The sequence below is a fragment of the Loxodonta africana genome, chromosome 4 (assembly GCF_030014295.1).
Source record: "Loxodonta africana isolate mLoxAfr1 chromosome 4, mLoxAfr1.hap2, whole genome shotgun sequence".
Taxonomy (NCBI): domain Eukaryota; kingdom Metazoa; phylum Chordata; class Mammalia; order Proboscidea; family Elephantidae; genus Loxodonta; species Loxodonta africana.
The window spans coordinates 90505861-90732150 of record NC_087345.1 but is presented as its reverse complement, the minus strand read 5'-3'; the positions used below and the strand labels follow the sequence as shown (position 1 = coordinate 90732150).

Here is a 226290-nt window from a genome sequence, read left to right as displayed (position 1 = left end):
ATGCTATTAAACAGAACACCCAGAGAACAAAGAGAACCTTTGGATATTATAAATATGATAGGAGAAATGAAATATTTGAAGGGTTGGAAGACAAAGTAGGACAAGCAAACAAAATACAGGGAAAATAAGAGGAGGTAAACATGAAGAATAACCTGAAAACCTGCTGCTGTCGAGTTGATTCCGACTCATAGCGACCCTATAGGGCGGAGAAGAACTGCCCCATAGAGTTTCCAAGGAGCACCTGGCAGATTTGAACTGCCAACCTTTTGGTTAGCAGCCGTAGCACTTAACCACTACGCCACCAGGGTTTCCAAATGTGAAGAATAGAAAACTGAAAATGGAAGGGGGGAAATCGTTAACAAAAATTAAACATTTTCAGAACGAAAGGCCTCAAATTTACAGATTGAAAAAGCCAAGGTGTCCCGCACAGTAAATGCAAAGACTCATACCAAGACAGGACACACTAGGGTCAAGAAAAGATAAAAACGGGTCACTTTGGGGGATAAGGATGAGGATGGGAAAGTGCATGCCTAGAGTGTGTGTGTGTGTGTGTGTGTGTGTGTGTGTGTAAAAGAGATCCATATCTCCCATAATGTCTGAGCTAAAAAATCAAGTAGCAATATAAGTACATATTTTTAGAGATACATGGAGGCAAACACCAAAAGAATCATTTGAAAGAGTTGGAAGCAGTCGCCTCCGCAGAGGGATAATTAGTGGGGTGGAGGGAGCACAAAGACAGTTCTTTTCCATTATTAAGCCTCATAGTTTGATTTACCAATTTAAGTAATTTAATATTATAGCTTTGATAAAAATAAAAACTTAAAAAAAGAAGAGCTAGGGGAAAGGACCAAAAGTTCAAATGGGGATAGTTTCAAAGAAGAACTAGCAGTACCCTACCCCGACTACTTCTTAGGAAAAGAAGGTATTTTCTTTAGATTATGGTACTCAAAACAACACAAAACAAATGAATCTCTTCCACCGAAATGCTAATTGAGATTCAGAGTATATCTGGACTAGAGAAATGGAAGAGTAACTGAGTTGTATATAAGCTATTGTTTTATGCTAATTGACCTGAAAAGAGACAAAGCCTCTGGAAAAATGAAATGTATGGCTGAGCATTTTATGGCAAAAGAAAGAGCTGGAAAAGAGCTCAGTGGGAATGAGTGGGTTGAGGTGGGAGGGGGTCTCAGTGAATCTACTCTGAGGAGAAGTATTGGGGACCCAGAACTCTGAAGGCTTCTTAAGATATACTATTTGGGAAACTCCAGTGGAAAGGAAAATAGAAACACTGCCTCAAGAGAATTGTCAGTTGGGAGTGGCAGCTAGAAAAAAAGGACTCCAGTGTTTTAGAGATCAAGGCCTTGAAACAGAGAAGAGACTAGTGAACTAACTCAGGTTAAATGTTAGGAGGTTGGTTATAAGAGGAGCTGGGTGTGAGGGCCTGAAAGAAGTTTAATTACGCTTTACGGTTTTTTTTTTTTTTTTGCCCCTACCCCCATGTAGGCACCTGGGACACAGAACTTTCAATTTTAAAACTAGGAAGGTCTGGGTCACTCTACTTCCATACTTCTTCAGGCTCACAGAAACCTTCAATTCCTTCTATTTCAGCTGGCCCACCAGCCTCCTGCTGGCTTCTCTTCCCCCTTTACCGAGCTTGCATGTTGCAGTTGATATGCAACCCTGTTTTTGTCCCAACCATGCAAGAAAACCCAGGCCTGGATTAATCAATTGTCAGCCCTACAACTGGACCTTTGAGTAAAATGGAGTGAATTATATACCCATGTGGTCATTACTGTGCAAGTGAATGGTCTCCAATCTCAGTTTATCAGCAACATCTTGGAGGACAATCCTCCCATTCCCCTTAACAACTACTCCAGAGGTGAACAACCTTGAGCCCTTCCTCACTTTGAGCAGTTAACCTGACTCCTCCTAGTTCATTAGGAAATTGAAGCAATAATGTGGAACACCTTCCAACTTCCGGCTACCCAACCTACAAACTCATTCACATCCACATGCATCAGGTGTCCCTCTTCCTGCTCAAAGCCAGCTCCCTCTGTGCTCTTGGTACCATCTCTTCCTTCTCCTCTGGGACCTTGTGCCATCTATTATTCCTTTTCTCTGACTCTACAGGATCCTTCCCTCCCTCCCTGTAACATACTCATTTTTCTTCTCTCTAAAATCCCCCCCTCTCGCCTCATCACTTGCGTTCCTCCTTTAGCTAACCAAGTTTTTCTGCCCTTGTTATTTCATTCGGGATTTTTGGAAGAGTAATTTACATTCCTTGCTGTATTTCTTAAGGTCCCTAGGTGGTACAAACCGTTTGCACTTGACTACTAACCTAAAAGGTTGGCAGTTTGTACTCACCCAGTGGTACCGTGGAAGAAAGGCCTAGCAATCTGCTTCCATTAGGATTCTACCCAAGAAAACCCTATGGAGCACTTCTGCCCTGTAACACATGGGGTCGCCATGATATTGCCTCTTTGTTCCTCACCCTTCCCATTTGAGCTTCTGCTCTCATCATTCCTCTGAAATTTCTCTTGCCATGGTTACCAGTGACCCACCAATTTCCAAATCCAGTAGACATTTTCAACTCTTTTCTGATGGGACTCTTTGCTACATTGTATTTTATTTGATGATCTATCTTAAATCTCTATGAAACCAAAATCACCCAGCTTTTCTCTTACCTCTTAAAAACACTCCTTATATCCTGTGGGCTCTTTGTCTTCCAAAAACACTCAAGCGTTTATATTTTCTGGGGTTCTTCCCCAACCTGCCTCTCTTTCCTCATTCTACAACTTTTCCCTTGCTCTCATGGGTATGTCTAGCCCAGATCTCTCCCCTTAACTCCACTTTCTTATATCTAGTTTCTTACTAGTTAGCAACATATGGATGCGCCTCTGGAATCTCATACTCAACTTGTCCAGAAATGACCTCATTATCTTCCCTCTCAAATCCTGTAAATCTTGTCTCATCTGTGGCAACACCCCTCGTCCCCAAATCACTTAAGCCAGATGCCTGAAAGTCATTCCAGATCTTCTTCTTCCGTCCTCTCCATTCCTACCACCACTGCCCTAATTCATTCAGGCTGTCAAATTTCTTACCTAAATAATTGCAATTACCCTCTAACTAGTCTCCTTGTCTTTCCTGCCCTCTTCAAAAACATGCTTACATTGTCATCAGAGAGCTCCTAAAAGGCAAGTCTGCTGCTACTCTCCTATTTAACTCTTCAGTGGTTTCCTGGTACCTAAGAGATAAACTTCATGTCCCCAAGGCCCTATGGCATATGGCTCCTGCTTACCTCTCAGGTCTCATTTCCTGACTTTCTCTAGTATAGTTATAAATTATGCTCTACCTAGAGGCTTGCACACTTTTTCTGTTAAGGGTCTGTTATGGATTGAATTGTGTCCCCCGAAAATGTGTGTCAACTTGGCTAGACCATGATTCCCAGTATTGTGTGATTGTCTACCATTTTGTCATCTGATATGATTTTCATGTGTTGTAAATCCCACCTCTATGATGTTAATGAGGCAGGATTAGAGGCAGTTACGTTAATGAGCAGGACTCAGTCTACAGGATTAGGTTGTATTCTGAGTCAATCTCTTTTGAGATATAAAGGAGAGATTCCATCAGAGAGGAGAGGGAGCTCATGGCACCAGGAAAAAAGTGCCGGGAGCAGAGCATGTTCTTTGAACCCGGGGCCCCTGTGCTGAGAAGCTCCTAGACCGGGGGAAGATTGATGACAAGGATCTTCCCCCAGAACCAACAGAGAGAGCGAGCCTTCCCCAGGAGCTAGTACCCTGAATTTGGACTTCTAGCCTCCTAGACTGTGAGACAATAAATTTGTTTTGTTAAAGCCACTTACGGTATTTCTGTTACAGCAGCACTACATAACTAAGACAGAGCCAAATAGTAAATATTTCAGATTCTGCAGGCCATCCAGTCTTTGTCACAATTCTGCCCTTGTAGCATGAAAGCAGCCATACACAATAGATAAATGAACAATCATGGCTGTATTCCAATAAAACATTACTTACGGACACTGAAATTTTATATATTTTTTGATGAGTCATGAAATATTCTCCTTTTGATTTTTCCAACCATTAAAAAAACATGAAAACAAGCCAAAAATGTAAAAACCATTCTTATGTTGTGGGCCATACAAAGACAGGCAGCTAGCTAAATTGACCTATGGGCCTCTGACCTCTGCTCTAGCTATAAGAACCAAACCAAACCAAACCCGTTGCTGTTGAGTTATCACTCAGAGACCGTGTAGGGATGCTATATAATTCTCTACATCTTCTGGATTGTTTATTGGCCCCATGCCTTTGTTCATGCTGTTCTTGCTCTCTGAATGTCTTTTTCCCTTTTTCCTGGCTTATTCCTATTTAACCTTCAGGACTCACTACAGACATCCTTTTGTCCACCAAGGCAAGTCTTTTCAGATCCCAACAGGTAGAGGTAGGTACCTATCCTTTGGGTTTCCATATCTCCCTGTGCATATCTTTATTATTATAACACTTAACCACATTGTCTTACTATGTTCTATTATGTGCTTGCTCTTCCCATTCCTCCGCTAGTCACTGTTTGATTCATCATTACATCCCTAGCACTTAGCACAGTGTCTGACAAACAGAAGGTGCTCAATGGTTATTTGTTGATCTGCATTAGGTAATCTGTAAGATGGTGTACTGCAGAGTGAACTTGTCTAAATAGAGGATTCTCTCTATTATATATAATCTATTATAAAGTTAAAAAAAATTTTTTTTTTTATTATAAAATTATGGGCACTTTCCCTTACCATACTCACCTGTATATACTGTCATAAATGCTTCTCGGGTAAAGGGGTGGTGGAGCTACAAGAAAAGCTGGGGATTGACAGGAAGGGGAACCACCTCTTTCACATCTCTAACCACCCCGCCAGGCCCCAGCCCTGTCACTGCCATACACCAGCACACACATGTTGGGTGACATTCAAGCTTTTTGAAGTGGCGGCATTGAACATGGTAAATTTTAACTATGTCCTTTCAACCATAAGATTCTGTGATTATAGAGTTAAAAGCACAGACTCACTCACGTGCCAGAGTAGAAAGTTGAATCCATGCATGGGGGTGTGATTTGGGTGGGGAGTAGGAAAGTGAGGAAAGAGTGGAGGGTGGGAGACAGCGGGGGGTTGGTGCTGGAGTTGGGCTTCTGATACCTCCTATTGTTTACCTGGCATCCAGGGTGAACCCCGTCTCCACCAGCACACACCACGATGTTCTTCACGGTGGAGCCCCAGTAGGAGGAACTGGAGCAGGTGGAGTAGTTCACACAGGGCAGGTAAGCCTGCTGCAGGGTCTGGGCCAGCTGCCCATTGGCTGCAAAAGGCACACAGCATTGAAGGGTCAGCCCCAGATGCTGTCCAGGGAAAAACCCTCCACGCTCTGCCAAACCTTCTCAAGCTCTGGTGAAAGCGGACTCAGGGCAATCTCCTCTCCACCCACAGCATTGTCATGGAGACTCTTCCTCACATCTCAAGCTATAGGCAGCTTTCTCCAGGGAGTCATATTTGATTACTCTCCCCAAGCTCCAAGCCACCCATCCTACTCCTGCCCTTTTTTCACTCTTAGTTAATTTAGCTAAGGGAATCAGAGGGTCTTATCGGTTGACAACTTATCTATCCTGCTTCCTCCTCACACTGTAAGCCTCTGAAACAGAACTAGGACTGTACACTCTTGTTTCCATTTCTTAGCAGCTTTCCCTTATCTGGCTCTTTTAACTTTTCAAAGCCTTTGCATATATACTGTTTCTTTTGATCCTTACGACAACCCTTTCATGTTATAGATCAGGAAATGGAAGCACAATGACATTAAATGAACTGAGAGCAAAGCTGCATTAGAAGCATGTCTCTGTCTGCTCCAGGTTTTCCCAGTACACAGGCTGCTCACAGCAAGGTCCTGTCTCTCCTTCAGAAGCTCAATACTGCCTGGTGGCTGATGGACACCTGTGTCAGGCCTAATGTCTCTTTAACTATTCCTGCTCATAGCCCTCCTACCTTTCCATGTCATCTGAATGACATTCCCTACCAGAAATCTTCTCATGATGACCAGAAGAGGGTTGAGGCCTCCTCTCTCACTCCTCTGGATATATAGCTACCTCTGTTTTTCCCTCCAACCCACAGCCCAGTGCCATCTATGGAGGTAGCATGGTGGTATAATGACCACCAAGTAGGCATCAGGGTGTCTAGGTTCTGGCCTCAGCTTTGCACTAACCAGCCATGTGATCTTGTACAAGGTTCTTAATTTTTCTGGGCTCCTGCTTCCTCATGTATAAAATGAGAGGCTGGTACAGAATGAGGAGACCTGGTAGTTCAGTAGTTAAGCATTGGGCTATTAACTGAAAGGCCAGTAATTTGAACCCACCAGTTGCTCTGCAGAAGAAAGATGTGGCAGACTGCTTCCCATAAATATTACTACCTTAGAAAACCTATGGAGCCGTTTTCCTCTGTCCAATAGGGTGGTTATGAGTCGATTCCAACTCAACAGTAACAGGTTTTATTCGGTACAGAATACTTTCTGAAGTAAGACTTTTTTAGTTTTAATAACCTGTGAATCTTTGACTTGGCAATTTCACATTCCATTTTTAGCTTGGTTTAATGTACCAGTTATTTTATCTGTTGTTCCTTTGGCTCTTGGTCTCTGCCTATGAACACTTAGAATCACAGAAAAACATGCCCCACAAACTGAGCTACCTTATCAAGATGGTGCCCGTGTAGATGACTTACTCTGCCCCAGCCTGTGATATAGCAAGGGGTGTTGTTAGCCAGGACGATTCCCTTCTGGGGCAGAACACCAAGTTGGATGTAGCTGTTGAGAGAAACGCTTTGGGCCAGGCGCAGCACAGCAATGTCATAGCTGCAGGAGGAAAGGAGACTGGGGTCAGGTCTTCCCTGTGGTCAAGACCCCACCCTCTCTAATCCTCTGTGTACCCATGGAATTGGGAACCAAGACTTTGAAGAAGGAGGGTGGTAACTTGCATGCTAAACCCCAAATTTGAGGAATTAAGCCATTTGGATTGTAGAACATTATATGTTTAATAGCAGCACCTGCTGGTGGGGCCTTGGTATTGCAGCTTAACGCTCATTGCTGGCAACCCAGGAGAGTGGAGCTTAGATCTTTCAGCCATGAATGGGGAATTCAGAAGGAACTGAGTGGAGTATTTGGTGGCAGAGAAGAGTTCTCAAAGGAGAAAGATGTATTCAGGCTCTGAAAGCTCTGAAGAAATATCACAATTACTTAAACCCATCCCCACCACCCAGTTCCCCAGCCCCACACTCAACAGAATTGACCACCATTTTGGTTACTTCCTTTCCAAAACTTTACAACTCAGCCTTGCAAGAAGTTTCCCATGCTTAGATCCAAAGTAAGAAATTTACATTTGGGATGGAGTCTATCTCATAAAGTGAATAATAACAATAAAAAGATAATAAAAACAGAAATGTTAAACTGTAAGGGAAGGAGATTAAGGTGAGGCAATCATGCAACCCAGCCTAGATCAAGCAAATCCCAAACACCTTAAAAAATTTTCAAGCCCTCCAAAATCTAAATTCTCAGAACTTTCCTGGATGAACATGCCAGCTCATTGTCCCCCTCCAAGACATGACACGCTCTCCCAGACTCAACTGGGCCCTCTGCCAAAGGCCAAGCCACGAGCCACAGACTTGGTCTCAGGCAGTGCAATTTCTGCAGTCCTCTGGGAACACATGTGAAGGAAGCCTTGACCCCCATGGCCAACCAGTCAGTCCCCCACCTCCCATCCCAGGGCCTTGCCCCTACCCGGCAGCTGCGTTATTGCTGCTCCAGTATGGATGCAGCATAATCTTCCGCACACTCACTTACTGCTCAGTGCCATCGTTCTGGCTCAGGTTGTGTTCGCCGACCACCACACGGAAGGTCAGTTGGCTGGAGTGAGAGAAGGAAGCCTTGAGTGATTCAGGGGCTTCAACCCTCTTTCCCCTGTTAGAGAAAAGTTGGAAAGCCATCTTATATCTTATCTTTAGGGCACATCTTATCCAGCCCAGGCAGAGGAGGGGGTGAAAGACCTTCAGAGGTGGGAAAGTAACAGTCCGTCTTATTCCCTAACAGGGCTCTGAACTGGCTTGGTTCAAACTCCTGCTGGGAATTTGTATTTCTAATAAGTTCCCAGGTGATGCTAATGCTGCTGGTTAGGGACCAGTTCTGAGAACCACTAGTAGAGCAGTGGTTCTCGAAATTTCTTATGCTAACAATCACCTGGGCATCTTGTTAAAATGTAGATTCTGATTAAGTATATCTGGGGTGGAGGTGAAAATTCTCAGCCGGGTTTCGGACTGGAACAAACCAGTTTGAAGCCCTGTTCCCAAATCCATTACTTTGTGGGACTGGCAAAAACTCCCATCAACTTCATTTTCCCAATTTATTAGGCTAAACTTCATAGGCTGAGTATCTCATAACCTAAGAGGTGTGGTGGGCATAAGTAAATAATGGCTGTCAGCCCACAGAAGAATTTTGAAGGAAATATAAACTTCTAGAAGGAGCCCTGGTGGTACAGTGGTTAAAGCGCTTGGCTGCTAAATGGAAGGTTGGTGGTTCGAACCCACCAGCTGCTCTGTGGGAGAAAGATGTAGCAATCTGCTTCCATAAAAATTACAGACTTGGAAACCCTAAGGGGCAGTTCTACTCTGTCCTATAGGGTCATCGTGAGTTGGAATTGATTCAGTAGCACTGAAAGTATAAACTTTTAGATCAGTAGTTTTTAAAGCATGGTGCCTGAGCCAGCAGCAGCAGCAGCAACATCACCTGGGAATTGTTAGAAATGTAAAATTCCAGGCTTTACCCTGGACCTACCAAATAAGAAACTCTGCTGGGTGGGCCCAGCAATCTGTGCCCTCCAGGTGATTCTGAGGCATGCTCAAATTTGAGAACCACTGCTGAAGATAAATATGAAAAAAAAATAGTTACCAGCCATACAGTGACTAGGTACTTTAATATTTACTCACTTAATTCTCATAAAGTAGGTATTATTTTAAAGATAAGAGAATGGGGGTATGGAGGAGCTAAGTCGTCCAAAGCTACATAGCAAGAACGTGGAATGCAATTTGAACCAGAGCCCACCTGACTCCAAAATTGGTACTTTTTATTATACTGTACGGCCTCCCCATAGGCCCCCAAACATGAATGGACTTAGCAATAGCCCACTGCCCACCCCTAACTCTGGCCCAGAGAGGCCAAGTGTACATATTTCCCCAGAAGGGCTGGGCTCATAGACTCTTCCTTTTTCAGGGGCTCAGTAAAGCTGATTTTTGTTTTTCTCCCCATCCACACAGTGAGCAGCTGTCAACACTCAGTTCTGCCTAATGAGGGTCTCTCCACAGGTGTGATACCAGGAACCTCTGGACAGATACTGAAGGGAAATCTAGATCGGGAGGGAAGAAAGATAAGTGGGTGTTTCTCAAAAGGCTTTGCCCAAAACTACATTTTACCTCCTTAAATTCCTGTCATCTCTCAAAACGTTCTCCAACTTTATGGGCTAGAGGCGGCAAACAGGTTCCATTTGACCTGCCAGTTGCTTGGTTGATTGGTAGTGGCTGCCTGGAGTATGGTGTTGAGAATGGCTGTGAAGATGCCTCAGCAGCAAAGAGTGCTGCATTGTTTGATGATGTTTGCTGTGTACATGGACCGGGGGAGTGAAGACATACACGCACCGTGTATTTGGCATCCCTCCTGTAGGTTTTTGCAATAGGCCTAGACCCTAGGTCCTTCTACCTTCTTTCCCTCCGGAAGGATGAAGCGAATGAATTACTCCATCACCTAAACCCCGCAAGCTCAGGTCTTCAGAGCTTCCTCTCCAATGTTATCAAGACACACTGCTCCCCTCCCCAGCACCATTTCAGGGGATACTTAGAAACACCTTTGGAGTGTTCAGTTGATCAGCTCATGTCTCCTCCTTCACACCACATATTATACGATAGCTCTGCTCCTAAAAATGAGGCCTCAGACTATTGTGAACTAAATCTAGTTCTAATTGTAGTGGTTCCTTTCAAAGTGTGGCCATTTACCAGTTACACTAACAGTTTCATACATTTATATTTGCTTAAATCAAGGTCCAGCTGCCCTTCAATGAACCTCTTTAAACAGCCAAATAAACAACGTGCTGTACTTGGGGGCAGCGGGTGCACGCACATGCATGACACACTGTGTGGAGGGGTGTGTGCATCATTGTATGTGGAATCTGAGGTGCAGAGCTGGCACACAGTCACGTGAGTGTGGCACAGTGGTGTCGCTGGGGGTATAACCATGGTCTGTGTTTGGGTGTGTGCCTGGTAGAGTGAGTGAGTGTAGTTGAGGTTTAAAACCCCTTTTCTTAGCTTTCTGTATTTAGAGGCTACCTAGACCCGGTCCCCTCTGTCCTTATATCTGGAATCCAGGCAGCTGGAGAGCTGCCTGTTCATAAGGACACACATAATCCTGTATATCCGTGCACAGGCAACTCTTATTTTGATGGAAGTCTGGGGCTGTGAGGAACACCCACCGGAGAGGGCCGGGAATTCCTCCCAGCCTCAGTCCCTCCAACTACCCAGGCGTTGGTTTCCAGAAAGTCCTGGGTGCTGTGTCCTTTGTGGGCAGAAGAAAGTGATGATTAAGCATGGAGTCAGTTCACGGTGGGGTCAAGGAGTGGGAGCTGTGCTTTGAGGAATGTTAGCCTTGTCTGTTCGTAAGGTTTTCACTGTCTAACGCTTTTCAGAAGTAGACTGCCGGGTCCTTCTTCCTAGTCTGTCTTAGTCTGGAAGCTCAGCTGAAATCTGTCCTCCATGGGTGACCCTGCTGGTATCTGAATACCGGTGGCATAGCTTCCAGCATCACAGCAACACACAAGCCCCCACAGTACGACAAACTGACAGACACATATTTATGCCTATTCCCAAGAAAGGTGATCCAACTGAATGTGGAAATTATAGAACAATATCATTAATATCACACGCAAGCAAAATTTTGTTGAAGATCATTCAAAAATGGCTGCAGCAGTATATCTATAGGGAACTACCAGAAATTCAGGGCGGTTTCAGAAGAGGACGTGGAACCAGGGATGTCATTGCTGAAGTCAGATGGATCCTGGCTGAAAGCAGAGAATACCAGAAGGATATTTACCTGTGTTCATTGACTACGCAAAGGCATTCGACTGTGTGGATCATAACAAATTATGGATAACATTGCGAAGAATGGGAATTCCAGAACACTTAATTGTGCTCATGAGGAACCTTTACATAGATCGAGAGGCAGTTGTTCGGACAGAACAGGGAGATACTGATTGGTTTAAAGTTAGGAACGAAGTGCGTCAGGGTTGTATTCTTTCACCATATATATTTACTCTGTATGCTGAACAAATAATCCGAGAAGCTGGACTATATGAAGAAGAACAGGGCATCAGGACTGGAGGAAGACTCATTAACAACCTGCGTTATGCAGATGACACAACCTTGCTTGCTGAAAGTGAAGAGGACTTGAAGCATTTACTAATGAAGATCAAAGACCACAGCCTTCAGTATGGATTACACCTCAAAATAAAGAAAACAAAAATCCTCACAACTGGACCAATGAGCAACATCATGATAAACGGAGAAAAGATTGAAGTTGTCAAGGATTTCATTTTACTTGGATCCACAATCAACAGCCACGGAAGCAGCAGTCAAGAAATCAAAAGACGCATTGCATTGGGCAAATCTGCTGCCAAGGACCTCTTCAAAGTGTTGAAGAGCAAAGATGTCACCTTGAAGACTAAGGTGCTCCTGACCCAAGCCATGGTATTTTCAATCGCATCATATGCATGTGACAGCTGGACAATGAATAAGGAAGACCGAAGAAGAGTTGACGCCTTTGAATTGTCGTGTTGGTGAAGAATATTGAATATACCATGGGCTGCCAAAACAACAAACAAATTTGTCTTGGAAGAAATGTGGCCAGAATGCTCCTTAGAGGCAAGGATGGCGAGACTGCATGTTACATACTTTGGACATGTTGTCAGGAGGGATAAGTCCCTGGAGAAGGACATCACGCTTGGCAGGGTACAGGGTCAGCAGAAAAGAGGAAGACCCTCAATGAGGTGGATTGACACAGTGGTTGCAACAACGAGCTCAAGCATAATAATGATTGTAAGGATGGCACAGGACCGGGCAGTGTTTCATTCTGTTGTGCACAGGGTCACTATGAGTCGGAACTGACTCGATGGCACCTAACAACAACAACAACAGCCTGTCTGCAAATTCACAGCTCCTTTCTAACAAATGAGGGGCCCAGCTGTGTGTTCCCTGAGCCTCTTCTGAAAGCAGGGGAGTCTGTCTTCTGCTTCTTCCAGGTGTCCCCAGAACTCTGGCATACTGTGAAGGACCAGTCTCACACACCAGGTTAGGACCTCAGAGGTCTCAGCCTTGTTTACCCCATGACCTGAGGACCCCCACCCCTGTGCTTTGGCAGGATTCCCCAGGGAGCAGGGACAGCAGTGCACATCCCAGCCAGGCATGAGGATGTCTTCCTGTCACTGGTGCTGGTGGGGAAGCCCTGGCGCCCAGAAGAGGCTTTTCTCTGCTTCATGGGTCAGGGACCTGCCACCTAGGGGAGCTGTGTGTCCCTGACCTTTCCTATTATAGACTCCAGGAGAGTAAAGTTTTTGCTAGACTCACGGGCAGAGCGTTCCACTCCTTCCTGGGATAGGGAGCAGGCCTGGGCTTAGGGATGACTTTCTGACCTTCCTGTTCAGATCCCCTCCCTGCAGAACTTGGGCTAGATGACCCACTTACCATAAAGGATCAGGGTGGCAAACACCAGGAAGCACAGCATATTGCCAGCAGAGTAGATCACTGCCCCCTTGCATGCACCAAGCCCTCTTTATATTCCTCTTATCAGTAGCTTTGCTGACCTTCCTCCTGCCAGCTGGCAGGGCTTTGGGTGGAAGGCAGGGAAAATCACAGGTGACACGGAAATACAAATGAAAAGATTTCTTTTCAAGTAAACTCGTTCATCTGTTGTTCAAAGACAGAACAAAGCCAGGGCTGAATTAATAATCCGCTTTTAGTTGCCCTGGCAGCACAGTGGTTAAGAGCTTGGTTGCTAATCAAGAGGTCGGCAGTTCGAATCCCCAGCAGTTCCTTGGACACCCTGCGGGACACTTGTGCTCTGTCCTATGGGGTCGCTATGAGTTGGAGTCAACTTGACAGCAACTTTTTTTTTTTTTTTTAATTGAAACTCATCCAGCAAACTTTCTTGGAAATGAGATGGAGAACTGAGACTGGCTTTTGCCTTGGAGTTCCCTCCCGCTTCAAGCCCATCACTGTCTCACTGTCATCCTTAGTGGCACCTGTACACTAGGTAGTGGATGCAAGTGTAGGATGGCGGATGGGAGCATGGTTAACAAGAGGAAGCTAAGCCAAGAGGAAGTCAGCAACATCTCCCTGCTCCCAGGATTCAGAAATAGGTGTAAATGCAGGTAGATAAAGACAGATTCTGGTGGAAGAGGGTACCAAGAGACAGGCTTAGGGAGACTCAACTGGGGAACCAAAGAGAAAGAGCTTCTTAGAGAAGAAGAATGTGGGATGGATCAGAGGAGGCAACCCTTAGGACAGGAACATACTCTGAGGGCTATGATGGTGGAGGGCAGAGGTAGCAGGAGATGAGGAGCAGGTATATCCTGCAGGAGATGAAAGGCAAGCAAAGGAGAAAGGAGGGAGGGACAGTGTGCTAAGAACATTGAGGTGGGTGGAGGGCTTTGGGTTCGGCTTAAAATGCCCAGAGCCATTGCGAGCCCTAGAGCAGAGGACTGTGGGTGGAGCAGTGATGGTGGCAAAGCATGGGATTCTGATTTAGGCAGGAAGAAGCCAGGAAAATTACCTGGTCTACCTGGTGCACCTGGGGACTTCTTTTGCTTACACACTCTGGAATTCAGACTCATGCCTGCAAGGGTGGGATAGGTCTGGGAAGGCAATTTCATGGAGTCCTACAGACTATCACCTTTTTAGGGCCCTTAAGCTGTGCAGGGGAGTTGCATTTTGCTGCTTAGGTAGACTTGAGGGCTTCCTCTCACCCAAACATGTAGACCTTGGGGAAGAAGGCTGAGCTGGGGTAGGGAACCCAGGGCCTCTTTATTATTTTCCTCCTACCTCCTTACCTTCTCTGGAGAGAAAGGAGATAGCTCTAGTTACAGGATGAGTTGCCCAAGAGGAGGCTTTAACCAAAACCCATTGCCGTTGAGTGATTCTGACTCATAACGACCTTATAGGACAGAATAGAACTGCCCCCACAGGGTTTCCAAGGAGCAGCTGGTTGGTTCGAACTGCCAACCTTTTGGTTAGCAGCCGAGTTCTTAACCACTGCACCACCAGGCCTCCAAAAGGAGACTTTAGGGCCTCCTAAAGGTTACCCCTTGACAGCACTTACTCCGAAGTGGTAGGCAACCAAGGACAGAGACAATGTCATATCCATCTCTGAACCCTAGGTCTAGCTTGCTCAGGATCTAGCCCAGAGAAGCCCAATCTAGTGTTTGTTTAAAAAAACCAAACTGTTCAGGCCTTCATGAAAGGCCTCACAACCTATCCCTGATCTATGTAACTAGCCTCATCTTCCATGCTTAGGGTCAGGCCTATTTTTATTTTCATTCTTAGAATTAGTCATGGCCAGTAGCCTGAGTTTAAATTCTGAAGCAGTGCATTCCTTCTAAGTAATTCCAAGAATGCATCCTTTTGAAATACAACCACAAAAATAAATGTACAAGGATGTGCATTATAGTATAGTTTATCATAACACAAAACTGGAAAAAAACCCAGTATTCATTAAGAGGGGGAGGTAAAATAGATTTTGGTTTAACCATATTATGGAATACTATGCAGCTTTTAAAAAGAATGAGTTAGAGTTAAATGGACTGACGTGAAAAAATGTCCTTAGTATAGTAAGGGAAGAGACCAAGTTGTAAGTAATATGGTCTCTGTGTGGGTATGTACATATTCATAGGATCTAGAATGATCTATAACAAGCTATAAACAGGGAATGGATAGGTATGAGGGTGTATGAGGACAAATTTCACTTTTTTACCTCATATTCCTCTGTATTATTTGACTTCTCTACAGTATTACTTTTGTAATTAAAAATAAAGAATAAATTCTGGGACATTCAGCTGTCTTTACCTTTCAAGGTGTCCATACCTTTCAAGTGGCAAATAGATCTCTAGAGGGAAGCAGCTCTTCAACGCTCAGTCCTTGCAAATGTGAGAGGCTTCTGGAGCCTAGATGTAATAGCCCAGGGCTAGCAGCAAGGTTTTGAGAGGTGGGGGACCCTAGTTAGCGCAAAGAATGGTGAAAGAAGTAAGTTTTAGGAAGAGTGCCGATGTTGGGTTAGTGCAAGACTAGCCTTGGCTAAGGGCCAGGTCATGAAGCTGGTTTCTTGAGCCTTCCCACCATACCACCAGTGCCCTCTCCCTCATCTTGACTACTTCCTTTTCCTAGTCTTCCCTTTAATCTCAAGCTTGGGTCTACTTTCTAGGCATGTCATGTGGTCTTTCCTCCCTCCTGCTAGCTTCTCACCCCCTGTGAGTTACTCTTAGCTGGCTGCACATGGGAGAGGCTATATTATTTTTGGGCAGGGGTGAGGAATCTTGACTTCACAACAGGACGCCGTGGTTGGGCATATATCATGAGAAGATTGGGCTGGGGGGCTGTTGGGCAATGCTGCAGGCAATATTAAGGATAATGGGATAAATGGCAAATTGTCAATACCTGATAAATGTTTGGGTGGTTAATGCAACAGAGAGCAGGGTTAAGATTAGGGTTAGGAGCTATGGCTCCCTATGGCTTACCTGACTTATGAGCATAGTATTCAAAGCCTTTCTCAAATGGGCCCCAACCTACTCTTCTACAAGACTGACTTACCCAGTAGGCACAGGGCCTAGGCCCCTCAGTACTTTCAGGGGTCTACTAAAATGTTTTAATTTCTTTAAAAATTATTGGGGGGGGGGAAGCAAATATAATCTAGCCTAGATTATATATGTCTTCATACCAATACAATTGTAAAATGTAATTTGATTTTTTTTTAAAGGAGTGAGTCCCATGAAGGCCAAAGTGTTTAGGGCCCATGAAAGGCATAATACAGTCCTGCTCTTATTACTTCTGTACCTACCACTCCCTCACCCTGATGTCCTTTTGATTTTCCAGACCTACTTGTACCTCTGTGCCTCAGTGGCTTTGCTGATGGTAGATCTTTGCTTATTGAGCCTTTCCCATCTGACCACTCATCCTTTGAGGTCTTAGGTCAGACGTCACTGTCTTCGTGAGGCCTTCACTAATTCACCTAAATGAAAGGAACTGTTCCTTTTAACCCACCTAGCATACCTTTAAACATCTCCAGGCTTGTCATTTGCTTATATCTTCTTTCCCCAGCTAGAAGGACCCCATCTTATATTTCCCCATACTCATGTCTACGCTGTGCTTGACATATATTATGTAGGGTAGATTTGGGGACAAGAGACAGTGACTGTGACACACTCTTCCAGAGGTGAATCAACAGATTCTCCAAATGGATCATTTAACGGAAAACACAGGGGAGGAGGAACTTAACACAAACTTACTTTACTAATGTCATAAAACCTTTATTTCCCGCTGAGATACCATGTCCAGTTCTCTTCTCTTCCAGGAAAGAACTGTTCTCTTTCTCCACCCCAGGTGACATCCTGGCCATGCTCTTCTCTCCCTTTGGCTGGGATACTCCAGAAAGTCTCCTCTATAGGGTCCCTCGGGCTCTCAGGGACCTAGCAGACCTTCCTCAGTGGCGCACCGTAACAAAAGGTAGTCGTGGTCTGATGGCACCCTCATGTGGCAATGCCCAAGATTACAGTCTGCCACTGAGTCAAAAAAAAAAAAAAAAAAACCCTTCTGTATGGAATCTCAGCCCTGTCTAGGCATCTGGGCTCTCTACTTCAGGCAAAGAAGCCATGTGCAGTGGGGCCCAGATGTGGTCACCATGGGTTCCAACTTGCTTGGAGAAGAGCTGGCATGCACATGGGGACTTCATGTGAGTTCACTCTGTACGCTGTCCCTGCTTCCTCAGACTCCCAGAGCTCTTGTTAGCCTACCTGTTCAGGAGGCCTGGGTTTTAGCTTCAGATCTGCCAATACCTTGCTGTGTGGCCTTGGACAGATTATTTCACCTCTCTGGCTCTGGATGTAATATGAAAATGGTAAGGTTGGACTAAAAGACAGTTTTCAAATTGTGTCCTACAGACCGTTGGAAGTTCAGGGACTGGTAGACATTGCCCTCCCACCGTCCCTCAATTTTACCCATAGCTACTTTGCCTTTTATCTACTTTATATACAGGATTTTGAACAAAGGGTTCTGGGACTTAAACTTGAGAGTCACCAGCTCCATGAGCTTTCTTTCAACACCAACATCCCAGGATTCCCAAATGAGGTCTCTCCCAACATGGCTACCTGTCTCCGTTGTTCTAGGCTTTATGAAGGCCACCCAGCTGGAAACAATTAGAAATGGAGGGAAGAGGAACCAGGAAGACTGGCTGCTAGTTATCTAGTGTTCTTGTGGCGTGGTGGAAGGAACCCTGATTCCAAGTTGAAGATCAAGTCTCAATCCTGGCTCCACCATCTGCTAGCTGTGGGACTATGGGTGAGCCCCTTGAAGCTCTTTGCCTTTAGCTTTCTTATCTGTAAAATGGGCAAGGTGATTTCTAGCCTGGCTTTCTCAAAGCATTATTGTGCAGATGAAATAAGATAATGGACATGGGCCAGGGTGCTTTCTGTAAACTATAACTGGTTCTACAAACTTTGAGTAATATTAGCAAGGGAGGCTGTCTTAGACCTCCAATCCTCCTGTTAGGTCAAATTATTTCACTAGATTCTGTGGGTGCTCTGGGTGAGCAGGGACTGGGAAGAAGACTGCAGAGGTACTTTTCTTGAGTTCAGCATTGTTGTCCTGAGCCCTCCCCTAGCTGCCTTCTCTGCTTTGGAGGCCTCTGTTTCTAGGACAGAAGGAATGTCCTAGACCAAATCCTTCAATCGATGTGTCCTTCCATCAGTGTGGGAGAAAAAAAAAAAAAATGGGCCCAATGTTTTTGCAAGGAGTAGAAAGTTCCTGCCTTGATATTCATTGAGTTTAGAAATCCATCTATAAGGCCTGCAAAGGTGCTGATGATTGGGTTCCCAGACATCAGCAATCCTGTTTCCTGAGTGGCTGTGGAGGCTCCCACTGAGTGGTGATCCAGGGTCCTAGGTGAAGAGCCAGTGCTGGTGGGGATCGCTGGGATTGCAGGGGGCCATGGCTGGCTGCTTGTCCTGGGATGTCAGGCAGGTACCAGATCCTGAGTTCCTGATGAGTTGATCCTAAAAAAATAAAGAGTAAAGGGTCAACCTGGGCCACTGGACCTCTGATAGCACTGCTGAGGGGTAGCAAAATGGCGGGGGTGGGGGGGAATAGACAAAAGGCAAAGGAAACCCAACAAGGCACAAAGAGAAGGCTTCCAAAGTCCTTTCCTCAGCAGGCCACTCTGAGGGGATGCATTCCCGAGTCAGGTCTCCACCTGTCTCCAGCACTAATTCCCTACCCCCAGGTTTAGCCTAAGTGGCTGGCATAGAGGAAGGCAGGAAGGTGAGATAACTGAAAAATGAAAAAGCAAAAAAACAAATCCAACTAATAACAACTGAAAAATGTTTTCAGGCTCCCCCCACCCCCAGCAATGACCAGGCTCAAAGACCTGGAGCCACTGTTGCTCCACTCCCCATTTTCTGAGTCTGATCATAATCTCCTCCTCACCCTGTATCCCCCAGGTTAGGACTCTCTTTACTTAAGCCAGGAACTGGAGACTGGGGTAGGGTAGGGTGCAGAGGTTCATGGCGGGTGCTGGGGGCCCAGTATCGTGGAAGTTACATTGTATATCGTGAGGCCCTGTGGTATAATAGGATGAGCTCATGCTTTCAAGGCAGACTTATCAAGGTCTGAATCTCAGGCCTGCCATTTACCAGTGATCGATCTTGGGCCAGTCACAAACTTGCTTGAGTTTCAGTTGCCTCATCTATAGAAATGAGACCACCACCTACCTGGGAATGATCTCTGGAAAAGTAACCAGGTCAATGTGTATGAGTGCCTAGCTCTGCACCTGGCACACAGACAGCAGGCAGCAACTATGAGTGACTCTTCACCCTCATCTACTTGGAGTCAGCCTAAAAACTCTTGGGCCATCGAAGAGCTGGCCGCAGACCATAATCCCCAACCCCATCTTCATGTCGCCTACAACAGCCATCCCCTAACACCACTTAAGCCTGTGAGACGCCTGCCTGTGACCAAGCCCATACTCTCCAAGCTTTCTACGTTGCCCTGATCCACCCCGTGGTTTCTCCGTTGCCCTGATCCATCCCATGGTGTCTCAGGCAGAAGATGGAAAAAATAAGAAGGGGAAGGTAGTAGCCTTAACTTCTTGATCCTGAGCTTCCTGGGCAGCTGACTCACCTGGGTTAATTCCCATTCTTCGTCCTTGGGAACCTGGCTATTTTTGCCAGTGAAGTGACAGCTCCTAAGGCCCAGAGTGCCAGCGTTGGCATGTAGACACAGCTGCTTCGCGATGTTGTGGCGAAGGTCCCTCTGGGTTGTATACTCAAAGTACTGTAAGGCAAGGCAAGAGAAGCCCTGAGGGGTAGGCAGAGAGTTTGCCCACCATCTTACAAAGCCATCACCGTAAGATGCCAACCCTGGCATAGCCTCCCAGGAAGGGAAGGGAGCAGGCAAGACTTTAGTAATTTATGTGCTACCTTCATGATTTTTACCATGTCTGGCTGGGTTACACTAGAGTAATAGTTACTTAATATTTTTTTAAGTTAATTCAAAATTAAACTTTAACTTAGCCTTATTTTAAGGAATATCTGTGAAATCATGTGTTTGATACAGTTGTTTTATTTTTGCTAAAGTTGTTGTTGTTGCTCACTGTTGCTGAGTCAGTCTCCAACTCATGGTAACCCCATGTGCAATGTAATAAAATGCTGCCCAGTCCTGTGCCATCCCCACGATCAGTTAGAACTGGACTGCTGTGATCCACAAGATTTCCATTGTGGAAGTTACACGGTATACTCTGAGGCTGTGCAAAGTAATAGGAAGAGCTTGTGCTTTCAAGCCAGACATATCTAGGCCTGAATCCCAGGCCTGCCATTTACTGCCGTTTTTGGAACTAGATCACCAGGCCTTTCTTCCTAGTTTGTCTCAGTCTGGAAGCTCTGCTGAAACTTGCTCATCATCATAGCAACACATAAGCCTCCAGTGACAGAAGGTGGTAGCTGCATACGAGGTGCACCAGCCGGGAATTGAACCTAGATCTGCACGGACGGTGAGAATCTTACCACTGAACCAGGTTTGTTTCTTTGCTAATAGAGTACTATTAAAATAAAAAATGTTCATCAGTTTACCACCTAAAATCGTCTTGCAGAACAGTGGCTCAGAAAACTGCTTTAGAGTTACTTCTGTTCATGCCACCTGTTCAGGGTCCCATGCCACCCCTTTCTTTGCCCCACCTCTGTTTCTAACACCTCTTACCAGATGCCAAGCATCCAAGGTCGACTAAAGAACTGTGGATGGGGAGGTTCATGGTTATCCCTCAGGGAAAAGCTGGGGCATTGTAGAGCACGGGGTAAATTCTCAAGATGCCAGGTAGCTGTGAGGTGTCAGCAGGTGGCTGGTATCGGGGGCCACTGCTGGGGGGTAAGGCTGCAGTGGTAGCTTCTGGGCAGGGGAGACACTGAAGATAGAAGTTGAGTATAGGTGAAGGAAAGCCCTCAAAAAATGTCCACACTCAGCATTTGGCACCACTCAGCAGTTGGCATCATCCAGGAAGCCTCTATGATTACAGGACTCCTTTCCCAGCCCCGTCTAGTTAGTGCTCTCTCTAGATGTTCCTAATTCAGATGCTGTTTGTCTGTGTCATGTGTTTCCTCTCAGACTGGGAGCTTCCTGGAGGCAGGGCTGATATCTCCTTCTCTCTTGGGATCTCCCCCACTCTAGGCCTCAGGAAAGGACTCTTTAGGGTAAAAAGAGGGTCTGTGAGGAGAGGGGATACCCCAGAGAGGTTTCTCTCAGACCTCCTCTGGTGTGATTGGGCTGCACACCTGGTTGCCGCCGAGGCTGTGGCAGGGGTACATGATGAGGGGCTTCCCGCCATGGTTGTTCTCTCCCACATCCAGGCAGTGATCGGTCCCAAGGCTCTTGATCTGCAAATAGAGTAATATGGGCAGAGAGGGGAACCAGGATAGCACAGTCAGGACTTTCCTAGTTCAAGGTGTGGGGCCCAGCTGGAATACATTTGCATGGCTGGATTTCCTCTCTGTGATTTTTCTCCTCTGCTCATCAACCCAGATGCCTGGAATTAATAGCAAAGTGAGGTGCAAAGTCCCAGACAATGGGCAAGGGCAGGACCAGACATCCTCTGTAGGGCAGGATGGGTAACCTCTCAGGATGCCAGGTTCCAGGAAGTCTCAGCTCATGGTAGTTTCCTTAAGAGAAGTGATTCTCAAAGTGTGATCCTTAGACCATCACCTGCGAGCTTGCTAGAAATGTAAATTCTTGGGTTCTGCATCCAGAAACTCTGGGGGTGGGACCCAGCAAGGTGTATTTTAACAAGCCCTCCAGGTGATTCTGATGCACCGTGAGGTATGACAATCTGGCTTCTGGGTTGTTTTCCCCTTATAAGGCTTTTTAGCTATAGGAGCCCCAAAGTGGCCTCTCAGTCCTCTTCCTAGATAAAGGGGTATCAGTTTTGTCGGTCATCCATCTGTGGGATAAGTGGTCCTGAATTTCTCCAGGCGGTGATGTGATGGTGGGTAGGCAGGTTGGTTTCAAGACTTACGGCTCCATAGAAGGTGGGCTTCAGGTCAGGGACAAACATCTCTGGGTAGACATTGTGTAGAAACCAGGAAAAGTTGTGACAGTGTAGTTGTTCCTTCAACTTTAGTCGTTCCGAAATGTCACCAAAGGATTTCTGTCAACCAAGCCAGCCCCCAAAGGGTCAATACCACTAGCCTTGACCTTTCCATCTGGGTTGAAATAGCCCAGACAGCATGAAACTCCTGGGGCCACCTTCCCCCAAATATGTCTGAGGCTCATTCCTGCTCAGGACTTGTTGGAGCTATTGACTCAACCTCATATCCAATCCCAAACCCCCTGCCTTGGCTTTGGAATCCCCATCTATACCCCCCCATGCCCTCATCTCTTGTGACTCCCCACTGAGTTTTCCCCAAGTCCTTAATTCCGAGTCTTTCAGAGTCATTACTTCTAACAGGTTCTTCCTCCCAATCTCCTTCCTCCCCTTCCCTTCTAAAGGATGCTGGGACACTCCAGACGGGGACAACAAATGCTCCTCTCCTCATTCTTCATCTTTCAAAATCTCTGTGCCTGAGACTTCCCCTCACAGGGCTCAGAGGGATGAAGGGAGGTACCAGGTGGTAGAGATGAGGTGGCCTTTGTCATTAGCCCTTGGCCAGCCTCTGGAATTCTGAACTTCTCTTCATCCAAACACCTCCCAAGTACCACCTTCTCTCACCTCTTCAGCCATCTTCGCTGCTTGCAGGTTTCTCCGGTAGAAAATCTCTTTGTAGTCATCCATCCAGACCTCAGCCAGGCGTACTTGGTTGCGGGCAATGACATTGATGCCTTTGGGGAAAGTGTGGGGGCTCTTGGTGCGGAACACATGGCCTACCACAGAGCAGGGGATGATTTCCAGCTGACCACCACACTGCCACACCTGCCACAGAGGAGACAGGGTGGGGCTTTCAGGGGTGAGTCAGAAAAATCTTCCCCTAAGCACCTCTGTTCTCTTCCCAGGGTACCAGACCCCAGGTCCTAGGTCTCAGGCAATAGCTGTTCTTTCTCCTTGGAAATAAAACAAAACAAAACATTGACCGGGCCTCTTTCCAGGTCATGACTACACAGCCCCAGGATCTTGGATGTTGGTTCACTCTGACCTAAGCAAGCAGAGATTTACAGGGGTCCTGAGAGTTTTTTTTGAGAGTTAGCATGGCCCACTCTAGAGAAAAGACAGTTGGTTAACTTTGTGTACCTACTCTGAGCTCTGGCCACTTGACTTTTTGACCTGTAAATGTGATTTTATCAGCTCACCCAGATATTACTGGAAACTAAAACTTCTCAAATCAAGATAGACTGGTGACCCAAATCAGAGCATCAAAATGCATTAATGGTGAGGATGCTAACTGCCAGGTGGCCTGTGGTAGTCCCCTGGACCTTTGGCACACTCGTGTCCCAGGAGAGAGACTGAACAGAGGTGAGCCTAGAATCAGAGCCCTGGGTGTTATGGTGACTGGGCTGATTTAATACTGGAAGGTATGTTGTTATTCATTTCTAGTATAGCAGCAACAGAAACACATTGTCATAGTCATAGTAACAGCAGATATCAATTATGTGCTTAAAATGCGCCAGGCACTGTGAGAGGTGACTTTATAAATGAGCTCATTTACTTACTAATTACCTCTCCCCTGGCATGGCAATTTGTGCAGATTTCGTGGAGGCGAAATGCTTTCTGACTTGATCCTTATTTACCTAATTCCTGGAATCCCTCAGAGTTCTGGGATCCACCAGAATTTGGGCCACCATCTTTTCCCCCACAGTTACGCAGGGCTTGCTGAGCAAAGAGCAACTCCAAGGCCACCAGTGTATGTGTCCTATGACCTTGGCAGGAGAGCTTTATTTTTCTAGAAAAAAGGTGGTGATTGGATTCTGACCTGTTTCCACCTTTACCTTCACCCTTTTCCCACAGACATCATGAAAGATGTCATCAGTTTCTAGACGTCCAGTCCTATTGCCACTATGGCCCCTTCCTTCTGAGAAGTGCTGCCCAGTAATTTGCCCAGTTGTCCAATCTGTTTCCCAAAGATCTGCTGCCATGAACAGGGAGGGGATCAGAGGAAAGGCGGAGCTATGATGAGAAACAGCCACCCTTCTACGCTCAGTTCCAGATATGACATCCCTGAGGCTGCTGCTGCTCCAGAGACAGGTTCTCAGGTGTCCCCTGGGACATTGTGGTTCCCCCCAAGCCCTCTTCACTCTCACCCGGAAGGACATTTCCACGTTCTCCCCTCCCCAGATCTCCATCTGATTATCATAGGTACCGATGTGCTCAAAGTAGGACTTGGAGATGGAGAAGAGGCCACCAGCAAACGTCGGGGATCTGGAGAGAGAGAGGGAGAAGCATGTGCACCTTCTGGGGGGAAGAGAAGCAGAAGCCTGGCATGAAACAGCTGTTTGAGAAGTCACCGCTAATGCCTCCTAATCTACCTCCCCCTCCACCCCTCTCTCTGGGACGCGCAGTCCCTCTTCCATTAATTCACCCATTCATTTAGCAAACGTTTTTTGAGCATTTACGATGTCCTCTTCCCCTCCTAAAACCAGGCCAGGAAGGGATGTAATTATACTATCTTCTAAAAGGCACCTATTCATTCATTGATTCAACCAGTGATAAACACCAGCCGCCAGGGCCTGTGCTACACGTTTGGAATCCAGGGCTGAGACGGACACAGATCTTGTTCTCTGAGAGATCAGTCTTGTAGCCCAGGGGAAAGCTACCATAGTTTGCTTTGTGGTAGCAAATGCCCGGAATATAGTAGATACTCAGTTATCAGAAGTTGCTTGAAATTGTTTTTGGAAATAGGCAGGATTCAAATCATGAATGAATGAACAAATATTATCAGCTGGGCTGGCCCTATACTGTTTTAGGGTTCCTGGCCCTTCTGAGATAATTAAAAACAAAACAAAAAAACTGTTGTTGTTGAGTGGATTCTGACTCATAGCGACCCCATGTGTTACAGAGTAGAACTGCTCCACAGAGTTCTCTTGCTGTAATTTTTACAGAAGCCGATTGCTAGGCCTTTCTTCTGCAGTGCCACTGGGTGAGTTCGAACAACCAGCCTTTTGATTAGTAGCTCAGTGCAAGCCGTTTGCACCTCCCAGGGACCTCAAAACCAAACTTGTTGCCATTAAGTCAATTCTAACTCATGGCAACCTATACTAAAAAACCCAAACCCATTGCCACTGAGTTGATTCCAACTTATAGAGACCCTGTAGGGCAGAGTAGAACTGCCCTGTAGGGTTTCCAAGAAGCAGCTGGTGGATTTGAACTGCCAATCTTTTGGTTAGCAGATAAGCTCTTAACCATTGCAGCACCAAGGCTCCATGGCAACCTATAAAAAAAACCCGTACCCGTTGCCGTCAAGTTGATTCCGACTCATAGCAACCCTAAAGAACAGAGGAGAACTGCCCCACAGAACTTCCAAGGGGTGACTGATGGATTCGAACTGCTGACCATAGAGCCTGCACATTAGTAGGATCCTGGCCGCCGTACTTAATACTGTGCGAGAAACTTTAGCTTTGGGCAAAAGCTACTAGCTGCTCTGAAGAGGGGAACATGACAAGAGGTGTTCCTGGGAATAGGATGAACAGTGAGGTGAGATCAAGCTCAATTTGGACTAAAGGGAGCCTTTGGGAGGTTGCAAAAAGATTCTGGCTTCAGACAAAGGCAGGGAGGCACAGACTCAAGATAAATGAACAAAAACATCTCATTCTTTGAATTTAGATAGTAGGTTGCTCATAAGAGGAGCTGAGCTAAGGTGAAAGTATCCAGTTGTACAAGGAGAAACAGAAAGGAAGGGGGGTATGTAATCATTGGCTGTTGGCTTCTGTGCCTGGGCCAGGCTGCCTGAATAGAGCTTTGCTGCCACCAGTGGGTGGCTCCATGCGCTACAACCAATGAGAGAGACACTGACTGCTCTGTAAAGCTGGAACATAGCAAGGTGCCTTACACGGTGGGGCTCACCCAGTGCTCATCGGACTGATCTGTCTAGGTGACCACCCAGGAGCCTGACCTTGGTGTTACCCTGAGACTGATGTTGTCGCCTTGAGGTTGACTATACACAGCTCTCTCGGCCGCTTCTGGAAGGAATTTAAGCCGGGAAACCCTCATGCTCAGGCTGGCTTCCCCTCTCCCCTTCCATTGTTTCCTTTCCTCCTCCTGATGGAGCCAGCAGCTGGCTTTTCAGGGTCCGTGGGAGTCCTTTCTACTGAAACCCTGGGCAGCGTCTCTTAGGGCTCTGGGTATGTGAAGGGAGAGGAACTCCAGCCCCCTCTCCCTTTAAATCTACCCTCTTATCTTTAGCTACTGTATCCCCAACCCGCTCTTCCCTCCACCCGTAATGTACATTCAGTAGTCTTTTAAGTTTCCTGGCCAGTAGAAGAAAACAACGGCACAGATAATCCAAAACCAAATATTCTAACAGTCACTCCCCAGCTCAATTGGGAGTGACAACCGTTAAAATAAACCTGTGGTCTCTAACAACACCAGCAGGCAATCTGGAGAGGGAGAGGCAGGTGGGTGTGTATGGTGGAGGGAGTTGAATTGGGCACTGTGGATATTCACAGTGGATAAACTCTTGAGTAGTCATCATACAGAAGTCCTCTGGCACAAACAATTAAGTGCCAAACTACTGGCTGAAAGGTTGGCAGTTCAAACCCACCCAGTGGTACCTTGGAAGACAGGTCCGATGATGTGCTTCCAAAAGATCACAGCCTTGAAAACCCTATGGAGCACAGTTCCACTCTGCACACATGGGGTCACCATGAATTGGTCGACTTGACAGCAACTAACAACAACAACAACATCTACAGTCTAGCCCAGATATTGACTAACCATGGCCAAATCTGGCTTCACAGCCTGTTTTTGTAAGGCTCTGGAGCTGAGAATGGTTTTTACATTTTTAAAGGGTCATAAACAAAGAGAATATGCAACAGACTGTATGTGGCCTGCAAAGCTCAAAATATTTACTAGCTGGCCCTTTACAGAAAAAATTCATGGCAGCTGCAACAAAGTGCAAACTGCAGCACGCTCATCTATTTCCTTTTAGTATGTTCTGTCTTTTCAAAGATAGTGACCTGGGCACACATGGCACCCCTTCAGTCCCAATGGCTATTCAACAATGGCCTCCCTCCACCCTCTCTCACCTGCTCTGCAAGCACCAGTCATGACCTTCGATGACTGGGGAGGAATAAATGAAATAAAGTATGTACAGCCCTTAGCCCAGTGCCTGCCACACAGTGAGTGGTAAGAGCAAACTGTTATGGCGTGGGGCAGTACAGTGCCACAGTTAGGAGAGGGCTTTGGGCTAGGCAGGCCAGGCTAGGTATCCTTGCTCCATCATTTTCTAGCTACATGATCTTAGGCCAAATGTTTATTACAGTGAGCCTTGACGTTCTCATCCGTAAAACAGGCTAATCATAGTACCTGCGATAGGCAGTGAGGACTACATAAAATGTGTCAAGTGCTTGGTAGAGCACCTAATAAATGTTGATATGAGATGGATAGGACTGGGGCCGAGAAGGCCAAGTTGCGAGCTCACCAGGCTGTGGTCCTTACTTGATGGGGTAGGTCTCATCCTTGCGCCTCTGTTTCTCATGCAGAGGGACAGTTTCCCAGCCGAAGGTCAGGCTCCAGTCAAAGTTGCCCCGGCTATGGACTCTGCCCCTCTGGACAGGCTTGGAGAACTCGAAAGTGTTCAGGTCAATGGTGATGATGTCTGGGCTGACCACCACTGTCTCATCCTCAGCAATGCGAGCCAGGAGGGGCTCCAGCCAGCCATGGAAGCACTCGCCTGCAGGCCCGGACCAGGAGGCAGCAGTCAGGGCCCTGCCCAGAGCCACCCCAGGGAGAAGACCCAGAACAGAAGGACCCTCCACCTACTCCCTGGTTACAGACTGAGAAACACACACAAGCTGCACGGCGTAGAGAGCTCTCCTGAGACTCCACCCCAAAGCCCCAGCTACTCCCAGGTGGAGGCAGCCTCGGATAGGAGGATGGGGGTCTTAGAACCTCTGCCCATCTCGTGGCAAGAACACCAGCACTCTCCGGGGAGTAAGATGGCACCTCCAATCATCTAGCCTTTTCACCGAATCAGCCCTCTCCACTCAAGTGAGGATTTCAGAAAGGTCTGTTTCCTCTCCCAGGGGTATTTGCATCTTAAGCTTTAGCTCCAGTTGTCTAGCTGTCAGATTTTCAATGAATTTCTGCAAATACGACTTCATTTAGCCCTCAGAGTGATAATTCTGCTAGGTGAGTAAGGTCAGTATCCTCATTCTCACTTTACAAAGAGGAAGTTGAGGCTCAGTCAGTGGTGGAGCCAGAGGGCAAACCCAGGTCTTCTGACACCACGTGCAGAGCTCTTGCCAAGATATGTCTCCCCTCTTAGGGTATATTTTTTCCCCGACCAGTGGTGGGGAGATGTTTTGGCTTGAGGCAGGATGGAAGGCCTTCCTGGGTCTGTGTGGCCCTACAGGAAACTCCACACAAGCCATTCTTAGTGGTGGTGGGAGGCCTCTCTGAGGGCTGAGCTCAGAAAAAGGAACAGATGGGGAGGGGGGTGTGTCTGGGGCCCCAGGGCCCTCTCCCTGCAATTTTTGGGTCACCAAATGTTTGAGTTCTGTTTGTGCCTACTGATAAATATCTTTGGAGTTGGGAAAGAGAAAGGGGTAGGAAAGGCTGGGGCAGGTCCCAAGCTTCCCACACTCTTGGACAGTAGAGCAGGAAGGGGGTTTGGTGATGCTGCCTGTGGTCCCAGCTTTCCATTCCACCAGGGAAGAAGCTGAGGCCCAGAGAGGCCGCCCCGGACCACACCCAGGCCTCCTGGCGGTCAGGCAGCACCCTGTTACTCACAGTGGGCATCCAGGAATGTGAGCACCTCTGCCTGTGCCACGCTGGCCCCCAGCAGCCGGGCAGTGATTAACCCCTTCCGCTCCTGCTGCCGCACCACCCTCACGATCTGCAGCTGCTTCACGTACTGGTCCAGCTGCTCCTTTAAGTACTCTGCAAGTGACAGTGTCATTGTTGCCAGCTCACCACTTTGTTGCAAACCTAATCCTGTGTGGGCACCAAGCCCAAGTGCTCTTGGGCCTCCAGCAGGCCCGACTTTTAACCCTCCAGCACCTACAGCTAAGCAATTCCACAGAAGCTGGAGGCGAGGGGTGGAGCGGGGGAGGCTGGAAGGAGGAGAATGCGGAGAGGAAGGGGAAGCCCCACCTGTGGCCAAGCCCACCCCGCTATCCCAAGCCCACCTTGCCAGGACAGCGGCTCTGCAGTGTTGGATCCTGGGCCTATTTACCTAGGCACCTTCTGTAATGTCATGACAGGACCTGACAGTTGTGTTTCTTTGTCCACAAATCAAACAATCTTCTGACAAAGGCTCTCAAAAGCCTCTCCTGGTTACCCTACCCCCTCAGCCACTATCTTTCAGAACTGAGATTCTGGCCTCCTCCTCTCTCCACACCTGGAGCTTGTGGCAGACATTTCTTAGTGTCTACGATTCCTGGTCTCCCAGACTCTTCAGAGTGTGGTTGACATGTAGAGCACACATACAGTCTGATTTCTTGCTTGCTGGATCAGCAGCAGGAAGTCTTATTCTAATCCTCTTTACTACCTCCTCTGCATATGGTATTCTTTAAGAAGATGAAAAGACATCAGACAGCTTTTTCATTAAAAAAAAAAAAAAAAATCATGTACCAGATGCCTGCCCTGGACCAGGCACAGTGATAGGAGTTGGGGGGTAGAGTGTGAGCCTGGCCCATATGGTCATTGTCCTAAGGAGTGCACTGTCCAGGGGGCAAGGCTGGCCAGGGGCAGGTAACTGCAGGGCAGGTGACCTGCCAGAGGTTGTACAGGGCAGGCAGAGCCCCCAGGAGGGGCAGTCATCCTGAGTTTCAAGGAAAGCTTTTTGAAAAGGGAGAGGTATTTCTCCCGAGATTGCCAGCTCATTCTGAGTTGGGGTTTAATTCATGACCTTGTTCTTCAATCTGAAATTTTCAGAGCCTTACAAGTAGCTCTATTCTGAAACAATCCATCATGAAACATATTCTAAACCTTATGTTTTCTTGACTGCCAGTTTGGTTTATCTGTGCCACTGCTCTATTCCCAACTGCAAGGGATGGGGTTGCCTATAGTTTTGGAGGTGAAAGGCAGGTGTGTATGTTTTCCCTCTGGGGCTGTGACCTGGCACTGACTGCACCATGTGTCCTGAAATCAATTGCTTGGGTTGTGATCACACATACACACACATTATACCCAAACACTTGAGCACCTACTATGTGCCGCCTCTTGAACTAGGTCCTTTCATGTTTACTTTCTTATTTAATCTTCTCTGTGAAGCTTAACTAGAGCTCTGGTAGCACAGTGGTTAAGAGTTACAGCTGCTAACCAAAAGGTCAGCAGTTCGAATCTACCAGCCGCTCCTTGGAAACCCTGTGGGGCAGTTCCACTCTGTCCTATAGGGTTGCTGTGGGTCAGAATCGACTCGACAGCAATGGGTTTGGTTTTTGTACGAAGGTTAATTGAGTCCCTGGGTGGTGCAGATGGTTGATACACTTGGCTGCTAACCAAAAAGTTGGAGGTCTGAGTCTACCCAGAGGTGCCTCGGAAGAAAGTTTTGGCAATCCGCTTCCAAAAAGTGAGCCACTGAAAACCCTATGGCGCACCGTTCTACCCTGTCGTACATGGGTTTGCCATGAGTCAGAGTTGACTCCACAGCAACTTTTTTTTTTTTTTTTAAATGAGTCTTAACAACTCTATGAAATACAGAGTTTTTTCCCTAGCTTTTATAGATGGGAAAGCTAAGACTCAAAGTGACGAGCCCAGGGTCACAGGAAATGCAAAGGGCAATGGCAGCCACGTCTGAGGATTCTCATCTCCCCTCTCTGGGGGCAGCAAGGACACAACGTGCATGGGTGTCAGTGTGGCCTGTGTGGCCTCCGTCAGTCATCCAGGGCCTTAGCCACTTCCGTATGTGTGAGATCCCAGGAGGGAGGAGGAGAGAAAGGTACTTGGACACTGCTCCTCCTTAGTCTAGCTTTGGTCACTGCCTAGGAGAGGGGAGCTCCAGGAGAATAAAACTTTCCATAAATGGGAACTTCAGCTCTTTTCTTCTCTCTTTCTCAATCCTTCTGGATAGACAGTGTTCTGATGCGGTGCCAACTTATGAAGGGATCCTTCGGGCAGTCATCTGAGAAGAGGCTGTATCTTACTCCAGGAATGGGGCCTCTTGTCTCAGGCACCAGAACCCCATGAGTCAAATTTAGCCTCATGTGACAGCTTCAGCCCACCACTCACTCAGCAAATGTCTGCTATAGCCCTGCCCGGGTGCTAGACACACTACCCTGGGCATGGAGGGGCCTGGTCTGAGTCCTGCCCTCAAGGAGCTCCCAGACTCATAATCTAACTACAATCCCAAGTGCTGGAAGGGGAAAGGAACCCTGGCCAGGAGCCTCACCTTTTCAGGGTGGCTGATTTTCCCCCTGAGAACTTGCTTAACTGGGTTTACAGACGTTCACAGTGGTGGAGATAACCCGGGGACAAAACATCACAGGAAGTGGGTTTTGTGGTAAGAGACTGTGAAGTACTGAGCTGTGAAACTCAGGGGGCCTGAGTTCTACCCAAAGCCATTTCCCGTACCTTCCTTCCAGTCTCCGGCGATGAGGATGGACCTCCGGATTCTGAGCCTTACAGGCGGGGCTCCTCTGGGACCCCACACTGTTAAGATTGTGTGTCAACTTGGCTGGGCCATGATTCTCAGTGGTTTGGTGGTTATATAATGAAGTTGTCATCCTCCATGATGTGATCTCATGTGATCAGCCAATCAGTTGTAAGGGGAGTTTCCTCAGGGCTGTGGCCTGCATCCAATACACACGGATGTTCTAGCAAAGCTCACTTGTGTGCTCTGGATTCTGCATCTGGCTCATTATCACCTGACCTCCAGTTCTTAGGACTTGAGTGAGCGGCCTGCCATCTTAGCTGCTGATCTTAGATTCGTCAGCCTTCCCAGCCCTTGAACCAACAGCCTGCTGTCTTGACTTGCCAGTCTTGGGTCCCTGAGTCAGGAGAAGCCTCCAGCCTGATGCCTAGCCAGTGGACTTTGGACTTGCCAGCCTCTACAACCACGTGAGTGGTTGAGATAAATCTCTCCCTCTTTCTTTCTCTCTCTATTTTTGCTAGTTTTGCTCACTAGTTTTGCTCCTCTAGAGAATCCAGCCTAAGACATTTGGTAGCAGAAATGGTTCTAGAGAAACAAAATCATAATGATGAGTTTTCTAAATTGGTTCTCAAGTCTGATTAATCTTATAGGCACTGATGACTCTGCCTCCAGTAGTAAAGAGGGTGCTGCTAGTCCACGGCGTGAGGTGGCAATATTAATATGCAAAATATCACCACCAACAGATCAAGCATTGGTGAGAAGTGAGGCTCTGGGTGATTGCATGTTTGATACTTTTCTATAGTTTTGTCAGAATAAGAAGTATAGGGAAGCTAGCTGGTTGGCCTACTTTCACTAGACAAAGTGGTGAAATAAAGGGATGAGATTAGGGTTTGAGTCACAGCTCAAGTGCCATACAAAAGACCTCAGAATTGCCACTCGTGTCCTAAAAGAAAGCCTTATTTCTTATAGTAACAGAGCTGATATTGCCGAAAACCAGAGTCTTATTGTAAGAGTGGACAAATTACAATACCAACTGAATTTCCAACCTCAAATGGTAGCTGAAGTTAAAGTGAGGGCATTGACTGGGAAGAAATGGGATCCTGAAACTTAGGATGGGGACATATGGACAGATAATTAGGAAGCTGGGGACACTGAGCCCCTAAATTCCATTGACTCGCCCTTGCCAACAGAACCAGTCCTCTTACTCCCATCTGAAGAGATTACCACATCTTTGTCAGCTAAATCACACTTCGCAGTAAAACCATTATCCCCTCCAACCCCATCTGATGAGATTAACCCAGCTGTGCCTGAAGAGCCTTTGTCTGAGTTAACACATGGGTGGCATCTGAATCATTGCCTGGGGCACTGCCTGGGGTAGATATCTTTCAAGACACTGCTCAATGTTCCCAGGACCCACCCCCACCACTCGTTTTTGCTAGACTTAAGTCCCAGCAAGCCCCAAAAGGTGAAATACAAAGTGTGACCCAGGAGGAGGTACACTACTTTCCAAAACGTACATTCCAAAAGAACTTCTTGACTTTTCTAATACGTAGAAACAGAGACCTGGGGAATATGTGTGGGATGATGGTTTAAGGTACATAAAGTTGGATCAGTTTGAGTTTACTGATGTGGGCTCACTAAGCACAGATTCTCCATTAAATTTTTCAACTCAAGATGTTAGGAAAGGAGCTAATACTTCATTTGGTCGGTTTGCTGAAGCATGGATTATGCGGTGGCCTACACTAAATCAAGTTGAAGTACCTGACCTGCCTTGGTATACTGTATGTAGAAGGTATCCAAAGACTTAGGGAAATTGGCATGTTAGAGTGGATTTATAAGGTTAGATCCACAGAGCCACACATGGAGTGCCCAGAGGACACATCTTTTACCACAACTGTGAGGAACAAACTTGCCAAGGGAGCCACAGCATCCTTGAAGACTGCTGTAATTGCTATTTTATGTAAGTCAGATTTGACAGTGGAAACTGCCCTAACTAAATTAAGACATCTAACTGGACCCTGTGGTAGTAGGGTTCAAGTGGCGGCATTCTATTGACAAAGACAAGATGGGCAATGGACAGTGGAGTCAAAGTAGTAATCAGAATAGTCTGACTCATACAGACTTATGGTATTGACTATTTAGTCATGATGTCCCTAGGAGTGAAATAGATGGGGAATCTACTAAGTATTTACTTGATCTGTACAAGCAGAAGAATTCTAGGTCAGGTGAATAATTGAATCACCAGTCTAGAAAGTCACAGCTGCTCAATCAATTCCCAGACTTGAGCCAATTTACAGATCCACAATCCCTTGAACGAAGGGGAGGCTGGGTCCCCTGGAGAAAGGACTTCACGACACTGCCAAAAATTTATACACTGTTAATTTTTCTCTCAGCTTTCCCCAAAGGGATCTACAGCCTTCTACTAGAATGACTGTCACTGGGGAAAAGGAAATAATCAGACTTCTCAGGGAGTACTGGATACTGGTTCTGAATTGATGCTAATGCCAGGAGACCCAAAACATCACTCTGGCCCACCAGAGTGGGGGCATGTGGAGGTCAGGTTATTAAGAAGTCTTAGCTTAGCTTAGGTTTGTCTCACAGCAGGTTCCCAAATCCATCTTGTAGTGATTTCCACAATTCCAGAATGCATAATTGGAATAGACATACTCAGCAACTGGCAGAACCACCACACTGAATTTCTGACAAGTGAAGTAAGGACTATTATGGCAGGAAAAGCCAAGTGGAAGCCATTAGAACTGCCCTTACTTAGGAAATAGTAAACTAAAAGCAATACCACTTTCCTCAAGAGATTGCAGAGATTACTGCCACCATCAAAGACTTGAAGGATCCAGGGGTGGTGATTCCTACTACATCCCCATTCAACACATCTGTTTGGTCTGTGCAAAAAACAAGTGGATCTTGGAGAATCACAGTGGACTATCATAAACTTAGCCAGGTGGTGACTCCAATTGTAGCTGCTGTTCTAGATGTGGTTTCACTACTTGAGCAAATTAATACATCTCCTGGTACACCGCTATTGATCTGGCCAATGCCTTTTTCTCAATTCCGGTTTCTAAGGAACGCTAGAAGCCACTTGGCTTCAGCTGGCAAGGCCAGCAATATACCTTCACTGTCCTACCTCAAGGGTATAGCAACTCTCCAGCCCTGTGCCGTAATTCAGTTCACAGGAAACTTGATCGCCTTTCCCTTCCACAAGACATCACACTGGTCCATTATATTGATGACATTATGCTCATTGGACCTAGTAAGGAAGAAGTGTCAATGACTCTGAACTTTTGGTAAAACAGTTGTGTGCTAGAGAGTGGGGAATTAATCTCACAAAAATTCAGGCACCTTCTACCTCTGTGAAATTTTTAGGAGTCCAGTGGTTTGGGATACTCCTTCTGAAGTGAAAGATAAGTTGTTATATCTGTTTCCTCCTACAACTAAAAAGAAGGCACAATGCCACAATGCCTGATGGGCCTGTTTGGGTTTTGGAGGCAACATATCCCTCATTTAGGTGTGCTATCCCAGCCTATTTATCAAATGACTCAAAAAGCTGCTAGTTTCTTAACGCTTCGAAGGCCAGTGTAGCAGGGGCGGGGGTTTGGGGACCATGGTTTCAGGGGACATCTAAGTCAACTGGCATAATAAAATCTACTAAGAAAACATTCTGCATCCCACTTTGGAGAGTGGCATCCGGGGTCTTAAACGCTAGCAAGTGTCCACCTAAGATGCATCAACTGGTCTCAACCCACTTGGAGCAAAGGAGAATGAAGAACACCAAAGACACAAGGTAACTATGGGCCCAAGTGACAGAAAGGGCCACATAAACCAGAAACTACATCAGCCCGAGACCAGAAGAAGTAGGTGGGGCCAGCTACAACCGAAGACTGCCCTGACAGGGAACACAACAGAGAACCCCTGAGGAGCAGGAGAGCAGTGGGATGCAGACCCCAAATTCTTGTAAAAAGACCAGACTTAATGGTCTGACTGAGACTAGAAGGACCCTGGAGGTCATGGTCCCCAGACCTTCTGTTCACCTAAGACAGGAGCCATTCCCAAAGCCAACTCTTCAGACAGGGATTGGACTGGACTATAGGATAGAAAATGATACTGGTGAAGAGCGAGCTTCTTAGATCAAGCCGACACATGAGACTATGTGGGTAGCTACTGTTTGGAGGGGAGATGAGAGGGCAGAGGGGGTCAGAAGCTGGCCGAATGGACACGGAAATAGGGAGTGGAGGGAAGGAGTGTGTTTCTCATTAGGGTGAGAGCAACTAGGAGTATATAGCAAGGTGTATATAAATTTTTGTATGAGAGACTGACTTGATTTGTAAGCTTTCACTTAAAGCACAATAAAAATTAAAAAAACAAAAACAAAAACCTGCTAGTTTTGACCATGGCCCAGAACAAAAGAAGGCCCTGCAATAGGTTCAGGCTGCTATGTAAGCTACTCTGACACTTGGGCCATATTATCCAGCTGATTCAATGGTGCTTGAAGTGTCAGTGGCAGATAGATACGCTGTTTGGAGTTTTTGGCAGACCCCTACTGGTAAATCACACCACAGACCTTTAGGATTTTGGAGCAAAGCTCTGCCATCCTCAACAGATAACTACTCTTTTTGAAGAACAGCTTTTGGCTTGTTACTGTGCCTTAGTAGAGACGGAATGTTTAACCATGGGCCACCAAGTTACCATGTGGCCTGAGCTGCCCATCATGAACTGGATGTTGTCTGACTCACAGAGCCATAAAGTCGGACACACACTGCAGCACTCCATCATTAAATGGAAGTGGTATATTCGAGATCGGGCTCAAGCAGGAGCTGAAGATAAAAGTTACATGAGGAAATAGCCCAAACGGCCATGATCTAGACTCCTGTCACATTACCCTCCCTCTCCCAGTCAGCATCTATAGCCCCATGGGGGAATTCCTTATGATCAGTTGACTGAGGAAGAGAAAACTCGCGCCTGGATTACAGATGGTTCTGTGTGATATGCAGGGACCACTTGAAAGTAAACAGGCAGCACTACAGCCCCTTTCTGGGGCCTCCCTGCAGGACAGTGGTGAAGGGAAATCCTCCCAATAGGCAGAACTTCTAGCAGTGTACCTGGTTATCCACTTTGCTTGGGAGGAGAAAAGGCCACTTGTGTGACTGTATACCGATTCATGGGTTTGGCTGGATGGTCAGGGACTTGGAAAGAATATATTTGGAAAATAGGTGATAAGGAGGTATAGGGAGGGGTATGTGGAGAGAGCTCTGTGGATGGGCCAAAAGAGTGAGGATATTTGTGTCTCATGTGAATGTTCACCAAAGGGGAGCAGAGGAGGATTTTAACAATCAAGTGGACAGGATGATGCGTTCTGTGGAAACCAGTCATCCTTTCCCTAGCCACTCCTGTCGTTGCCCGATGGGCTCATGAACAAAGCAGCCATGGTAGCAGGGATGGAGGTTATGCATGGGCTCAGCAACATGGACTTCCACTCACCAAGGCCAACTTGGCTACCACCACTGCTGAGTGCCCAATCTGCCAGCAGCAGAGACCAACACTGAGTCCCTGATATGGCATCATTCCTTGAGGAGGTTGGCCAACAAGCTGGTGGCAGGTTGATTACACTGGACTGCTTCCATCATGGAAAGGGCAGCATTTTGTTCTTACTGGGATAGACATGTACTCTGGATATGGATTTGCCTTCCCTGCATGCAATGCTTCTGCCAAAACGATCATCTGTGGACTTACAGAATGCCTTATCCACCATTATGGTATCCCACAAAGCATCGTTTCAGATCGAGAGACTCACTTCACAGCAAATGAAGTGTGGCAATGGGCCCATGATCATGGAATTCACTAGTCTTACCATGTTCCCCATGATCCTAAAGCAACTGGCTTGATAGAACGATGGAACAGCTTCCTACAGGCACAATTATGGTGCTGCTAAGTGGCAGTACTTTTCAGGGTTAGGGAAATGTTCACCAGGAGGCTGTACATGCCCTAAACGAGCGTCGGATATATGGTGCTTGTCATGGATTGAACTGCGTCCCCCCAAAATATGTGTCAACTTGGCTAGGCCGTGATTCCCAGTATTGTGTGATTGTCAACCATTTTGTGATCTGATGTGATCTTCTGAACTGTTGTAAATCCCACGTCTATGTTAATGAGGTGGGATTAGCAGCAGTTATGTTAATGAGGTAGTACTCAAGCTACAAGAGTAGATTGTGTTTTACATCAATCTCTTTTGAGATATAAGAGAGAAGTGAGCAGAGAGACATGGGGATCTCATACCACCAAGAAACAAGAGCCAGGAGAATAGAGCGTCCTTTGAACCGGAGGTCCCTGCATGGAGAAGCTCCTAGACCAGGGGAAGATTGATGACAAGGACTTTCCTCCAGAGCCAACAGAGAGAGAATCCCTTCTCCTGGAGCTGGCAATCTGAATTTGGACTTCTAACCTCCTAGACTGTGAGAGAATAAATTTCTCTTTGTTAAAGCCATTCACTTGTGGAATTTCTGTTATAGCAGCACTAGATAACTAAAACAGAATTTGGTAACAGGTGTGGGGTGCTGCTCTAACAGATATCTAAAATGTGGAAGTGGCTTTGAAACTGTGAATGGATAGAGGCTGAAAGAGTTTTAAAGTGACTAATAGTTAAAGCCTAGGTTATCTTGAAGAGATCGTTGGTGAAATTATGGACATCAAAGACTACTGGTAAGGACTCAGAAGGAAATGAGGAGAGCTGATACACTGGAAATGGTACAGATGGCAAGAGGCAGCAGCAGAACCAGGAGACCAGCACCAGACAGTGCTGGAGCCAACCCACAGAGCGAGAGAGCTGAGTGCCTTTGGCAGGAGGCTTCCTGGTAGAGTGGGGTGCCTCTGAGCATTTATTGGTGGAGCTAGGCTTGCCAATCCATGGAGCAAGAGAGCTGAGTGTCTTCCGGTGGAAGTTTACTGGCAGAGTGGGGTGTCTCCAGGCACTTATCAGTGGAGCTAAAGAGCTTTGGAACACTTGCCCCAGCAGGGCAGATGCAGGCAGTGAGGCCCAAGGGGCTGAGAGGCCAAGGAACCAGGAAGTAGAAGCTGAAAAGACAAGGAACACAGGAAGCAGAGCTACCTCAGTCTTAAAGGGTAGGCCCACAACCTCTCAGGTCTCAAAGGGTGGAGTCGCCACTTAAAGGAACTAAGAGAATGGGGCTGCTCAAATTTGAGGGAGCAGAGCTGCCGTTCCATTGGGCCTGGGAGGCAGAGCTGAAGGCCAGACAATATAGCAGCACTAGGTAACTAAGACACTGTATGATCTCACTTATACGAAATAAACAAATATATGGAAACCAAAGATTATTAGTGGTTACCAGGGGTGGCAGGGAGGGAAAAAGGGGGAACTTTTGCTTAGGGGGGCACTGACTTTACATTAATAGAATAATTTTGAAAAGGATAGTGATAATGGATGCACAACATGAAGAATGTAATCAATGTCACTGAACTACACACGTAGAAATTGATGAATGTTTTGTTGTGTATATTTCACCACAAAAAAAAAACAAATTCAGGTGATAGATGAACATCATAGTGAATAACATTAAAGTCACTGAACTACATACATAAAAATGGTTGAAATGGAAAATGTTTGGTTGTATATTTTTTTTATCACAAAAACAAACAAAAAATACAAATCCAAACACTGATCATCACTTACAAATATCTTCATGATTCAGTTCGCCTCTCTAAACTCACTTTGCACCAGTGTTCCTTCTGCTTCCTTGCTCACTTCCCTCCAGCCTCCCTGGCCTGCTTTTTGCCCCATTAAAACACCAAGCCTCTGGGCCTTTGCATTTGCTGTTCCCTGGTCGCTATGAGTCAGAATCGACTCAATGGCAACGGGTTTGGTTTTTTTGTTTTGTTTTTGATTGGAACATTCAGAGTAGCCTTTCCTCGCCACCCTGACTAAAAAAGACAGCTGCTGTGCAGTTGATTCCAACTCATGGCAACTCCATGTATGTCAAAATAGAACTGTGCTCCATAGAATTTTCAATGGCTGATTTTTCAGACGTAGATCACCAGGCCTTTCTTCTGAGGCATGTCTGAGTGGACTCGAAGTTCCAACTTTTTGGTTACCAGCTGAGTGTGTTAACTGTTTGCACCATCCAGGGACTCCTAACTAAACGAGCTCCCTAATTAGTCACTATTCCGTCACCATGCATTATTTTCTCTTTTTCCTTACACAGCACTTGTTACTATCTAAAATTATTTATTTTGTGTCTTTCCCACTAAAAAAGTAAACTCCAAGGAGACAAAGACGTTGCCTAACCTATTTGCTGTTGTATCCCCAAGGCTTGGCACAAGGTCTTCCACCCAGTAGGTGACCCCTAAATACTCATGATGCAAATCAGTGAATTCCTGCCTTTACTGACACTTCTCTTGCTTGGACTGTTCCCTTCTTCCTTGGCTTCTGAAAAATCTAGAAAAGTAAAAAAGAACACCTTTTCTTCCAGGGAAGGCTGCCTTTCTAATTTTTCCTGTTTTGTTTTTTATTCTATTTTTCTGCTTATCCATGTTCTATCCAGCCTCAAATTTAATTGCAACTAGGAAATTTTTCTTGATTAATCCGTTAGGAAGGATGGGAGGAGAAATACACAAGCTTGATACCCTCTGGGAATATTCTATAATCCACCTGCCCAGGTAGAGCATTTGGATCTTGGGCCATAGTTTCTAACCCAAATCAAGACTCAGTGTCTGACACTTCCCACTTTCAGGGGTAGACTGGCAGATGACATTTACATGTGGGATTAGTAGAATTTCTTAATAAGGAGAAACGGAAGAAAATACTGCAATGGAAACTTTCCCAGAAAATCCAGGATATAAGGTTTAATATAGAGATATTTTCCTCTATTACACTACAAGCTCAGAGGTTGGGACAGACACTGGAAGTTGTAAATCATCTAAAATCAGAGCCTTTGAGCAATTTCTGTATTGCATCCCTGACACCTCTTAGGAGCGCAGGTGGCCATAAGAAAAACTGCCACTTAGCTCAGTTCTGATCAACAAGAGATGCGAAAGTGGGAGAAATCTTGGGTTAATCCACGTTCCCATCTCCTCCCTGGGTCCCGCACAGGGCACTTCCCGACCTCAGGGCTGCCCTTTCTCTCCTTTCCTCCCTCTGCTGATCTCTCTACCTTCCCTTCCTACAGCACCCCCTCCCTGACCAACCCCACCTCCTCTCTCTGTAAGGAACTTGCTCACTAAGGGTCATGTTCGTTCCCAGATGCTCTCTGGGCCTTGGGTATGTGTCTGATCTCCCCCAGGAAATCCCCACAGGAGGGAGACCTAGGCTCTCTTCTCCTTGGCCTCCCCCAGGGGCAGGCAGGGCTTTGGACATGGGGATGTGCCCCTCTTTGGGGCAGAGTAGGCTAACGGGACTGGGGGGCCAGTTTTCAGAAGCTCAAGGAGTGTGTCAGACCAGGACCAAACTCTGACTGCTGACGCGGCTCCTCACGAGTGAAGTACTTGGCCTAGTTCTGACTCTGAGGTGGGAAAGAAAACGTTCTCCAGCCTGGCACTGGGCCTCCTCTCCCCCTGCATCAAATGCTCGTGTATTCACGGTTACAGAGCAGCTGCCGGGTGCCTGGGTAGGAGGAGAGAGAGCGTGGACATCATATTTCAGCAGAGACACAGCCCCGTTTGTATGTGAGTAACAGGAGCCGGTTAATCTGATCGAATGGTCCAATGTGTGGGAAATTTTATCCCACTGTGGACCGCAGAGATTTCTGACCAGGAGTCTGAGGTTTTTTTCCCCTTTCCCCACTGAACTGAACATTGCTTAAAGTATCTCTACAGTCTGAAAGCCCTCGAGGTAGGGTTGTTTATCATAGGGTCTACCAACTCCCTGAAATGACATGCAAAAATGTGTGTGTGCATATCATTGTGGGAAATTATGCACCATTGCAGGGAAAGGGGCATAGCTCTTCACAGATTCTCAAAGGAGGCCAGGACACAGAAAAGTAAGAATCGCTAGCTTAGGTTTTTCAGGCAGGTGATTCAGAGATGCTGGAATTGGCCTTAAGAGAAATTTCAAGGCCACAAGGGAGAAATAGCCAGAGGGAATGAGTATGTGTCTGGTGGCCCCAAGAAGCAGACACTTCGGAGAGGCTTCGGCAAATTTCACCCCACTGGGCACAGGAGACTCCACCCTTTAGATGCTTCCTGTGCCTATCTGGCACCATGTCACTTGTCCAGCCTGGTCAGAGGAGTTGCCCAATTGGGCACTTGTACCTTATGAACTCACTAAATTGAGTGACGAGTTAAAACAGCTTAGAACCCCCGCCACATGTGATTCAGGGAGAAGGAGCTTCCGGGGGATGGTGGCACAGGGTTAGAGGGAGAAGGGTCATAAGAGAGTCCAGTTTGAGAGGAAGGGTGGCTGGTACACATTCCATGTAACCATTCCATTGCTCTGGAGATTCCCCAGAGACTACTTGCAAGCCCCTCTTATCTCTGTCAAACTTTGCCCCTCCCTTCCCAGAAGCCTAATCTTTGTGTTTCACCAGACCCTTATCACTGCACCCGTGCTATTTCGTTAGTGCAGCTAAGTGCCTGCCCTCCCTGGGACAATATGAGTTCCCTAAAGATACAGATTGCACAGTCCTGACACTCAGTCCTCCTTCCATGGCCTTCCCCAGCCCTAGTCATCTTTTTAGCATCACCCCTAACCTGGAGGGCATGAGGGAAGTGGGGGCAAGGTAAGGAGACAGCAGCAGCCCTCCACGGGGGTGGCCCAAGGGCCTAAGATGGGAAGCTTGGAATCAGGTCCTGCCCTTGATATGGGAGCTTGGGCACAGAGGGCCAACCTGGGAGAGGCCAAGATACCATGTGCCATCTGGGAAGAGGGCTCAGCTCCGGGAGAATCCTGGTCTAATGATGCATCAGTACCACAGCCACTTTCCTAGATCTGGCCCCGTAACTCCACTCAAGTGATTTTAAGAACTTGCTCTCAGAACTCTGGGACCTCCGCCTCTCTTTCTGCCAACTACCATGCCCCCTCTACCCCCAAGGCTGCCATCATTCTGAAACATATCACTCTGCAGCTTAAACACTGCCAATGGCTCCTCATTTCTTCCTAAACACTTTCAGCATGGCATGAATGCTTATTCAGTGCCTTTTTAGTCTCATTTTCTATGATAAATCTAAGCTTCAGCCACACCAGGTCTCTCAAAGTTCCACACACACATTGATGTCTGTAGGCTCTGCTCATGTGGTTCTCTCTTCCAGGAATGCCCTTCATACCCTCTTCTCTGCCTAGACAATCACACTCATCCTTTACGGCCCAGCTCCAATCTGGCCTCCACTGTGAAGCCCCCAGCCATGCCAGGCAGAAATAATAACCCCTGGCTCTGCCCTCCCATGGCCCATTGTTCCCCTACAATGAACAAAATGAACCTAATGCTTATGGGGCTCTTGCTCAATGCCAAGTACTCTGTAGCACATGAATTATCTCATTCATCATGTATCTTGCCTGGATCCCTCACCCACCATGTGAGGGAGTCAATTGTCAGTTATTTTTAGAAGAGGAGACTGAGGTTCAGAGAGGCTAAGTGTCAGAGACCTAGGAAGATTTAGAGCTGGAATTTGAATCCCTGGGTATCAGACTCCCAAGTCCATGGCCTTTTCTGTTACTGATTGCTGTTGTAAACGGCTGGCTGTCCTGTGAAGGTTAGTAGCCTTTTCAGGGCAGGACCTGCCTCATTTGTCATGGTGTCCCCCAGTCCTAGGTCAGTGCCAGGTAAAGGGCAAGTGCTCATTAGATGTTTATGGAACTGCCTTGAAAGGTGGGAAGTTTGGAGGGCAACCTCATTTACCTATTAACAACCATAGTAAACAGGGCTTCGTAGGTGGAATCTTTAAGAGCAGAAGAGTGGTTTGCATGTGATACAGAGGGGAAGGCCCCCCGCCCCACCTGTCTTGACCTCTCTCAGCACTTCTGAATTGGGGTTGGTCTTGGCAGTCTTAAGGGAGTCCTGGAGGCCAGAACTGTAAAGCTCTTGGGCTTTAGGAAGGTCCAGGCTTTAGGAATGTGGTGCCTGCTCCCTCGAGAGGCCCTACCCTCCTTCCCAGAGTGCCAATGGGAGACCCTGACCCCTCCTCAGGGCCCCTCAAGCCTCACCTTCAGTGCTGGCATCATCCACCAGTATGATCTCCTTCAGGAAAATGGCAGGGGCAGTATGCAGGACACTGTACACCGTTCGCAGCAGTGTAGACCAGGCCTCGTTGTGGAACACAATGATGACACTGGTGGTGGGCAGTTGGGGGCAGCGCCGGAACTTCTGGTCCAAACACCTAGAGGGATGAAAGTGTGGACACACCTCTCCAGGTCCCTGGGAATTTCTCAGGAGATAGAGAGGGCTCTGTCCAAAGGCTCCCCACAACCACCCTCTGTTCCTCTGAACTACGAGCCACATTCCCTGTTGCTGTCCAGAATATCTACTCCCTCCCCCAGGCCAAAAGTCCCTGGGTGGTGCAAACAGTTAACATGCTCAGCTGCTAACCAAAACATTGGAAGTTTGAGTCCATCAGAGCTACCTGGAAAGAAAGGTCTGAAGGCCCACTTCCAATAAAATCAGTCATTGAAAACCCTGTGGAGCACAGTTCTACTCTGACACATGCGGGGTTGCCATGAGTTGGAATTTACTCAACAGCAACTGACTGGTTTAACTGGTCCCTGGATCACTCTAAAATTGCCACCCTCTCTGAGCCTCTGGCACTGGACCTAGCCACCTCACTTGAAAACTCAGCTCCCCAGCGCTGGCTCGGCCCCGCAGCTGTATTGCTGAGGGCTCACTTCTCTGTCTGCTCTCTGCTGGGAGTTCCCAGGGCTGACTCTCTCTTCTTCAGTAATGTGTGCTGCATAAAGTGTAATGCAATCCAGAAGTTCCAGAGGGGTACGTGATAATGGCAAAACTGACACCTGAGAAAAGTGACTACTATAATTTCCATACTCAATGAGAGGAAAAGGCTCCTTTCTTTTTACAAACTACAGTTCCTCTAATCCATTTCCTCATTAAGTCCCTGTAATCTGACACTATTATCACAGTCAATTTCCTGGGACCTTTCTCTATCCTTATCCATTCCAACTACTCGGTGGCACTTGACCACACTGTCCCTTCTTGACACTGCATTTTGGGGATGGGGGATAGGAGTATGTGACTCCTGGATCTCAAGGAACCATCTGGCTGAACATCCTTTCTTTCCTTTCGGGGGGTTTATGGTCATGCCAGTCACACCTTTGGTAGAGCCCTGACCTCATCCCAGGATTTCGGTGTTACTTACTCAGGGGGTCGGGTGTCTGGCCCCAGTGCCCTCTGCAGGGAAATCCGGTCACTGGCAAAGGCATTGAAGCAGTGCTTCTTATAGCCCTCCTCTTTTTCCTGGGTCTCTTGCGGGGTCCACTTGTCCTTCTGAAATGCTTTTCCGTCTGCCCCAGGACCATTGGGGTCCTGCGGTGGCCGTTCCCAGAAGGGCTTCAGCTCGGCTGGGACATAAAACCCAGGGAGGCAGGACTGGTTTGTTGACACCATGGTCTCCTGGGGCTCTGGAGCCTTGATCTGGAGTTTGGGCATCGAATCCCTAAGGTTATTCACAGCTCCCAGCATGAGGTCCAGGACGTGATCCTTCTGACTCACCAGGGACTTTAGCCATGGTTTCTCCGTGACCTGCTCCCTGTTGCTGACATCCCTTTGCAGAATGAAGAGGAAGAGCACAAAGGCGCAGCCCACCATGGCCAGGCGCAGGGGCATGTGGCGTCTGCGGAGGAGCCTCATCCTCTGGAATCGGTGAGGCCCAGCTAGGTCAGCTCCAAGTGCTGGGCCCACCCTGGAGAGAGTGCATTAAGTCGTGGTGGCCACACTTTGGGACCTTAGCCTGAGAAGGGAGGGGAAGAGAGAGAGAAATGAGCCAGGGGAGGGACAGGGAGGGGGTCAGGTGTTTGAAGTTCAAGTCCAGGCTCTGCTGTTGAATGGTGGCATCCCCTTAGCCCAGCCACTTAACTTTCCTTTGCCAAAATTCCCTTCATCCATAAAATGAGGCAACTGGACTCAGTGTTTCTTTCCTGTATTAAGATCCTGAGATTCATGGATCTACAGAAACCAGAATACTGAAATGCTACATGAAGAGGTTTAAATCAACATAACCACTTTGGGAAACAATGTGGAATTATCAAGTAAAATTTAAAATGTACATACCCTATGGCCCAGCAATTCCACTCCTTGTTTCATATCCCAGATAAACCCTCATACACGTGAACCAGGAGGCGTGTACAGGAATGTTCATAGCAGCACTGACTAAAATCACAAAAACTGGGAACAACCCAAATGGCCATCAGTGGTACAAAAAAAAAACCCCAAAACAAAACCCACTGCCATTCAGTCAATTCCAACTCATAGCAACCCCATAGGACAAAGTAGAACTGCCCCATAGGGTTTCCTAGGCTGTAATCTTTACGGAAGTAGACCGCCACATCTTTCTTCTGTGGAGCGGCTGGTGGGTTCCAACTGCCAACCTTTCGGTTAGCAACCAAGTGCTTAACCACTGTACCACCCGGGCTCCTCTATCATCAGCAGAATGAATAAAATGTGAAACAGTCATACCATGGAGCACTCTACAGCAATAACAAAGAATGAACCATTTCTACACGTAACAAGGATGCAATATTGAGTGAAAAAAGGATGTTGCAGAAAGATAACACAGTATGCTTCCATTTACAGGAAATTCAAACACATGTTAAGCTAAACAATATATTGTTTAGGAATACAAATATGTGGCAAAACTATGAAGAAAACTAAAGGAATGATAAAGCCAAAGTTTCTGAAGAGGGAGGAAAAGGTACAGGAATAGAGATAAGCACAAAAGGGACTTCCAAGTAAGGTGTCTGTCTTAGCTATCTAGTGCTGTCATAACAGAAATACTACAAGTGGATGGCTTTAACAAAAAGAAGTTTATTTTCTCACAGGAAAGTAGTCTAAAAGTCCAAATTCAGGGTGTCAGCTCCAGGGAAAGGCTTTCTCTCTCTGTTGGCCTTATCATCAATCTTCCCCTAGACTAGGAGCTTCCCTGTGCAGGGGCCCCAGGTCCAAAGGATGAGCTCTGCTCCCGGCACTGCTCTCTTGGTGATATGAGGTCCCCAACTCTGCTTGCTTCCCTTTCCTTTTATCTCTTGAGAGATAAAAGGTAGTACAGGCCACAGCCCATGGAAACACCCTTTACAGGGATGTAACCTGGGTAAGGGTGTTACAATCCCACCCTAATCCTTTTTAACATAGAATTACAATCACAAAATAGAGGACAACTACACAATGCTGGAAATCACGGTGCAGCCAAACTGATACACATATTTTTGGGGGGATACAATTCAATCCATGACAGTGTCTTTTCTTAAAGGGATGAGGGTGACTGCTGGTGGTATTATTATTCTTTATACCCTGTTGTTGAGTGCTGTCGAGTCGATTTTGACCCGTAGCAACTTCATATACCCTACTCATATTTTACAAATATTCTTCTATAACTGTTCATTTTAAATGTGTTTTTTATTGTGGCAAAAAACACATGACATAAAATTTGCTCTATCATCTCATATTTTTTTAATATAATTTTTATCGTGCTTTAAGTGAGTCTATAAATCAAGTCAGTCTCTCACATATAAACTTATATACACCTTACTACATACTCCCATTTACTCTCCCCCTAATGAGTCAGCCCGCTCCCTCCTTCTAGTCTCTCCTTTCGTGACCGTTTTGCCAGTTTCTAACCCTCTCTACCCTCCCATCTCCCCTCCAGACAGGAGATGCCAACACAGTCTCAAGTGTCCACCTGATATAAGTAGCTCACTCCTCATCAGCATCTCTCTCCAACCTATTGTCCAGTCCATTCCATGTCTGATGAGTTGTCTTCAGAAATGGTTCCTATCCTGGGCCAACAGAAGGTTTGGGGACCATGACCGCCGGGATTCTTCTAGTCTCAGTCAGACCATTAAGTCTGGTCTTTTTATGAGAATTTGGGGTCTGCATCCCACTGTTCTCCTGTTCCCTCAGGGGTTCTCTGTTGTGCTCCCTGTCAGGGCAGTCATGGATTGTGGCTGGGCACCATCTAGTTCTTCTGGTCTCAGGTTGATGTAAGTCTCTAGTTCATGTGGCCCTTTCTGTCTCTTGGGCTCATAATTATCTTGTGACCTTGGTGTTCTTCATTCTCCTTTGATCCAGGTGGGTTGACACCAATAGATGCATCTTAGATGGCTGCTTGTTAGCATTTAAGACCCCATTGAAGACTTCAAAGTGGGATGTGAAATGTTTTCTGAATAGAATTTATTTTGCCAATTGACTTAGATGTCCCAAGGCCATAGTCCCCCAACCCCCGCCCTTGCTCTGCTGACCTTCGAAGCATTCAGTTTATTCAGGAAACTTCTTTGCTTTTGGTCCAGTCCAGTTGAGCTGACCTTCCCTGTATCGAGTATTGTCCTTCCCTTCACCTATTTTTTTTTCACCTAAAGTAGTTCTTATCTACTATCTATTCAGTAAATAACCCTCTCCCACCCTCCCTCCCTCCCCCTTCTCATAACCACAAAAGAATGTGTTCTCAGTTTAAACTATTTCTCAAGATCTTGTAATAGTGGTCTTATACAATATTTGTCCTTTTGTATCTGACTAATTTCACTCAGCATAATGCCTTCCAGGTTCCTCCATGTTATGAAATGTTTCACAGATTCATCACTGTTCTTTATTGATGTGTAGTATTCCATTGTGTGAATATACCATAATTTATTTATCCATTCATCCCTTGATGGACACCTTGGTTGCTTCCAGCTTTTTGCTATTATAAACAGTGCTGCAATAAACATGGGTGTGCATATATCTGTTTGTGTAAAGGCTCTTATTTCTCTAGGATATATTCCGAGGAGTGGGATTTCTGGGTCGTATGGTAGTTCTATTTCTCGCTTCTTAAGGAAGTGCCAAATCAATTTCCAAAGTGGTTGTAGCATTTTACATTCCCACCAGCAGTGTATAAGAGTTCCAATCTCTCTGCAGCCTCTCCAACATTTATTATTTTGTGTTTTTTGGATTAATGCTAGCCTTGTTGGAGTGAGATGGAATCTCATCGTGGTTTTAATTTGCATTTCTCTGATGGCTAATGATCGAGAGCATTTTCTCATGTATCTGTTAGCCGCCTAAATATCTTTAGTGAAGTGCGTGTTCATATCCTTTGCCCAAATTTTGATTGGGTTGTTTGTCTTTTTGTGGTTGATCAACTCATATTTAATAAAAAAGAATTAAAAAAAAATTCTAATATCTCATGACAACACCTTCCAGGCAGAACTGGGCATAGGGCCTCCACCCCCCAGGCACGTGGTCCCTCAGCTCAGAGGAGGGATGTTTGTAAAATGTTCTGTGGAAAGCTCTGGGTGTATAAGGCTCACTGGTTAAATGCTAGATATTGGTGGCATTAGACCTGGGCACAAATCCCAGTTCTGCCCCTTCTAGTAATAGCACCTACCTCCTAGGATTGTTTTAAGGATTAAGTTCAATGAAATCAGTCAAGAAAAAGGCTTAGCTGTCTCTGCACATGGTGAATTATCAAAAAGTGTTAGTTTTTATCACTAGCAGCTGTGTGACCCTTGGGCAAATTACTTAATCTCGCTAAGCCTCAATTTCCTCATCTATAAAATGTGGGTAACTAATACCTAACTCACAGGGTTGTGGAAAGGATTAAATCAGACAATGTATATAAGTACTTGGTAAAGTGCCTGGCATATACTAAACCCTCAATAAATGGTATCAATTATTTCTACTATAACTAATAAGACCCTGCTCAGCAACCCAGCAATTATCTCTAAGCACCTGGTCTTTAGCCAAAGCCACACTCATCACCCCTCAGCACATCTTGCTCAAAAGTAGCTCCAGTTGAGCTGTTTTAGGCTGTTATTTAAACACACAAGCTCCTGCTATGGAGAAGCTTGGTGTTCGGAGTCACCTGGATCTAGGGAATATGTGGCTGCAGTGATCAAGAGGGAGCAGGGGTCATTCTGGGCTGGGGGAGACAGATGGTTTGTTTCACAACGTCAGAGTCAAATCAACTGAAATCTCTTTGAGTGCCTACTTTATGTTAGGTGTTGTCTAGGAGATGGGAGAAGAGATTTGTTCATGCTGCTTCTATTTGTCAAATACCTGTGATATGTCAGGTATTTTACAAGATTCAGGGATACAGAGATGTGCAAACCCAGCCCTCATGCAGTGTGCAGTCAATTGGGGGAGCCAGATTTTAAGTGGAAAGATCACCCAATGGGAAGACAGCATGACCAAGGCACCTCAGGTGCTGCAGAAGAGGGGGCACAGGAAACTCAGCAAATAGGGGAGGGAGGGAGTCTGTGAAGAAGTCCTGCAGGAAGAGAAGCTTGGGCTGAGTCCTCACCTGTGAGCAGGAGTTGCAGGCAAGGAGAGCACATTTCAGAGGGAACAGCACACGCAAATGCCCAGAGGTAGAAGACAGCATGGTCAACCAGAGAACTGCAGTATTTTGGTATGGCAGGAGTGTGAAGGGTGACGGGAGTAGCAGACACTGGGCCTGGAAAAGCAGCTGAAGCCAAGTCAGAGGGCCTTGTTCATCACGCCAAGGAGTTTGCCCTTGACTTGAGGTTATGGGGAGCAATAAAGTGTTGGCTGGAAACCAAGCATTACAGAAAGAACAATGTGGCAGCTGTGTGGAAGGGGTCTAGGAGATGGACCTGGTTGGCAGCTGGATGGCCAGTTCAGAGGGGACTGGGATATAACCCAAAATAACAGCACTGCTCATGCAGGAAGCAAGGGGTGGTGCTAAGAAAACTCCTTTGGGTGACGGAGTGGAAAAATTCACCCCAGCAGGAACACAGAGAGGGAGATAAGTATGAGACAAGATTCCTTTCCCCAGGGGATTTTAAAACCAGAACAAGAACTGACAGCACTGGATCCAGGTAGCACCTGTCCAAGGAAGGGACAGGACCAGGAAAAGAGCTTTCACTGAATATCTTTTTGCACTTTGGATCATGACAATATTACCTATTCAAAAATTAATACAATTAAAACTTAATAATAGTATAGACAGTAAGTGCCATTCTGAGAAAGGCAGAGTTTCCTATGGGCTTCAAGGAAGAAATGGGAATTCAGTGTAGAGGCAGTTTCCTGTCCCGGGGGTTGAGCTGTGCTGGGGTCAGCACAAGGGGTTCTGCTTGACCTAGACATCGTATCAGTTCTGGAACTGTCCTGGCTAAGCCCAATCAGAGGGCCAGCAGAACGGGGGCATGTCTGTCATGACGGTGTTGAATCATCCTGTGGGCTCCATCTTTCCCGCTACTTTCTGACCACCGACTTTCCCAATCCATCAAAATAGAGAGCACAATTAGAAACAAAGGCATGGTAACAGCTTAGTTACCAGCTGTTGCCCATGCTCAAAACTCACCTCCAGGAAGGCTTCCCTGACTGATTCACTCAAAATCACCCAGGTCACTCCAACTCCTTTATCCTGGCACTGTCTTGTGGTCCCTCGCAGTGGGGTTCGTCTTTGCTCCTTTTATTTCCCTTGGAGAAAGAGACCCAAAGTTAACTCAAGCCCTTCCCAGGCATCTCCTCTCTTGCCCCAACCTGACTAAACCTCTGCCTGCAGCCAGCAAGTTCCTCAAGGTACTAACCACATCCTGGATGAAATGAGATACCTGTGATTTGCCTTGGAGGTAAGGGACGCACTCTTGAGTTTGCTTAGCATGTAGGTAACAGGAAAGAGCCCTTAGAAGAGACACATAAACTGATGGAAGCCAGAGAACTTTGGGATTAAAGATTCCTGCTCTCTGCATAAAAAATGATACCCAGAAGTGTGGTGAGGTCTGCTGGTCACCCCTCCACCAGCCTTATAGAAGGAAGAGCCCCTGTGCTAGTACTTTGTGCAGTGCCAGGCTTCACAGGATCCTCAATAGGTGTCCTGCATAGCTCCTTTACCTTCAGGATCCCACAGCCTGGCCTCTAGGTACACCACAAGGTGCCAACAACCCTCATCCACCCACCCCGCTCCTGCTGCTTGTGCATTCATCCTCAAGTCTCTTCCCCCCAGCCACCCTTGGGCCTGCAACTCATCAAACCATCTTGGTTTTAGTACTGAGATGATGTCAGAAATCCTCTTCTTCCAGGAAGCCTTCCTAGGCTGAACAAATGGACTTGCTTCCTTGGCTGTGCTGGCTGAAACATGAACCTACCTTCTCTTACTGGTGTAAGGGAACTGAGGCTTCACCCAGCCCAGTGCCTATCAAAACACTGATTGCAACCCATTACACGATTGTGAAATAAATTTAGTGTTGCAAGTCAGCATGAAAATATTTCTTTAAAAGACCAGAATAGAATAAAAAAACAAGATATCAAAGCGTATCACATGTAATATAGAAAATATTGTTTTGTCAAACTTTTGTTTCAGTATTATATGTAATATATAAACCAAACCAAAACCCGTTGCTGTCAAGTCAATTCCCAACTCATAGCAATCCTATAGGACAGAGTAGAACTGCTCCATAGGTTTTCCAAGGAGCGGCTGGTGGATTCAAACCGCCGACCTTTTGGTTAGCAGCCGAGCTCTTAACCACTGTGCCATTCGAGCTCCATATAATATATAGAGTATACCAAACGTCTTTATTGGTTGTCATTGACTCAATTGCAACTCATGGTGACCCCACATGAATCATAGTAGAACTGTGCTCCATAGGGTTTTCAGTGGCTGATTTTTTTGTAAGTAGATCGCCAGGCCTTTCTTCTAAGGCACCTCTGGGTGGACTTGAACCTCCAACCTTTTGGTTAGCAGCTAAGCACATCAACCGTATCACCCAGAGATTCCACCAAAAGTCTTAGTGCAGCTTTAAGCTTTAATAACCTCAGAAGAATAAATGCTACAGATTTACAAAGAACATCATTTGCAAGTTTTATTTAAATTTCTTTTACCTTTATTTAGTTTCATGAATTTTGAATAATAATTTGTTTCAGTCCACTGAAGATGGTAAAAAAAAAAAGATGGTAAAACTGCCTAACACAAAATTAAAATAAAAATGTGTTATTCAAAATTCATAAAACTAAATAAAGGTAAAAGAAATTCAAATCATTAAATTTCTTAAAATGATTTTATTTTTAATGATTTAAATGTTTTTTGTTAGTTTGTAGAATTTTTACTTCTGATGTTATTAAAGGGTAAAAGTGCCCTAAGACTTCTGGGGTACTCTGTCACGTGTACGTAGGTACTCACTCTTGTTGTAAAACGTATTTCTTCTTGTGATCCAGCCACAGAAGTTTCAAAGCCAATGATGGATAAAGTCTGATGCCTCCATTTTATAGCCTAGCCTCCTCCAAGAAGCCCTCTCAGATCTAGCAGAATCAATCCCCCAGCTCATCCCCTTAGCATACTGTTGATGCTGCTACTCTGATCTCATCACAGCCTATCCTCTGTCAGTCACTTACTCACTTACCAGAGAGGCCAGACCATTTTCACCTTTGTATTACTTGCAAACTGGCTGCTGTCAAGTCAATTACTTGCAAAGTCTAGCACAAGTTTTTCATGCAGTAGGTATTTCATAAACTCTTATTAAATGCGATGAGAAAACCAAGGCCAGAGGGGTTAAAGTCAGCTACAGCATTAAGCACTGGATTCTCAAAATGCTGTTCTTATAAAGCATTTACTGCAACAAGCATTTGAGTTATATGATACTCTTTCTTTAAAAAAAAATTAATCTTTCTCCCTTTCTCTCTCTCTTCTTTCTTTTTAACTGTGGTGAAATATCTATAACATAAAATTTGTAATTTTAACCAATTGGAAGTGTACAGTTCAGTGGTATTGTAGCCCTTGGGTGGTGCAAACAGTTAATGTGCTTGGCTGCTAACAGAAAGGTTGGAGGTTCAAGTCTACCCAGAGGTGCCTCGGAAGAAAGGCCTGGCAATCTACTTCCAAAAAAATCAGCCACTGAAGACCCAAGGAGCATAGTTCTACTTTGACATACATGGGGTTGCCATGAGTCAGAACTGACTCAACAGGCATTCATTACATTCACAATGTTGTGTAACCATCACCACTATATATTTCTAAAACTTTTTCATCACCCCAAACAGACACTCTGTACCCATTAGCCAATAACTCTCCCTAGTAACCATCAATCTGCTCTATGCATTTGGCTATTCTAGATATTTCACAGAAGTTGGATCACGTAACATCTGTCCTTTTGTATGATACTCTTTTATTACATACATATGCCCCTATGACTAGGTTCATCTGTAAGTCCAGTACCCTCACTCTCGGGTGAGTCTGGAGTATTAGGTGACTTCTCTAGCATCACAAACCTGGTCTCCCTACTCCCAGGCCACTCTCTGTTCACACTCTTGCCTCCCTTAGAGTTGCGTGGGAGTTTGAGGGCTGAGCCGGGCTGGAGCTTGGGGGAAGGCTGTTTTCTGGAGCCACCCCCACTCAACTCTAAGACCCCCACCCCCAGCCTTGTACCTGCTCTCCCCCAGCTCCCACTCACGGTCAAAAATGCTTTAAAGATGCCGAAACTGGAAGTGTCAGGCAAAATCTGCTTTTGTGAAACCCAGGGTCAGCCACCCAGAACAAGCCTTTGCTGGCCAGGTGGCTCCTTTGTAACAAAGTTTCTTTCTGTTTATCAACTGGGCTGCTCACCTCCGGGGACGTGGCAGCCAGGAAGTAAGCAGTCCCCACAGGGATGTTTGCTCAAGTTACTCAGACTGTGGCTCAATTACAGGTTTCTTCGAAAAGTAGACTGTCACCACTCTCACTGAGGGCACAGGTGTGTGGAGCTAGCCATCACTGTGGGGAGGGGACAGACCAATTTCAAGCAACTGAGGGAAGTGGGAGGCTGAGTAGCCATTTTGGCCAAATGATTGGCCCTTTCTTCTTTGCAAGCCCTTTCTCTCCATGAAACGCTTGTTTCATTTCCCCTGTACTCATGCTAGGAACAGAGCAGCAAATGATCTCCTCCAAAGCCCTCCCCCCACTTCTGACCCTTTTGATCACAGAATGCAGGGAGGTTTTCACTTTTCCACATAATTACACCTTCAAGATGCTTCAGCTTTTCACCTAGACCAAAGCTGCAGTGCTGTGGCTTATCTTCCCAGACAGATAAACTGAAAGTAGCTAGTCTATCAGGCTTTTTCTCCCAGGATATCTAGGTTCATGCTATGTTTGCGTAACATTTTAAATGTAAGTTACCCAAACATGAATTTTCAGTTGAAAAAATCCGACCTAACCAGGGTCAATACTGTAGACCTAAAACAGTGTTTGGCATATCATAGGCACTTAGTAAATATTCGGTGACTTATTCCAAGTTTGTAAAAGTCACCGAAAATCAACATGATACGTGACCAGCAGGAACTATGTGCAAGTCCAACAGCTCACAGGTTTCTCACCAGGAGATGTCAAGGTAGGGCGGGGCGTGTAGCTGTTTTCAAGTTGAGCCTTGACACTGGAGGTACCTAGGTATCCAGGGGTGAAGGGACCCTGGTGGGGATGGGATGGGATTCCCTAATCACATAGGAACTCTGTCCAATTAACTGTTCCTAACAATCAGGCTGGGTTTGAGAGAAGGAAAAAAAAAAAAAAAAAAGGATTCCCTAATCACATTGGAACTCTGTCCAATTAACTGTTCCTAACAATCAGGCTGGGTTTGAGAGAAGGAAAAAGGGAACTTGAATTGATTCTCACCAACTGTTGGTAGCGGGAGAAAGGGAATAAGAGAAGTGGGGGAGGGTGCAGGAGAGCTTTTTTTTTTTTTTATTGTGCTTTAAGTGAAAGTTTACAAATCAAGTCAGTCTCTCATACAAAAGCTTATATGTACCTTGCTATATATACTCCTAGTTGCTCTCCCCCTAACGAGACAGCACACTTCTTCCCTCTACTCTCTCTTTTCGTGTCTATTCGGCCAGCGTCTGACCCCCTTTGCCTTCTCATCTCCCCTCCAGACAGGAGCTTCCCACATAGTCTCATGTGTCTTCTTGATCCAAGAAGCTCACTCTTCACCAGTATCATTTTCTATCCTATAGTCCAGTCCAATCCCTGTCTGAAGAATTGGCTTTGGGAATGGTTCCTGTCTTGGGCTAACATAAGGTCTGGGGACGACCACCACCTCCGAGGTCATTCTGGCCTCAGTCAGACCATTAAGTCTGGTCTTTGTACAAGAATTTGGGGTTTGCATCCCACTGCTCAGGAGAGCTATTCTTAAAGGAAGGATCCTGGGTGGCACAAACAGTTTGTGCTTCACTGCTAACTTAAAAGTTGGCAGTTCAAACCCATCCAGCGACACCAAAGGCCTGGTGATCTGTTTCCGTAATGATTACAGCCAAGAAAACCCTATGAAGCGGCTCATAGGTTGCTGTGAGTCAGAATTGAGTCTACAACAACAGGTTTGGTGTTTTGGTTTTATTCTTAAAGGGTTGGGCCAGTCTAGGGACAGGGCAGTGATAGGAGGGGCAGAACTGAGTGTTTTCCTGTTCTCTTCGTCCCACAGTCTGCTCCCCGCTGCAGAACTTCTACCCGGGGCCACCAGATACTCAACACGCTACACTCTGAACTTAAGCTCTGTGCACTGTCCCCTAAGGTGGCCAGTCTTTCCAATTTCCCTTGTTGCCAGTAGCATAGCAATCCTTCAAATGACCCCTACCCCCGCTCCACTCCCAGACCTGGAGTAGTTTTTAGTCCCTTCTCAACAGCAGGCTTACTCCACTCCACCCACTCCCAAATCCTGCTGATTCATTCCCTGCCTCCCAGGGCCTCCCCTTTTACTCTCACAACCAAGTCATTTGAAACTGTGCCCTTATCGCCCAACATCTAGAGGATCAGCAATAGCTGCCGGCAAGCCTCCTCTGCCTCTGGCCTCTCTCCCCCTTTCAAAACCAAAACAGCCATTTTCGTATTCCTTCAGAACCATTTGATGGTGGGCAGTCAGCTTCCTGTTTGCTTCTCACCTTCAGGCTTGACCAGTGCTTGGCAGTGGCTATCTTTCCCTCCTCAAAGCTCTTTCCTAATCTTCTTGCTAAGCAAGCCATGTCTCTTTTCTGTTTCAAGTTTTTACTATGACCAGAAGAACTAGATGGTGCCCGGCCACAACCGATGACTGCCCTGACAGGGAGCACAACAGAGAACCCCTGAGGGAGCAGAAGAACAGTGGGATGCAGACCCCAAATTCTCATAAAAAGATCAGACTTAACGGTCTAAGACTAGAAGAATCCTGGCAGTCATGGTCCCCAAACCTTCTGTTGGCCCAGGACAGGAACCATTCCCGAAGCGAACTCATCAGACATGGACTGGACTGGACAGTGGGTGGGAGAGAGATGCTGATGAGGAGTGAGCTACTTGCATCAGGTGGACACTTGAGACTGTGTTGGCATCTCCTGTCTGGAGGGGAGATGGGAGGGTAGAGGGGGTTAGAAACTGGCAAAACGGTCACAAAAGGAGAGACTGGAAGGAGGGAGCGGGCTGACTCATTAGGCGGAGAGTAAATGGGAGTATGTAGTAAGGTGTATATAAGTTTATATGTGAGAGACTGACTTGATTTGTAAACTTTCACTTAAAGCACAACAAAAATTATTTAAAAAAAAAAATTCTTACTCTGAACCCTCCTCCTCCAAGAAGACTTCCTGTCCTCAGTATCCAAATGCACCTGTTTCTAAGCTTCACCACTAGTCTTTTCCCCATGTGGAGTTCTCCCACTAGATTTTACTGAGCAAAGAAAACCAACAGGCCCAGCCGCAAGGCCACCCAGATCCCGTTTTCTTTCTCAATCCTTAAATCCTGGTCCCCAAACTTTTGCCTCCAGAATGCCTTTCCTGACCAATCCACCTAGCCTTCCAGTCCTGTAGTGTCTGCTACCTTGAGGCACATGGTCGTGCCGTCCTAGTCCACTGACCTGGCTGTCAGTCCTGTGTTCTCTATTAGATGCAGAGCTGAGGGCGAGGATTGGGTTTCCTCCTTCGTCCAAATGTCTACCTTGAGCTCAGGACTGGGTAGCACGGGGCATAGGAGAATAACCTGACCTCCCAGTGCTCTCAGGTACCATAAAAGAGTCTTCTAATAGTCTTTCTTCTCCCTGAGCTGAACCCATCCTTGTTTACCATGCACGCCTTTTACATAGCACAATTACAGCATTGAGCTCCACACAGAGACAGGCGCTGCCCTGCACTTGACCTCTAGCTTTTTCAAATTCTCACCCTTATCCCCATCAAATGGAACTGGACATTCTGGGCTTTCCCAGAGAGGGACAGAGGGCTATCTGAAGAACTGAGTTCACCCAAGCCTGTGACATGGCTATTCACTGGGTCCCTTTGGCACCTGCTCCCACTCTGGTTCTCAGCCGCACTTCCAGGACTGGAGACTTTGGACATGTCTATGTGAGCCTAAGAATATTTAGGACAATGTCACCACTGTTTTTATCACCAAAACCAAAACCAAAATCCACTGCCATCAAGTCGATTCTGACTCATAACTACCCTATAGGACAAAGAGCTGCCCCATAGGGTTTCCAAGGCTGTACATCTTTAGGAAAGGAGACTGCCACATCTTCCGCTGACCTTTTGTTTAGCAGCGGGTGCTTTAACTGCTGTGCCACCAGGGCTCCGTTTATATTGATATCAAGTTAAGCTAAAGTTATCTTCTCCATTTTACACAGAAGGAAACTAAAGCACAGGGAACTTAAGTAACTTGACCAAAGTCACACAGCTAGGAAGTAGCAGAGGCTGAATTTGAACTCAGGGCCATGTCTCTCCAAAGCCCACTCTCTTAACCACTACACCTCATTGCCTTGCATTTGGCCTGTGCTTGGAGCTTTGCCAAAGCACATTTCATATACATTTTCTCATTTGCTCCCCTCCCAGGAAGTGTTTATGTGATTTGGCCAATGTTATAGAGCTAAATTAGTGACAGAGCTGAGCCCGCTGCCTGGCTCCATTATACCCACCACCTCCTTGCATTGAGAAGTTACTGCCATTCCTATTCCTAATTTCTGTTCTAGACAATGGTTAATGGACTAAGGAAGCAATGGTCATATCTCCTATCCAGGTTTCCCCCAGCTGAACTTGGTCTAAGGTGCTCCTGATCTCAGAGGGCATCTGACACATATCAGCTGCCCTGCTGACTGTGGGCAGTGATTAGAGGGTGAGGCGATCTCAGACAGCCCGGTGTCCTTCATGGTTCTGCCAGCTTCAGACTTTTCCTCTTCCCTTTGATGGTCCTGTCCTGCTCTCTGCCCTGGTGCCCCTGGCAGCAGCTTTCTCTTAGTAGCTCTGAGTGCCTAAAATGAGTGGCATCCTTGAGGAACTGACGCTAGGGAAATGCTTGTGATAATACTGGCTTCTGGTGGATAATTTGAACCAAAGAATATTTCAAACCCTCACTTCAGCTTGTTCTATTCACCACTTGAATTTGCCTATCTCATTGTTCTTAGTCCTCCTCTGACGGGTAGGGGCACAGCCCATCTGTGTGGGTGGAGAATAGGTCCTGGGTCATGCACACACATGTCTGGTAAAATGAGCCATTTCGGTGTGTCCAGAGTTACTAACCTCTCACAGCGCCTGTAAACTGCATTTTGTGGGTCTGGGTGTGAGCTGAGAGAATGGCCTTAAAACCAACGGTGGGACTGTCGCAATGGGTTGTTGGCTGATGGGGGGGGGTCTCTTCTCAGTTTCTCTGGAAAACTGACCTCCCCCCCAACACACACAAAGGAGAGCCCTGTCCTACACTCTGTAGGTCATGGGGGCAAATAACAAGCCATTTCTCCTTTCTGTCAGCCTGGGACTTGGAGCAAGTGACGGGAGAAATAGGGAAGTTGGTGACAGTCACAGTCACGAACAATCATTCAGGCCCCCCTTCCCCCCCCCCAATACCACAGAGCGCCCTCCTAACCCCCAGAAGGCCCAAGCCTCTGGAGGGAGTTTAAGGAAGTCCCTGCTCAGACCACCCCCACCAGGGTAGCCTCTCCTCCCTCATCACTTCTGCTCAGGCGCAACGTGGCAATGGCAGGAGGGAAGCTTCTCTGAAAGATTTTCCGGACTAGAGCACACGGGGTGGCCCAACTTGGGGAGACTGGGGTGGGGGCGCGGAAGGAACGCGGGGGGCGTGGGAGGGTGAGGAGAAGAGGGTGTAGAGCCCTGGAGGGACGGCCATGGCTTGTCTCCCCGCATCCCCCACTGCCCCCCCACCCCGCCCCAGTACCAGAGGCCTGGGCTACCCCACTCATCCCTTAAAGAAGGGGCAAAGGCAAGGGAGATCCCCTCAGCCCAAACAGATTGGTTAAAGAAAGTCTGAAGAGAAAAGGAGAGAGTGGAGGGGGGTCCTACCGAGGGAGGAGCTGAAGGCCACGAAAAAGGGCAAATAGCGTGGGCAGGAGGGCTCAGTCTAACCCAGCCCCTTCGTTTAACTGTGGGGGGTGGTGAGGAGGAGGAGACGAAGGTTGGCAGAGGCGGGAGTGGGAAGCAAGGACTTGGCAGAAGCGAGACCAACTGGAGGGAAGTCCCGAGAAGCGGAAGGGATCTGGGCCCCGAAGCCGGGGGAAGGCTCGCGGGGGGCTGAGAGGGGCGCGGGCAGCCTGGGCCGCTTACCTGTCACGCCGAGTCACAGCCGCGGCCGCGCCGCCGGACAGCTCGCGGGTTTGCAGACGGGAAAACCGGAAGGCGGGGCCGGGGCGGGCCCTACTCGGCCGCCCGGGCGCGTCTGACCCGCCCCTCCCGGCGGCCAGGTGCAGCCGCCCGCCCGCCCGCCGGCCCGCCGGCCCGCCGGCGGGTCCTCCGCGCTCCGGGGCGCAGCTGCGCGCTCCGAGGCTCCCAGCGGGTCCTAGGGCCGCCTGGAGACCTGCGCCTGGCGGCGGCGGCCCTCGTGCCCTACCCGGCCCGCCCCTGCTGGTAGCTGAGCTCCTCCAGATCTCAGCCCACCCCGCGGTGCCAGTCTCCGCAGCCGGGGTCTCGGCGCCGAAAAAGGCTGTAGGGTCCTAGCCACCCGAAAGGCGACAGGCACCATTAGAAGACCCCGCGGCGGAAGCACAACGTGCAGACGCCGGCTCGGAGGCAGCGCCGCGCCAGCGCTCAGAGCCCGGAGGCAGCGGCGCTGGAGGGGAAAACGCGGCCGGGCGGTGAGGAGCCCTGCAGCCCGGTCCCAGGTTTGCTTCTCATTTGTGGGATGGTGTTGGTCAAAGGACACCTCCCTCCCATCCAACAGTAATAGCTAGTATATAATTGTGTGCCACGAACGGTGCTAAGGACTTCACGCTCCAGGTCTCAGGTAAACCCCAGCAGGTACCTACCATTATTAGCCCGAATATACACGAGCGGTGGCTGGTTAAATAGCTGGAGAGTGCTTCTTAAAGTGTGGTCCCTGGTCCAGCAGCATGGGCATCACCTGGGAACTTGTTAGAAATGAAGGCTCTTGGGCCTCACCCCAGACTAAATAATCAGAAACTATGGGGGTGGAGCCCAGCGGCCTGTGTTTTTAGAAGTCCTCCAAGTGGTTCTGGTGCACCCTAAGCTTTGAGAACCACTGAGCGAGCAGCGGCAGGGCTGGAATTAGTATCCAAGTAAGTAAGTTCCAATTCCTAAACTCGTGCCTGAATCACCCGGCTAGGGCCCCTGCCTGCTCATCAACACTCCAGTTCTGAAGTTCTGTGATTTAATCTTTTGGGCCCTTATCTCAGTGATAGAAAAAAATAGCATGGATGACTCCACATAACTGATCATTTGGAAACTTCCTATTTACTAACGGAATTAATTTTGTTATAGAAACTTGGACCACATGGTAGAATTGAGTCTTTCTGAAGAAGACGTTTTGCCAGAGGCCAGAGATGGTCCAGTGATGGAGTCTGCAGAGGGCAGGCCAGTGAAGCATGGAGAAGAAGAGCTTCCTCAGGGTGACAACGAAGGGTGAACATCTCCCTAGGACTTTTGCCTCTCTCTACAGGTCTGAGCCTACCTCTTTGCCCTATCCTTCCTCTAACTCTGCTTTGGAACCCTCAGGGCCTTGTGCCTTAGTCACAGCCCAACCTGACCCGGGGGTGATGGGCTAGGCTGGACTTGCAGCCTCAGCTCTTTCTGGGGAGAGGGCTACGACCACTGACCTCAGCCTGGAGTTCCTGAGAGGGCTGTGCCCAGCTTCCCAAGGAAGCAGCATCAGTCTGTGCTATGCGCTCCGTGTTCTGGATGCAAGTTACTCATCGGAGTTTACTTCAGGTGACTCTGATTTTAAATGTGACTTTGAGTCCTCAGACTGCCTAATTTGGAGGTGCATGTTGTTTGTAGGATGTGTGACCCACCCTTAATGTGTCATGCACTGAGCTCTTCTTTCCCAGCAGGAAGGGTGGTGCAGGCTCCTCTCTCATTGGTCCAGGAAGGGCTGGCAGGAGCCACTGCAGAATGGTGACTGAGACCTCAGCTGCCACTGATGGCAGGCCCCTTAAAAAAGAATTGATATCTTTAGAAAAGTTGTATATGCACATGGAAAAAAAAAATCAAGCACTATAAAACAGTATACAATGAAAGATGCACTTCCTACCTTGAGCCTCTTTCCAGAAGTCATATATGCATATTCATAACTGAAACTCTTCCTGTCATTAAACTTTTTTGCAGACCATACCTCAACTCCCCTAGCTGCAAAGAGAAGACTCAAAATGACCCCTCCTCAGGAAGCCCTGGGAGTTTCTTTCTTTTTTTTTTTTTCTCACAGCCTTATTTTTATTTCTTGGCCATTTTAGGTTGTTTTTAGGTGTTCTGAGTTTCATTTTTCACATCAGTGTGCTTCAGGGGCTTTCCCTGTCAGCAAGGCAGGAAATACGGTGCAGAGCAGATCAGTTGAAGCAAACGAGACAAGGCAGCTCTGTGAAGCTCTTGACATTGGCTCTGGCCCTTATCAAAGTCACTTCCTTCCGCACACAGTCCCTGGTGAGGGGACGCCTGCCTCTGGCTGGGGCAGTATAGCCAAGTATAGGCTCCACTTAGCAGGGAAAGTTTGCGGAGGAAGCTGTCTCAAACTTGCCAAGGCTGCTCGAGAGCCAGCCAGCCAGCCCGCCCACATTCCCATTACTCCCTGGCTGCCCCTAACCAGTAAGTCTCTTAACCTTTTTGAGTCTAAGTTTCTTTTCTGTGAAGTGGGGTGAATAATCCCCAGGGTTGTTGTGAAGCTCAAGGGAAAACTGATTTGAAACTGTGATGGTTAGTTTCTTCTGTTAAATTTGTTTCTTCGCCTCTTCTTCCCCCATTTTTCCTCTTCTTCTCATCTTACCCCACGCCTAGAAGAGAGATAATCAAAGCAAGAGATGTTTTAGGAACTGCTCCAAGTGCTTCTATAATCACTCATGCATTATAATTCACCTGTCTCTGTGTACCTGAACTTCCTCAACTGTAAAATGGGGATAATATTTTTATTACTGGATTTTTTTTTTTTTTTTTTTTTAGATTAAGTAGGTAGTGTTTAACCCAGTGTCTGGTACATAATAAACACTCAATAAATGTTAAAATATTAGCTATTCTGGTGAGGAGTGAGCTTCTTGGATCAGGTGGACACTTGAGACTATGTTGGCATCTCCTGCCTGGAGGGGAGATGAGAGGGTGGAGGGGGTTAGAAGCTGGTGAAATGGTCATGAAAAGAGAGAGTGGAGGGAGAGAGCGGGCTGTCTCATTAAAAAAGAAAAATTTTTTTTTCTTTTAGGGGGAGAGTAATTGGGAGTGTGTAGCAAGGTGTACATGGGTTTTTTGTGAGAGACTGACTTGATTTATAAACTTTCACTTAAAGTACAATAAAAATTATTAAAAAAAAATATTTTAGGTGAAGGGAAAGACAACATACAATGCAGGGGAGGTCAGCACACCTGGACTAAAGCAAAAGCAAAGAAGTTTCCTGAATACAACCAAAGGCTTTGAAGGCCAGAGTAGCAGGAATGGGGTTCTAGGGACTATGGTTTCAGGGGACATCTAGGTCAATTGGCATAACAAAATGTATTAAGAAAACGTTCTGCATTCCACGTTGGCGAGTGGCATCTGGGGTCTTAAATGCTAGCAAGCAGCCATCTAAGATACATCAATTGGTCTCAACCCACCTGGAGCAAAGGAGAATGAAGAACATCAAAGACACAAGGTAAGTATGAACCCAACAGACAGAAAGGGCCACATAAACCAGAGACTCCATCAGCCTGAGACCAAAAGAACTAGATAGTGCCTGGCTATCACCAGTGACTCCCCTAACAGGGAACACAACAGAGAGTCCCCGGTGGAGCAGGAGAACAGTGGGATGCAGGCCTCAAATTCTCATTAAAAGACCGGACTTAATTGTCTGACTGAGCTGGGGGGACCCCAGAGGTCATGGCCCCCGGAGCCTCTGCTAGCCCAATACTGGAACTACTCCTGAAGTCAACTCTTCAGACAAGGATTGGACTGGACTATAAAGACAGAAAATGATACTGGTGAGGAGTGAGCTCCTTGGCTCAAGGAGACACATGAGACTATGTGGGCAGCTCCAGTCTGGAGGTGAGATGCGAAGGCTGAGGGGAACAGGAGCTGGTTAAATGGACACAGGGAATACAGGGTGGAGAGGAAGAGTGTGCTGTCACATTAGGGAGAGAGCAGCTAGGGTTATGTAGCAAGGTGTATATAAATTTTTGTATGAAAGACTGACTTGATTTGTAAACTTTCTCTTAAAGCATAACAAATAAATAATTTAAAAACTTTAGTTATTTTTCTTCCTTCCTCCCTTTCTCCTTTCCTCCTTACCTTCGTTCCTTTCTTCTTTTGTTCCTTCCACAAAACAATGTTGTAGCCCCACCATGTGCTAGCCTCTGTGCTAGGTTGTATGCCCATAGTTTAGCAAGGGAGGCAGATAAATGTAGAAAGGGTTATCACTGAGGCAGGACCAGGACTAGGGTAATGCAAGTGAGGCACTCACCTTGGGTGCAAAATATAAGGGGGCATCAAAAAAATCAGTATCTAGATGTCTTAGTCATCTAGTGCTGCTATAACAGAAATACCACAAGTGGATGGCTTTAACGAACAGAAGTTTATCCTCACGGTCTAGTAGGCTAGAAGTTCAAATCCAGGGTGCCAGTTCCCGGGGAAAGCTTTTTCTCTCTGTCAGCTCTGGGGAAAGGTCCTTGTCATCAATCTTCCCCTGGTCTAGGAGCTTCTCCACACAGGAACCCTGGGTCCAAAGGATGCACTCCGCTTCTGGTGATGCTTTCTTGGTGGTATGAGGCCCCATGTCTCTCTGCTTGCTTCTGTCTTTTATATCTCAAAAGAGATTGGTTTAAGACACAACCGAATTTTGGAGATTGAGCCCTGCCTCATCAACATAACTGCCACTAATCCCATCTCATTAATATCAGAGAGATAGGATTTACAACACATAAGAAAACCACATCAGATGACAAAATGGTGGACAATCACACAATACTGGGAATCATGGCCTGGCCAAGTTGACAGATATTTTTGGGAGACACAATTCAATCCATGACACCAGATAAGTGATATTTTATTATAATATCTAAAAGACATCAAAATTAATGCAAAGAATCTATGATGAACAAAATCTCAAAAATATAAAAAAAGAAATGAAGTTATTTTACACGCTGTGACTTGGATGAACCTTGAAACTGTGCTAAGTGAAGTCAGTCAGACACAGAAGGACAAACATTGTATGATTCCACTTACACCAAATATCTAGAGTAGACAAATGCCTAAAGACTAAAGAAGATTTGTGGTTACCAGTGCATGTGGGGAAGGGAAATGCAGACTTACTGTTTAATGGGTACTCAGTTTCTTTTTTGGGGTGATTGAAAAGCTTCAGAAAGGTAGTGGTGATAGTTGTACAACATCGGGAATGTAATTAATGTCACTGAATTGTACACTTAAAAGTGGTAAAAATGGCAAATTTTATTATATCTAGGTTTTTTTTTTATCTTTATCTACATGTATAATTTTGCCTTAGTTATCTAGTGCTGCTATAACAGAAATACAACAAGTGGGTGGCTTTAACGAACAGAAATTTATTTTCACACAGTTCAGGAGATTAGAAGTCCAAATTCTGGACACAGGCTCGAGGGGAAGGTGTTTTCTCTGTAGGCTCTGGGGGAAGGTCCTTGTCTCTTTTCAGCTTCTGTTCCTTATGGCGATCTTCATGTGGTGTGGCATCTGTCTTTCCCTATCTATGCTTGCGGGCTTCCTTGCGGAATCTGCTCCTTTTATATATCAAAAGTTACTGGCTTAAAGCACACCCTACCTTAATACGGCCTTATTAACATAAAAAAGAAAATCATATTCCCAAATGGGATTATATCCACAAGTATAGGGGTTAGGGTTTACAACACATATTTTTGGTACATACAATTCAATTCATAACAATTACCATGATTAAAAAAAATAAAAAATGAGTGTTTTGCTGAGACATTTGGAACCTGAAACAAAATGGTTACTTTCGTTCCCCAGAACATTAAAGTAGTTGAAAAAATGAAAGGTAACCTGTTAACCCATTGCCGAGAACACTAAAGTAGTTGAAAAAATGAAAAGCAGATGTATTAAGACCCACAACATTATTTTAAGTATTCATACCATAACAGAGTTTGTTATGATTTTATTTCTGTTTAAGTTAATTAAAATTTATTTAAGATTGTCACTTGGTCAAGAGAAATTGTCAAACATTGCAATTCTCTCAATTGAAAATGAAATAAGCAAGGAAGCAGATTTTGAAAATACTGCAGAGTTTGCTCGCATTAAGCTCTTTGTTGGGTGCTGTATAGCGACCCCATGTGACACAGTAGGGCTGCTTCATAGGGATTTCTTGAAGTAGCTCTCCAGGTCTCTCCAAGAGCAGAGTGAAGAGTGGCTGAGTGGGTTTAAATCGCCAACCTTTCACTTAGCAGCTGAGCCCTAAACCATTGTGTCACCAGGGTTCCTTTGCATTAAAGCTAAGGTGACACATTTTTCCTTTTGCCTCAGGCTCCAATAAGGCTTGGCACAGCATTGGGTTGGGGTCTGGACAAAGAACCAGAAGAGAATACAGGGGAGCATAAGAGAAAGAGAGAAAGTTAGAAGAGCCAGGGACAAGGATATAGTATTTATTGTTTTTTTCTAATTACCCAAATATCACATTTGATATACAGAATTTAGAGAGCACAGAATATCACAAAGAAGAAAATAAGTGACCCGTACTTACGATACCTAAGAATAACCACTGTTACTATTTTGCTGTAATATGTTATGGATTGAAATGTGTTCCTCAAAAATATGTGTTGTAAATCCTACTGTACCAGTGGTTATAATCCCATTTGGCAATAAGGTTTACTTTATGTTAATGAGCATATTAATGTAGGGTTTGTCTTGAATCAATCTCTTTTGAGATATAAGAGAGCAGATTAAAAAAGGAGCAAGGAAACAGATGAGGGAAGTAGGTGCCAAGCCACATGAAGATCGCTATGGATCAGAAGCTCAAAAGAGACGAGAACTTCCCTCGAGAGCCAACAAAGGGAGAAAGCCTAGAGCCAGTGCCCTGAATTCGGACTTCTAGCCTTCTAAACTGCGAGGAAATAATCTTCTGTTTGTTAAAGTCACCCACTTGTGGTATTTCTGTTATAGCAGCACTAGATGACTAAGACAACATTCTACTCTTTTTGTATGCATATATAATTCATATACGAATATATATTTTATCAATTCTAAAATGCCTATTTTCTTACTTTTAAGCATTTCTGAAATCAGGATATATCTTAAATTGATAGTGTCATAATTTAATTAGCAGTGTTGTTTAATTTAGTGGTATATAAAATAATGGTTTGTTTTCAATTGTATGTTAGATGACATATAGTAAATGAAATTATATAAAGATAATATTACCCATGTATTACTATATATATTATGAAACTTGTATTGAACATACAGTATTTTGATTTTTTTTTTTTACACTTACTATATTGTGAATATTTTTCAAGGTGATAGAATAATCTTCCCCTCCAAGATCATTAATGGCTGCGTAGTAGTCTGTTGTATGGATGAGCCATATATATATATATATATAAACCCAAAAACCCAGTGCCGTCGAGTCGATTCCAACTCATAGCGACCCTATAGGACAGAGTAGAACATATATATATATAATTTAAAATTTAGCCAACTACCTGTTGCGGGGCAATGTTTTCCTTGTTTTTCTCTACTCCACTAGAGGTTAAACCCATGCATGTGCTTTTCTTTCCCTCTCTGTCCCTCCTCAAGTGACAGAGAAACCAGAGAGTAGGTTTGGTTAGCCTTTGGAGGATAAATCAGGTTTGAGTCCTTGAAGGATCTTCTTACCAAAAGGTGTGTGTGTGTGATTATTATCCTGAAAAGCACCACAGGACCTGTAGATAGGCATGTAACCGTATTGGCTACAGGAAAGTGAGACGTTATTAGCCCTTTTGTGTTTGGAGGGTCTAAAAGAAGAAAATGCTAAACCCCTGGAAGTGGCCAGAAGAAGGAAAAGTAGTCTCAGTGGTAGGTCCAGGAGACCCTTTGTAGCTGGGAGGTGGCCATGCAAGAGACAAGATTATGGGCATTGGAGATGTACGCGTAGTGGAAACTGCACTAGAAAATATAGCCTATCACAAATTTAGGCCCAACTTGGCCGGGCCTCTACCCCATCTGCTGCAGAAGATACTGATATCTTTATCCTGGTGAAACCCAGTATAATACAGACAGCAGGCATCCTTTGTCTAGGCGGGGCCAGGCATCTCTCTGCTATACCCTGTTGCAGTGGGTACTATGAATTTCTCTGTTTTTCCAAAAGAGGAGTTTATAAACACAGCAGGTCACTGTGATCCCAGGGTCTGAGCTCTTAGCTACTACTTTTTACAAGTCTCTGCATTTATTTATATCCTTATTTTAACACCCACAGAGAAGTTTCCTAGTGTTCTCCCTCCCTAATCTGCAGTTTTTTTTTTTTTTAATTACTCCATGGTATTTTATATTTTGGTTGCTGTTGTAAATATTATTTATTCCAGGAGACTGTTGGTCAATTTGTCTTTTATATGACTGAAGCCTCCTAATGTCATACGTTTAATAATTTTTCCTGCCTTGGGAAACACATGGGGTTGACAAACTGTGACTATAGACTCTTCTACTTAAGTCACATAAGACCTTCTTTTTTAAAGCGCACAAGATGCCCAAGATCTGTGGGCGCCTTTTGCAAAAGAGACATTTCATAATTGTGATGAATAAAACATGTAAATGCTTGCCAGGTTTTGCTGTGAGAACTCTTTCTGCCCCAAATTATGATTTTTTTTTATTCTTTAATATCCCTTCTAAAAAGAGAGAGAGGCATATGCACGTTGAACCTTCTCAAATGAGGTAATTGGATCTTAACCTGGTAATTATTTTTGTCGAAAGGGAGGTAATAAAAGGAGTAATAAACTGTCTCCCACTTTAGTAGCTCAATTGGGGGAAAAAGTAAGCTCATTGCTTACTAATTCCCATAGAATTTTATTTATTTAACCTCATAGTTCATACATGCACATGGCACAGCAATCAAAAGTCCGAAAGTCCAGTGCCTACCTCTAAAAAAAATTGGAGAGGAGGTTCTTATCTTCTTAGATATTTTAAAAACTGGTAAATTTAATTACAGGGTTGAAATCTGATAGCATTTGAATGTTTATACATATATATAGTACTCTTTAAAAAAAATTGTGCTTTAGGTGAAAGTTCACAGCTCAAGTTAATTTCTCATATAAAAATTTAAACACATATTGTTATGTGACACTAGTTGGAACCCCCATAATGTGACAGCACACTCCCCCTTTCCACCCCGAGTTTCCCGTGTCCATCCAACCAGCACCTGTCCCTTCCTGCCTTCTCATCCTGCCTCTGGACAGGAGGTGCCCATTTGGTCTCATGTAGCTACGTGAACTAAGAAGTACATACTTCATGAGTGTTATTTTATGTTTTATAGTTCAGTCTAATCTTTGTCTGAAGAGTGGGCTTCAGGAATGGTTTTGGTTCTGGGTTAACAAAGAGTCTGGGGGCCATGTCTTGGAGGGTTCCTCCAGTCTCAGTCAGACAGTTAAGTCTGGTCTTTTTACGTGAATTTCAGTTCTGCTCCACACTTTTCTCCTGCTCTGTTGGGGACTCTCCATTGTGTTCCCTGTCAGGGCAGTCATTGGTGATAGCTGGGCACCATCTAGTCCTTCTGGTCTCAGGCTGATGGAGTCTCTAGTTTATGTGGCCCTTTTGTCTCTTGGGCTAATATTTTCCTTGTGTCTTTGGTGTTCTTCATTCTCCTTTGCTCCAAGTGGATTGGGACAAATTGATGCATTTTAGATGGCCGCTGTCTAGCTTTTAAGACCCCAAGGTGGGATGCAGAACATTTTCTTAATAAACTTTGTTATACCAATTGACCTAGATGTCCCCTGAAGTCATGGTCCCCAGACCCCTGCCCCTGCTACTCTCTGTCCCTTGAAGTGTTTGGTTGTGTTCAGGAAACTTCTTAGCTTTTAATTGAATGTTAATATTGATTTGGATGGAAAATAAAGGAGGGGCAATAGAATAACTCATTGGCAGTTCTAATGTCCTGAAAATTCTGTCTCATTGCTTACTAATTCCCATAGAATTTTATTTATTTAAGCTCATAGTTCATACCTGTGCATGGCACAGCAATCAAAAGTCCAGAAGTCCAGTGATGCATAAGTTTCCCTCCTACTCCCATCCCCAGTCACCTAGTTTTCCTCCCCAGGGACAGCCATTGTTACCTGTTTCTTTTGATTCTTCCTAGAAACATTCTATTTTATTTGCTTATAAAAAAAAAAAGAAGAAAAATAGACCAAGCCCAGAGAAGGAGCCACTCTGATTTGGGCAAGTACCTTAAGTAGTAACTTTTTTTTTCATTATATTGTTCAAAATGGTTAAAACTATTTTGAAAGCAGACAACTTACTGAGCTCTCTTTGTGGCTCTGATAGGTTTCCGATTGATTCTCCGGGGTTTTCTCAGTGGACAGACATATCAACAGAATATGATTCTGGCAAGGTGAAAACAGTTTTGGAGTGAGACCTGGGCTGAAGGCTGGTTCTTCCAGCCACCAGCTGTCTAATCTTCAAGCCAGCCTTTAAAGGCAACATATAGGTACAAAGTAGTCCTCCTGCCCCTCAGCTTAGGTGCGTGAAGTGGGCAGAGGGCCACACAGAGCCAAATGCTGCCCCCTCCTAGGTTTGTTTTACCTGGACCCACAGATAAATCTAGAAGGCTTTAATTTCAGAGATTTTAAACTTCCAGAGATAGGAGGTGAGACTGAAGAGGAAGCCCTAAACTAACCTTTTCTTTCTTCATGAATGGAATGTTGGTTATGTTTGGTGAGAGCAGACAGGGTTTTGGTGTATTTGGTGCTGGTGTTTGATAAGGAGTGGTACCAAGGAAAATTATGGTAGTGAGGGAAAAAACACGCTGTCTATTGTCTGTAGAGTTTTATCAGATTGAATAGGTGCTCCAGAACATCTTAGGGACCCCTGCTCCCTTTAACTACCCGAGGGGAAAGGTGATTTGGGGATGTAGATTATCTAATTTGCTTAGATGATGTACTATTTTTTCAGCAGGACCTTAGAGGAACAGGAATGAACTCTTTCGTATCCTATACCACCAGGAGGAGACAGCTTGAAGTGGTACCTTCATATATGCACATTCTGCTAAAATGTGACAGGGGTGACCTCAGACCTTGAAAAGAGATGTCAGCCTGCTTACTGGTTACCAAGACTAAAATATCCTGGGGTCAGCTGCTATAGAGGTTTATAGGAAACTATTCCAGGATTGCCAAACCACCTAGTGATGTAAGGGGTGCTAAGCAAAGACATTTCGAGAACAGAGGAAGAAGAAGCCCCACTGAGGGGACCTGAGATTAAAATAGATTTTATTGTCTGAAATCATTTAGGACACTGAAGGGGTCTTTAATGTGTTATAGTGTCCTGGCATTCGCTGCCCAATGAGCTCACAGGTGCAAAATTTCAAGTGTGTGGTGGTCAGGGTAGTTACTCTCCCTCCCTCTTGCATTTATTGGTTCCCAAGCAATTTTTTTTTTTTTTAAGCAATTGTCTAAACTCAACATGGTCATCACATTCTCCTTGCCAGTGATGGCCATTCAGGATGTCTGCTTGGGGCCTCTGAGAAAACTTTCATTTCTTTGAAAAAATGAGACGCAAGAATAAGACAGACCCTCAGGAGCCTACCTGAGGACAAAGCTCAGCATGGTGGGAAGGGGAATGACGGAACCTGGGCCCTTGCTGAGACTGTCAAGCTCGAGCTCATACTGGTTGTGGGGCCAACCCCACCCTGGCATCTGTTATGTGAGATAACACAGTGGGCTGTTTGGGAGCCAAGGCGGAGACCAAAGGGGAGAATAGAGAGCATCTCCCAAAGGGACATGGACCTCCTTCAGGGCCATTAAGATTTTGCTTTGAGTCTAGAAAACTAGAATTTCTTTAGGACCTGGTATGCAACACTGGAAACTATCCTACCTGAGGAGCCAGAGAACTTTAGCACTAAGATGAAGCTAATCTTTTAACCCCAATGGCCAAGAAAGCCATGTCTGGATTGGAGGCTCAGCTTACCTCACATGTGAATGGCTTCTCTACCCCAGCAAAGGAGTGAAGTCCTGGAGCCAGGGCTTATGTTTGCCTTTGGAACCAGAGAGCTAGAGCCCAGGGAACACTTGGAGGTAGAAGGCCACTTCACCCGTTCTCACAGGGTTATCCCATATCTGGATGCTATGGGAGAGGCACATCTTAGTATATGTGACTAGGAGGCTTTGATAGAATTTCCCCCAAACGAAGAAGAGATTCTGAGAGTGACTGCATGAAGTCCCTCATTTAGCTGACAGTTGTGTAATTGTGGGCAAGGTGTGTAACCTCAGTTTTCTTGTTTTAAAAAGGGGATATTGATACGTGTGTGCTGTGAATATTAGATGAGATAATATGTGTAAGGAGTCCCTGGGTGGTGCAAATGGTTAAACGCTTGACTACTAACCAAAAGATTGGAGTTTAGAGTCCATCCAGAGATGTTTTGGAAAGGAGCCTTGGCAATTTGCTTCCAAAAGATCACAGCTGTTGAAAACCCTATGGAGCACAGTTCTACTCTGACACACATGGAGTCACCATGAGTCAGAGTGACTCAACGGCAACTGGTTTTAATATGTGTAAATTACTTGGAATGGTGCGCAGAACATAAGTGGTAGTTACAACAACAATAACACAGGTATCCAGGGCCACTCCTTCCTGCTTCCAAGGAGACCCAGAATAATTAAACTCTACTGAAGGTGTTGGATGCTCAGCGTTTCTCAAGCTGAAAGAACTGACGAAAAAATTTAAGCCTCGAGTTGCAATATTAAAGAATTCTATGGGCAAAATACTGAGCAATGCAGGAAGCATCAAAAGAAGATGGAGTGAATACAGTCACTACATGAAAAAGAATTGGTCAACAGTCATTTCAGGAGGCAGCATGTGATCAAGAACAGATGGAAGAAGTCCAAGCTACACTGAAGGCATTGGCGACAAACAGGGCTCCAGGAACTGATGGAATATCAACTGAGATGTTTCAACAAACAGGTTCAGCGCTGGAGGTGCTCAATCATCTATGCCAAGAAATTTGGAAGACAGCTACCTGGCCAACCGACTGGAAGAGATCCATATTTTTGCCTATTCCCAAGAAAAGTGATCCAACTGAATGCAAAAATTATCGAACAATATCATTAGTATCACATAAAAGTAAAATTTTGCTGAAGATCATTCAAAAGTGGTTGCAGGAGTACATTGACAGGGAACTGCCAGAAATTTAAGCCAGATTCAGAAGAGGACGTGGAACCGGGGTTATCATTGCTGATGTCAGATGGACCCTGGTTCAAAGCAGAGAATACCAGAAAGATGTTTACTTGTGTTTCATTGACTATGCAAAGACATTCGACTGTGTGGATCATAACAAATTTTGGATAACATTGCAAAGAGTGGAAATTCTGGAACACTTAATTGTGCTCATGAGGAACTTGTACATAGACCAAGAGGCAGTCATTCAGACAGAACAAGGAAATATTGCATGGTTTAAAGTCAGGAAAGGTGTTCATCAGAGTTGTATCCTTTCACCATACTTATTCAATCTGTATGCTGAGCAAATGATCTGAGAAGCTGGACTATATGAAGAAGAATGGGGCATCAGGATTGGAGGAAGACTCATTAACAGCCTTCGATATGCAGATGACACAACCTTGCTTGCAGAAAGTGAAGAGGACTTGAAGCACTAACTGATGAAAGTCAAGGACTACAGCCTTCAGTATGGATTACACCTCAACATAAAGAAAGCAAAAATCAGCTGAGCCAAGATGGTGGAATAGACAGACACTTCCGGTGAGCCCTCTTTACAACACAGACCTGAAAAAACAAGTGAAACGAGTATATTTGTGACAAGCTGGGAGCCCTGAGCATCAAAGGCAAGCATAGACAATGAATTGAGGGGCAGGGGGAGGAAGAGATCAGTCAGAAGTGGAGAGGAGTTACTGGACCTGAATCGTGGGGAGCCCTCAGGCACCATTCCCGGGGTGGCGGCTGCAGCGGGCTGGTACTAGCATTCAGCCGCAGTTTCCTAAAGGAGAAGCAGCCAGCCACACAGCCTACGTACACCTCTGGAACCTGAGGAGAACGGAGCTCTCAGCAAAAGCTAAGTACTTGCATATATTTTACCATGCCCCCCTGACCCCCAAGCCGGCCTTGGCGGCTGAATCCCTGGGCCTGAGATAGACCCTGGTGAGCACCTAGAGCCATCCTCCCAGCCTTGGGGAAGGAAAAAATTTGCAATTGGGGGGAAAAGATAATTTGCTAGCTCCATTAACCGGGGGAGCTCAGGAAAGAAGCGGCTCCTGTCCAGGCATAAACCATCCATGGACCTTGAGCACCTTTCCCTTCTGCATGGACCTGTGTGAGCCTATTTCAGGAGAATAAGCCCTTGTTGGCAAGCTCCAACCATTTCAGCTGTGTGGTGGAGAGGTGGGTGTTTGATGTTTGACATTGCTTTGCCTATTAAACAAGGTCCTCACCTACCCACATGAGGGACCTAAGGACTGATAGCTCCACTCAGGTCACCCAGCAACCTGCGACAGGGATCCAAAGATAACTGGTACCTCCCAGTCCTTACAACCAAAATCTTTGGGTGCCTATCGTCCCTCTGCAGAACCCCACCCACCAGCATGCTCTAGGGAACAGAGACACGTTTTTCTCAGAGACACCTGGGGGTCAGTTCTCAGCCCCCTGCCTTGTTCAGAGAGTGACCCCCTGCTGCAATCAGATACCGATATATACGCCAATCACCCCTGCCCCTCTAAGACTGTAGGACAGAGCCTATACCACACACTTGATGATCAGCTTCCTGGAAACCTGAGCTGAATTCATACAGGAAAACTGAATGGACTCCTAGACTGATATACCTGATAACAGCTCTAGCCAGCTGGGGACAGGACACCAGAGCTCCAAAGGTGAAAATAATCAAGCTAGCTCACTCAAGCAACCCATAGGGATATACCAAAACAAAACAAAGCAAGCAGCTACAACACAGTAAGCAAGTATAAACAAATACAATAACTTACAGATGGCTCAGAGACAACAGTCAATATCAAGTCACATAAAGAAACAGACCATGATCACCTCAACAGGCTGTCAAAACAAAGAATCCAGGGATCTTTTAGATGAAAGTGCATTCCTGGAATTACGAGATGCAGAATACAAAAGTTTAATATACAGAACCCTTCAAGACATCAGGAAGGAAATGAGGCAATATGCAGAACAAGCCAAGGAACACACAGATAAAGCAACTGAAGAAATTAGAAAGATTATACAGGAACATAATGAAAAGTTTAATAAGCTGGAAAAATCCATAGAGAGCAATCAGAAATTCTGAAGATTAACAATAAAATTACAGAATTAGACAACTCAATAGAAAGTCAGAGGAGCAGAATTGAGCAAGTAGAAGCTAGAATTTCTGAACTTGAAGATATATCATTTGGTACTGATATATTTGAAGAAAAATCAGATAAAAGAATTGAAAAAAAAAGAAGAAACTTTAAGAATCATGTGGGACTCTATCAAGAGAAATAACCTACGAGTGATTGGAGTACCAGAACAGGGAGGGATAACAGAAAATACAGAAAAAATTGTTGAAGATTTGTTCGCAGAAAACTTCCCTGGTATTGTGAAAGATGAGAAGATATCTATCCAAGATGCTCATCGAACTCCACATAAGGTAGATGTTAAAAGAAAGTCACCAAGACATATTATAATCAAGCTTGCCAAAACCAAAGATAAAGAGAGAATTATAAGAGCAGCGAGGGATAAATGAAAAGTCACCTACAAAGGAGAGCCGATAAGAATAAACTCGGACTACTCGGCAGAAACCATGCAGGCAAGAAGGCAATGGGATGACATATTTAAAAAATTGAAGGAAAAAAATTGCCTGCCAAGAATCATATATCCATCAAAACAGTCTCTTAATTAAATATGAAGGTGAAATTAAGACATTTCCAGATAAACACAAGTTGAGGGAATTTGTAAAAACCAAACCAAAACTATAAGAAATACTAAAGAGAGTTCTTTGGTTAGAAAATCAGTAATATCAGGTATCAACCCAAGACAAGAACATGGGGCAGAGCAACCAGAAGTCAACCCAGACAGGGAAATCCAAAAAAGCAAAGCAAGGTTATAAAAAAAAAGCCAAAAACAGGGTAACAGCGATGCTATTATATAAAAAAAGACAATATTAAAATAATAAAGAGGGACTAAGAAATGTAATCATACACCTTCCATATGGAGAAGAAGGTATGGCGATACAAAGAAATAAAAGTTAGTTTTAAATTTAGAAAAATAGGGGTAAATAATAAGGTAAACACAAAGGAGACAAAATATTCTACTCATCAAAATAAAATACAAGGGAAAAATACAGACTCAGCAGAAACAAAATCAACAACAACAAATATGAGGAAAGGACAATATATAAAGAAAATCTACTCAGCACATAAAATCAAGTGGGAGACTTCTAAGTCAATTGGCAAAATAATTCTATTATGAAATCATTCTGCATCCCACTTTGAAATGTGGCGTCTGGGGTCTTAAATGCTAACAAGCGGCCATCTAAGATGCAGCAATTGGTCTCAACCCACCTGGAAAAAAAAACCTGGAGCAAAGGAAAATGAAGAACACCAAGGCCACACGACAACTAAGAGCCCAAGAGACAGAAACGGCCACATGAACCAGAGACCTACATCATCCTGAGACCAGAAGAACTAGTTGGTGCCCGGCCACAATCGATGACTGCCCTGACAGGGAGCACAGCAGAGGACCCCTGAGGGAGCAGGAGATCAGTGGGATGCAGACCCCAAATTCTCATAAAAAGACCAAACTTAATGGTCTGACTGAGACTGGAGGAATCCCGGCGGCCATGCTCCCCAGACCTTCTGTTGGCACAGGACAGGAACCGTCCCCGAAGACAACTCATCGGACATGAAAGGGACTGGTCAGCGGATGGGAGAGAGACGCTGATGAAGAGTGAGCTAATTATATCAGGTGGACACTTGAGAGTGTGTTGGCAACTCTTGTCTGGAGGTGGGATGGGAGGATAGAGAGAGAGGGAAGCCGGCAAAATTGTCAAGAAAGGAGAGACTGAAAGGGCTGACTCAAGAGGGGGAGAGCAAGTGGGAGTAGGGAGTGAGATGTATGTAAACTTATATGTGACAGACTGATTGGATTTGTAAACGTTCACTTGAAGCTTAATAAAAGTTATTTAAAAAAAAAAATCAAGTGGGAAAAAGAAACTGTCAACACATAAAAAAAAGACTTCAAAATGATAGCACTAAATTCATACCTCTCCATAATTACCCTGAATGTAAATGGACTAAATGCACCAATAAAGAAACAGAGAGTGGCAGAATGGATTAAAAAACAAGATCCGTCTATATGCTGCTGCCTACAAGAGACACACTTTAGAGACACAAACAAACTAAAACTCAAAGGATGGAAAAAATATATCAAGCAAAAAAACAATCAAAAAAGAGCAGGAGTGGCAATATTAATTTCTGACAAAATAGACTTTAAAGTTAAATCCATCGGAAAGGATAAGGAAGGATAGTATATAATGATGAAAGGGACAATACACCAAGAAGATATAACCATATTAAATATTTATGCACCCAATGTCAGGGCTGCAAGATGCGGAAAACGAACTCTATCAGCATTGAAAAGTGAGATAGACAGCTCCACAATAATAGTAGGAGACTTCAACATACCACTTTCAGTGAAGGACAGGACATCCAGAAAGAAGCTCAATAAAGACACGGAAGATCTAAATGCCACAATCAACCAAATTGACCTCACAGACATATACAGAACACTCCACCCAACAGCAACCAACTATACTTTCTTTTCTAGTGCCCATGGAACATGCTCTAGAATAGACCACATATTAGGTCATAAAGCAAGCCTTAGCAGACTCCAAAACATTGAAATATTACAAAGCATCTTCTCTGACCATAAGGCCATAAAAGTGGAAATCAGTAACAGGAAAAGCAGGGAAAAGAAATCAAACACTTGGAGACTGAATAATACCCTGCTCAAAAAAGACTGGATTATAGATGACATTAAGGATGGAATAAAGAAATTCATAGAATCCAATAAGAATGAAAACACTTCCTATCAGAACCTTTGGGACACAGCAAAAGCGGTGCTCAGAGGCCAATTTATATCAAGAGATGCACACATCCAAAAAGAAGAAAGGGCCAAAATCAAAGAATTATCCCTACAACTTGAACAAATAGAAAGAGAGCAACAAAGGAAATCCACAGGCACCAGAAGAAAACAAATAATAAAAATTAGAGCTGAACTAAATGAAATAGAAAACAGAAAAACGATTGAAAGAATTAACAAGACCAAAAGCTGGTTTTTTGAAAAAATCAACAAAATTGATAAACCACTGGCCAAACTGACGAAAGAAAAGCAGGAGAGGAAGCAAATAACCCGAATAAGAAATGAGATGGGCAATATTACAACAGACCCAAATGAAATTAAAAGAATCATATCAGATTACTATGAAAAACTATACTCAAACAAATTTGAAAACCTAGAAGAAACGGATGAACTCCTAGAAACACACTACCTACCTAAACTAACACATTCAGAAGTAGAACAACTAAATAGACTCATAACAAAAGAAGAGATTGAAAAGGTAATCAAAAAAACTCCCAACAAAAAAAAAACCCTGGTCCAGACGGCTTCACTGCAGAGTTCTAACAAACTTTTAGAGAAGAGTTAACACCACTACTACTAAAGGTATTTCAGAGCGTAGGAAAAGACAGAATACTACCAAACTCATTCTATGGAGCCACTATAGCCCTGATACCAAAACCAGGTAAAGACACCACAAGAAAAGAAAATTATAGACCTATATCCCTCATGAACTTAGATGTAAAAATCCTCAACAAAATTCTAGCCAATAGAATTCAACAACATATCAAAAAAATAATTCACCATAACCAAGTGGGATTCATACCAGGTATGCAGGGATGGTTCAACATTAGAAAAACAATTAATGTAATCTACCACATAAATAAAACAAAAGACAAGAATCACATGATTTTATCAATTGATGCAGAAAAGGCATTCGACAAAGTTCAACACTCATTCACGATAAAAACTCTCAGCAAAATAGGAATAGGAGGAAAATTCCTCAACATAATAAAGGGCATTTATACAAAGCCAACAGCCAACATCACCCTAAATGGAGAGAGCCTGAAAACATTCCCACTGAGATCGGCAACTAGACGAGGATGCCCTTTATCACCACTCTTATTCAACATTGTGCTGGAAGTCCTAGCCAGAAAATTAGGCTAGATAAAGAAATAAAGGGCATCCAGATTGGCAAGGAAGAAGTAAAAGTATCTCTATTTGCAGATGACATGATCTTATACACAGAAAACCCTAAGGAATCCTCCAGAAAACTACTGAAACTAGTAGAAGAGTTCAGCAGAGTATCGGGATACAAGATAAACATACAAAAATCAGTTGGATTCCTCTACACCAACAAAAAGAACATTGAAGAGGAAATCACCAAATCAATGCCATTTACAGTAGCCACCAAGAAGATAAAATACTTAGGAATAAATCTTACCAGAGATGTAAAAGACTTATACAAAGAAAACTACAGTACACTTCTGCAAGAAACCAAAAGAGACTTATGTAAGTGGAAGAATATACCTTGCTCGTGGATAGTAAGACTTAACATTATAAAAATGTCTATTTTACCAAAAGCGATCTATACATTTAATGCAATTCCGATCCAAATCCTAAGGACATTGTTTAATGAGATGGAGAAACAAATCACCAATTTCATATGGAAGGGAAATAGGCCCCAGATAAATAAGGCATTACTGAAAAAGGAGAACAAAGTGGGAGGCCTTTCTTTACCTGATTTTAGAACCTATTATACCGCCACTGTAGTCAAAACAGCCTGGTACTGGTACAACAACAGATACATGGATCAATGGAACAGAATTGAGAATCCAGACATAAATCCATCCACATATCAGCAGTTGATATTTGACAAAGGCCCTAAAACAGTTAAATGGGGAAAAGACAGTCTTTTTAACAAATGGTGCAGGCATAACTGGATATCCATCTCCAAAAAAATGAAACAAGACCCATACCTCACTCCATGCACAAAAACTAACTCAAAATGGATCAAACACCTAAATATAAAATCTAAAATGATAAAGACCATGGAAGAAAAAATAGGGACAACATTAGGAGCCCTAATACATGGCATAAAGAGTATACAAAACATTATAAAGAATGTAGAAGAAAAACTAGATAACTGGGAGCTCCTAAAAATCAAACACCTATGCTCATCCAAAGACTTCCCTAAAAGAGTAAAAAGACTACCTACGGACTAGGAAAAAGTTTTTAGCTATGACATTTCTGATCAGCGCCTGATCTCTAAAATCTACGTGATACTGCAAAAACTCAACTACAAAAAGACAAATAACCCAGTTAAAAAATGGGTTAAAGATATGAATAGACACTTCACTAAAGAAGACATTCAGGTAGCTAACATATATGAGGAAATGTTCATGATCATTAGCCATTAGAGAAATGCAGATCAAAACTACAATGAGATTTCATCTCTCTCCAACAAGGCTGGCATTAATCCAAAAAACACAAAATAATAGATGTTGGAGAGGCTGTGGAAAGATTGGAACACTTCTACACTGCTGGTGGGAATGTCAAACGGTACAACGACTTTGGAAATCGATTTGGCGTTTCCTTAAAACCTAGAAATAGAACATCATACGATTCAGCAATCCCACTCCTTGGAATATATCCTAGAGAAATAAGAGCCTTTACATGAACAGATATATGCACACCCATGTTTTTTGCAGGACTGTTTAAAATAGCAAAAAGATGGAAGCAACCAAGGTTCCCATCAGCGGATGAATGGATAAATAAATTATGGTATATTCACACAATGGAATACTATGCATTGATAAAGAACAGTGAGGAATCTGTGAAACATTTCATAACACAGAGGAACCTGGAAGGCATTATGCTGAGTGAAATTATTCAGTTGCAAAAGGACAAATATTCTATAAGACCACTATTATAAGAACTTGAGAAATAGTTTGAACTGAGAAGAAAACATTCTTTTGTGGTTATGAGATGGGGGAGGGAGGAAAGGTGGGAGGGGGCATTCACTAATTAGATAGTAGATAAGAACTACATCAGGTGAAGGGAAAGACAGCACACAATACAGGGGAGGTCAGCACAATTGGACTAAACCAAAAGCAAAAAAGTTTCCTGAATAAACTGAGTGCTTCGAAGGCCAGCGTAGCAGGGGCAGAGGTCTGGGGACCATGGTTTCAGGGGACATCTAAGTCAACTGGCATAATAAAATCTATTAAGAAAACATTCTGCATCCCAATTGAAGAGTGGTGCCTGGGGTCTTAAATGCTAGCAAGCAGCCATCTAAGATGCATCAATTGGTCTCAGCCCACCTGGATCAAAGGAGAATGAAGAACACCAAGGACACAAGGCGATTACCAGCCCAAGGGACAGAAAGGGCCACATGAACCAGAGACTATGTCATCCTGAGACCAGAAGAACTAGATGGTGACTGGCTACAACCAATGACTGCCCTGACAGGGAGCACAACAGAGAACCCCTGAGAGAGCAGGAGAGCAGTGGGATGCAGACCCCAAATTCTCATAAGACCAGACTTAATGGTCTGACTGAGACTAGAAGGACCCCGGTGGTCACGGCCCCCAGACCTTCTGTTGCCCCAGGACAGGAACCATTCCCGAAGCCAATTCTTCAGACAGGGATTGGACTGGAGAATGAGTTGGAGAGGGATGCTGGTGAGGAGTGAGCTCCTTGGATCAGGTGGACACTTGAGACTATGTTGGCATCTCCTGCCTGGAGGGGAGATGAGAGGGTGGAGGGGGTTAGAAGCTGGCAAAATGGACACGAAAAGAGAGAGTGGAGGGAGAGAGCAGGCTGTCTCATTAAGGAGAGAGTAATTGGGAGTGTGTACAAGGTATGAATGGGTTTTTGTGTGAGAGACTGACTTGATTTGTAAACTTTCACTTAAAGCACAATAAAAATAAAAAACAAAAAACAAAAATCTTCACAACTTGACCAATAAGCAACATCGTGATAAACAAAGAAAAGATTGAAGTTGTCAAGAGTTTCATTTACTTGGATCTACAATCAACACCCATGGAAGCAGGAAAATCTGGAAAAGACCTCTTTAAAGTGTTAAAAAGCAAAGATATCACTTTAAGGACTAAGGTGCACCTGACCCAAGCCGTGGTGTTTTCAGTCACCTCATATGCATGCGAAAGCTGGACAATGAATAAGGAAAAACAAAGAAGAATTGATGTCTTTGAATTATGGTGTTGGTGAAGAATATTGCATATATCATGGACTGTCAAAAGAACAAGCATATCTGTCTTGGAAGAAGTACTGCTAGAATGCTCCTTAGAGGCAAGGATGGCGAGACTTCGTCTCACATACTTTGGACAAGTTAACAGGAGGGACCAGTCCCTGGAGAAGAGCATCATGCTTGGTAAAGTAGAGGGTCGCAAAAGAGAGGAAGACCCTCAATGAGGTGGATTGACAATGGCTGCAACAATGGGCTCAAGTATAACGACAATTATGAGGATGGTGCAGGACACGGCAGTGTTTTGTTCTATTGTACATAGGGTCCCTATGAGTCAGAACTGACTGGATGGCACCTAACAACAAGGGTGTTGGAAAGACACTAGGTGTCATAAACGGTTTGTGCTCAACTGCTAACCTAAAGGTTGGCGGTTCAAACCCACCCAGCAGTACCACAGAAGAAAAGGCCTGGTGATCTGCTTTAATTTATATTACAGCCAAGAAAACCCTATGGAGCAGTTCCACTCTGTAACATGTGGGGTCGCCATGAGTCAGAATTGACTCAAGGGCAACTAATAGCAACATAGGTCTTGGGGCCATGCAACCTGAACAAAAGTGTCGATGGAGCCAACCCATGGCTTTCTTTATATGTGGTTTCCACTAGAAAGCTTTATTTACTTGTTTCTGGTGTTTGGGCAGGAGCCTTGATAGCTCCTTGATGAGCTTGGCTGAACCATGAAGTTTGGTCTGGGGTTGAGGATATGCAAGAATGACCACTTGGATCCTGTTCAAAGTTGCTTTCAGTTTGGTTTATTCCCAAAACAGCTGAAAGCAGTGCAAAGAGCAGAAAAGAGACAAGAGTACATACAGGGGTGTGTTGCTGCTCCCCATGGCCTCTCGCATCAACTCACAGAGAAGCACCCTCCAAAGTTTGACAATACTGACGGTGGATGGGGAACAAGATGTTTGCCAGACTGGAGTTGCACAGAACTACAGGTTCACTGCCCTCTATACCTTAGCTATACTATATCCAGAAGCAACACAAACATTCACAAGGCAATTACTCTGCTGCTTGAGTCATGTCTAAAGTCCAGATTCCAAGCTTTCCAATTCTTCTTGTGCCAGCCTTGGGACAATCGTCCCTTATCTGCTCCTGTGCTTCAGACAGGGAACTTGTTAGCCCAGGAGTAGCTGCGTGTGAATTATTAAAAGGCACGCCTTCCTCCAGGCAGATGCAGACCTGAACCAGCACTCTTGGCTTGGCAAGCTGAGCATGCTCCTTTCAGCCAGGCGCTCTTGGGGAGGGCACAAGCGGCAAAACCGCATGTGGCAGCCATGGCTGCGAGCCTTGGAGTTTCCATTTCTGCCCACTTAGTGGCTCTCTGTGTCCCGCCCAGGTTTGGACAGGGCCTGACACAGTGATCTCTGCCTTAGGAGAGGCAAGGAGAGTGGGATTTCTTCAGGGCGAAGCCAGGCTTATGGGCAAATTACAGGAATCATACTGCTTAGCCATAGTTTCTGCTTGCTGCACACCAACAGAATAGACACAAGCATGATGTCAGCTACATGAAGGGGACTGATTACTGTTTGGAACCAGGGGCTGCCTGGTGGACAGAAAATTGTCAGTCTGTGGAAGTTGACTGCAACCAAATGTAGGAGGAACTGGGGAGCCTGACTGTCTGTACAGGACAGGCAGAGATTGGGACAAGACCAGTCAGATATAAAAACAAAACAAAACAAAACAAAAAAACCAAACCCACTGCTGTAGAGTTGATTTCAACTCAGGGCTATCCTATATGACAGAGTAGAACTGCCCCATAGGGTTTCCAAGGCTGTAAATCTTTACGGAAGCAGATTGCCACATCTTTCTCCTGAAGCAGCTGGTGGGTTAAAACCAACGACCTTTCGGTTAGCAGCCCAGCACATAACCATTGCATCACCAGGGCTTCAATGTTAAATATAAAGAACCTGCTTTTATCTTTATTCAGTGTCTCTTTAAGCAACTACTTTCCTTTGATTCTTAGTCCAGAATTTGAGGTTCAGATGAGGCTGACCTCACTCCCCAGAAGCAGGGTGGCTCTATGACCCCTTGGCGACAGTGATTGGTTTAGGGTCAGGAACCTAACTCAAACCAGGCCAGTCAGAGCCTTCCCTGGGGCATTTGCTGGAACTGGCAAGAACGATGCACCAGCTCCCCCTCCCTCTCACCACCATTCTACTACCAGTGGAATCATTTGGCTGGGAAGGTGATGTAAGTTTAGAGTTACTGGTGGCCATCTTCGCTATTATTTAAGAAAGAAGAGTCAACCTGAGCATAAAGCCAACACGGAGAAAGCAGAGGAGGTAGAGAGTGAGAAGACCCCAATGATATCTTTTGGACTCCTAGATCCTGCTGTACCTAAAGTCATTTACTCCTAGACTTCTCCTCTCTTTCACCCCCTCTCCCCTTCCCTCCTTTCCTTTCTCTTTCTTCCTTCCCCACCTCTCCCCTTCTGTCCTCTCCTCTCCTCTTCTCCCCTCTCTTCTTTTTTTTTTCCTCCCCTGCTCCACCCATCACCCTCTTTCTTTTTTTTTTTCTTGTCTTGGCTAAAACTTGAGTGTGTCTTGTCACTTGCAGCCAAAGGATCAGGTCAATAAATAATATGATACACTGAACTGACTTATCGCTATAGGGGTGTTGGTGAAAGGACTGTCTATGTTCCTTTAAATCTAGTTGGGAGGTTTGCTGCCAAGGAGGAAGCAGAGGGAAGCCTCCAAGAAAAACTTAGGAAATGATGCCTTGACTCCCCAGGTGTCATGGATTGAATTATGTTCCCCCAAAATGTGTGTATCAGTTTGGCTGGGCCATGATTCCCAGTATTGTGTGATTTTCCTATATGTTGTAAATCCTGCCTCTAAGATGTTAATAAGGGAGGATGGGTGGCAGTTGTGATAGTGAGGCAGGATTGGATTGTGTCTTGAGGCAATCTCTCGATATATAAAAGAAAGACTCAAGCAGAGAAACAGGGGGACCTCATACCACCAAGAAAGCAGCACGAGGAGCAGAGCATGTCCTTTGGGCCTGGGGTCTCTGCACCTGAGAAGGTCCTTGACCAAAGACCTTGCTCCAGAGCCGACAGAGAGAGAAAGCCTTTCCCTGGAGCTGACACCTTGAATTTGGACTTTTAGCCTACTTTACTGTGAGAAAATAAATTTCTCTTTGTTAAAGCCATCCACTTGTGGTATTTCTGGTATGGCAGCACTAGATAACTAAGACACCAGAGAATAGGAAAAGGGAGTTGAGTGGTGACTGACTGGGAATATGGGGACATATTGAACCACCCATCCTTCTAAGGTCTTATCTTCTGTAATGCCCTTGAGTCAGGTACTTCCCCAGGTAGGTCTTGGAGGTAGATGCGAGAGCGGGGGAAATGAAAGACTTTCCCTTGGAAGAGGAGGTGACCTAAAGACCAGAGAGGCAAGAGGCTAGTCCAGCATCTGACCCATCTCTAAGATCTTTTAGAGCATGCTACACCTCAATTCCTTCAGGTGCTGAGTGAGCCTCAGAGAGCACCCTTTTTCCACTGCGTTGCAAACTCAGGCTCAGGCGTGCAGATGGGTGCTCTATGGCCAGCCATGTCCTTCAGGTTTGCTTTGGAGAGGTTGCCTTTAAGTTCTCCAGTGGGGTCCCTTGTTCTATATAAATAGTGTTGCTATAATCCCCCTTGGTGCACTTCTCTGACCATTTTTCTGACAGTTAACTTCCTTAAGTTGAATTCGCTGGGTCAAAGGCTATGAATGTTATTGAAGTTTTTGATTCATATTCCAGGATATTATCCATTACTAGAAAAGAGATTTAAAGTGTTCCAGCCCTTCTCAACTAAGAGAGGGCTGATTGTCAAATAACTCATGGCAAGAGGTGGCCTGTTTTTCAGAAAGGCAGAGTCATGTCACACTGTCTATTACAAACGGAATTAAGACCATAAAATGTGGTGTGGGTGCAGTAGATCACATGGCATTAAATAAATTGGACTGTCTGGTTCTCTGGAGATACACGGGCCAAAAGGCCCCAGGGAGGCGTAATGGGGTTACAGGGTGTTCCTACCCTTGAAAGTAGGAAGTGTGGCTGCAGCAGCTGCAGTTGCATTTACTGAGGTCGACTTCTGTGTGGATGAGGTTAGGACCAGAGGAGGGCAAAGAACTAGCATTTCTTTCTCAGGGAACTCTTTGTCTAATGAGGGAGATCACCAGCTCCAAAGAAGATTATCCCAGGAGACAGATTTTGGCCCTGTGTAAGGAAAGACACTCTAATATTCTATTTGTAGCTGGAAAGGGTAAAGCATTTGAAAGCACTGTGGAAACTGTAAAGCACTATTGGTGTGGGGTGCAGTGCTAGGTCCCAGGGAGTCAGAGATCAAAGACATGGTCCCTACCCGTAGGAGGCTCACAGTCTACTGAAGAGTCAGTCTAAAGTGTGATGAGAGCTTCAGCAGAAGAATGTATGTAGGAGGCCCAGAGACAGCACAAAGGAGGGAGTGATTAACTTCACTAACTGGAGGAAGTGGTGCTTTAGGATTTAGAAGAGGTGACATGACCTGGTTTGTGAAGAATGAATAGAAGTTTGCCAGGTGGGTAAGTGGGAGAGATGCAGGTAGAGTGAAGATCATATGTGTGACCTGGATAGCTCCTACAATTTGGGGTTCAAATAACATGTCCCAGCTGGTCCCTGGAATTTAGCACTCCTGGCCCCACATGCAGTGATAGCCAGTCTAGAAGTCCAGTCTGTTGCCCTCTAAGGCTCCACCCTCTCCTCAGGGTCCCAGGGGCTTACTAGTGTGGAGAGGAAGAAGCTAGTCTGGCTTGGTCCTGGCTCAGTGGGCTCACTGAAACAGAGGGCTGTGGTTAATGAGGAGCTAGCCTAGGACAGTGAGGACTCAGGGTGGAAGCGGGCAAAGTTCAAGGCATGCGAGAGGACGAGGGCACTGGCTGGCGTGATGTCTTGCCCTGAGGGTGTGTCTCTTAAATGTGGGCTCCTTAGTCTCTGGAAAGTACACTCTTAACTGAATTGGTCAGCATTCCCTGTTTAAAGCTCGTTTGGTAGCAGAAATGCAAATAGAAACCTGTACACCATTGTTCATTGTAGCACCTTTCACAATAGACAAAAGGTGGAAACAGCCGAAATGTCCATGAACAGGAAAACAGATTTAAAAAATGTGGTATATAAATACAGTAGAATATTACTCACCCGTAAAGAAAGATGAAGTTTTGATACATTCTACAGGAGCCCTGGTGGTGCGGTGGTTAAAGCGCTCCACTGCTAACCAAAAAGTCATCAATTTGAACCCACCAGCCGCTGTGTGGGAGAAAGTTGTGGCAGCCTGCTTCCATAAACATGTACAGCCTTGGACCTATGGGGCAGTTCTACTCTGTCCTACAGGGTCGCTGATGAGTCAGAATTGACTCAATGGCAGTGCGTTTCTTTTTGGTTGGATACAGTCAACGGCATGGATGAACCTTGAAAACATGTTGAATGATGTAAGTCAGTCAAAAAAGGAGAAATATGACCTCACTTATATGAGATAGGAGCCTGGGTGGCACGGTAGTTAAGCATTAGGCTGCCAACCAAAAGGTCAGCAGTTTGAATCCACCAGCCACTCCTTGGAAACCGTATGGGGCAGTTCTACTCTCTCCTGTAGTGTTGTGATTAGTTGGAATCTACTCGCTGGCAATGAGTTTCATAGGAGATAAGCAAATGTATAGAAAAAACATATTGCCTTTGAGTCCAACTCATAGTGGCCCTATGGGACACAGCAGAACTGCCCTACAGGGTTTCCAAGGAGCAGCTGTGGATTTGAACTGCTGATCCTTTGGTTAGCAGCCAAGCTCTTGACCACTGTGCCACCAGGGCTCCAATGTATAGAAAGCAAAGTTTATTAGTGGCTAGCAGGGGTGGGAGGGAGAGAAAAGGGGGAAGTTTTTGCTTGGGGTGGGGGCACTGGGTTTATATTAATGGGGTGGAATAATTAGGAAAAAGATAGGGAGGGGGTTGCACAACGTGAAGAATATGATCAATGTCACTGAATTGTACATGTAGAAACCGTTGAATTGGTGAATGTTTTATGGAATATATTTTCACTACACACACACACAGACATACACACACACAACTAGAAAAAAATATTTTGGTTTTTTCCAACAGGCCACTTCACCAGTACTGAGCTGTCTGCTCTGGTGGTGGTGAGAGCACAAATTCTGTCACAGACAGGTGACGGCTGAACTTTGAGATACTGAGGACCAACACTCCTGTACTGCTCAGGCGTGGCACTTCAGGAACGTGGTATTTAACTCTCTCTGCTTGAGGACACAAGGCTGCTCAAGATTGTAGCTGCAGGAAGGCATGGCCTACAGGACACTGGAGCTCTGCCCATGCTCACTTGGTGTTAAACAAGGATTGTTTAATGGAGGTTGAGTCCCCACTTCCCAGCTGTCAAGGGAGCTTGAGCTGGTCCCTTGTCCCTCAAGGAAAGATGAACCCCCAGTGTAATGCTCTTTCCACAGCATTTTCCATCTAGAATATTTATTTCACTTGTTAATATTGAAATCTTTGGTCCATCTGGGATTTATTTTGGTGTAAGGTGTGAGGAAGGGGTCTAAATAGCTCCTCAGTTTTATTTTTTCAGAATTGTCCTGGGTATTTTTCCTTTCTCATTAAAAAACTAGAAACAAAACCAACAAACAAACAACAGCAAACACCTCTTGGAAATGTTATTAGGATGTTCTGAAATTTATAGGTGAGTAGAAGAAGAATTAACGTCTTTAACAAAACTGAGTTTTTCCCACTAGAGGACAGAGGGAAATTTTCCATGTATTCAAGGCTTCTTTTGTGCCCCTCGGAAGCCCTGGTGACATAGTGGTTAGGTGCTATGGCTGCTAACCAAGAGGTCGGCAGTTCGAATCCGCCAGGTGCTCCTTGGAAACTCTATCAGGCAGTTCTATTCTGTCCCATAGGGTCGCTATGAGTCGGAATCAACTTGACGGCAGTGTGTTTGGTTTTGGTTTTGTGCCCCTCGGTAGTATGTTAATGATTTTTTCACGTAGTTTTTGCATATTACTTGCTGTTTGCTAGGTCTTTTATGTTTTCACTTGCTACCATAACAGGAATCTTCCCTCTCATCCTATTAGCTAAACACCTGTGCTTTGCGTTATAAGGAAAGCTATTGATTTTTACGTAATAATCGTGTGCCCAGTCACTTTTCTGAATTGTCTTACTGTTTGTAATAGTTTTCAGTTGATTCTTTTTATGTTCCTAGTCATATAATTTAATATCTTCCTGACTAGTTTTTATATATATTTTTTTCTGTTATCAAGTTCTATTGGTTAATTCCCTTCCTAACAATTAAGTAATCGTAGTGACGGTTGTCCTCCTTAACTAGTTTCTGATTTTGCTGGGAATACTTCTAGTGTTTTCCTATTAAGAATGATGCTGGCTTTGATTGTTCTGGGTACAGTCATCCGTGAATGCATCTGGGGTTGAATTTGTTCATTTATTTATTGGAGGGTGTTTCTTTGAAAATTTCTCCCTTTCCCCCATAGAAAATTCTCGTTTAACAATGCTGTTTTTTTTTTTTTAATAGAGAATTATCCGTTTAGCCGACTTTTTCAAAGTGACTTACACAGAGTTGAACAAAAGGATTCTTTTACCATCATGCTTCCCCACACCATGATTTGGTGAGCTGATAGTTTATTTTTTTTCTCTGAAGAATTAGTTCTTGGATGTATTTATAAGCTCTATTGTTCTTCTGTTTTATAAGTGAATACTTTCTACTTTTACCTTTAAAAAGTCATTCTTTAGATTTTTTGTGGCTCTTTTCCTAACTTCTTTGGGTTGGATGCTTAATCCATTTATTTTTATTCTCCTATTTGCTTAAATCTATAGAAAATTTTTGGTTCTAGTCTTACATAATTTCAGTTTTGTCTTCCTTTTCTTATGAAAGAGTTGCTTAAGAGTTTTAAAAAATATCAGGTAGTAGAGTTTTTTTTTAATTTTTAAAATAATTTTGTCACTGATTTTAAGTTTTATTATATTATGATAACAGAATGTCTGTTACTCCGTAGAATTTATCATCTTTTGTTTTTGCCTAATAATCAATTTCGGTCAAATATTTCATGGGCCCTTGAAAAGATGTATTATTATTATTTTTTTTTTTGCAAGGAATAGAGTTTAACACATATAAATTAGATCAATCATATTAACTATGTTACTCAGGTCTGTATCTTATTTTTTGTCATGGTCTCTCACGGGTTGAGAGAGGTAAAATAAATTCTTCTCATAATAATGTGTGTATCGATTTTTTTCTTGTATTTCCAATAAATTTTCCTTTGTATATTTGTTGCTATTTTATCTGGTTGCATAGGTATTTGTTAGATCTTCATTGTAAACTTTTTTTTTATCATAAAGTGCTTATCTTTGTGTACTTAAATAATATTTGGCTTGAAATCAATATTGCCAGAAAGTAAGGCCATACTCCTACTTTCTTTTTTTTTGCTTTTACCTGGTATACTTTTGCCCATCTTTTATCTTTCAAATTTTCTGAGTCACCTTGCTTTAGACATGTCTCATATCCTGGAGACAATCTGTATTTTTGGCATTTGGCCAGCTTGAGGCAGGGATGTCCTGAAGTTGTGCCCAGTGGCTTGGGAATTAGCCTGTCGGAGAGAGGTTTTTTTGTTTGTTTTTTTTATTATTTGTGTTTTTGAAAATGTCTATTTCACTTTTATCCCTTCCTTACCTTTTCTGGTCCTTTATTTCCTAACTTTTAATTATAAAAAATTTCAGCCATAGAAGATATAAAACAAGGATAATGAACACCTGTAAAGCCTCCACTAGATTCCACAATTGTTAATATTTTGCTACATTTGCTTTATTTATCATTATATATCTGTCATTTACCTACCTATCTCTTTCTATACCTATATTGCTTTATCATTTGAAAGTAAGTTGCAGACATTATGATATCACCCCTAAACACTGCAGGAGCGTGCATCTCCTAAGACTTAGAATCATCTTCTACATAACCACAATCCTATTATTACATAGCAAAATTAACAAAAGTGGAAATCTTTTTAAATTCTGTATTCCCTTGCTGGAAGCTCTCTTAGTAGTTTAGAATCATTCTGATGCGGGTGGCTTGCTAGAGACAGTAATCCCATCCTGATTATGCCTTATCTCAGGAAAGAATTCCAGTAGACAAGAGCAAGGGAGGATACCATAATTGGCTGCAAGTATTTGAAGGGCAGTCATGTGGAAGAGTACCTAGACTTTCCCTTTGGAGGCCCAGAGGAGAACACTTAGAGTCAAGAGCAGAAGTTCTAAGTGCACAAACTGAACATGGCTCACAGTGGAATGGGGCTCCTAACTTCATTCATAGGTGAGTTTCCCGTTACTGGAGGTTCAAGGAAAATTGGATGACCCCTTCTCTGGGGTGCTGAGGAGGGGAGTCAGACTCCTAAATTCCTTCCAACAATATGGACAAGAAGTCTGGGAGAAACTCAAACTAATACACAGGTTATAATCAAATTAAAATGTCTCTAGTCCATTTTGGGACTTCCTGGGTGGTGCAAATGATTTAGTGGCCGGCTACTAACAGAAAGGTTGGTGGTTTGAATACCAGAGAGGCTCCTTGGAGGAAAGCTCTGGAGATGCACTTTCAAAAGATCATAGCCATTGGAAACCTATGGAGCGCAGTCCTACTCTGAAACACATGACTCACTGGCAACTAGCTCAGTCCATTTTTCCTACCCCAAACAAACCTGATTTTTCCTATACCTGTTTTAAGCTGGATTTTTTTCCCTCTGCTTTTAATTGGCTACCTAATTTCTTTTTGGCCTAATAATCAATTTTGGTGTATATTCCATGGGCCTTTGAAAAGATGTGTTCTTTGTTTTCAAGCGATAGAGTTTAATATATAATCTCATAGCCCTGGTTATTCTTGGTAAATCTAGCAAATACTCTTTCTTATATTTTCTGTTGGTTTACAGAAAGGACCAGAGAACTCAGCATTCTTTAAAGTGGATGCTGGACTTTTCAATTTGACAAAAGATGAGAGGTAAGAAAAGATACACCAGTGAAATAATTCAAATTCTATGTCTATTCCCTTTGCTCCAGCCCAAATGTTTGAATGGGATTCTTTTCTTTTTCATCAACTGTAAAATAAAAGGCCTCAAGGGGTATATCCTGGGAAGTAAGAGTATCTTGGATTGAATTTATATCTATGCTAGATAACATTGTTCTAGAGATGGAAGCAGTAATAATTATTTTCCAAACTTTATGGGAGTTTGCTTAGTAAACTAATGAATGGGTATCACAGAAAAGCATTTCAAAGTAGATGTTACATGAAACCGTCATCTGCTGGGAAGGGTAACAAAGGGGAAAACCCTGGGCTTTTGCTATGGGACGTTAATGTGAGTTCTAAAGGAGATTCACATTTTCACTATTCCGTTGAAGACAATTCAATTTTATGCAAAAAATGACTGAATGTAATTATATTTCTAGAAAGCCACAGAGTGGAGTGGGAAGCATCAGTAGTTCTTGCACCAGTTCTTCTATTAACTGGCCTGGGTAAGTCCTTATGCCTGGTCACAGTTTCCTAGTCTATAAAACATTCAGTCTACATTTATAGACCTGTTGAAGACAAATGAGATAATGGAGGTTTTTAAAAGTTAAGAGTATACAGAATTATACAAATGTGAGGTATTGAATTTGCTGCCACTTTAAAGATACCCCAGGCCTATTCGCTAAAAGTGAAGTTAGGACTTCTCTACTTAGTACAACAAGGCTAAGAAATCTTATCTCCAAGTACATAAGATATGGAGTGAAAGCACTCTCTACAGACCTGATTTCAGTGCAAGGTTAGGTCTGATTAGAAATAGATAAGATAAATTTATTTTGTTAATGCAAATGTGTCCAGATCTGGTATCAAGAAGTTGGCAAGTCCTTGGTTAACACCTCTGTTTGTTTAAATTCCTGAATGGCTTCCTGTATGGGTCTGGAAGGCCCCCCTAATCTTATTCCTCAAAGGCCTATTCTTTACTTGCATATGACAACAATTTTTTTACAGCTTAGTTTTCTATTTTGTTCTGCTCCCTTCTAAAGTTCCTTTTTTCTACCTCCGCTTCTGTCCAAATGTCCAGAGAAAGTAAAAACTAGGTTTTTGCTATTTTATTTGTATTCTCTCTACCAGAGCCTCACTTAGTCTTGAGCAAGACAAAAATGAGTACATTACAAGGAGGGTCTTCAGATGCTGCTGCTAATGACAGATTGTCTAAGCTATCTAGTGCTGCTGTACAGAAATATCACAAATTCGTGGCTTTAACAAACAGGAACTTACTTTCCCACAGCTTAGAAGGCTAAAAGTTTGAATTCAGAGTGCTGACTCTGGGGAAAGGCTTTCTCTCTCTTTCACCTCTGGGGGAAGGCTCTTTCTTGTCTCTTTTGAGCTTCTGCTCCTGGGTGATCTTGTGGCTTGGCATCTCTCTTCCCCCATCTCTGCTTCCTCCTTGTTTGTTTCATCTCTTTTATATCTCAAAAGGGATTGACTTAAGACACACCCTACATTAATACAGTACTGTCTCATTAACATAACACAGAAAACCCATTCCCACATGGGATTATAACCACAGGTGTATATATATATATATATATATATATATATATATATATATATATATATATATATATAAACAACCTGTTGCCATCAAGTAGATTCTGACTCATAGTGACCCTGTAAGACAGAGTAGAACTGCCCCATAGGGTTTCCAAGTCTGTGAATCTTTACAGAAGCAGACTGCCACGTCTTTCTCCCACGGAGTGGCTGGAGGATTCAAATCTCAAACCTTTCGGTTAGCAGTGGAGTGTTTAACCACTGCACCACCAGGGACCCTCACCACAGGTATAGGGGTTCAGGGACAAATTACCCAAAAAGCAAGGTATGCATGGGCTTACTTATGTTTATTTACTAATCTGTAGTGCACAGTTTCATCTGTTTTCACCATACAAAGTGTGCTTACTGTAAACCCGTCCGTGCCTTGCTTATTGGGTAATCTGCCTCCGGTTAGGACTTAGAACATATATGTTTGGAGGACACAATTCTCGGTGAAGGAGATTTTCAGTCAGGAGCTCAGCTCTCCGTCTCTGTGGGGCTTCATTATTCTCTGTGCGATGTAGAGTGTTCCAGGCTGGTGGCGTGCTGTGAACAAAGAAAATTGTATTCTGTAGCCTCTTTAGATATGCTGTGACTTTGCAAGTGCTGGAGGCAAAACGTGCACCTGCATAACCTTTTCAGCTCTCCTCTCCCTTCCCCTCTCACCCCTCCCTTCCACAGGAAACGCTACCAGACGGGAGCACAAACAAGCCCTAATTAAGTCTTTCCTTGGAACCCAGCGTTTTTTCCTCCAGCCTTTTCTTGGGTTTAGAAGTGTAATTAAGAGGAAGGTGGCGAAGCGGAAGCAGGTATAAAATGCAGCTGGGACTTGGGAGCTACCTAATGGCAAGTAGACTAGGACCTCTGCCCTGATGGCCCTGTTGACAGTTTAAATGGGGCAGGAGACGTGGTAAACTGTTGGAGGAATTCATATGCTTGTGACTGAAAGATTGGTTGCAATTATCTGAGAACATTTTCAGATGCTTTGAATTTCTTGCATGTTTACCTTTTTGTCTCTGAATGAGAATTTGAATGTCTTTCAGCCAACATTTAGAGATACTGTATGTAAGGTGCCAAGTATTTCCCTGGGAAGTCTGAGGATGTATCTTTAAAATTATAATGCAAAAATTTGGGCTTTGTGTACTTATCTGAAAAGAGAGTCCATACGTTTGAGGTCTACAGGGGGTTCGAGACCACCCTCTTCCCCCCAAAGTTGAAGAACCACTGGTATTAAAAAAAAAAAAAAATTTTTTTTTTTTATTTTTACTGGTATTAGAGAGGCTAAAGTCTAGAGACAAAATTCGTAAGGATGGTCTAACATTTGGAAGCCATGAAGAAGGGGCAAAGCGTATAATAGAAAAGGAGCAATCAGAAAGCAGGAGGTCCAAGACAACCCCGTGGGAGGCAGTTGTTGAGTCAATTCTTGGAAACAGTTTGCCAGGCCTAATCTGCTGACGATCTCTTGCGGGTTTGAACTGCCAACCTTTTGGCTAGCTGTTGGCTGCTTAACGATTTGTGCCACTCAGCCACCTGTGGGAGGCAGTGGGGTGGTTAAGTATGAGCACTCTAGAATCAGATATGTCTGAGCTCAGAGCCCAGCAATTCCATTTACTAACTGTGCTGGCTGTATTACCTGGAGCAAGTTACATGCCTCAATGTCAGTTTTCTCATCCGTAAAACAGGATGATAGAACCTACCTTATAGAGTTGTTGCAAGGATTTAAGTGAGGTCATCCAAGTAGCATGCCTCCCTGCCTCCCTGTTGATGTTTGCATGTGTGTGTGTGTGGTCTCTGTCCCTACACATGTATTTTCCATTTTCCTGTCTACTTCATGCTTCCTTCTAGGCCAAGTATCCTGTGCAGGCCCCAGATGGCTTTGAGCTCTGTTCTGCTACTTGTTTCTTCTGCTCTCTTTAGAAATATAATGAGTGTCAAGTGGTATTCTTGGCCAAATATCCTCCTTCCAGGTCTTCCACGGCCTGATTGCTGGTAGGCTGAGAGCAACATCTTTGCACTTATCCAAGCAGGATAGGGAGCGGCAGGGGCTGAGGTCCTGGAGCCTGCGGAGCAAGCCAGCCTCCTTTGGGAAGGAGAGACCAAATCAGCCCTGGGTAGGGAGAACCTGTCTTATGTAGCGCCCCAGATAGCACAGAGGCAGCCTCAGTAGCCTAGTTCCTTTTGTAATTTGCCTGATAGGCCAGAAGATGGGGCTCTTGACCCTGGAGTCACAGGCTAGAGGCTCTGACTTTTTCTACCTGTAAACTGGTGGAAAATCAGACCCATGAGCTCTCAGGAATCACTTCTACCACCTCATTCCTTTCCCTCCCCTGCCCACTTCAACTGTAGCTAGAACCTGTCGTCTTGGGGAGTGGGGGATTCAGGGCACATCCTCCCTTTGGCCACCATCCTATGAATAACATGTTGCCAGAGCCTCCAAAATGATCCCCTGCCCCAGTTCCCCTCTGACCCATCTTGCACCTAAGGGCAGGTTTTGACAATGGCACCACTTTTATAGGACAGTGTAGTACAGAGGGCAAGAACTCTACTATCAGACAGACTTGGCTTGACTCATTTCATCAGCAGAGTCTCTCATCACCTCTTCAGAGAGCCTCTCCCTGACCATCCCATCTAAAGTAGGTCCCTACCCTCTACCAGTTATTCTTTGTCATATAATATTGTTATTTACTTCATGTTGTTGTTGTGTGCTGTTGAGTCAATTCCGACTCATGGTAACCCTATATGACAGAATAGAACTGTCCTATAGGGTTTCCTAGGCTGTAATCTTTATGGGAGCAGATCACCAGGTCCTTTTTTCTTTGAAGCCTCTGGGGGGTTCCAAGTGCTGACTTTTCAATTAGCAGCCGAGCACTTAACTGTTACACCACCATAGCAGTTTTCATATCGTGTAATTATCTTGTTTACTTGCTTACTGTCTCCCCACTAAATTGTAATGCTCAAGAGGGCAAGAACTCTGTCTTATTTCTGTTTCCCCAACACCCAACACAGGGATCGATGTATAGATTCTTGGTAAATATGTTTTGAATTAATAATTGAATGATTGAATCCCAGCTTAATGACTGCTTGACCTTAAGAAAGTTGGTTAACTTCTCTGAGCCTCAGTTTTCTTATCAGTGAAATGGGGAAATAATAGGGATGTTATATTAAATTACACAATGCATTTACACCACTAAACCCAGGGCCTGGAACATGGAAGTGTCGTCTAAAACTTCTTCTGTGTCCTATATAAGGAAAACAAAATTCAAACTAATTAGCTGGCTCTCCACAATTTGATCACAATGTTTACTTCTTACTGCTCCTCTCCAACACTTTCTGCTTTGGCTCAAATTGCAGCTGCCCTGAACAGGCCACGTGCGTTCTTATTCCTAAGTCTTTGCCCAAGACTTGAAATGTTTGCTCTACTTAGCTAAAATTTACCCAGGTTTTCAGATTTGACTCAAACCCGTCTCCTCTGCTTCACAGTCCTGAGTGCCCCACATTGTAAAGATCATTATCTCTTCTGATCTTTTGTAGTCTTTGTTATCTGTATCACTCATATGGCTCTTATGCTATGCTCTGTTATGTTGTAATTTTATTAATGTATATCATGTTTCCCTGCTTAGACTCATACGGCTCTTATTCCATGCTTTGTTGTGTTGTCATTTTATCAATGTATATCCTGTTTTCCTGCTTAGTCTTAGTATTTATTGCCACGGTATCTGTCAATCTCTTCACTAATCTTCTCCCTTGAATCTGGAATCACATCCCATCCCTTGGAGACATATATGATATTTCTCTGCATCTTCAGTGCTACTTGGGCCTGTGCAGAGTAGGTGTTTGGTTCATTTTTTATTAGAATGAATTAAAAGCATATGTATTTGCTAACTACTTTCTATGTGCCCAGCATTCTTCTAAGCTCTGTGGAGTATACAAAAGGGCATAGGAAAAATGATCACTGCCTTCAAATATTTCAATATTGTAGTAAGCACAAATAAAGTTCTTAAATAATCAATCACAGCATGGTAACTGCTATAAGAAAGGTATTTAGTACTATGAGGATTCGGGGGAGGGAGTGAGGAGTAAGGAAAGTCTTCTTGGAAGAAGTGGGTTTTGATATTGGCTTTGAAGGATGGTTAAGATTTCGATGGGTGAAATGGGGTTGAGGGTGGCCTGTGAATTCCAGATTCAAGGGAGAGGATTAATGAAGAGATTGACAGATACTGTGGCAATAAATACTCAGACTCAGGCTTAGACAGGAGACCAGAAATACCATCTTGCTTTAGGGACACTGAAGTGCAACCTTGTTTCAAATTCATCAGGGCCAAGGAAGGGAGTGGTGCGCACGGCAGGGAACTCTAACATTGTTATAGATTGAATGGTGTTCCCCAAAAAGATATGTTGAAATCCTAATCCCTTTACCTGTGAATGTGACCTTGTTTGGAAATAGGATCATTGAAGATGTTATTAGTTAAAAGGAGGTCATTCAGCAGTAAGGTGGGCCTAATCCTGAGTGGTATCCTCATCAGAGAGAAGAAACACAGAGAGATACACAGGGGGAAGACTGCCATATGAAGATTCATCTACAAGCCAAGGAATGCCAAGTAATGCCTGGGGCTACCAGAAGGAGAGACAAGAAAGGACCTTCCCCTAGAGCCTTCTGAGAGAATGTAGCCCTGCCAACACCCAAATTCAGAATATTAGCCTCCAGAACCGAGACAATAAATTTTATTTCTTATAAGCCACCCAAATTGTGATAGTTTGTTACTAGAGCTCTAGGAAACCAATATAAGCATGTACCTGGCTACATTCTCCAAGTACTGCTTTTTCAGAGGCTGAGAATTATTTACGATTCTCTTTTCCCCTAACAATGGCACTCACCTACAGTCTGATCTGACAGTGCATATAAAGGATTTTAGCCAGTCTTTCCTTTTTTTTGAAACTCAGATCAAATTGAATGCATTGCAGATGATATTCTAACCTTGCCTTAGAGCAGTAGATCTTGTTACATCATTTACTTCAGGTCATTTCTTGGAAAAGTTGGAAGCATTTTTGTGTAATTACAATCATTCTTAGCTCCATTCTATCCTATTTGTTGCCAATCTGAGACCAAGAAGAAGCCCTAAATCAGAGTGAGTCTGTGGAGGGGGTTTCATCGCTGCCTGGCTGCTCTCTTTAATGCTTTTAAATCTGGCCACTAGCTCAGGGATTAACAATTTTAGAAGGCCCTCTCCCCTCATCTTCAGTTACTCCATTCTTCAATCTCTAGGGGTTGAATCCCCCAGCATTTAGAAATCATCTCCCAAGGAATAACATCAGAATACACAAAAGGTCAGGTGTAGTCGCCAATGGAAGCAAAAGATTTTCAATTTCTAGCAAGCAGTTGGAAGGACCTTCAAGCCCAGAGGCCCCTGAAGGGAGGGAGGCGGTTTCCACGGCAACCGGACCCAGGAGTGGCTGGTTCCCCGGCTCCCTCCTCCTCCTGGTAGCCCAGGGTACCACCGGACAGCGTCCTCTGGTGCTCCGCGTGCTGATTGGCCGCACAGCCCGCGCGCTGATTGGCTGTGGCGGATGCCTCGCGGACTGGTGGCTATGGAGGCGGCGGCGGTTGATGGTTGACCGTTGGCTCCGGGGTTGGGGTCGCCGCTCGGGCGATCGTCTCAGACCCGGCCAGAGTGCGCGGGCTGCTGACGCTCGGCCTGGAACCCGCGGGCGAGACCTACTTGGGGTCCGCCATGCCGGCCGGGAGTAACGAGCCGGACGGCGTCCTCAGCTATCAGGTAGGGCCCCGCCTCCCGCCCCTCCCCGGGGCTCAGCCTCCTCATCCTCTGCCCACCCTCCTTCCTTCTGCCCCCAAGCCCCAGCGGTGCGGGCCACACCCTGAGGGTGAGGGGAGGCCAGCCCGGGACACCAGGGGGCGCTCCGGGCGATTGGGGATAGGGCGGGGGCTGCGGGAGGGTGACCTTGGGCCGAACCTGGGAGCCGGCCGATCACTGCCGCATCTCTTGCGCCGCCGAAGAGGTATGACGGCCGGCTGCCGTTGACCTCTGTCTCTTCGGGTCCCAACGGTCGGGAGAGGCCGGTTTGTGGCCTCACGTTGCCCTGTGGGAGAAAGGGTAGCTAGGGATCTTACTCTGGTGGAGCAGGTCCCTTCTTTGTGTTTTTGTTTCTGGAGGCTCCTAGTTCTTCCTGTGCCTCAAGAGGAAGAGCTGGAAAGACTGGGAACTGGGACCAAACCCCGTTCCTGTAGCCCAGGTTTGTGACTCCCTCCACCCCATTGCACAGATGTCTGACAAGTTCTGGGTAAAAAAAAAAAAAAAAATTTATTTTTATTTTTTATTTTTTTTCGAAGCAGAAATAGTCTGGGATCAGGAACAGGTGTGTTTATTTAGGAGCATGAGAACACCAAGTTTAAGTAACTTAACTGAACTGTTGAGGTGGCGACTGTAAAAAGACATTGAACTAGGTGTCAGAGTTTGTAGGTTCAAATCCTACATCTGTCTGGCACAGGCTTTGTGACGTTGCATAAGTCACTTGCTTCTTTGAACCTCAGTTTTCCCATCTATTAAAATGGGAATAATATCTGCCTTGTTTACCTCACAGGTTTGTTTTGAGGCTCATATGAGGTGCTGTTTGTGAAAGGGCTTTGTGAAATAGCGTTCACTGTGTGACAGCCAGTGAGAGAGCGGTAGCTCATTGAATTCGCACTCCCTCTTTTCTGTGCAATCAGGTGGCAGAGTTACTGTCCTGGAAAAAAGGGGTTAAAGGTTGATCATGTCTGAAGCAGAGGACTGTGAAGAGGATGGAGTGTCTTAGGAAGGATGACAAGTCTTGGAAACAAGTGCTGTGTTGACGTCAGGGATAGTTTCTGGAAGGGGGCAGGGCAAACACTGAGTTTGTAGCAAAATGGGTATCAGACACTGGGTCTGTCTTCTTCTTGGTAACAGTTTGTTACTGGAAGATCTGTAGTTCTTTGCTAACTTAGCCAAAAAAGGAACTATATTTAAGATTTTGGAAAATCTTGCCATATCTAGTCCTCCTATATTTATTGAAGGCCTACTAATCTCTGTTTGGGATACAATGGTGAACAAAAATAGGCAATGTTTTTGCCCTCCTGTAGATTACCATCTATTGCGGGCGGAGGGCGGGGGGGCGGGGAATGACCATTTTGAATCAAATAATCACACAACTAAATGTGTTACAAACTATGGTGAGTGCTTTGATAGAAAGGCAGTGCTAGGAGTGTGTATAACAGTGGTTCCAGCCTGGGTCTTGAATCAGAGAAGATTTTACTAAGGAAGAAAATTTGGGCAAAGATCTAAAGATCTAAGTGTCAACTGAGGGAAGAAGGAGATCAAAGACTCTTGGAGGCAAAGAGAATAGTATATACAAAGATTCTGTGGCAGAAAGGAGCAGGTCTAGTTAGAAGATCTGAAAGAAGGCCAGCGTGCCTGGAGCCACAAGAAGCAATGACAAGAGTGGTGTGAGATGTACTCCAGAGCCATATCATGCAGAGCTCAGGTTGAAGAAGGTAGTATTTATTTGAGGATACAAGGGGAAGCCACTGAAGGGGTTTATGCAGAAAGAGGAGGGAGGGAGGGAGGGAGGGGGAAAGAGAGCAGGAGTGAGAGAAGGAAAGATCATGATCAGATTTTCTTTTTTAAATTTTTATTGTGCTTTAAGTGAAAGTTTACAAATCAAGTCAGTCTCTCATACAAAAACTTATATACACCTTGCTATATACTCCTAATTGCTCTCCCCTTAATCAGACTGCACACTCCTTCCCCCTACTCTGCTCTCTCGTCTCCCCTCCAGACAGGTGATGCCAAAACAGTCTCATGTGTCCACTTGATCCAAGAAGCTCATTCTTCAGCAGTATCATTTTCTTTCCCATAGTCCAGTCCAATCCATGTCTGAAGAGTTGGCTTTGGGAATGGTTCCTGTCTTGGGCTAACAGAAGGTCTGGGGACCATGACCTCTGGGGTCTTTTGTCAGACCATTAAGTCTGGTCTTTTTATGAGAATTTGGGGTCTGCATCCCACGGCTCTTCTGCTCCCTCAGGGGTTCTCTGTTGTGTTCCCTGTCAGGGCAGTCATCGGGTTGCAGCCGGGCACTGTCTAGTTCTCCTGGTCTCAGGCTGATGTAGTCTCTGGTTTATGTGGTCCTTTCTGTCTTTTGGGCTCATAATTACCTTGTGTCTTTGGTGTTCTTCTTTCTCCTTTGCTCCTGGTGGGTTGAGATGTATCGATGCATCTTAGCCGCTTGCTAGCGTTTACGACCCCAGAAGCCACTCTCCAAAGTGGGACACAGAATGTTTTCTTAATAGATTTTATTATGCCAGTTGACTTAGATGTACCCTGAAACCACTGTCCCTAAACCCCCGCCCCTGCTACGCTGGCCTTCAAAGCGTTCAGTTTATTCAAGAAACTTCTTTGCTTTTGGTTTAGTCCAGTTGTGCTGACCTCTCCTGTATTGTGTGTTGTCTTTCCCTTCACCTAAAATAATTCTTATCTACTATCTAATTAGTGAAAACCCATCTCCCTCCCTCCCTCCCTCCGCCATCTCGTAACCATCAAAGAATATTTTCTTCTCTGTTTAAACTATTTCTCCAGTTATTATAATAGTGGTCTTATATAACGTTTGTCCTTTTGCAACTAATTTCTCTCAGCATAATGCCTTCCAGATTCCTCCATGTTATAAAATGTTCCACAGATTCATCATTGTTCTTTATTGATGAGTAGTATTCCATTGTGTGAGTATACCATAATTTATTTATCCGTTCATCCGTTGATGGGCACCTTGGTTGCTTCCATCTTTTTTTTTTTATTAACTTTTATTGAGCTTCAAGTGAACGTTTACAAATCAAGTCAAACTGTCACATGTAAGTTTATATACACCTTACTCCATACTCCCACTTGCTCTCCCCCTAATGAGTCAGCCCTTCCAGTCTATCGTGACAATTTTGCCAGCTTCCAACTCTCTCTATCCTCCCATCCCCCCTCCAGACAGGAGATGCCAACACAGTCTCAAGTGTCCACCTGATACAAATAGCTCACTCTTCATCAGCATCTCTCTCCTACCCACTGTCCAGTCCCTTTCATGTCTAATGAGTTGTGCTTCCATCTTTATGCTGTTGTAAACAGTGCTGCAGTGAACAGGGGTGTGCATATTTCTGTTTGTGTAAAGGCTCTTAATTCTCTAGCATACATTCCAAGGAGTGGGATTGTTGGATCGTGTGGTAATTCTATTTCTAGTTTTTTTAAGGAAGCGCCAAATCGATTTCCGAAGTGGTTGTACCATTTTACATTCCCACCAGCAGTGTATAAGTGTTCCAGTCTCTTTATAACCTTTCCAACATTTATTATTTTGTGTTTTTTGGATTAATCCAGGCCTTGTTGGAATGAGATGGAATCTCATTGTAGTTTTGATTTGCATTTCTCTAGTGGCTAATGATCTTGAGCATTTCCTCATGTGTCTGTTAGCTACCTGAATGTCTTCTTTAGTGAAGTGCTGTTCATATCCTTTGCCCATTTTTTAATTGGATTATTTGCCTTTTTGTTTTGAGTTTTTGCAGTATCATGTTGATTTTAGACATCAGATGCTGATCGAAAACGTCATAGCTAAAACCTTTTTCCCAGTCTGTAGGTAGTCTTTTTACTCTTTTGGTGGAGCCTTTGGATGAGCGTAGGTGTTTGATTTTTAGGAGCTCCCAGTTATCTAGTTTATCTTCTGGTGTTTGTGCATTGTTAGTAATGTTTCGTATACTGTTTATGCCATGAATTAGGGCTCCTAGAGCTGTCCCTATTTTTTCTTCCACGATCTTTATCGTTTTAGATTTTGTATTTAGGTCTTTGATCCATTTTGAGTTAGTTTTTGCGCATGGCGTGAGGTATGGGTGTTGTTTCATTTTTTTGCAGATGGATATCCAGTTATGCCAGCACCATTTGTTAAAGAGGCTGTCTTTTCCCCATGTAACAGACTTTGGGCCTTTGTCAAATATCAGCTGCTCGTATGTGGATGGATTTATGTCTAGATTCTCAATTCTGTTCCATTGGTTTATGTATCTGTTGTTGTACCAGTACCAGGCTGTTTTGACTACTGTGGCAGTATAATAGGTTCTAAAATCAGGTAGAGTGAGGCCTCCCACTTCGTTCTTCTTTTTCAGTAATGCTTACTTATCCGGGGCCTCTTTCCCTTCCATATGAGGTTGGTGATTTGTTTCTCCATCTCATTAAAAAATGTCATTGGAATTTGGATTGGAATTGCATAGTATGTATAGATGGTTTTCGGTAGACATTTTTACATGCTAAGTCTTCCTGTCCATGAGCAAGGTATGTTTTTCCACTTATGTAGGTCTCTTTTGGTTTCTTGCAGTAGTGTCTTGTAGTTTTCTTTGTATAGGTCTTTTACATCTCTGGTGAGATCTATTCCTAAGTATTTTATCTTCTTGGGAGCTACTATAAATGGTATTGATTTGGTGATTTCCTCATGGATGTTCTTTTTGTTGGTATAGAGGAATCCAACTAATTTTTGTATGTTTATCTTGTGTCCTGATATTCTGCTGAACTCTTCTATTAGTTTCAGTTGTTTTCTTGAGGATTCTTTAGGATTTTCTGTGTATAAGATCATGTCATCTGCAAATAGAGATACTTTTACTTCGTCCTTATCAATCTGGATGCCCTTTATTTCTTTATCTAGCCGAATTGCTCTGGCTAGGACCTCCAGCACAATGTTGAATAAGAGTGGTGATAAAGGGCATCCTTGTCTGGTTCCTGATCTCAAGGGGAATGCTTTCAGACTCTCTCCATTTAGGATGATGTAGGCGGTTGGCTTTGTATAAATGCCCTTTATTATGTTGAGGAATTTTCCTCCTATTCCTATTTTGCTGAGAGTTTTTATCATGAATGGGTGTTGGACTTTGTCAAGTGCCTTTTTCTGCATCAATTGATAAGATCACGTGGTTCTTGTCTTTTGTTTCATTTATATGATGGATTACATTAATTGTTTTTCTAATGTTGAACGATCCCTGCATACCTGGTATGAATCCCACTTGGTAATGGTGAATTATTTTTTTGATATGTTGTTGAATTCTATTGGCTAGAATTTTGTTGAGGATTTTTACATCTAAGTTCATGAGGGATATAGGTCTGTAATTTTCTTTTTTTGTGGGGTCTTTACCTGGTTTTGGTATCAGGGATATGCTGGCTTCATAGAATGAGTTTGGTAGTATTCCGTCCTTTTCTATGCTCTGACATACCTTTAGTAGTAGTGGTGTTAACTCTTCTCTGAAAGTTTGTTAGAACTCTGCAGTGAAGCCATCTGGGCCAGGGCTTTTTTGTTGTTGTTGTTGGGAGTTTTTTTTTTTTATTATTACCTTTTCAATCTCTTCTTTTGTTATGAGTCTATTAAGTTGTTCTACCTCTGTTTGTGTTAGTTTAGGTAGGTAGTGTGTTTCTAGGAATTCATCCACTTTTTCTAGGTTTTCAAATTAGAGTACAATTTTTCATAGTACTCTGATATGATTCTTTTAATTTCAGTTGGGTTAGTTGTAATATCGCCCATTTCATTTCTTATTCTGGTCATTTGCTTCTTTTCCTGTTTTTCTCTTGTCCGTTTGGCCAGGGGTTTATCAATTTTGTTAATTTTTTCAAAGAACCAGCTTTTGGTCTTGTTAACTCTTTCCATTGTTTTTCTGTTTTCTATTCCATTTAATTCTCCTCTAATTTTTATTTTTTGCTTTCTTCTGGTGCTTGAGGGTTTCTTTTGTTGCCCTCTTTCTGTTTGTTCAAGTTGTAGGGATAATTCTTTGATTTTGGCCCTTTCTTCTTTTTGGATGTGTGCATTTATTGAAATAAGTTGGCCTCTGAGCACTGTTTCTGCTATGTCTCAAAGGTTCTGATAGGAAATGTTTTCATTCTCATTGGAGTCTATGATTTTCTTTATTCCATCCTTAATGGCTTCAACAACCCAGTTGTTTTGAACAGGGTATTGTTCAGTTTCCTAGTGTTTGATTTCTTTTCCCTTCCTTTTCTATTATTGAGTTCTACTCTTGTGGCCTTATGGTCAGAGGAGATGCTTTGTAATATTTCAATGTTTTGAATTCTGCTAAGGCTTGCTTTATGACCTAATATGTGGTCTATTCTAGAGAATGTTCCATGTGCACTAGAAAAGAAAATACACTTGGCTGGTGTTGGGTGAAGTGTTCTGTATATGTCTGTGAGGTCAATTTGGTTGATTTTGGCATTTACATCTTCTGTGTCTTTATTGAGCTTCTTTGTGGATGTCCTGTCCTTCACCAAAAGTGGTGTGTTGAAGTCTCCTACTATAATTGTGGAGCTGTCTATCTCACTTTTCAGTGCTGTTAGAGTTTGTTTATGTATCTTGCAGCCCTGTCATTCGGTGCATAAATATTTAATATGGTTATATCCTCCTGGTATATTGTCCCTTTAATCATTATATAGTGTCCTTCCTTGTCCTTTGTGGTAGATTTAACTTTAATGTCTACTTTGCTGGAAGTTAATACTTCCACTCCTGCTCTTTTTAAATTGTTGTTTGCTTGATATATTTTTTTCCATCCTTTGAGTTTTAGTTGCTTTGTGTCTCTAAGTCTAAGGTATGTCTTTTGTAGGCAGCATATAGATGGGTCGTGTTTTTTTAATCCTTTCTGCCACTCTCTGTCTCTTTATTGGTACATTTAGCCCATTTACATTCAGTGTAATTATAGATAGGTCTGAGTTTAGTGCTGTCATTTTGATGTCTTTTTTTATGTGTTGTTGACAGTTTCTTTTTCCCACTTAATTTTTTGTGCTGAGTAGTTTATCTTTATATATTGTCTTTTATTTGTTGTTGTTGATTTTGTTTCTGCTGAGTCTCTATTTTTGTCTTATATTTTGTTTTGATGAGTAGGATAGTTAGTTTCTTTTGTGGTTATGTTAATATTTACTCCTGTTTTTCTAAGTTTAAACCTAAGTTATCTCTTTATATCGCCTTGTCTTCCTCTCCGTAGGAAAGACCTATGACTACATTTCTTAGTCCCTCTTTATTGTTTTAATGTTGTCTTCTTGTACATAGTAACATCGCTGTTTCCCTGTGTTGAGCGTTTTTTTTTCTTTATCTTGATTGATTTTTGTGATTTCCCTGTCTGGGTTGACATCTGATTGCTCTGTCCAGTGTTCTATTCTTGGGTTGATACCTGATATTATTGATCTTCTAACCAAAGAACTCTCTTTAGTATTTCTTGTAGTTTTGGTTTGGTTTTTACAAATTCTCTAAACTTCTATTTATCTGGAAACGTCCTAATTTCTCCTTCATATTTGAGAGACAGTGTTGCTGGATATATGATTCTTGGCTGGCAATTTTTTTCCTTCAATGCTTTATATAAGTCATACCATTGCCTTCTTGCCTGCATGGTTTCTGTCAAGTAGTTGGTGCTTATTCTTATTGACTCTCCTTTGTAGGTGACTTTTCGTTTATCCCTTGCTGCTTTTAAAATTCTCTATCTTTGGTTTTGGCAAGTTTGATTGTAATATGTCTTGGTGACTTTCTTTTAAAAGCTACCTTATGTGGAATTTGATGAGCATCTTGGATAGATATCTCCTCATCTTTCATGATATCGGGGAAGTTTTCTGCCAACAAATCTTCAACAGTTCTCTGTGTATCTTCTATTATCCCTTCCTGTCCTGGTACTCCAGTCACTCAGTGGTTATTTCTCTTAATAGAGTCCCATATGATTCTTAAGGTTTTTTCATTTTTTTTAATTCTTTTATCTGATTTTTCTTCAAATATACTGGTGCCACGTGCCTTATCTTCAAACTCTCCAATTCTGCCTTCCGCTTGCTCAATTCTGCTCCTCTGACTTCCTATTGAGTTGTATAATTCTGTAATTTTATTGTTAATCTTCTGAATTTCTGATTTCTGTCTCTCTATGGATTCTTGCAGCTTAGTGAATTTTTCATTATGTTCTTGAATAACCTTTTGAATTTCTTTGACTACTTTATCTGTGTGTTCCTTGGCTTGTTCTGCATATTGCCTGATCTCCTTCCTAATCTTCTTCCTGATATCTTGAAGAGTTCTGTATATTAATCTTTTGAATTCTACATCCAGGAATGCACCTTCATCCAGAAGATCTGTTGATTCTTTGTTTTGAGAGCTTGTTGAGATGATCATGGTCTGTTTGTTTATATGACTTGACATTGACTGTTGTCTCTGAGCCATCTGTAAGTTATTGTATTAGTTTATTTTATGTTTGCTTCCTGTATCCTAGCTTCTTGCTTTGTTTTGTTTTGATTTGCCTAAATGGGTTGCTTGAGTGAGCTAGCTTGATTATTTTCACCTTTGAAGCTCTGACATCCTGTCCCCAGATGGCTAGAGCTGTTATCAGGTATATCAGTCTAGGAGTCCATTCTGTATTCCTGTATGAATTCAGCTCAGGTGTCCAGGTAGCTGATCATCGATTGTGTGGTACAGGCTCTGTCCTACAGTCTTAGAGGGGCAGGGGTGATTGGTGTAGGTACTAGTATCTGGTTGCAGCAGGGGGTCACACCCTGAACAAGGCAGGGAGCTGAGAACCATCCCCCGGGTGTCTCTGAGGAAAGCACGTCCCCGTTCCCTAGAGCGTACAGGTGGGTGGGTTCTGCAGACAGACCATGGGCACCCAGTGCTCTTGGTTGTAAGGACTGGGAGAGACCAGTTATCCTTGGACCCCTGTCGTGGGTACCTGGGTGATGTGAATGGAGCCACCAGTCCTTAGGCCCCTGATGTGGGTAAGTAAGGACCTGGTTTAGTAGGCAAAGAGGTGTCAAAATATCAAATATCCACCTTTCCACTGTACAGCTGAAACGGTTGCAGTCTGCCAAGAAGGGCCTGTTCTTCTGAAATAGGCCCTCACAGGTCCATGCAGGGGGAAAAGGTATTCAAAGTCCACGGACCACTTATGCCTGGACAAGAGCTGCTTCTGTCCTGAGCCCCACCTTGTTAGTGGAGCTGGAAAATTATCTTTTCCCCCAATTGTGAATTTATTCCTACTCTAAGGCTGGAAGGATGGCTCCGGGTGCTCAAGAGGGCCTATCTCAGGCCCAGGGAAATCAACAGCCACTGAAGCTGGCATGGGGATGGGGGGCATTGTAAAATATACGCAAGTACTTAGCTTTTGCTGAGAGTGCCATTCTTCTCTGGTTCCGGAGGTGTGAGTAGGCTGTGCAGCTGGCTGCTTCTCCCTGAAGAAACTGTGGCCAAACACTACTACCAGCCTGCTGTAGCCGCTTCTGGGAATGGTGCCTGAGGGATCTTGGCGATTCAAGTCCAGTAACTCCTCTCCGCTTCTGAACTATTTCTTCCTCCCCCTGCCGCTCAGTCTGTTTTCTAACTTTGCCTTTGATGTTCAGGACTCCTAGGTTGTCATAAATATAACTGTTTTACTTGTTTTTTCGGGTCTTTGTTGTAAGAGGGATCACAGGAAGTGTCTGGCTGTTCTGCCATCTTGGCCCCTCCTTCCAGGTTTTCTTATTGAAAGAGTTCTCTGGCTGCAGTGGGGAAAACAGGCCGGGGGTCGAATGTAAGGAGACTGTCCTTAACATGCAGAATGTGTGCAGATGATATTATTGAAGCCATAGTGGCCTTAGGCTTCTATTAGTGCTCTGTGAAAATGATAATTCCTGAGAGCTTCTGGGCTAGAATAGAAAATAGTTATCTCCTTTTCAAGTAGTTGGTAAAAAGTTCATGGGTTGGTGGGGTGAGGAGAGGGAAAGGAATAGAGTGGGAAAAATAGGACTTCATGAAGGCTGGAGTCAGGTGATGAGCAAATAGGAGCTTGAGATATAGGTAGGAAAAGAGAATGAGGGTAGAGGGAGAAAAGGAAATAGAAATGAATTGGAAGAGACACAGTCAATCAATTGAAAATGACCAGTTATGCCTCCTCTGTGCCCAGATAGGCTTGCAAAGGGAGTAGATTTTGTAACTTGATGTAGAGAGAGAAAAATTTCAGATATCACATCTCAGTAGAACCTTGCGCTGTTTTCTCTGGTTTGGGCTACTGCACTAGCCTTGCAGCTATTCCCTCTTGCTTCCTTTCTTGCCCTCTACAGTCCACTCACCACATAGCAACAAGAGGGAGCTTCTAGAAACACAAATCAGATCATGTCTTATCCTATCTTGAAACCCTTCAGAAGCTTCCCATTGCATTTTAGAATCAAATCCAAGCTCTTTATCATGGCCTACCAAAACTTTATGTGATCAGGGCTTTGTCCACCTCCCTAACCACCTCCCCTCCACTCTCTTACCATGCACTGCTACACTGGCTTTTTTTCCTGCTTCTTCAATATGGCAAGCTGCTTTGTGCCCCAGGACCTTTGTTCTTATTGTTCCTTCTACCTAGGACACTTCTACCTAGTCCTTCAGATGACCCAACTCAAATGTCACCTCCTCAGAGTGGCTTTCCCTGACCCCATCCTCAGTCACTCTGTTTCATATGATCCTGTTTTATTTTGTTAATAGCATATTTAACTACTTTTTTGAAGTGTTCTTATTTTGATTTCTTATTATCTACAATATAAGCTTCATGCAGGCAGGGACTAGGCCAAAAACCTTGTCATCTAGCACAGTGCCTGACATAAAATACCAGGTGCTCAACTGCATGAATAAATAAATGACTCACCTGTATATATCCAAGGTGCCTCTCCTTAAGGAGTTCATGGTCTAGTCAGGATTAGCACAGAGCAGCAGGTGGCCGTTGCTTGACTACACAAAGCTCTCACTTCTATGCTGTTGTGTCTTTGCTCAGAAGTTCCAGCTAGAAAATCTTTCCCCTCCTCCCCACCTAGAAAACTTCCTTTTAACCTTCAAATTTGGCTCCATATCACTCTATCAGAATTTGCCATTCAGCCTTCTCCAGTCACACACACACACACACACAAAACAAAACCCATTGCCCTTGAGTCAATTTCTAACTCTATAATGACCCTATAGGACAGAGTAGAACTGCATCATAGGGGTTCCAATGCTGTAATCTTTACAGAAGCAGACTGCCACATCTTTCTCCTGCAATGTGGTTGGTGGTTCCAACTGCCAAACTTTTGGTTAGCAGCCGAGTGCTTAACCTCTGTGCTACCAGGGCTTCTTTGTCTGCTCACAGCACTCACCAAGTGCTGTCACTCCTCCCACCCCTTATTTGTGAAGCATACATGTTTGTCTCTCCTGCTAACCTGAGTGCTCCCTTTGTTGTTTTTTAATTAACTTCTATTGAGTGCTTGTCATGTGCCAGGTACAGTGCTACGTGCTTTCCATGAATTATCTAATTTAAATCTCACAATCACCCCTGAGAGATAGGCATTATCCATTATCCAAATGAGGAAATCGAGACTTACAGAGGTGAAGTAACCTCTAATAAGTGGCAGGGCTGCCTTTGGCTCTGCCATAGCCAGAGCAGCCCTTTGCCACAGGATGTGCCCTTCATCACTCTGCATTACTGCAGCTTGTCTCTGATACCTAACCAGTGCCAGCTCTGAGTGAGCACTTAATAAGTGCTTGGAAAGATAGGTGTGCTAAGGTGTACAAAGGATATATTAGCATGGGGAGAGACTGGAATGAGAGAGGCCAGCTATGAGGCTATTGGTATAATTTAGGATGAGTTAGTGAAGGCCTGATTATTGAATTCTGATGAGATCTCTGGAGGTGATTATTGAAATTTTGAGAGTCAACGGGGTAGTAATAGAGGAGGAAGTTCAGAAAGCTTTACGGAAAGTGCATAGTTTGGGCTGGAACTGGGAACATCTTTCAACTTCACAGCTTTCCAAAGGAACACTGTCAGAACTGAGCAGACAGAAGTGTTGGAGGAGAAGACTAGGGAGAGGTTGGAACCCTCTGCATTTGAGCCAGCTGGTACGGAGACCTGCAGGGGAGTTTAGGGAGGGTGGAGGTAGTGGAGGAGAGAGTAAGTGAACTTGTGCAGTTACCAAGGCGTTTATGTGATCAGTCCTGCTCAGAATGGAAAATTATGCAGAAATCTTTAGAATAACAAACCCTCGTAAATGGATAATAATTGGGAAGCATGGCTGATGGGAAGGGATGTCTTATGGTGGACCTGGGAAAACTCCAAGACGAGTCCCTGAAGGAGACCTGAATTCTAGTGCCCAGTCACTCTGGCACATGTTGGAGCTCAGTAAATATTTGCTGAGTGAATGAATGGCTCTGTAGAGAGCAGGTCACTTTTTCTGAGGGTCATGGCGAGTTTTGGAAAGCAGTCAGTAAATATTTGCTGAATGTTATTGAATGGAAGTATCAACCATGACAGTTTCTCCTCTCAACACATTGCATTGTGCAGTCCATACTCCACTACCCTCTCTCTTGGCTCATAGTCCCCTTCCTCCACACTTAGGCATTCTTTCTTAGTATGGGAATTGGGGAGCCTGGGTGCATTCTCTTTGCTTGGCTTTACCAGCTCTGCTGGGGAGCTTCAATAGGAGAGTGTGGGCTGACTTGCCAAGCAGAGAAGTGAGGCAGTTTAAGGGACAATTCAGTCTGCAAATTTACTTCCTTCAAAATTTGTAGATAATTGTCTTAGCTCATGGTTTCCCTTGGCAGGGTAGACAGGGCTCTCAGTAGGCAAGCCTGCCACAGTAATAATCAGGACACAGAAAAGCAATTGTGTTTATTCTAAGTCTGCTGCTAGGTAACAGCAACAAATCTTAGATAATGGAGAGGTTGGTTGTTTCCCATAAGGTAGTAACAAGTTTACTCTGACCTTGGTAGTTAGGAAGCCATGATGTATGTACTAGTTTTACAGGGCTTCCAATGAGTTCATTCTGGTTCAAATCCCTGCTGCGAACTTGCATGTCCACCCCAGGTATACTGAACAAGAATCTACATTTTAACAAGATCCGTACGTGATTCTTATGTATAATAGATTATGAGACCCCCTGCTGTGCAATCTCAGGATTGGTCCCTAACTAGCAGCATTAGCATCACCTGAGGACTTGTTAGAAATGCAAATTCTTAGTTGGGGTTCAAACTGGATTGAACTGGTGCAAAGCCCTGGTTTTCTACCACTGCTGTAACAAATTACCACAAATTTCCTGGTTTTGATGATACAAATTTATTATTTTACAAATTCTGTAGTTCAGAAGTCTGACACCAGTCTCACCTGGCTAAAATCAAGGTGTTTGCATGGCTGCATTTCTGTCTGGAGACTCCAGGAAAGAATACATTTCCTCACCTTTTCCAGCTTCCAGAGGCCTCATGTATTCCTGAGCTCATAGTCCCCTTCCTCCATCTTCAAAGCTAGCAACATTGCATCTCTCAGACCCTGCTTCTGTTGTCACATCTCTTTCTCTGACCTTACACTTCTGCTTCTCTCTTCTACTTTTAAGGATCCTTGTGATTACATTGAGCTCACTTGAAGAATCAAGGACTATCTCCCTATTTTAAAGGTGGCAGATTAACAACTTTACTTCCATCTGCAATCTTAATTCCCCTTTGCCATGTAAGGTAACATATTCGCAGGTTCTAGGAATGAAGATATGTACATCTTTAGGGGAGACCCTATTTTGCCTACCACAACCTACTAACTAGAAATCTATACCAAACAAGAATGACTTCTAGAGGGATTCAATAAAAGGATCTCTGAGAAACCAGAGCCATTTCTGGATTTTAGGCCACTGGTAGGCTGCTGAAGAGTCATAATGGGGAGCTCGTGGGTATCGAGAGCTCATGGCCGCCAAGGAGAGGAAGCCTGGGCCGCCTGTGCGAGTCATCGTGGAACCTTTTTCTCTAGCTATAGGATGTCTGAGTTCAGTGGGGAAGTCAAATTGAGGGCGTCAGAGAGTTGGGGGTCTGTGGGTCAGGTTGAGTGACAGGGTATACAACAGACCAAAACTTAGAGGCTCTGTTGGGTGAAGGAGAAGGTGGAAGGGAATAAGGAGTTGGAGAATTATTGGAGCTTTGGTTAGTAAAATGGCACTTTGAAGCCCAAGGTTCTGGAGCACTACTAAAGGTTTAAGAAGGTAATAAGGTGGATCTTGAGCTATTTTTGTGGACATTAACCCATGATTGGGTGACCTGAGCTCTCTAAAATGCCCAAATTACTTGCTTTTGGTGATGTTAGTATATAATGAGCCCAGACAGACTTCAGTTGGAGTTCTGCCTATCCACTTTAGCTCTTGTAAGATCTTAGCCTTGATTTAGGACTATTGTGAAGCTTAGGTGAGGTAAAGTATGCAAAATTCTTAGGACAATGCTAGGCATGTAATAAGTATTCAATAAATATTTATTAATACTAATTTACCAACTCAGTTTGCTAATTAGAAACTCTGCATGTCATCTTTTTTTCAATAATTTTTATTGTGCTTTAAGTGAAAGTTTACAAATCAAGTCAGTCTTTCACATATAAACTTATATACACCTTACTACATACTCCCACTTACTCTCCCCTTAATGAGTCAGCCCACCCCCTCCTTCCAGTCTCTCCTTTCGTGACCGTTTTGCCAGTTTCTAACCCCCTCTACCCTCCCATCTCCCCTCCAGACAGGAGATGCCAACATAGTCTCTAGTGTCCACCTGAGGCAAGTAGCTCACTCCTCATCAGCATCTCTCTCCAACCCGTTGTCCAGTCCAATCCAAGTCTGATGAGTTGTCTTCGGGAATGGTTCCTGTCCTGGGCCAACAGAAGGTTTGGGGACCATGACCGCCGGGATTCTTCTAGTCTTAGTCAGACCATTAAGTCTGGTCTTTTTATGAGAATTTGGGGTCTGCATCCCACTGTTCTCCTGCTCCCTCAGGGGTTCTCTGTTGTGCTCCCTGTCAGGGCAGTCATTGGCTGTGGCCGGGCACCATCTAGTTCTTCTGGTCTCAGGATGATGTAGTCTCTAGTTCATGTAGCATTTTTTGTCTCTTGGGCTCATAATTACCTTGTGACCTTGGTGTTCTTCATTCTCCATTGATCCAGGTGGGTTGAGACTCATTGATGCATCTTAGATGGCTGCTTGCTAGCACTTAAGACCCCAGACGCCACACTTCAATGTGGGTGCATGTCATCTTTATATTTGTTGATTTTAAAATGGTTAAATACATCAGGACTCAATAAAGGCTGACTTTTCAGACTTTTCAATTAGGCCAGAGATTGGAAATGGGTGGTGTTAGATAAAGCCTTTGAAAACATCCGATCCTTGAGGAGGTGGGGAGGATGAAAAGGATCTTTGGAGAAAAAAATTGAGACTGAACAGCAGGAAAGGAGGGGAAGTCTAGTTGGGCAGGTCCAGAGTGGAGCAGCAGGAGAGGTGTGTCTGGGAGAGAGGGCTCCAGGCTGGCTCTCCACCCCCACTGTAACCTCTGTAACTGCTTCCAGGAGCTGGGGCCGTTTTGTAAGACTCAGCCCTTCCCCACTGCCTTTTAGTTTGTTCATTAACATAAGCCAGAATCTGGTCTACTACTCAGCTATAAGTAATTCATCTTTTAAGGTTCCTAGCAATGCTTTCTCTCTCAAGGTCTGCCTTGTAGCTTCACTGTTTTAATGTATATTTAACTGCCTTAGTTCTTTTTATCTTATCTAGTCCTTGGGTTAGGCAACCCAAATCAATTCACATTTACCAAGTCAGCCGTCAGCAAGGTAGGGAAGTACGGTAATGAAAAAAAAAAAAAGATATTTGGAAACAGGGCCTTTCTCTAGTTTACCCTTCTTTCCCTCCCTCCCTCCTTCCTTTCCTTTTTATCCTAAGCTTATATGATGTGGTTCTCATGGTTCTAATCTTTTCTGGGTCACAAGCTTCTCTGAAAATTTGATGAACATTATGGCCCCTTTCCCAAGAAAAATACACACACATATTCCTACAGATCCTCTGAAGCCCATTCATAGATACCCTAGAAATCCATGGACCTCAGGTTAGGAAATCCTCTTTGCCATAAATAATGACAGTACTATATTAGAGGAAACAATAACCAACTGTTGCGGAATCTGCAGAAGTATAGACCAATGAGACCTGATTCTTTTCATTTTTTAATGATTTTAAACAAACTTTGTATATGTTTGAAATTTATGGAACATTTTAAGTATATACCAAAGTAGAGAGACTTGCATAATAAGCCCTCAGGTACCAATGACCTAGTTTCAACAATTAACACACAACCAATCTTGCTTCATTTGTGTCTCTACCCATTCTTTAGCCTACCTCCCCCATTATTTTGAAGCAAATCTCAGCCATCAAAAACTTCAGTATGTATTACCAAAGATAAAGACCCTTTAAAAAAATTGCATAATCACCATATCACAATATTATAACCTTTAAAAAAGTAAAAATAATTGCTAAATATAATAAAATATCCACTCAGTTGTTTAAATTTCTGTGGGTGACTTTTTTTTTTTTTAACAGTTGGTTTATTTGAACTAGAATCCAAACAAGGTCCACACATTCACATTCATGTCTGACTTTTAAAATGTTTTGGCTAATGGTTATTGGCAATGGTTCTTTTTCTTTGGCAAGACAAAGTGGATGGACAATTATTCAGTGAATGTAGGCTGTGGTTAACCAATCTAAATTAAGGAAACTAACAAACAACAACTCTTCTTTCCTTCCAGTAGTGAGTTTTTCAACCTGAATTTTCCAGATGATTGACCTTGCTCTTCATATCTTTACTTTCATAGTCCTAGCCAGTCAGGAAATCAATCAATACTTCCTTCCTTTTTTCTAACTCCCACTGTGTCAAGTATCTGTGGACAGAACCAAGCATTATAATTAATTGGCCTCTGGTGGTGCAGTGGTTAAAGCGATTGGCTGCTAATTGCAGTGTCAGGGGTTCTAAACCACCAGCCGCTCTAAGGGAGAAAGATGTGGCACTCTGTTTCCATAGAGATTTACAGCCTTGGAAACCCTATGGGGTCACTATGAGTCGGAATCGACTAGATGGTAGTGGGTTTCAGTTTTGTCTTCCGGATATTATAAACTGGTGGGGAAGCCAACACACACACACACAAAAAATTTCTCAATAATTTATATGTATTTCTGTGTGTATATATACATATATATAGAGAGAGAAAGGTTGGTGGTTTGAACTCACCCAGAGGCATCTTGGAAGACAGGCCTCTTCATCTGCTTCCAAAGGTCACAGCCTTGAAAACCTCTATGGAGCAGTTCTACTCTGCACACGTGGGGTTGCCATGAATTGGAATTGACTTGATAGTAACTATGAACAACAGACACTATATATATATATACACACACACACACACACACACACACACACACATATTGTATGTGTATATATAATATTTTCCCCCACATGTCTGTCAATTTGTAGTACTGTGGGGGCTTACGTGTTGCTGTGACGCTGGAAGCTATGCCATCGGTATTCAGATACCAGCAGGGTCACCCATGGAGGACAGGTTTCAGCTGAGCTTCCAGACTAAGACAGACTAGGAAGAAGGACCTGGCAGTCTATTTCTGAAAACCATTAGCCAGTGAAAACCTTATGAATAGTAGCGGAACATTGTCTGATCTAGTGCTGGAAGATGAGCCCCCCAGGTTGGAAGGCACTCAAAAGATGATTGGGAAAGAGCTGCCTCCTCAAAGTAGAGTCAACCTTAATGACGTGGATGGAGTAAAGCTTTCGGTACCTTCATTTGATGATGTGGCACTACTCAAAATGAGAAGAAACAGCTGCAAACATCCATTAATAATCAGAACCTGGAATGTACGAAGTATGAATCTAGGAAAATTGGAAATTGTCAAAAATGAAATGGAACACATAAACATTGACATCCTAGGCATTAGTGAGCTGAAATGGACTGGTATTGGCCATTTTGAATCGGACAATCATATAGTCTACTATGCTGGGAATGACAGCTTGAGGAGGAATGGTGTTGCATTCATCATCAAAAACAACATTCCAAGATCTACTCTGAAGTACAACACTGTCTGTGATAGGATAATATCCATATGCCTACAAGGAAGACCAGTTAATATGACTATTATTCAAATTTACACACCAACCACTAGGGCCAAAGAAGAGGAAATAAAAGATTTTTACCAGCTGCTGAAGTCTGAAATTGATCGAACATGCAATCAAGATGCATTGATAATTACTAGTAATTGGAATGGGAAAGTTGAAAACAAAGAATAAGGATCAGTAGTTGGAAAATATGGCCTTGGTGATAGAAACAATGCCGGATATAGAATGATAGACTATTGCAAGACCAATGACTTCTTCATTGGAAATACCTTCTTTCACCAACATAAACGGTGACTACACACATGGACCTCGCCATATGGAACACACAGAAATCAAATTGACTACATCTGTGGGAAGAGACAATGGAAAAGCTCAATATCATCAGTCAGAACAAGACCAAGGGCCGACTGTGGAACAGACCATCAATTGCTCATGTGCAAGTTCAAGCTGAAACTGAAGAAAATCAGAGCAAGTCCATAAGAGCCAAAATATGACCTTGAGTGTATCCCACCTGAACTTAGAGACCATCTGAAGAATAGATTTGACACATTGAACACCGGTGACCGAGGACCAGACGACTTGTGGAATGACATCAAGGACATCATCCATGAAGAAAGCAAGAGGTCCTTGAAAAGACAGGAAAGAAAGAAAAGACCAAGGTGGATGTCAGAGGAGACTCTGAAACTTGCTCTTGAGCGTCGAGCAGCTAAAGCAAAAGGAATAATTGATGAAGTAAAAGAGCTGAACTGAAGATTTCAAAGCGCGGCTCGAGAAGACAAAGTAAAATATTATAATGACATGTGCAAAGAGCTGGAGATGGAAAACCAAAAGGGAAGAACATGCTTGATGCTTTTCAAGCTGAAAGAACTGAAGAAAAAATTCAAGCCTCGAGTTGCAATAGTGAAGGATTCTATGGGGAAAATATTAAACGACATAGGAAGCATCAAAAGAAGATGGAAAGAATACACGGGGTCATTATACCAAAAAGAATTAGTCGATGTTCAACCATTTCAAGAGGTAGCATATGATCAGGAACCGATGGTACCGAAGGAAGAAGTCCAAGCTGCCCTGAAGGTATTGGCAAAAAACAAGGCTCCAGGAATTGATGCAATATCAATTGAGATGTTTCAACAAAGAGATGGCAGTGCTGGAGGTGCTCACTCTTCTGTGCCGAGAAATATGAAAGACAGCTTCCTGGCCAACCGACTGGAAGAGATCCATATTTATGCCTATTCCCAAGACAGGTGATCCAACCAAATGTGGAAATTATAGAACAATATCATTAATATCACATGCAAGGAAAATTTTGCTGACGATCCTTCAAAAACGGCTGTAGCAGTATATTGACAAGGAGCTGCCAGAAATTCAGGCTGGTTTCAGAAGAGGACGTGGAACCAGGGATATCACTGCTGATGTCAGATGGATCCTGGCTGGAAGCAGAGAATACCAGAATGATATTTACCTGTGTTTTATTGACTATGCAAAGGCTTTCCACTGTGTGGATCATAACAAATTATGGACAACATTGCGAGGAATGGGAATTCCAGAACACTTACTTGTGCTCTTGAGTAAACTTTACATAGATCAAGAGGCAGTTGTTGGGACAGAGCAAGGGGATACTGATTGGTTTAAAGTCAGGAAAGGTGTGCGTCAGGGTTGTATCCTTTCACCATACCAATTCAGCCTATGTGATGAGCAAATGATCCAAGAAGCTGGACTATATGAAGAAGAACGGGGCATCAGGATTGGAGGAAGACTCATTAACAACCTGCATTATGCAGATGACACAACCTTCCTTTCTGAAAGTGAAAAGGACTTGAAACACTTACTAATGAAGATCAAAGACCACAGCCTTCAGTATGGATTGCACCTCAACATAAAGAAAACAAAAATCCTCACAACTGGACCAATGAGCAACATCATGATAAATGGAGAAAAGATTAAAGTTGTCAAGGATTTCATTTTACTTGGATCCACAATCAACAGCCATGGAAGCAGCAGTCAAAAAATGAAGAGACACACTGCATTGGGTAAATCTGCTGCAAAGGACCTCTTTAAAGTGTTGAAGAGCAAAGATGTAACTTTAAAGACTAAGGTGCACCTGACCTAAGCCATGGTATTTTCAATCGCATCATATGCATGTGAGAGCTGGACAATGAATAAGGAAGACCGAAGAAGAACTGACACCTTTGAATTGTGGTGTTGGCGAAGAATATTGAATATACCAAGGACTGCCAAAAGAACGAACAAATCTGTCTTAGAAGAAGTACAACCAGAATGCTCCTTAGAAGCAAGGATGGTGAGACTGTGTCTTACATACTTTGGACATATTGTCAGGAGGCATCAGTACCTGGAGAAGGACATCATGCTTGGCAGAGTACAGGGTCAGTGGCAAAGAGGAAGACCCTCAACGAGGTGGATTGACACAGTGACTACAACAATGGGCTCAAGCATAACAAGGATTGTAAGGATGGTGCAGGACCGGGCAGTGTTTTTTTTCTGTTGTGCATAGGGTTGCTATGAGTCAGAACTGACTTGACGGCACCTAACAACAACACATAATATTTTTATATATGAAAGAATTCAGAAAACTAATAAACATTTATCAAAATTCATTTTATACTTACCATGTGCCAGACATTGTGCTAGGTAATAAATACTAGGTACACAGTATTGGGTGAACCTAAGACACGGTACCTACCCTTCTGGAACTTACAGGAGGGAAGGCTATTTACAATGGCAAGCTACTCTGTTGGGCTCTGGGAGAACATAAGGGTGAAAAACGTGTGGCTCCTTCTGTCAGTGGATTCATGATCTAAAGGAGATATAAGCCAGGTAAACAAATACCAAATAAGTTCAAACCTAAAGGCACATTTTTTTCCTCGTTCCTTAGAAAGGTCTTGACTTTATATGAGAGGCTTTACAACTTAGGTGGAAGTGAATGGGTATGCTTTGGAAAATTGTGTTAATTGACTCAAAGCACCTCTGGTGTTGAGGAAGACACTGATGTTGAAGGTGCTTTTGAAAACTTAGAATAAAATTATTTTATAAAATGTAAGTGAGAAAAAGGAATGTTTCTAATATATTATTTAAAATTATGTGAATTCTCAGTCTCATCTGTAAATATTTCAGTATGTATCTCTAAAAGATTGTTGTCATCAAGTTGCTGTAGATTCCAACTCATAGTGATTCTATAGGACAGAGTGGAACTGCTCTCTAGGGTTTCCAAGGTGCAGCTGGTGCATTTGAACTGTTGACCTTTTGGTTAGCAGCAATAGCACGCCATAGCTCTTAACCACTGTGCCACCAGGACCCCAACATCTCTAAAAGATAAGGGTTGTTAAAAAAAAAAAAAAAACAGCGCAGTATTATAAAGCATCTAGTCAGTGTTCAAATTTCCAATTGTCTCAAATGTCATAACATTAAAAAAAATTTTTTTGTTAGAATCAGGATTCAAATAAAGTTCACACATAGCAATTGGTTAAGTCTTTTTTAATCTATTGGTTTTACCTTCATATCTGTTTCTCTCTCTATCCTTGCAATTATTTATTTAAAACAAGCAAACAAAAAAGGGAACATTTGTCCTATAGAGTTTCTCACAGTCTGGATTTTGCTGTATTCCTGTGGTGTTATTTTTCATGGAATGCTGCTTCTCTGTATGTTCAATAAATTGGTATTTGGATTTACAGGCTTGATCAGATTCAGGGACAATTAATTTGATTAAGACTACTCATGGGTGGGGAAACCCTGGTGGCGTAGTGGTTAAGTGCTACGGCTGCTAACCAAAGGGTCGGCAGTTTGAATCCACCAGGCACTCCTTAGAAACTCTATGGGGCAGTTCTACTCTGTCCTATAGGGTCGCCATGAGTTGGAATTGGCTCGACGGTGCTGGGTTCGGTTTTGGGTTTGGTACTCATGGGTGGTGGTACATTCTGCCATTACCAAACCCAACCCATTGCTGTTGAGTTGACTCCGACTCGTAGTGACTCTATAAGACAGAGCAGAACTGCCCCACAGGTTTCCAAGGCTATAAATCTTTACATAAGCACACCGTCATATCTTTCTCCCGTGGAGCTGCCGGTAGGCACTAACCACTGACCTTTCAGTTAGCAGCTGAGAAACACGTAATGGTTGGTTATCTCTCTTTTTGTGACATTAGTAGCTATTGGAAAAGCCATGCTAAGATCCATTAAAACTTGCAAAATGGTGATGTTTTATCATTCGTTTTAAAAAATATTGTTCTTTCTTATTCTCTTCTGTAATGAGAAACTTCTCTCATTTTCTCTATGGTACCACTCTATATGGTGCAGTTCATATGGGAAAGTCAGGATAAATTATTTACAGTTTTTAAAATAATTGGTTGGTTCTCTAGCATTATCCTCCAATGTGACCAATTTGGTAATATGTTAAGTGACATTGTGAATGCATGAGTTTTAACATATTCGATGCCTTCAATTTGTTGCAGTCATTACCCTTATTGATGTTCAAATTGTCCTATTTTTTGCAAGAAATTTCTTTAAATTGGCTCCTGAGTACTTTTGACATGACCCTAGTGGTCTTTGAGAGCTTCTTTACCGTCTGATATGACAAGATCTTTTAGAGTCTTCTTGTACATTTCCTGCCCCAGACCTGTGATCAGCCATTTTTTTCAAGGAGCTCTGATTCCTTTTAGTAGCAATGGTATTTTAAGAGACCACGACCTAGTTGCTAATGATGCTCATTGCTATTGTCTGATTATTTTTTCTAGGTTGTTTGAGTAGATAAACCAAACCCATTGCTGTCGAGTTGATTCCAACTCCTAGCGACCCTGTCCAAAACCCATTGCTGTTGAGTAGATTCCCACTCATAGCGACACTATAGGTTAGAGTAGAACAGCCTCATAGGGTTTCCAAGGAGTGGCTGGTGGATTCGAACTGCCGACCTTTTGGATAGCAGCTGAGCAATTAACCACTGTAATGAAATGTAAATTTAAAAAATATTTAAAGATAAAAATGCATCATGTATTCATGTTGATACTTCCAATTCAGGATTATGTACATGGTTTTTACTTAAATTCTTCTTTCTTACAACTGTATCTTGTTTCTCCTCTGGTGAGAATCCCAGTTCTCAATTATACATACAGTGATAGAATAAGTTCTCATAATTTGTTTTACCCTACAATACACGACAGTCTCAGAATAACAACACCAGTACTGCCAACAATATAACTAAAAGCAGCTTAAGATCTTCTTAAGTTTTTTTTTATTGGTTGGGTTTATGCCACTAAGGATGTTCAGCCTGTTTATTGTGTTTTCAAGTTACTTGGAATTATTTCTCTTGGAATATTTACACAATCAATTTAGCATTTGTTTCATTTTATTTTTGATTTGCGAGAATTGCTTTTTTTTAATTTAAATTTTGTTTTAAAAATATGTAAAATATTTACAAAATAAGGTATATTCAAAGAAGTCTAGTTTCTATCCTTGTGTCCTCTACTTTATTCCCTCCCTCCCCCATTAAAAAAAAAAAAAATTTTTTTTTTTTTTTTACCCTGTAGGTAAGTACTAAAACATTAGTTTTATGGCTTTTTCTTCCTTTATTTATTTTTAAAATATTTAAAAATACTTACATTCCCAACCCTATTTCTTAGATAAAAGGCAGAAAATAATACACAATTTTCTCCACCTTGATTTTCAAAATATTGTATCTTGGAGCTCAATCCGTGGTAGTAGTAATATGTAATTTTTAAATGTCTATAAAACTAAATAAATAAAATACTCTCAGTAGACATTCGACTATTTCATCTACTTCCCTAAAAGTTTGCTTCATTCAAGTTGGTCCCCAAAACTTCTTTTGAACCTTCTCATTGGGAAATGGATTGCCTTGTATTCAGGGTTGCCTTATTTGGAAGCATAGATGATAATTATAAAATAGTAAATTTTGAACACTAAGCTTTTCAAGTAAGGAAGTAAGTAAGGAATCTGGGAGGATCTGAGAGGGTGGTTAGGAATGACTTGATGAGGAGTTTGGGAGAGGGCATGTTAGGTGACTGGACAGTGTGAAATGAAGATGGAAATGTGCACAGTGCCCTTGGGATTGGTAAGCCTGGAGCAGCAGTTTTGGGAAGGGAAATAGGTTGTCAGGGACGTTGGCTAAGATGTCTTTGAAATAATTCAGGTGTGAGGTCTTGATAAGGTAGGTGCCATTATATTCATTCTTTTCACAGAAATTTGTGAGCACCTACTGTGTAAAAAGCCTATGCAGCATGCTGGGAGTACAGTGGTGAGAAAGGCAGATGTGATCTCTCCCTCAAGGAGCATAAAGAGATGTTTCATTACCAAAGAGAGTTGCAGTATGTTATGAAGGCATATGGAGTCCCTGCGTGGCACAAGTGGTTAAGTGTTCAACTGCTAACTGAAAGGTTGGCTGTTTGAACCCACCCAGAGGTGACTTGGAAGAAGTGCCTGGTGATCTGCCTCCGAAAGGTCATAGACTTGAAAACCCTATGGAATGCAGTTCTACTCTACAAACATGGGATCGCCATGAGTCAGAAATGACTCAATAGCAACAGTTCCTTTTTTTGTTGTTGTTATAAGGCATATAAATGGGAGGATCTAGTTTGGGGGGTGGTAGTTAGGAAGGCTTCCAAGGAAGTACTTTTAGGCTGAGCTCTATGGGGTGATGAATAATTATTAGCTGATGAGTGGGTAGGGGTGGCAGGGAGAAGGTGATAGTTCCAGGCAGAGGGAGCAGCACTTTGGGAAGAAGGTGAGTGTGGTTCTAGAAATGAAAAAGACCCAACCTGATTTAAAGGAGTCCCTGGGTGGTGCAAATAATTAAGCACTGGACTCTTAGCTGAAAGGTTGGAGGTTCAAACCCACCCAGAGTTGCCTTGGGAGACAGGCCTGGTGATCTGCTTCCAAAAGTTCACAGCTTTGAAAACCGTATGTAGCACAATTCTACTCTGACACACATAGGGTCACTATGACTCAACCACTACTAACAGATTTAAAGGGCTGGAGAGTGTGGGGTAGAGTGGATAAAAGATGAAAGTGAATTTTAGAAAATTACAAAGGACTTGATAAGAAAAGGGAGCTATCTCCCTGAAGGCATGTAGTAGGCACTCTATAAATATGGAATGGATAAATAAATAAGTTTGAAATTTCAAATGTTGGCTAGGAAATGATGGTGCAGTGGGTAGAGTAAGTAAATGAGCACTCATTGCCATTGAGTTGATTCTAGCTCATAGAGACCCTATAGAACAGAGTAGAATTGCCCCCAGAGAGTTTCCAAAGCTGTAATCTGTACAAAAGCAGGCTGCCTTCTTTCTCTGGTGTAGTGGCTGGTGGCTTCGAACCACCAACTTTTCATTTAACAGCCAAGCACTTAACCACTGTGCCACTCCTTGTGTCTTATAAAGGGTCCAGCATATACTAGGTACTCAATTAAGTGTTTGAATGAATGTATGCATTTTACTATGACTACTTCTTTGTGTTTAAACAGAGACCAGATGAAGAAGCTGTGGTGGATCAGGGTGGGACCAGTACAATTCTTAACATTCACTATGAGAAAGAAGAGTTGGAAGGTAAGAACTGCCGTTTTATATGACTGGGAAATCCTGGCGGTCTGTGTGATTGGGAAACTAGCAAGAGACCCTCTAGAGTGGGAGGACCAGTGCTGGCTTTGCCATCAAAAGACCTAGGTTTGAGTTCTAACTCTTTCTCACTAAGACCTGGGGGAAAAATCACTTAATTTCTCTTAACCTCAATTTCATCATCTGTTAGATAAAAGTAGGGATGATAATATACCCATTTTACCTACCTGACTGGGATATGGTTAGGATCTAACAGCTTGTGAGACAGTGCTTTGAGAACTATAAAGTCCAATATAAATATTAACAAGTCCAGTCCTTGAGAATGCGAAGTGCTCAGTTCGGATTCTTGATTCTTGTCAACTACCTGGACATATATATAAAATTTTATCCCTTCAAGCTAAATTTACTTTTGTATTGAGAATACTGTCCCATAGTTGGAGAAAAGTGATATGTAACCATCTATTGAAAACAAATTTTTTTAAATTATGGTAAATATATATGTAAGAAGGCATTTGACCTTTCAACAGTCTTCACACGTACAGTTTAGTGATACTAATTATGTTCATCACGTTGTTCAACCATCACCATTAACCATTCCCAAACTATATCATCACCCTTAACAGAAGCTCAGTGCATGCATGTGTATGTATGTATGTATACATATATGTATAATTTAAGAAAATACAAAAAAAATTAAACTCAATTTGGTTATAAAACCCTGTTTAACCCATGATTGTAAAATGTGTTTTCACTTCATTCCTAATGTTTGCTCTTCCCATGACATGTATACCCACTTCTGCATGGTGCTTTCAGTCTTAATAAGAAAAGAGAAAACAAGTACACCCCTGTAGCATATTCTTCAAGAGTTCACAACACAGAGTCAAACAAAAACTCAATTGAAGTGGAAGGGAAGGAAGAGGCAATTTTCTGACCTGCTCTGTCTCTGTCTAGTTTATCTTACTGAGGCCTTTCTTCCCTTTTTGATTCCCCACCCCCAGCTCCCTCATGACTGTTGCGTGGTGTTCTTCTGCTTTCCTTTTTCCCCGTAAGGCCTCTTTGGGGCTTTAGCAGTTGGGCTCATACCTGGGCATGGCTTCTGATTAGTGGTAGCACTGAGTTTTATTAGAGGAAGGCTGTTGTCCAGTACACCTTTAATGAGAACCCACATTTGGCTCAAAAGCCTTCGTGAAATCTCTGCAGCATCCCCTGCAATGTTGAAGGCTATGATATAGCAACTTTCTAATGACTGAGACAACATGTGAAATGTTCGTGTACTGCTTGTTCCTGTGACTTTTTTTTCATCAAAGTTCTACAACCCCCAGGGAAAACTTGTCCTTTGGATGGGGAAAGCAAGAGCTGTAGAGGCTGATTCAGCCTCTGAGTCTGTTACCATCAGAATTTGTGTGGGTGTCTTTGTGGAGGTCATTGAAGTATATCAAGGTCAAGTTTTCCAAGCTATTTTGGCCAGATCGAAGAAGAGCCTTTGTGGGTTTCAGGACTGGGAGAAAGTGAGCAGAGGAAAGGGTGCAAAGGTGGGAAGCTAACATTTGTTGAGCCCCCTTTATGTGTTAGGCATTAGATTAGGCACTTTGTATAAATTATCTTTTTAATCTTCACAGCAACCCAGGGAGGTGGGTATTATTATTCCTATTTTATATGTGGTGAAACTGCTCAGAGTCCTCCAGCCTGATAGGTGAGGCTGGAGTGGAAATCTTGCTCTTCCCACTCTAACATGCTGTTTACAGGGGAGAACAGTACCCGGTATTAACCATCCAACCTCAATGTCTTGCTCCATCATATAAACATTTTTATGTATCACCCCCCGTTATTGCCCCTGCTCTCCCTACCCTCTCATTGCACCTTGGGGCACTGTTGCTCCTGGTTTAGTTGTCCTCCAGTAAGTGCCTTCAGCAAGGATGTAACCATTTATGAGCACTCTTGTCTACATGAGAGTAGAATAGGAAACCTGAACAGGCTCTCCTGGATCTCAGGGTCTGGGTTTCATCCCTGGAAGTCAGCTGAGTAATTGGCAGCAGGAGCTTCTCAGGATGACATCATCTGTTCCTCATGTGCTCTCCACTTTACTGGAAAAGAAAGCCACCTGTAGTGATGTCATTACTGGGGGATAGTGTGTTGGGAAATGACCTTTATAGATGTACCTTTTTGGAAATCAGAAACTTATTATGTTAACATAAATTTTTAAAAAGCAGGACAAATGGTGACCATTCCTCAGGTTTGATATAGTTCTAGAACAGCTCTGGAGAAGAGAGGAAGAAGTTTGGATTTGCTATAGATTTGCCTATGCTGTGCAGTTTCACATTGACTCTCTCCATAGAGAAGCCCAGGGCTCAGTGAGGCTGTACTCTGAGTGGGTGTCTTGTCTTGAAGGCATGGAATAAAACCAGTCCCACTTTGATGGGAGGGGAAACTAAATTATGTCTGAATCAGTATTTGTGCCATGATACAAGGTTCTGTGGTCAGAGATAAGTCTCCAGGTCTTTCTTTCTTCCGCATCCTGTGCTCCACATGACATGAACCATTCCCTCACACCTTGTTCAGAACTACTTCTGATACTTAGTTTCTACGATTTTTTGTAAATGTGGGTCTTTTTTGCGTAAGTTAATTTCATCAGTGGAAGAAGGTACGTTAAACCATGACATTATATATATATATATATATATATATATATATATATATATATATATATATATATATGTAGAGTCAAAAGAAAACATGAGAACAGCTTTACAAAGATAAAGTCAAGAAGAGCAGTAGTCCATGATGTGCTTCAGCTGACTCTCCCAGTCCCAGAGGAACACAGCTCAGTTGCTTTACTTAGAGGAATGGCTTTTTCCATTCTTTTTGGCAGATCATTATTCCTGATTAACTACTAGATTTATGAATCCTGGAGTAAGTTTAATGCTTTCTAGAAAGTTTTTAACAGAGGTGAGAGCCAATGGCTCGTATTTATAAGTTAAAAAAAAAAAAAAGCCTTGCATCTGCTCCACAAATGAGATTATCACCTGTGGTTATTGATTTTGAGTCAACCTGTGAGCCTGGGAGGAGCAGAATACCCTTTTGTGTGTGCTAATGAGCTCTGTGTGCAAGCTCAGTAAATAGTGTGTGTACAGCACTATATTTGGTAGGCCCAGTCTCCATCGGTAGGTGGGACATATCTGTGGTTTCTGTCCTGCTTCCAGGGCTTCGAACTGGTTCCTTCCAGTTTGAACCCCTGCCAGAACTTGCATTTCTACCTCGGGTATACTGACTCAGAGTCTATATTTCAACAAGATCCCCAGGTGATTCTTATGTATAATAAATTTTGAGAACCACTGCTGTACTAGTGGTTCTCAGAATTGGTCCATAACCAGAAGCATTATTGCCTGGGAACTTGTTAGAAACGCAAATTCTCAGCAGGGGTTGGAACCCAAGGAACCGGTTTGAAGCCCTGCCTGCTTAGAAAATTTATTACCAGTTCACTAATGTATATATGTTGTGTGGTGTCAAGTCAATCCTAACTCATAGCAACCCTATAGGACAGGGTAGGACTGCCCCATAGGGTTTCCTAAACTGTAATCTTTATGGGAGCAGATCACCAGGCCTTTTCTCCCATGGAGCCACTGACAGGTTCAAACCACCAATCTTTCAGTTAGCTTTTGAGCACTTAACTATTGCACTACCAGGGCTCCTTAATGTATACACACTTATGTTTAAAACTGTACCTTTCCAATGAGTTTTACTAAATGAATACTCAAATATTTGCACACAGATATAAAAAATAAATTTTTTTTTTTTTTACTCAGCCCCAAAAGAGTAGGTATGATTATGACTAGAAAAAGAATGGGGAACTAGATGGGAAGGAGTGGGCTTTGGGTGAGTTAGTAGGTAGGCCAGGGAGACAAAGTCTGTGGGTAGAAAGCAGTTAAGTGGTCAGCAAAGTGACTGCAGGATTAATTTAGTGAAGTCACTGGACTGCCCGAATCCAGTTAGACTGACTGGATTTTACTGGTGCTATATCTGTTTCTAGGGAAACTCTGGTGACACAGTGGTTAAGTACAACCGCTGCTAACCAAATGGTTGGCAGTTTGAATCTATCAGGTGCTCCTGGAAAACTTTATGAGGCAGTTCTACTCTGTCCTATACGATCGCTACGAGTCAGAGTCAACTAAATGGCAACAGGTTTGGTTTCTTGGTTACCCATTTACAAGGAGCCTTGGTGGTGGAGTGGTTGAAGCGCTCAGCTGCTAATCAAAAGGTTGATGGTTCGAACCCACCAGCCACTCTGGGGAGGAAGATATGGCAGTCTGCTTCCGTAAAGATTACAGCCTTGGAAACCCTGTAGGGCAGTTCTACTCTGTCCTATAGGGTTGCTATGAGTTGGAATCTACTTGATGGCGATGGATTTTTTTGGGTCTATCCATTTCCCAGTGTCCATTTGTTTACCATCTTTTGGGCTCATTTCACTCAGAAAGCCCAAACCCCAGCTTCAGAGTCCCCAGCTTAGAAACTGATACCTAATTCTCTGACTGGCACTTCCTAGTTCTGACCCCTGCTGGGACTTGTTTTCATTTGTGCCTCTCTCTGGTGTTTTCAAAAGGCAGACACTGTGGTTGGTTGATGTTTGTGAGAACTGATTCAACCAAAGGAACAACTCAAATCTCCTTTCTCTAATATTTAAGTTTTGCCTTACTTCCTACAGACCCATCAAGGGCAACTGAAGGACGTCTTCCTCATTATGCCTTAGACCTACCTAGTGGATAGCAAACAAAACAATGTTACTCACTCAACAACCCTTTACTGAACTCTTTTTGTGGTTCCTTTCTGTAGCAGTAAATAAAGATAATGAGAGCAATTGAACCATCTTATCTTCTCTGAAGAGTGACCTAGCCTGAGCCATGCCTTGCCTGAGCGATGCCTAGCCTGATCATTAGAGCCTGGACTTGCCATCAGCTAGAGAAGACCCAAGAAGTTGTTTGGTCCAACCTTCTTGTTTTATATTAGTAGTAACAATGGGTAAATTTACCAAGAGATGAGATCTAATAACACAGGTTCTAATACCCAATCACTGGCCCCTCAATTTCCATATAGAATGTAGTTAAAATTAAATAATACTAGCAATATTCCATCCCGATCTCAGTGGAAGTATCTGGAATGTGCTCAAGGAGAAGTGAAGATTCTGGCCTGGCCAGTAACCTTCTAGGCTGTTTGCTGGGAAAAGCAAGCACATGGTCAGGATGGTTCTATTGGGGGACTGAAAGGCCTTGTCTCCCCTTAGTGAGGCTATTCTTTTACCTCAGTCCAGCTCTACATAGATAACACCAGATTTTACAGCATCTGGGTCACCATTTTAGGGGCCTGTTGAAGAGGCTCTTGAGGATCTAATTATGCTTTTCATAGCCCATAGGCTTCTCATAATCTGCATCTGCTTGTATCATCTCTGATCTCTTTCTCCTTCTCCCCTCCTCAGCCTTGCTCTGGCCTTTCTGGCCTTCCTTTTGCCTTGGAACCAGCCTAGCATATTCCCACTTTAGGGCCTATGTACTTAATCTTCCCTCTACCCGAAATGGTCTTCCTCCAGGTCTTCTCATGACTGCTCCTTCTCATCACTCAGATATTCTCTCTGATTATCTTAGAAAAGTATCCCTTCTTCATCCTACCTCCTGCCCCAGGCACTCTAGCACTTTATTTTATTCATAGTAGTTATCAATATTTAAAATAATTTCTTTTGTTTTCATGATGTCTGTCTCCTCCCAACTAGAATATGTGTCCTGAGGACAGGAACTTTATGCTATTCTTTATACTATCCCTAGCCCTAAGGTGTGCCTGACCCAAGCCATGGTATTTCAATCGCATCATATGCATGTGAAAGCTGGACAATGAATAAGGAAGACTGAAGAAGAACTGACACCTTTGAATTGTGGTGTTGGTGAAGAATATTGAATACACCATGGACTGCCAGAAGAACGGATAAATCTGTCTTAGAAGAAGTACAGCCAGAATGCTCCTTAGAAGCAAGGATGGTGAGACTACGTCTTACATACTTTGGACATGTTGTCAGGAGGCATCAGTCCCTAGAGAAGGACATCATGCTTGGCAAAGTACAGGGTCAGTGGAAAAGAGGAAGACCCTCAACGAGGTGGCTTGACACAGTGGCTGCAACAATGGGCTCAAGCATAACAAGGATCGTAAGGATGGTGCAGGACTGGGCAGTGTTTCGTTCTGTTGTGCATAGGGTCGCTATGAGTTGGAACTGACTCGATGACACCTAACAACAACAACAACATCCCTAGCCCTTGAGATAGGACCTGGAACAATTAAATGACTCTAGTCTGCTGCTAATGTCACCTGGGTTGATCTCAGTAGACTACAGGGACCTCATTAACATATTATAGTGGAACACTATTGGTTAACAGATGGTAGTTTATTAAGATAGTATTCAATTTAGTTATGTTCATGCTTTGTGTACTTTATGGTTTACAATGATAAAGTCAGAGGTCTGTGATCCCACATCTAAGCAGATGACCTCTTCTGGTTCTATATTTCTGTTTTTTCCGTAAAGTTGCAAGATTACTACGTTATGTTCAGAGATCTGCCTTCCAAAAGTGTTCTGCAATGTGGCCAAGTCAACATGGGACAGTCCTGAGACAGAATGAGGGTAAGAGGTACAATTCTAACAGCTACTGTTGTTGTCAGGTGCCGTCAAAACAGCTCCAACTCATAGCAACCCCATGTACAACAGAACAAAACACTGCCCGGTCCTGCGCCGTCCTCAAAATCGTTGCTATACTTGAGTCCGTTGTTGCAGCCGCTGTGTCAATCCATTCATTGAGAGTCTTCCTCTTTTTCACTGACCCTCTACTTTACCAGGCCTGGTGTCTTTTCCAGGGACTTGTCCCTCCTGATAACATGTCCAAAGTACATGAGATGAAGTCATGATATCCTTGCTTCCAAAGAGCATTCTGGCTGTACTTCTAAGACAGATTGTTTGTTGTTCTGGCAGTCTATCGTATATTCAATATTCTTTGCCACCATTGTAATTCGAAAGCATCAGTTCTTCTTCAGTCTTTTGCAGCAGATTTGCCCAGTGCAATACATCATTTGATTTCTTGACTGCCGCTTCTGTGGTTGTTGATTACAGATCCAAGTAAAGTGAAATCCTTGACAACTTCAAACTTTTTTGTGTTTGTCTTGATGTTGCTTATTGGTTCAATTGTGAGGATTTTTTTTTTTATGTTGAATTGCAATCCATACTGAAGGCTGTAGTTTTTGATCTTCATCTGTAAATGCTTCAAGTCCTCTTCACTTTCAGTAAGCAAGGTTGTGTCATCTGTATATTGCAGGATGTTAATGAGTCTTCTCAAATCCTGATGCTATCTTCTTCTTTATATAGTCCAGCTTGTCAGATTGTTTGCTCAGCATACAGATTGAATAAGTGTGGTGAAAGGATACAACCCTGACACACACCTTTCCTGATTTTAAGCCGTGCAGTATCCCCTTGTTTTGGTTGAACAACTGCCTCTTGGTCTACGTACAGGTTCCTCATAAGCACAATTAAGTGTCCTGGAATTCCCATTCTTTGCAGCGTTATCTGTAATTTGTTATGACACACACAGTTGAATGTCTTTGCCTAGTCAATAAAACGCAGGTAAACGTCTTTCTGGTATTCTCTGCTTTCAGCCAAGATCCATCTAACATTAGCAATGATATCCCTCATTCCGCATCCTCTTCTGAATCAAGCTTGAACTTCTGGCAGTTCCCTGTTGACGTACGGCTGCAACCATTTTGAATCTTCAGCAAAATTTTACTTGTATTTGATATTAATGACATTGTTGGATAATTTCCACGTTCTGTTGAATCACCTCTCTTTGGAATGGGCACAAATATGGATCTCTTCCTGTCGGTTAGTCAGGAAACTGTCTTCCAAATTTCTTGACACAGACAAGTGAGTACCTCCAACACTGTATCGTTTGTTGAAACATCTCGTTGGGTATTCCATCAATTCCTGGAGCCTTGTTTTTCTCCGTTTCCTTCAGTTCAGCTTAGGCTTCTTCCTTCAGTACCACTGGTTCTTGATCATATGCTGCCTCCTGAAATGGTTGAATATTGACCAGGCCTTTTTGGTACAGTGACTCTGTGTATTCCTTCCATCTTCTTTTGATGCTTCCTGCATCGTTCAATATTTTTCCTGTAGAACCGTTCAATATTGCAACTTGAGGCTTGAATTTTTCTTCAGTTCTTTCTGCTTGAGAAATGCTCAGCATATTCTTCCATTTTGGTTTTCTAATTCCAGGACTTTGCACATTTTATTATAATACTTTACTTTGTGTTCTTGAGCCACCCTTTGAAGTCTTCTGTTTAATTCTTTTACTTCATCATTTCTTCCATTTGCTTTAGCTACTTGACATCAAGAGCAAGTTTCAGGGTCTTTCTGACGTCCATTTTGGTCTTTTCTCTCTTTCCTGTTGTTTTAATGACCTTTTACTTTCTTTGTGTATGATGTCCTTGACGGCGTTCCACAACTTATCTGGTCTTCAGTCATTAGTGTTTAATACTTCAAATCTGTTCTTGAGATGTTCTTTAAATTCAGATGGGTATACTCAAAGTCATATTTTGGCTCTCTTGGATTTGCTGTAATTTTCTGCAGCTCAGCTTGAACTCATATGTGAGCAATTGATGACCTATTCCATAGTCAGCTCGTGGCCTTGTTCTGACTGATGATATTGAGCTTTCCTATTGTCATTTTCCACAGATGTAGTTGATTTGATTACTGTGTATTCCATCTGGCAAGGTCCACGTGTATAGTCACTGTGTATGTTGTTGAAAAAAGGTATTTGGAATGAAGAAGTTGTTGGTCTTGCAAAATTCTATCCCGTGATCTCCGGTGTCATTTCTGTCACCAAGGCCATATTTTCCAACTACCAGTCCTTCTTTGTTTCCTAATTTTGCATTCCAATCACCAGAAATTATAAATGCATCTTGGTAGCATGTTTGATCAATTTCAGACTGCAGAAGTTGGTAAAAATCTTCCATTTTCTCATTTTTGGCGTTAGAGGCTGATGCATAAATTTGAATAACAGTCGTATTAACTGGTCTTCTTTGAGGTGTATGGACATTATCCTATCTAACTATCTATCTATCCTTCAGGATAGATCTTGAAATGTTCTTTTTGAGGATCAATGCAACGCCATTCCCCTTCAATTTGTCACTCCCAGCGTAGTATACCATATGATTGTCCCCTTCAACATGGCTAATACCAGTCCATTTCAGCTCACTAATGCCTAGGATATCAATTTTTTTGCATTCCTTTTCATTTTTGACGATTTCCAATTTTCCTAGACTCCTACTTCGAACATACAATATTCTGATTATTAATAGATGTTTGCATTTGTTTCTTCTCGTTTTGAGTTGTGCCATCTTGGCAAATGAAGGTCCTAAAGCTTTGCTCCATCCATGTCATTAAGGTCGACTCTACTTTGAGGAGACAACTCTTCCTCAGTTGTATTTTAAGTGTCTTCCAACCTAAGAGGCTCATCTTCTGGCACTATACCAGGCAATGTTTCACTGCTACTGATAAGGTTTTCACTGGCCAGTTTTCTCAGAACAGACTGCCAGGTCCTTCTTAGTCTTTCTTAGTCTGGAAGATCCACTGAAACCTGTCCGCCATGGGTGACCCTGCTGCTATTTGAAATACCGGTGGTATAGCTTCCAGCATTACAGCAACACATAAGCCACCAAAGTGTGACAAACTGACAGATGGTAAATTCTATATATTTTATCCTTTTACAGGTACTATATATTTTATCCTTTAAAGCATTAAAAAGCAAAGATGTCACTTTGAGAACTAAAGTGCACCTGACCCAAGCCATGGTATTTCCAATCTCTTCATATGCATGTGAAAGCTGGCCAATGAATAAGGAAGATAGAGAAAGAATTGACACCTTTGAGTTATGGTGTTGGTGAGGAATACTGAATATACCATGGACTGCCAGAAGAATGGGAAACCCTGGTGGTGTAGTGGTTAAGAGCTACAGCTGCTAACCAAAAGGTTGGCAGTTCAAATCCACCAGGCACTCCTTGGAAACTCTATGGGGCAGTTCTATTCAGTCATATAGGGTTGCTATGAGTCGGAATCGCCCTGATGGCAACGGGTTCAGTTTGGCCAGAAGAACAAACAAATCTCTCTTGGAAGAAGTACAGCCAGAATGCTCTTTAGAAGTCAGGTGGCAAGACTTCATCTCACATACTTTGGACATGTTATCAGGAGGGACAAGTCCCTGGAGAAGGACATTATACTTGGTAAGTAAAGGGTCAGTGAAAAAGAGTAAGTCCTTCAATGGGATGGATTGACACAGTGGCTGCAACAATGGGCTCAAACATAGCAACGATTGTGAGCATAGTGCAGGACCAGGCAGTGTTTCGTTCTGTTGTACATGAGGTTGCTATGAGTTAGAACCGACTTGTGGCACCCCTAGACAATAACAACAACAGAGAGAGAGTATTAGATAATGGTGACTACAGCAGCCAAGGCCATGAGGAGAAGGTGGAGTCAAAACCAGGCCATTTTGTGATTATTGTAATTGCTGTCAATAAGTTGTATAAAAAAGTTGAACTGTAAAAAGTTCAACTGGTAAAAGTTGTAGCATAGACATGTTTACAACAATAATAACAACAAAAAGAGAGTAGCTGCTGAGGCTGCTTATGTACAACCAAAATCTTTATGGATTATACCCAAAATCCTCATGGGTAGGTAGATACCCAAAAGACTTGAAAGCAGAGACTCAGAGATTTGTATACCAATGTTCATTGCAGTACTATTCACAATAGCCTAAAAGGTGGAAATAAGAAATAACCTAAATGCCCACCAGCAGATGAATAGATAAACAAAATGTGGTACACACATAAAATAGAATACTGCTCATCCAGTAGGAGAAATGAAATCTTTTTTTTTTAAATTGTACTTTAGATGAAGGTTTACAGAGCAAACTAGTTTCTTATCAGTTAGTACACACATTGTTCTATGACATTGGTTAACAACCCCACAACATGTCAACACTCTGCTTTCTCAAGCCGAGGTTCCCTATTACCAGCTTTCCTGTTCCCTCCTGCCTTCCAATCTCTGCCCCAGGACTTGTGCGCCCCTTTAGTCTTGTTTTGTTCCATGGGCCTGTTCAATCTTTGACTGAAGGGTGAACCTCAGAAGTGACCTCATTACTGAACTGAAGGGTATCCGGGGGCCATAATCTCAGGGCTTCTCCAGTCTCTGTCAGGCCAGTAAATCTGGTCTTTCTTTTTGAGTTAGAATTTTGTTCTACATTTTTCTCTAGCTCTGTCTGGGGCCCTCTACTGTGATCCCTGTCAGAGCAGTCAGTGGTGGTAGCCGGGCACCATCTCATTGTTCTGGACTCAGTTTCGTGGAGGCTGTTGTAGATGTGGTCCATTAGTCCTTTAGACTAATCTTTCCCTTGTATCTTTAGTTTTCTTCATTCTTCCTTGCTCCTGAAGGGATGAGACCCGTGGAGTATCCTAGATGGCTGCTCACAGGCTTTTTAAGACCCCAGAATCAACTCACCAAAGTAGAATGTAGAACATATTCTTTATAAATTATGTTATGCCAATTGAGCTAGATATTCCCCAAGATCATGGTCCCCATAGCCCTCAGCCCAGCAATTCGGTCCCTCGGGGAGTTTGGATGTGTCTATGGAGCTATCATGACCTTGCCTTGTACAGGTTGTGCTGGCTTCCCTGGTATTGTATACTGTATTACCCTTCACCATAGTTTCTACTTACCTATTGTCTATTAAGTGTTTTTCCATCCCTACCTCTCCCCTCCCTCATATCCACCAAAGATTGTTTCTTTTTATATGTAAACTTTTTCATGAGTATTTACAATAATGGTCTCATACAATATTTGTCCTTTTGTGATTGATTTATTTCACTCAGCATAGTGTCCTCCAGGTTCATCCATGTTATGTGATGCTTCACAGATTCATCGTAGTTCTTTATCATTACGCAATACTCCATTGAGTATATGTACCACAGTTTGTTTACCCATTCATCTGTTGATAGGCATCTAGGTTGTTTCCATCTTTTTGCTGTTGTGGGCAATGCTGCAATGAACATGGGTGTACGTATACCTGTTCGTCTGATGACTTTTAAGAAATGAAATCTTGATATATGCTACAGTATGGATGAAGCTGGAAGATACTATGCTGAGTGAAATAAGTCAATCAAAAAAAGGACAAATATTATATGACCTTACTAATACAAAAAGACAGGAAAAGGCTAATATATATGAGAACAAAGTTTATTAATAGTTACTAGAGGTGGGAAAAAAATTTTTTTTTAGAGGTGGGAGGGAGGGGGAAAGGAGAGGTTAACAGTAACAGAAGTATCACATTGATTAGGATAGGGTTGCACAGCCAATTATTGTAATTGCTGTCAATAAGTTGTACACCAATAGAAAGTTGAATTAGCACAAGTTGTGTGATAAATTTACAAAAAAAAAAAAAAAAAGCTGCTGAGGCTGCTTAAACTCGTGGGATTTGGTTTCTTGGTTTGGAGATTTAGGATCATGGTTTCATGGTACATCCCAGTTAATTGGCCTAATAACATGTTTAGTGCTTCTGTTCTACCTCCTAGTTTGTTGGGTAGTTAGTGCCTGAGGTCTTCAAAAGCTTGCAAGCAGCCATCCAAGGCACAACAATTGGTCTCTATTCACCTGGAGCAACAGAGGAAGAAGGAGAGTCAGGAATAGGAGGAGGATATGCAATGTGGAGGATATGCAATGTGTAGCTAATTGCCTCCATGAACAACTAGCTTCCCTTGCCATGAGACCAGAACTGGATGGTGCCCGGCTACTGTTACTGAACATTTTGATCAAAGATTCTAGAGAAGAATCTGTTCAAAAGTGGGGAAATGCAGAAGAGAATTTCAAATTCTTATAGACTTCAGACTTCCTGGAGTCATGAAGGTTGGATGAACCCCTGAAACTATTGTCCTGAGATCATCTTTAAATCTTAAACCAAAAAATCCCCTGACGTCTTCTTAAATCCAAACAATAGTAGAGCTTAACTAGTAAACAATGGTTGCCTTGAGCATTATGCTCTTTGAAGAGCTATCTATATGGGATCAAATTGACAACAGCAACTGGAAAGATTAGATAGGAACTTTAGGGGCAGTGAATTTATGTTAATGGGAGAGGAACACTTTAGAGAATATTTGTACAACTTGAAGAATGCAATCAGTGTCACTACATGGTACATGTAGAAACTGTATGTTCTCAGCAGCAACAAATAAATAAATAAATAAAATTAAAACAAAACAAAAAATCCAGGCCTTTTTTTTTTTTTTTTTTTTGGAGTATAGATGCAGAAAATGTATGTTTTTAGATTTCCTTTTTCCAGAATTTTTAGTCTGTGTGAGCGTGTGAAATTTCCATTTTTTCTTTCTTGAGCTAATCATTGAGTTGTTTTAGAGGCCTTTCCTTTTATTTTCCCACTGGTGGTATAATTTTCCCTAAAGGAAGAAAAAGATATTAGGAAATAATCTGGTGTGGGAACATGCAAGCATGGAGGGTCCTGAATGCATAGTGGGTGAGCCATGATCAGAGCATTGCTTCAGGAGAATTGTGTGATTGAATTGGTATGGGAGGCAGAAAGGAGGTCCCTGTTGTTGTCAAAGCGAGAGGAGAGAAAGACTTGACATCCCTAACTTATAGGATGTGGCAATGAGGGGGGAAGGAGTAGAGGTGGAATTCCAAGGTAAGTTTGAGGCTTTAAGCCTGGAAAGTTGAGAGAATGGTGATGTCATGAACAGAAAAAAAAAAGCAGGGGAGAAATGAGTGTGATCCTGATTAGATGATTAGTTTGCTTTGGGGCATGTTGAATTACAGTAGATAAAGATTTGGAGGTTGTTTGTGGAAGTAAACTTTGAAATCAGAAAGTAGATATCACTGAAAGAGAGAAGAAAAGAGAGCCAAGGATAGAAGCCTGAGGAGCCTTACTTTGGTGAGTTGTAGAAGAGATCCAAAAGGCATAGTCAGAGGAGGTTAAATAAACCAGGAGAGGGCAGTGTCACAAGAGCTCAGTGAGCCGGGAGCATCAAGAAAGAGGAAGTGGTAAGGAATTTGGATACTGCATGGCACACATCGGGCCCTCAGGAAAGTCTTTTGAATTGAACTGAAACAGCTGTCGTAAGTTAGGGGTTTGGTGATTAAGTGGTCTTTGGTGTCTTTACTGAGGGCATTTTCAGTAGAGAATGAGGTCAGAAGCCACATTCAGAGGCTGTGGAGCAAGGAAGTGGTTGAGGAAAGGGAGCCAGGTGGGTAGAATGTTCTTGAAAGTGGTTGGATGGAGAAGAAAAGAAAACAAGGTCAGAAACTTGGGAGAGTAGCACTGCATTGAGAAGATTTCATTTTAAGGTAAGGGAGACTTGAGCAAGTTTGTAGTCAGGAGAAACCTGTGAAAGGATGGATGCAAAGAAACTGAGGATGACAGATGTAGGACTCCAGGTGGGTGAGAAGCAATGGGATCAAGAGTCTTAGTCATTAGCTTGGCAAAGAAGAAAAGCTGAGGGGGGGTGGGGTAGGGAGGGAAGTTAGTCAGCTTGAGGTAGAGGGAGTTCACCTGAGATGCCCGAAGTCTTCTCAATAAAATGTGAAGCTGGATCGCCTGCTCAGAGGGGACAGAATGTGGATAAGGTTGTGGATTTAAAGACAGAGGCTAAAGACTGGAACAGCTTCTGTAGTGGAAGATGTGGAAGGTTAGCGTCCATCTAGATTGCTGAGCAGTGGTAACCAGGCAGAAATGTGACAAGACCAAGGAGGTGGGGTGGAGAGTTGGGGGCTGGTATTGAGGAGAGCTGACTGATTCTAGGCTCCAGACTTGACAGGACAGCCTGTGAAGCCAGATGGAGGTGATAGAGGCCTGGAAGTCATGAACAAAAAACAAAACAAAACAAAAAGCAGGTGTAGAGAAGGAATGAGAGGGTAGGAGAACACAAACTAAGGAGGAATTGCTATTGGATCACTTGTTTTCTGAAGTTCCCCTCTCTTTGTATGGCATTTAATATCTCTTCCCTGAACCCTAGCTTCATGCTCCTTATGATTTGTAACTAGCCTGTCGCTATTATTCTAGATTGTATTTCGCAATGCAGAAATAAATTATGGAAGCTGATCTTAGACTGTATTTGTTAACCTTTATTCCAGGCATTGTGCTAAGCATTTTACATGCATTATCTTACTTATTGCTCACAAAAACCCTATGAGTTTAAATAATAAGCTTTTAGTATTCCCTGTTAAAGATGAGTCACAGAGAGATTATATAACATGCTAAAGGTCACAAGGCTAGCAAATGGCAGGCAGGGCTGAATTTTGGACCCAAGCAAGTTGACTCCAGCCCTGTGCTCTTACCCTTCTTCTAAATTGCCTCCCTGCCAGGACTTACTGCAGCTGGCATAGAGCGACTGATTGCTTTTTAAAAATTAGTCAGTAACTGGCATCTGTATTGGCCTTTACAGTTTGCAGATCGTTTTCACGCACATTATTTCCTTTATCTTCACCATGTCCTCATGAGGTTTGCAGCCACATGTAGGATAAACCAGGAGACCTTCAACTCTGCCATCTCTACATCTTCAGTCCTGGAAGTCTTTGAAGTTTGGTCATTACAGAGGTGTGACCAGGCCCAAGAACTGTGATCTTTGTTTTTCTCCTGAATATGCTAGGCTCCTTTTACTAAAGGAGTTCCCACCACAGATCTTCTGTTTCTTTCCAGGTCATAGAACTCTGTACGTGGGGGTTCGGATGCCCCTGGGTCGTCAGGGCCATCGGCACCACCGAACTCATGGCCAAAAGCACCGGAGACGAGGGCGAGCCAAAGGAGCCAGCCAGGGGGAGGAAGGCCAGGAGGCCCTGGCCCATGGTAATATGCTCAGGAGAGAGGGTAGGGGGTGTTTATGGCCAGGAGGTTTGGTGATGCTGAGGTATATCAAGCAGGTGGTCTTGATTCTCTAGTCCTTCTGTAGGGTTTTCTAGAGCCTGCTTCCAAGAAGAAGAAACACGTCTCAGAATCAGAAGTATATTTCTGAAAACTTTATGGTTTAGGCCTGCCAAAAATCAATACCACAGTAGTAAAATCATTTACTGGAGAATTAGCCATTCCTTTTGATCAAATTAGTCAGGTTTTTTGTTTCTTATGGGTTTTCTGAAAATGGTCTTAGTTCATGAATATTTCCTCCCATGAAACTGCTTCCACAGAATAGTTTCTTTCTGGAAATAAAGAAAAATCTTTGATCTGCATTCAGGATTGTCTTTGGTGCATTCCTCAAGTTGTTAGGCCACCTAGGTGAGCTAAATAAGGCAGAATGTTATTTCTGTGCTAAGTTTGAGACTGAGAGCAGACCTTTCTCCCTGGTTGATCTTCTAGACACACCATCTCAGCGTGTTCAGTTCATTCTTGGCACCGAGGAAGACGAAGAGCATGTGCCTCATGAGCTGTTCACAGAGCTGGATGAGATCTGTCTGAAAGAGGGAGAAGATGCCCAGTGGAAGGAGACAGCCAGGTGAGGCCCTAAAATAACCTGGGTCAAGATCTGCTTGGGTTGGCAAATGTGTACCTTTCAGCAAGTTGCAGGCCTGCCTGCATGGCTTTTATTTCTTTCTGGGAGAAGTGATGAGTGACATGGGGTCTGATGGTCCAGAGTTTCCTCTGGGCCATTTTGGTGTTGGCTTTTTTATAATGTCTCTGGTGATACCTATGCCAACTGACCTTGAGCCTGGGGTTGGTGACATAAACATGAAACATTCAGGAGGCCCTCTCTCGTTTTGGGAGGGCCCAGATTGGTTCACAGGCTATCTTGGTGTTGTACAGCTGGTTTAGAAGACACCTGACAGGGCCACCTCGGTTTGGACTTAGCCCAGCAGAAATAGCATAGTTCCAGATTTTTCCCGCAGGTGAACCATAGGGTCATTTGGGTTTTTAATTCAATAGAAGTCCCAGAATTTTTGAGAATTTAAGTTCATCTGGAATAATTCAACCTCATAGAGACCCTTAGGATTATAGCCAGCCGTGTGTTAGGCTTCCCAGGATAGTTGTAAAGTGACCGTGCTTGTCTTAGGCTCATACTCCCCGAAAACCCTCAGATTAACCAGGGCCATATCTAGAACTCTTCTAATAACTGACGCGTGAGCCTTATGGATGGTACAAAGCCAGCATTCCTGACCCTTGGGGAAGGAGGCAAGGAGGTAATAGCAACACAGATTCAGCTCTCATTGGAACAGCTCTTCCAGGATACCCACTGTATCTGTGGATGCTTTCTATGGGCAGAGAAGATTAAACAGGCCAATTGGCCTGATACCAAGTGAAAAGGCAATTAGGCTTGTCATTCTGTCTTTGCAAGCTTCTTAAAGTCACACAGAACACTATGGTTGCCCTTTCTTTTCTTTTGAAAAATAGTTGACTTTTTTAAAAAGAAAAATATCATTTTATTTATGTGATTTGTCAATATGTCCAAAAGATAGAGATCAGATCTGTTTTTTAATTGCACAAGTAATGCATGTTTGTTATAGAAGATTAGAAAATATAGATAAGCAAAAAGAAAATGAAAATTATCTGTAATCTCACTATCCTAGGGATAATGAGGAATATAGTATTTTGGTGTCTTATATGTGTATGTGTATTTTTAAATTTTTCTTTAGACAAAACTGAAATCAAATTATACTCACTCTTGCACTTTTTTATAACCTGCTTTTTTTTTTTTTTTTTTTACTTACCAATATACTTTGAACACATGGATTAAATCTTAGAGTGTTCAATATGATTATTCGGATAGCTCTCTTTGTGGCTTCCATTAAAGATTCTTTCATGAAAATTCCTCACTTTCTATCTGTGGCATCTAGTTATTTGTAATGCTTTCAGGTGGCTGAAGTTTGAAGAAGATGTTGAGGATGGGGGAGAACGCTGGAGCAAGCCTTATGTGGCAACCCTTTCATTGCACAGTCTGTTTGAGCTAAGAAGCTGCCTTATTAACGGAACAGTCCTTCTGGATATGCGTGCAAACAGCATAGAAGAAATTTCAGGTAAGGGTAGATGAGGAAAAACAGGAAGCTTTGTGTAAACTAAGAAGTATGGTGTAAAGGAGAAAATAAAGTGGCTCTGTATCCTTAGGCAAGTCACTTAAATTCCCAGCCTCAACATCCTTAGCTGTGGGATGAATCGAGTTTCATTTCATCAGTGTCAAATGCTGCAGAGGTCAGGCTAGGTGAGGACTGTAAATATCCATTGAATTTAGCAACTGGAAAGTTACTGATGATTTGTATCTAGAGCAGTTTCATTGGGGTAGCCAAATTGCAAGGAGCTGAGGGATTTTTATTTTGGGAACTTTAAGTGAAAGGAGGGAGAGGAGGAAGTAGCTAGAGGGGTAGACATTTTTTTTCCTCCCCAAGATGAAAGATCCTGAAGTATAAGCCAGTATAAAGATTAAAGTTACAGAAACACGAATCCTCATTCATTGCTTCTAGCCTTGGATAGTCGTGAATGGAGTTACAAGCTGAGAATATGTCGGGGCTTGGGGGGAAGCTTGGGGGAAGATAGGTAGGATTGAAGTAAAACTGCTAGGGTTCTTCATATCTAATATAGTCATAATGTTACTGATAAGGACAGGTAAACTGCATCAAGTGTTTCCTGTGAATCAGAACTTTATGTACATTATCATTTAATTTTCCAGATGTTAGAAATGTTAGAACCATTTGATCAGTGAGTCAGTGTTTTGTTTCCTATTCTCCCCTATCCTATAATCCCAAATTGGCTTTGCGACTACTTTAATAAGAAGTTGATTTTTAATTGTAAAAATGGAAGAAGAAGAAAAAAAGACAATTATTCTATACATTCAATCGAGTTTGAAGAGATGAAAGCTGATTTTTTTTTTTAATTGCTGTGCCTCGAAATGTTAAGTTATATGGGGAGCAACAGCAAACAGGTGCTAATTTATTTAGATAGAGTGTAAACAACGTCTAGATCTTTTAAAAGAACAAGATATATAGCTGTATGTGCCGCTGTTGCTTTAGAGTTTAAACTGCTTTTCCTTTTCAGAAATTGTACACCCTCAAGATACTAAGGGCGTTACTCTGGTTGTACTTTGCAGTTTTCAATTTATATAAATAGTTGTACAAATGATATTTTGTTTACAAAAATTTCTCCAAAACAGGGTCATGACATTACTTAAAAGCTCAGTTTCTTGTGAGGTAACTCTAAGTGTAATGCACTGGCTTTGTGGGTTGCTAAGAAGCTGATATTTTGACAGTGTTTATAGACCTTTGTATAAAAATGAATGCCCTGAGAAGCAGGGAGGTTGGGTGGTTCAACAACAAAGAAACAAAGAGTGTTGTGGCGTTTGAATTTAGAGTAGTTGAAATGTCATCTCAAGTTAAGTCACCGGTCTGTTTGCATTTGATACATTTTTATACTAACTAGCACTGTAAAATTATTTCATGGTTAGAACATACCTGTGGATATTTGTATAAAAGTGTGAAATAAATTTTTTTAAGAAAGTGTTCATTCTAAATAACACAGCATTGTCTGTGGAAGGAACTCTAAAATTATAAATGACAAAAAAAAAAAAAGTAGGTGAAGTAGGTGATATTATTATCTCCATATTACAGATGAGAAAACTAGGGTACAGAGAGGTTATATAACTTGCCCAAGATCACACAGCTAGAAAGTCGTGGAACTGGGATAGAATGTGGTTCTTTAGCTCCAGAGCCCATGCTCTTAACCACTGTGCCAACTGCCTCTCAACACCAGGGATTGTTTTCCTCCTTCGTTCTGTTGGCCTACACAGGTTAAAAGTTGATGCTTGGTGATAATTGTTGGCAAAGAGTGGTCAGTTAACTTAATTATTCTTATAGGTTCCACCTTCAATTTTGAGTTCTACAGTTACAGTTTCCCTTAATAATCACAGCAATATTAAAATCTTGGAGGAAGGGAATGCAAGAGAGGTTTGGCAGATAGCAGAACAAAGTGGGTAATAATGTGAGGTTTCAAGTCAAACAGTCCTGGGTTTGAATTCCAGCTTGCAGCTTATGAGCTGGAATGACCTTGGGCAATTTTGTTAACTATTTGGGTCTCAATTCCCCTATCTGTAAAAATTGTTATGATGATATATACTTCTCGTGATTTTTATGAGCATCGGATAATGTATATAAAGTTCATAGTATAGTTCCTGGTGCATATTAAATGCTCAATAGTTTCTATTCTCAATAATAATGATTTATTACATGATAAAGTATAATTTTCACAGATGCTATCATCACAAAGCTCTTTCAGACACTGAAGCTGAAATTGCACCTCAGTGATCCTGGTGGAAATGCCTCCCCCACCCCACTCCCCTCTCACCCACCCTCCCAACGCTGGCCACCTTGGGTTTGTTGACCCTCAGTCCGAGTGTTCATGTCAGCGCCTACTTTCCAGACCTGATCCTGGACCAGCAAGAATTGTCCAGTGACCTGAATGACAGTGTGAGGATTAAAGTGCGGGAAGCCCTTCTGAAAAAGCATCATCATCAGAATGAAAAGAAGAGAAACAACCTCATTCCCATTGTTCGCTCCTTTGCTGAGTCTGGCAAGAAGCAGTCTGATCCACATTCAATGGATAAAAATGGTGAGATTTTTTTGGAGTGACTCCTGTCTGTCTTCATGAATAAGACATTTGAGAACTAGTTGGAGATGCTAAGTTACTAGGGAGCAGAGCCTGTATTTGTCTTCTATGCCCCATGCCAATTTGGATACTAGTACTTTTTGATCATCAGTTAAGATGGGCAGCTGGGGTGGTACCTGTCTCTCTCTTGTGGCATCAGGGATGCACACCTCAAATAGACCTCAGTGAACTCAAGATGAAGGACTCATGCCCCAAGGTAGCATCAAAATCTAGCATGGCTTTTGGGAGATTTCTACATTGGGGACAATTTGGGGTCAGAAAAGGTCACCTGGAGCTTTTTAGGATCAAATGTAGTTCATTTTAGGACCTTAGAAAGAGGCAAAATATAGTAGTGAAGCTCCTGAGTCCAACATCTAGGTTTGAGATTTTGGCTTCACCATTTGCAAAGTGGGCAACCTACTAAACTCTTTTAAGTCTTACTTTATCTAAAACAGGGATAACAATGGGACCTACCCCACTATTGGAAACCCTGCTGGTGTAGTGGTTAAAAGTTTGGCTGCTAACCAAAAAGTCAGCATGAACAATCCACTCCTTGGAAACCCTATGGGGCAGCTGTACTTTCTTCTTTAGGGCCCTATGAGTCGGAATCGACTTGATGGCAAAGGGCTTTTTTGTACCCTATTATTGTGAGACTTCAACGAGTTAATCCATGCAAAGTCCTTAACTCAGTGCACAGTATTTATAAACACTCAGTGAATTTCAGCTGCTGATTAGTTACCTTTTCTGTGGCCAGGCAGGGTCAATGTATAGTGGTCTACTGGTCCCCACGTTTACTGAATCACAATGTGCAGGAGATATGCCTAAGAATCTATACTTTTGAAGAGTCCTTCAGAGGGGTCTTTGATATGCCCTTCTAAGTAAGGATTACTGCCTTAATGGAGACATAAAAAAGGGTCATAAATGTGTGCAGGAAGAAGGTACAGAAGTAATGAGACCTCTGTTTTCCCTTTAGCCCTAATGAATAGGCAAATAGATAGGTATGTGTGGATCCTGACTTCATAGCATCTCAACTTCTTCCCCCTGTAGGCTTTCAAGAGATAGTCATAGCCAACTGATGGTGGATGGGGTGAGCCGGAAGGAGAAAAGGGCAGGGACTTAGAGAATTTGGTTTCATTTTCTCCAAATAGGTCAAACGGTGTCTCCTCAGTCTGTTCCAACTACAAATCTTGAAGTAAAAAATGGAGTGAATTATGAACATGGTCCTGTGGATTTAAGCAAGGTGAGCAGAGACATGGGAATAGGCTTATAGCCTAGGGTCCAATTGCTAGAAGCTGAGTAAGCTTTGGTCTTTCAAGACCCTTTTTCCAAGACCGGAGCCCCTTCTGCAGAAAAGGAGACCTGTCTGCTCCTGTCTTCTCCCTTCTACCTCAGCCTTTTCCCTTCTCATTAGTATGTTCATCCAGATTCAACAAGATGAAACTGAAAATAGCCACGGAGGGTCTTTGACACATCTTAATTTTCCAGTTATTTTTTGACACCTGCTCTCTAGCTGCTGCTTCTAACCTCCAAGGGTTGTGTCAAAATAATACTTTTGCTGTTGTCTCCTAAAACTCCCACATGGTTGAAACTCTTTTTGGGACTGTGACTTTGGTACACAAGGCCTTCCACAGATGTAGTGCCTTACCATAGAGTTACTGGTTCCACCCTTGGTGTCCCTGTGTCTCCAGTTCTCCTTGCTCTCATTTCTCCTTGACACTATCTTTCTAAAACACAATAGTGTTATGTCAATTCTCAGAAGGCTTCCCATTTTATATAGAAGAAAACTGAAACCTCTAAGGAAGCATTCAAATATTTGAGGATGGAAAGAATTTGACCCAGAGTTTCAAAAGTGTTCCCCTCTGAAGAGGCAGGGTGTAATGGATTTAAATCCAGATTCTATCTCTGAAAAGCTCTGTGGTCATGGGCAAGTCAACCTCACTTCTCCAGTCTCAGTTGCTTCATTTTTTTTTTTTTTTAAGTTAGGCTAATAAGGCCTGTCTTGTCCATCTTATAGGATTATTGTGAGGATCAAATGAGATAATATGACAAAATATTTTATAAGCTATAAAATGACATTATTAATGTAAAGCATGAAGACCATGATTATGTTGAAGTGATGGTTCCCAACAGTCAGAGGGTTATTTTGGACTTTCAGGTGGATCTTCATTTCATGAAAAAGATTCCCACTGGGGCGGAGGCTTCAAATGTCCTGGTTGGAGAGGTGGATACTCTGGACCGCCCCATCGTTGCCTTTGTGAGGCTATCTCCAGCTGTTCTTCTCTCAGGCCTGACAGAAGTGCCGATCCCAACAAGGTAAAGACAAAAATAACCAATCTTAGTACATTCTAACTAAAATCCAGATTTATGTGAGCTCTAATGGGAGAAATCAGCTTAACACCAAAATTTAGGATTAATTAACTTTGAGAATGCTATATAAATTCAGAAAACTGGTGTAAATTTGATTAACTACCATGCAGAAGAATTCTAAGATTCTTAAGGCTGTGGACTGCATGACCTACAGCCTTGGAAGTGGAGAACTGAGGAGTATTAGAAGGGCTTGTTGTTATTAGGTGCTGTCGAGTCAGTTCTGACTCATAGCGACGCTGTAGGACAGAGTAAAACTGCCCCATGGGGTTTCCAAGGAGTGACTGGTGGATTTAAACTGCCAACCTTTTAGTTAGCAGTCGAGCTCTTAACCACTACGCCACCAGGGCTTCTAGAAGGGCATGGTAAGGGCCAAATTTGTTATGATGGCAAGCCTAGGACTTCGTCTTCCAATTCTATAGAGCTGTATCACAGGGCAACGTCTCTGAGCAAAGGTATTGGTGTCTCTCTCTTTCCACAGCCCTGGCAGTGTTTGTATGGTTTATGGATATGCCCCTATTTGTTCAAGCTGTTCCTGTTCTCTGTTGATGCAGATGATTCAGAGCCCCATTAATTACAGAGGATTCAGATGTCCAGAACACAATTTAGAATCCTTTTTTTTTTAAGAGGATTAATCATTTCAATTTCTTTAGCCTTCTCCTGTCTCCATCATTTTCTTATTAGAGTAATGAATGGGATTCAGATAACTTTGAATTTGTAGTACAATAAAAATACCATGTTTTGAAAAAAAACTGTCCTTTTTATATGAGGAATTGTGCCTATGGAAACCCTCAGAAGTGTAACCACATTATTGAATGGAGTCATACCAATAGCTTCTCATGCCTATAGAGGAGCTTTTAGGTCAAGGCAACTCATATTGTTCCATCATTGGTATGTCTCCATTTATTGAAGGTACAGTGATTATTTCTGTTTGAAAGGAGAGAAATGTTCTGTTTAGAGAGGTGTAAGATGCCACTTCTTTATGTTTATTTACATAATTTCATCCTCTGTGTGTGTTGCCAGGTTTTTGTTTATTTTATTGGGTCCAGTAGGGAAGGGCCAGCAGTACCATGAAATTGGCAGATCTATGGCCACCATCATGACAGATGAGGTACGCCCCACTTCTGCTTTTCAGTCATTCATCCCATAAATATTTATTGAGTGTTTACTCTGTCTGAGGCACTGTGCTAGGTGTTGGGGATAAAATAATTATAATTGCAATGATTGCTGGGAAGCAGTTTAGGGCATGTCTCTGAGAGCCTATTATACGGGGGAGGCAAGACCTTTGGGGGATTTTTCTTCCTATGTCATCTCTCCCTTTTTGAGTAATCAAGGAGGCAGAGAAATCTTTTTCTGGGAAAATTATTATTGCTAAGGAGGATACTTAGAATACATTAAAGCTGAATTAACTTTCTATAGGGGATGGTTAATTAAACACATCCAAGCTATTTACATGAGGAAACCTCATTGCTGTTGCATATAAATGAGACCAGTTGTATAGGGACCAGGTATATGACCTCGGGCACTATAATGTGAATGTCCTGACATGTCCATACTAAGGCATCTAGACATTTTGCTGAACCCGTAATTCATAACCAGTGAGAGCTGCTCTGCTCGTGTGAGCTCAAAGCAGGGCTTTTGATGCATATGTCTCAGGAAGCAGGGGGAGATGTGGGTTGTGTTTATAAGCTCTCTTTGATTGGGAGGCTTCTTACATAGAGAAACATCATTAGTAATTTCATCCAGTTTTTCTAACCATTATGATCAGGAAAATTTTGTGGGCATCTTGCCTTTTGTTCCATTCTTTGAGGAGATAATAGAATTGTACAGCTTTAGAGTCACGTCTTATCTCCGCTTACACTAATAGACATATATTTAGTTCTTTTTGACCTATCTTATCCTGGTTCTTTTTTTTTTTTTTTTTTAATTCCGTTATCCATTTATCCTTGTGCTTCTCTAAGTGCTCAGTTTTCTGCATCTCAATCCCTGTGACAGAGATAAAAATCAAGAGATCGTTTCCATCCTTCACCATGTCAATTGATGATTGTTTTAAGCAAAGTTACTTTCAACTTTCCTGAGTTTTTTTTCTTTTCTGTAGATTTTTCATGATGTGGCATATAAGGCAAAAGAGAGAGATGACCTCCTGGCAGGGATTGATGAGTTCCTGGACCAGGTGACGGTGCTCCCTCCAGGAGAGTGGGACCCCACCATTAGAATTGAGCCACCCAAAAATGTTCCCTCCCAGGTAATGTGTGCACATCAGGCAGTGGTCATTAGCATCACTTGCTGAGTGCCCACCGTGCCAGAGCAAAGAGTGTGGGTATATGGTAGGTAACTGGAGACATGGCGCTCGACTAGGGCACCTAGAATGTTCGAACAGTAATAAAAAGTGAAGATGCAATAACATAGATTAGCTCAGGTGCGTTGGGGTCAGTCAGGATTATCTGTGGGTGAATTTTAAGCCAAATTTTGAAGGATTCATGTGGCAGAGTAGAGAGGGGAGGACATTTTGGGGGGAGTACATCATGTACAAAGCCATCAGATGAAAAGAGAAAGTGGTATAGGGAGAGCAGAGTTTCCCCCATACTTTTTTTTGCCATGTTAAAGTTGGGAAGGGAACTCCTACTGTGTACTGACATTAGGCTGGGTACTTTACATATGCTAATTTAATCTTCACAGCAATATCCCAAATAGGTATTATTGTCCCTGACTTTACAAATGCCCAGTAAAGCTTGAGGGGGGAAAAAAAAAAACAAAAAAACTCCTCTGGGGCAAAGTTTTAAGGAAAGGTAGATTATACAGAGACAAATTTGAAACTTGAACTTTAGGTCATATCTGATGCCAAAGCCTGAATTTTCCTGTTTCTGGGCAAGGCAGGTGAGAAGTCAGATACTAATAAAAAATTATATATATATATATATGTCCCACAAGGAAAGTCAATAAACTGCTCCAAATAAAAAAATGCATTTAAAAGTTACAGAGAAACACTTGGGCATTTTGGGCTGATTTTGGGTTATCCCATCATCATGCCCCCCTCTTAGCAGGTAGGATAGAACAGATGGCTGACTTTACTAATTTTGCGGGCCTCTCTTAATAGGAGAAAAGGAAAATGCCTGGAGTTCCAAATGGAAACATTTGCCACATAGAACCAGAACCACATGGGGGCCACAGTGGGCCAGAACTTCAGCGCACTGGGCGGTAAGTTCTGGAACATTTCACAGCTGATGCTACTTACTGGGCAGAAGGTGTGTAAAGGAATGAAGCGTCCTCTTTGCTTTCAGCCTTCTTCTTTGTAGTGCCTTTATGGTCTAGGAATGACTTTTCGAATGGAACCACCAACTATAACTATTACAAATATATCAAATACTGTATTCATTCACTCAGGTTTCTCAAACTACCCACCATGTTTCATCTCCCCTCCAGTCCTTCCCATATGTTGTTCCCTCTGATTTGAACACTGTCTCCCTTCCTCATCTTTTGTCTAATTCTGACTTGTCCTTTGTCTCAGCCTAAGCACTGCTTCTTTGGAGAAGTCTTCCAGGACTCTCTATAGATGAGGCTAGGTGTTCCTTCTACGCGATGTCACAGCATTGAGCTCCCCTGTTACAGCCCTTATCATACTTTATTATTATTGCTTGATTAATTATTTTTCCTGCTAGACTGCTCCATATGGGAAGGGACCCCACCTGTCTTGGTCACCATTATATTCCCAGCATCCAGCATAGGGCCTGGCGTAGAGTAGGTACTCAGTTAAAATCTGATGAATGAATGAATACTTTTAGAGTGATGCCTGTTTTGTAGCATGAGATGAGCAAATGATAAGTGATCATTCTTGGTTAAGAAATTCCCTTACAGTAGGAAGATAAATACTATCTTAGGAGTGAGTGTGTCTCAGAATAGGAAATATACTCTTCTAGGGTAAGGTTTTAAAGACAGATGTCCAAGGAGAAGGTCCTTTATAATAGGTAAGGGAAGCAGGTCCTCAGATTAGGAGATTTTATTCCCAGGCAGAAGGGTGGTAAAAGAGGGTAGTATTTTGTATTGGTATGGCAAACAGAGGTGTCCCCAGATCATGGGAGAAGGTCGAGACTATGGCTCTGGCTCTCTAAGTGTGATTGTGTCTGTGGAGGACATACTGTATGGAGATTCTCAGGACAGGACTCGGATCATAGAGAGCAACCTAATGTCCTCCACTCCCTTGCTTTCACCTTTTCTTCTTCTTCCTTGCTTGAAATTGCTTTCCTCATTCCTTTATTCTCAGTACTCCACCCAATAGAAATGCAAGTTCGTTTTTCTGGACTAGTGGTAATTGTCTCTCTTCTCACCCCTACCCCTACCCCCTTCTTGGAAATTCAGGAAGAAGCCAGGAGTGGAGACAGAGAAGTAGGAGAGAATGGTGCTTAACTAGCAGTGTTCTGCTATAGAAGTTGTTTCCTGGTTGGAGGAATGTACTTGAGTGTTGAGAAAGATAGCTAGGTACTGGGGAGTGAGTGTTGGAGGAAAGCAGGAACCCTTGAATGGGAAGGGTCACTGAAGAGAGGGAGCAACCTCCAAAAGTGAGTTGAACATTTTCTTTAAAGTTGGGAGAGCTCTGAACTGGGTGGGGAGGCGTGGTACTGGGAGGCAGTTCTAGGGAAGCATTGCTTCTTAGATGGGTTCCAGGATAGAGGAGGTGGTGTTTTTTCGGGAAGAGTATTAAATATGGATTGATAGTATTTCCGAATTAGGATTTATCTTTTGAGTACAAAGGGGGTTCACACCCCAGTTGGAATTGAGGGAAAAGGGTCTTCCCCAAATAGATATCCATGCAGAGGCGAGATTTCAGGTTTATTTTGGTGCCAAGGAAAGGGGAATATACTACAGTAGGTAAGGGAAACAAGTCCCCAGACTAGGAGGGCTTTTGAGGGGTCACTGATAATCAATTCTGTGTGGCAGTTTAGGAGACCATTGGAGTGGATCTCAGTAGTTCTAGAATCTCAGAAACGGTGACTCAAGTCCCAGAAGAAAATCTCTTATTATCAGGAAAACACATGCCTAATCACAAACTCCAGGTACTTTTGTTTGCAGTTCAAAAGGAGTTTGAGGGAGCTCTCTGAAATGGTTGTATCAGGAATTTTGGCAATTGACAGCTGAAAGGAATATTACCTGTGCCCAGGGTCTAGTGTTGGGAGACACTTCCTCTTCCTGAGCTCCTGATGTTTTCCTCAGAGTCCTCAGTAAAGGAACTCAAGAGCTATGGCCACCCGCCCAGTGTAGCTTTTCAGGTTGGGTGGGCTAATACCTACATCAGGGATCATAGTTCTTTGCCAACTCTGGTTTCTTTCCCAATCTCAAAGTATGTGGGTGTGTCAATGTGAACCTTCCCCTATAGGTGGACATCCTAGGAGTTTCTGGACCTTCTTGGACCGCACAGACAAAAGCCACATTAGCCTGGGTTTTATAATTCTTCAGACCATTAGCTGCATACCTGAGAAGTGAAAAACCTGCTTTATGCATGCCATGTTGCACAACAGTGGAGTAAATCTTAGAGACTTGGGAAATATTATCCTCGTTGGATGGAGAGGCATTTGAAGATGGGATAGAGTAGATTCTCGGAAGGTGAAAAAGGAGAAAAAGTTGAAAACAGTGCTCTGAGTTCTGTATTAGCTGACCCTCCAAGTCAAGGCTAAGACAGTGTGTTGAACCTCCCTGAAACCGACCCAGATAGTGATGCTGCTGCATTCCCATACGTAGCAAAGAGGAGACTCTGGCTAGAGTGTTCCCAGGCCAGAAGCCTCACAGCAGGGAGGAGACTCTGGAAAGGGGTTTTCCAGGGCAGATTTGTGTCTTTTATTAGGGATGCCACTTCTAGGAAGGGTTAATGAAAAGAAGAATCAAGAGCTTCTATATCTATGATCCACACCCTCCCTACTTTAAACAGCTTTCTTCCAAAGCACATCAGACAAATGGATGGCTGGCCTGTCCCTAAAGCCCTCCACAGAAGGGTACCCTAAGTCAGTGCTCCAGAGCCTAGTGACCCTCTACATTAGTAAGTCCTTTCTTGCATCCCTGTGTGCCTCCTGCCGCCCAAAACCTTAACATTCAGGGCAGTCGAAAACGAAAGGAAATCTCAAATATGAAAAGAAAAATCCCTGTCTGATTAATATCTGTGGTAGACATGCAATTGTGGCTTGATTTTATGCATTAATGAGGTATGAGGCTGACTCCATAAGTAGTATTCAGAAATTATTTCATTAATTTAAAATTATATCATTGATATGAGCCTCAGATCTTTTTTCCCTCCCTTTAATCAGACAGATGTCCTACCTTTCTATGGCTTCTCATAAATCCATTTCATATAAATATTTTGTCTGTTATTCACAGGCACCTCTTCTCTCAGAAGGTGCCTTCCACATCCAGGTGCCAACCAATCACGGCAGCCTCTTCAGTTGCCTCAGCCAGGCACGGTGGGGTATGAACTCAACACAGAAGGAGATTCTTTGCCCAGAATAAAGCCCTTCAGAGGAAGGTTATTGATGGTTAAGAAGTGATAATAACATGGTAATAAGATGATATGTTGGGTAAGAATCCAGAAGCACTTGAATCTTGTCATAAACTAATCACTGGTGCCTGCAAAGCCCTTTATGGGCTATTTACTCAGAAGAGAAAGAAAAACAAAGTGATGCTTTATTACTAACTGGAGCCTCAGCCCTAAACCCTAAGGCGGAATTTAGGCAGATGTAGGGTAGCTGTTTCACTGGCTAATTTTTTTTCACAAGTAGTCTACCAGGTCCTTCTTCCTAGTCTGTCTTAGTCTGGAAGCTCGGCTGAAACCTGTCTACCATGAGTGACCCTGCTGGTATTTGAATACCAGTGGCATAACTTCCAGCATCACAGCAAAACACAAGCCCCCTATAGTACAACAAACTGACAGACCTTATGAATAGCAGCAGAACATTGTCTGATATAGTGCCAGAAGATGAGCCCCTCAGGTTGGAAGGCACTCAGAAGACTGGGGAAGAGCTGTCTCCTTGAAGTAGAGTTGATTTTAATGGTGGGAATGGAGTTGAGCTTTCAGGACCTTCATCTGCTGATGTGGCACAACTCAAAATGAGAAGAAAGAGCCTTAGACGCCGTTAGTAATTGGAATGTGGAATGTACGAAGTGTGAATCTAGGAAAATTGGAAATTGTCAAAAATGAAATGGAACATCGATATCTTAGGCATTAGTGAGCTGAAATGGACTGGTATTCGCCATTTTGAATCAGATAACCATACAGTCTGCTGTGCCAGGAATGACAAATTGAAGAGGAATGGCACCATGTTCATCGTTGAAAAGAATATTTCAAGATTTGTCCTGAAGCACAACGTTGTCAGTGATAGGATAATACCCATACGCCTACACAGAAGATCAGTTAATACGACTATTATTCAAATTTACTTACCAACCACTAAGGCCAAAGATGAGAAAATGGAAGATTTTTACCAACTTCTGCAGTCTGAAATGGATCAAACATGCAATCAAGATACATTGACAGTTACTGGCAATTGGAATGAAAAACTTGGAAACAAAGAAGAAGGATTGGTAGTTGGAAAATATGGTGTTGGTGATAGAAATGATGCTGGAGGTCACATGAGAGAATTTTTCAAGACCAACAACTTATTCATTGCAAATACCTTTTTCAACAACATAAACAGTGACTGTACACATGGACCTCGCCAGATGGAATACACAGAAATCAAATTGACTACATCTGTGGAAAGAGATGATGGAAAAGCTCAATATCATCAGTCAGAACAAGGCCTGGGGATGACTGTGGGACAGACCATCAATTGTTCATATGCAAGTTCGAGCTGAAGTTGAAGAAAATTAGAACAAGTCCACGAGAGCCAAAGTGGAACCTTGAGCATGTCCCACCTGAATTTAGAGACCATCTCAAGAATATATTTAACAAGTTGAACACTAATGACCGAAGACCAGATGAGTTGTAGAATGACATCAAGGACATACATGAAGAAAGCAAGAGGTCATTAAAAAGACAGGAAAGAAAGAAAAGACCAAAATGGATGTCAGAAGAGACTCTGAAACTTGCTCTTGAACACAGAGTAGCTAAAGCGAAAGGAAAAAATGATGAAGTAAAAGAGCTAAACAGAAAATTTCAAAGGGCGGCCAGAGAAGACAAAGTATTATAATGAAATGTGCAAAGACCTAGAGATAGAATACCAAAAGGAAAGAGCAGTCTCAGCATTTCTCAAGCTGAAAGAACTGAAAAAAATATTCAAGCTTCGAGTTGCAATATTGAAGGATTCACGGGGAAAATAAATGACGCAGGAAGCATCAAAAGAAGATGGAAGGAATACACACAGAGTCACTGTACCAGAAAGAATTGTTTGACATTCGGCCATTTCGGGAGGTAGCTTATGACCAAGAATTGATGGTATTGAAGGAAGAAGTCCAAGCTGTGCTGAAGGCATTGGCAAAAAACAAGGCTCCAGGAATTGACAGAATACCAACTGAGATATTTCAGCAAATGGATGCTGCACTGGAAATGCTCGCTTGTCTACGTTAACAAAGTTGGAAGACAGCTTCCTGGCCAACCAACTGGAAGAGATCCATATTTGTACCCATTCTAAAGAAAGGTGATCCAACAGAATGCGGAAATTACTGTTAATATCACAAACAAGTAAAATTTTGCTGAAGATCATTCAAAAGCGGTTGCAGCAGTACATTAACAGAGAACTGCCAGAAATACAAAGCAGATTCAGAAGAGGATGTGGAACGAGGGATATCATTGCTGATGTCAGATGAATCCTGGTTGAAAGCAGAGAATACCAGAAAGATGTTTATCTGTGTTTTATTGACCATGCAAAGACATTCGACTATGTGGATCGTAACAAATTATAGATAACATTGCGAAGAATGGCAATTCTAGAACACTTAATTGTGCTCGTGAGGATCCTTTACTTAGACCAAGAGGCAGTCTTTCAGACAGAATAAGGAGATACTTCGTGGTTTAAAGTCAGGAAAGGCGTGTGTCAGGGTTGTATCTTTTCACCATACTTATTCAGTCTGCATGCTGAGGAAATAATCTGAGAAGCTGGACTATATAAGGAAGAATGGGGCATCAGGATTAGAAGACTCATTAACATCCTACAATATGCAGATGACACACTCTTGCTTGCTGAAAGTGAAGAGGACTCGAAGCACTTACTGATGAAGATCAAAAACCACAGCCTTCTGTATGGATTACACCTCAATATAAAGAAAACAAAAAGCCTCACAACTGGACCAATAAGCAACATCATGATAAATGAAGAAAACATTGAAGTTGTCAAGGATTTCATTTTACTAGAATCAACAGTCAACGCCCATGGAAGCAGCAGTTAAGAAATAAATGGCATATTATATTGGGCAAATCTGCTGCAAAAGATCTCTTTAAAGTGTTAAAAACCAAAGATGTCACTTTCAGGACTGAGGAGTGCTGACCCAAGCCATGGTGTTTTCAATTGCCTCATATGCATGTGAACACTGGACAATGAATAAGGAAGACTGAAGAAGAATCTATGCCTTTGAATTATGGTGTTGGTGAAGAATATTGAGTATACATTGGACTGCCAAAAGAATGAACAAATCTCTCTTGGAAGCAGTACAGCCAGGATGCTCGTTGGAAGTGAGGATGGCGAGACTTCATCTCACATACTTTGGACATGTTATCAGGAGGGACAAGTCCCCGGAGACGGACATCATGCTTGTTAGAGAGTGAGCGAAAAAGTGGAAGACCCTCAGTGAGGTGGACTGACACTGTGGCTGCAACAATGGGCTCAAGCATAATGATGATTATGAAGATGGTGCAAGACCAGGCAGTGTTTTGTTCTGTTGTACATAGGGTCGCTGTAAGTCGGAACCAAGTCAATGGCACCTAACAACAACAAGATAGCTGTGAATAGTTCCTTTAACTAAACTAGGATTGCCAGATGGACTACAACTAAAGCAGGCTAGCTTTGCTTCTCTTCCCTAAATCCAGACCCAGGTTGTGGATGTCAGTGCTGTAAATTGAGAAAGGGCGAATCCCAATTACACCCACCTAAACCAGAGGAAAAGTGGATAAGAGAGACCACTGTCTGCCTGTATCCACCTGCACACCCATTGTACCCAGCTAGGTAAGAGAGAACATTTGAATGGAGGAGAGCCAGCTGGGTTTTCTCTCCTGGGATACAGGTCCCAGGCATCATTGTGGACTTCCAGCCTCCTAGGCAAAAAGAAAGAACTGGCTAGGCCTCTTTCCAGGAAAGTAGCTTTTTACTTTTATTTCAGTCTTTTTTTTTTTTTAGCTTGTTATACAAAACTTCAAACATAAAAAAGAAGAGAGAGATGATTTTAGGGGCGGGGCCAAGATGGCGGACTAGGTAGATGCTACCTCGGATCCCTCTTGCAACAAAGACTCGGAAAAACAAGTGAATCGATCACGTACATAACAATCTACGAACCCTGAACAACAAACACAGATTTAGAGACGGAAAACGAACAAATATGGGGAAGCAGTGATTGTTTTCAGAGCCTGGAGCCAGTTTCCCAGTCAGCGGATTTTCTGGAAAAACTAGTTTCCCAGTGATGGCTTGGAGACAGCAGTCCATATCAAACCACATAAAGAAGCAGACCATGACAGCTTCTACAACCCCCCAAACAAAAGAATCAAAATCTTTCCCAAATGAAGATACAATCCTGGAATTATCAGATACAGAATATAAAAAACTAATTTACAGAATGCTTCAAGACATCAGAAACGGAATAAGGCAAACTGCAGAAAAAGCCAAGGAACACACTGATAAAACTGTTGAAGAACTCAAAAAGATTATTCAAGAACATAGTGGAAAAATTAATAAGTTGCAAGAATCCATAGAGAGACAGCATGTAGAAATCCAAAATATTAACAATAAAATTACGGAATTAGACAACGCAATAGGAAGTCAGAGGAGCAGACTCGAGCAATTAGAATGCAGACTGGGACATCTGGAGGACCAGGGAAACAACATCAACATAGCTGAAAAAAAATCAGATAAAAGAATTAAAAAAATGAAGAAACCCTAAGAATCACGTGGGACTCTATCAAGAAGGATAACTTGCGAGTGATTGGAGTCCCAGAACAGGGAGGGAGGACAGAAAACACAGAGAAAATAGTTGAAGATCTCCTGACAGAAAACTTCCCTGACATCATGAAAGACGAAAGGATATCTATCCAAGATGCTCATCGAACCCCATTTAAGATTGATCCAAAAAGAAAAACACCAAGACATATTATCATCAAACTCGCCAAAACCAAGGATAAAGAGAAAACTTTAAAGCAGCCAGGGAGAAAAGAAAGGTTTCCTTCAAGGGAGAATCAATAAGAATAAGTTCAGACTACTCAGCAGAAACTATGCAGGCAAGAAGGGAATGGGACGACATATACAGAGCACTGAAGGAGAAAAACTGCCAACCAAGGATCATATATCCAGCAAAATTCTCTCTGAAATATGAAGGCGAAATTAAGATATTTACAGATAAACACAAGTTTAGAGAATTTGCAAAAACCAAACCAAAGCTACAAGAAATACTAAAGGATATTGTTTGGTCAGAAAACCAATAATATCAGATACCAGCACAACACAAGGTCACAGAACAGAACATCCTGATATCAACTCAAATAGGGAAATCACAAAAACAAATTAAGATTAATTAAAAAAAAAATACTCATAACAGGGAATCGCGGAAGTCAATATGTAAAAGATTACAATAATCAAAAAGAGGGACTAAATACAGGAGGCACAGAACTGCCATATGGAGAGTGATACAAGGCGATATAGAATGATACAAGTTAGGTTTTTACTTAGAAAAATAGGGGTAAATAATAAGGTAACCACAAAGAGGTATAAAAACTCCATAACTCAAGATAAAAGCCAAGAAAAATGTAACGACTCAACAAACATAAAGTCAAACACTACGAAAATGAGGTTCTCACAATTTACTAAGAAAAACGTCTTAGCACAAAAAAGTATGTGGAAAAATGAAATTGTCAACAACACACATAAAAAGGCATCAAAATGACAACACTAAACACTTATTTATCTATAATTATGCTGCATGTAAATGGACTAAATGCACCAATAAAGAGACAGAGAGTCTCAGACTGGATAAAGAAACATGATCCGTCTATATGCTGCCTACAAGAGACGCACCTTAGACTTAGAGACACAAACAAACTAAAACTCAAAGGATGGAAAAAAATATATCAAGCAAACAATAAGCAAAAAAGAAGAGGAGTAGCAATATTAATTTCTGACAAAATAGACTTTAGACTTAAATCCACCACAAGGGATAAAGAAGGACACTACATAATGTTAAAAGGGACAACTGATCAGGAAGACATAACCATATTAAATATTTATGCACCCAATGACAGGGCTGCAAGATACATAAATCAAATTTTAACAGAATTGAAAAGTGAGATAGACACCTCCACAATTATAGTAGGAGACTTCAACACACCACTTTCGGAGAAGGACAGGACATCCAGTAAGAAGCTCAATAGAGACACGGAAGACCTAATTACAACAATCAACCAACTTGACCTCATTGACTTATACAGAACTCTCCACCCAACTGCGGCAAAGTATACTTTTTTTTCTAGCGCACATGGAACATTCTCTAGAATAGACCACATATTAGGTCATAAAACAAACCTTTGCAGAGTCCAAAACATCGAAATATTACAAAGCATCTTCTCAGACCACAAGGCAATAAAACTAGAAATCAATAACAGAAAAACTAGGGAAAAGAAATCAAATACTTGGAAAATGAACAATACCCTCCTGAAAAAAGACTGGGTTATAGAAGACATCAAGGAGGGAATAAGGAAATTCATAGAATGCAACGAGAATGAAAATACTTCCTATCAAAACCTCTGGGACACAGCAAAAGCAGTGCTCAGAGGCCAATTTATATCGATAAATGCACACATACAAAAAGAAGAAAGAGCCAAAATCAGAGAACTGTCCCTACAACTTGAACAAATAGAAAGTGAGCAACAGAAGAATCCATCAGGCACCAGAAGGAAACAAATAATAAAAATTAGAGCTGAACTAAATGAATTAGAGAACAGAAAAACAATTGAAAGAATTAACAAAGCCAAATGCTTGTTCTTTGAAAAAATTAACAAAATTGATAAACCATTGGCTAGACTGACAAAAGAAATACAGGAAAGGAAACAAATAACCCGAATAAGAAACGAGAAGGGCCACATCACAACAGACCCAACTGAAATTAAAAGAATCATATCAGATTATTACAAAAAATTGTACTCTAACAAATTTGCAAACCTAGAAGAAATGGATGAATTCCTGGAAAAACACTACCTACCTAAACTAACACATTCAGAAGTAGAACAATTAAATAGACCCATAACAAAAAAAGAGATTGAAACGGTAATCAAAAAACTCCCAACAAAAAAAAGCCCTGTCCCGGACAGCTTCACTGCAGAGTTCTCCCAAACTTTCAGAGAAGAGTTAACACCACTACTACTAAAGGTATTTCAAAGCATAGAAAATGACGGAATACTACCCAACTCATTCTATGAAGCCACCATCTCCCTGATACCAAAACCAGGTAAAGACATCACAAAAAAAGAAAATTACAGACCTATATCCCTCATGAACATAGATGCAAAAATCCTCAACGAAATTCTAGCCAATAGAATTCAACAACATATCAAAAAAATAATTCACCACGACCAAGTGGGATTTATACCAGGTATGCAAGGCTGGTTTAATATCAGAAAAACCATTAATGTAATCCATCACATAAATAAAACAAAAGACAAAAACCACATGATCTTATCAATTGATGCAGAAAAGGCATTTGACAAAGTCCAACACCCATTTATGATAAAAACTCTCAGCAAAATAGGAATTGAAGGAAAATTCCTCAACATAATAAAGGGCATCTATACAAAGCCAACAGCCAATATCACTCTAAATGGAGAGAACCTGAAAGCATTTCCCTTGAGAACGGGAACCAGACAAGGATGCCCTTTATCACCGCTCTTATTCAACATCGTGCTAGAAGTCCTAGCCAGGGCAATTAGGCTAGACAAAGAAATAAAAGGCATCCGGATTGGCAAGGAGGAAGTAAAATTATCTCTATTTGCAGATGACATGATCTTATACACAGAAAGCCCTAAGGAATCCTCCAGAAAACTACTGAAACTAATAGAAGAGTTTGGCAGAGTCTCAGGTTATAAGATAAACATACAAAAATCACTTGGATTCCTCTACATCAACAAAAAGAACACCGAAGAGGAAATCACCAAATCAACACCATTCACAGTAGCCCCCAAGAAGATAAAATACTTAGGAATAAATCTTACCAAGGATGTAAAAGACCTATACAAAGAAAACTACAAAGCTCTACTACAAGAAATTCAAAAGGACATACTTAAGTTAAAAAACATACCTTGCTCATGGATAGGGAGACTTAACATAGTAAAAACGTCTATTCTACCAAAAGCCATGTATACATATAACGCACTTCCAATCCAAATTCCAATGTCATTTTTTAAGGTGATAGAGAAACAAATCACCAGTTTCATATGGAAGGGAAAGAAGCCTCGGATAAGCAAAGCATTACTGTAAAAGAAGAAGAAAGTGGGAGGCCTCACTCTACCTGATTTCAGAAGCTATTATACAGCCACAGTAGTCCAAACAGCCTGGTACTGGTACAACAACAGGCACATAGACCAGTGGAACAGAATTGAGAACCCAGATATAAATCCATCCACGTATGAGCAGCTGATATTTGACAAAGGCCCAGTGTCAGTTAATTGGGGAAAAGATAGTCTTTTTAACAAATGGTGCTGGCATAACTGGATATCCATTTGCAAAAGAATGAAACAGGACCCATACCTCACACCATGCACAAAAACTAACTCCAAGTGGATCAAAGACCTAAACATAAAGACTAAAACGATAAAGATCATGGAAGAAAAAATAGGGACAACCCTAGGAGCCCTAATACAAGGCATAAACAGAATACAAAACATTACCAAAAATGACGAAGAGAAACCCGATATCTGGGAGCTCCTAAAAATCAAACACCTATGCTCATCTAAAGACTTCACCAAAAGAGTAAAAAGACCACCTACAGACTGGGAAAGAATTTTCAGCTATGACATCTCCGACCAGCGCCAGATCTCTAAAATCTACATGATTCTGTCAAAACTCAACCACAAAAAGACAAACAACCCAATCAAGAAGTGGGCAAAGGATATGAACACACACTTCACTAAAGAAGATATTCAGGCAGCTAACAGATACATGAGAAAATCCTCTCGATCATTAGCCATTAGAGAAATGCAAATTAAAACTACGATGAGATTCCATCTCACTCCAACAAGGCTGGCATTAATCCAAAAAACACAAAATAATAAATGTTGGAGAGGCTGCGGAGAGATTGGAACTCTTATACACTGCTGGTGGGAATGTAAAATGGTACAACCACTTTGGAAATCTATCTGGCGTTATCTTAAACAGTTAGAAATAGAACTACCATACAACCCAGAAATCCCACTCCTCGGAATATACCCTAGAGAAACAAGAGCCTTCGCACAAACAGATATATGCACACCCATGTTTATTGCAGCTCTGTTTACAATAGCAAAAAGCTGGAGGCAACCAAGGTGTCCATCAACGGATGAATGGGTAAATAAATTGTGGTATATTCACACAATGGAATGCTACTCATCGATAAAGAACAGTGACGAATCTGTGAAACATTTCATAACATGGAGGAACCTGGAAGGCATTATGCTGAGCGAAATTAGTCAGAGGCAAAAGGACAAATATTGTATAAGACCACTATTATAAGATCTTGAGAAATAGTAAAAACTGAGAAGAACATATACTTTTGTGGTTACGAGGGGGGGAGGGAGGGAGGGAAGGAGAGAGAGGGTTTTTTATTGATTAATTAGTAGATAAGAACTACTTTAGGTGAAGGGAAGGACAACACTCAATACATGGAAGGTCAGCTCAACTGGACTGGACCAAAAGCAAAGAAGTTTCCAGGATAAACTGAATGCTTCAAAGGTCAGCGGAGCAAGGGCGGGGGTTTGGGGACCATGGTTTAAGGGGACTTCTAAGTCAATTGACAAAATAATTCTATTATGAAAACATTCTGCATCCCACTTTGAAATGTGGCGTCTGGGGTCTTAAATGCTAACAAGCGGCCATCTAAGATGCATCAATTGGTCTCAACCCACCTGAAGCAAAGGAGAATGAAGAACACCAAGGTCACACGACAACTAAGAGCCCAAGAGACAGAAACGGCCACATGAACCAGAGACCTACATCATCCTGAGACCAGAAGAACTAGTTGGTGCCCGGCCACAATCGATGACTGCCCTGACAGTGAGCACAACAGAGAACCCCTGAGGGAGCAGGAGATCAGTGGGATGCAGACCCCAAATTCTCATAAAAAGACCATACTTAATGGTCTGACTGAGACTAGAGGAATCCCGGCGGCCATGGTCCCCAGACCTTCTGTTGGCACAGGACAGGAACCATCCCCGAAGACAACTCATCAGACATGAAAGGGACTGGATAGTGGGTGGGAGAGAGACGCTGATGAAGAGTGAGCTAATTATATCAGGTGGACACTTGAGATTGTGTTGGCATCTCCTGTCTGGAGGGGGGATGGGAGGATAGAGAGAGTAGGAAGCTGGCAAAATTGTCACGAAAGGAGAGACTGGAAGGGCTGACTCATTAGGGGGAGAGCAAGTGGGAGTATGGAGTAAGATGTATGTAAACTTATATGTGACAGACTGACTTGATTTGTAAACGTTCACTTGAAGCTCAATAAAAGTTAATAAAAAAATAAAATAAAAAAAGAAGAGAGAATAGTACGATGAATTCCCCTGCACTCATCGAGAGTGATTAGGATTTTGCCAGCCTTGTTTCATTTATTTCTCTACACTTTATTATTTTATTTTTATATTTTCTAGGTTATTTTTAAACCAAATCACTACCATTATGTCATTTTACCGTAAATACTTCAGTATGTATCTGTATTAGATAAGAACATTTTAAAAAACAACTATCATGCTATTAACAAATCTAACAAAATTAGCAGTAATTCTTCAAGTTGTCGAAAGCTCAATCCATACTAAATTTCATGATTCTCTTAGTAACGTCTTTTTGGAGTTCATTTGTTCAACATAGGATCCAATCAGGGTTTACTTTTGGTTATTATGTCCCCATTTTGTAACAGCTCTTCTTCCTTTTTTCCCAGCGATTCATTTGTAGAAGAGACCAGGTAATTTCTCCTACAGAATGCTGGGTGGCTTTCATCACTCTGACCTCACCGGGCAACTTTCACACTGGTGCAGTTACTCCACTCTTATCAAAAGTGACCCACTTTGGGAGGACTACTCCTTCTGTTTGTTGTGGGAGATCTTGCTCTAGATCTGTCTCATCTTTGAGTAGTAGAGAGGGCCCCTAAAGTCCTGCCGTTAAATCCTGTTTTGTACCTCCTAAATAGCACTTGAGTCCATCCACTTCTCCTCGTCCCTAATCCACTGCCTCCTGTCTTGCCCAATGCCCTATTCATCACACTGCCACCAGATTGATCATTGCAGAATACGTGTTCAGTTATGTCCCCCCCCATGTTTACAATCTCCCAATAACTTGACATGGCACTGGAATAAAGTTCTAATTTTTTAGAACAGTTCGCAAGGCCCTTCATGACTCAGCCTCTCCAGCTTTGCCTGTTGGTATTTCCCCCTCACATAGTATTATCCAACGATATTTATCTTTCAGCACCTTGAACCTGCCTTATGCTCTCACCTCTAGGACTTACCCATGCTAGCCCCTCTGCCTCCTCTAGCTAACTCCGGTATATCCTCAGGTCTTGGGTGAAATGCCTCTCCTTATTCTGTGTTACTATAGCACCCTCGCAACACTGCCTGTCTCCTGCACTAAACTGTTGGTCCTGGTGAGCAAGGGCTGTGTCTGTGTTGTTCACTGCTGCATCCCCACTACCTGGCACAGTGCCTTGCACAAATTTGTCAACTGCACCAATGAATTATTATGCTAATTTCTTAAGAGTAAGGTAGGAAAGTGCGTGTGATAGGGGCTTCTTTTCTAGAAAACATATAATAAAACTAACAACTTTACTACCTTGGATTGGTTTTTGGAAACCCTGGTGGCATAGTGGTTAAGTGCTACGGCTGCTAACCAAAAGGTCAGCAGTTCGAATCCACCAGGCGCTCCTTGGAAACTCTATGGGGCAGTTCTACTCTGTCCTCTAGGGTCGCTATGAGTCAGAATCGACTCAACAGCAGTGGGTTTGGTTTGGGGGTTTGGATTGGTTTTGCACATTTCCTTCTAACAGCTCAGAATTTGAAAATTGAAGCTAATACTTGCTTTCATGTTAACTTTTTTGAACTTTTTATGAATGGGTAATATGTATACCAAATTTTTTTATGCTTGGGATAATCATTCAAATTTACTATAAGTCATGCTCTTGGTTGCAAATATAATGTGTGCTGACCCTAGAGAGATATCCTGTACTTGGGGCCCAATTAAAGCCAATGTATTACCTCAAACAGAGCACATTTTCAAGTGCATGTTGTTCATATGCTTTTGTCAAAGAGGGACTGTGTTAGAGGGCTGTCTACCATGTTTTCACAGGCTGTTTGGGGGCTTGGTGCTGGACATCAAGCGGAAGACCCCCTGGTACTGGAGTGACTATCGGGATGCACTCAGCTTGCAGTGTTTGGCCTCCTTTCTGTTCCTGTACTGTGCTTGCATGTCACCTGTCATCACCTTTGGGGGATTGCTGGGAGAAGCCACTGAGGGACGCATAGTAAGAGTTTTTAACCACTTCTAATGATTCCAAACAAGACTTAAAAAATTGTGGTGACAGCCAAGCCCACTGAGGGGAAAATTCCTAGTGCTAGGACTAAGGATATTGGATTCTTCCTACTGAATTATCACTGTCTATCAACGTCATGCCAATCAGTGACACAGCTCTCCCTATAGAACAGACTCTCTTCTGCTTGAATATCAATTTCAGTAGTTGATTGCACAGTAGGATTTCCCATTGTCCCAAGAATTAAAAATGGATATATTGATGTCATTTGAAAATAAGGTTTAAGTGACTCTGTATGACAGCTTATAATGTGAACAGTATCATTGTAGTTTGTATATGTTTTGAATACTGAATTGAGTAACTACAGAACAAAACTTAGTTGGGGAATCATATGTGGTTGTGTTTGGGCACCTGAATTATTAAAGTGGTATCTGTTTACAGGAGTATTAGATAGTGTGTACACATCACTCTTGCTAAGATGGAATACAAGCAAATGACTGTCAAGGCACATGTGAAAGCTAAGCCAGGAATGTACATAAGCCAACATTACTCTTTACTGACGGACTACGGACTCAGTGATTTTTTTTTTGTTTTTTTCTTTCCAGAGTGCAATTGAATCCTTGTTTGGAGCCTCCATGACTGGGATTGCCTATTCCTTATTTGCAGGGCAGGCTCTCACCATCTTGGGAAGTACTGGGCCAGTGCTTGTGTTTGAAAAGATTTTGTTCAAATTCTGCAAGTAAGACATTTGTTTTTCTGAAAATGCTAACTGGATGTGGTTGGGGTGCTGTGGGATTGATTTCCACGGTCCTAGGTGAGTACAAGTAGGCAAATATTCTGGATTGTAAAATACCTGAAGAAAGAACATCATTTGGACAGTTGTCCAGCTTCCAGGTAGCACCACACCTGAAAGAGCAGATCTTCTATGGTTGAAGAGCTTTATAAATGTCCCTCAGCCATTATTAAAGTCTTAACTTTTTCTCTTTAAAAAACTTTCCTTAGCCAATTCAAACTCTTCTATATTTATTTCAAGTCAATTTTAATTTGGCTTAATATCCTCCCATCATATTCTACATGATAGTGGAGGTGGGGGCTCAGCAATTTCCCTGCTTTTCCTGTAACATTTTTTACCCATTTTCTATTGGAAGCAGGAACATGTGGAAGAAGGGCCAAGCTCTCTTTCTTAATGCAAGAATAAGATCTTAATTACATTGGGCAGTAATGGCAGGAATGTTGTGCATTTGCCATAGCAAGAATATGCTTTCCATATCCTTGCTATGGCAAATGCCGCCAATGAAGCATATCTTTATCACAGTTGTCCCACGGTGGCATTTAGTAGTGAAATATAGTCAGAATTAGTGATAAACTGGGTTGTAATGCTCATATGGATAAATGAGATGAAGTAATCATATTTATTGCTGTTTAGGTGAAAGTTTACAGAGCAAATTAATTTCCCATTCAACAGTTTATACATAGCTTGTTTTGTGACTGTGGTTGCAGACCCCTGAATATGTCAACACTCTCCCTGCTTCCTCCCTGGGTTCCCTGTGTTCGTTTGCCCAGCTTTCCTGCCCTTACTGTCCTTCTGAACTTTGTTTTTGAGCAAATGCTTCCCTTTAGGTCTCATATAGTTGATTGTTCTGAACTGTACATTCCTCACTGGTGTTATTGTTCACCTGTCTATTGTACGGCTATAATGTGATCTCTGGGAGTGATTTCAGTTCCAAATTTGAAGGATGTCTAAGGGCCGTAGTCTCAGGCGTTCCACCAGTCTCTATCAGACCAATAAGTCTGGTCTTATTTATGAGTTCAAATTTTGTTCTACATTTCTCTCTCACTCTGTCCATGATCTACTATTGTGGTCCCAGTCAGAGGAGTAAATGGGCACCATCTAGTTCTTCTGGTCTCAGACTAGTGGAGGCTGTGGTTCATGCAGTCCATTAGTTCTTAGGACTAATTGTTCCCTTGAGTCTTTGGCTTTTTTCACTCCTGTTTGCTCTAGACGGGAAGAAAGACCAATTGTTGTATCTTAGATGGCCACTTGCAAGCTTTTAAGACCCCAGTTGCCACTCACCAAGGTAGGATGTAGAACATTGTCTGTATGGATTATGATAATGCCAATTGACCTAGATGTCCCCCGAGACTATGATCCTTAACCCTCAAGCCTAGTATCTCAGTCCTAGGAGGTGTATGGTTACAGCTAAGAAGTTTTCATGACTGTGACCCCTGTGTGCACTATTGCATACTTGAGTGTATTTGCAGCATGTATACAAATATAGGAAACACTGGTGGCATAGTGGTTAAGTTCTACAGCTGCTAACCAAGAGGTCGGTAGTTCAAATCCTCCAGGTGCTCCTTGGAAACTCTATAGGGCAGTTCTACTCTGTCCTATAGTGTCGCTATGAGTCGGAATCGACTTGACGGCAGTGGGTTTTGGTTTATACAAATATATGTACATGGGTGTACCTCCATGCGCCTTTCCACCCTTGTTCAGCTTACATGTCTACCTGTGTGTTTACTCATACATAAATGTTTGTTACTACTGTTGTTGCAGAATTGTATATGTATTAGTATTTACCGTTGTTGCCTTTTATTCTTATGTACCTTTCCTTTACCTTGATTATGTTGTGCTGACTTCCCCCATATTGTGTATTATTTCTCCCTTCACCAAAGTTAGTACGTGTCTACTATCTACTACTGGTTTTCCCTGCCCACCCACCCCCACACAGTAACCATCAAAGAATGTTTCTGCGTGAAAACCTTTTCCTGACTTTTTAAAATAGTGGTCTCATACAGTAGTAACCACATTTTTGACCCTTTGTCTCTTAAGCCTATCCATCCATACTTTTTGTTTGTTTGTTTGTTTTTTATTAACTTTTATTGAGCTTCAAGTGAATGTTTACAAATCAAGTCAGACTGTCACGTATAAGTTTATATACACCTTACTCCATACTCCCACTTGCTCTCCTCCTAATGAGTCAGCTCTTCCAGTATCTCCTTCCGTGACAATTTTGCCAGCTTCCAACTCTCTCTATCCTCCCATCCCCTCTCCAGACAGGAGATGCCAACACAATCTCAAGTGTCCACCTGATATAATTAGCTCACTCTTCATCAGCATCTCTCTCCTACCCACTGTCCAGTCTTCCATCCATACTTTTTGATGAACTTTGGTTTTGTTTCAGAGACTACGCTCTTTCATACCTCTCCCTGCGAGCTTGTATTGGACTGTGGACCGCCTTCCTGTGTATTGTCCTTGTGGCAACTGATGCCAGTTCCCTTGTCTGCTACATTACCCGCTTCACCGAAGAAGCATTTGCTTCCCTGATTTGCATTATTTTCATCTATGAAGCCATAGAAAAGCTGATTCACCTGGCAGAGACCTACCCTATCCACATGCACAGCCAGCTGGACCACCTTAGCCTCTATTAGTAAGTGTGCTTTCTGCTTTTTTTTAATGAGCAAAGGACCTGTGTTTAATGGTTGATGTAGTGTTCCAGGCAGTGCTTGTAGCTTCTGTTAAGGAATTTGGCTGTCTGGGAAACAGAGCTTAGACATAGATGAGGAGACTTGGAGTTCTGCCAGAGAAGAACAATAAAAAATGATGACGGAGAGGGTAGACTAAGAGCAAAACCCAGAGAGACTCAAGAAATGGTTTCCAGAGCATGTCTTGATTCCAGGCCTTGAAAGAAAAATAGGCTGCAAATGTAGCGGGAAGAATTTGAGTTAGCTATTAGGAAGAACTTTTTTGTTACAAGGACTCGTAAGACCCTGGACCATGTTCTCGTGAGCAAGTGACTCTTTCTCTGAAAGTATGTATAGGCAATTCTTAGAAATCATTAGGTAGAGATATATTAGTAATTCCTCGAAGATTCAGGGGCCTCTTACTCTGTATCATAAAGGTCTAGAAACCTATTTACTTACTACATTTCAATTCAAGAGATTGTGTTTTCTTCATGTGTTCAACGTAGCTTGAATCAGCTGGAAAGGAAAACCAATATCTGGCTAGGTTTTTAAACATCTTGAAGACTCTGGTCCTATGAATCATTTCTCTTCTAGAGCAGTATTCTCCAAATTATGACTAATGGTCCTCTTCCCTTAGCTCTGAACATCAAGTTCAGTCCTTTCTGGCTGTACAGTTCTGATGTAGAGGGTCTGGGTGGGAAGCGAATAATTTCAATCTGAATCTGCCTAAGAAGAGAGAGCACACACCCTGGAGGCATCTGCCAATTAGCCACAAATACACTGTTATCTATTCTAGTTATTCATTCATTAACCATTTTAAAATGAGAATGAAGAGAAAAAAATTATTAGACTTTTAAAAATTATTTTACTACAAAAGAAAAACCATTAGGGAGCATAATCTTCGAAGCCTAGTAGATAGTTAATCAGTACTGGAATCTCGATTTCTGTAAGGGTCATTCTTTGGTTTCTTTTTATCATTCATTTATTCATTTAACAAATATTTATTGAGTGCTTATTATGTGACAAACACTGTGTTAGACTCTGGAAGCATCGTGGTGAGCATGACAGACAAAAGATCTACCTTCATGAAGCTTATATCTTAGTGGGAGCAGACAGATAAAAGTGACTACCCCTGGATTAAATAGACTTTGGGTATTGATACTGTAATTCTTCCTTAATAAAGCTCAAAGTGGTGTTTTTCATAGTTGCATTTCACTGTTGGTTCATATAATGCTGATGTGAAGCCAAATTCCTCAACTCTAAATGATTCTCTTTTAATATGTGTGGAATTGATTTCTTAAACCTAAAATGTAGGACTTTAAATCCTTCCCTGTTACTTTTCATTTTGTTGGTTTCCTCCTATTATTCTAACTCATTGAGATTATTTTGAATCTTAGTAGTGTCATGCTGGAAACCCTGCTGTCATAGTGGTTAAGTGCTACGGCTGCGAACCAAAGGGTCAGCAGTTCGAATCCGCCAGGCGCTCCTTGGAAACTCTATGGGGCAGTTCTACTCTGTCCTATAGGGTTGCTATGAGTCGGAATCGACTCGACGGCACTGGGTTTGGTTTTGTTAGTTTAGTGTCATGCTACCTCTTAGAAGGTACGATCATTAAATTAAATTTGCAGATGAAACAAAGTGGTCAGGGATGGCCATGTCAGTTGATCATACTGGTAGGCAGAGAACATGCTGGGACTGAGAGGCAACATGGTGGTCAGTGGGACAGAAGAAGTAAGTTTGGTCTGGATGAGAAGGCTAGGGGAAGCTAACATAGCTGCCAGGTCTGGTTCCAACAAAAGCAGCCTGGAAATGTCCAAGGTCGTGAGATGAGGTATCGCAGGGGACAGTGCAGTGTCAAAAAGAGCTTGCATCATAATTCCAGGAGACTCTAATTTTCAGAGCAGAAACATGGTAGGGATTGTAGAGAGCAAGCTATTGAGTCTTGGAGAAAGCTGTTGAGAACTTAGTTGGGGTCAGGTTCTCCTTGCTATGTTGATTTATTTTTATGGGAAGGGACTATGGTAAGCAAAGGAACTACCCAGGGATCATTCTGGGCACATCAGATGCCAAGCTTGGTTGTCAGCACAGTTTAACCCTAGACCTATGCACTGATTTGTGTCTATCTTTAGTAATGACTGACTAAAAAATTGGAGTGTAGTTGGACCTACAGATGAACCTTAACCAATAGGACCAACCTCAGGGTCTGAAGTAGGCAAAGGCAGGACAAACAACTCAGGCTCTGACAGAGTCTTTAGCCTAATCATGGATAAAATCGTCTAATATTTGGTTGCTTTCTTCAGGAATGTTTCTTCTTTTCCCCTCAGCTGCAGGTGTACTCTCCCAGAGAATCCAAACAATCACACTCTACAGTTCTGGAAGGACCATGACATTGTGGCAACACACATCAGTTGGGCTAACCTGACTGTTAGTGTAAGTCTGGGAGCTGTCAGATGCCCTAGCATCGTGATCATCAGGTTTGAGAAGAACTTCTAAGTGGAAGTAGGGTAGCTTTTTGGCAAGCTCTGGTGTTTTCGGAAGTAAAGCTTATTATTATTATTTTTTTTAGTATTAATTCTTACAGACTATCTTTTCCCTTTCCAAAGTTTTCTTGCATATAAAAGGAAAATAAGATAACCCCTCTGTTATCTCCCACATATACCCTGCCTGGGGGTCCTGCACTAAAGTTATGTGGGGATGATACCAGGCAGGGCAGGGGGCAGATCCAGGTTTGGAGGCCTCTTTAGTAGAAACAATACAAAATTTCTGGGGCCCTTGCAGGGCCCTGAAAGTAGTGTTTTCTCAGGGCAGTTCTTGTTTCATTCTCGAAAGAGTATTAGGACCATAAATGGTCACCTGCTTGGAACCTGTACAAGCGAGAGCCCCACAGTTACATAGAGGTCAAGAGGGTGCTGCTGGCAGCCTGTATTCCCCAGCAATCATGGGATGATAGTGGGCGATGGAATCAGAAGATAGCAGCTATTTATTTCCTTGTGCCTGTCTCTAATCACCCAGAATGCTTGTTCCTCCAGGAATGCCAGGAGATGCATGGAGAGTTCATGGGATCTGCATGTGGCCATCATGGACCCTATACTCCTGATGTGCTCTTTTGGTCCTGCATTCTCTTTTTTACCACCTTCATCCTCTCCAGCACCTTAAAGACGTTCAAGACGAGCCGCTATTTCCCAACCAGAGTAGGTAGCTTGTCTTGATTAACCCAAATCCACATTTAACCAGGGAGTGCTGAATGGGCATATGTTGCTTCTGTGTTTGAATCCTAATATAATAGAGCTTTTCTCAGACTCCATGCTGCTTGTTTGGTGGGTGGAGAGCTCCAGATGTCCTGAGGAGCCTCACTGTGGCTTTCTCTTCCGGTGTTTGTCAGCCTCTTTTATAGATGTGTAGCTTGGAATGAGGGGCTAAGGCTTAAAAGCTTTATCCCCCCATTTAGGAACATGGTATTTATTCAGGTTTTCTTTCACTCTTTTTTTAATTATTGTGGTAAATATATATGTAACAAAGCATTTGACATTTCAGTAATCTTCGCATGCACGGTTCAATGACATTAGTTGTGTTCATCATCTTGTTCCACCATCACCTTTTCCTTAAAAGTCCTTTGATTTAAACTTTTTGAGTTTAAGGTGGCAGTAGTGTTCTTCAAAAGGTTTTAAGTCTCACTTCCAGAATACTGTTAAGTTTCATTTCCAGAATGCTGGCACACTTAGCATGCAATAGCTAGAGCTGGCTCTGGAATATGATAAATTGGGGTGATCAGCTTGGATACTTAAGGGACCTTAAAGTCTTCTCCCAGGGATAGCTCTTGCAAAAGCTTATGAAATCCCTAGTAACATTGACAGCAGCAGCCAACATGCTCATACATGACTAAAACTCATTCTTAGGCCTCAGTGAACCCACACAGTAGTTAAAGGGAGCACATATTCAATAAGTTCTGGGTCTTTATTTCCTACCTGGACAAAGAGTAAGTGACAGTTATGTACTGTTTGCTCAGGCCTGGGTTAAGTGCTACATGGGATACAAGGGAAGTTTAGGGCATGCTGTCTGCGACCAGGTAAGAAGGGAAAACACATGAAGCAATTAGATGCCATTTGAGAGAGTAGTAAATAGTTGGATGCCAAACTGGGAGGTAAATGCTGAAGCAATTCAGAGAAGAGAAGGGCCACTGGGCTCCAGGATGGTCAAGATGGGGTAGGAGAATTTCAGAGAGTTTATGTAATATTCCAAGAAGAACTACCAAAACCTGGGAGGGGAGCTGGAAACCTCAGGTTTCAGAGGAAAACAGAGTCAGTTTAAGGTGTTAGTGCTTAAATCTAGCTAAGATATGTTTTGCTCTATCTCTGTTGGAAGTTCTGACTAAGGTAGGCACTGGGCATTTGGTGGGTACTGTATTTATTAAAGCTACACTAAACTATAAAGTGGTACAGTCGTCTGAGGGCAAGTCTTAAACTGGATGGGAATCCCTAGCAAAATGGCGATATTAAAAAAATAATCAAAACTCAAAGAAATAGAAACATAAGGTTCATTCTGAGTAGTTGATCTGTATGCATGCAGGGAGGTCATTTTGTTACTAAAAACAATCGGCTGAAAGTAGACTACTTACAACTGTTAAAAATAAACCTTTGAATTAACTCAAGAAGTGATATGATATTTGATTATTTCATCATTAATAAACAATTTGCAAATTGGAGAAGCACAAGTCTCCTCACATGAAAGAATTGAAGAAAAAGAAGCACTCTTGAGGACTGGAGATTTTACAGAAACTTAAATATTTTTTTCTTAATAAATACAAGTTTCCAAGGTGACCAAGTACTTAATGGTTACTGATATAGCATTAAAAAGGAAACTCCTGAAGATTTGGCCCTGTACCCTTTTGTAGGTATGAAAAAAACTAGTGAATTCAAATTGAGGAAGCCCACCTTTTTTTTTTTTTTTTTTTCATTAAATTATGAGATAATGGTTTTGTTATTGAGTACCCTTTTCTAGCCAAAAAGACAAATTTACAATGGTGCAGAGCAGTTTGCGGTCAAACAACTCAATGCTTCTGCGGTTTGGGTCAGACTTTTTATAGTTAATTTTTGGCTTCATGGGTAAGAAAAACCCCTTAAGTCAAAGTAGGATGTATGTTGTTATTATTTTTGTCCTTTACTCTGATAAGTGTGAAGGAGAAAAATAAAGCAGGAAAGGGGTACAGGAAGTGATAGGGTAGAGGAAGGTGACCAGTTTTTAATAGGGTCAACAGAGAAGACCTCACACTTGACACTTGAATGTCAAGGTGACACTTGAGTGACCCTAAAGGAGATAAGAAACCAAGAGGTTACCTAGAGGAAGAGCGTTCTAGCTAGAAGGATCACCAAATACAGAGGCTCTGAGGTGGGAGTGAGCCTGACATGTTTAAGAAACAAAAGGAGGCTTGTGTGGCTTGCACAGAGTGAAGGAGGAGGAAAAGAGTAGGAGCTGGGATCAGGAAGATGATAGACACCAGTTTATGTGGGTCTCATAGGCCACAGAAGGGCCCTTGGGTTTGAACTTAGTAAAATGAGGAACCATTTCAGGGTTTTGAGCAGAGGAATGACACGGTCTGACTTATGTTTATGTATTATCACTCCAGTGGCTGTATTCAAAGAAGACTGTACAGGACAAGGACAGAGGCAGGAGTAGGAGGCAGCTGCAGTTACCCAGGCGAGAGATGATGGTGGCTTTGACCAGGGTATGAAGAGTGGAGGTGGCGAGAAGTGTTCAGATTCAGTATATGTTCTGAAGGGCCAACAGGACTTGCAGATAGATTGGATGCTTTGTATTAGGGAGAAGAGGAGTTGATGGTGATGCCAAGATCTCATGTGGTGCAAATGGACATTGGCTGGTCTCAAAAAACCTTATTCCAAGTTTTTAGAACTAGAGCCTAAACTTAGACCTAGATGCCCCAAACAGAACTCTTCAAAGATTGGGGTGGGTTACATTAGAGTTTGTCAGAGTGTTCTTTTTCCTCCATTATATCTACACTTCATGGTCATTGATTTGGGTGTATTAATATATTCTTGTTTAAATATGCATATATTAATTCAACTATATAATTAAAGCATTATTCTGAGGATTTTGAAAACTTTTACAATCCTAAGTTCTTTTTTACCCTGTTAGTCCTACTAAAACATTTTCCAATTTTTTCTCTTGACAGGTACGCTCCATGGTGAGTGACTTTGCCGTTTTCCTCACTATCTTGACGATGGTGATTATTGATTTTTTGATTGGAGTCCCATCACCAAAGCTTCAAGTTCCTAGTGTGTTCAAGGTAAACAGATCTCACAGTGCTTGGTGTCCTCATGTAGTCTCATAGACTCTGATCCTAAGCTGATTTCAAAGGCCTTTCCATATCACAATCATGAGATTTTTTTTGTAGTCCTCCAAATGGCCCTTGTTATTTATGTCTTGCTATTCAGAAAAGCAAACTCTTCAGCCTTAGCTGAACATAGAACAGAAAAACTAAGGTGATTTAACTAATGGAAAGCATTATTTATTATCACTAATGCCACTTACTGTTTTAACATGTTAAGATTTAAAACAGTGGAATGTGTACGTTTATATAAATATATGCCAGACACTGTGGTAATGTGGGTCCTTAGAACAAGTCTGCGTTAATAGCACTTTCGGTGAGCATCAACTAGTTAAGAGCATTGGGAAGGATGAAAAAACTAAAGTTCTCAGTCCCTTCCTTCAAGGATCTTGTCATTGCTGAGGGAAATGGAACTAAGAGGGGCTTCAGGAAGAGTAATCTCTTTAACCTGATTTCATTCTTTGTTTATATACCTCCACATAATCTATGGTATTTTTCAAAAAACCTACACTAAAAGTAAAATAAACAATCAGTAAATAGAAACTCTAAATCTACTTCAGTTTTGGGGCATGAATTGAGTAAAGAGAAAAGATGGGAAAGTTGAGCTCAGTTCCATAGATCCCCACAGAGATTTGAAGAGCAGAGGAGAGAAAACTGGGCATACTCAGTGATGCTAGATTCCGACTTATAGTGACCTATAGGACAGAGTAGAACTGCCCCATACAGTTTCCACCTGCCAACCTTTTGGTTAGCAGCCCTAGCTCTTAACCACTGTGCTACCAGGGTTTCCTTGGTGATGCTGGGAATCATAAAATAAGAGGTTGAGGAGGCCGGGGAGAAGGCAGATGGAATAAAGGCCGTCCCTGACTTGTAAATACCCCATACACACAACCTTTGGCTTCCCTTTCTCTTTTTTCCCTCTCTTCCTGTAGCAGTCCTAGTTAAAAATATCTTTTTCCATATTGCCTGAAAAATTTACATTTTATTTTACTGAATTTGCTAAAATGTTACCACTTAGAAATTTATGAGTTAACAAACACCCTCTTTAAAAATATAATACCTCTGAGAATATGTCTTTCTCACCTTTGTGTGAATGAGGACAATCAGCTTTCTAATACCTAGCTGAGGTCACACCTGCAGAAAGAATGGATTTTTTTGTAAAAACAGGTAATTTGGGAGGAATAAGCAGTCCTTGGGGAGGTATCCTGTTGGGTAGGCTTAAGATAGAAGGACTGAGTTCTGAGACATCTGGAAGGAGGCATCTGGGAGATAGGAAAGAGGTAAGAAAGAGAAATGGGAGAATGTCAGAGAAAACATTGCTCATGACAGGTCCAGCTTTCAGGAAGCAGAAAAGAAATTTTCTTTCTTCTTGCCTTTCCTATTAATACCACATGGGCCCTCAGCTCCCAAGACTCAATCTGAAAGCTAGTATTATTACTAATGGGTTAAAGCTCCTTGTTTAATAAGTTTTTTATGTTGGCCTAAATGCTTAACTACCTTTTAAAACATTGTTACTAAGGAAACAGATTCTGTACACTTTTAGAAAATAACCCCTCATGATATGATACCTGGCAGTATTATTGAAAAGTCTTGAATCCTGGAGTCATGACCGATATGGAACCAAATGCTTTAGGCATAAAAGTCTTTGCTTTGTTTGCTGAGTTTTGGTCAATTCTGGCAATTCGTATCACTGGCCTTTTATCTTCCTGGACTGTAGGGTGAACTTCTCTTAACCAGAGTACCTGGGGGGTTCTCAGAAACTAGGAGAGTTCAGGTATGTCATGAACACCCTGAACTGTAGTCTGGCAGGAGCATTTGAGAGGGTCCTAGATCAAACAAGTCCCCAAGTTCAGCAGTCTTGGACCCCTCTCTGAAGTCTCTGGTGCCTGGGCCCCTGTATTCACTGCTGATAGAAGGCTCCTGGACCAATTCAATCTAAGCCCAGAGATTCTATGCAACTGGCTCCATTTTGCCTTCATCTGTGCTATAGACACACATTGTATGACTTCTGGAGGAGAGTAGTGAGGAGAATCGTCTAAGCTATTTATATTTGTCTTTGGAAGTCTTTAAAAAATTTTTAACAACAGATTTAGTTGTGAATTATATTTTTCTTGGGCTAATGTTGAGATAAAGTTGCTTTGTTGGTACCCTGGGGCTTAGGAAATAGGTGGAAGGAAGTGTAGGTATAATGAATATTCCACAGGAAGTTGATAATAGAGGATTGACTGTGTAAGGAGATTTGGAACAAAGTCATAGATTTTCTAAGAAATTTCTCTCTCTCTCTATATATATATTTAATATATTATTATATATTAAATATTATGTATACATTATGTATATATATAAAAGATTCTCATTCAAGACTAAAAAGAAATGTGGATGTTGTGATTCAGTTTGATCTGTTTTTCCCTAATGTCTGTAGTTAATTTAAAATACAAAAAGCCTTGTTTGTTTTGTTTGTTTCCCATAGCCAACAAGGGATGATCGGGGGTGGATTATTAGTCCTATTGGCCCCAATCCCTGGTGGACTGTGATAGCTGCTATTATCCCAGCTCTTCTCTGCACAATCTTAATATTTATGGATCAGCAGATCACAGCTGTCATCATTAACAGGAAGGAACACAAGCTCAAGGTAATAAGAGGTTCTGACCTAGAAGGACCAATGGCAGCCTGTTACATTTTTTTGATTTCAGGGTAAGCCCATCTGGACCAGGAATTGTAGCACCTGGATAAAAGTAGCCATGGAAGGGGGGTCATAAGAAGTTTCCACTCCCTCCATTAATGACAAAGATCGGTTTGGGGATGAGACTAGAGCAGAGCATAGCAGAATGATGTGGAAAAAAAAAGCTTGGACTCCATTACTCTGTCCTCAAACCTGTGGGGAAGGTGGGTGAGCAGAATTCCTGGTGATCCCTATATAGATACATGCTCTGGGTTAGAAAGCTGGACAACTTGTTTTCTTTAGGTTTAAGTCAGGGTCTAGGCCACTGTCATCTAGAGGCAACTGTCTTCCCATTGGTATCCATTACTGGGGTTTCCAGATTGAATTTTTAGAACAAGGACCCTAGAGTCAAACCAAACCAAACCTACTGCTGTCGAGTAGATTCCAACTCATAGCGACCCCATACAGCAGAGTTCTAATTGCCTCACAGGGTTTCCAAGGCTGTAAATCTTTACAGAAGCGGACTGCCACATCTTTCTCCTGCTGAGTGGCTGGTGGGTTCTAACTGCCAACCTTTTGGTTAGCAGCAAAGCACTTTAACCACTGCACCACCAGGGCTCCCTGGATCCTAGAGGGGTAGGGTTAATTCCAGTATATTTATTAGCGAGAGACTTTATGCCTTCCATCTCTATTCTTTCCTTTACTCAAGATAGGCAACATCTAAACCTGGCAATGATTCTAAGAACCCAATAAAGAACTTATCCCCAACTCCTATAGTGTCTATTATCTAGAGTGGTCCAGATGTGGCTTGAACTCTGGCTACTCTGCCAGAGAAGGGTGGATCTTTGGGCACGTAAGATCAGGGTGAGATCCGAGGACACTTGGATAAAGAATGGATATTAGTGTGTAAAGGACCGACTAAGGTATTCCCTTTTCTTCCCTGTCCCCTCCTAACCAGGAGGGGCTACAAGACTCCTTTGGGATCCCTGGACCCCTTTCTTCTTACCCATTAACCTCTCTCTGTGTTGGACCTGAAACCCTTAGCTCACTGTTCTGTGGCCCACTGCAGCCTGCTCACTGCTGGTGACAGAGACTCTGTTTCCCCACAGAAAGGCTGTGGCTACCACCTGGACCTGCTGATGGTAGCCATCATGCTGGGTGTCTGCTCCATCATGGGTCTTCCCTGGTTCGTCGCTGCAACTGTCCTGTCCATCACACATGTGAATAGCCTCAAGCTGGAATCTGAGTGCTCTGCTCCAGGAGAACAGCCCAAGTTCTTGGGCATCCGAGAGCAGAGAGTGACAGGCCTTATGATCTTTGTGCTGATGGGTTGCTCAGTCTTCATGACGACTGTACTAAAGGTAATCATTAATTCACTTGTTCAGCAAATATCAAGTGCCTGATTTATGCCAGGCAGTCTGCAATATGATAGGAATACAATGGTACACCAAACAGGCACACGCATAAACCCCTGCCTTCAAAGAGCTTATTCTAGTGTGGCAAGACAAATAATATGTAGTTAAAAAAAAAAAAAAGTTAATTATAGAATGTGATAAATTAAAGGAAATCTATAGTGCTCTATGGTACTATAGATAACCAAAACCAAACTAGTTGACATCAAGTCAATTCCAACTCATGGTGACCCAACGTGTTTCCGAGTAGAACTGTGCTCCATAGGGTTTTCAAGGCCATGAATTTTTGGAAGCAGATCGACAAGACGGTCTTCCGAGGTGCCTCTGGGTGGGTTTGAACTGCCAATCTTTCAGTTAGTAGTTAAGCACTTAACCATTTGTACCACCCAGGGGCGCTACCTATAGATAATAAAGGGTGTTGTTCTAGTTAGTGTGGTCAGAGGAGGCCTCTCTGAGGAGATGACATTTCAGAAGATATGGAACCAGCCATGCTATGGATGGTGGCTGAGGGCACAGAGGAAGAGAAGAAAGGCAATTTAGTCAGGCCCCGAGGTGGGAAGGAGTGCGATGTGGAAATACAAGGGCCATAGGTTCAGGGGTGTTGAGTTAGGGCAAGAGCACAGTGAGATGAGGTTGGAAAGTGGGCCCGGGTGGATCATGCAAGGCCTTGTCCACCATGGTAAAGGTTAACAGGAAAGGAACATGATCCAGTTAGTATTTTAAAAGATCACTCTGGCTGTTGTCTAGAGTATAAGTTTTTAGGATTGGGGAAGAATAGAAGCAGGGAGACCAATTAGGCTATTACAGGTGAGAGACGATAAGAATTGGATAAGGAAAGTGGTGGAAGTAGGAATTAATAAAAAGGCATGGCTTCTATATATCTTGCAGGCAGAGCCAAAGGTCTTGCTGGTTAACTGGATGTGGAGTAGGGAGAGGGAAACAGAAAAATCAAAGATACCTACTAAGTTTCTTACTTGACCATCTGGGTAGAGTGTAATGCATACATTAAGAGGGAGAAGACTGCATAAAGGAAGAAGCGATTTTGTGAGGGGTGGGGCTTGACTGGATTATCAGTGAGATGTCAGGAGGCATCTGAGTAAAGATGGTACAGGAAGGTTCTGGACTAAAGGTGTAAATTTGAGAGTCAACAGCATATAGGTAGTATTGAAAGCCAAGGGAATAGATGAGATTATGCAAGGAGAAGGGTGGATATAAAAGAGAAATATAAAGGAGAAGAGGAATCAGAAGACAAGAGTCTGAGGAGCTCCAATACTTAGAGGTTGGATAGAGAAGATTCAGAAGGAGTTGACAGAGAGATAAGAGGGAGAGGAAGAGGGTGTGGTATCAGGAAGTTAAAAGAGGGGAGTTGTTTCAAGGAGTTGCCACTGGATTTGGCAACACGGAAATTTAACTTGGAATGACGGTGCAGAAGCCAGATTACAGGGGGCTGAAGAGTGAATAGGAGATGAGGAAGTAAGGGGAATGTGTGAGCAGAAAAAGGAACAGAAAAAGGAGCAGTGGCTGGCATGAGATGTGGGAGTTTTGTTTGTTTTTTTTTGAAAGATGGCAGATACCTTGAACATGAGAAAATTGCTATTTTTTTGTAAGTATAAGGCCTGCACCTGAGAAAAAGGGGTGAAAAGGAAACTTCTTTAGCTGTATTTCTAAGCCCCAACCATTCTGGAGCATGTTCTCCTCTCTCCTCTTTTTGGCCTGCACTGCAAGTGGTCTTCGTGGGCAAGAGGAATGGTAATTGAAAGGGATGGTAAACATTCTTGAACCATCTTCCTGTCCCCATACTTTATACTTAACCTTGCCACCTCTCTTCATAGCCCACAGCCCCACTGCCACTCCCATCCTTGGTCTTGGTGCCAGCTGGGGGAAACCAAAGGTTATTGCTCCTCCAGAAGTGTGATCACAAAAGCATGGTGGTAGGGTATTGCCTGGCCTTTTTGCAACCATCTCAGGAGGACTCTTTTAGGACACCATTCCATAGTTCTACAAACGAGATTTTTAATTGAGAGGCCTACTCACTCTAGAGCTGGACCAACATAAAATCCAGTGGGGATTTTCTAATTCTGAGAAGAATTATGTTTGGGAATTTTTTTTTCCTAGTTACCTTTTTATTTACAGTCAACAGAAATTGCTTTAACGCTGTTACAACATTAAGAGAAACTAACAGAAACACTCAAGAAAGCACCGTGATATCACCGTCCCAATGTCACCAGCTTTCATTTGTCTGCGTTCCTGTCCAAGTTGTTCAGAACTACATACACAGGCACCTACTGGCTCTACCATTTCCATGGTGCATGCTAGGCAGGTTCTAGAGCTGCTCTGCCTGTGTTTCATTTGTAAAAGGGTTTATAATTAAGAGGCACAGGACTCCTTTGTGAAGGCTTACTGCCCTAATATATGTAAACTTCTAATCATGGTGCCTAGCATGTGTAGGCACTCAACAAATATGTTCTTTCTACCTCCCCTCACTCACGGGAACTTCTGCTATTCTGTTTGGGAATATTCTTTAGCCCCAGAAAAAAAGCAAGTCAAGTTTGGTCTTCAGTTCTGAGACTTTCCTTGCCTTGATTCTCTGGCCTCGTTTCCCTGCTTCCTGGTGCTTCTCTGAAGATTACATAGGTTGATAGATGTGAAAGTGCTTGGCAAAATTATATTCAAGTGCTGCATACATATCCAAGTGCAATATAATAATATTAACATTATTAATATATCCCCCCAAATTATTCCCTGTCTGACGAGATACCTTCCTACTCCTGTCCTCAAATCTCTGGTCAGTAAACGGGGAAACTTTTTTAGTCTATTTTAAAATACATCAAATCCTTGGAGAGATGCTTGTGTGATTAAAAAAGATTAAAAAGGTATCAGTTCTGTAAAAGAGAGGCGTGTATCTGTGTGTGTGTGTCTGCCCATTCCCATGTAAGGAAAAGAGTCAGAGGGGGTAAGATGTTAGGCCTATGATTTAACCAGGTCCAGGTTACACTTTTCAGTGTGATTATCTTGGAATGAAATGATTTTTATCATTGTCAACTTCTGCTTTTGCTTCTAGTCCTAAGTCATGCAAAGGCAACAGAAACTAATGCATTTATGTAGCAATTTTGTGACTTTGTTTCTTTCTTGAAGATTTAAAGTTTTATATTGTCTTAAGTATGCAATGCATAATATAAAATTTAATTCCCAATTCTTCTGTCCTTCTGTCTCCAGTTTATTCCGATGCCAGTACTCTATGGAGTTTTCCTCTATATGGGAGTCTCTTCACTACAGGGAATTCAGGTATCGCACGATTCAGCAAGGGCAGTGTCTTCTCACTGTCAGCTAACTTGTCCTGGCTAGGGAAGAATGGCTACCCAAGGGAAGCACAAACCAATTCTTTAGAAACTATTTCCTGGCCTTGCTGGTTTGCTATTTTATACATTTCTTTGAATATGGGCAAAATAAAGTCAAGTTGGCATGAGGGTACAGAGACTCCCAGGGTGGTCTGGCTTGATGATATGGTTTCAATCATTAATTACTCAACAGATAATTATTAGCACTTAGGAAACTCTTGAGCCGCCCTTTGACATCTTTTATTCCACTCTTTTACTTCATCATCTCTTCCTTTTGCTTTAGCTACTTGACGTTCAAGAGCAACTTTCAGAGTTTCTTCTGATATCCATTTTGGTCTTTTCTTTCTCTCCTGTCTTTTTAATGATCTCTTGCTTTCTTCATGTATGATGTCCTTCCACAACTTGTCTGGTCTTCGGTCATTAGTGTTCAATGCATCAAATCTATTCTTGAGATGGTCTCTAAATTCAGGCCAGATATGCTTAAGGTTCCACTTTCGCTCTCATGGACTTGTTCTAATTTTCTTCAGTTTCAATTTGAACTTGCATATGAGCAACTGATGATTTGTTCTGCAGTCAGCCCCTAACCTTGTTCTGACTGATGATATTGAGCTTTTCCATCATCTCTTTCCATAGATGTAGTCAGTTTGATTGCTGTGTGTTCCATCTGGTGAGGCCCATGTGTATAGTCACTGTTTATGTTGGTGAAAAAGGTATTTCTGATGAAGAAGTCATTGGTCTTGCAAAATTCAATTATTTGATCTCTGGCATCGTTTCTATCACCAAGGCCATATTTCCCAACTACCAATCCTTCTTCTTTGTCTCCAGCTTTCACATTCCAATCATCAGTAATTACCGATACAACCTGATTGCATGTTTGATCAATTTCAGACTGCAGAAGTTGGTAAAAATCTTTAATTTCTTCATCTTTGGCCTTAGTGATTGGTGTGTAAATTTGAATACTAGTTGTATTAATTGGTCTTCCTTGTAGGCATGTAGATATTTTCCTATCACTGACAGCATTGTACTTCAGGATAGATCTTGAAATGTTTTTTCTGATGATGAACACAACACCATTCCTCTTTAATTTCTCATTCCTGGCATAGCAGACCATATGATTGTCTGATTCAAAATGGCCAATTCCAGTTCATTTCAGCTCACTAATGCCTAGGATATTGATGTTTATTTGTTCCATTTCATTTTTGATGATTTCCTATTTTCCTAGATTCATACTACATACATTTCATGTTCCTATTATTAATGGATGTTTGCAGCTGTTTCTTCTCATTTTGAGTTGTGCCACATCAGCAAATGAAGGTCCCAAAAGCTTGACTCCATTAATGTCATTAAGGTCAGCTCTACTTTGGGAAGGCAGCTCTTGCCCAGTCGTCTTTTGAATTCCTTCCAGTCTCAGGGGCTTATCTTCTGGCACTATATCAGACAATGTTCTGCTGCTATTCATGAAGTTTTCACTGGCTAATTCTTTTCAGAAGTAGACCACAGGGCACTTCTTCCTAGTCTGTCTTAGTCTGGAAGCTCAACTGAAGCCTGTCTGCCATGGGCGACCCTGCTGTTATTTGAATACTGGGGGCATAGCTTCCAGCATCACAGCAACATGCAAGCTTCTACAGTACGACAAACTGACAGTATTATAGTGACATGTGCAAAGACCTGGAGTTAGAAAACCAAAAGGGAAGAATGCGCTTGGCATTTCTCGGTCTGAAAAACTGACCAAAAAATTCAAGCGAAAGTTGCAATATTGAAGGATTCTATGGGGAAAATATTAAGTGATGCAGGAAGCATTAAAAGAAGATGGAAGGAATACACAGAATCACTATACCAAAAAGGATTGGTTGACGTTCAACCTTTTCAGGAGTTAACATATGATCAGGAACCAATCGTTCTAAAGGAAGAAGTCCAGGCTGCATTAAAGGCACTGTCAAAAAACAAAGCTCCAGAAATTGAAGAAATACCAATTGAGATGTTTCAAGAAATGGGTGCAGCACTGGAAGTGCTTGCTCATCTATGCCAAGAAATTTGGAGGACAGCTACCTGGCCAACTAACTGGAAGAGATCTGTATTTATGCCTGTTCTCATGAAAGGTGATCTAACCAAATGCGGAAATTATTGAACAATATCATTAATATCAGAAACCCCAGTGGCATAGTGGTTAAGTGCTACAGCTGCTAACCAAGTGGTCTGTAGTTCGAATCCACCAGGTGCTCCTTGGAAACTCTATGGGGCAGTTCTACTCTGTCTTATAGGGTCGCTATGAGTTGGAATTGACTCAACGGCAGTGGGTTTGGTTTGGTTTTTGAGTTTTATCATTAATATCACACACAAGTAAAATTTTGCCGAAGATCATTCAAAAAGAGCTTCAGGAGTATATCAACAGGGAATTCCCAGAAATTCAAGCGGGATTCAGAAGGGGATGTGGGACCGGGAATATCATTGCTCATGTCAGATGGATCCTGGCTGAAAGCAGAGAATACCAGAAAGATGTTTACCTGTGTTTTATTCACTGTGCAAAGGCATTTGACCTTGTGGATCATAATAAGTTATGGATAACATTGTGAATAATGGGAATGCCAGAAAACTTAACTGTGCTCATGAGGAACCTGTACATAGGTCAAGAGACAGTTGTTTGAATAGAACAAGGGGATACTGTGTGGTTTAAAGTCAGGAAAGGTGTGTGTCATGGTTGTATCTTTTCACCATACTTATTCAATCTGTATGCTGAAAAAAAATCCAAGAAACTGGACTATATGAAGAAGAATAGAGCTTTAGGATTGAAGACTCATTAACAACCTGCAATATGCAGATGATATAACCTTGCTTGCTGAAAGTGAAGAGGACTTGAAGCACTTACTGATGAAGATCAAAGACTACAGCCTTCAGTATGAAGTACACCTCAACATGAGAACAAAAGTCCTCACAACTGGACCAATAAGCCACATTATGATAAATGGAGAAAAAATTGAAGTTATCAAGGATTTCATTTTACTTGAAACCACAATCAACACTCATGGAAGCAGCAATCAAGAAATCAAAAGATGCATTGCATTGGGCAAATCTGCTACAAGAGACCTCTTTAAAGTGTTGAAAAGTGAAGACTTCCTCTTGAAAATTAAGGTGCACCTGACTCAAGCCATGGTGTTTTCAATCACCAAATATGCATGTGGAAGCTGGATGATGAATAAGGAAGACCAAGGAAGAATTGACGCCTCTGAATGGTGGTGTTGGTGAAGAATATTGAATATACCATGGACCGCCAAAAGAACAAACAAACCTGTCTTGGAAGAAGTACGACTAGAATGCTCCTTAGAAGCAAGGATGGCAAGACTACATCTCACATACTTTGGACGTGTTATCAGCAGGGATTAGTCCCTGGGGAAGGACAGGGCCAGCGAAAGTAGAGGGCCAGCGAAAAAGAGGAAGACCCTGAATGAAATGGATTGACACAGTGGCTGCAACAATGGGCTCAAGGATAGCAGTGATTGTGAGGATGGCACAGGACCGGGCAGTATTTTGTTCTGTTGTACAGAGGGCCACTATGAGTTGGAATTGATTCTATGGCACCTAACAACAACAACAACAGGAAACTCAGTGCTTTGCTAGGTGCTGGTAAACTTGGATTTGAAAGGTTGCTCAAGAACCAAACTGGCTTCCTCCCCCACAAACGAGACAGTGCTAGTTGTAGTGCTAGGCTAGAGTGTGAGAGTGAGGGTTTAACTTTGGGGTGCGTTGGTAAAGAGACTGGAGGAGTAGTGGAATTTGCTCCAGGTAAGCAGATGTCACTTCCTGTCATACTCTACCTTTCCCCACTTATCAGCTCATCCCTCTTTCCGAGTCCCGTGAACAGAGAAAATTAGGAGCTTGGCACTAATAACTTGAATACCTGAGATGATAATTTAGCTTCTTTTATTGCTGACTAGTCTGTTTTTGTTTTTCTTATACCTTGACTTCTAATATGACCTTGAGAAGCTTGTTTAACTTCTGTGTGTCTCTGTATTCCTTTTTATAATATAAGGATGGTCAGATTTTCTATATCCAGAATGTTAGGAGGTTTCATCTGATCTTTTTACTACAAATAATCAATGAAGAGCTCCCAAATGCTGAAAGAATAAGTATAATATTTGGTTTCGATAATAAGAAGAAAGATGCAATTGGCTTATTTTGTTTTCATTACTCCCTGAGAAAGATCTCTCTCAGGGTCACAGTATAAGATAGGAGAAAGAGCTTTGAACATAAAATTAGGAAAAAAACAAAAAACAAAAAACAATTAAACCTGTTGCTGTCAAGTCAATTTCTACTCATAGCAACCCTATAGGACAGAGTAGAACTGCCCCTATAGGGTTTCCAAAAAGCGGCTGGTGGATTTGAACTGCCAACCTTGTGGTTAGCAGCCAAATGCTTAACCACTGCACCATCAGGGCCCAAGAATTAGGAAAAGTGGATGAAAATATTGACTCTGCCACTTACCAACCTTGGCCAAATTACTTGATCCCAGCAAGACTCAGTTTCCATTTCTGTTCAGTGGAAGTAGCATTACTGCCTTTCAGAGCAGGTGATAGAATAGATGTGAATGGGTCTAATCAGGCTTCTGACTGAAGAAGGCTCCTAATAATACATGTTGGTTCCCCACTTTCAGTTCTTTGACCGTCTGAAGCTCTTTGGGATGCCTGCGAAACACCAGCCAGACTTTATCTACCTGCGTCATGTACCACTACGTAAAGTGCACCTCTTCACACTGATCCAGCTGACCTGCCTTGTCCTGCTCTGGGCCATCAAGGCCTCTCCAGCTGCCATTGTCTTTCCAATGATGGTGAGGTTTTTGATTATTGTTTTGGTCTTTGCAGCAGCAACGGCAGCATTTTCTTTGGGATCTGAAGGTCTGGATGCAGACATGTAGCAGTTTGCCATGTTTATTTTTCAAGGCTACCGGATTTTTTCGTAGTGACTCTAACATGGAGAGGAGTCTTCATGTTTGCAATAATTTGCATATTACTTCAAAACAATTTAGCTTCAATTGAGGATTTATTGCAATCAGAAGTGTCTAAAGTGGTGAAGATGCCCTTTTTAAGTCACTGGGAGAGAGGGAGTTAGTGTTGAGAAGTGACTGGGACATCATTATCTCTTTTCTACCTGAAACAAAGGCTTTGAAAAGGTGACCAGGGAAGCTGAACTGTGTGTGGTCCAATAGGTGACAGACAAGCTGCTTCCTAAAACCCAGGATGATGATGAAATTCTTGATGCTGTCCTCTGTAATTTACCTGTGTCTTAAGGTTGCTGAGAATTCAACGGGCTATTTGAAAGTTACCCTAAAGAGGGTCTCTAGGGAGACATGTCAGTGAGGGTTATGTTTGTTTGTTTAGGTACTTCTTGAACTCTGTTTTACTAGGAGAATATTAAAGAGCGAGGAATCTGGAGGGGAGTTTCTTTTTCCTTAATCCCTCAAATCCACACGCTACCGATGGGTTTCTCAATTTTGTCAGAATACATGAAGGGCTCTACATTTGGGTATTATGTTCAGGGACTGAGTGTTTGGTTAAAGAATTAGCAAGTTCCTGGGCACGCGTGGAAGGGATCCTACCAAGTTTGGATTTATTAGGAAAGTAGTCATTAAAATTAGGGAGAAATATGATTGAATTTCATAAGCCTGATTTGCCTCATTCCTTGTCCAGCCACCAGGTGTAGCTGGTGAACACCAGTGAATCCCAGCAGGTCATTCTGTGGTTATTCTTGGTTCCCCTTCAACTAAAACGGTCCTCATGGGAAGAAAGTGCAGTAGCAGTTGAAACACCCTGGACCTGTCATAAAGACAGATCCCCTTTATTGAAGAAATCAGCTGTCAGATTTTAGGCAAGTCACTTTCTCTCCCTTGGCCTCAGTGTCCTCATCTATGAAATGAACATCAGGCAAGGCCAGAGGGCAGAGACAAAAACCACTAGTGATGCATGATGCAGGCACAAAGCAAGGGCTTTTTTTTTTTTTTTCTTGAGGGAGGGGAAGAATAAACAAGCAAAGGAACAGAGGGAATAAAGATGATTCTTCAAGGTTCCCTCATCCTGTGACAAGGCGTGCTTGGGCTGGGCAAGGCATACCAGGGCAATACTCCTATAGAGGCTCTTCACCCCAGTACTGCCCTGTAGCCCTTCCTGCTGAACCCAAGCTTAGGGGAAGGCAGATGTTAGGTTGTCTAGCAAATTGTGGGTTTCTCATCTCGCTGAGGGAATTAAATTAGCTTCTAAGTTGCAGGGTCGTTATGATGACAGTTAAATAAAATACTGTATTAAAACATTTACCTCAGAGGGCATTCAATAAATGGCAACTACTATAATTATTATGAATTTGATGTTGCTTGGAATGTTCTAGTCTACTGTGAAAATAAGGCTTTTCTCTAAATCCTGGAAGGAAATTGACCTCTTTAACCTACTTTCTTTTTCTTCAGGTTTTGGCCTTGGTCTTTGTCAGGAAAGTCATGGATCTCTGTTTCTCTAAGCGAGAGCTGAGCTGGTTAGATGATCTCATGCCTGAAAGCAAAAAGAAGAAGTTGGATGATGCCAAAAAGAAGGCCAAGGAGGAAGAGGTCATAGTCCTTGTACCAACTGAACACTTTGAGGCAGCCTCAAATTACAGAACATAGGAAGGGCTACATGAAAAGTCAGCATGTCTGGAATCCCAGCGTTGATGTTTAGGAATTAGGAAGATCACCCCAAAGGTGTTCCCAGCTGAGAAGGGATTAACAGTTCTTTTCCCTGCCTGTCCTTCCTTATCAGATTTGATAACCAGCTGTTTTTTCCATTGTCTGTTGTCTACTCACCAGGTTTACACCTAGATATGAACACAGAATCTGCACTTATTATCAAAGCTGGTGGCTTATGTCTTTCCAAAAGGTTGAATTGGACAAGTATATAAAGCCCATTCTTTTCGGAGAGTATACATTATGTATCTAATTGCAGATGGTGCTGTGGTTTGCATCACGCAAAGATAACTTGCATAGGACTTTTTTGTCCTTTCTCACATCCCAGCACTTGGCATTTTGCCATCCACATCGTGGACCCTCAATAAATGGCCTATACCTGCAAAGAATAGATGTGTAGCAAAATGAAAATAACAGAACAAGAAGTGAATGAGTGGGGAATTGTTTCCAAATACATTTAATGCTGTAATTAATGGCCTTTGAAATGTATTTAAAAAAAAACATTTTTTCTTATATCATGAATTTTAAAAACCATAAAAGCAATGGAAGAAATCTTAAAAGAGAAGATTGATAAATTTACTGCACAAAATGTAAAGCTTTCAGGCACCCAAAAACTCTATAACAATTTTTTAAAAATAACAGACAAGTAGAGACAAGTTAATATCCTTTTCAAATAATTTTTATAAACTAATAACAATAATGCAATAAAAATGACCAATGGATATAGATAATTTACAATAGTTTACAAAAGAAGAAATACAAATGGCTAATTAGCTTATGATAAAAAGTTCATTCCCCTTAATAACCAAAGAAATGAAAATGTAACAAGATCACATTTTTTCTCTTTTCAAATTGCAAAGATTTTTTAAAAGATAAAAATAACCAGTGCTGGCAAGACTGTGATTGAAACGGGCTTTCTCATCCACTGCAAGTGGAAGTATAAGTTGAATAAATCTTTTTAAAGAGAAGTTTAACAGAGTCTTAAAAATGTATATGTCCTTTGGCCCAGTCACTGTAACTTTTGGATTTATTCTAAGGATATAATCAGCAACGTGGACAAAGGATTTTAATTATGGTGTTATACAAAATAACAACAAAAAAAGGGAAATTTTAGTAAATATATTACGGTGGAATATTGTACAACAATCTAAAAATCAAATTTTAAAGAGTACTTAATGATATATGAAGATGTTTATGGCATTGTATGTGAAAAACATACAGGATGGAAAATGGAATATGTAGTAAAAATCTCAATTTTGTACACACACACATTAGAAAAAAAAAGGCTAAAATATTTATTGTGGCTCTCTCTGAGTAGTGAGATTGTAAATGTTTTTATTTTCTTCCTTCCGTCCATCTGTTCTCCCTCCCTTTCACAAATATTTACTGAATGCCTACTCTGCTCTGGTCACTGTTCTAGGCTCTGGGAACACAGTAGTGTACAAGATAGACAGAGTCCCTGACCTCATGGAGCTTACATTCTCATAAAGAAGACACATATAAACAAATAATCAACAACTATATATATATGGAGAGAGAGAGCCTTGGTGGTACAGTGGTTAAGACCTTGGCTGCTAACCAGAAGGTCAGCAGTTTGAATCCACTAGCCGCTCCTTGGAAATCCTATGGGGCAGTTCTACTCTGTCCTATAGGGTCACTATGAGTTGGAATCGACTCAATGGCAATGGGTTTGATTTTATACATATACATATATATATGTATATATTAGGTAGGAAACCCTGGTGATGTAGTGGTTAAGTGCTATGGCTGCTAACCAAAAGGTCGGCAGTTCAAATCTGCCAGGCTTTCTTTGGATACTCTACGAGGCAGTTCTACTCTGTCCTATAGGGTCGCTATGAGTCAGTATCGACTTGACGGCACTGGGTTTGGTTTTTTTATATTAGGTAGCAATAAGTTTCAGAAGAAAAATAAAACAGATTAAAGGAATAGAATGGGAGTGAGGAATTATTTTATTTAGGGTAATCAAGGATAACTCCTCTGAGGAGACATCTGAGTAGAGTGAATAAAGTGAGAGCCAAACTATGAGACTATCTGGAAATAAGAACATTCCAAGCCAGAGGAACAGCAAGTGCAAAGATCTCAAAGCAAGAATGAGCTTGGTGGGCTTGAGGAACATTGAGATAGCCAGCATGGCTGGAAGGGAGAAGGGAGACTAATTAGGGAGACTAGTTAGGTGTCACCTATACTTCCAATTGTTTGGGCAAGAGGTAATGGTGAAGGTGGGGGTGGGGTGGTGAATGAGGTTGAATTTGGGACTTATTTTGAAGATAGAACTGACAGGTTTTGCTAATGTATGGGTAGGTATTAGAGACAGAGAGGAAGCAAGGATGATGTCTAGATTTTTGGCGTGAACAATTGGATGAATATTATTAATATTTTAAATATCTTTGTACACTTCTTTGTAATCATTTCCTTTAAATAAGTGGATTTTTTTTTTTTAGGTAAACATTTTATTATGGGACATTTCAAATATATACAAATATAGAAATAAAAGTCAGTATTCGTATTTCTTCAATTGTCTTACTATTTTTAACAATTTGCTTGAATTGGAATCCAAATAAGGTCTATGTTAAGATTGGGTGATATATTTCTTAAATTTCTTAGGTGTTTCTCTCTCTCTGTTCTTCTTCTTGAAGTTCTTTGAACTATAGTATTTCCCACCATTTGAATTTTGCTGAACATGTTCCTTGGTGTTATTTAGCATGTTTCTCTGTCCCCTGTATTTCTAGTAATTTGGTTGTTGAATCTAGAGACTTAATCAGATTTAGATTATTTTTTTTTTCCAATACTATTCCATAGGTACAAATATCTGGTTGTCCCTTTTTACAATGAGTCAAATTTATGAAAGATCATAATTCTACTCTTTTATAATAAATTTGAGAGGAAATTAGGTAGGAATTGTGATGGTAGAAGGAGAACGGGCTGCTGAAGACTTATGGTCTTAACTTTGGTTCAAGATGTAATGTCTTCTTTTCTTCCAGGAGGCTGAGAAAATGTTAGAAATTGGGGGAGACAAGTTCCCCTTAGAGAGCAGAAAGTTATTAAGTAGTCCTGGAAAGAACATCAATTTCAGGTAAAACTTACAAAACACCAAGGAGTTTAGTGTTTTAGTTATATAAATGTTCTGGCTTTGTGATGGGGTGGGGTGGAATCACAAATGCAGTTGCTGGTATAAAGAACCAAATATTCAGCTTTCTACCCTAGCCGTATCCCATTAAAACACCCTTTCCTTTCATGGTTTAACGAATGCCTGCTATGCACCACGTGCTTGGAGTCCCAAGGAGAACAAAGGTAAGGGAGCCGATGTACTGAGCACCTCCTCTGTGCCAGGACTGTGCTAGAAGGCTTACTTATGGTGATCTCATTTAATCTTTACAAAAACCTTCTGATATAAGTCTCATTATCTACATTTGTTCAAGTGAGAAGCTGAGGCTTGGAGGATTTTAGGTAATTAGCTCAAGAACATAAATCTGCTAAGTAGAAAAATTAAGATTTAAACCCTAATCTTTTTACTTCTCAAACCAGTGCCCTTTTGCCCTACTCTGCCACCTTCCAAAGATGAATAGGGTGTGATCTTTGTTCCCATGTTTGAGCAAGCCTTTGGGGATGGGTAGAGACAGCCCATTCCAGCTTGATTCATGACATCAGTAGTCCTGGGAAGGAGCCCTGGTGCCACAGTGGTTACAGTAAGTAACTATAGTAAGTACAGTAAGCTCCTAACCAAAAGGCCGGCAGTTTGAACCCACCACCTGCTCTGTAGGAGAAAGATATGACAGTCCCTTCAATAAAGATTACAGCCTTGGAAACCGTATGGGGCAGTTCTACTCTGTCCTGTATGGTACTGGGAGTAGGAATCAACTCAATGGCAATGGGTTTTGGGTCTTACAGTCTTGGGAGCCAAGGAGGAACTGAACTGGAATCACAGAAATTTCTTATTTCTGCTAGTGATTTTAGCCCTTTTTTCCGCTAAACCTCTTGCTCACCACAAATCACAGGAAGCTAAATTGGTCCATTTGTGGTTTCACTCTTGGTATCTTATTTCCACCTTGGAAGAAGTATACACAGGTTATAAGAAGTCCAAAGTTTGAGAGGGAGCAAAGAAGGAAGAGAGCAGGATCTAGGTCATCTAGATCCTAGATAATTTACTGCTGAATTATTAAATTGATTGTGGTTTATACTGAGGGAGAAATCAAGAGGTCTATTCTTTGATCCTTAGTAAACTTTCTACAAATTATTATTGCAGGATCCATAGGGCCTGAATTCTGTGGCAGCAAAGTAGAAATAGTGTACCTTCTCCAGCAGGAGGCTGGCTCCTTTCTGAGCCTTTTTACAAGGAGACAGTCTAGCTCATAGAAAGTTTCAAAATACTCTGGGGCTCTAGGAGACCAAGGACCTGGATTCCAGGTCTTGATTGTCCACTTACTAGTGTTTAACCTTGAACAGTCACTTAGGCCTGCAAGCTTTGGTTTCTTCACCTTTAAAGTGAAGATACTAATATTTTCTATTGCTGTGATCATTCAGATAAAATATTGTGAAAATGCTTTATAAACTACAAAAGAAAAAGGATTGGCAATTGTCATGGATTGAATTGTGCCCCCCAAAAATATGTATATCAGTTTGGCTAGGCCATGATTTTGTGATTGTCTACCGTTTTGTCATCTGATGTGATTTTCCTATGTGTTGTAAATCCTACCTTTATGATGTTAATGAGGTGGCATAGGTGGCAGTTATGTTAATGAGGCAGGACTCAGTCTAGAAGATTGGATAGTCTTGAGCCAATCTCTTTTGAGATATAAAAGACAGAAGTGAGCAGAGAGACAGAGGGACCTCATACCACCAAGAAAGCAGTGCCAGGAGCAGAGCGTGTCCTTTGGACCCAAGGTTCCTGCAGGGAGAAGCTCCTGTCCAGGGGAAGATTGATGAGAAGGACCTTCCCTCAGAGCTGACACAGAGAGAAAGCCTTCTCCTGGAGCTGATGCCCTAAATTTGGACTTCTAGCCTACTAGACCTTGAAAAAATAAATTTCTCTTTGTTAAAGCTATCCACCTGTGGTATTTCTGTTATAGCAGCACAGATGACTAAAATAGAATTTGGTTCCAAGAGAGTAGGGTGCTGCTCTAAGAGATACCTAAAATGTGGAAGTAGTTTTGAAACTGAATGGATAGAAGAATGAGAAGGAAGTGAGGAGAACTGCTAACACTGGAGAAGGCACAGATGGTGAGAAACAGCAGCAGAGGACCAGCTGCAGCAGAGCCAGGAGACCAGTGCAACAGGGCACCGGAACTGACCCACAGAGTGAGAGAGCTGAGTGCCTGTGCTCAGGAGGCTTCCTGGCAGAGGGTGCCTCTCGGCACTTATCAGTGGAGCTTGCCAACCCCTGGAGCAGGAGAGCTGAGTGTCTTCCAGCTGAAGTTTACTGATGGAGTGGGGTCCCTTTAGGCACTTACCAGTAGAGCTACAAAGCTTTGGACCACTTGCCCCAGCAGAGCAGATGTAGGCGATGAGGCCTGAGGGCCAAGAGGCCACGAAACCAGGAAACAGAAGCTGAAGAGACAAGAAACACAGGAAGCCAAGCTGCCTCAGTCTCAAAGGGTATGGCCATGACCTCTGGGGTTTCAAAGGGTGGAGCCATGGCCTCTGGTGTTTCTAAGGGTGGATTTGCTACTCAGATGTAATAGGAGAATGGTGCATCTAAAGCCAAGGGAGCAGAGTTGCTGTCTCAGTGGACCTGGAAGGTGGAGCTGACATCCAGGGCCAAAGGGCCCCCACTCAGAATCTGGAGAGTGTAGCTAATACCTAGAGTCTGGAGGGCAGCGCTATTGTGTAAATTGTCTCAGAGAACAGAAGATTGTTTTCAAAGCCTTGAAGGCTAATGTAATATGTTTTGCTGACTTGCTTGGTGCCTGTTATCCCTTCTTTCCCTCCAGTTTCTTCTATTTGGAATGGAAATGTTTAGCTTATGCCTGTTCTGCCATTGTACCTTTGGAAGCAGATAACTTGTATTCTAGGTTTCACGGATGAAGAGGAATTTTTGGATTTTGGACTTGGAGTTTTAAGATTTTTGCTATGATATGATGGGGTGAATATGTTTTACATGTGGCAAGGACATGAATTTTGGGGGGCCAGAGGGTGGAATGTCATGAATAGAATTGTGTCCCCCAAAAATATGTATATCAATTTGGCTAGGCCATGATCGTGTGATTGTCCACCATTTTGTCATCTGATGGGGTTTTCCTCTATGTTGTAAATCCTACCTCTATGATGTTAATGAGGTGGGATAGGCGGCAGTTATGTTAGTGAGGCAGGACTCAATCTACAAGACTGGATTGTGTCTTGAGCCAATCTCTTTTGAGATATAAAAGAAAGTAGGGAGCAGAGAGACAGGAGGACCTCATTACCACCATGAAAGCAGTGCTGGGAGCAAAGCATGTCCTTTGGACCCTGGGTTCCTGTGCGGAGAAGCTCCTAATCTAGGGGAAGATTGATAAGGACTTTCCTTCAGAGCTAACAGAGGGAGAAAGCCTTCCCCTGGAGCTGATGCCCTGAATTTGTACTTCTAGCCTATTAGACCTTGAGGAAATAAATTTCTCTTTGTTAATACCATCCACTTGTGGTATTTTTATTAATAGCAGCACTAGATAACTAAGACAGCCATGTAAGTAAGAAAATGAATAAATAGTGCTTAGCACCATGCCTGGCACATAGCTCTCATCAAGTGGTAGCTCCTGTTGGCCTCATTGTGTCATCATCAGCATCCCTAGAGGGGCCCTTTGGAGGAGTGCAAAAATGTGGAGACAGGGCCAGCTACTACCCGACACACTAGCCCAGCCCTTGCGCCACCTCGTGGGCCACCTTTCCTCTTGCCATTCTGACCTCAGTGGCTCCATCTGGTCCTTAGCACTCCTAAGAGCTGTTAGCTGGGCTCCTTCAGACCTGATCTTTCCCCTTCTGGTGGGGTGGTGGTCATTACAGATTGAAATACGTACTTTATTTGTATGCCTCACAATTACTATCCTAAACATTGATTTCAGATGTGACCCCTCTGAGATTAATATTTCTGATGAAATGCCTAAAACCACAGTCTGGAAAGCTCTCAGTATGAATTCTGGAAATACAAAGGAAAAGAGGTAAGGAGAACTGTAATTGCTGATTTTCTGTTTATTTCTAGCTTTTAAGAATGGCAACTATATTGAAGGCAAAATATTTTTTAGTAGTAGTAAAAGTGAAGTTGTCTAATAAATAGCTTCCAGGACTGCACCTAACCCTGTGGGAGCAGATCTAAGCCTGAGAATAGTACAGATGTTTTGTAACTAGTTGAATAAACCAAAAACCAAACACATTGCTATCGAATCGATTCTGACTCTCAGTGACCCTATAGGACAGAGTAGAACTGCCCCATAGGGTTTCCAAGGATCACCTGATGGATTCGAACTGCTGACCTTTTAGTTAGCAGCCATAGCTCTTAACCAGTATGCCACCAGGGTTTCTTAACTAGTCAAATAGACTGTTTTAAGACACAGGTCAAAAGTCAGGATGGAATCATTATGAGATGTAAATTTGCTTTATCTATTTAGTTTCATTAATCCTCCCTGGGTGATGCAAACTGTTAAGCACTTGACTGCTAGCAGAAAAGTTGGCAGTTCAAACTCACCCAGAGGCTCCTTGGAAGACAGGACTGGCGATCTGCTTCCAAAAGGTTACAGCCTTGAAAACCCTGTGGAGCACAGTTCTACTCTGACACACATGGTATTGCCGTAAGTTGGATGAATCCTTTAGTGGGGTCCCTTCCTAAAAGATGGGGTTGGGAGTAGGAGGGGAACAGAGAGAAACGAGAAGGCTCTCCAGCCCTGTTAGCATCTAACAACAACAGCAATTCTCCTAGTTTCCATTTCAAAATCTGTAGGGCAGCTCTCTGGTTATTGCAACCATACAAATTGGAATATTGCTAAAATATTTGAATAGTGTTTCTAGTATTGATACAGACTTTAACTTATTTAACTTGTTTCATAAGGGGATTATTGCCAAGCAAGGATTTGAAATATTAAATTGTAACTGCTTTCTTATTTTGGAAACTAAATTCTGTGTATCATTTGCCAATAGAATAAATAAATTTTAATCAGATTAATGAAGAAAATGGAAGGACTTGAGGCATCTTTGCCTACATTGAATTAGGCTGTGCACCCAAATTACTTGAGTAAGTTCAAACACTGTTTAAAAGTTTAAGTAGTCAGATAACTGAAGGCAAAATCTGAGGCCTTATTAAAGGCAACCTTTCTAGTTTAAAATAAAAAAAGCAGTAGGCTAGGAATCAGGGGACCTGCTCTTGCTATTATTCCATATATAACCTGGCGGGCCACTATCACTGGCACTTGGCTTGCTCAACTATAAAATGGGGATAATAATAACTAACTGGCTCACTCATAAAGCTGTTCTGAGGAGAAACTGAAATGTTTTGAAAAGGCACAGCCACCTGTGGGTTGTAGTGGTGGGGTTATTTCTTCATCGAATGGGTTAAAATAAATCTGTGCTGACTGTGAGTGAAATATAGAATCTTGTTTCCTTCAGAGGAAAATCCAAGCAGCTGTTGAAATGTATAGCACACATGGTTATTTTTAGTTGAGAACTAGTCTACTTGTAAATGAACTTAAAATATAGCCAGATCCAAATTGTGGTGACATCTTCAAAGTATTTTGTTAAAAGCAGGAATGAATCATGTGTTCCCTTTTTGTCTAATTGTAACACTTTTATTCAGTCTCTTTAACTAAGAGTCTTTGCTGGGATGGAAGTTCTGGTTAAAGAGAAGATGGCGACTCTCTCAGAGAAGAAGCAAGGCCAGACCTGGCCCTGTCCTTGGTCATGTCCAAGCCATGCTGAAACATTCAGTTATTCTTGGTGTGCATCGGAGGGCATTCAGCTATCCCCATACCAGCAGCCAATCACCAGGTGTGAACGTGGAAGCAGAAGACCACCTCCTGTTGGTACTTCTCCTTCTCTTCCTCCTCTTTCTCTTTAGGACTGCCACCATTGAAGACCCAGCTTCCCATTTTCCAGACATTTTCTCTGAAATTCTCTGCCGGCATTTCGAGCCATATGGATTCATTCCACCACTGAGGATTCCTTTGGTGGGATCCCTTCCTAAAAGATGGGGTCAGGGAGTAGGAGGAGAAAGAGACAGAAAAGAGAAGGCTTTCCAGTTCTGTTAGCATCTGAAGAATCCTAGGTAGTTCTGGGCCTTGGTTTGATTGCCTACACTGGGGTGAGCTGGTCAGACTGAGAGGTTGTCAGGAGGCTCAGCTACTAGGAGGGTCAGCAATCTGAACATCGGCAGCCTCCACCATTGCAGCTGGGAAGATGGCTCTGACCCAGGTTCGTCTTCGTTACTCCCCAGCAGGAGCCTGCATAACTCTATGAGAACCTTGGAAGATGAAAGAGCCTAGAGGGACATTGGAGTTGTTTGCCTTAGACGGAAAAAGGCTCAGGGGAAAATCAATAATGATAAATGAGGATGAGCACCTTCTCTCAGTTTTCATTGAGGATGGAGTAAGAGAATGAGCTTGAATTTCTACAGAAAGAATTAGTATAGGCACCAGGAAGGACTTTCTAGCCTGAAGATTTGTGATAGTGTCTGTTTTCTACATACCTGGGATAGGTTTGATAAGAGTTGTTTGTGAGTGGAAAGGTGGGATGAGGTGTTATTTTGGCCATTTTGTGGAAACTTTTGATGTCTTTCTGCTGTCCCTGGAGGACACATTCTGATTCCATTCCTTGAGAGATCCAAGTGCTTATGTGATGTCTCCTTAGCTGCCTTAGTAGTGAACCATTATCAGCTCAATGGACCAAAACCACCTTTGGCCATGTGGTTTCTTCATCATCATGGATTTCTGTTGGTTGACAAATGTTCTGGCTCTCAGATGTAAAAACCACACTGGGAAATGAACCGTAAGTGGTGAAATTAATTTTGATATTTAGTTTAAAACCATAGGTTTTTCTTCTCTTCTGTGTTACAATGGATGGCAAGAGTTTGGGTTCCAGTACATTTAGATGTTCCTTTCCCTTGTGCACAGAATGTGACTAGCAAGCACCTTGGCACCCAGGAGATTCCATCACATTAGTTTTCCATCCTGGGAAACCTTCGTACAGTGGGAAGTTCCCCAGTGTGCTTTCCTTTAATAGGAGAAGAGTGTTGTGTCTCTGCCTCACCGTCACCCCAAACCAGTTGCTGTCAAGTCAGACTCATGGACACCCCATGTGTGTCACAGTAGAACTGTGCTCTGTAGGGTTTGCAGTGGCTGATTTTTAGGAAGTAGATTTACCAGGCCTTTCTTTCAAGGTGCCTCTGAGTAGACTCAAACCTCCAACCTTTTGGTTGGTAAATAGCTGAGCACATTAACCTTTTGCACCACCCAGGAACTCCACCAGCACCCCACCCATTCCTTATCCATTATTTTGTTTATAATCAATTCCTCCCTTCCTTCTCTTCAGTGTCCCTTCTCTTTCACCCTTTGCATTTGGGAAAAAGGGAAATTTCCCTGGGTGCCTACTTTAGGGACTTTTTTGCTATTCTCAAGTGTAGATTTTTGTTTAGAACAGAAAAATAACCTGGAGGTTTAGTTTTAAAAAATTAACATTGAATTAATTGAAGTTACAAACCCCCAAAACAATGATTTCTTATGCTTTTAAATTTTAACTTATGAGTCTCATTGTACTGTTTAGTATTCTAGCAAATCTTAGCACTTAATGTCTTCAAACAGTTTAAACTGCTTTGATAAATCTATTTGATTTTCTTTTTTTTAATCCTTAGATTACCTGACTTAACTAAACAAAACCTTCCTGAGTACTTAAATTCTTGTAAACCTAATGCGCTGAACTTATGAAAGACAGCAAAATTTAGGTTCTCTTGATTGTTCTAATACTGTGTATAAGCTTAGTAAGATTTCGATTTAAAATTACAATTAATAATTTTTAAATTACAATTGTAAATTAATTATACATTTTAAAATTATAATTACATGATTAATCTGACATGCCAAATTTCCTTAAAAGTTGTAATTAATATACCAAATATACTCATATTATTTCTAAACTTAGCACAAACATATTAATACTGTAGGTTTGATTAGCTTAGTATCTGTATATAATTCTAGATCTACTCAGAGCTAAAGATGCTTACCCTCAAAAAATTTTTGAAATTTCCTTCCCAGTAATTTTTTTAATGGACTTTTCAGCTTGCCAAGGTGTCTTTATCAGACTTATTGGCTGGCATGTGACTGGATCCTTGTCTGACAGTGATAGGACGTACTGGACCCCACCTATGTGGCTGTATCAACCCCCTTCAAATGGAGCAGTCATGTCTTCTGGTTATACATAACTAATTTCTCCTTCTACTCATGGAGGAATTCAATCTCTACCCAGTTGGCTATACCACTTAATTGAATTTTGCATTTCTTAGACTCTTAAAATATATTAATGTATTCTGGTCTTACTCTGAAGGCCTTTGATGTTGAAGGAATCTTGCATTTCTTTCAGGTTTCCCTATCTCATAGGGCTCCAATTATTTTAATACAGAGATGATTTTCAAAATATTTAACAACTGGTACAGGGCAGACACCAATCACTCAGAACGGATGCCTGCTGTAAACAAGCAGTATGTATGACTTTACTGGTGCCTGTTGGCTGAACATCATGCTGCTTCCAAGTATTAAAATTATATCCCCTTGAATTTTGAGTATTGCTTCAGATAGGTCTGACCACTAGTCAAAAGGCTGTTTTAGGGACAGTCTCAGCTTCCCTTCATATGGTGCAGACAGGACCAGGCATGTTTCTTTGAACTGTCTAGGCATTAAAGTCTTTGTAAGCCAAGGTTTCACAATTCATCCCTTGAGGATAAATGTAATAATTGTACCCATTTACCTACCTAATTTTGAAAAATGAAAAAGGCAGCCTGTCAGTAGGAAGAGCTTTCTTTTCTTGACTTTCAACTGTTCCTCTCTGGCTGCTTCCTTGAGCTTGCCTCCTTTTTTATCATCTTTGTTCCAGGAAAGCATCCCTGCTTTGTTCTCCATCTTGCCCCTCCCATCTTTTCCTGCCACCCTTTCTGTAGGGAGGTTGGTGACTGCTTCACCTGTTTCCCTAGTCTCAGCATGCTATAAGGAATGTAACAGGGAAGAGTTCAACACGCAACAACCCCAGGTAACAATCACCCAGAAAAATGCCCCTCCTAAGACACTGATGTCTCATGATGCCTTTTATACTCTAGGCTTTGTGAGAGAGGGAACTTGTCTTTGTTAACTCCATGCAGTGCAGTTACAGGACCACATGTGCACTTCTGAGTCCGTCCCAAGCCAAATCCTCCTAGGTGACTGCGCCTCAGGCATGATAGCTATTGTGAAAGGTGATGACAACTCTCTTAGGCCACTTCATTTTTCCCCAATAATAACCACTTCATTTCTGCCAGATCTCAGTGGTAGGAACTATTTCCTACTCTTAACTCTGTCCTCTTTCCCAACTCCTGTCAAACACATAACCCCAGCTTTGGCTGCCTCCTTGCTCAGGTCTGTGGATGGTGAGCATCATGGCAGAGTCAGGCTAAGCAGTGTTTGGGGTAGGAAATTGGGAGTGGAGGTGAAGAAGCCACAGTGTTTGTACATGTGTGTGGTACGTGTGTGTGTGCATGTGTGTTTACCAACAAATGAGAGTGTATCCATAAGATTTCATCGCTACTGTTAAAAAGACTTTATGCACGTAGCTGTGGGTGACTCCAAAAATATGTCATTCTTTCATCTAGGGAACTTCCAGCTCAGATTTCTCTGGTAGAATAGCTTGAGGACAAACATAGGCAGATTAATCAAAGAAAAAAAAAAAAGAAAGAAGTAGAAATAGGTGTTTAAATGGAAAATTAAGGAAAAACTGACTTAGGGGTAGAAGACAAAGTAGGTAGGTAGGTGATTTCCATGCCCATATATGCTTGGGTCAGAGAACTGTCTGCTTCTTTTATGAGGAGACAGTTTCAGAAAAGTTTAAGTAGGACGATGCCCTGATAGGCTGGTGGTGTGGAGGAGGAAGGGAGGGAGGCCAGAAATTTAAGAAAGTGATGCAAGTAGAATGTTGGTTCTAAGGGGAAAGAACTGGAGCTGCTAAGTGAGTGAGTTACTTCCTTGTCCATGACTTTTAGGGAAGGGTTGGTATACAGAAGGTGAAGACCAGCAAAAATACACTGTGAAATTGTCAAATATGTTTGGTTGCATAAGGTGCAGGCTGGCTCTTTGTGGCTAAATAGCTGGTATTTCAGGCTTCTGGTGACAGGATTGTCAGATCCGATCTTTACTACATACAGCTTCTATCTTCATCTCCTTATTCATAGAAACTTGCCTTTAGGTTAGAGGGAGAGTGAACCATCTACTCCAAAAGACACTGTGAGTAGTGGCTGCTTCCCTTTGTTTGGGGTGTGACTGGATTTTAAATTAGCCATAAATGTTTTTCAAGGAGCGCCTGGTGGAATCAAACTGCCCACCTTTTTGGTTAGTAGCCAGTAAGCTCTTAACCACTATGCACCAGGATTTCCGATAAAAATCTGTTATGTGCTAAGTCCAGACTTGATTGATGCCTCAGGCTGTGATGGTCATGACCTTCATAAGGCCCTGGTTTGGGGAATCTGTATTTTCTGGGTGATCGGAAAAGACAGTCCCCAGTTCTATTTTATTTTCTACCCACTCAGCAATCCAGCCTTTCTTCTTAGTAGAGGAGTCAGAAATTTGCCCTGTATCTTCTCTGTTGATTTCGATGTCCATGTTCTGAGTCTTCCAGTTCTCCTGAAACATAAGACAAGGCTTAGCCCCAGGGCCCCTGGATTTCCTTTCCTAGCATCAGAAACACTATCCAGTTAGTTTTCGCTGCCACTTAATCAGCTTCTCTAAATTCCTTCCTGTGCAAGGGAGTCAGTACCCCCTTCTAGGATTTTAAACAGCCGTCTTTGCCAATTTGTTAGTGAATTTTGTCCGGGTTTCTCAGGTTGCCATGCCACATCCTAGCAGGACATTCAGGAACTTCATGTGCATTGAATGTTTTCAGCCTTCTTGACTTTATTTTGGTTGTACCTGTCAGGGCTCCCATGAGGTAGAAATCCTTTGCAGAGGCCCTGGCTGGCCAAATGAGACATCATCCAAGTTCCTTTCCCTTTTAATACCTCAGCTTTTTCAAGCACCTTTTGCTCCTCTACTTTCTGCCTTTTCCTCAGTCTTTCAAGTTCTCCTTGGAGGGGAGAAGTTATTGGTGAGAGGTTCTAAAAACCACAACTAGTTAAGGGTGACAACAACAGTAAGAAGCTTGGATGGCTCTGGGATTTCTCAGAAAAGGGGCTTCCTGGTTATTTTCCTTATTTAGAGTGAGGAACTAAGGATCCTCAAGCCCTCAGGCTCATCCATATTTCACTGTAAACAGAAAAAGCCAAATAGAAATGATTTTTTTCTACGAAATCTGTTCTTTATGGTTCTTGTAGTTATAGACAATGGGCAGTTGACTCAGCTACCATTTCTTCACCAGAAGGGAGGGGACTTTTCATAGCCAAAGGAGGTGTGAAGTAGCTACATCACCGCTTGAAGTGTGAAAAGAGGGAGTATTTCGTGAATCTTTTCAATAGGAAAATTTGGAAAGTGAAATGATTCATCCATAGGCATAATCCTTTTAGGGAATTCTGTGCTCAGAGGAAATGGAATGGTTTCTGATCCTTCTAAAAAGAAAAGAAATAGCATTTTGTTAATCTTATTCCACTTTCAGCATTGGAGGATACAGAACATTTTTTCTAGCTGATGGCATTAATATTTCCATAGAGAGGGAATGAGAGCCCTCCCACAACACTTTTCCAAGCCCAGCAGAAACCAGCAGAGCTTGGGCTTCTCTTAGCAGGTTTGCAATTGACTCCAGTGTACTTGCAGATTTTTCACATGTGCAATAATGTTGGAAACAGAAGCAACAAACGGAATGTGCAATTACTTCTTTTGGAAAAGAGGCCAAAATCCTCCACCCCCCTCCTTTCTCCCATATTCAACCTTCCAGTGTGATAAGCCTCCCTCTTGTTTATCAGTGTCTGTCTGTCTGTCCATCTGACCGATCAGATATTATGGCTGCCCTTCTAAGCTAATGATGTCAGGTGGAGAGCAGAGTTGTCCCCACAGAAGAGGACAACTTGAGGTGCTGGTACATTTCCCTTGTTTTCTATGTTCTTCTTTCTAGTAGGTCTCATGTAGAGATGGAGATATTTTTGTTTTAGAGATTCCAAAGTATATATTTTTAGTGTAAGAAATGTACCCTCTCCACACTCCATAGTGTAAATAGAATCAAGACAAATGTATCCTTGTGATAATCCCATAGCAGTCTGAGGTAGGAACAGGAGTCCTTTTGCTCATCACGAAGTCTCCTGGTCCGTGTCTGTAATCCAGGGCAGGTGACTGTGATGCTGCATCTTGTAGAACTCTGCCTGCCCCACCTTCATGTGCTCACCTCAACAGGTGAAAAATAAAGTCTGTATGAACTGTTCACACCTGCAGTGTTCTTTGTCTGAGACCAAATCAAGGGGCTGAGCAGTGGAACCATGGTCCCTTGCCAATGCTGACCAATTTCAGCAGTGAAAGAAGATTGGGGAAAGAAATGTGGTGTCTGCTGAGAGAGAGTGCCTTAAGAGGGAAGTGCACACCTTGTGTGGATCCTGAACAGAGTCCTTGGGGCAGAAGAATGGAAAGGAGGCGACAAGGACCCTTTCTTCAGGGACCACTTAGATTTATGGGGAGGAACAGGATCGAATGAAAAGAAATCCCATTTGGGAGATACAACCAGGTAGATGAGAACAACTGCTACTGTTTAGGGACTATGTCTGCCAGGAAATCCAGATTTTAAAATCTGCTGTCACTCCAGGGTGGGTTGGGTGTGTGTGTGACGGGGGGAGGCTCCATTTCTCTTCCTCTCAAATCCCACTGTTGGAGGGTTGGAGAGAAGGGAAAGAAGGAAGTGATGCAGTAAGAGTCAAGATGCCAGTGAGGAGGTGAAAGAGGAGGGAAGGGGATGAGCCAAACAGCAAGCTTTATTGTGTGACATTAGACAGGCATCAACTGAAAGCATTCTGAACACTATAACATAATGTATTTTATTAAGTGAGAGCCAGTACAAGCTGGGCTAACAGTCTGTAGACAAAGAACTCACTAACCCTGAGGGCTTTTGCTGTCTTTCAGCTATTTTTTAAAACACCCAACAGCGTACGTATTATGCCACTTTGTCACACACAGACATGCTTAAATTGCATTGAGTAGTGGGTAGTTTATGGGAAGGCTACTCATGCAGGGATTGGAGCCCGTTCTGCTGCCTTGAGCTGCAGGGAGGGCATTTATCATCTCCCACCCAGAGGACTTGCCTCAGGGTTGTTGAGGATTCCATTAATTAGTACATGAAAGTGCTTAGTTAGGATAGTGCCTGACACATGGTAAGCAATAGTAAGTAACAGGGAATCTGGAGGTAGGTGGTTCCTGGGTTGGTTAATTCAGCAGCAGTCACATAGGGCTCTGGTGAACTTCTCTGCAGTCCTTTAGGTTCTCCCCTTATAGTCACAATATGGCTCCCAAAGCTCCAGGTATCACATCAGTCAGCACAACTTTGAAATGCAGGAAAGAGCATTTCTCCAGCTTCTCTCTCTCTTTAAAGGGGAAACTTTCCCAGAAGGTCTCCCCTTCAACCATGTCATTGGTCAGAACTGGCTCATATACCCATCTCTAAATTAGCTTGGATCAATTAGGCTTTATCCTCTGTGGCTGGGCCCATCTTCCTTGATCGTATTGCTGCCCAATACCTGTATGAAATCAGTATTCTGTTAGCAAGAAAGAGAGTCCGAGTTGCTATTGCCTAAATATCCAAAAGTGTCTACCAAAGAACCCTGGAGAATCTAAACAGTGGAGCCAGGCTGCAGAAAGCCGCGAACCTCAGCGGCAGGAACCTCAGGAGACCAACGAGGAGCTTTTGCTGAAGGTCAGGGGCTCTCCCCCGTGACTTTACCTTAGAGTCACTTGAGGAGATGTTTAGCCTGCTAATGCCTGGGCCCCACCCTACACTAGTTAAATAGAATCTCTGAGGGGTGGGCGCAGGCACCAGTACGGGTTCATTGCTCTCCAGATGATTGTTAAGTGCAGGCAGGGTTAATATCAGTTGCTATAGTGTTTCACCTTTGCCTTGACTCAGCTCTTCTGGGTAGCTTTACTTCCAGCCAGCTTATTCTCACCCTTCACTCTGTAAATGTTCTTTTTCTATATTATAGCTCTTCTGCAATGTCAGTTTCTCTTTGCCTTGCCTATCCCAGGTTTAACCACCTCCAGATAATTTCAGTTTCAACCCTCGGTGAAGCTCACAGCTTCACTGTTTATTTCCCGAATCAGATTCCCAAGACTGAGAATCTGATTGGTCCCTGCTCATCGTTTCTTTAGCTGGACACATTGTAGGTCCCTGATCAGCTATGGACTGTACATAATATGGCAGTTGAAGGATGTTCCTGCAGCTGGTGGGGAGCAGGGGAGGGAAGGGCTGCGACAGGTCAGCATCCCTTAGAAGGAGACGAAGGTCAGGGAGACATAGCAATTGACACACCTAGTTATCTTAGTGATGTCTGAAGGACATTCATCCCTATTACCTTTTGGTTGTGTCTAATTACCAGGGCACAAAGGCATGCACTTGCAAGAAAAATGTGCAATTGCTTCACATTCTTCAACCACTGCTTAAAGGTTCATAGTCAGTGCAAACTTCCCACATCTCGCTTGTCTAGTAGATGTCAGCGCTCACAAATGGAGGGAAGCACAGAGCTTCTCTGTCAGGAGGCTGAGTAGGTGAGGCTCTTAGGAGTGGCAGTGTATATAACAGGTAAATGCCTGGATTCAGGAATCAGCCTACCTGAGTTCAAGCCCCAGATCTGCCTCACAGCTGTGTGACATTGGGCAAGTTGCTTAACTATGCCTCATTTTCTTCATCTGCAAAATGGGGGTGATAATATCACGTACCTCATTATGGGAGACTAAATAAATTAACAAACATGGTTGTTGTTGGGTGCCATCGACCCCATGTGATAGAGTAGAACTACCCCATAGGATTTTCTTGGCTGTTTTTTTTTAATCTTTGCAGGAGCAGGTCGTCAGGTGTTTCTCTTGCTCAGACTGGCTGGGTGGGTTTGAACCGCCAACATTTTGGTTAGCAGGTGACTGCTTAACTGTTGCACCACCAGTGCTCCTTAACAAGCATGGTACCAAAACCAAACCTATGGCCACTGAGTCAATTCCAACTCATAATGACCCTATAGGATAGAGTAGAATTGCTCCATGGGGTTTCCAAGGCTGTAAATCTTTACAGAAGCAGACTGTCACATCTTTCTCCTGTGGAGCGGCTGATGGTTTCGAGCCACTGACCTTTCTGCTACCAGCCGAGCGCTTTAACCACTGTACCACCAAGGATCCTAACAAGCATGGTAAGTACTCTGAAAGTGAAAGCCACCATCCTCACATGTGCCCAGTAGTTTCAATATGGTAATGGTTGCTTCCATCCCATCCAGTCAGTCACACATATTTAAAGTCTAAACCAACCTCATCAAACAAATTGTTTTCAAGTTCAGCCCTGCAGGCAACTGCTAATTAAAAGGCTCATGACTCTTGAGAGAAAATCTCTTTTTGTGGCACAGAAAAGGTGAGGAAATCGGATCCCAGAGGGTATTTCCTCAGATACACAAGTACAGGGAAATCGTATGACAAAAAGCGTTGCCAGTCCGATTTTACAGAGGAGGAACTTGGCCCTTAAGTAAATTGAGCTCTAGGTCTGTGCTCATGTCATTTCTCATGGAAGACTGCACAGTCCCTACTCCATAAAAATTCAAACCCATTACCGTTGAGTCAATTTGGACTCACAGTGACCCTATAGAACAGAGTAGAACTTTACGTAAGATTACAGCTTTGGAAACCCTATGGGGCAGTTCTACTCTCTCCTACAGGGTCTGTATGAATCAGTATCCACTTGACGGCAATGGGTATGGGTAATCTTTACAGAAACAGAAGGCCATACCTTTCTCCTGAGGAGCAGCTGGTGGGTTTCAGCCACCAATCTTTCTGTTAGCAACTGAGTGCTTTAACCACTGCCCACTAGAGCTCCTTCCCTAGCCATAGTTTTTTTTTTTTTTCTAGTGAGTGCTAATAATTGTTGGATTGAAGGTCTGAGGTATGGAGTAAGAGGAGTCAGGAATTAGTTTCAGGGAGCGGGGCAGGGAAGGCACTTAGGCAGCTAGAAGGCAAATAGTAGAGGAATCAAAAGGCTCTTGCTGAGAAGTCTGGGTGGGAAATGAAAGACAGAACAGAAATAGCCCTACTGGCTTGTCAGTTCCCTTGGTGGGTAGTGGGAACATCCAGGTGGAAGGGGGGGGTTGGTGCGGAATAAGGGCTCCAGGCTTCAGGTTTGGGAGCTGCTTTCTGAACGCCTTGGCAGGGGAGGTGGGGTCCCGGTTAACTAGAGTGAAGGGATGGACAGGAGCAGAGAGCAACCTGGGAAGCCTGAGAAAGCCTCAAAGGGAGAGGCCTGGGGTGAGGAATAAGGATTAACATCACACTGACCAATCCTCATGCCTTTTCCTGCCCCTCCTTTTTCACTTAAAAAAAAAACAGGACCAAATCTGAGAGCAGCTTGAACTCCCACCCCTGGGCAGTGAGAGGCTTGCAGGCCAATCAGCTTGCTCACAGACGGAGGAAAGCAAGAGCAGGGCCACTTACCTGATAATTTAAGACAGCAGGCCATCTGGTCCAGAGGCCACTTCTCTCTCGTGACCCTAAAGGTGGGAGATAAGATGACCCTGGAAGGTACTTGTTAAGTATTTAAGAGGTTTCAGGGAACAATGGCTAATAAAGATGCAAGAAAGGGCTGCAAAGACCCAGTTGTTCATCATTCCTTCTTCCCCTGGCTTCTGTTTTCCCTCAGCCTCTGCCCACAGGGGACCGCAAACCCCAGGGAACATGCCAGCCTTTTCTCACCCTCTTGCTCCCTGCTCCCCACAAGTTGGAGAGTAGCTTACTGGTCAGAGCCTGACATGCAGGGGCCATGTTTCTCTAGTGGGCAGGTCACTGCACCAGTAGGCAGGCTTCTCCCCTGCTGCCCTCTGTGCTCCCTTCAGTAGAAGCAGCTCCCCCTTCTCTCACCCTTCCTGTCTTTGTATTTGCAGCTGTGTGATGGAGTGGACCCCTAGAGTCAAGAGGAAAGGAGTAATGGTCATCGTGACCTTTGTGTGGTTTATAGGTACTAACTCGCAGGAAGAAAGGGACCTGCTTGGGCCTCCTGGCCTAAGCCATGTTCTCCAACTCTGCTTCTGCCTAAGCCTTTCATCTGGGGCTATGGGGTTCTTGCCCAGTTTAAGATCATCAGTATCTTGTCTGGCCATTGATCTTTGGGTGTATACTCCTTAGATCCAGAGGGGAGAGGAGAGGTGAGTGGTGGTTCCCAAACCCTTGAAGGGTAACGGCCATTTCTCTATATTACAGTCCTCAGAGCCCCTCTCAGAAATGACAAAATGAATTATAATTTCCCTAATACCCACATGGGATAAGGAGAAAATGCCCAGGCCTTGACTTAACTTACCTAGGCTAAATGTTGGTGAAACAGTTTCCTAAGAACTTGGAACTAGTAACTTTGTGTTCTGGAATTAACTTTGAGTCATAAGGGCCTTCGTGTCCTCCTATAACAGTTCTATCATCGCTATCGTCTTCATCAGAGGCCTTTCTTGGGCATTTCATAACCTACCCATGCAGGGCTGAAGCACTTCACTGAGAGAATTGCTGTCAAGAATGGCCAGCATTTGTTGTGTGTGTATAATGTGCTGGCATTTCAAAAACACGTTCTCTTATCTAATCCTAACAATACTTGGAATGGGTACTATTCCTTCTACAGATGAGAAAAACTGAAGCTCAGAAAGACTAAAGAAATTACGTATGTTCACACAGCTGGTAAGGGCAGAGCCAAAAATGAACCCATGTTTGTCTGGAATCTATACTTTTAGCCTTCACTCTACTGACTCCATAAGGTTCCTGACCGTGGGGCATGCATCTAACACACACACCCTGATGTATACAGAAAAGGGACATTCTGAAAAATAAAAGGGCGAGAGACATGTGAAATTAGAGAACACAACAGTAACACTGCTTGTAAGTAGCAGAAGTTGAGAAAATGATTAAGAAAACAAAAGAATGCCTAGGATATAACAGGTATGCAGTAGTTTTCTTTTTTAAATAAATGGCCAAAGGAAGTAGTCATTGCTCCTGAGCAAAGTTGGAATTTTTTTTCAGAAAGAGAACTTTAGGACTCATTGTCAAGATGTAAGGAAGATAACTGATCAATAGTTTGGGAACCTGAGTAAATAATTGTTGGTGGCTAAATGGTCACATAATCTGTTGCATTCCTTTCCCTGCCTTTGGCTCTGGCAACTGTGGTTTCACTGTACTTGACAGGGGTTGCACCCAATATAGAGCACTGTGTTTTGTTTGGATGTTGTTAGAAAAATCGAGAAGCCCAAGGGATGTCCTTAGGAGGAACTGTTGAAAACGGGAGACTCAGGGAGTCTGAACAGTTGTATTTATCACTGTCCTCATATATTCTGAGTACCTACCTATGAAGGCCATGGGGGATAAGAGTCCTCAAAGGATGTACAATTGGACTCATATTAAAAATAAGCTAAAATAGTGCATGAAAAGCACAAGTAGTGAGGTCTGTGGGTTCCAAGGGGAGCAGGAAGAGATCTTTTCAGAGCCTCAGGAAGTCAGGTAGACCTAAGAGGACACAAGGTTGGAGGTGGGAAAAATGAGAGAACAGGCTGGGTCCCAGAGACAGGAGTGTTAATAGAATGTTCTGTGGATAATGAATTTACTGGTTTGCATGCAGTTAAGGGTTTTGTATAAAAAAGTGATTGTATGTAAGATTTAAAAAAAAAAAAAACAACAACCCATTGCCATCAAGTTGATTCCAACTCATAGTGACCCTATAGGACAGAGCAGAACTGCCCCACAAAGTTGCCGAGGAGTGCCTGGACTCCTTGAACTGCCAACCTTTTGGTTAGCAGACATAGCTCTCAACCACTATACCACCAGGGTTTCCGTATGTAAGACTGAGACAGGGGAAGGAAGACCTTAAGTGCCAGTTAAGAAGGGAGGACTTCATCCTATAGGCTCAAAGAGGAGAGATGCGTGCTCATTGATCTTTTGAAAAAATTCATCTTGTAGCAGTGAGGAAAGAAGCCTGGTGGTTGAACGGTTAAGCACCTGGTTGCTAACCAAAAAGTTAATGGTTTGAACCCACTCCGTGGCTCTGTGGGAGAAAGACCTGGTGATCTGCTCCCATTATAATTATGGCCTAGAAAAGCCAATGGGGCCATTCTATTCTGTCACATGGGGTTGCTATGAGTCGAAATAGACTCGACAGCACCTAACAATAACAGCAGTGAGGAAGTAAAATTGGAAGAGGGAAAAACCAGATGGGGATTCACGAGGTACAAGGTGAAGAGGTCAGGGTCAGAGCAGTGGTGATGGAAAGGAAGGGGCAGATGAGGGAGACGCGTTGAAGGGAAAGTTAACAGGCCTTGGCTGGATGCAGGGGAAATGCAGGTGAAGTAAAAAATTACTCCAGTGTCACAAGTCTGAGAGAAAAGCTGTCATGTAAAATGAAGTCATCTTGTTTGACGGAGCTCCAGGGGACATAACCAGGACTGACTTATCTTCTAGGTAGGCAGATTTGGGCTCAATATTAGGAATGTACAGCTAAAGCTGTCCAAGAATGGAAGTAGCTGCCTCAGGAGCCAGCAAGTGCCCAGCGTTAAAATGCTCACTCAGGCTCTGGTGGCTGTCTGCCAGGGAAGCTGCAGGTGTGGGTGGGTGGACTTGAGGGTCCACAAGGTTCTCCCAGTACCAAGAGCCCGTGACTCTGTGACAGGGATAGGGAGGGTGCTGCAGACAGACAGCATTGCCTGGGAGGAGGATGAGAGATGGGAAGGTGATGATGAAGGAGTGGGTGGGGAACAGATGTCTGAGTTGAGTGGAGGGAGCAACGGGTGCGGGGAAGAGAGTGAGTGGGATGAGGCTGTCTGCATCTGAGGCCAAGCAGGTGGATGAGGGCCTCAGCAACAGCCCCCACTGCTCTGAGCTGGGTCTTTGGGGACCTTGCTTCCCAGGTTACAAGGGTCTAGGCAAAAAAAAATAGGATTCAGTAAGAACTCAAACCAAACCAAACCTGTTGCCATAAAGCTGATTCCGACTCATGGCAACCCCATATGTTACAGAGTAGAACTGAACTTCACAGGGTTTTCTTGGCTGTGATCTTTACAGAAGAAGATCACCAGGACTATCGTTTGTGGCGCTACTTGATGGGTTTAAAGTGCCAACCTTTCGTTTAGTAGATAGGTGCAAACAATTTCCACCACCTAGGGACATTTAAAACACAGAATATTTTCCTGACTGCCTCCCCCTTCCCCCTATACACACTATTTGGTATTATAGGACCTGAAGTCGCCTTAAAAGTCCCCAGGGTGACTCATGTCTCTCATGAGCATGTCTACCTCAGTGACGTGCGCTCCATCCCCAGCTCCAGTTCCAGCTCCCTGTGCCGTGCCCACTGCTGAGCAAGACCCTGCTGCTGCTGCCACCGCCACCACCACCACCACCCACTACAGACATGCTATGCCAATCCACTCAGTACCAGGCCTGCAGCCAATACCTAAGCCAGTGTGGTCTCTGATGGCATTGGCTCACCAGGGCCATCCAAGCGGCCATGTTGAGCTGCTTATGATCCAGGGCTGAAGAGCATTCTCTCCCAGCATTGAGTCTCCTCTGCCATTGGATTCCCCAAGCTAAGTTGCCTTGGTTCCCCCAGTGGGCCAGAGAATGAGAGGTCATCACAAGGTGGCAATTGCCTGGCAGGCCCAGGTCCCACAAAGAAGGGGACTGTTCCTGTTGATTTTTACTACTTATTCCCTACCCTGGTCCAATCAACCATGGCCAGTGTCAGGGTCATGGGGGCAGCAGAGGCTGTGAGTGGGGGCTGCTCCTAGAAAGAAGTACGGCCCCTGTGCCATAAGGGTAGGGCTGCCAGTGAGTAGCATCTCTAATACAAAAAGCTACCATATTTTGAGTGCCAAGTATGTGTCAGACACTAGGCCAAGTACTTTAAATGCATAATTCGTTTAATTCTCATACTCTTTTAGGTAGACGTTGTTATTCCTTATTTACAGGTGAGGAAACTGAAGTTAAGAAAAGTTAAGTAATTTGCCACACAGTGACACAACGGACAGCCACAAATTCATGCATGCTCAAAAACACATCATTATTGGTATATGTTTTGCTGTGTATATTCTCGACAATCATTGTAACCACACCAGTTCAGCCAGTCAAGCCTCTAGGCCGAAATGACCACTTCGAGGGCTGAGTAATTTGGTCTGGCCATATCTATGCTGAACTGTTTATTGAATCAAAAAATAATGATGTTGTCGTTAGGTGCCATCGAGTTGATTTTGACTCACAGTGACCCTCTAGACCAGAGTGGAACTGCCCCACAGGGTTTCCTATGCTGTAATCTTTGCTGGAGAAGATCACCAGGTCTTTTCTCCTGCAGAGCCGCTAATGGGTTCAAACTGCAGACCTTCAGGTTAGCAGCCAAGCACTTAATCATTGCTCCTCCAGTGCTCCTTATGAATAATGATAGAGCACTTAATCTGTGCATGGCATTATCCTAGGTACTCAGGACACCAAACCAAAAAAGCCAAACCCACTGCCGTCAAGTTGATTCCCTCGAGTTGATCCCGACTCATAGCAACCCTATAGGACAGAGTAGAACTGCCCCATAGGGTTTCCAATCTTTAAGGAAGGGAAGTAGACTGTCACATCTTTCTCCCATGGAGCAACTGGTGGGTTCAAACCACTGACTTTTGGGTTAGCAGCCAAGCACTTTAACCACTGCACCACCAGGTTTCTGACTCAGTGGTGAACAAACTCATGGAACTCCTAGTCTAGAAGGGGGAGGCATAAGTGAATACATTAATCAGGAAGTAGACTAATCCCATCAACAGAATGGGTAATTCAGAGAACCTCTGTAAGGGATCCCCAGTCTCGTGGTTCTCCCACTGCCCTGTTAGAGGGAAGGCAGGAGATACAGTTCTGGTCCTGATTCTGTTCCTAGCTAACTACAGCTTCCTTCTGTGGGCTTCAGTTTTCTCATCAGTATAATCGAGGGATCACAGTTAGATGGTTTCTAAGCCGTCTTCCAATTCTGATGTTCCCTAAGTCTATAATGAAGGCAGGTGTTGCTTGGCAAGATCAACCCTGGACTTTAGATAATGTTGAGCCAGGAGCCAAGGAGGTGTGACAAGGTTGGGAGATTGGACAGGAAGTCATGTTTAGGAGCCAGAGACATCTAGGAGGGTTCAGGCAAGCTAGCATCCAGAATCCAGCAGATGAGACAGCATGAGTCAGTGGCACCAGAGGGAAGAAGCCGCGCACAGGACTCAGACCTCAGGGACCCCATTAAGGGCAGCCTGGTGCCCATGTCTATGTGTGGTATCCCAGCCCTGGCACATTGACATTGATGAAAGTCCAATGGAAGGGGTCTGTGGCCTTCAATCTCCTGCCTGGAGATGGGGACATAGCCTCAGCTTTGCATGGCCTTTAATGAGTTCTTGAAAAAGTCTAACCAGAGGGAACCTGCATTATGTTACTGCAGTGATAGCCACATCTCAGACAGACAGCGCGGTGACCTTGCAGATCAAATCCCTGGAATCGGGTTCTTCACCCCACTGGCAGCATACCAACCAGGAAGGATGGAAATCGATACCTCCAGAGAAATGAGGGACCTGTCTAGCCCTCCAGATGAGCCTTTCATTGTCTATATCACAAATATCTCACTGCTGATATCTCACTCACTGCAGTTAGCTCACCAGCTTCTTTGGAGAAGTGATGAAAGATGAAGTTAAACTACCTGCATCTGAGATCCTGTCCTTCTCACCTACTACCTCAAACACAGCCTCTTACTCAAATCTTCAACACTCATTCTTCCCATAGGTTGCTTGTCATCCATCTCTCTCCTTGCACAAGACAAACATACCAAGGTGTGTTATACCTCAGAGAACATATGGAGCCTCATTCTCTGCTTCAACCCCCAGGTCCAGGTCTCCCCTGGTTACCTGTTGTCATGGATTGAATTGTGTCCCCAAAAAATATCTGTTCAACTTGGCTGGGCTATGATTCCCAGTATTGTGTGATTGTCCACCATTTTGTCATCTAATGTGATTTTCCTATGTGTCGTAAATCCTATCTCTATGATGTTGATGAGATCAATTAGCAGCAGTTATGTTAATGAGGCAGGGCTCAATCTAGAGGATTGGGTTTTGTCTTGAGCCAGTCTCTTTTGAGATACAAAAGAGAGAAGCGAGCAGAGAGACAGAGGAAGCTCATACCACAAAGAAAGCAACGCTGGGAGCACAGCACACCCTTGGGTCGGGGTCCCTGCACAGAGAAGCTCCTAGACCGTGGGAAGATTAATGACAAGGACTTTCCTCCAGAGTCGACAGAGAGCTGGTGCTCTGAATTTGGACTTCTAGCCTCCTAGACTGTGAGAGAATAAAAGTCTGTTTGTTAAGGCTATCCACTGGTGGTATTTCTGTTATAGCAGCACTACAAAACTAAGATACCTGTACACATTGATTCCCCATAGGACATGCCCAGCAAAGTCCTCTCCTGTCTCTCTAGCTCCTCTCCCTCTTACTACTCTTGGCTGCACCAGAGAATTGGAATTGAATGAGGTATATGTATGCTGTTGGGTTATACATAATTTCAAATAAAACACTTTGTGGAGCACTATGCTATGAGTTGGAATTGACTGGATGGCAATGAATTTGTTTTTTATACAGCATATGTAATTATTCCTATTTTACAGACAAAAAAAAAAAAAAACTGAGCTTCAGCGATGCTAAGTAATTTTCTCAAGATCACACAGCTATTAAGTGGCAGATCTGACTCCAAAGCCCTTTCCTCTTTCCACTACATTAAATTACCTCCCTGAGCTTCCAGAAGAGGCTTTCTTAATCTTTTTAAACTCATGCCCCACCAACCAAAAAGATTTTGTCCAGCTTTAATCTCTGTATCTTGTATTAGGAAAACAACAGGTAAAAAATTTTTCATTATCCAAATATTAATTTATTTCATAATATTAAATATGTTTTTCCTACTTTATATTCTGGAAACCCTGGTAGTGTAGTGGTTAAGAGTTTGGCTGCTAACACCCTATCAAGGGATATACAAAACCAAAAAAACCAAACCCAGTGCCATTGAGTCAATTCCACTCTATAGGACAGAGTAGAGCTGCCCCATAGAGTTTCCAAGGAGTGCCTGGCAGATTCGAACTGCCAACCCTTTGGTTAACAGCCATGGCACTTAACCACTATACCACCAGGGTTTCCAGGGATATGCACTATTATGATTTATTTAACCAGTTCCTTATTGTTAAACATTGGTGCCGTTTCTAAGTTTTTTTGCTACTATTATCAATGCCATGACAAACATCATTGTTCATAAAGGTTTTTCTTTATGTCACATTATTTTCTTAGAGTAGATTTTATAACTGAAATTACTGGCTTAAAGATATGCCAGTTTGTAAGGCTCTTTGTAAGGCACTTGACTAACTGCTTTCCCCAAATGTACCAACCGACACTCCCTCTAGCAAGGTGTGAGCTTGCCCATTTTGGTGAAGTCTATAGTGGTTTGGAAACTCTTAGTTTTTTGTTTTTGTTGTTTTTGAGAATATACACAGCAGAACATACTCCAACAATTTTTACATGCATAATTCAGTGACACTTAGATTCTTCAAGTTGTGCAACCATTCTCGTGGAACCTCTTAGTTATTGGTTGAGTGAAAATAGTCAAGCATCCCTGAGCAGCATCTCCAGCTAACACTCAGCCCCTAACAGACTAAATCCCCACTCCCACCCCCGCCGCCCCGAAACACATAGGTGTAGCCCACATTCATCAGCCACTAGATGTTGAACAGAAGCTTTACCAAGAAGCACAGTTTTTCCAGACCAGAGAAGCCAAAAGATACTTGGCTGGGCTGAAGCTTCCTCTGGACATCCAACACGGAGAAAAAAAAGGGCGGGTTCACGCTATCAGGGCTTTACCTGTTGTTTGAGTACAGTACAGGTACGTTGCAAGAGAAATTGGAACTTCAAGACATATTTTGAAATTTAGAAAACCTGTGCCAGATTTGGAGGATTCCTACATTTTTTTTCAGGGAAAACCTTTGCACATACATCACCAGTTTATTAGAGTAACTTCCCCATTCTCTGTTGAGAACAGCATATTTTCCATTCCAGCACTGAGCATGCTCAGAATTTTCCTTTTTGCTTCAGCTTCTCAGGTGAGGCACAAAGGCAAGGCCTGGCGCTCAACCACTGATGAGCCTTCTCCCAGCCTTCTGGACCCACACTCCACACTACACACCCCATTTGGCTGTGATTTCAGCTCCTCATCCCAGCTGTACCACACGCTAGCTGTGTGACCCTGGGTAAAACACTCCCCACTTTGGGTATTAGTTTCCTCCTCTATAAATAAGGGATGTTGAATTTTCATGAGCTTTAAGGTCCCTTCAATCCCTATCATTTTATAATATATTCAAAATTACTCTGCTGAAATAAAATGTATGCATTAAATATTTACTTTATAGTGCATAAGTATCATACAAATGGTATTCACAGGAAGAATGAGTTTCTGTGTTTAATTCATAAGCATTTATTGGGTGTGAGCAGAGCTGATGCTGAGCTGAGGGGTACAGAAGTGATGTAGAGTAACAGAATCTGAGGTTCTGGCATTGGTGCGGGTCTGGGGAGGAGGTCTCAGGAGACATAGTAGTGAGGATGGGGACATGAAATAATGACAAGGAAATTTGCTTGCCTGGTTCCCTTGTTCTCCGGTTCCAGAAGCCACGGGACCCTAGCATTAGTCTGGGGATCTGCTCCCTCCTCATTCCTACCAGCTCTGGGGTAAGTTTCCAAGGTCTTTCTTTTCTAGAAAAGCCATTACTGGCTAACACCCAAATTGCCACTAGACTCTGAAAACGACTGCAGCCCCAAACTCCACAGCTGTGCCCAACCCAGCCCCTTTGGACTGGAACACTTGGAGTGGATTAAGCTCCCCAAACTCCTTTGGCTTGGTCTTCTGGTCTCACCTGAACTCTTCTGCACTGGAGTATCCCAGGACGACTCTGTATATCTTGTGCAGGTTGTGCCCTGCAAGCTCACACTCCATTCATCAAGCCGTGTGTCCTGACACAGGGAGGAAAGAGTGAGTACCTTTTCCAAATTTGCACAAAAGTGCCCTATGGGCTAACAGTGGCTCTGGGTTTTCCAGGCTCCTGTGATTCCATCCACTGCCCCCTCAGTGCCCTCTCCTTCCCACATGTGTTAGAGTTCCTTATTTCTTCCCTGCCACTGAAATGTGACTTGGGGACCTCTTGGTCTGCCCTTGAGTATTTCTTCTTGAACTGCTTTTTCCATTCTTGTTATTGCTGTGTGAGAGCATCCTAAAAATCTGAAGCACTCGACATAACTAAAATGGCTGACATAGGTTTGAATCAGATTCCATTTTGCTCCTAAACTCTATTTCTGCTTTTAGACTGTGTATGGGATTTTCTACTCTTACAAAGTTCTAACCACCCACCTTGGGCAATCAAGGAGGGAGCGAGAATGTGGTTAAACATATGACAAAATGTTACGTAAGGAGGGGGTCTCTTGACTCTACTTTGAAAGAATGTGCGGATTGTTCTCAGAAAGAATGTTAAAATAGATAAGCTGATGTGAAGAAAGATGTGTTTGTTCCTCTAAACTGTACAGAAAAATCCCTCTCTACCTAACTCCTTTGGAGCACTTTGCAATTATACTTTGTGCTGCCCAGTTCAAACTGTTTTATTCCTCAGTAAAACTCTATTCTCTGCTTACGGAGTTCATGCATAATCTTGTGCTTTGACATTTCTGGTGTCAGAAGTGCGGATTTGAAGGTGCATTGCTTTTCATGACCTCTGAGGCATCAAGGACTTGGCCTCTGGTACCAACCGAGCTGTTTAGGCTCTCTGTTTCCATAAGTTCTCAGGAGTCGCCTTAAGGTAAGTAACTTCTCAAATCAGAGTGCCACTCTCTTTGCCTTGATAGCTCTTTGAGTTTTATCGTGGATTTGTTTCTGATCAGATTTGTTTCTGTTCTGCAAGTGCATTTCATTCAGCCTGCACAGTTTAGTCTGCTGGAAATAGGGAGAATGCCAACTCAAAGAGCAACTTGGAGCCTCCCTCTGGGACTCCTGCCCACTGCATGAACAAGCATTTTGGTCCTTCAAAATGTGCATTTTTGTTTGACTGATGCCTTAGTTATCTAGCGCTGCTATAATAGAAATACCATAAGTGGATGGCTTTAACAAACAGAAATTTATTCTCTCACAGTCTAGGAGGCTAGAAGTCCAAATTCAGGATGCCAACTCCAGGGGAAGACTCTCTCTCTGTCGGCCCTGGGGGAAGATCCTTGTCATCAAACTTACCGTGGTCTAGGAGCTTCTCAGTGCAGGGATCCCAGGTTGAAAAGACATGCTCTGTTCCTGGCACTACTTTCTTGGTGGTATGAGGTCCCCCATCTCTCTGCTCACTTTTCTCTTTTATATCTCAAGAGAGATTGACTTAAGACACAATTTAATCTTGTAGATTGAGTCCTGTCTCATTCAAATAACTGCTGCTAATATCTTCTCATTAACGTCGTAACCTGTTACTGTCAAGTCGATTCCTGACCCATAGCTACCCTGTAGAACAGAGTAGAACTGCCCTATAGGGTTTCCAATGAGTGACTGGTGCATTCGAACTGCTGACCTTTTGGTTGGTGGCTGAATGCTTAACCACTGTGCCACCAGATCTCCCATTAACATCATAGAGGTAGGATTTACAACACATGGGAATATCACATCAGATGACAAAATGGTGGACAATCACACAGTACTGGGAATCATGGCCTAACCAAACTGGGACAATTGTGGGGAACATAATTCAATCCATAACAGTTGGCATAACCTCACTTGGGACAGCTTGGAAAATTGGTGGCCACTTTTGGGTACTTTTCAATTGGCGAGACTAGTACATTTTAGGTCTAAAACAAGGGACTAGGTCTCTAGCCAACAGAATGAATTAGGTTCAGAAGAAATGAAAACAAGTTTTGTAGGTTGTAATGAAGGAATCCCAGAGTTTTTAAGCCACAAAAAAATGTGGGCATGGGTTTGAGCAATCTCAAAAGCCTCTAGGGTGCTTGCCATCAACAGAAATACATCTGCGAAAGGATAAGCTGGGACATGAGATGGGCCAGAGCACTAGGCTGCCCACCAGCCACAAGAAAACTCTCATGCAATGGAGGCATATTGTGAAAAAAAGCACTGACCAAACCCTGCTGCAGGCTCCCTGATAGGAATTTTATTTGACTCTAGGAGCTCAAAGTTTCAACCTATTCTTTCTTTTTTTTTTTTTTAGGTGTGATAATTATATCTTTTTCTTTATTTTAAACCTCCATGTTGAGACATAATTCACGTGCCATACAATTTACCTATTTAAAGTGTAAAATTGACTTACTTTTAGTATATTCACGAGTTTGTGCAACCATCACCACAATCAATTTTAGGACATTTTCATCACCCCCAAAATAAACTCTGTACCCCTTAACCATCCACACCTTACTTCGTACATTTCGCTCCAGCCTAAAGCAAACACTGATCTATTTTGTGGGTGTATAGATTTGTCTACTCTGAATATTTCATATAAATGGAATCATACAATATGTCATCCTTTGTGACTGGCTTCTTTCACTTAGCATAATGTTTTCAAGGTTCATCCATGTTGTAGCATGTATCAGTATCAACCTATTCTTTTTTTTTAATAATTTTTATTGAGCTTCAAATTTTTTTTTTAAGTGAACGTTTACAAATCAAGTCAGTCTGTCACATATAAGCTTATATACACCTTACTCCATACTCCCACTTACTCTCCCCCTAATGAGTCAGCCCTTCCAGTCTCTCCTTTCCTGACAATTTTGCCAGTTTCTAACCCTCTCTACCCTCCCATCTCCCCTCCAGACGGGAGATGCCAACACAGTCTCAAGTGTCCACCTGATACAAGTAGCTCACTCTTCATCACCATCTCTCTCCTACCCATTGTCCAGTCCCTTCCATGTCTGATGAGTTGTCTTCGGGAATGGTTCCTGTCCTGGGCCAATAGAAGGTTTGGAGACCATGACCACCGGGATTCCTCTAGTCTCAGTTAGACCATTAAGTCTGGTCTTTTTATGAGAATTTGGGGTCTGCATCCCACTGATCTCCTGTTCCCTCAGGTGTTCTCCGTTGTGCTCCCTGTCAGGGTAGTCATCGGTTGTGGCCAGGCACCATCTAGTTCTTCTGGTCTCAGGATGATGTAAGTCTCTGGTTCCTGTGGCCCTTTTTGTCTCTTGGGCTCATAGTTATCGTGTGACCTTGGTGTTCTTCATTCTCCTTTGATCCAGGTGGGTTGAGACCAATTGATGCATCTTAGCTGGCCCCTTGTTAGCATTTAAGACCCCAGACGCCACATTTCAAAGTGGGATGCAGAATTCAACCTAGTCTTAACATCCTTGATAAATAAGCCTGGGTTTCCCCCTACCAAGATGCTGGTTGGGGGTTCATGTTCAAAAATACTATAAACTGAACATACTAGAAGTAATTTGGAATTTCAGTCATCACTTTGGGAAAATGAGTTTCATCTGCTTTTTTTCCTTCCATTTTGGGAAAATTAAAAAAAAGATCAAACCCGTTGCTGTTGAGTTGATTCCAACTCATAGCAACCTTGGTGGTGCAGTGGTTAAGAGCTACAGCTATAACCAAAAGGTTGGCAGTTCAAATCTACCAGCTACTCCATGGAAACCCCATGGGGCAGGTCTACTCTGTACTATAGGGTCACTAGGAGTCAGAACGGACTGGGAGGCAACAGGTTTGGTTTTTGTTGTTGTTGTTAGCTTGAGAAAATGAGTTCCCATTTGCATTGTCTTTTCTTTCCTCTGGGGAACTTTTGTTTGGTCCTTAGGTTTGTCAGAGGGTCTGAGATCCCTCCACCTGAGACTCTGGCAAGTTAATAAGTTTTATCTAGAACCTGTTTTTCTGTTGAACTGAGTCAATCATACCAAAGAATTGCTGTATACATTTTAAGATACTGGGTTGTTTGTGTTGTGTGGTATTGTATAAGTCTAGTTTTTTGAGCTGACCTTACAGACAGATGAATTTATGTAGTTTGTTCTGTTTCATTTTGCTCCAAGACCTTGCCTCTGGTCTGGAGTGTTGTGTCTGAGTTTCTGTCTTGTAACAGGTTGAAGGCCGTGGCTGGTGTTTTTCATGGGGCTGTCTAAATCTCAGTTCTTTTTTCTTCCAAGAAAAAACTGCTTCTTGCACCTGGGCTTAGTAGATACACTGAGAAACTTTAATATAAAAGTGCACTGAAAAAAGATCATTTATTTTGATTGTTATAACAAGGCCTTAAAAAGGAACAAATTATTCTAAATTGTTTCTATAAAGGATCCTATAAAGCATACAAAATATAGAGCTATGAAAATATAATAATTTTCTACCTCTGGACGGTATTTTTAAATTGTTATAATATCCCCTTGAAGAACTTACTCTGATTGGTTTAGTGATAAATAAGCATTTATATAATTTAATAGCCCAAATATTTCCAGGAATTAATGAAAACAAATTTGTTCTGACAAAGATTTTTATGGTCTGTAGTATGTCAACCTTAAAAGCAAAACCTAAGTAACTTAACATAAATAGTATATGAAATATATTTAAGGAAAGGGGGTAATTCTGTCTTAAAGTAAAACTAGTTGTTCCAGAATGAGAAGAGGGAGGCATAGGACAAACCTGTGGGGGCGCGGGGGGAAGACTAGCCAAGAATCGATTGGTTCATTTATAAAACTGCAAAAGAGCTTTGGTATTTGCTGGGTAGATAAAAGGTTGTGATAAAGAGAAGGCAAAATTCTTACCAAGAGAATAATTAAAGGGAAAGGATTGAGTTATCTTTTGTCATTCGAAATACCTAGGCCAACTTAAACATATGTAAATGAATTGAGATGGCCAATTCTTGCCTTTGGCCATGAGCTAAAAGAAAGGAAGGGCAGGGCATGATCAAACCTCCACAGCCCCCTGTCTCTGAGGCCATGCAGCTCCATGAAATTTTTGAAAGGACCTCTCCCAACTAGGTGAAAACCATTTAAGACAAAAGAAAATAAATAATGTGGATGTTGAGAAAAAATTAAAAAGTCAATAAAATCTAAGGTTAGATTAAAAATATATGGTGACTGGTATAAAGGTTTGAATGAAAATATAGACTAAACAAATTTTATTTCAATGGTAATTATGTTTTGTGGTATATAAGCTTAAAATAATTTCCAAGATCTTTAGGTAACTTACTCATATTAAATTTAGTTAAAAGATATTTGTTATAATTGAAGTTTATATCCTTTTGCTTCTTGCCATAGAGAAAGGATATATATGTATATATGGAGCATGGTGGCTCAGTGATTAAGAGCTTGGCTGCTAACCAAAAGACTGGCAGTTTGAATCCACAAGCCACTCCTTGGAAGCCCTATAGGGCAGTTCTACGCTGTCATGTACTG

The 226290-nt window shown here is 42.8% G+C and overlaps 2 protein-coding genes across 19 annotated transcripts; one reads left to right on the top strand and one right to left on the bottom strand.

Annotated features, from left to right (window-relative positions):
* Positions 1-15980: 15980 nt before the first annotated feature.
* GALNT6 (polypeptide N-acetylgalactosaminyltransferase 6) lies at positions 15981-61712 on the bottom strand. 13 transcript variants are annotated; one of them, XM_064284212.1, is made up of 13 exons: positions 60186-60289; positions 51022-51140; positions 45783-45896; positions 44872-45462; positions 43709-43881; positions 28749-28898; positions 27456-27690; positions 24104-24221; positions 22581-22781; positions 21888-22019; positions 21151-21252; positions 19508-19660; positions 15995-18384 (listed from the first exon to the last, which is right to left on the bottom strand). In XM_064284212.1, the coding sequence occupies exons 4-13, from the start codon at positions 45360-45362 to the stop codon at positions 18271-18273; spliced, it is 1869 nt and encodes a 622-aa protein (XP_064140282.1). In that variant the 5' UTR covers positions 45363-45462; positions 45783-45896; positions 51022-51140; positions 60186-60289; the 3' UTR covers positions 15995-18270. The 13 variants fall into 13 exon arrangements, with proteins under 13 accessions (XP_064140287.1, XP_064140284.1, XP_064140285.1 ...); XM_064284209.1 differs by lacking the exons at positions 45783-45896; positions 60186-60289 and adding exons at positions 56802-56988; positions 60884-61361 and having other exon boundaries at positions 15996-18384; XM_064284208.1 differs by lacking the exons at positions 45783-45896; positions 60186-60289 and adding exons at positions 56844-56988; positions 60884-61361 and having other exon boundaries at positions 15996-18384.
* On the top strand, positions 60405-207086 carry SLC4A8 (solute carrier family 4 member 8). Of its 6 annotated transcripts, XM_023556485.2 has the most exons (25): positions 90203-90221; positions 125600-125681; positions 141461-141607; positions 142112-142247; positions 143603-143763; positions 146153-146341; positions 147526-147617; positions 148533-148690; positions 149765-149852; positions 150840-150986; positions 151839-151939; positions 167437-167611; positions 168223-168356; positions 170800-171045; positions 173404-173509; positions 174109-174270; positions 177267-177380; positions 179893-180054; positions 181194-181445; positions 184713-184781; positions 189483-189656; positions 191283-191420; positions 194537-194628; positions 198587-198682; positions 200308-207086. In XM_023556485.2, the coding sequence occupies exons 3-25, from the start codon at positions 141490-141492 to the stop codon at positions 200318-200320; spliced, it is 3123 nt and encodes a 1040-aa protein (XP_023412253.1). In that variant the 5' UTR covers positions 90203-90221; positions 125600-125681; positions 141461-141489; the 3' UTR covers positions 200321-207086. The 6 variants fall into 6 exon arrangements, 3 of the variants coding, with proteins under 3 accessions (XP_023412253.1, XP_023412257.2, XP_064140276.1); XM_023556489.2 differs by lacking the exons at positions 90203-90221; positions 125600-125681 and adding an exon at positions 135657-135986; XM_064284206.1 differs by lacking the exons at positions 90203-90221; positions 125600-125681; positions 184713-184781 and adding an exon at positions 135657-135986.
* The last annotated feature ends 19204 nt before the right edge of the window (positions 207087-226290 follow it).

What these genes read in the sequence shown, in the direction of transcription:
- SLC4A8 (XM_023556489.2), top strand. Translation starts at nt 135,893, where the DNA reads ATGCTCTTTAGAAGTCAGGTGGCAAGACTTCATCTCACATACTTTGGA. An exon ending in TCATGACGACTGTACTAAAG is followed by an intron (nt 181,446 to 184,712) that starts GTAATCATTAAT and finishes TTCTGTCTCCAG; the next exon opens with TTTATTCCGATGCCAGTACT. An exon ending in AGAAGGCCAAGGAGGAAGAG is followed by an intron (nt 191,421 to 194,536) that starts GTCATAGTCCTT and finishes CTTTTCTTCCAG; the next exon opens with GAGGCTGAGAAAATGTTAGA.
- GALNT6 (XM_023556515.2), bottom strand. Translation starts at nt 45,362, where the DNA reads ATGAGGCTCCTCCGCAGACGCCACATGCCCCTGCGCCTGGCCATGGTG. An exon ending in GATGAGACCTACCCCATCAA is followed by an intron (nt 24,222 to 27,455) that starts GTAAGGACCACA and finishes CTCTCTCTCCAG; the next exon opens with ATCCCCGACGTTTGCTGGTG. An exon ending in AAGAATGGGAATTAACCCAG is followed by an intron (nt 18,385 to 19,507) that starts GTGAGTCAGCTG and finishes TTATTTTTTTAG; the next exon opens with GATCAACTCATCAGGAACTC.